This window comes from Dromiciops gliroides, chromosome 5, assembly GCF_019393635.1.
Source record: "Dromiciops gliroides isolate mDroGli1 chromosome 5, mDroGli1.pri, whole genome shotgun sequence".
Classification (NCBI taxonomy): Eukaryota; Metazoa; Chordata; class Mammalia; order Microbiotheria; family Microbiotheriidae; genus Dromiciops; species Dromiciops gliroides.
The window spans coordinates 186,187,157-186,390,420 of NC_057865.1; the positions used below are offsets into that span (position 1 = coordinate 186,187,157).

Sequence of the window (203,264 nt, forward strand, 5' to 3'; positions counted from 1 at the left end):
TGAATGTTGTAGAACTTTGCTATGTGATTGGCTAATAAATATAACTGTTCCATGGAATCAAACAGAACTAAGGTAATTTTTTTGCTGTTGTGGTTTATATTGGACCAGTCTGTGTCATTGAGGGGACAGTCAATATCATCATAACCATATCACTCCTTTTCCTTTCATAGCAAATTCTATAATCAGGGGAGGTAAACAGTGGAAGTTTTGTTGGTGCAATACTAAAACATCTTTCAGTTACTACAATAGGTTGCAAGTTTGAAAAATTTTACTATTTCAATCTGAATTTGTGGTCAGCTCCCTATCCTGAGCAACTAAGTAAATGAGTTCTTGGACCTATCATCCACTCGCTAATAGTTATCTATTGATATATAAAAATAGGTCCTTGAAGTATATCATTCTAATACGAGTATAATTCTTGAAGTATCTTATTCTAATATGGGTATAATATCCTCAAATGGGAGAAATAAGACAAAGATACAAAATTTTTCTAATTAAATGGAGTTGTAAGCTTTAAGAAAGCAATAGGATCTAAGAATTAATACACGCATACTCACATATACATGTATGTATATACATAGTAGTAGTAGGCCACCACCAGTCGCAGATGACCATGGATCAGCACCTTGAAGAGCCACAGACCACAGTGTGGCTGTGCAGTCAGATACAGGAGCCGCAGCTCCTGAGTGACTTATAACTGGTAACTGCCGCATCCTGTGTTGTATCTACCCCATGAGAAGTAGCTAGAGTGTCCTCTCCAGGGTGCTGGCCTGGGCAGATCAATATGGAAAACAAGTTGTTGCCCATTTTGGAAATTTATTTTGATTCAGGGACCCTACCTTTGGGCTGAGATTAGAAAGCCTTAGGCCCTCAGGGTCTCTTCTGTGTGGGAGGTGGTGGTGCCCCTCCCCCTCAGCTTCAGCTGAGCCAAAAATCTCCATGGGCTGTATGAGATGCCAGGTCAGACACCTGGGGGAAAAAGCCCCCAGCTCCCTCCCACCTGAGCAGATCTATCTGAGAGATCCCGGGCTTGTCCAGGCCGGGCTCTGGTGTAGCCTATGCTGAAGCACATGATGCTCGAGCAAACCCCCAACCCCAGCCACAGCCCTGGCTGGCAGATTAGCTTGGTCTGTGGGGGTGCAAAAAGCCCCGAGACTTGAGTGGAGAAAAGGAAAATATATAGAGACCTGGGATTTAGACTCGAGGGGCCAGGGGACAAGATCAAAGGATGCTGACAAGATTAGAGGGGTGGCAAAGGTGGCAGAGGGAAGACTGATGGAGCAGACAGACAGACAGAACAGGAGGCAGCAGAGAGCACAGAAGCAGTCAGCACAGGGTACAGGTTGGAGAAATCGAAGGTTAAGAGAACAGTTAGGAGAGGAAAGTTAGAAGCAGGGGGATAGACAAAGTGAAAGGGGCTCGGAGTTAGAATAAAGGACCTGAGTAATGAAGGTGGAACATACCCTAAGGCAAGAGGTGGCAATGGCCCTTACTGTATTTAAAAAAAAGTTCCAGGAGCAGCAGGTGGGAAAGAGAGGCAGTGGAAAGAGACGTGCTGCAATACAGTCAGGTTGTACATTTTATTTCCCTGTATTCTTATGTTTCAATAGTATCTCATAAATAAACTCTGCTTTGATTATTTAGTTAAGAGCCTTCTTAATCTTTTGCTTATCAATTTTGGGAGTGGAACAGTGAGGTGGAACTTTATAAATGGCCCACATTAAATTAATAGCAGTCAGATAGCCAGTTGGTCAAAAGTTCCCAGATTAGTCTTCCAGTCAGATTAGTCCCCCCAAATTAGGTTAGTCATTTAAAATATGTCTACACCATGCAGCAGGTTTTCCCTCTCTGCGACATTGGTGGATCCAAAGGAAAGGCAGAGCCAATACAGTTTGGCACCCAAAGGGATGTGATATCCAGCATCCAACTGCCTAAGGGACTCCGACTCCTGATTTTTCCTCGGGGTTAACTCCTGAAGCCTTTCCCATATATAGGTATAGCTGCAAGGCAGCAGAGGTTTAAAATCAGGGTTCCTTCCCCTAGGCGGGTTGCCTGCCAAAGCTGAGGAGCCCCACCTGCCCTACCTATGCATATACATAGATAAACATATTTATGTATATACATATACATGATTGGTTTCTAAATGTTTCTAACAGGATATACAGACCTTGAGTATGTTTTAGTAATAATTTCTCAAAATTGTTTTAAATATTTTACATATAAAACTACATTGGTAATTGTAAAGAAAGTGAAATTATTTTTCCTATATTGAAGTTTCTAGCTGATAATTTTAAGAGACAGAAAGGTTTATTTTTTGTCAGATCCTCATGGGTTTTTAAGATTCTTTCTTCATCCTGTTGATGGCAGTGCCCATATCAGGTACAGGGTTTAAGTAAAGATAAAAACAGCAAGTTATATGTAAAAACAAATTTTCTGAAGGTTCAGGTAAATTATGGATTCCTAATTTGATGTTTTCTTTACCTCTGTTGTTAATAGGATTAGAAATATAAAGCTAGAGTGGTCTTTTTTTGTCTGTTCGTTTTGTTTTGTTTTTCTTTTGTTTTTTGCCACATGAACTTGTTATTGGAAAAGCGAATTTGGGAGGTTGTACTAAATTGTATTGAATCCTGTTACTGGAAGATTTTAGCAGAATTGCCTAGGTAATCTCTGCAAATGACTTGTAAACAGAAACAGATCTACTAGGAAGTACTCCCTTCAAGCTGCCCTGAGAATGAGACCTATTCCAGAATGTCCAAGGGAAGATGTTTGCAAGGACCAGACAACTACCTAAGACATCTAGGACTCAAGATGAAATTATTACATAGACACTGGGAGTGGGTTACCAGGTTATAAGGAGATGATATTATTTAATATTGATTATAATTATTGTATTACTTTGACTTTTTGTTTCATGGTATTTATGTTTGTTGAGTTTTCTTGGTTACCTCAGTGACATGTAAATCTTCCTCCTCCCAAATAAGCCCATGGTGAGTCCTCTAAGTAGTTTGATTTTTACCTTGACTTAGTTTACCTATAGAGTCTATTTAACAAGGTTTGTCTTCTTAGGAGACATATGAGATTATGATTCTGCTTATGCTCTTTGTGCCTTTCATCCCAGACTTTTGACACCCTTTAAGGTATAAAATCATTGGATTCAAAAATCCAAAATAGATAAAGCATAAATAAGTAATCATGGGGCTTAAGAACCCCAAAATCAAAGAATAAAATGTTAAATTAAAAATAGCATGAATAACTCCATTTTGCCCTTATCCTCCATTTTGTGAACTTAAGTTTCAATTTCTTAGAAGTCACCTTATTTGGACAAGTCACAAGATTACTCCCCCTCCCCAAAGTCACCCAATTTAAGGAATGTCACAAAACAATCCTTCTCCCTCTAATGTCAGTGTCTCTTTATCCTCTCCACCAATAAGTAGCCATGTATCTCAATCCCTATAATCCTGTTTATCACTCCGTCAAAATGGTATATTAACTATGTAGAAAGCAATGATCAATGTTCTTGGCTACTAAGAACCTTGGACCTGATTAGTTTCTGCAACCACATGTATTGCTAACTAAATTGTTGCCTAGCTACAACTACTCAGTTTCTTTATTCTGCCATAAGTGATAGTAAGAAAGAAACTATGGAAAGGATATTAGGAATAATGTGGTAAAGGGAAAAATGATTTTCTTTTCCTACTTGAAGAATCTAACACATTACTTATGTGAAATATGATTAAAGGATACTGGAGGACAGATTAAACCTTCTGTCATTTTTTTGTTATTCAGTTGTTTCAGTTATGTCCAACTCTTTGTGACTTTATTTGGGGTTTTCTTTGCAAAGATACTGGAGTGGTCATTTCCTTCTCCAACTCATTTTACAAATGAGAAGGATGAGGCAAGTATGGTTAAGTTATTTGCCCAGAGTCACATAGCTAATAAGTTTCTGAGGCCAGATTTGAACTTGGGAAGATGAGTCTCCTTGATTCTAGGCCTTCCACTCTATCCACTGTGCCACCTAGCTGTCATTACATCATCATTTTTTGTCATAACCATTTTGTGACCCTTATATATAAAACTATTGATTTTCATTGTCAGTAACCAGCTAAAAGTCATCATCAAATTTTGTACATGAAATTACAAATAGAATTGTTTCTCAGGGTTATTTGAATTGACTATTTAGATTGGATTAGCCAGTCAATTAAGTCTGGTTGTTTTGGAAATGTGTAAAGAAGGCATATTTTGAACTCATCCAGTTGAAAGAAATCTGGCTATTTTATTTTTAATTTTTTTGTTCTTCTGAACTTGACAAACACCAACAAAGATGAACATTTCCTTAGACAAAGAACAGAAAAAAGCATGCATATCAAATAGATCTCATTATATACAGCTTGTTCTTTTGGGGGGGAAAGTTTATATTCAAATCAGCAGAGTAGTTCCAAAGCCATCTCACTTGTCTTTATTGATTTTTTTAGATTTCCTGTACATTTTCTTTACATGCTTCATTGATAATTTTTCTCTTTTTTTAGAGAGAGAAAGGGACATTAACACTACCATTCCTCCTCCTTCCACTTCTCCCCATCCCAATAAATCTTCTCTTGTAACAAGTTAGCATAGTTAAGGAAAACAGTGCAACTCATTGTCCATGTCCAAAAGTAGATGTCTCATTCTAAATGTTCATTCCCTTTATCGAGTGATGGGAAGCTGGAATCATGTTTCTGGGGTAAATTACATTGATCAAAGTTCTTAATTCTTTTAAAGTTGTATTTCTTTACAATGTTGTAGTGATTACATAAATTGCTCTCCTCGTTCTGCTCATCTCACTGCATCAATTCATAGAAGTTTCTTGTTTGTTTTTTAAAATTCATTCCTTTCATCATTTCTTATGGCACAATTGTATTATGTTACATAATTTTTTCCATCCTTCCCCTGATTGATGGGTATCTCCCTAAATGCCCAGTTTTTGATACAACAAAAAGTGCTACTATGAGTATTTTTGTATATGTGGATCCTTTTCCTTTGCTGCTGACACCTTTGAGGTATATATTTATTGGTGGCATTGCTGAGATAAATAGTATTCATTCACAGTTTAATTACTTTTTAGTTATACTTCCAAATTGCTTTTCTGAATGGATGGACAAATTCATAGCTCTACCAACATTACATTATTGTACCTATCCTCACACATTCCTTTCAACTTCCTTTTGTAACATTTGCAAATATGATGGATGTGAGGTGGAACATCAAAGTGATTTTGCTTTGTGTTTATCTTATTATTAATGTGGAGCATTTTTCACTAGGTAATTTATAGCTTGATTTTCTTTTGAGATCTTCCTTCTCAAGAACTTTGATAACTTATCTATCATAAAATTGTTCTTTCTTATATATTCTTATCTATTTAAATTAGTTTCTTGTCTTAGTTATTAGGGCTTTACCATGGAAGCTTGCTTCAAAGATTTTCCCGGTTAATAATTTTCCTTCTAGTTAATTTTGTATGTGTGTGCAAACACTTTTCAATTTTGATGTAATAAAAATTGTCCTTTTGACCTCCTATGAACTTCTCTATCCCTTGTTTGGTCAAGAATTTTTCAAATCTAGGTGCTTTAAATGGACTTCCCAGTAGAAGAACAGTGACTTTCTTTCCTAGATAATCATTATTCAGAAATTTTCTGTGATGGCCCTGGCATTAACACCATTTTCTATTTTCTATTTCCAGAAACAATTCTTCCCCCTACCACCCAAATGCTATACAGTGCCTATTGTCCTATTTTTTCTATTCTTTTCATCCATATTCTACCTTTGAATCAGAACTATGATTTCAACTGTATAGAAAAATCCTAGGGAGGAAATGCTCTGAACCAATGCCTATTAGCAAGTGCTCTGCAATTCACAATCTTTGCAATTTAAATCCTGCTATTTCTACTCCCTCTATCTACACAGCCACCATCCTAATTTAGACCTTTATTACCTCTCTATTGCAACATCCTCCATCCTTCAAGTTTCTTCCCACTCCAATCCATCCTGAACACAACTGTCAAATTGATTTTGCTAAAGTGCAGATCTGACCAAGTCTCTCTTCTCTTCAAAAAAGTTCAGAGAATCCCTACTGTCTCTAGGAGAAAAAATAAGCCTTCCATCTGACATTTAAAGTCCTTCCCAACCTGGAGCAACCTACCATTCTAAGTCATAATATTTATTTATGTCCCTTCTTACACTCTGCAGGTCATTCAGACCATCCTTCTTTCTGTTACTCAAACACCATCCTCAATTTATAATCTTTGTGCCTTTGTGACAGCTGTCCTAAAAGTCCTGTACATCTTAGGCCTCCTAGTTTCCTTTAAGAGTCATTCCAAGCAGTATCTTCTATTCAAAACCTATCCTCATTCCCCCAATTGCTAGTGAGAGGTGAGGGTCACCTTGTATCTATTTTGTGTATACCTATACGTATATGTGTTTCATTCTATAATGCAATCTCATGGTTCAATTTTGTCTTTGTATTCCGAGTCTAACAAAGTGCCTGACATGTCATTGTTGCTGTTGTTGTTGCTTAATTGTTTTCAGCCATGTTCAACTCTTTATGAGTTCATTTTTGAGTTTTCTTGGCAAAGTTACTGGAATGATTTGTCATTTCCTTCTGCATTTCATTTTACAGATGAGGAAACCGAGGCAAACAGGGTTAAGTGACTTGTCTAGGGTCACACAGCTAGTGTCTGAGGCCAGATTTAAACATAGGTCTTCCTGACTCCAAGCCTGGTACTCTATCCACTCTGCCATCTAGCTGCCCCTATCTGACATAGAGTAGGTGCTTAATAGATGCTTGTTGATTGCTTGCTTGATTGAATAATTATAATTTTTTAAACTAGGCACCAAGAGGTTACGTGACTTATCCAGGGTCACACAGTCTCAGAGTCCAGGCTTGAACCCAGGTCTTCCTGACACTGAGGCCAGCTCTTTAAATACGATGCCATGCTGTCTTTCATTCTACCTTTCTTTAGTTTAAATTTTTGAATTTTGCTTTAACATTGTAGATTGACTTTCTGAGTTATCCCACAAAGGGAAAAGAACACCTGCTCTCTTTTCTCTTGCCAGGTCTGCCTTTTTTGCCCCCTGTGAAGGCATATAGACTTATCATTCACTTTATACTGCCTTCGCAAAGACAGAAAAGTTCCCCTTCCTTTCAGTGCTTTACCCTCTGTACTGTCACTTTAGATTCACAGTTGCTAAGTTTCCAGGAGCTCACCAGAGGGACTCTCTCATGGTGTGATTTGCAAACTTTGAAATAACACCCACCAGCAGAAGCACCATATGCTACAGAGTTATTCAGTAAACTGACAGGAGCACTTCATTTGTCATTTGAAATTCCAAAAATGTCATCAATTTTCATACCAACAAATGCCCAGATGCCTCTCCAGTTAACGAGAAGTAACAAATGGACATTAAATGGTGAAATTTTACATTGTGATTACGGAGTAATTATAATGACGAAATTGGTATTTAAGACCAAGTCTATTCCCTGATGATATTCCAAAAGCCATATCTCTATTCACTTTTACCATGTACACATATATACCTGGGCCTCTGGACCAGTGACCTATGTACAAAGCCTATTCAATTGAAGCTCTTCACATTCTGTAACATGAATGATTCAAATATACTCTTTTGATGGTAAAACATAGTGCTGACGAATATTTTTAATCAATCAGAGACAAATTTAACAGAAAACACAAGCTGTTGCCTTTGTGATTCATTTTCATCCAGCTGCACTTAAGTACAATAGAACTAACAGTAAAACTACTTGGCAACTCTTTCTAATTAAGTGATGTTAATTAGTGCTAAATACTATACAATTTCTATGTTATAAGGGTTCATTTAAATCAATGTTATTACAGTACTAAAGGAATTAATAATCATTTCATACTTAGTGTTGCCAAATTACCCATTAGTTGAGAGTCTAAAATGACTTTACAATGAAATCTCTAAAGCTGTATTATATCAAGCCCTAGAAGGTACATAGCCAATCTTACTTGGTACCATCTTCTATGTATTAATAACACTGCTTGATGGTATCTCTTTTTTATGCTAAAATTTTAATAAGGAGATACTCATCAGTAGCGGAAAATGCAAGAAAAATGAAAATGACCAATGAGTTCTTATTCTCTTTTTATTTAGTCTGGGGCAGAGAGGATCAGAGCCGGTTTTCAATTATATGTGTTACTGAGATCACAAATGAAATAACAATAGTAACAGCTGACATTTATATAGTTCTTTAAGGTACATAAAGTACTTTACATATGTTATCTCATTTGATCCTCAAAACAACCTCGTTAAATAGATGCTGAAATGGATTACATGACTTATCCAAGGTCACACAGCTAATAAGTTTCTGAGGTAGGATTTGAACTCTGGTCTTCCTGATTCTATATCAAATATTCTGTCCACCATAACACCTAGCTTTCTAAAATTCCCAAACTTAATTTTAGTCATTTGTTTTAATCACCTAACCTTCTGATTTCTTCTCCTAATAGTCTATTTAAGTGTAAACATTACTTCTTTATATTTTACCACCTCTTTTTTCTCCTAGCAATAAATAGCTATTAGCACAACATAGTTAAAACACCTCAGAACTGGAACGCAGGGAGGAGTGTGGTAAATCTTTAGCAACTAGCTTTCCCAAAAGGTATGACATTTAATTTCAACCTATATTATTAACATTTTCTACATCACTTAAGTTTATAAAACAAACAAACAAATAAACAATAAACCCAGCCCTGATTTATAGCATTTACAGACTGCAAAGTGTAAGTACTCACCTTGAAAACTGAACAATCTGTGGAAGAGTGTATGAGTTGCTTCTAGAACACCTCTGGGCAATTGAGTTCTAGCTCTGTTTCTGTCACTACCTAGAATTCAATCTCAATAAGCCTTACAAGTAAGAAAATATGCCTTGTCTAAAGAGGTTGTATGATAAAAGAGGCTAGGGAAGGAAGGATTTTGGATCCAATCTTTTACTTCTGAATTCCAGATTGAGAATGACTTGTGTCTATTGCATCATTTTTGTTAGGTTTTCCCTATTGGAGATATCCTGAGGCAGGATGAATAAAGGCTGAAAGTCTGCAAAACTATATAAGAAAATGTTTTTTTTTTCTTCTTCATTCTGCCAATAACTAACTGTATAGAATTAGAAAAATCACATAAGTTCTGTGAGATTTCAGTTTCCCATATTTTTAAAAAAGGGAATTTGATTAAACCAATGGTCAGAAATTCAAATTGTATGTCTGGCTCAATCTGACAACTCATATACCTGTATTTGTAAAAAAAAAAAAAAAAGGAGTTGAATATAAGGAACATCATAATGTATGTCATGAAAGAGCTGTATGGCAGGGGCAGGAATGGGACAAGGAGGGGGTTGTTCATTCACACAACGTGAATGAGGGGTAACCAGCGTGATCCAACAACACCATGACATTTCATACATTATAGAAGGCCCTCAGTTCAATAAGTAAGTATTCAGTGATCATTGTATGGGAGGACCTGCACAGGAATTCTACAGGAGAAGTAAACATGGATGGGTTGTTTATCATTGGAAGGGAGTAATCATATTGGGACACTGTGTCATTTGAAAATTTATGGGGTGCCTATCTATGTCCCAAGTTTTAGGGAACTTAGCTAGGGTTTCTAATTTATTGCTACTTATAAATTAGAGGCTATAGCACCAGTTTGGGGCATTAAGCATTTATTAAAGCATATTAAATATTAGCAAAGAGAGAACGCGTGGCTCTGAAAGTTCAGAAACCCTAGGATAGAAGAGCGAGCACAAGGTCCAGCCACATCCTCTGAGTCTCAGGCCAAGAGAGCGTGTGTGTGTGTGTGTGTGTGTGTGTGTGTGTGTGTGTGTGTGTGTGTGTGCACGCACATGTGCATGAGTGGAAGCTTCCTGCAGGTGTGTGTGTTGGGGGAGGCGGCCCTTCCACACTGCTCAAAGCTAATTGGCTAGCATCATTTAAATGTATTAGTTTACTGCACTTGAGGGTGGTCCATGAGCAGTATGTGCTGAGGTCAGACCTTCTGAGGGGCAAGGCTTTTGGGAAGGTGTGGTTTTAACCTCTATTGTCTGTGTTCACAGTCCAAGGTCCAATTTGACTAACTCTAGGCCTGTCTTAAAAGTTCAAGGAAGGCCCTCAAGTTGGGGGAGGCGGGGCTCTGCTTCCCCCAGAACCCCTTTATTTTCTTACAGAGACCAGAGCTCTATCATGAAATACTATTTTTATCTTCATTTTCTTCAAAAAGGTTTGTTAATCTGATTATATAGTATTCATACATGTAAAGACAACTCTCGTGTAGATTTTATAGAGATGAGCAAATACAATAATATGTAGATTTGCAGTATTTGATTATTTGGGGAGGGATAATAAAACCATCTATAATTTGGGTCCCCCTACCATTTGATATCTTTTCTTTGACTCATTTGCCTTCATTTCTTTTTTATTCCTTTTCCTTTCTTCCTTTTAAATTTTCTTTCTTTTTACTTTCTCCTTTTTTCTTCTTTCTCTTTTCTTTCTTCTTTCCCCCTTCCTTCCTTTCTTGGCTTTCTATTTCTTTCATCTTTTCTTTCTTTTTTCTTCCTTCATTCTCCCTTTCTTTCTTATTTCCTTTCTCCTCCTCCTCCTCCTCCTCCTCCTGCTCCTCCTCCTCCTCCTGCTCCTCCTCCTCCTTCTCCTTCTCCTTCTCCTTCTCCTTCTCCTTCTCCTTCTCCTTCTCCTTCTCCTTCTCCTTCTCCTTCTTCTCCTTCTCCTTCTCCTTCTCCTTCTCCTTCTTCTCTGTCTCTCTCTGTATGTCTCTTTCTGTTGCAACCCTGTCTGTATGTGTGTGTCACATTTCCCAATTCATCCCTCCCTAGGGAACTTGGCAACCAAATGCTCCCAGGGCCTTACCATATTGATACCAAATTTAGAACAGACACCTAATAAACTTAGCCCTTTGTAATTCAGTGCTCCCAAACTCAACACCCTTTCCAGTAGTAGGAAGTAGAAGTATATGCAAATTCCCAGATTATCATAACTTTCAAAACTATGTCACTCCCAGAACAGATTCCTTCTGTGTGTCTTGCACTGATCCAGGTTTTCTTTCTGACTTTATCTTTTTTAATTCAATTTCCTGTGAGTAATTCTTCCCCCTTTCTTCAAATCTGTTATCATTGTTGCAAGGAACTGTGGGTGAGGAAGCCCCTTCAACCAATGCAAACCGGAATCTCTGCAATTTATAGCCTTAGAGTTACCTGGAGAATGGCCAGTATGTCAGAGGCAGATCTTGCACCTAGGTCTTCCTGGCTCTGAAACCAGCTCTCTCTATCCACTATACCATATTACCTCTTAGGAAACTTAATATAAACATAAACATTAATATTTATATTATATTTGTATCAAGATCAATATAAATTCAAATATTGTTTTAAACATCTCCATGTGTAGATAAGTAGAAGTGCTCCAATGGACATCTATGTTCTTCCAAGAATTTGCCTCAGTTTGAGGCTACTCAGTCCATTTTCCTTATTATTAAGTTATTGTGTAAAAATTGTTGGAGACTATAAATATAAGTGCCAGTAAATGAGTTTGATAAATAAGCAACTTTAATCAAATGTCACCTGTTAAAGATTCACTTTTAAAAGCTATTTAAGTTGGAGTATTAGACTTAAAATATCAGTTTGTGTATCCTGGAGCACCATTATTTTTGAAAAGTGAAAGTGTTTTTATGTCAGCATCCACACATAATTCTCTCAACAAAAAAGTCACACAAGAATCTCTTATCAGCATAAATTGTTCTTAATGTGCACCTACACATTCACACTTTCATGTTTTAGTGTTGTCAAGTATGACACAAATTCAGAGAAAGGCTAGAAAATACTATAAACCAAAGGACTGGAAAGAGGTGATATCCTAGAGTAATACAAAGAATTCCAAGGGTCTGTGCAGCCTTAAATCTTTCCCTGACTTTTAAAATACACATTTGTTCTAGAATTGTTATAGTGCATCTTTTACAGACCAAACTTTCTATCCTCCCTATTACATGAAGCATATATGTACAACCAGGCAAAATGGAAAAATTCTCTGGAACACAAGGTTTTCCTTGCCAACCAAATGACCATACCACACAGATTTCTCTTCCACAGCAAGAAAGCATTGATATGTAGCTGCTAGAAACAACATTCACTGTAGCTAAAATTCTGAGATTTGTTCCAGACACCAACTTCTTATTTGGTCACCTTGGACATCACTCTATATTTTTATGATAGCTTCCATTTGGGAACATATGCTTGGAAAAATACTAAATTTTCTTACACATGGCTCTAATCACTGGAGATTTTTTAAAATTTGGGATTTTTTTTTGTGTTCAGACTCAAGTGATTTTGTTGTGGAAATAATGGTATTAGTAATAACAACAACTGACATCTATTCTTTATATACTGTATCTTATTTGAGTTAAGTGATTATTCACACAAACAGAAACATCAGGCTATATTTAGATATAAAGAAATACATATACATAGATACATAAATATGTATGTATGTGTGTGTACACAAACACACATAAGCTATCTACTGCAAGAAGTCATTTACTTACATACACTTAATTTATGTGCATACCTTACACCTAAGTAGTCATTCTAGAATAGGTGGTCAAATCAAGTCATTATGCATTTATTAAGCCCTTGCTAAGGTAGCTAAGTGGAGCAGTGGATGGAGTACTGAGCTTAGAGTCAGAAAAACTCATCTTCCTGAGTTCAAATCTGGTCTCAGACATTTACTAGCTCTGTGAACCTGAGCAAGTCACTTAACTCTGTTTGCCTCAGTTTCTTCATCTATAAAATGAGTGGGAAAAGGAAATGGCAAACTATTCTTGTGTCTTTGCCAAGAAAAGCCCAAATGGGATCATGAAGAGTCAGACGTGACTTGAACAACAAAAATATGGTAGACCCTACCTTAAATAATTGGGATACAAAGAAGGTATCAGGAACTTCTCTTCTTTCCCTGCTACCACCCTTTGTAATTCCAAACCTACCAGTAGCCCTCTTTGTTGTTGTTGTTGTTGTTGTTTTTTAACCTTGAAATCAATTCAGGCCAGGGTTTGTGCCTGGCAAGGGCTAGGTAAAAGCAAGGGAAAGAGAAGGCTCTGTCCTTAAGGATGTTCCTCAGTCCTATACACTATTGCCTCTACTGATGATCCTACACACACACACACACACACACACACACACACACCACCACCACCACCACCACCAAGATCAATATTGTTCTTATCAATATTCACTGCCTAGCTGGAAGATGGGGTTTTTCCCCCAGGGACTAGAGGCTGTGAGCACTCAAGGAAAATAACCTTCTTGTGGAGAGAGTTCATGACCAAGTAAAACCAAAGTTCCCAATTTAATCACATTCAAGGGGCTGAGGCGGAGGTGAGAAAAAGGAAATTGTAGCACTGGACAAAAGCTGTAGACCTAGCAAAGTGTAAGGGGTAATATACTATCATAGCAACTAGGAACTCTGCCTTTTGCAAATAAGGTCTCCAGAAAAACTGACCCAAGTTTAAACTATTCAATGGATTAATATAATCTCAAAACCATACCCCACAAACCCCCTAACATACTAAGATATTTACTTTAATTAGCCACAGAATATAATGAGTTCAAGGCAAAAGCATTTAATGAAATGGCATAATAAGAAAACTAGCAGTGGAACATTCTCCTCTCCCCCAAAAAATGTAGGGCATAATCTCCCCTAGATACACATGTAGTACATCAGAAAGAACACTGGATCTGGAGTCAGAGGATCTGGGTTCAAATCCTGACTCTAATACTTCCTACCTTTTACATTCTTGGGCAAACCATTATGAAATGAGGTGGTTGCACTAGATTGCTTCTAAACTCCCTCCCAACTATAATAGGATTCCATGCTATCAATGAGAAGAGTGGGCAAACACAATAGGGAACAATGTGAGCAGGGCACATATATGAAGGCATAACTCATACATCAGATTGGTAATCAATGTCATCAGTCTACAATCTGTAATTTCTCCCCAAGATTTCTGCCTGTCTTGTACCCGAGATTCATGTCTCTTTCAATTCCAATAAAGCTGGTCTCAAGTCTGAGACCCAAAGACCCTAAGCAGAGTCAGGAGATGGTATTTATACTCAATCAAGTCTTAAAGGTATTTATACAATACAATTTATAGACAAACTCCTCCCACAATGGAATACATCCCAAGTGGTACATGTACATAAATTTACCATCAGAACTTGCTAACCACTTGGATTTCCCCTTTTCCACTTAAATAAATTCCTCCTTAGTTGCTAAAATTGGCCAAGATGGGATGCTGGACACGTAGTTGCAGACCACTGAGGTGGAAGCAGATGATTGCTAGAGGAATAGATGAATATCAGTTAGATGATTTCTAGACTTGATAGTCATATGGCATTGGAATTTGCTCTACGAGTTGCCTGTCTTACTCCATTATCATTTGATTATGCTACCAAAGAATACCTTAATATATGAAATCAGAATCCTTTAGTCTATATACTGACTATTACTATAGTTAAATCTCTTATATTTAAGGAGTAGGGAAAATCTCACACACACTCATTGAGAAGACAAACAATTGGATACAGGTTATACATGTGCAATCAAGCAACAATATGTTTCCATATTAATCATGTTGTGTAAAAAACCCACCACCAAGAAAAACCCAAGAAAAATAAAGTTTGTTTTTTTTAATATGCTTCAATCTGCATTGACTCCATCAGCTCTTTCTCTTTTCTTAATCATAAAAGTATTTTATTATTTTCTAGTTACATGTAGAGATAGTTTTCAACATTTGTTATTGTAAGATTTCTAATTTCAATTTTTCTCCCTCACTCCTCTCCCTTGCCCCTCCCCAAGACAGCAAGTAATCTGATATAGGTTATATATGTACAATCACATTAAACACATTTCTGTATTAGTCAGGCTGTGAAAATAGAAGCACAGCAAAAGGGAAAAACCTCAGAAAAAGTAAAATTATTATGGTTCAATCTGCATCTAGATTGGATAGTTCTTTTTTTTTTTCTGGATTTGGAAAGCATTTTCCATAATGAGTCCTTTAGAACTATCTTGGACCGGGGTGGCTAGGTGGTGCAGTGGATAAAGCACCAGCCCTGGATTCAGGAGGACCCAAGTTCAAATCCACCCTCAGACACTTGACACTTCCTAGCTGTGTGACCCTGGGCAAGTCACTTAACCCCCATTGTCCAGCAAAAAAAAAAAAAAGAAAAAAAAAAGAACTATCTTGGACCATTGTATTGCTGATAAGAGTCAAGTCTATCACAGTTGATCAACACACAATGTTGTTGATGCTGTGTACAATGTTCTCCTGGTTCTGCTCATCTCACTCAGTATTAGTTCATGTAAGTCCTTCCAGGTTTCTCTGAAATCTGCCAGCTCATCATTTCTTACACCAAAATAGTATTCCATTACATTCATATACCACAACTTGTTCAACCATTCCCCAATTGATGGGTATCCACTCAGTTTCCAATTCCTTGCCACCACAAAAAGATCAGCTATATATGTTTTTGTACATGTGGGTCCTTTCCACTTTTTTATGATCACTTTTGGGAAAAAGACCTAATAGTGGTATTGCTGGGTAAAAGTGTATGCACAGCTTTATAACCCTTTGGGAATAGTTCCAAATTGCTCTCCAGAATGGTTGGTTCACTTCACAGCTCCACCAACAATTCATTAGTGTTCCAATTTTTCCACAGCTTCTCCAACACTTATTATTTTCCTTTTTTGTCATATTAGCCAATCTGATAGGTGTCAGGTGGTACCTCAGAGTTTGTTTAATTTGCATTTCTCTAATCAATAGTGATTTAGAGCATTTTTTCATATGGCAATAGATAGCTTTGATTTCTTCTTCTGAAAACTGCCTGTTCATATCCTTTCATCATTTCTCAATTTGGGAATGACTTGGATTACTATGAATTTGATTTAGTTCCCAATATATTTTAGAAATGAGGCCTTTGTCGGAATAGCTGTAAAAATTGTTTCCCAGCTTTCTGCCTCCCTTCTAATTTTGGATGCATTGCTTCTGTTTGTACAAAACCTTTTTAATTTAATGTTATCAAAATCATCCATTTTGCATTTCATAATATTCTCTATCTCTTATTTGGTCATAAACTGTTCTCCTTTCCATAAATCTGAGAGGTAAACTGTTCCTTTTTCTCCTAATTTACCTATAGTATCACCTTTTATGTCTATATTATGTACCCATTTTGACCTTATATTTGTATAAGGTGTAATATGTTGGTCTGTGCCTAGTTTCTGCCATACTATCTTCCAGTTTTCCCAGCAGTTTTTGTCAAATACTGAGTTCCTATCCCAGAAGCTGGAGTCTTTGCATTTATCAAACAGGACATTACTAAAGTCATTTACTACTGTGTCTCCTGTGCACAACCTATTCCATTGATCCACCAGTCTATTTCTTAGCCAGTACCAAATAATTTTGATGACTGCCACTTTATAGTAGAGCTCCAAGTTTGGTACAGCTAGGCCACCTTCCTGTGCATTTTATTTTTCATTAGTTACCTTGATATTCTTGACCATTTGTTCTTCCAAATGAACTTTGTTATTATTTTTTCTAGCTCTATAAAATAATTTTTAGGTAGTCTGATTGGTATGGCACTGAATATGTAAATTAATTTAGGTAGAATTGTCATTTTTATTATATTAGCTCAGCCTATCCATGAGCAATTGATATTTTTCCAGTTACATAGATTTGTGTGAAAAGTCATAATTGTGTTCATATCCTGGGTTTGTCTCCAAGTATTTTATATTTTCTACTATTACTTTAAATGGAATTTCTCTTTCTATCTCTTGCTACTGGACTTTGTTGGTCATCTATAGAAATGCTGATGATTTATGTGGATTTATTTTATATCCTGCTACTTTGCTAAAGTTGTTAATTCTTTCAAGTAATTTTTTAGTTGATTCTCTTGGATTCTCTAAGTATACCATCATATCATCTGCAAAGAGTGTTAGTTTTATTTCCTCCTTTCCTATTCTAATTCCTTTAATTCCTTTTTCTTCTCTGATTGCTAAAGCTAACATTTCTAGGACAATATTAAATAATAGAGGTGACAAAGGACATCTCTGTTTCACCCCTGATCTTACTGGGAAGGTCTCTAACTTATCTCCATTACATATAATTCTTGCTGATGGCTTTAGGTAGATACTGCTTATTATTTCAAGGAAAGCTCTACCTATTCCCAAGCTCTCTAATGTTTTTATTAGGAATGGGTGCTGTATTTTGTCAAAAAGCTTCCTCTGCATCTATTGAGATAATCATATGATTTTGGTCAGTTTTCTTATTGATGTGGTTGATTATGTTAATAGTTTTCCTAATGTTGAACCAGCCCTGCATTCCTGGTATAAATCCCACCTGGTCATAGTGTATTATCCTGGTGATCACTTGCTGTAATCTCCTTGTTAATATCTTATTTAAGATTTTTGCATCAATATTCATTAGGGAAATTGGTCTATAATTTTCTTTCTCTGTTTTTGCTTTGCCTGGTTTTGGTGTCACCACCATATTTGTGTCATAAAAGGAATTTGGTAGAACTCCTTCTTCACCTACTTTTCCAAATAATTTGTATAATAATGGAATTAATTGTTCTTTAAATGTTTGGTAAAATTCACCCGGAAACCATCTGGTCCTGGGGATTTTTTCTTAGGGAGTTCATTAATGGCTTGTTCAATTTTTTTTCTAATATGGGTTTATTTAAGGATTTTATTTTCTCTTCAGTTAACCTGGGCAGTTTGCATTTTTGTAAATATTCATCCATTTCATTTAGATTGTCAAATTTATTGGCATACAGTTGGGCAAAATAGTTCCTAATTATTGCTTTAATTTCCATTTCAGTGGTGGTAAAATCACCCCTTTCATTTTTGATACTGGTAATTTGTTTTTCTTCTTTCTTTTTTTAAATCAAATTAACCAATGGTTTATCTATTTTATTGGGTTTTTTTTTCATAAAACTAGCTCTTAGTTTTATTGATTAATTCCATAGTATTCTTGATTTCAATTTTTTAAATTTCTCCTTTAATTTTCAGGATTTCTTTTTTTTTCTTTTTTTTTTTTTTTAGTGAGGCAATTGGGGTTAAGTGACTTGCCCAGGGTCACACAGCTAGTTTGTGTTAAGTGTCTGAGGCCGGATTTGAACTCAGGTACTCCTGACTCCAGGGCCGGTGCTTTATCCACTGCGCCACCTAGCTGCCCCAATTTTCAGGATTTCTAATTTAGTATTTAATTGGGGATTTTTAATTTGTTCTTTTCTAGCTTTTTAAATTGCATACCCAATTCCTTGATCTCCTCTTTCTCTTTTTAAAGATGTAAGCAGTTAGAGATGTAAGATTTCCCCTAAGCACTGCTTTGGCTGCATCCCATAGATTTGGGGATGTTGTCTCATTATTGTCATTCTCTTGGATGAAGTTGTTGATTGTTTCTATGATTTGTTGTTTGATTCACTGATTCTTTAGGATGAAATTATTTAGTTTCCAATTAAATTTCAGTCTACCTTTCCATGGCTCTTTATTACATGTCATTGCTATTGCATCGATCTAAGAAGGATGCATTTACTATTTCTGCCTTTCTACATTTGACTATGAGGTTTTTGTGTCCTAATATATGGTCAATTTTTGAATATGTGCTATATGCCACTGAGAAAGAGGTATATTCCTTTCTATCCCCATTCAGTTTTCTCCAGACATCTATCATATCTAACTTTTCTAATATTCTATTCACCTCTTTAACTTCTTTCTCATTTATTTTATGGCCAGACTTATCTAATTCTGAGAGGGGAAGATTCAGATTCCCTACTAGTATAATTTTGCTGTCTATTTCCTCTTGTAACTCATTTAACTTCTCTAAGAATTTGGATGCTATACCACTTGGCACATACATGTTTAGTATTGATATTACTTCATTATCTATAATACCTTTTAGCAAAATGTAGTTTCCTTTCTTATCTCTTTTAATTAGATCTAATTTTACCTTTGCTTTGTCTGAGATAAGGATTGGTATCCCTGCTTTTTTGACTTCAGCTGAAGTTTAATATATTCTGCTCCAACCTTTTACCTTTACTCTGTGTGTATCTCTCTGCTTCAAATGTGTTTCTTTTAAAAAGCATATTGTAGGATTCTGATTTTTAATCCACTCTGCTATTCACTTCCATTTTACGGCAGAGTTCATCCCATTCCCATTCACAGTTGTTATTACTATTTCCCTCCATTCTATTTACCCCCTTTGTACTCCCCCACTTTTTTCACCCTATTCCTCCTCAACATTTTGCTTCTTACCCCTACCTCCCCCAATCTGCCCTCCCTTTTTGCAGCCCCCTCCCTTTTCTTTACTATTTTCTCCCCCACTTCTGCCCTCCCTTCTATCAATGCCCCTCCTTTTCCCTTTACCTTTTTACTTCCCTAAAGAATAAACCAAATTTCTTTATCCAAATGAGTGTATATGTTATTTCCTCTTTGAACCAAATCTGACGAGAGTAAGGTTGAAACCATGTTCACCACTCCCTTCTTTCCCTCTATTTTAATAGGTTTTTTATGCCTCTTCATATGATGTAATTAACCCAATTCCACCTCCCCTTTCCTCTTCTCCCCATATACTCCTTTTTTTTACCCCTTAACTTTCTTTATATCATCACATCAAAGACAATTTATATTTATGCCCTCTATGTACACTCCTTCTTTCTGCCCAAAGAGAGATACAGTTCTCAAGAGCTACAAGTATTATCTTTCTGTGTAGGGATGTAAACAGCTGAACCTTATGGAATAACTTTTTTCCCTTGTTTACCTTTTTAAACTTCTCTTGAGTTTTATATGTTAAGATCAAATTTTCTATTCAGTTCTAGTCTTTTCACCAGGAAACCTTGAAAGTCCACTATTTCATTGAATGTCCATCATTTTCCTTGAAAGAGAATGATCAGTTTTGTTGGGTACTTGATTCTTGGTTGCAGTCCAAGCTCCTTTGCCTTCTAGAATATCATATTCCAAGCCTTGTGATCCTTTAATGTTGAAGCTGCCAGGTCATGTGCAATCCTGACTGTGGCTCCATGATATTTAATTTTTTTTTCTTTCTGGATGCTCAGAGTATTTTCTCCTTCACCTGATAATTATTGAGTTTGGCTACAATATTCTTGAAGTTTTCCTTTTGGTGTCTCTTTCAGGAGGTGATTGATGGATTCTTTCAATGATGATTTTATCCTCTGATTCTACAATATCAGGGTAGTTCTTGATAATTTCCTGGAATATGGTGTCTAGACTCTTTTTCTGATCATGGCTTTCAGGTAGTCCAATAAATCTCAAATTTTCTCTCCTGGGTGTATTTTCCAGGTCAGTTGTCTTTCCTATGAGGTATTTCACATTTTCTTCTATTTTTTTATTCTTTTGATTCTGCTTGCCTGATTCCTGGTGTCTCAATGAGTCATTATCTTCCAACTGTCCAATTCAAATTTTTAAGACATTGTTTTCTTCAGTAATCTTTTGCACCTCCTTTTCCATTTGGCCAAATGAATTTTTTAAGGAATTACTTTCTTTAGTCAATCTTTTTGCTTCCTTTTCCAAGTTGTTGATTATTTTTTCATAATTTTCTTCTGTAGTTTTCATTCCTCTCCAAATTTTTTCTTCCACGTCTCTCAATTGATTTTTTTCCTTTTTTTTTTTTTGTGGGGCTATGGGGTTTAAGTGACTTGCCCAAGGTCACACAGCTATTAAGTGTCAAGTGTCTGAAGCAGGATTTGAACTCAGGTACTCCTGAATCCAGGGCTGGTGCTTTATCCACAGTGCCACCTCGTTGCCCCCTCAATTGATTTTTTAAATCCTTTTTGAGCTCTTCCAAGAAGGTTTTTTGGTCTTGAGGCTTCACATGTAAGCAATTTGAGAGTATTGTCCTCATCTGAGTTTGGTTTTTGCTCTTCCTTGTCCACACAGAAGTTCTCAATGTTAAGACCTCTTTTCTGTTTCTTACTCATATTGTACCTCATTTTTTTTAAAGTTGAGGTCTGCTCCTGAGGCACAAGGGTTTCAAGCTTCTTGTGTTGGGGGATAGGGACTGTGTCACTGGCTTTCTACTCTGAGGCCTCTGTGACTTGTGCATTCCTTACCACCCTGTGTTTGCTCTGTGTGCTTGCTCCAGGTGCTGGGATGGCCCAGCACAGTCACGCCAGTCCCATGGGTGGCCCACCAGCTGGAAGCCTGCCCTCTTAACTGGTGCTCACAGATCTCACAAATGCCCCGCTGAATCACCAATTTGCTAAGCCAGGATCATAGGGCCTCAGTTACTCTGCTGTGGCCAAGAGCTTCCTGCTGCTTTGCCCAGACCCCCTCCATGCTGCACTGTACTGTGCTGAGCTGTGCTGTGCTCCCCTTTTGTCCAAGTAAGACTGACATTTCCTGAAGTCTTCTAAATTATCTCAAGTTGGAAGATTGTGTCTCTCTGTCTGTAGTTTCAGAATCCATTTAGAGGCTTGATTTAATGTTCTTTTTGAGGGAACCACAGGAGAGCTCAGGCAACTTGCTGGTTTCTCTCTGCCATCTTAGCTCCCCATCAGTTCTTTCTTTACATGTGGATAGCATTTTCCACTATATGTCCTTCAGGATTGTGTTGGATCAATATATTTCTGAGAATAACTAAGTCATTCACAGTTGATCATTGTACAGTATTATTATGAATACTGTTGTGGTTCTGCTCACTTCAATTTGCATCAGTTTATGTAAGTCTTTTAAGATTTTTTTCTAGTCATCTTGCTCATCATTTCTTACAGCACAATAGTAGTCTATCAAAATCATATACCACAACTTGTTCAACCATTCCCAATTGATAGGCATCCATCCCCTCAATTGCTAATTTTTTGCCATAACAAAAAGAATTACTATAAATATTTGTGTGCCTGTAGGTGCATTTCTGTTTAAAATTTTTATCTCTTTATAGGTATAGACTTATCAGTAGTATTGCTGGATCAAAGGGTATACCAAGTTTTATTGCCCTTTGGGAACAATTCCAAATTGCTCTTCAGAATGTTGGATCAGTACATTAGTGTCCCAATTTTCTCATATCCCCTCCAACATTTGCCATTTTCCTTTTCTGTCATGTTACCCAATTTGATAGATATGGGCTGATAACTCAGAGTTGTTTTAATTTGTATTTCTGTAATCAACAGTGACTTAGAGCACTTTCTCATATGACCATAGATATATTTGATTTCTTTCTCTAAAAACTACCTTTTCACATCATTTGACCATTTATCAACTAGGGAATAAATTATTCTTATAAATCTGACTCAATTTACCATATATTTGAGAAATGAGGCCTTTATCAGTGAAACTTGATGTAAAATGTTTTCACAATTATGATTACTAACTGTATATCTCTTTATCCTATCCTTATTTATTCTCTCTCCTTTCACCCTGTCCCTCCTCAAAAGTGTTTTGCCTCTGACCACTATCTCCCTCCATCCACCATCCCTTATATAAGCTCCCCCTTACCTCCTTCTTCTTCTTTTTCCCTGTAAAGTATAGATTTTATACACAAATGAGTTTATATTTTACTCCCTCTTTAAACCAACTCCAATAAGTAAGGTTCACTCGCTTCCCTACCACCACCACTGTAAAAACTATTTTATCCCTCTTTTATATGAGATAATTTACCCCCATTCTACCTCTCCCTTTTCCCTTCTCCCAGTGCATCCATCTTTCTCACCTTTAATTTTATTTTTTTTAGATATCATCCCATCATAGTCAATTCACACGCATGCCTTATTTGTATATTCCTTCTAACTGCTCTAATAATGGGAAAGTTCTTAGGAGTTACAAGTATCATTTTCCCATATAGGCATATAAAATGTTTAACCTTGTTGAATTGCTTATGCTTTACCTTTCCCGTTTATCTTTTTATGCTTTGCTTGGGCCTTGTATTTGAAAGTGAAAGTTTCTATTGAACTCTGGTCTTTTCATAAGGAATGCTTTAAAGTCCTCTGTTTCATTAAATATCCATTTTCCCCCTGAAGGATTATATTCAGTTTTGCATCATAGGTGATTCTTGGTTGTAATCCTAGCTCTTTTCCCCTCCAGAATATCATATTCCAAGCCCTTTGATCTTTTAATGTAGAGACTGCTAAATCTTGTATTATCCTGACTGTGACTCCAGATTTGAATTGTTTGTGGCTGCTTGCTTATCTCCTTGACCTCAGAGCTCTGGAATGTGGCAATAATATTCCTAGGAATTTTCATTTGGGGATATTAGAAGGTGATCAGTGGATTCTTTTGATTTCTATTTTATCCTCTTGTTCTGGGATATCAGGGCAGTTTTCCTTGATACTTCCTTGAAATATGATGTCTAGGTTCTTTTTTTGATCCTGGACTTAAGATAGGTCAATAATTCTTAAATTATTTCTCCTGGATCTATTTTCCATGTCAGTTATATTACCAGTTAGATAGTTCAAATATTCTTTTTTTCATTCTTTTGATTTTATGGTTTCTTTGTGTCTTATGGAAAAAGTAGCTTCCACTTGTTCAATTATGATTTTTTAAAGGAATTATTTTCTTCAATGAACTTTTGTATCTCCTTATTTATTCTGTCATTTCTAATTTTTGAGTTCTTCTCTTCAGTAAATTTTTGTACCTCTTTTTCCATTTTGACAATTCTGCTTTTTAAGAAGTTCTTCTATTCCGTGAATTTTTATGCTTCTTTTATCGGTTGGCTTATTTTGTTTTTTTAAAGTGTTATTTTATTCAGGTTTTTTTTCTGAGCCTCCTTCATTAATCTGTTCATTCTTTTTCCATGATTTTCTTGCATCATTGTCATTTCTTTCCCCAATTTTTCCTCTACCTCTCTTATTTTATTTTTTAAAATCCTTTTAAAGCTCGCCTAGCAATTCCATTTAGTAATGAGACTTATTTACATTTTTTCATTGAGGCTTTGGATACAGCAGTTTTTACTTTGTTGTCTTCTAAATTTATGTTTTGATCTTCCTTGTCACAAGAGTAACTTTCTATAGTCAGGTTCTTTTTGTTGTTGTTTGCTAATTTTTCTAGTCTATTACTTGGATTTGAAACCTTATGTTAAAGTTGGACTCTCCTCCCAGGGTGGAGGAGACACTGTCCCAAGCTCCAGGATTTTTAATGCTGCTATTTTAAGAGCTAATTCTGAGGGTTTATAAGTTTTCAGTTCTTCCAAGGAGAACTGTGTACACTGCTTTCTTTTCCTCTACATGACCACCAACACTCATTTCTACCCTGAACTGTGAGCAAGGTCCCTGCTCCTTTCTGTCCTCAGAGTCTAGGGTTCTAGTGTTCCTCAATGCCCTGGGACTGCAATCCAGAAAGCCACTGTTGCCTATTCAGTCACCCCCAAACTGCTGCTGGCTTACAGGGACTAGCATATGCTGGACTGTACTCCACTCTCAGGCCAGTGAGACAGACATTTCCTGTCAACCTTCTAAGTTGTCTTAGATTGGAAAATTTTTTCACCCCATTCTTTTGTTGGTTCTGCTACTCCAGAATTCATTTTAAGATATTATTTTTAAAGTTGTTTAGTGGAGACTTTGAGAGAGCTCATGTGAGTCCCTGACTTTATTACATAATCTTGTCACCTCTCTCTCTCTCTCTCTCTCTCTCTCTCTCTCACACACACACACACACACACACACACACACACACACACATACACACACACACCTTTCAGCTTTTCTTTTTGTTTGTTGTTTCTTCATTTTAGGCTTCATTTCTTCAAGGTATCTACCAATCATCTCAACTTTAGTCTTCTAGATTATGGCAATTTGAAAGCCTCTTCTTGGATCATTACATTGCTGAGAGTAGTTAAGTCATGCATAATTGCTCATTGAAGAATACTGCTGTCACTATGCACAATGTCCTCCCAGCTCTGCTCACTTCACTATATATCAGTTCATGAGTCTTTCCAGGTTTTTCTGGGATCATCCTGTTTGTCATTTCCTATAGCACAATACCATTCCACCACAATCATATACCACAGCTTCTTCAGTCATTCCTCAATTGATGGACATTCCCTTGATTCTCAATTCTTAGCCACCACAAAGAGTTGCTATAAATATTTTTTGTACAATTTTCCTTCCTTTCTCTTTTTCATGATTACTATTGGTATTTTTTATTAATTTTTTTGGGGGGGGGGCGGTGAGGCAATTGGGGTTAAGCGACTTGCCCAGGGTCACACAGCTAGTAAGTGTTGAGTGTCTGAGGCCAGATTTGAACTCAGGTACTCCTGACTCCAGGGCCAGTGCTCTATCCACTGCACCACCTAGCTGCCCCATGATTACTATTGTTAACTGTTTCTCTCCATCCTATTCCCTTCCCCATGATATATATTCTATTATCCATCTTCTTTCATCTTATCACTCTTCTAAAGGGATTTGCTTCTGTCTGTCCCCTCCCCCAATCTGCCCTCCCTTCCTTTGCCCTCTCTCTTTATCCCCTTCCCCTCTCCTGAAGGGTTAGAGAGATTACTCCACCCAATTGAGTATGCATGCTATTTGTCCCTTGAGCCAATTCTGATGAGTTTGAGGTCTTTGAGCCAATTCTGATGAGTTTTAGGCTCCTTTACTGCCCAGATTAAATAGATTACTCCACCCAATTGGGTGTGTGTGTTAGTCCCTCCTTGAGGCAACTCTGATGAGTTTTAGGACTTTGATCCTTTTCTGATGAGTGTAAAATTCATTTACTGCCCTGTTCCTCTCCCATCTCTTCCCCCACTCCATAAATCTTTTCCTGTTTTTTCATGTAGGATTTCACCTCTGCCCTTCCTCCTCTCCCAGTGCATTCCCCTCACCCCTCAATTTAACCCTAAAGATGTCATCATGGGGCATCTAGGTGACACAGTGGACAAAACATCCACCCTAGACCCAGGTGGATCCCAGCCCAAACCCAGCCTCAGACACAAGACATTCACCCACTGCATGACCCCAGGTATGTCTCCCAACTCCAATTTTTGTATGGTTCTCTAGGGTCTTGTATTTGACAGTCAAAGTTGCCATTCAGTTCAGGTCTTTTCATCACGAACACCTGAAATTCCTCTTTTTCATTAAAGTCCCATTTTTTACTCTGAAAGATTATGGTCAATCCCAATTCCTTTGCCCTCTGGAATATCATATTCCAAGCCCTCCAGTCCTTTAATGTAGAAGCTGCTAGATCTTGTGCTATCCTGGCTGGGGCTCCACAGTACTTGAATTCTTTCTTTTTAGCAGTTTGCAATATTTTCTACTTGACCTGAGAGCTCTGGAATTTGGCTATAATATTCCTAGGAGTTTTCCTTTTGGGATCTCTTTCAGGAGGTGATTGGTGGATTCTTTCAATTTCTATTTTACCTTCTGCTTCTCAAATATCAGGGCAATTTTCCCTGAGAATATCTTGGAACATGATGTCTAAGCTCTTTCCTTGATCATGGTTTTCAGGTAGACCAATAATTTTCAAATTATCTCTCCTGGACCTATTTCCCAGGTCAGCAGTTTTTCCCAGAAGATATTTCACATTGCCCTCTATTTTTTTATTCATTTGGATTTACTTTATGGTGTCTTGGTTTTTTATAAAGTAATTAGCTTCCATTTGTTCAATCCTAATTCTTAAGTAATTATCAGTCATTATACTGATCAGAGTTCCTGAGTTTTTCAAAGTTGTCTTCATAATATTTTTATTGTGTAATTTGTTCTACTGATTTTGCTCACTACATTATACACATAAGTTCATATAAGTTTTCCAAGGTTTTTCTGAAACAGCCTCTTCATCCTTTCTTATAAAAATATTCCATAACATTCATATACCACAATTTGTTCAGTCATTCCTCAATTGATGGGAATCTCACCACTTTCTAATTCTTTTCCACAACCAAAAAAAAAGCTGCCATAAATGTGTTTGTACATATGAATCTTTTTCCTCTTTCTTTGATCTTTATGGGGTTTATAACTAGTAGTGGTACCATGGGGTAGGCACAATTTATAATTTTGGGTGCAAAAAATTACATCACTTTCAAGAATGACTAGACCAATTCAAAACTACATCAATAGTGCATTAACGTACCTGTTTTAGCATAGCCCATCTAGTATTGTTCATTTTCCTGTTTTCTCGATTTTTTCAACCAAATGAAAACAGGATTGACCCTTAAAGTCACTTTAAATTGAATTCCTCTAATTCTTAATAATATAAAGTCTAGTTTTCAAACTAGAAATCCTCAGTTGGGCCCATACTTGATTAAAATGTAATTGGGAAATATTTAATAAAATAAAGATACAATACAGCATAATAATATTCATCTTAGTTTTTTAAGTCAATATTGCTGCTGGAAAGGATCCCTTTTTATTTGAGTTTGACACTATTGGTTCAGAGCAACATTCCTTAAATAAAGAAGATGCAAAGGAAACAAATGAGAAATAAAAAATCCTAACTGATCTACCAAAGCATAGTGTTATAGAATTAAAAATATTAAAATTCTCTGTGTCAAATAGCCATCTTTCAGTGAGTTTTTTAAAAATAAAATACCAAATGAAAAACTTCTCAGTTGAATAAAAGTGTTGAGAAGATCTATTTTGCCTAATAAAAAAGATTGGACCTCAAAATTTTTTACAATTTTTTTAACATAACTGTATTACTTGAAAACAGACCTTTTTTCAAAAACAGTCATGACCAGAAGAATTCAACAAAAATACAAATTGAATAGACATCAAGCAAATTAAAATATACTACAACAATCTTCCTATTAATTTTAGTTGGTAATTAAAATATGGATATATAAAAACAACACAAACTCTATTCTAACTGTAAAAGAAATTATTAAATTAGAATTTGGGGCAAAAATATGTTCTACAAAAATTATTAGAAAAGAATAAAGAACACTAAAAACATTCTCATCTAATATTGAAGAAAAGCAATAACCATGACCAGAAAAAAGAATGGGAAGAAAGTAAAGTAGCTAACAATCCCAAACAAAGGCAAAGATTGCCTATCTTAATTAAGAAGAGGTTAAACCTCAGGGAAGTCTAAGAATTAACAAGTTTTTAAATAAAAATACAACCTGCTTTATTTACTTTTTTTTAGTTTTGAAATAGTTATATGTAATTAAGACAGAATTCTTGTCCTCCAGAAATCATCAAGAATAAAAAACAAAACTCATAGGAAATAATGTAATTTATTTCTTATTAAAAGAAATGTGAATATTATGAATTGTCTCATTTGAAGAAAATAAGTTACAGAATGGATCCTAAAATAACCAGTCAATATATTGCTTATATTAAATATTGGTTTCTGATCTGTAGGAGAGCTTTCCAAGCTTTATGTGATCAGACACAGTTGGACCCTGACATAGTGTTTTCATTTTGGTCCTCTTTGAGTATGAAGAACAGCAACCAACTATTGGAAAAAAAAAAAAAGATACATGTAGATTTAAATTAAGAGTTTGGTATAAGACAGGTCTTCTTAATTTTTTTCTACTGGTGACCCCTTTTGACCCAAGAAATTTTTATAAGACTATAGGTATATAAAATAACTTTACATAATCTTGCCAAATTTTTCATGACCCGAACATTCAGTTATGCAACCCTATATGTGATTGCAACATACAGTTTAAGAAGCTAGGGTTTAAGATATACTGTGCAGGGGCAACTAGGTGGCGCAGTGGATAGAGCACTGGCCCTGGATTCAGGAGTACCTGAGTTCAAATCCGGCCTCAGACACTTAACACTTACTAGCTGTGTGACCCTGGGCAAGTCACTTAACCCCAATTGCCTCACTAAAAAAAAAAAAAAAAAAAAAAAAAAAAAGATATACTGTGCAGCTGCAAGTTCCAAAAAAGCACTAGCAGCAATAATGTTATCTGGTAAAGTGTAAAGAAAAGACAATGAAAATACCACCACATATGAAATATATGGGATACAGAGCTATTAGAGGCACCTGAAGGGGGTGTGGAAGAAAGGAGCAGGCAGGGATCAAACCTGTGATAGGAACTTTCTCTATAAATGAGAACCTGGTACCCTCTCTTCACTTTATAATCTTAGAGCATTTCCTAGGAGTAGTGAGTGGCTATGTCATGCCCATATCATGGCTAATATGTGTCAGAAACAGGACTTAAACCCATGTCTTACTGACTTCCAAGTCAACTCTGTATCCAGGATACCATTAGAGCAGGGGGGAAAAAGTGAACAGAAAGTGAATAAACCATTTAAATTGATAAATAAAATCAAGATTTTACTTTTAGGGAAAAATCAAGAAAAATGGTTTATTTTGCCTTTAACCTTTTTAATTTAAATAGATTAGGAATGCAAATAGCAAAATTACAAATAAAAAAGATAAAATTACAGATAACTGATATTTATATAGTACTTTAGAGTTTATAAAGTGTTTTACATAATTAACCCATATGGGCCTTACAACAGATCTATGGGCATGGTTATTAGAGGTTTTATTATCCTTTTTAATCATTTCAGTTATATACAACTATTAATGGGTTGTTGCTTATTGTTTTGTTGTTTTTTTGTCAAAGATACTAGAGTGCTTTGCCATTTCCTTCACTAGCTCATTTTACGGCTAAGGAAACTGAGACAAACAAGATTAAATAACTTGCCAAGGGACACAAAACTAGTAAGTGTCTGAGGCCAGATTTTAACTCAGGAAGATGAGTCTACAGCATTCTATCCCATGTGTCACCTAGCTGCCTCTATTCTCTTTTTAAAACAGGAAAACGAGTCTCAGAAAAGCTAAGCGTTTTGGCTATGGTTAAACAGTATCATATGTGGGATTCAAACTCAGATCTTCCTGACTTCAGGGTCATCACTATATGTTATGCTTCCTCTCTGAAACAATAACAAACAGAAAAGGAATTTAAAATATTAGTTGTATTCTAACAAATTAGATCATTTAAAGGAAATAATTATCTACAAAAATAAGATTTACTAAATTCACATTTTTCTAGTGCTACCATTCATGAGCTTCCATCTATTGTGTGCCCTATTGATTACCAATTAGACAGGCATACTTAATTAGCTTTCTTGAAAAGGGATATTTACCAAACAGATATAGCAAGGATAGTAGTTAAAGAAAATTCTCCCAAATTAAAGGCATATTCTTTTCCTGCATATACAAAGTCTCTGGAGAGCTCATGTGGAAAAAAAGATAAACCAATGCTGATGGGAATTGCAAATCTTTCAACCTTTCAGAAGTTCATAAGATCATCTTCTGTTAAAGGGACCGAGGAGGTTATTGATCTCGACCATCACTAACCTAGCTTGTTAATGGAATGCTTCTTCTGGAATCTTTATTCCAAACTGCCTGTAATAGACATGGTCCCAGAAGTGTGTTTCATTTTTGGAGTTAATTTCTTTTTTTTTTCCTTCACTCTAAACTTTATTATTTTCCTCAGTAAATACTCCTTCATTTACAGTTTTGAGTTGCAAATTTCATCCCTCCTCTTTCTACCTTCCCACCCTCCCCTCGCCCCCAGGAAATAAGCAATCAGATATAGATTATACATGTGCAATTATGTAAAACACTGTCATATTAGTCATTTTGTACAAGAAAACTTAGATAAAAGAATAAATGAAAGAAAGTGCAAAATAGCACGCTTCAATTGGTGTTCAATCAATATCAGTTCTTTCTTTGGAGGTAGATAGTATGTTTCATCATTAGTCCTTTGGGATTGTCTTGGATCATTGTATTGCTGAGAATAGTTGTCATTCACACTTCTTCATCAACCAATATTGTTGTCACTGTGTACAACATTCTCTTGGTTCTGCCCACTTCACTGTACATCAGTTCATATAAGTCTTTCCAGGCCTTTCTGAAATTATCCTGCTTATTATTTCTCATAGAACAATAATATCCCATCACCATCATATACCACAGCTTGTTTAGCCATTCCCCAATTGATGGGCATTCCTTTGATTTTCAATTCTTAGCCACTACAAAAAGAGCTGCTATAAATATGTTTGTAAAAATAAGTCTTTTATTCTTTTTTTGGGATATCTTTGAGATATAAACCTAGCAATGGTATTGCTGAATCAAAGGGTATTTACAGTTCTATAGTCCTTTGGGTATAGTTCCAAATTGCTCTCCAGAATGGTTGGATCTTTTCACAACTCTACCAACAGTGGATTAGCACTCCAGCTTTCCTACATCTCCTCCAACATCCTATATTTTCCTTTTTAATTATATTTGCCATTCTTATAGGTATGAGGTGATACCTCAAGAGTTGTTTTAATTTGCATTTCTTTGATCAATAGTGATCTAGAGCATTTTTTCATATATGCATATTCATAGATAGTTTTGATTTCTTTGAAAACTGCCTGTTCAGATCCTTTGACCATTTATCAATTGGGGAATGACTTGTATTTTTATAAATTTGACTCAGTTCTTTATATATTTGAGAAATGGGGCCTTTATCAGAGAGACTTGTTTCCAAAATTCTGTCTCAGTTTTCTGCTTCCCTTATAATCTTGGTTACATTGAGTTTTTTTTGTACAAAAACTTTTTAATTATATATTGGCTAAGAAATAGAGAGGTGGGGGCAGCTAGGTGGCGCAGTGGATAAAGTACCAGCCCTGGATTCAGGAGTACCTGAGTTCAAATCCGGCCTCAGACACTTGACATTTACTAGCTGTGTGACCCTCGGCAAGTCACTTAACCCCAATTGCCTCACTAAAAAAAAAAAAAAAAGAAAGAAATAGAGAGGTGGATCATTGGAATAGAATAGGTACAAATTGCACTATAGTCAATGACTATAGTAATCTAGTATATGATAAACCCAAACATCTAAGCTTTTGGAACAAAAACTCATTTGACAAAAACTCCTAGGAAAACTGGAAAACCATGGTAGAAACTAAGTATAGACCAACATCTCACACTGTATACTAAAATAAGGTCAAAATGGATACGTGATTTATACCATAAGCAAATTAGGAAAACATGGAATAGTTTATCTGTCAGATTTATGGAAAGAGGAAGCATTTAGAACTAAAGAAGAGTCAGAGTAAGAGTCCCAAAGTAGCAAAGTGCCAAAGTAGAGTAAGATCTTATTTACAACTCATTTGTAGTTTTAGTTGATTTATTCAAAGGAAAAATCTGCACCTTCTGTGTTTAATTGGGGTGGGATGGACCTCTTGCTCATACATAAGGATGGATGGAAGGATTGGTCTTATTCCTATACAGATGGTCAAGCCAATTGTTTTTAGTAACTAAAGGCCTCTTCCAGGAGGTTCTGCACTGTTTTAAGGTTTGTTGCCATCTGCAAACAAAAGCATCTGGATTGCCTCACTATTCATAGGGACTCCCTGTTCAACTTGGACTCTGTATTGAAACTCCTCCATCACAGTGGTGAAAACCTTTGGTGAGTGTACATCTACTTGTTTTATATCTCACCTAAATTTCATGATTGGAGGGTCATGTAGCAGGGTGATTTCAGTTTTGTCTTTCCAATAATCTTTAATGATTTGATATATGTATAGTAAACACCATGTTGTAAAAAAGCCTGTTAGGTGGCATTTTATTATACCTTACCAAATGTTATTACTTTGTTTTTCATAATCAAAAGTCATAAGCACAATTCAGTTCTTATATTTTCTCTAAGTTTCATTATAAAGAAGAACATGAGTAAGTTTGGACTACAGGTGATACATTTAACAGCTCCATAACTGTGTTTATCCTGGAAACAATGGGTAAGAAGTGAATAACTTCAGGTGGGCTAATTCTTTCACCTATCTTTGGATGCTCTACCTAATCATTTGGGCCAGATGAGAATACTCATTTTAGAAAAGACTTTTAAGAAAACAATACAAATACCTTTCTTAGTACTTTATTCTATCATTTAACAGCCTTTGTTGTTTTTTCCACTTATTTAGAATTTTATTTTCCCCCAATTATATGCAAAAAAACAATTTTCACATCCATTTTTTAAACTTTGTATTCTAAATTATTTTCCTTTCTCCCTTCCCCCTGTAACAATTGGAATGATGCCACCTGCTGGAGACTTAGTGTAGAAAAGCTCCACTATGAGGAGAAGGCGTCTGAGGGCAAGCCATGTGACTTTTCTTTGGCATCAGGAAGTGACATTTGTTGGTGGGAGGAAGAGGGGGCGAGGCTGGCTCTCTCGATTTCTTTCATGATGACTCTGGTAGAGAGTGGAGCTAAAAATGTGCTCTCCCTTGGATAGATAGATGAATCTAGGCCTTTCTCTCTCTCTTCACCAAATTCTTATTCTCCTTAATAAATTCTTAAAAGTCTAAACTCTTGTTAAAGCTTATAATTTATTGGTGACCACTCATTAGATATTTTAGACAGACTAGCTAGAATTTTAGCCCCTTATAGATGACAACCACGAAGGGAAAGATGAATCTCGATCTTCTGATCTTCCAGTTTGGTAAGAATTTTTTTCCCTATTTCCACATGTGCCTGTCTCTTTAAATTGGGTTTCTCTTAACAGCTAAGCACCTAGGTTAAGGACCTCATTTAACTCTTAAGTACTCTTAGCCTCCTATTTTCAAGGCTTGCTCCCTTTTACAAAATGGACTGGGTCTGTGGGACTGAAAAGGCCTTATAAATTTTACCCTTCTAAGCCTCTTCTCCTGGCTTTTCAACCAGGTCAAGATTGGCCTCATGTTCAATTTCGGTTCTTATAGGTTTGAATGCTCTATTCCTATTTTAATTTTTATTCTTACTTTTATTTGTGTTATAATGAGGGAATTTTTAAATTACAGAAAGGGGACTGATGATACTATAGAAATTAAGAACACTAAGAAATTTGTGAATTACAGAAAGGGGGTGGAAGATAGCATATTTTATGTCATTCAGGACTCCCCTCTTGAGAAAATAATTGCAGCATGGGGCACTTAGAAACTACCAATTCAGCCAGGCATGACAAAAGCAAGGTTTATCAAACTATGTTTTATGTGGCATAAAAAATATTCTAGCTCACTGGAAAACAAACGGTTAGAGGATGGATCTTTTCACTACTTAAAACTGAAAAATTTACAAATAATCCTGCACTTTGAGTCCCCCAAAGATTTAATTTATTAGGACCTGTGGAATAAAGCCAGCAAGTTTATACAGGAATTTACACAGGAGAAGGCAGCTTTTTCAAATTCTAATGCTAAGAGTTTCTCTTATTTTGCATGCCTGGAGGCAATGCCCCAACCCCATCTAGAAGAAGTGGGGGGAGGGGAAACCAGGCCTGAGTTTGAAACCAAGCCTGATTCAAATTACCCTAGTCCCTCCCCTCCTCTTGGGACCCCACCTCCTACCCCTCCTCTGGTGCCACCTCCTACTCCTCCCATGGCCATGACCCTTGATCCTCCCACCAGGGAAGTCAAGAGATCTTTCTCAGGTCCTGATCTTGTGCAAGCACACCCTTCTCTACCTGCATTTCTAGCAAATAGCCTGCCAAAGCTAAGCTGTGATTCTGACTTGACCTGCTGTGGTTCTCCCAAACCAACCTTAGAAAACCCTTTAAATTCCAGATATGCTCATTTTGTTCATAATTTTGTTAATCTGCTTTTGTCTTTAATTAGTAATCTTATAAAGCATTTATATTATGAAAGGACCAATAGAGAAAATAGAGGGGTTAAAGAAGACAAACTTAAGCTGAATAAAAATGACAATCATCATCATATTTCAAGAAGACATATTTTGTAGAAATATATAAGTAAACAGCAAGGTATTGATATGAGTATTGGGGATTTTAGATATCAGAATCAAAAGTGTTCTAAATTCACTCAGAAATAATGTCAGTTCAGAGGTTACATAAAGATTTCTATGCTATTACATCTACATTTTGAAATTAGTGGTATGGGTTTATTTTCACAGAGATTTTCATGCTTTTAAGATTGTGTTTTATACTTAGTAAAAAAAAAAGAATATTTGCAGAAGCTTTTTATAGTCATGTGATCAAGATTATATTTTGTAATACTCTTATTAATATTAAGTTCATATTCATTTAGATTTCCCTAATTTGAATTTCATTGTCTTTCACTCTTCCATGTGTATTTTGTTGTATTCATTTATCTCTATTTTAAAACAATGCAAGATGGTTTTGATTTCATAATACAATGTTAATTCTGGGAGTATTGTGCTCCCATATTCTGAGTTGTTTGTTTTTGTTATTTTTTTTCTCTCAACTGATTATTTGATCAAACTCTAAAAAGCATTTCCCTGGCAAATTGGTTGCCATAGCAAGTGTAAATTGATTCTAGAAGTATTATTTTTGATAAGCATATTTTTTAAAAAGAGGGGAACATTTGTAAAAGTTTTCTTTTTTCAAAAAAATAGTTTTCTTTAAGATTGTGTTGTGTTTTAACTTGTATTTAAATATGTTCTGATTTTTCACAAAAGTAACTGTATACTTAGTAAAAAAAAGTATTATTTGAAATTATTGCATAATTGTATATTATATTCTGAGTCAAGGTACATTCACATTTTTTGAGATCATTATTATTCTCAATTTTTAAATCCATATGAGACTTGGATTATGGGAACTTATCATTTAAGACATTAATTGCCTTCATTCTGAGTTATCAGAAGCCATTTGGCCAGGATGCCATCTGATCACAAGAATACATGCAAGAGCAGACATTGTCACATGAGGGGAGATATGCATGAAGTCAAGGTATGGCCGATGGAACGGCTTTTGACAAACATTGAGATTGGTTTCTATTGGTTTAATTTTTTCCCACAATATTGTACAGATGGCTAGAAGTTTTCATCCTACCCATCTCATTCTACACCTTGTTTCTATGCCCCCTCCTATATGCCTGATGCCATGGACATCTCAATCCCATGCATCTGATTAAGTCTGACTCAGTTTCCTCCAATATGTTAGTATATCCCAGCCACCTATTTTAAGCCTGGCATACTGCATGGGCAGTATATATTACTCAAGTGTGGGAATGTTCATATCCCATCATTTCACTGTTCTTTTATGGTAACTCCCCATAATTATCTCAGGTGTCATGATAAATACAGTGTTGAATTTGGCCTTGACATCTGTTACCAATTGTATTACATTTTTTAATTTCTCATAATGGCATGAGGATAATTAGGCAGATGGTGCAAAAAGTGATGAAACAAAGATAAAATTTATTTTTTAAAATTAATATCACAGCAATTGTCTTCTCAATTTACCCTCCACAAGGGGGAGACTATAGTAATATTAAGTTTTAGAGAATGTTTCAATTTTTGTTTTTATTATATGTTTCATGTACAACAACTAAGATTCTGAATTCCCTTAGTCATGTTTTTAAGAACTCTCATTGTTTGATTTGATTATTGACAAAGGTATTTTAAAGTTGTGTTAAGCTCAATTTTGTAGGAAATTTTCCTGGATTATTACCAGCATCCACACATCAATCCCTGAAAAGACTTCCATTCCATGACTACACCCAAAGGACATTCCAAGAATCATCTGAGAAAAGACTTTCAAAGACATTAAATGAACAGTTTTGTTTTGTTGATTTTTATTCCCTTCTGTTGTTATGTACACCATTTGTAACATGTATCCTCTGCAGAGGCCCTCCCTCTGCAGGCAGTGTCAAAGTGCTGGTTCATGACCCCTCTGGACAAAATTTCCCCTTTATTCCTTTTCTATATTGTTATTAACATATTGTTTGTTAGCATAGGATATGATATTCTGGTTTTTATTGTTTCATCAAGGAAACACCCCATGTTTCTTGAAGAAACAAAGAGGGGACTGTAATGATTGGAATGACACCACGTGCTGGAGACTTATTGTAGGAAATTTCCGCCATGAGAAGGCATCTGAGGGCAAGCCATGCAACTTTTCTTTGGCATCAGGAAGTGAATTTTGTTGGTGGGAGCAAGAGGGGGTGAGGCTGGCTCTCTCGGTCTCTTTTGTGATGACTCTGGTGGAGAGTGGAGCTAAAAATGTGCTTTCCTTTGGATAGATAGATGAATCCAGGCCTTTCTCTTTCTCTCTTCACCAAATTCTTATTCTCTTTAATAAATGCTTAAAAGTCTAAACTCTTGTTAAAGCTTATAATTTATTGGTGACCACTCATTAGATATTATAGACAGACTAGCTAGAATTTTAGCCCCTTACACACCCCTTTAAGAATGCAAGCAATTCAATATAAGTTATACAAATGTAGTCACATGCAAAACATTTCCACATTAGTCAGGTTGTAAAAGAAAACAGACAAAAAAAACTTAAGAAAAAGAAACTTTGAAAAATGCTTCAATCTGTATTCAGATACCATATCCATTCTTTTTTTTTTCTGGGCAATGGGGGTTAAGTGACTTGCCCAGGGTCACACAGCTAGTAAGTGTCGAGTGTCTGAAGCTGGATTTGAACTCAGGTTCTCCTGAATCCAGGGCCAGTGCTTTATCCACTGCACCACTTAGCTGCCCTACCATCAGTTCTTTCTCTAGAAAAGGATCACATTTTTTATAAGTCCTTCAGAATTATCTTGGATCATTGAATAGCCAAGTCATTCATAGCTGATCATCTTATAATATTGCTGTTACTTTGCATACAGTACATATCACTTTGCATCAGCTCCTGTAAGTCTTTTCAGGTTTTTCTGAGAGCATCCTGCTCATCATTTCACAGTTACTATTGGTAACTGAATTTCCCTCCATCCTACTCCTTCCCCATGTCATTTATTCTATTCTCTATTTACCCCCCCCCTTTTTTTTTTTGCTGGGCAATGAGGGTTAAGTGACTTGCCCACAGTCCCACAGCTAGTAAGTGTCAAATGTCTGAATCCGAATTTGAACTCAGGTCCTCCTGAATCCAGGGCCAGTGCTTTATCCACTGTGCCACCTAGCTGCCCCCCCAATATTCTCTATTTCCTTTCACCCTTTCCCTCCTCAAAGGTGTTTTGCTTCTGACTGCCCCCTCCCCCAATCTGCTCTCCCTTCTATCACCACCCTCTTATCCCTTTCCCCTCCTACTTTCCTGAAGCCTTCATTGTTTTTAAAGAAATCTTCCTAATAGTGAAAATGATGACAACTGGAATTTATATAGTGTTTTAAGTTTTGCAAAGCACTTTACGGACTTTATCTTGATTTCATGTGCAGTTTTAAGTCTTGTACTGTTTTCAGTGGAAATAACTCCAGGTGCCATAATTTATAATAAAGAAATAACTTTTTTTAAAAATTTTTTTCTAATTTATTACATATCCCCTCAGTCTTCTCTTTAGGAGAAATAATTCTAGTTCTTTTTGCCTTTCCTTATAAGTTCAATTTTCTAAACCTTTATTAATCTTTATAGCTCTTTAGAAGTTTACCTGGGCTCTTTGCCTAGGGATAGCTAGGTAGTAAAGTAGATACAGCTCTAGGTCTGGAGTCAGAAAGACCTGTATTTAGCCCCAGACACTTCCTAGCTATGCAGCCCTTGGGCAGCCTTGGACACTTAACTCCTGCCTGACTCAGTTTCCACAACTGTAAAATAAAGGTATTAATAGCACCTATCAGACAGACTTGTTAAGATTGAGCTAAATATTTGTAAAGTGCCTACTATATGCCAGGCATTGTGCTTTTGATAAATTCATCTTTCTTTCCTTATTTATCTTCAATATTCAAGTGAAATTCACTACATTTTTTCCCATTAAGCCACATTAGCTCTAATACAGCATTCACTTGTTTTTTCAACACTCTGCTACATTTTAGACTTTTATAATATACTCTGATACTTCAAGAGTCTACCAACTCTAAAACCTATAGGTTTTAAAACTGTATTTTAGGTTTGTCCTTTTTCTGTGTTCCTCCTTCCCACTTTCCTAAATTTAGTCTCCCTCTAATCTTTTTTTTCCTCAACCTTAATGTAAGGTCAGTAGTTAGTTAACATATATGGCCTTAAACATTCTGATTCTCATTTGCTTTATTAAATAATAATTGACTGAATGGATATGCTTCCAATCCTCTTGTGAGCAGGCTTTAGATAATTAAAAGTGATTGTTTTTACTACATATTTTATGTATCATCCAGATGTTACCTGTGGTCTTTTCTGGAAAAGATCATTTTGTGGTGGATATAAAATACTCATTTTCATACAGGGGGAAAGAAATCTGAGGCAAAAAGAATGCAGAAATGTAGACAGCTTTATTTCATAATCTTTTCCTTCCTAACTATAAAAACTGATATAATATTTCTTATATTCTCATTATTAAACTTTTTGAAATTTAGCTCCATTTCATATTCTAATACTCTGGCCCAGTTTTTAAAATAATTTTATAAGATTCGCAGGAAACAAAAGAATTCAATGTGCATTTTAGTACTGGTAATAAAACTAGATTTGTTCATTATTTTTGTTTTACTATGACATATGATGCCATTTGGTTGTGAACTATGGAACAATATCATCCCAGAAGAGTCAGAATTGCAGGTAATTTACAGGTATTAGAAAGACCCATGGTGGATATAAATAGTTTGTAGCATATTATTTGATCTGAAGAAGTGATGTAAAAGACATGCTAAGGAACATGGAAGATTAGAGAAGGAGGTGAGCCAATCATTGTACTAAGCATGAGAGATAACAAATGGATAGCCTCAGTGATGCATTGGGTACTTTGATATCCATGATCTCATCAGTGGGGTTAATTCAATTCACCAGTGCAGATCACAACCCATTCATGCCTTCACATGCTGCTAAATTATTGTCATGCCCTTCCATAAATTCTATATGGATGATCTATCCCTTAACCTAGAGGCCTTTCTTTGCTTCTTTTAATATTTTGTGACTACAAATAGGATACCCATCCTCACTTTTTATTACATTTAAATTAGAATAAATTCAGCCAACATTTATTAAGTGCCTATATGTGCCAGACACTATGCTAGGTATTAGAAAGGTGAAGACAGAATCAAAGAAGTTTTTACCCTTAATTTTAAAAAATTCTACCAGGAGCAAACATCACAAAGGTGAATATAACACCTTCTTACTCTAGTAGTTGTTATGCCACTGGGGTGGATACTCAAAGAATGAAAACAGAAATCCTCAGTATGTGTTGATCCAAGTACTGGGTGCTGAAATTTTCCAAGACATGAGAAGTGTTGGATCAGAGCAAACTAAGAATTTCTGTCCCAGCCCGCAGGCATCCACCCCAATTGCACTGAAATTCTTTGTGTAAGAGGGATCTATAAATGAATACAAAATAGATACACTCTCTAGTAGAAAGAACACTAACAATTGGAAAAATTAAGGAAGGCTTCATATAAGAGGTGGCATTGAACTAAGCTTTGCAGGGAGCTTGGGATTCCACAAAGTGGAGGTGAAGAGAGAAAACATCCTGGGCATAGTAGGCAGCAGAAACAGGAAATGGAATGTCATGGAGGGGGGACACTAAGAAGCCAGTTTGGCTGAAATGTCAAATATGTTAGGTGGTTCTGTGAAAAGTCTAGAGAGCTAGAATAAGGCCAGATTGGGAAGGACTTTAATACCAACAAAGGAGTTTTTATTTTGTTCTCCAGGAACTGGGGAGCCACTGAAGCTACTGGAAGAGAGGAATGATATGGTCAGTGCTCTGGGAATATCATTTTAAAAGTTGTGTGGCAAATGGATTTGAGATAGAAGAGGATGGACGCATGGTGACCAATTAAGAGGTTATTACAATGGTCTAGGAGAGAAGTGAAGAAAACCTGAACTAGGGTGGTAATCACAGAGAGAAAGCCATAACTACAAGAACTGTGCTAGATTTAGCTAGGCTTGACAACTGATTTGATATGGGAGGGAGGAAGGAAGGAAAATTGAAAAGATATGGCTGACTCTGAGGTTATAAACCTGAGTGATAGAAGAATGGTAAGATGATCTGCTGTGAATGACCTGGTTATTTTCAGTGATGCAATGATCCAAGACAACTCTGAAGGTCTTATAAAAAATGCAATCCATCTACAGAGAGAGAACTGATGGTATTTGAATATAAATTGAAGCATAATTTTTTTTTAGTTCCTTTATCTGAAGTTTTGTTTTTGTCTGTTTTCTTTCACAACCTGGCTAATGTGGAAATGTTTTGCATGACTGTTCATGTTTAGCTTATATTGAATTTCTTGAGTTCTTGGGGGTGGGGAGGGAGGAAGAGTATTTGGAACACAAAGTTTAAAAAAATGTCGATGTCAAAATTTGTAATTTGGGATATTTACATGTAATTTGGGAAAATAAAATTCTAAATATATATACATACACACATATATATGTGTGTATATATGTACATATGTATATATGTGTGTGTGTGTGTGTGTGTGTGTGTGTGTGTGAGTGTGTGTATAAAGAAAATAAAGGACAAACAACAACCAAAAAAAAAAAAAGAATGGTAAAAACTGTGAAAGAAATTGACGAGTGAGGAAGGTAGGTTTAGGGCTCAGGGGAAGATAATAAGTCACATTTTGGACATATTGAACTTGAAACGCCTATGGGATATTCAATTGAAGCTGTTCAGAAAGCTGGTGATGCAGGACCAGAGCTCAGGAGAAAGATGAGGGCTCGATGTGGTGATTTGGAATTCATTTACACAGAGATGATTATCAACCCCAAGGGAAGTGACAAAATGACCAGGATATACAGGATGCTAGGACACAGCTGTCTTGTCCACTCACCTCATTTTGCAGATGAGGAAACTGAAGTTCATAAGGGTTAAGTGACTTGACCAAGGTAATTCAGCCACACCTCTTGGAGGCAATAGGTATAAATGGCTTCTCCTTGGACATATTTTAGGAAGCAGAGAAGGAGCCAATAGATGGGAAGACATGTAGATTTAATCCTAAATAAGTATTGCTCTTTGCTCTTATATCTCTCTACTTGGAAAGACAATCGAGTGCTTGGTTATTGAGCTTGCAATTAATTTGCATTAACTGATAACTACTACTTCTTAGAGATATTTAGACTCAATATCTTTATTTTTTGTCCATTTTCCATTTTTTGCAGACTCAATTTCTTGTTTAAATAGTTCATGTTGGAGATTTGTGCAGTTTCTTCTCATCTTTACCTGTTCTTTTAAAATTATAATGATTTGGGGGCAGCTAGGTGGTGCAGGGGATAAAGCACCCGCCCTGGATTCAGGAGTATCTGAGTTCAAATCCAGCCTCAGACACTTGACACTTACTAGCTGTGTGACCCTGGGCAAGTCACTTAACCCCCATTGCCCCACAAAAAACAAAAACAAAAACAAAATTATAATGATTTTATGGTGTGTGTTTTTCTAAGTAGCTGATGATCCATTCTACAACTTCTATATCTGCACCCATGAAAGATATTTCCTTTCTGTCAAGATATAAACAATTTCATTTTTTGTCACGTTGTTTGGTGCTTGCTATGTCCAGTGCCTTTGAACTGTCTTCTTTTAAGGGAGGAGAAGGGATTTTGTATAAATTTTAATAAGATTATTTCCATAACTGATTTTAATTAAATTTTTATGAAAATATAAATTCTATCAGTTGAATAAAGAGGGAAATAAGGTGCTATAAGTCTGAATAAAATTATCTCATGCATTTGTGTGCAAAATAAATTACTCAGTGTCCTCTTTAAAACACATATACTCAACAATCAAAAAATTAATCATGGACATCATTAACTATTTGTTCAAGGAGTAGTGTTTGTTCCAACACTTTAGGGCCTGCAGAATCTCCAAGTTTATTCTATTCTCATCTCTCTCATTTCATATAATTGGTACCTTCCATAGGTCCTTGGAAACAAGTGAAAACCATCAAAGTCAAATGAGTTGGGATCTATTCCCCTTATCTGTGCTTACTTTTCAGGGTACTTGAGCAATACTTAACAGCAGTAACTTATGTGAAAAGATCATTGAGGCAACTGAAGTAAAAAAAAAAAACAAACAAGTTATGACATCAGATCACTTGCACAGAACTCTAGGAAGCATAGGGAAACATTTGTTACCCTTTTAATTTTCCTAAGTTTAGCAGGAAATTGTCAGAAATTTTTAGAATGTGAAATTTAACTGAAGGCTGAGGATCTTTATATTTAGTTCTCTGGAAGCATAAAAGATATGGATGTTCATATCCTCCAAAGTATTAATAAAGACAGAATTACCAAAAAGAAATTTTTAAAAGGTAGAAATGCATCAGGCTGATGGTAGATTGTTTTTACCCATGTAAATTTTAATCAATAAACAAAGTTTTCAACAATGTATTCATTTTTTTTATGTAAACCAGAGACCATGCCTAACCACTGGTTACCTAAGATATGTAGGAAAAGATCCTTCATAAAAACTCAAAATAAACAGCTATCATGGCAGCTGGACAAGACTAAAGGAGAGTGCCACAGGGGGCAAAAATCCTATCAACCAATATTCATAGTTATGATATTGGTTTATCCACATTTCTAAAACAACACACAATTTGTTTTCACAGTTATTTTATCTTTTTCCTATCCAAGGATAGAATAGAATTTGGAGGTAGAAAGACCTTTGGTGTACATTCAGGCAAATCCATACCCAAAGAGGAATCTCCACTATAATTTAAGTGACAAAGGTTTATCTAGACCCTACTTAAAGACTTCCAATGAAGGAGAACCCAATATGTCCTTGGGCAGTCCATTCCACTTTTGACTAGCTCTAATTATTAGGAATATTTCCCTGACTTCAACACTAAATTTGCCACTTTTCAACTTTCAAACATTGGCCCTGGTTCTCTGTTCTGGGCCCAAAGAAGTCTTATATTTTTAAACAAGTATAATCCCTTTACCATAAAGCAACTCTTCAAATACTTAAAGATAATATCTAACACCTAATGTTCTTTTTCCTGCTGCTCAGGCTTCAGAAGAGGCTTGCCTCTAGTGTCCTTCCATGTGGAAAAAAGAAGGTATGGCTTGACCCCAATGAGACCAATGAAATTGCCAATGTCATTTCCCATCAGCAGATCTGGAAGCTGCTTAAAGATGGACTGATCATTTGGAAGCCTGTTACTGTGCACTCTTGTGCCAGATGCTGAAAAAAATACTCTGGCTCAATGCAAGGGCAGGCACATGTGCATTGGTAAGAGAAAAGGTACTGCCAATGCTCGTGTGCCTGAGAAGGTGACCTGGATGAGGCAAATGAGGATTCCAAGGTGTCTACTCTGAAGATATCATGAATCCAATAAGATTGACCACCATATGTACCACAGCCTATACTTGAAGATGAAGGGCAATGTGTTCAAGGATAAGTGGATCCATGGTGGGTAGCTAGGTGGCACAACAGATAGAGCACCGGCCCCGGATTCAGGAGGACCTGAGTTCAAATCCAGCCTCAGACACTTACTAGCTGTGTGACCCTAGGCAAGTCACTTAACCCTCATTGCCCCACCAAAAAAAAAAAAAAAAAAAGAATAATCAGATCCTTATGGAACACATTCATAAACTGAAGGTAGACAAGGCCCAGAAGAAGCTCCTGGCTGACCAGGCTGAAGCTCACCCGTCCAAGACTAAGGAAGCACAAAAGCATCGAGAAGAGTGTCTACAGGCTAGAAAAGAGGAGGTCTTCAAGACTGTCTAAGGAGAAGGAGACCAAGAAGTGATTCTCCCCTATCTCCTTTGTACATAGTACCCTTCTATTTGGCTCATACAATAAAACTTGACAGACTGTCAAAAAAAAAAAAAAAGACAACACCTAGGCTTTAAAGATAACACCTAGACTTTAAAGATAACACCTTATCCTCCCCACTGCACCCCCTCCCCAAAAAAAGCTTCTCTTCTCCAAGCTAAACATTAAAAATTATTTTAATGAGTCTTGAGATGACACAAATCTTCCCACCATCCTGGAATGAAGAAGGGATACATTCCAGGCATAGAGAACAGTTTGAACAAAGACATAAAGACTGAAAATTGAATGACAAGTTATTTCAGCTGGTAGGCCAGTTTGACTACAATGTTAATAGACTGAAAGGGAGTAATAAAAAATAAGTCTAAGAAGGTAATCTGGAACTAGACTGTGAAGGGAGTTTAAGTGTCTAACTAAGGATAATCGATAAAAGAGACAATAAAGGATTTGGGAGCAAGGGAGTGACATGTTGACCCACATGTGGAAGATGGATTGGAGAAAGAGTAGAAGTAGAGACTAATTAGAAGGTCATAACAATAATTCTGGTAAGAGATGATGAGTATGAACTAAATTAATTGCATTGGTAGTGGAGAGAAAGAGATTTATTTGAAAGATGTAGAGATCAAACCAACAGGATCTGACAACTGATTGGAGAAGGAGGTCACTGGGTAAGGGAAATAGAAATGATTAAGCAAGATTCTGGATTTGAGAGCCTAAGTGACTGATTTAATGATAGTGGCCTCAATAAAGTTTAGAGAAAGAGTGGTTTTAATGGCAAAGATAATGAATTCTATTTTGGATATGTTGAGTTTCAGATGTCCATTAGTGGGATCACTAAGTTAAAAAGTATGGACAGTTTTGTCAGTTTTCTTGTGAAAGTCCAAATGGGTATCCAGAAGTTTTGAACCACTTTGTACCACAGCTTTACCAACAAACAGTACATTAAAAAAAACAGATCTTAAAGTAAAGAGATATAAACAGAGAGACCCTTTGGGTCTGACAAGTTTAAACATGTCTTTAAGCACACCTGCAGAAAGACCGAATGTTTCCTTATGATGTTTAAACCCCACAAAACACACCCCTAGTGAGAAAGGTACCCATCTAGGGGGTTGTCTTAGGACCCCAAGAATTCCAAAATAGGATATGAACTTCCCACAAGGAGAAGATTAAGATAATGAGGAGATAACCTACTTTTCTCACTATAAATATAACCATTTTTCCTCTCCCTATTTGAGACACCTATCATCTTTAGGTTTTTATCTCTGTGACCACCAGTCTTCTAATAAAATTTGGGAAACTGAGTCACTGAGCCTTGTAATTCTTCGTGATGCCTCATAATCAATTTGATCAATTAAATCCATCCCCTTCCACATCACAAGGGAATTTCTGAATCACATGTCAGAAGGTAATGGTAGAAGAGTTAGAACCAAGATGACAGACTAGCAGGAAGAAGTAATGCAAATTCTACCTTACTCTAAATAGTTCTAGAAAATGCACCAAATTGAATCCCAATAAAGGAGTCCAAGGAGGGAAAAAATCAGTTGAGTCATTTTTTTCCAACCCAGGTTGACATAGGGAAACAGAAAGAGAAGTTCACAGAGTCCACTGGCTTTGGCCAATAGCACACCATGGGGAGCATTCTAGGAATGGGAAAGACCTTGCACCTGGGCATGAACTAAATTTGTATAGGGAGCAGAAATAGGTGCCAACTGGCAGCTTACACTACCTAGTTCTGGGTAATAGACCAGGGTGGACTGAGAAGGGGACTTGGGCTCAGGGATGGCATTCTAGGGTGAGGAGAAGTCCTCGGCCCTAAGCTGTGTATTAAATGAGAAGCAAGTTCGAAAGCAAACAGCCTCTGTGTGGCTAAGACCCTAGGAACAAAATAGGGTCTCATTTGCAATTTTCAGCCCAACCTGAAGCCACCTGAGTTTCTAGCCAAGGCAGCAGCAGTACAGGAACCCAATTATTTTATGGAGCTTCAATAGTCTCAAATCAATGGCAATAATTTCTTGCTTCCAAATCTCAAGGGCAATGGAAGGAAGAAAAGGCAGTCAATCCTGGATTTTAGCATTTAACTCTCACCTCCTCTATCCTAATGCGAGGTTTCCTGCCCATCATACATTTTTTTAAGACTCACAGACAAGGTAGAGGCAAAAAGCAATCGTGAGGACTACTCTGCCAGTTTCTCTTCTTTATCATCTCACACCCTGGGAAAACAGTAATTCAAATAGAGAAAAAGACAATAGGCACATATTTGGTTAAGAATTGTACATCTATGGGGCAGCTAGGTGGCGCAGTGGATAGAGCACCGGCCCTGGAGTCAGGAGTACCTGAGTTCAAATCTGGCCTCAGACACTTAACACTTACTAGCTGTGTGACCTTGGGCAAGTCACTTAATCCCAACTGCCTCACTTTGAAAAAAAAAAAAGAATTGTACATCTAGCCATAGTTTGAAGGGTAAGCCTACCCCACATCCTGTTCTCTTCTAATTATTTTACAATACAATCTTTTATATTCAGATTGAATATTCATTTTAAACCTATTGTGTTATCTGGTAAAAGGCATTGGTCTAAAACTAATTCCCACCAAATTGCTTTCCAGTTTTCATAGGACTGGCTATTCTCCCCTCCCCTCCCTCCAATAATGTTACTGGGTTTGTCAAAAACTAAGTTACTGTTTTTTAATTGCTTCTGTTTTTTACTTATCCAGTCATTCCACTGTTCTACTTTTCTGTCTTTTAATCAGGACCATAGTCTTGATGACTCTTGCTATATAATGCAGTCTGGGGTTGGATAGCGCAATGCTGCAATTCACTTGTACTGTACTCTTAATATATCCCTTGAGACTCTTATAAATTTTGTTCTTCCAAATACATTTTGTTATTGTCTTGTCTACTTCTGTAAGATATTTCTGTGGCAATTATATTAGTATATCATGAAATCTATAAATTAATTTAGGTAATTCCATAATTTTTATTATGTTGGCATGGCCCAATCCTGAGTATTGAATTACTCTCTAATTTTTTGTCATCTTTTTTTCTCTTTAAATAGTATTCTGTAGCAGTCTTTATGTTTTTTCTCTTGTCCTAATAGATTAACCCATAAATATTTTATGTACTTTGTAGTTATTTTTAAAGTAATTTCTCTTCTCATAATTATTTTCTGGTTTTTGTTGGTACTGTATAGAAATGAACATATTTTTGTAGATTTACTCAGTCTCCTACTGTGAATCACACAATCAATTTTTTTCTCTGATTCTCTCAGATTTTCTAAATACACCAGTATATCATCTGAAAAGGGGATGATTTCATCTCCTGTTTCCCAGTTTATACCTCAAGTCTACTCTCTTGGTATTGTGGAGGAAATAGAGAGCTTGGCCTTAAGGTCACAATGATCTGGGCACAGGTTTGTGACTCAAGGCAAGTCACAATTTCTCAGTGCTCTAGACAATTCTCTAAGACTAAATTCCAGAGGAGGTGCTGACTTCTAATAAGAGAGTTTCCTTATCTAAGAATTCTACATTCTAATGATATTATAGATAGAGTATTTGTCCCTTTCTCTTGTCATTGCTTTAGCTAGCAGTTCTAGAACTGTCAAAAATAATCATGCCAACTGGATCAAAACTCTTGGCCTGTGGAGGCTGGAGTAGAACAGACAGAGCAAGTAAGAACAAGTATGCAGAGACTAAGAGAGAAGCTTATTTTCTATGGTGAGGGAAATGGCTTGCAAGCAAGGAGGGAAAATAGACACATGTGCCATGAGCCCCAAACCCCCAGTGGGCGAAGCTGCTTTAGTATAGGCAGATCTTAATACTTATACTAATGCTTACACAGTGATCTGTAGCCCTGACAATGAGGATAAAAGTAATAATAAGACATGTTTGAGTCATAGCAGAGTTTCATGACCAGAACATGGATACAGCAGGTACTTGTCTGAGCTCAGAGAACACCAGGAACTGGTCAAAGAAATACAATAATTATATGAAACAATTCTGGGATTTTGCTGTGGATGATACCATCCAGAGGGTGAATGCAAAGGATTGTTGTTATGTGAAGCTCAGGGCACAGTTTGCTTACTGGGCCTTAGCTCTGGAAAACAGGGTTTCTGCTAATAGTATCCTGACAATAGTGAAGAGAGAAAACATTCATGCTTTACCCATTTTTGCACTGGAATAACTTAACTTCTAATGTGACTGTACTACAAATAGAGTTGGCTTTTATCATTAGAAAGAAGGGTTCAAATCCTGCCTCAGACACTTGACACTTACAAGCTGTGTGACCCTGGGCAAGTCACTTACTCCCAATTGCCTCACCCCGCCCCCCCCCCAAAAAAAAAGTAAGAAAGGAAAAAAGGGCAATTCCAAGCTTGCTCCTTTTAGACGTTTTTTTTTTTTTTTAGTGAGGCAATTGGGGTTAAGTGACTTGTCCAGGGTCACACAGCTAGTAAGTGTTAAGTGTCTGAGGCCGGATTTAAACTCAGGTACTCCTGACTCCAGGGCCGGTGCTCTATCTACTGTGCCACCTAGCTGCTTCCCTTTTAGACTTTTTAATGCTATATTTTGTAAAAAGCTTTTTCTTCATATAGAAACATAATCATGTGATTTGGGAGCTTATAGGTTTTTTAATGTGGAACTATTCTTATATCTCTGGTATGAATAAACTACATTATTGTGAAATTGTATTATATATCTATTGTAATAATCTTTTCCTCTTTTGCTCCATAGATGTTTTCCATTGATGCTCTCTTACCTTTCACAATGTTCTTCAGAAAATATGCAAGGGCTTTTTAAAAGAAAATTTAAATGTTCTTGTCCATCATGTCATATGAAAACACATATTTAATATCTCAGTCTTTCACTTTTTTAACCTTCTTCTCTCATCTATTTGATATGCTAGTATATTGAATATCTTACCTTGGTTCTTTTGAAGGACAAAGGTTTTTTGTTTTTTTTCTGCAAAATCTAATTATTTTTATTGATAATTATGTTCAGAACTACAGGATGTTATTTTTGGGAGATAGCCAATATTTACTTTTCAGAACACTGATTCCAGTTTTTCCTTCCATTTATTAAAAATAAGGAGTAGCCCTGTGCTATTCTGATTTTCCTTTGAAAATGAAAACTTTTTTTTTTCTTGTCTGCAAAATTTGTTATTTGCTCTTGTAATTCTGAAATATTATTACAATGTTTGTTGGTGAGTTAACCTTGGTTTTTCCTTTCCTCAGTACCATAAGCTTCCAATATTTCTGAGCAATTTTCATATATGGTTGTCATAAGTACTTTGTTTTGTTTTGTTTTTTGTTTTGTTTTGTTTCAGTTTGTTTTCTGGAAGACTTTCCTTCTTTTCCTGTTTTTTTCTTTTCCCCCCATATTAGTCATGTTGTGAAAGAAAACAGACAAAAAACCTCCAGAAAAAAAAAAGTTGAAAAATATGCCTCAATCTGTATCCAGACACCATCAGTTCTTTCTCTGAGGATGGATAGCATTCTTCATCTTAAGTCCTTCAGAGTTGTCTTGGATCATTGTACTGCTGAGAATAGCTAAATCATTCACAGCTGATCATCCCACAACATTGCTGTTACTTTGTACACAGTACATTTCACTTTGCATCAGCTCATGTATTCCCAGTTTTTTCTGAGAGCATCCTGCTCATCATTTCTTATGGCACAATAGTCTTCCATCATAATCACATACAACAATTTGTTCAGCTATTCCCTAGTTGATGGGCATCCCCTCAATTTCTAATTCTTTGCCACAAGAAAGGAGCTGCTATAAATATTTTTGTACCTACAGGTCCTTTTCCTTTTTGTTTTTCATCTCTTTTTGGATATAGAATTAGTAGTGGTATTGCTAGGTCAAAGAGTATGCATGGTTTTGTAGTGCTTTGGGCATAGTTCCAAATTGCTCTACAGAATGGTTGAATCAGTTCTGGTTTTTTCCCTAGGTATGTTTTGTTTTCTCTTTTTTTTCCTGGAAGACTTACAAATCGTTAGATTATCTCATCATATTTTATCTTAAAATTCAGCATTTTTGTATTATAGAGCTCATATGTTCTTCTGATCATTTTTCTTTAGATTTGGCTCAGTTAATTTTCCTTCTGCTTCTGCATTTTTCATTCTAATTTGGTTTTTCTCTCTGTCTTTGTCTCTCTGTCTCACTCTGTCTATGTCTCTCTCTTTCCCCCTTTTTTTCTCTGCTTCTCCCTCTCTCTCTGAGAACCTCTTATTTTGGAAAATGTGTGTTTTGTTCTAGTGTCATGATACTTTTGTGAATATTCACTGTGACTACCCTATTATTTGAGAGTTTGTGCTTGATGAAAGGGTTTGACCCTAACAGAGAACTGTATCAGGGAGCCCTCTTGAGAATAATAATGATTTTTGAAGGGATTTTGCTCAATGCTGTTGATTCTTTTGGGGGAAGAGATGAAAAATAATGGGTATGGAAAACAGAAAAGAGACAGTATAGCCACTACACTTTGTGAGGTACAAGAACTTCAAAGGCAATCAGCAAACTATTTGGACAAGTAGTTACTAAACCTATCACTATTAAACTATTCACTATTAATTGGTGAATGAGCAAAATGCTCTCATGTAAAAATCGAGATGGGGGCGGGGGCAGCTAGGTAGTGCAGTGGATAGAGCACCGGCCCTAGATTCAAGAAGACCTGAGTTCAAATCTGGCCTCAGACACTTAGCAATTTACTAGCTGTGTGACCCTGGGCAAGTCACTTAACTCCAATTGCCTCACCACCACCCCCCCGCCCCCCGCAAAAAAAATCAAGATGGACTGGGGCTTGCTGAGGGAAATAACACCCTCCTCTATATCCAGTGTCCAGTATCAGCTCCTTCAGTATCCAGTGTTACAGAATCAATAATACCTTCACAAGCAAACAGTGTCCCAATAGCAACCCAAGCAGGGATTAATCCTATAGTACAGGTTAGGTAGTTAGTTAACCTGTAAAAGTAACAGGTTCCTCAATATGTTAAATTGTAATCATTTCAAGTACTGTATAGAGATTTGTTTGTTTGTTTAGGTTCAGACCTCTGATTTCATCAATGTGGAGAATTCCTGATATGGAAATTTCTCTATCAGTGTAGATCAGCAAATCTTTTGTAACTACCCTCCTGCCCCCATCCCCAGCCCAGCTTTCCCTATCTAAATCCTAGCTACCCCTAAGGACCAACTCAAATGTCATGTCCTTTATGAAGACCTTCCCTGATTTCCCCAACCAGACATTTTCTTTCTCTGATCTCCATAAACCATTGAATCTTTTGGTCACATTTTCATATTATTCCTTGTATCACAGTGATTTATATTCATTTATCTGATGTCTCTCACTACAAGTTTTAGGAGGTTGAGAATGGAATTTTATTCTTTATGATCCTAAGGCCAACTCTCTATGCATTCTGTCACATTGCCTAGGATATGATACTGAAGTAATGGAGCAGTAAGGAACTAAAACAAAGACTAGGGGAATTTGATTTTGATATATTTCTAGAAAAGGCATCATTCTGAGCTCCTAGTACTCTAGTACTTATTGATTTCAGTGGTGCTGAGAGCACCTATTATGGCTATGTTGCCAATAGGAGGAAGCTTCATCCAACTTTGTGTTATGATTGAAAAGGTTGTTTGAAAGGGGAGTAATCAAAGCAACAGAAGAACAAGAGTAGACTAATTCATATGATTAGGAGTAGTGTAAAACACAACCCTATGATCATACCTATCTATGAGTGAGAGACCAATGAACTTCAGATATTACCAAAGAAGTTTGAGCTAAATCTACTGGAAAGAAATAAGCAAATAGATTCACCCTTACTGATTTGGCAAAGAAACCTTGGACCAGAAACTGAGCACAAATAAACCAAATTATCTCTTCTTACTACCATGGGTAAAATGCAGCTACACATTAGATACGCTAAGGAAAAATCCATTATTAGTTTGCCCAATGCTGAAGCCCAATGGACTAATATTAAAAATGGAGATGTGGGTGGAGGCCACTCTGTCACAAGAATTGTAATCACTGACTCATGAGTCTTTCTTGGGTCCTTCCCACATGGAACCATAGAATGTCCTGTAGTCATGACCATAGGGATTGTAGCTGTGATATATCCTCCTTTGTTGAACAGTGGAAGCCATGTAAGTGTATGTCACTTTTCCCAAAAGGACAAAGAAGTTTAGGACTGGAAGTAGAATCCAGCCACTTCTGTAATAGCACTGAAAAGGCCAAGTATCCTTTGCTACCACTGTGGATAAGATGAACACATGCAGGATGGGTGCCTTTATGTGGGGGAATTCTTCGTTGGTTTGTCAAAAGGGGAAGTCCACTAGACTTATGTCTCATGGGAAACCCTGTGACACTGGCAAAAAAAAAAAGCATCTATAATAACTGCTTCTAACTGCTTATGATCCTTAAGAAGTAATACTGGCAACAAGAAGGAGGGTAGTAAGATTTGTTATTATTCAGTTGTTTCAGTTGTGTCCAACTCTTCATGACCCCATGAGCCTCTGTCTGTAGAGTTTTCTTGGCAAAGATACTCAAGTAGTTTACCATTTCTTTCTCTGGCGGCAAACAGGGGTTAAGGTACTTACCCAAGGTCACACAGCTAGCAAGTGTCTGAAGGTATATTTGAACTCAAGTCTTCCTGGCTCTAAAATCAGCTCTCTATCCAGTGTACCACCTAGCTACCTAGGAAGATTTAGGAATATATAAAATGGATTATCATCCTCTAATAACTGGTAATTGGCTATGTACTGTTTTCTTCAGTCTATTAGAACATGATAGCCTTATTTGTTTGTTTGTTTCAATCGTTTTTCAGTCATGTCTGACTTTTTGCAATTCCATTTGGGGTTTTCATGGCAAAGATACAGAAGGGGTTTGCCATTTCCTTCTCCAGCTCATTTTATAGATGAGGGAACTAAGGCAAAAAGGGTTAAGTAGCTTGCCCAGGGTCACACAACTAGTAAGTGTCTGAGGCCAGATTTGAACCCAGGAAGATGAGTCTTCCTGACTCTAAGTCCAGGACTCTATCCACTGCACCACCTACTGCCCAATTCTTCAATGTTAACCACTTTAATTCAATAATGTTCTAAGGGACTTTCTCTTAGAAATGCACCCAAGGAATCTAATGATTCCAAAAATTATACTGTAAACATCTCTACGCAACTAATTAACTAATGTTCTAAGATGAATGTATTATAATGCAGAAAAAAGCTATAATCACTTTTAAAAGCAAGAACTTTTTTATTTAAAAATCAGTAACTCCAATTTTCAAATAACAGTGCTTGAAAAGTCATTAGTACAATTAATAAAAAAAAAACTGCAAAAGTTGAAGACATTTTCATAGGGCAAACATTAGTGCCAAATCAGTAACTCTTCAAAGTCACTTTGCTGCTGTTACATCTTGTGGATGTACATTAATCTCCTGTTACAAAGTGTTACTGGGGTAGCTCAACATTTCTTTTTTCACATTTTTTCACAGAATTTGCATGTTGTCATAGTTATCATAAAAATTACTTAGAGTAGTCTGAGAAAGCTTACATCAAGATTAACACTGTAGATTTTACAACCATTATGAATATCAGAAATGTGCCTTTTGGGCTTCAAAAAAGAGCCCCTGGCAGATAACATTTTGTCCTTCATTGTTGGATTTAATTACAAAGACAACCCCAAAGAAAGAAGTGGCCATTGACCTATTTCCCAAGTTCTTGTTAATGAGACTATTTCAGCGATTAATTTGAATTCACTTGTTCATATATATGTATGTTTATATATTTCTACACATGCACAACATACATTAAGATGTTCTTGCATAAAGTCCTTCTGATATTGGTCACTTAATTAAGCCATTGGCAGATCATGATAAGCTGCATATCTTCCAGTTACATGATGGTAGATCTAGAAGGAAATGTTTAAATTTTGATTTTAATTCAAAATATAAACAATAAAACTCTTATACTCCATGGTCCCCAACCCATCTCTTAACAGATTTCAGGTAAAAGATCACAGCATTTAGAACAGGAATGGTTAGAAATTACCCAGTCCAATTCCTTCACTTTACAAATGAGGAAACTGAGGCCCAGAGAGGTTAAATGGTTTAATGGCATTTACAGATCAGAGCAAGGATTGGAAGAGAGGCCCTTTGTCCTCAAAGCCAGTGCTCTTTCCACCACACTACGCTGACTCATCAGGGATAGATGAGGAAAGGCACAAAAGGGATTTGACAATAAAATGAAACAGATGGATTTTCATTTCCAGTTTTGGACTTTTAAATCCTCTCTGGAGAAAACTATAATTTGCAAGTATTACACAGAGAGATATGCAACTTTTAATTTGTTTCTCAAAAACCCATGCAGACTTAATTGAAGAGGGGCTGGGGGGAGCTATACCCTGACATGAAGGTCTTCCTGCAACTCACCTGTCTCTCAATGTCAGAAAGCAAAGTGCTGGCTCCTATACGAAAGAGTTTTGGTGTCAGCCATTCATCCCCAAGCTCCTCTTTAATAAGTGAGAGCCAAGTAATAGAATCCTTTGCAGTCCGGATCCCTCCTGCTGGCTTAAAGCCTATCTGAAAAAGGAGAGGAAAAGGGCCATTTGTTTTGTTTGAATGGCTTAAAATCAGCTGAGGACTGGTTCTCAGTCATCTTTGGTCTATGGATCCCCGGAAATCTAGTGACTGACTCCCTAGCATCAATTTGGTTATAGCCCACCAACACTTACTAAGCAGCTTTTCTTCATGGAGTCTTCTAAAGGCTAAAATACAAACATACAAAACTATAATGCACAAGACAGGCATTGGAGAAGTATAAAGCAAAGTGTAGTCTGAAGAGGGAGGCAATTTTCTTTTTCTTTTGGTGGGGCAATGAAGGTTAAGTGACTTGCCCAAGGTCACACAGCTAGTAAGTGTCAAGTGTCTGAGGCGGGATTTGAACTCAGGTCCTCCTGAATTCAGGGCCTGTGCTTTATCCACTGAGTCACCTAGCTGCCCCCAGGAGGCAATTTTCAAACAGAGGAAATTTCATGGAGGAGGTGGTATTTGCGCTAGGTTAGAGACAATGAGTAGAAATTCAACAAAGAAGGAGAAGGAAGAATATTACCCATGCTATTCCCTACACTTGCAAAGATGGGGAAAAAAAGGAGATGAAAGAATAGGAAACAGACATCAAGAATAACCCACATTTTGTAGTGCTTTAAATTTGGAAAGCACCTTTATTATAACCTTATCCCCATTCTAGACAACTTGCACTGAAATTCATGCAATTATGATCAGAACTGGACCTTGAAACCAGGCCTTCTGATTCCAAAATCTTTCCATGATATCATGTTGTCTCTCTAAAGAGAAACAGTGAAAAAAACTAAGAGCTGAACAATAGCCTACCAGTGACAACATAGATAGAAAAATTATGAAGAGCAGGCACAAGATCTTTAAAAGGTATTATACACAAAACACACACACACACACACACAAATTCAATCAAGTTCAATATGGGTCAGTAAGCCTTTAGGGCAGTGCATCTAAAGAGAGCTTCCATTTTTTAAAAAAGAAAGACTATGGAAAGCATAAACCTGAAATGAAGTCAGTTATGAAATATTAAATCTTTACTTTTCATAAGAGTCACTCAGCATTGGCTGTGAGGCAGGCAGCATGATATGGCACTTAACCTCAGTAACATACAGCTTTATAGGCTAGGATGCTGGAGCCAAAAAGGACAGTTGAGGTCATCTAGTTCAACTCAGAGTTGGGACTAGAATATTCACTTTCTAGACCAATGGTTGTTGAAATGGTTTTTCTCCCCATTAGGTCACAGTATCTAGTCACTAACTTATTGTCAATACATGGAGTTTTACCTGACTTGCAGACACATACTCAGTTGCTTATTTTAGAAACATAAATGTAATTTGGCTTGCATGTCTATCTTTCTAAGTGAAAGACAACTGCCCGAAGAAAGAAATCATCCATAGTCACAAGAGACAGAATTGGACCCTTAATAGTGAAAGATATTAGTTTCTAAGAACAACTATTCAGTTTTCATAAGGTCTAATAAATACACTAGTGGAATAATCTTGCTCCAAGATATCTTAGTTTAAAGAGGCAAAGGTCAGATCTATATTTGTGTCATGGCTATTTTGCCCCAAAGTCTAGCACACTCCTACTTAACTAAAGTATCATTGTCAAGCAATATGGCTGTGTGTGTGTATGTGTGTGTGTGTGTGTGTGTGTATGTCTCTGTGTGTGCATGTGTGTGTGCATGCATGTGCAGGGCCCTGAGGCTGGGAAGAATTAATCTCTTATAGATATATTTACTTTGTCTATGTTTGTCGCAATATGACAGGATATGGAGTTATTCATCAGGAAAAAATTCTGGAAGGACTAGGCCCATCCAAACCAAAAAAAAGGACCCTCTCAACAAATGAACTTGAATTGTAGCTACATATAAAGTTGTCACATCCAATTGGCAAAGGATTAACAGATTTTTTAGAGTTCCCTTTCTGCAAGAGTGTAAAGAATGGTTTTAAAGAGCTTCCCAGGAAGGGGAAGTAAAAATATTTTTAAGGCATGCTGTATTTGCCCCACTTGTGTTAAAAAAAAAAAATCCCCTAAGATAATTTGCAGCTAACAAGCAACTTGATACAAAAAGGAAAATCTAAGCACATTTAAAAAATACCTCATATACTTTTTTCCCTTTTAACTTCATATATTTTCCCCAAAAATTATTATTTTTCAAAAGTTGACAAAGGCCAGCATATACCCTCCTCAGCTTAACAGTCTTCCAGAGAGCACATCCAACTGCCATAAAACGCAAAAATGGATATTTAATTCAAGAGCTATATAACGCCTAGCTACCTTTTCCCTGCTGTTTCACAGTATTTCATTATTTTGTTTAATAAGTTCATCTCCTCAAGAATTTTCTCTTCACCTCATATTATTAAAAGTAATAAGTTTTTCTGGACCAGGGGTTTCCCAACAGAAAAACCAATTTATGTGTGTCCTTCAATAATGACAGGAAAAGATTATTTCCCATTATATTGCATACTTTTCATATCACCACCACAGCTTATCATTCAATAAATGTTAGTCTGCAATTTTTTCCGTTCCTCAAGGAAGTTTAATTTCTGCATTAACCTGTTTTCACTAGCCAATGCCTTGCCAGAAAGCCTCTGTGTAGCAGCAAAATTAGTTCGTTAAAGAACCCATTTAGGAATCTCTTGTCAGTGATAAAATTGTCTTCAGTTAATAAAAGGAGAGAAAGTCAGTTTACATCTCGGTCACACACACTTACACCTCCACTCACACTCACTTTCTGTTAATAGAACGTTTTTCACCATAAATTTATTCTTTTGTAATGAAAGGTAAATTAAACATTTATCTTAATAAAGGTAAGTCATTCATGCCTTCAGTATAAAAAAAAATCGGTTATCATGGCTGTAACTGGTATCATAAGCAACATTATTTTTATTTAGAAGAAAGATCAGCTTGCAATAAAGATACCTTGTTTCCAGTTTTCCAAAAGAAGTCTCTAATGGCCCGAACCATCACTATAGCTACAGGAAAGGTAGCATTTACTGTTTCTTTTCCCGTAGAGGTCTTAATGAAATCAGAACCTAAAACAAAAGAAAGAAAATTTTCATGCTAATTGGAAACTCTTTATAGCTTTAAATCAGATGAAAACTGAGCTGTCTAATGTTTGTTTAGAGAGAGAAAAAATTTACTTTAAATTCAATGAAGAAATAAAATTATCCAAAAAAAGAAAATTATATTTTCCCTTTTAAAAATTCTACACTAGATTTGAGTACTGATTACACATGTGTATATACATACATATGTATGTATATATATATATAAAAATAAAATTTAAGCTTCCCTTTATAAAATTCTATCCCAGACTTAACTAGATTAGGTATACTTAAGTCTGGGGTAGAATTTGTTATTGTTTTTAAGTAATGAATTTAATAGTAAGTTAAATTAGCCCAACCAATGGATCATAGAATCACAGAATTGGAGGGCAGTTGGAAATTTGAAAGGGACCTCAGAAGCCATCTAGTTCAACTTATACACAAAAGGATTCCCATTACAACATATCCGACAAGTTGTCATCTAGCCTTACTTGAAGAACTCCAAGCAGGAAAACCCCACCACCTCTTTAGCCAGCCCATTCCATTTTTTGGACAGCTCTAAATGTTAGGTGGTTTTTCCTATCATCCAGCTTAAATCTGCAACTTGCAGTGATTGCTTTTGGTTCTGCCTTCTGAGGGCAAACTGAAGTTTGGGTCCTTCTCATATATACCCTGTGTCTTCAGTTCTTCAATCAATCCTCATATCACATGGTCTCAAAGCCCTTCACCATACTCCTCTGGGCACTCTCCAATTTATTAATGTCATTCTTAAACTGGGGTATCCAGAATGGAACACAATTAGGTAATGTCTGTCTACTGAGAGCAGAGTATTAGTAGGACTATCACCTCTATTTCTGGAAGCCACCCTTCAATGTAGCCTGAGACTGCATTAGCTTTTGGGGCTACCATGTCATACTGCTGACTCATAATGAATTCACAGTCCACTAAAACTACTAGATATCTTTCATCATAACTGTTTTTTAACCATTTCTTTCCCATCGTATACTCAGGAAGTTGGGAGGTTTTGTTTACCTGAGCTGTTAACTTTACCTTTATTGTTATTAAATTTCATCTTATTAGATTAAGCTCAATGTCCTGGCCTGACAAGGACATTCTGAATCCTGATTCTCTGTTTTAGATATCCCTTCCCATATTTATGTCATCAGCAAATTTGAGGAGCATGCCATTTATGCTCTTATTCAAGTGCAGAATAAAAAGATTAAATAGCACAGAGCCCAACCCAGATCCCTGGGTACTCCACTAGAGACCTCTTGCTTCATTAACACTGAACCATTGGGGGCAGCTAGGTGGCGCAGTGGATAAAGCACTGGCCTTGGATTCAGGAGGACCTGAGTTCAAATCCAGCCTCAGACACTTGACACTTACTAGCTGTGTGACCTTGGGCAAGTCACTTAACCCTCATTGCCCTACAAAACAAAACAAAACAAAACAAACAAACAAACAAACCAAAAAAAAAAAAAACACTGAACCATTAACAAGGACTCTTAGTTCAGTCATCCAATCACCTCTCAACCCATCTGATTGCATCAATATCAAATCATATCCTCCCATTTTATCCACAACAATGAGAGATTTCATTGAAAGTTTGGGGCAGCTAGGTGGCACAGTGGATAGAGCACCAGCCCTGGAGTCAGGAGAACCTGAGTTCAAATCCAGCCTCAGACACTTGACACTTACTAGCTGTGTGACTCTAGGCAAGTCACTTAACCCCAATTACCTCACCAAAAAAAAAAAAAAAGTTTGACTAAGATCTAGGTAAATTATGTCCAAAACATTTTCCACATCTATTAGTTTATTAATCCTGTTGATAAAAATAAAAAGATATTCCACAATCTCACAGCTGTTTCTGTAATGATATGCCACTAATTAAAATAAAATCAGATCATTTTATGCAATAACTGAATATTGAAGAATTAAAGAAAAATTTTATCTTTTGCAAGATGTGGGACAGCATAGTAGATAGTGTATTGGCCTTGGAGTCAAGAAGAATTGGGTTTAAGCCCCTCTGTCCCAGGCAACTCTAAACGAAAAAATGACTTGCTGATTTGCATTCAAAAAGTCAGTTTCCAATATTGGGCATTTGACACACTGATAAAACACAGGTTCTGACCAAAACAAACAAACAAAAAAAGTCAGGTATGTGTATATGAAGGTATAGATGGATAGATAGATAGATGATAGATTGAGCAATAGATAAATAGATAAATTCATTTAACAATCATTTATTTTCAGGTCTCCCTTTTCCTAAAAACCAAACAATTCTCATTTGTCATCTTTCCTTTTTCCTGCTAACCTTCCAGGGGGAAAAAATTACCTATACTCATTGTTTCGTCTTCTTAATCACTAGCTGACTTCTCAACAAATTAGATTGTGAGTTCTTTGAGAACAAGGTTTGTCTTTTGCCTCTTTTTGTATCCCCAGCTCTTAGCAGAGTGCCTAGCCCATGACTGACTAACGTAACAATATGACTTCTGTTCCCAGAAGTTGTGGAAACAGAATATAGTTCTACTGAAACTACATTCTTAGGGTCATCAATGATCATTTAATTGTCAAATCCCAAAAAAAACTGCTGGAAAAACTGGACAATAGTATGCCAGAAACTAGGCATATACACCATATAAAAAATAAGGTCAAAATGGGTACATGATTTAGCCATAAAAGGCGATACCATAGGTAAATTAGGAGAAGCAGGAGTAATTTACCCCTAAGATCTATGGAGAGGAAAACAATTTTTGTCTAAACAAGAAATAGAGAATATTATGAAATGCAAAATGGGTGATTTTCATTACATTAAATTAAAAAGGTTTTGTACAAACAGAAGCAATGCAGCCAAAATTAGAAGGGAGGCAGAAAGCTGGGAAACAATTTTTACAACCAGTATTTCTGATAATGCCCTCATTTCTAAAATATATAGGGAACTAAATCAAATTTATAAGAATGCAAGTCATTCCCCAATTAAGAAATGGTCAAAACAGGAAGTTTTCAGATGAAGAAATCAAAGCTATCTATTGCCATATAAAAAAATGCTCTAAATCACTATTGATCAGAGAAATGCAAATTAAAACAACTGTGGGGCAGCTAGGTGGCACAGTGGATAAAGCACTGGCCCTGGATTCAGGAGGACCTGACCTGAGTTCAAATCTGACCTCAGAAACTTGACACTTGCTAGCTGTGTGACCCTGGACAAGTAACTTAACCCTCATTGCCCAACCAAAAGAAAAAATAAAACAAAACAAAACAAAAAAACAACTCTGAGGTACCACCTAACACCTATTGTGATAAAATATTGGGACTTGGTAGATGCCTAGGGGTCCCACCTGATTGATTTAGCATTGTTTCAATTGGGTGAGAATGAGAAACTAAGTACCTACTTAGTGATGATTGGATGAGGACCACACCTGGCTAACCCTGAGTGATGTGTTGGTGTGCTACTGATGTCAGCAAGAGACCATTCTCAACCAATCAGCTTGAAGGACCTCCCCTTTGAGGGAGGGGGAGAGGAACAAGGAAGTGAATGCTTGCTCAGTGAAGAACTCTCTTTTTGGGGAGGAAGAGGGGTGGCAATAGAGGGAGAACAGGAGTCTCCCTTGTCATTCAGGACATTGATTTGGTGGCAGAATTTCACATGGGCTGCTGGGAAAAGAAAGGTTTCTGTCTCTCTGGCTATAACAAATAGATCCAAGCTTTAATAAATCTTTAAAAGCCTAAACTCTTGCTGAATTTATCAGTGATTTTAGCCAGCTTCCCCCCCAAGACTAGGGGGAGGGGCAGATTAGGACCCACATTTATATTTTAAACATCACACTATCAGATTAGATAATATGACAGAAAAAGAAAATAATAAATGTTGGAGAAGCTGTGGAAAAATTTGAACACTAATGCATTGTTGGTGGAGCTGTGAACTGATCCAAACATTCTGGAGAGCAATTTGGAACTATTCCCTAAGCACTATGGGACTGTACATACCATTTGATCAAGTAATACCACTAGTAGGACTGTATCCCAAAGAGATCATAGAAGAGGGAAAAGGACCCACATGTACAAAAATATCTATAGCAGCTCTCTTTGTGGTGGCAAAGAATTGGAAATTGAGGGAATGCCCTTCAATTGGGGAATGGCTAAACAAGTTGTGATATATGAATGTAATAGAATATTATTGTGCTGTAAGAAAGGATGAGTAGAAGATTTTCAGAGAAACCTGCAAGGACTTACATGAACTGATGCTGAGTGAGATGAGCAGAACCTGGAGAACATTGTACACAGTAACAGCAACATTTTAAGATGATCAACTGTGATAGACTTGGCTCTTCTCAGCAGTGCAATGATCCAAAACAATTTCAAAGAACTCATGATAGAAAATGTTCCCCCATCTAGAAAAAAGAACTGTGGATTCTGTATGCAGATTGAACCATACTGTTTCTACTTATGGGCTGATTTTTTTTCTTTTTTGAGGTTTTTCCCTTGTGTTCTTATGTGTGTGTGTGTGTGTGTGGTAATTGGGGTTAAGTGACTTGCCTAGGGTCACACAGCTAGTAAGTGTAAAGTGTCTGAGGCCAGATTCAAACTCAGGTCCTCCTGAATCCAGGGCCAGTGGTCTATCCACTGAGTCACCTAGCTGCCTGCCCTTGTGTTCTGATTCTTCTTTAACAATATGACTAAAGCAGAAATATGTTTAATGTGATTGTACATATATAACCTATATCAGATTGCTTTCTGTTTTTGGGGAATGGGGAAGGAAGAGAGGATGGGAGAAAAATTTGGAACTAAATCCTATTAAAATAAATGTTGAAAACTATTTTTCCATGAAACTGGAAAATAATAAAATACTTTTATGACAAAAATAAAACAGCTGTCAAATCCAAAAGCCTTTTCTTAGTCTTCATCTCCACTCCCAAATTTATTCATCCAACAAGCATTTATTAACTGCTAACCATATGCCAGGAACCAGGGATACACAGAAAAATGTGAAATAGTTCTTGCCCTCAAGGAGCCTGAATTTTCCCATAGCATTTGACTCTGCTAACAGTCCTCTCCTCTTCTTGATTCTCTCATCTTCTGTAGCATCCGTAACAGTTTTCTCTCCTGGTTCATCTCTTACTCACTCTTCCATATCTGCTTCTTAGTCTTTATGCACACATTTGTACCTTTTTTGTATAAATAACTCTTCCATTATTGGCTTATATGCTATTAGCCAATAAACATCATAGCCAGGTTAAAATTTATGTGGCAGCATCTCTGTTCCTTAAATTTTCTCTTCCTGCACTGCCGTCCCCATCTGAGTACTACAATAATCTTGATAGTCGACATACATACCTGTTTTCAAAGAGTCCACATTCTAACTGGGGAAGAGAACAAATAAAGGAGGATTCAGATCCAGGAAAGATAAAAAGAAAGTATGGAGAGCACGGTAGCAGGGTAAATGGGAATGCCTAAAAGTCTAGAGGACATAATGTCAGGGCAGATAAGGTCAATGGTCTTTAGAGCCCAGGAGCAGGGTGGTTGGAAAAGCCCCATAGTCCTCCATTGCCTTCTGAGTCACCCAAAACCTGGATTCTGTGATTCATAGTCATAGAGTATCACCAAGATAATAAGGTTGTTAGGATTCAATGAAATTATATTTGTAAAGTGCTTAGCATAGGGCCTGACACATAGCCACTGCTGCATAATGGCTAACTGTTGTTGTTGTTGTTGTTGTTATGTTTAATAGTCATTTGTATTTTTGCAGTAAACAAGGAATCATATTGTCCTAACACATACATGAGAGATGTCTTTTGGGGAGAACTCTCAAGTCTAGGTTTTGCTCCACTGAGTTTCTATTTCTTCTTCCAAAATAAAAAAGAATAGGATAGGCAGAATAGGATCCCAAACAAAATAAAGAGGAAATCATGGAGATGATTTCCAGGGCTTTATCTTTTGAATAAGGCCAAAGATTAATCTGAGGAGGAAAAAGAAAAGGGAAAACTTGAGTAAAAGCTGAGAGTAACTCAAGCTGAAGGAGAAGGGCTCAATAGGAGGAAGAACAAAGAACTCAATGTAAAGAAAAAAAAATTGAGAAAAGGGTAGACCCAAGAAGAAGAAGGTAAGAAAAAGTTAGGAGAGGTAAGATGTTAATGAGAAAAGATCAAAGAAATTGGGTGTGGCTTTTAACTAGTTAAGAGATGATAAAAGAGTGTGTCAAGATAAAGGAATGTGGTAGATGAGGGGATTTAGCAGATACTCAGGGGCCCACCTGGAGACTGATCTAAACTGAGTAAATTGGGTGAGAGCGACTGACTGCTGACTGTCTTACTGCCAGTTAACTAGATTGTAAGCACATCTGGCTGGTACTTAAGAGGGTATTGTTCTCAGAAGCTAAAAACTTTGAACTTTACATCAAGACCACCTTCAGGTCCAGTGAACCAATGAATTTGAATGATGCTAGCCAATCAGCTTGAAGAACCTCCCATTTCACGAAGGAGGAAGTGAACACAGGCGGGAACTGCTTCCTATTTGTCTGGAGAGATTGGTGTGGTGGCAGGACTTCACAGGGGACTTTAGGAAGACTAGGATTTACATGCTATAAGAAATCTGTTCTCAATCTTTCTCTCTTTACTATCTTATATCTTTTAATAAACCCTTAAAAGCCTAAACTCTTGGTGAATTTATCAGTGATTTTAGCCAGTTTCCTCCCAAAACTGGGCGGGGGGGGGGGGGGACAGATTAGAACCCACATTTAGAATTTGAAACAACACAAGAATAAGGAAAGATGTTAACAGCTTACTGAAGGAGGTAGGTTATAATCATCCATACACCCCTAGCAATTTAAATTAAGAGAAATGGGCCTCTCATTTAACAGCAAGAACAGAAAATAGGGAGAATTTGGAGTGGCTTGCATTAAATCTGCCAAGGCCAAGTGACTACTCTCTATATTCAAAGTGCATAGGGGGCAGTGAGGTGGCGCAGTAGATAGAGCACCGGCCCTGGAATCAGGAGTACCTGAGTTCAAATCCTGCCTCAGACACTTAACACTTACTAGCTGTGTGACCCTGGGCAAGTCACTTAACGCCAATTGCCTCACTAAAAAATAAACAAATAAATAAAATTTTAAAAATTAAAAAAAACAAAGTGCATGAAATTTGTAAATATGTATTTCAAAGTTTCCCTCCAAATGAGGTGAAAGGGCTATAGAAATGTCTTTCTACATTCCAGAACATCAGGGAAATGAAGTATTCCCAAAACAAACAAGAAAACAGAAGCTGGGCTTCAACTGGGGGGTGTAAGGGTTGAGGAGGGAGAAAGTAGGGGAAAAAAAAGATCTGAAGAGGCAGAAAGGGCACCTGACCTCTGTCAAGCATTTAAAGAGTGGAGAAAGAAAATAAGAAGCACTAAAGTACACTCAGAGTTTGTTTTGGGTTTTGTTTTTTTTTTTTAAGTACTTGAAATTCTTTCTGAAGTGGAACAAACCAGGTACTCTAAGGAGAAAACAGTTACTTGTCCTGGAAGAAAAGATGTTGCAAAACCACAGACACTGTCAGTTAGAGGTCATTCAATAAGCCAGAGAAATAACAGAATACTGATAATTGGTGACTTCCTATTCAGAAGTACTATCTAAAACATGAGAGAACTTCCCAATATCTGTCAAAATCACATCTAGTGATTTGTGTCAGCACAAATGATACCTCCAGAAGGGTCCTAGAAAGCAATGCCAAAGATTCCAAAGAATTCTGAATGACTCCTTTAAAATATAAGAATGACAGTGACTTGAACAGGAATTGAGTGTGCCTAACAAAGGCAGGTAAAAATGTCTTATGTCTAATGTCTTACAAATATAATCAAAAGAGCTATAAACTTAAAAGGAAACAGGAAGAAGAAAAATAGATAAAATGTAGGAAGAAGAATAGCAATTGAGATACCCATAAGGCACGAGAAACAAAATATAACCATGAGCCCAGAGGTGAAACCAAAGGCCTCAAACATCTATCCACAAAAGCACAAAATACAGGTGTGGAAATTTATTTTGATTTGGGGACCCTACCTTTGGGCTGAGATTAAAAAAACTTTAGGCCCTCAGGGTTTTTTCTGTAGGAGAAGCTGGTGCCCCTCCCCCTCTGCTTCAGTTTAGCCAAAAGGCCTCGTGAGCTATGTGAGATGTCAGGTCAGACAGCTGGGGGGGAAAAGCCCCCAGCTCCCTCCTACCTGAACAGATCTATCCCAGAGATCCCGGGCTTGTCCAGGCTGGGCTTTGGTGTAGCCTGTGCTGAGGCATGTGATGCTCAAGTGTACCCCCAGCCCCAGTCGCAGCCCTGGCTGGTAGATTAGCTTGGTCTGTGGAGGCACAAAAAACCCCGAGATTTGAGTGGAAAAAAGGAAAATATATATAGACCTGGGAGTTAGAAGAAAGGGAGGCGGAAAGATTAGGAGAATTAGGGGGAGCCGGTGGAGAAGATTAAAGGAGGTTGACAAGATAGAAGAACGGAGGAAAGGGGCGGCAAAGGCGGCAGAGGGCAGACTGACCGAGCAGACAGACAGAACAGGAGGCAGCGGAGAACACAGAAGCGGTCAGCACAGGGCACAGGTTGGAGAAAGCGAAGATTAAGAGAACAGAAGGACACTGGAGCACTAGGAGAACGGAAGGAGAGGTCGGTGGGAGAGAAACACAGGGGTTCAGCGGTGGCAGTAAGGAGAGGAAAGTTAGACACAGGGGCATTTACAAAGTGAAAGGGGCACGGAGTTTGAAAGTCACTGAGCAGGGAAAGTGGAACATACCCTAAGGCAAGAGGCGGCAATGGCCCTTATTGTATTAAAAAAGTTTCAGGCCAGCTGGTGAAAAGAGACGGTGCTGGAAAGCCCTCGGGTTGTACATTTTATTTCCCTGTATTTTTATGTTTAAATGGTATCTCATAAATAAACTCTGCTGGGGCAGCTAGGTGGCGCAGTGGATAGAGCACCGGCCCTGGAGTCAGGAGTACCTGAGTTCAAATCCGGCCTCAGACACTTAACACACACTTACTAGCTGTGTGACCCTGGGCAAGTCACTTAACCCCAATTGCCTCACTAAAAAAAATAATAAATTAAAAAAAATAATAATAAAATAAATAAACTCTGCTTTGATTATTTAGTTAAGAGGCTTCTTAATCTTTTGCTTATCAATTTTGGGAGTGGAGCAGTGTGGTGGAACTTTATAAATGGCCCATGCTAAGTTAATAGCAGTCAGATAGCCAGTTAGTCAAAAGTCTCAGATTAAGTACCCCAGTCAAATTAGGCCCCCAAATTAGGCCCAAATAGTCAAAATATTTTTACACAGGCAACAAGGAAGATTACCTAGAAGTACCAATGCAAGGAGGCAAATATGACCTCGTGAATTTTATAGTCATAGGGAGATGATAATGGTGACATTAATATAGTTTATAGAGTATTATACAGGGGGAGGCTAGGTGGCACAGTGGATTAAGTACCGGCCCTGGATTCAGGAGGACCTGAGTTCAAATTTGGCCTCAGACACTTGACACTTACTAGCTGTGTGACCCGGGGCAAGTCACTTAACCCCCATTGCCCCGCAAAAAAACCCATAAAAATAAATAAATAAAGTATTCTACATATATTACCTCATTCAGTCAGTCCCAGGAAATGTCTCTAGATCAGTGTATTATTAAAGGGAAACAGCAGAGGTAAAAACATGAGTGAAGAGGGCACTGTGTTAAGAAAGTATGCAAGATAATCATGCAAGACGATCCAGAAACCATACTGGAAAGCTTAGAGGAAAGCATTTAGATAAAGATCAATGGAGGAAGAAATGGAAATTATTTTCAGAGCATACCACACATCATCTCAATAGAAATGTATTCAGGAAACACTTTTAGACACTTTTATTAAGAGAGGTACAGTCTCCAGAAATAAGAAGGATTGTATTCTACACTAGTTGTATTCTATATTGGTTGGAATATATCTGGATGTTGTGTTTAATGTTGTTGCAGTGGTGGTCGTATCATTCTCAGTTGTGTCTGACTCTTCATGACCCCTTTTCTTGGCAAAGATACTGGAGTGGTTTGCCATTTCCTCCTCTAGTTCATTTTACAGATGAAAAAACTGAGGCAAACAAGGTTAAGTGACTTGTATAGGGACACAACTAGTAGTGTTGAGTTCTGGCTACCATACATTAGGAAGGAAACTTAACAACCTAGAGAATGCCTAGAGGATCACATCGATACTGATACCAAGCCTTAAGTTCATGACACATGGGGATTAGTTGAAGAAACTGGGACTACTTATCATGGAGGTACAATAGGATAGCTGCCTTTAAGTACTGAAAAAGTTGTCATGTGCAATAGGCATTAGAGTTGTCCATATGCCTGAGGACAGAATTAAGAACAGAGGTAAATTCAGAAAGGTAAATCAGGCTGGATATAAGGGGAAAAGTTTAGGAAAATGGAGTTATGTATAAATAGGATGGTACCCTCTCTTTGGAGGTATGGGGCTTCTTTTGGGGGTTGGGTTGGACAAACACATGGCCACTTCCAATTCTGAAATTCTATGGTTTTGCTGAGGTAGGAAAAAAAGAAAAAAAGTAAAAGCTGAAAGAGAGTAACAAGCTGAAGGAGGATTAAATATGAGAAAGGCCTCAGTGTAAAGAAGAAGAGGATTGGGGCAGCTAGGTGGCACAGTGGATAGAGCACCGGTCCTGGAGTCAGGAGTACCAGAGTTCAAATCTGGCCTCAGACACTTAACACTTACTAGCTGTGTGACCCCGAGCAAGTCACTTAACCCCAACTGCCTCACTAAAAAAAAAAAGGAGAGGATTAAGAAAAATATGGACTCAAGAAGGTAAGTGGTAAGGCAAAGTAAGAAAGAAAGGATAAAAACGGTAAGGAAGACAAGATGTATTATAATTAATAAACAATACACTTAGTGAAATCTTGTATTTGACCCTTTCAATCAACTGTGTGACTATGAAGATGAGGTCTGAATATCAAAATTCAATTGTAAAAGAGGTACTGTTTCTTCGGATATATAAATCCATGATGCCTGGATCCATATAGATCATTCTCTTAAATATTTTATACATCAAGATTTGTGATTTCAACAACAGAATACTAACACAAATGACAAAACATCTATAACTTAGTAGATAAGTCCTGGAGAGCTGCTTAGAAAAGGCATATTCTTGCCTATGGTATCACAGGTACTAAGAGATATAGGCAAGATTGGAACCCATGCTTTCCTCACTCCAAGTCTATAACTCTGTCTTCTACAGCACAGTGCCTCTCAAAGATTTTAAAGAGATGAGAAAATAAGCATATGGTTCAGTAGTTTTTGATATCTTTCTGATTACCTTGTTATTGTTGTTGCCAATATCATCTGAAATTTTTCCTAATTATTCTTTTTCCCAGAAATGTGGAAAATTATAACTCTCAGTAATTTTAAAACCATGTCGTCTCCAGCACAGACTTCATCAATGTGCTCTGACTACTTTTCACATTCATCTTTTGTAATGCTTCCTACATTTATATTCATTGTATACTTCTTTCATTTAACATTGAAAAAGTGTTATTCAACACTAAAATGTTGAAAGTGTGGTGATTCTTCTGTTATGGATGATGAAACTAGATTGGTTCTATTTTTCATCTGTTATCATCATTCCAGTTCATATTTAAAGGTTCTTGGGATGAACTGACATAACTGAGCATCACGTTAAGCTCTTTTCAAACTCATTTCCTACTCTTTTCTGAGACCCCAAACTATTAATCTTTCATCATGTTCCTCCATAATATTCTGCAAATGAATTTAAGATTAAACTCATGTTGCCTTTTCTTTCTGTCTTACAGAAGGTAAAAAGAGATCAAATGTTTCAGGAAAACCTGGAAAACATGAACTGATGCTGAGTGAAGTGAGCAGAACCAGAAAAACATTATGCACAATAACAGAAACATTGTGCGATGATCAACTATTGACTTAGCTCTTCTCAGCAATACAATGATCCAAAAGAATTCCAAAAGACTCATGATGGAAAATACCATCCACATGCAGAGAAAGAACCATGGAGTCAGAATGCAGTTGAAAGCATATAATTTTCACTTTTTTTTTTTGTTTTGGGGAGTGTTCTTGTCATTTTCCCCTTTTGTTCTGTTTCTTCATTTACAACATGACTAATGTGGAAATATGTTTAAATATGTTTAACATTATTACACATGTATAACCTATATCAGATTGCTTGCATTTTGGGGAGGGGGAAAAGGAGGAAGTCAGGGAGAAAAATTCGAAACTCAAAGTCTTATAAAAAATGCATGTTGAAAACTATCTTTACATGTAATTGGAAAAAATAAAATACTATTTATAAGAGAGAGAGAGAGAGATCAAATGTTTACCAACAGTTGGTTTAAGGGTTCTTTTGACCTTTTTGTCATGGAAATTAAAGCTATAACCAGGAATTATTTTGCCTGGTTTTGGAAGGTGAGGATGAGGATGAACCAATATTGGCTCAGAGAACAGCTGAGGCCAGACTGGTGGCAACAATGGCACAGACAATAGTTGTAGGGAGGGCAGGGAGAGCCAGCAGTCTAGTGGATAGTTCCATGAGGGGAAGGGAACCGATAGTTATTATAGAGCTACAAGTGCAATTACATTAAAAGAGGGGAAAGGTGGCAGCCTATCCCTTAGAGCAGGGGCTTTCAATATTTTTTTGAATCATGGATTCCTCAGTCTGGTAAAGCCTATGGAATTTTTCACAATAATGTTTTTAAATGCAAAGATAAAATAATAAGAAATAAGGAAAGCAATTATCAAAATGCAGTTAGCAGAATATTTTTTAAATAAGTTCATGCACTCCAAGTTAAGAACTTCTGATTTAGACAAACCTGCCCATACCCTTTTGGACCTGAAGGAAAGTTGGTTCCCAGAAGTGGAGCACTGTGGTAAAAGGAACCTAGGGAAGATACTGAGTAAGAAGACATGGTTATATTGTCCAAGCAGCATTTGTCAGCTATGGACCACATGTTGTATAGGAAGACAGTCTCTGAAATATGAGAATAGTGAACTGTAGAAAACTATAACGCAATACTATATTACTCAAAGATGTCTGTGGACTGGGAAAAGTTTTTGCACCTACAGTTGCTTTTTATTAGTTAAACTTCTTCAGGAAATAGTGATAATCAATGTCAATGTCTTTTCCTTTATCCATTTCTCAATTTTATTTGATAATTTTAATATGTTGGATTTGAATTGATAATTATATATAGTATCTTTTGACTATTATTTCTTCTAATTTGGTTGTGATTTTGATCTTTGTTCTAACTAGTTGATGGTTGACTGCACAAAACAATTGGTTTGAAAATGATCCATATTAGTAAACATTTCTTTCCTTTAGTAGAGAATCTCATGTATGTTGTTATATGCTCACTATACCTAATACCTTTGAACTTTCTTTTTAAAGCTTTCCTGGCATGTGGGCATGAAACTCTTCTATAATCCACAAATTTCCATCCACTTTCATTTCTTAACACTAAACAGCACTTTATAAAATATGTTTTGCTGTATTTTCCCACGTCCACATCTTCCCCAAAGTTATCATTTACTAAGATATTAAGTTCATTGATTTGCCCAAGGTGATACAAGCAGAAAGAAGCAGAATCCATATTCAAACTGGGTCCAAGTCAAATATCCTTTCCCCTACACTAGTCACAGTGCTTATTATTTAGACATCACAAACACAAAATGGCCAAATGCCACCATGGTGATGGTTCTTATTGCCTTTAGATATATAATTCAATTCAATAAACATTTATTTAGTGCCTACTCTATACTAGGTACCAGGGATAATTTTTAAAATTGAAATAGATATGACCTTGAGGTGTTAATGGGAGGATAAAACATGTACACAGAAATAAATAAAAAGTATTTATAAAAGTAATTTCAAAAAGAAAAGTAATAATAATAATAATAATAATAGCATTTATATAGAGCTTTTAGGTGTACCAAATGCTTTACAAAAATGATATCATTAAATCTTCTTTTTTACACATGAGGAAACCAAGGCAGACAATGATTAACTGACTTACCCAGGGAGTGCCTGAGGCTGAATTTGAATTCAGGTCTTCCTTCTTGACTTTAGGTCCAGTGCTCAAGCCATTAAGTCACCTAGCTATCTCCTAAAGTCTACACTTGTAGTATATATAATTGTACTCAATCAAAAAGCATTTATTAAGTGCCTAATTGGAGTCAGGCAATACCTTTGGCACTGTAGGGGTACAAAATTTAAAATGAAACAGTCCCATTAATCCTTTCCCTCATATTCTACTGGGAGAAAAAATATCTACTTATTTAAGCATACAAAATATGTACTTTTATGGTATGTACATGAGACGTATTACTTTATACAAAGAAATGCAAGGTAATTTTTTTTAGTAGAAGCAACACTAGCAACTACAGGGATAAGAAAAAGGCCTATGGAAGGAAGGTGGTGCTTCAACTGAAGTTTGAAGGAAACAATGAATCCTAAGAGTTGAGCAAGAAGTGAATTCCAAGCATAGGAAACCTATACAAGAGTACAAAAGGAGACATGAAATGTCAACTATGAGAAATACCAAGAAGGTCAATGTAGCTTGACCATAAAGTATATAAAGTAGGGTCATGTTAGAATAAAGTGAAAAGGTAGGTTGGAGCCAGGTCGTGAAGACCTTTAAATGTGTGTGTGTGTGTGTGTGTGTGTGTGTGTGTGTGTGTGTGTGTTTAAAGATTTGTATCTGACTAATAGAAATAGGAAACAACTGAAGTTTACCGAGTGGAAGATGGGCACATGTAAGAACTATGCTTTGAAAAAATCACTTTGCCAGTTGTGTGATAGATTAGAGTAGAGAGAGATGTCAGGAAGGGAGACCAATTAGAAAGCTATAGCAATAGCGCAATGGAGAGATGATAAGGGCATGAACTAAAGTGGTTATTATTTGAGTAATGGGAAGGGGTCAGATATAAGGGAAACTGTGGAGGAATAATTAAAAAGACCTGGCAACTGATTGGATATGTGAGGTAAGAGAGTGAAAGAGTCAAGGAGACTCCAACGTCGAGAATCTAGATGACTAGAAGGATGATGAGATGCTTAATAGATCTAAGGAAATTTGAAAGAAGGATGAGATTTGGGGGAGACACAGCTCTGTTTTAGATATGCTTATTTGGAGAAGCCTAGGGGACATCCAGTCTGAAATGTCTAATAGGCAATTTGTGATACTGGATTGGAATTCAGAAGAGAGATTTTGACTGGCTACAGGTCCACCACATACACAGGCAAGTTGTAGTTTAGGAACATTGATCCTCCAGAGATGTCAATCTTTATCCACATATATAAATGGAACCTATTGCTGAGCACACCAGGCTCTGGGCTTATGTGGACCAGATTTAGTTCTGGGGAGCAACTTCACCAAATATTATTTCTGCGGTTTATTTGGCCCCTAAAAAAAGTTTAGTCTGACAAATTTCAAAATATGGCTTATGTTTAGGTCTCCACAAATATGTGTAAAAAGGTCCCCATATCCTATATGACCACAGTGAACTGTGTTCCAACTCTTGTGTTTGCTTCTCCAAGGAGAATGTGTCAACCATTCATTCATTTAGCATCACATCCTAGTTTCTTCCAGTTTTATTTATAGTGAGAATATAAAAAAATATGAGGATTCAGTTCCTCTTAACTGTTAATATAGTTAATTTATAAATATTTCTGATTGTAAGTTTTAGCATTCAATGCCCACTTGTCCACCACTCTGCCACTATCATTATAGCAACAAAAGGGAATCTCTCATTTTGTAATTTTGTTTGCTTTATGGATGTCTATGGCCAAAGAATTAAGCATCAGTTGGCCAGACTACTAGTAACAAAGCTCTCCTTGACTGGGGAGGCTGCTCTTCAGACAGCAAAGCAGTAGCTCAAAAGAAATGTGAGATGAGAAAATTTAGCAACATCTCCACTCCAAATGTTCATATAGACTATTTGTGCCCAGCCTATGGCAGAGCCTCCCAACCTCACAGTGGTCTGATTAGCCACATTTGGAAACATTATACCTTGACCTCAACATATTGATGTCATTTTGGTGCTCTTCAAGGACCAACAACTTCAAAGGACAACAAGCACCACCACTCTTCAGACACCAGACAGTCTGTCACCACAACCTTACTTTTGAACTTTGTAAGGCTTACCAGAACTTATATCTTAATGCCCTAGCCTTCAAGAACACAGTGTTACCTGCATGCCACAATAAGACATCAGAGAAGGACTTCAGTGAAGGAAACTATACACTGTACAGTACATAGCAGTCAATGATGGGTGTCAAATTACTGTTATAGAAGAGATAAATTATTTCCAACTAGGGTAATCAAGGAAAAGTAAGAGTAGACAGGATTTGGTATGGATATGCAGAGAGGAATAGAATTGAGTACTCAAAGACCAAAGGAACAACATGGCTTTGGTGGAAAATCACAAGGCATATTTTGAGGAGGGAGAAGAGCAAAAGAAAGTGAGGCAATGAATAGACTAATTTAATTAGAGCAGAGAGTTTGTAAAAGGCAGTAATAGAAGATAATCTGAAAAAAGTAGGTTAAGGAAAAGCCTTGAATGCCAAACTAAAAAATTTGGACTGTATCTTATATAACATGGGAAAGTCTTGCAGGGTTCTGAGTAGGAAAATGGAATAATGAAAACTGCTTTAGGAAGGACAATTTGGTGGTGTTGTGAAGGAAAGTTTGAAGAAAGAAGAGGGGAAGCAGGAAAATTAACTGTGAGGCTACTCCATTAGAATAAGAACTGAAGTATTGGAAATTCTTTTTATCAAATGATCTAATCTATCTTTACACCCAAAAGTTACTTCAAAAAAACACACTAATATTCTAACTACTGTTAAAAGGACAACATAATTAATAATTATATTAAGCTTTGGTTTTCCCTCTAACACTGCCATTACAAACACTCTGGCATGTGAATACACTCTGGCATGTGAATTTAAATATCACCTCAAAGAAATGCCTTCTATTTTTTTTTTTCCGAGTAGACAGCATCACAAGCAGCCACAGGTTTTCCTAAAAAGTCTTCTAAGAATAGTACTAACCTCACTTTCCCCTACTCAGCCTATGGAAGCCAACCCTGTGAAAATATGCCTTGAGATAAAATAAAAGCTACCAGAAAAAGGTCCTCTCATCAATGGCCTACAATTTTTCAAGCATAGACTTTTTGACCTGGTAGTAACCAAGTCCAACCCTCTCTTCTTATAGATGAGGCCTAAAAAAGTCAAGCAACCTACCTAAGGTCACACAGTGATTCAGCAACAGAGCAAGGACTAAATTCCATGACAACAGGTCTTTTCACTATATCATGCTTTTTCTTAGCATTTACATTAGTTTCACTAAACTAAAATTTAAAAGATTGGAAAAAGTCAAGACTGCAAAGTAAATACACTGGTAATCACTGATTGACTGAAAGTAAATTTGGTTAATTTATATCATAATATCAAATTGTATTTTTTTTATTTTTCCAATTTAAACCCTTCAGTACAATATCGTTTTTTGTAGTCTAAAGCAAGTAAAAGCTTTTATAAGTCCCATAATTACAAGTCTCCATGGTACAGTTTCATTAAAAACTTTCATTAAGCAACAGCTGCCCTTGTATATGGTCGTCTAATCAATTTGGTCAAACAGAATGACTTCTAATCAGCTGTTGATAAAAATAGAAGATGAAATTTTAATTCTAATAGATTAACCACAAACTCAAGACAGTCTTCAAAATCCATCTAGCTCTATTCTCCAGTGGATTTAATGACTATTCAGCAACTCATTACTAAATAGAACAAGATGAACATTTTCCAGTTCATTAAAGAAATGTACTATGTATTTTTGCATTGTCCTCATGATTCGTTACAGGGAGTCTTAATTACAAGATAATGGATAATGGTTATTAAATGCAGACTGCAGTAATGAAGCTCTATTCATTTGCGAACCTCAGAGACTGCAAAGAGGGGAAAATAAAATTACTAGCTTCAAAAGATTAACGGATCAAATTATTATTCAATTTTGAAAATCTCATTCAGACTTCATAGAAACAAGGAGAGATTAAAAAGTAGTATTAGGACCAAAGTAGTGCTTTTAAAAATAATAATATTTTAAAGCTATTACTAGCATAATCAGCTTCAGATGTGATAATTAGAAAAACATATAGCTAGTTTAACAGCATCTCCTAACAATGGGAAAACTGTACATTTTAATTTCATGAACAATTCCTATTTATGATATAAGAAGTTACTACCAAGAACCTGAAAAGTCTTGGGGAACATGGAAGATATATGATGCCACTAAAGAGCAATATAATGAAAGGTATTATTAACATTTTATATTTCACTAATGAAAAATGGGAATTAAAATCAAGTGCTGGTTGAGAAACCTTGTAATTAAGTGGAATGCATGCCAACCCTATAATAAGGGCTTCTGGACACATTATTCACTGGCCCCATATATTCTTCCCTTCTAAAACAAATTATAAATTAAAGTTTGCAAGTGAGTTTTGCATGGTGATTCTGACAATAGTTCACACATATAATCAGCAGGCAAATAGTTTTTATCTGTAATAGATAAGCAGAAATGGATTTCTGGCACAGTGGTAAAATGAGCATAGAAGAACAGCATTTCCCTGACCAGTTCAAAATACCAAAAATGCACCAGATGAGTAATTAAAAACAAGAACAAGATAAGGAAGAAGCAAACAACTCCACACAAGCCAGTTTCTGTAGGAAAACAAAAGATAAAAGGAAAGTCCCCACTTTACTATTACTACTCATCACTCATAGTTGTTCCCACTGCCCAGTGCCCAAACCCAGTGTCACCACCTTCATCATCCTGCTGCACTAGGCCTTATACTTCAAGTTTCACTTGACAATGATGAAATGTCATGTCCTTTCAGTTGTTTTTTTTTTTTTGTACTGATCCAGATACACTGAACTGCCCTCTCCCTGCCTCCCATAACCTGGTAGGTGAAAATTCTGGAAGAGAGCAGAAACTGAATAGAGATGGAACCAACAGCACTGAATATCCTTTGGTGCTATCTGGAACACATAGGAAGGACTTATAAACTAAAGGAAGAGAAACAATGACAACCACTCAAAGAATGGAAATCAAGAGGTCTTCTAGCAAGATAGCTGAGAGGTTGTATATGTGCACAGCTCCCCTCTATGATCTCAAACTCATTGTAAACATGCTAGCTAAAGTAAAGGAATAATAGTTTGGGGTTCCAATTTTTATCCCTCCTTCCATCCCTCTCCTCCCCCCTCCGTGAAAGCAGCAAACAATCAGATATGGGTTATACATGTATGATTACATAAAACATTACCATATTTGCCATTTTGTACAAGAAAACTTGATTTAAAAAAATGAAAGAAAGTGAAGAATAGCATGCTTCAGTCTGTTCCATCAATATCAGTTCTTTCTTTGGAGGTGGATAGTATGTTTCATCAATAGTCCTTTGGGATTTTAAGTAAAGGAAATAACAAACAGAAAACATGGGCTAGGAAAGAAATCAAAGCAGACAATTCTGATTTGTGGGGAAAAGAAAAAAGAATTAGCAAAAGAAGAGAATTGAATACAATAAATATATACTATGCACTGAAAGAAACTAACTAGCAAAACCTGAATGAAAGGAAAAATACTACAATAAACTCAATCAGAAATTGTAGCTGTTACATGACCCCCCAGAATGCTTCAAAATGACAAAATTAATTTTTAAAACCTCTCAAATATTCAAATAGATCTGAGCTCTCATTGATGCCTGTGTTCCCTCCAAACATAATGGGATTGAATGGCCATTAGGAGACCACTGAAGTATTCAAGCACAGAGAGTCTTTGCCTAATTTCAGTATTTAAAACAGGCACAATTACTCTCCGACTGCTTCCAATCCAACTCTGCAGAAACTTTGAGGAGCTGGGTTTCAGTCATAAGTGATTCAGAAACTGGTCCTATATAATGACTTTTCTAATTGAGTACAGAGGTATAAGCACTGAATTGTTGAGTGTGCATACAAAAGGTATAAGCAATCTATCTTAGTACCTTTCGTTGGTAGCTGTCAGATGGCAACACCATTCTGAACTGCCAGATACCTCCCTACACCAGCTGCTATGTGTCCATAAACTCATGGTCCCTCTGCAGTAAGCTCAGGAATTCAGAGGTGAATGAGCAGCAACCTGGGGATGGACATACTCAGGGACATGTCCAATACTTTCAACCTTTAAAAGGTTATGAGAGATTGAAGGATGGCACCTTTGTGGTGGAATCTAGCAGTGGCTAATCAACCTGCTTGACCTAGACCAGCAGCAGACTGACCTGATCATAGCAAGGAACAAGTCCAATTGAACCACCTTTCTAATAAAGACAATATACTCTGCAAGAAGCCAACCCAACTGAGTAGTAAAAAAAATTCATCTATCACCCAAGGCAAACTTCATAAAGACTACATGAAGAAAGAGGAGGGAGCAGCTAGGTGGTGCAGTGGATAAAGCACTGGCCCTAGATTCAGGAGGACTTGAGTTCAAATCCAGCTTCAGACACTTAATACTTACTAGCTATGTGACCCTAGGTAAGTCACTTAACTCTAGTTGCCCCACAAAGAGAGAGAGAGAGAGAGAGAGAGAGAGAGAGAGAGAGAGAGAGAGAGAAGAGAAGAGAAGAGAAGAGAAGAGAAGAGAAGAGAAGAGAAGAGAAGAGAAGAGAAGAGAAGAGAAGAGAAGAGAAGAGAAGAGAAGAAATTCTAGTGTCAGCTGTCTTGCTACCATTTTACTTTAAGTTTGAGCCCATGGTCTCTAGGGACCTTTGTGTATAAAAGGGGAGAATATTCCCCTGGTTTGGGGGTGGGGTATGGGGAGGAATGTATTGTACAAACTATTCTTATACATTTTCAATAAGTCCCTTTTGTAAAAGCTAACATAGTCAGTCAGCTCGTTGATTGTTAATGAATAGCACACCAATGAGGGCTTGTGAGTACAAGTAGGAGAAACCCCTTAGCTCTTCAGGGTTATTCTTAAAGCCCAGAGGGAGAGCAGCAATTGCCCATCTAGGGACTCAACCTACCAATATGAATGCTAGTTGGAGTAAGCCCAGGTAGAATGCTGCACAGTCATACAAATGACAACCATAGTTGCCTGTACAATTCTTGTCTGTGTTCCTATAAGTTCACCACTAGGGAGAAATCCAATATGCTGGGAGGTTCTTCACTTTCCCTGTGTGGCAGCCTGCTCATGCCTACCATGAATTCTCCTGCCATCCTATTCAACCTGTCAAATCAATCAAATGTTTCTTAAGATGATCTGTAAATTCTTTTGGTCTCCATTTAGTTACAATTGGTTTATACCAGTTAAACCCCCATTTAAATTATTGTAATTGATATTGATGTCCTTTTGTCTATTCACATCCATTTTTTGGCATCAATAACAAGTTTTAATAAATTAGCCTGGAGGGCTTTTTTGCATACCACATCCTTTAAAAAAAAAAACTTTCTTCTAGCTTTGTACTGATTTTGATTAGTCAGAGGTCTGACTATACACAAATATCTGATTCAGTAATGACTCCCACATTTGTAACATAATTTCCCATTTGCTAAAATAATTAATTTTTTTCTTATGATATTTGGTGTACACCATGTAGAGGAGTAAAGACCTTGCAGAAGCTATAAGTTTTGGGGGTCTCTCATTTCTTGTTTCTGATCCAGCATCATTTCATATCGCAAAGTTCATGAATAATTGTGGTTTATGCACTAATATTTGATGGAGAAGATGAAGAATTAGAGAAACTATGTGGAGAAGTCTATAAGACCTTAAAAATTAGAGTAACATATACTTTGACAGTGATCTCATTCCAAAGGTGGGAATAGTAAAGATGACAAAAAATGTATGGAAAATATGTAAGCATGATAAAAAAATCTACTAACTTGTACTTATCTATCTAAGGAGAACCATTGTATCCTCCCTTTATTAGTGAATAATTAGGGGTAGAGAAAGATGGGAAAGCACAAAGAAAGGTCTTTCATTCAGGGATAAGGAAAGAGAAATAAGAGGGATTTGAGGACAACTGTCTAGTCTCGGTGCAAGAAGATGACATGACATTTTTTTCCCTGGGGGGCATTTATAACCCTATTTAGAAGACTTTAAGACAGATAGAAAAACAGCACAGTGGGTATAGGACCTTGAGCAAGAATAGAATTAAGACCCTATTGAATCCTATTGGTACAAAAGGAAGATTCCAGAAGTAGGCATTGTGGTGCCTTATGCCAGAAGTGGATTCTCTTTATAAGAATGCCCATTACCCAAGACTTTAGGGTATAAGTCGTGCTTCATAAGACCACCTAGGAAAGTCTGAGGTGCTTAGGGAATTGTCTGGTGCAGAAAATGTGTTGACATGGGAAACAGATTCAAAGAGATGGTGTAATGGCTTTAGGATGGCCAAGAAATCACGGAAAGGGTTTCAGATCTGGAGTTGAATAGAGCCCTTTGACTCTGGACACAGAGTTTCCATTATCATGCCTTACTGCCTTCCCATCATTAATAAATATTCTGGGAATGAGGTTCCCCTTTTAAAAAAGAGATGGAAAAAAAGAAATTATTTGGGAAATTCATATTCACACTAGTAATTTGGCTTAATAAAGGAAAGAGGTAAGGCTTTGTAATCTTCCAAAGGCCCCACCTGGTTGATTATCACAGAATAAAGAATGAGTTAGAACAAAATCCATGAATAGGCAATGAGGATTCTAAAGTATTCTAGAAGAGGGAAAATTAATATGAAAGAGAATAAATTAAATTAATATTCTCAGAATAGAGTACTATAATGTCAAAGAGAGAGAAGAAAACCAGAGAGAGAGAAAAAAAGGAAGAATAATGATAAAAATAAACAAGGAATTTGGGCTGGGGCAGAATAACAAGGAAGGTGGTTAGAGTCTGGGAGGAGAGAGGAATCAGATTAATGTAAACTAACCCACAAGGATTCAGCATTGACTTTTAAAAATGGCTAAAAATAAAATTAATAAGATATATTTAACAGGAAAAAATAATTATAATAATAAAGATAAATGGATTAAACTTTCCAATAAAATGAAGAGAATGAAAGAATGGATAAAAAACAAAACTGAAAAATTTCCTACATGTTAAGAAATACTTTCATGACATAAAGACATGTCTGAAGTGAAAATGGCTTAAAACCTAATTTATTATATTTCTTGTGATTTTCTCCAAAACAGAAATTCCAATCATGATTTCAAATAAAACTACAAACATAGATGTCAAGAAAAACAGAAAATCTATGCTTAAAGCCCATGCTTAAAGTATAAATAATGAAACAATGTTACTCTAAAATATGTATATAGCAAATGGGATAGTACCAAATTAGTGAAATGAAAAACTAAATAAGTTGCAAAAAATGATTTTGATAGTAATGCAACTATCACATATTTTAATATTCTCTTACAGAGCTGAATAAATCTAGTAGAAAGTTAAATAAGAAATATATGAAGCTCTACAGGTTATTAGAAAAAGATATTTGAAAGACCTATGGTAGTTTTTGAATGAGAATATTTAAGGATATACATACTTATGGGCATTGCATTTTTATGTTCCCGGGGATAAAGATATAATAAATGAATATAAAAAGTAGAAATATTAAGCATATCCATTATATACAATACTCCAAAGAATCTTTGATCTCATAGATGGGGGTATATTTTCCAATGATACAAACTATGTCCCTTCTATTCTTGTCTATCCTGTACAACTCTCGACCATTACCTCCCATAAGTTTGATTCTGTATTGCACCCAACATTCTAGAGGCCTTCCTTATGTTCTCTTTTTTAAAATTTTATTTATTTATTTTTGGTGAGGCAACTGGGGTTAAGTGACTTACTTAGGGTCACACAGCTAGTTAAGTGTCTGAGGCCGGATTTGAACTCAGGTCCTCCTGACTCCAGGACCAGTGCTCTATCCACTGCACCTCATGTTCTCCTAATATCACAAAGCTATCAGTGAAACATTTAATTTATTTTTATTTCTTACTCTTACAACATTCCCTCTCTATTTTTTAATCATACACTTCTGTTATAATATTCTTTATACACTTCTGCTTATTTCTTTTTTTATGTGTTGAAGCCTGCTTGTACAAACGCTATATAATTTTCTATTGCTCTTTATACTTCAAATTTTTGGAGATGGTAATGCTCTGCAAATTGTAGCCATAAAACATTCCCAGAAGGATGTCCAATTGATTCTGTACAGTCATTCTGCAGATTGTCAACCATTTTATACCTTAGTTTGAGGGTTTCCTGAGGTCACTGAAAGGTTAAATGATTCACTGATGATCAATACAGTAAGGGACTAATCCTAGACCAGGTACAAAGTCCCTTTTCAGTAACTTTCAAAGATAGAGATGTGAATAAAAACAAAGAAAGCACTGATCAATATAAAAATTGTCAAAATTTGGTTGTTGTCCTTCATTCTTAAAGAAGACCAAAATGATATCACTATGTTAGAGTCAAGTTACAGTGTGTTCAACTCTAGTGAATCAGACCAATAAGAGCTCAGAATGCTTTACCACAGGTTGGCCATTAAATAGTCCATGTGAATATCTGGAGTGGGGATGGTTCTAAATTTGCACATGTGGGATTTCTTTTGAGCTATTTCAAGGGAATAGTGCCTTCTTTAATGCAGGCCACACTGGGTAGTCCCATGCCTCCCATGTCTCCAATGTACCAAAGTTTTTCAGAGAGACCTTGAGGGTGTGCTTGTATTGTTTCTTCTGACCAACATGTGAACCCTTGCCCTGTGTAAGTTCTCCATAAAATAGTCTTTTAGGAAAGCGTAGGTATGGCATTCTAACAATGTAGCCAGCCCACTGAAGTTGCCCTCTCTGCAATATAGTTTGAATGATTGACAGTTTAATTCAAGAAAAGACCTCAGTATCTGGCACCTTATTGCCAGGGGATCTTGAGAATCTTCCTAAAACAATTCAAATAGAAGCAATTCAGTTTCCTGGAATAGTGTTTGGTATATTGTCTAGGTTTCATGGGCATACAACAATGAAGTCAGCAAAATGGCTCTGTAGACTTTTAGGCAGTGTAATACTTCTTTTCTCCCAAACTTTCCTTCTGAGACTCTCAAACACTGAGCTAGCTCTGGTAATGTGTACATCCCTGGAAAGCACACTGTCAAGGTAAGTGAACTTATCCACAGTATTCAAAAACTTCTCCATTTGCTGTAACCAATGGTCCCATGCATGGATGGTGTGGTGCTGGCTGGTGGAGTGCCTGTGTTTTCTAGGTGTTGATTATTAGGCCAAATTAGCACAAGCAGCAGAGCACTGATATATACTTTATTGGATCTCAGCCTCAGAGACCTCGATGAGTGCATAATCATCTGCGACCAAAAAAATCATGCACCAACTCTCCCTCCACTTTAATCTTGGCATTATAAATCTAGAGATTCCCACCCAAAGAAGAAGCAAACAATTTCTTATCAACAGCAATCAAAAAAATCAAAGGAAAATAAATTGATTTCTCACAAGGACAAAATGAATTCCCAGAAGAAATGAAGCAAGAGATTTATTTTTTAAGTAAAGAACTAGAAGAATAAATGTCTTAGAAGAAACATAGTAAACCTTACCCAAGTAACAGACTACCTAAAACTAGAATAGACAAAAGAAAAGTCAATAATTCTATAAGGCAGTAATAAATATTAGAACAGCAGCAGCATGCACAAGCATTTCTTATATGACAGTCACTGTGCTAAGTGCTGGAAATATGAGTACAAGCAGAGAAAAAGATGATTGCTGCTCTCAAGAAACTTACATTTTAATGGAGGAAGATAACTATGAAAGGAAGAGGGGAAAGGAACCACTCAATCAGAGGACAGGGCTACAAGGGTAGAGTATAGTTGCAGTATGAGAAGTCCAGGGGTGGGGTTAACTTCCAGGGTGAGGGGACTTCTGTGGCATGGTAGAGAATGTTCAGAAAAATCATAAGTTTGGAAAAGTAGAAAAAATATAGCATATCTATTGCCAAAGACAACTAATCTGGAAAACAAGCCAAAGAAATATGACAAGAATCACTGGACTCCCTGAATTCCGTGATTTAAAAAAAAGTCTAGAAACTATATTTCAAGAAATCATAACTGAAAAATGCCTACATTCATTAAAATCAGAGGGTAAAATATAAGTAGAATGAGTACAACAACCATCTCATGAACAGAACCCCAAAAGGAAAGGTTTCAGAGACAAAATCCAGAGCTTTTATGTCAAATAAAAAATGCTAAAGCAGCTAAAAAGAAACAGTTCAAGTACCAAAGAACCACAGTAAGGATCACGCAATATCTGACAGCTTCTACTATAAACTAGATGAAATCTTGGAATACAGTATCACAAAGGATAAGAACTTACAGACAAGAATGTTACTTGCAAAGTTGAGTATAATTCTATAAGGGGAAAAATAGATTTTTGATGCAATAGAGATCAGCTTCTTAAACTGTGGGTCACAACCTTATGCAGTTGTGTAACTGAATGTGGGGGTAGTGAAAAATTTGGCAACAGTAAAAGTTAATGTATTTATATACCTATATATTCAGCATTGCATAAAAATTTCTCAGGCAAATAGGGATCACAAGTGGAAAAAGTTTAAGAAGCCCTGCAATTGAGGACTTTCAATTATTTCTGGTGAAAAAGTCAGAGCTTAGTAGGAAGTTTAAAATACCAACACAAGAGTCCAGAGAAACCTAGAAAGTTAAATTTATTTCAATAATTATAAGAAGCTGTATGATGATGTAGTGCTAACATTCTAAAAAGGGAGAAGAAATGTGTCCTTTAAAAACCTCAATGGCTTCAAATAGTATCGAGGGAGTTAAATAAGAAAAAAACAAGGTCTTTGGGGGTGGATTGGTTTTATTCTAAGGGTATGAGTAGGAGAAAGAGAAGAGCAAGTAAAAGAGAGAGTAAAAGAAGAATGAAGGAATGAATTTGCTGTTTTTATTAATTAGGGTGTATAAGAAAGTTATACAAACATGGAGGAAGGGGTGCAGTGGGAATCAGATGAACATCACTTATCTGAAACAAAGTAGAAGTGAAGAGAGGGAATAGAGCACCGGCCCTGGAGTCAGGAGTACCTGAGTTCAAATCTGGCCTCAGACACTTAACACTTATTAGCTGTGTGACCCTGGGCAAGTCACTTAACCCCAGTTGACTCACTAAAAAAAAACAAACAAACAAAAAAAGTGAAGAGAGCGGGAAGGGAAGAGAGAGAGAAAGAAGGGAGAGGGATAGGGAGAGTTTAGACAGAAATATATCAAACTGAACAGGGAATCATTATAGCAGATGGAGGGGTAAGTCTGGAGGAAAGAAAATATTAGGGAGTAAAACATAATAAGCAAAATAAACTTTCTTATCCTAAAGTGAGATTTTATGGGAAGGGGGAGAAAAAAACCTCAAATTTAAGGTAAAGAGGGTTCTTCAGATTTCCTCTTATATAACTAGGAAATGGCTAAATAAATTGTAGTAAATGAATGTGATCTAATATTATGGGGCTGTAAGAAGTAATAAAAGAGACAATGTCAGAGAATCCTGGGTAATATGACCTAATGCAGGGTGAAGTGGGAAGAATCAGGAAAACAACTTCTATAAGAACAGCAATGCTGTAGAATAAAAAGAACTTTTAACGAATTAAGAGCTTTGATCACTGAAATGACCAAGCACATCTCCAGAAGACAGGATGAATCATGGTATTTCCTGATAGAAAGGTAATGGACACAAGGTTCTGTGATATAAATTTCAAGACATGGATACTATGTGGATATGTCTTACTTGACTATGCTTATTTATTACAAGGTTATTAAATAATTGTAATGTTTCCTCTTGTTTTTTAATGTGGGGGAGAAGAAGGTGGGCAGGGATAAGAGAGGAATAACATGACAAAAAAAGAAACTTTTTTAATGCACAGAAGAGAATAGTAGGAAGATCAGAAAGTAACAGGAAAGGATAGGTTTGAAAGTTATATGTAGGATTTCTTATATAAAATGGAGATCTATAGTTTCATACATAATCCTCTCTTTTTAAATTCAGTTTTGTGTGTGTACATGTGTGTGCATATATGTGTGTATAAATGCACTTTTTAGTAGTGTTTCAATTTAGAAGGTGTTTTTTTTTTTAATGTTTATCAATGAAGAAAAAACAATCCCAGTTAATCAACAAGTAGCTATTAAGCACTTACTATGTGTTAGGCACTATGCTAAGCACTGAGGATACAGTGAAAAGGAGAAATAGTTTCTGTTTACAAGAAGCTTACATCTTAATAAGGGAGGTAAACATGAATATGACTAGATATATACAAAATAGATAGGGAGCTAGATGGTGCAGTGGATAGAGTGTTGAGCCTGGAGTCAAGAAAACTCACTTTCCTGAATTCAAATCTGGCCTTGAACCCTAGCTGTGTGACCCTGGGCAAGTCACTTTACCCTATTTGCCTCAGTTTCCTCATCTGTAAAATGAACTGGAAAAGGAAATAGCAAACCACTCCAGGATCTTTGCCAAGAAAACAACAAATGGGGTCACAAAGGGTCAGACATGACCAAAAGTGACTGAATAACAACAAATACAAAATATATACATGGTAGATAGAACATAATCTTGGAAGAGAAGGCACTAGCAGAGAAGTTCTTAAACTGAGGTCTGTAAACTTTGAAAAATATATATTTAGATAACTGCTGCAATAAGCTTTAATAGCTTAAAACTATACCAACACTTTTGGACAACTTGTATAACTGGCTTCCTTTGGAATACTATATATTTTATGCATTTAAAAACATTATTCTGAGAAGGGAGTCAGAGGATTTACCAGAATGCCAAAGGGATCCCCAAAAAGAAAGGTTAAGGGGCAGGTAGGTGGTGCAGTGGATAGAGCACCGGCCCAGGAGTCAGAAGAACCTGAGTTCAAATCCGGCATCAGACACTTGACATTTACTAGCTGTGTGACCCTGGGCAAGTCACTTAACCGAAGAAGAAGAAGAAGAAGAAGAAGAAGAAGAAGAAGAAGAAGAAGAAGAAGAAGAAGAAGAAGAAGAAGAAGAAGAAGAAGAAGAAGAAGAAGAAGAAGAAGAAGAAGAAGAAGAAGAAGAAGAAGAAGAAAAAGGAAGAGGGGGAGGACGAGACAAGGAGGAGGACGAGGACGAGGACAGGTTAAGAACCCTGGAAGTAGCAACTAGAAGAGCCTTGAAAGGCTTCCAGTAGGAGGTGGTATTTGAACTGAGTGTTGAAGGAATCCAGAAGACACTAAGGGGCAGAGATGAGGCAGGAGAACATGGAGGGCAGTCAGTGGAAAGGTATGGAGATGGAAGATGTAGAATTGTGTGATGACAGTGTGGCTGGATTTTAGAGTGCAGCTAGGGGACTAAAGTATAGAAATTCTAATCCTGAATATAACAGGGAGCCATTGCAGTTCTCTCAGTTTTCTGAGTAAGGAGGGGACATGGTCAGACCTACACTTTAGGAAATATCTCTTTGGCAGATGAGTGAGGATGCATTATAGTGGGAATAGACATGAGTCAAGGATATAATTTGAAGACTAATTTAAAGTTCCAGATGAGAAGTGATGAAAGGTCTGTAATAAGATGGTAGATGAAGGATTAGAGAGAAGTGAATGTATAAAAGAAATGTTGAGAAGGTAAATGTGTGAAGGGAATGAAAATTAAAAGTCAAGGACAACAGTAAGGTTGCAAGCCCAAATGACTGGAAGTATGATGGTACCCTTGCCAGCAATAACAAACTGCTGCTGTCCTCTCAGGAGAGGGGAGAATTTGTGAGAGAAAATAATGAGTTCTGCTTTTGACATGTTGAGTTTAAGATCTCTAGGAAATCCAGTTCAAGATGTCCTAATGACAGTTTATGAGGTGGGACCAGAGCTCAGGAGAGACTACAACTGGAGATTTTATATATATATATATCTGGGAATCTGCATAGAGATGATAATTCAACCCAAGAGAGGTGATGAAATAATCAAGTGAGATAGTATAGAGGGAAAAGAAAAGAAGGCCCAGAACAAAGCCTAGAAATTTCCCCAAGACAATCCTGCCCACTCTCTTCCTCCAAATCAATTTAAGGTCCAGTTAACTGTCCATTGGCAGTGTCTGTCCAAAATATAACAATAATAATTTCACATTGATATGAGATTTATGGTGTGAAAGCACTTTGTATGCAAATACATTTTGATGGATGAGCTCTAAATGTTGTCCATTCAACTCCAAGGCCCATTTAGCTGAAATTTAGAGTATACTAAAGGGAGTAATATATAATGAAGTCAGAAAGACAGGTTAGGGCCAAGATATAAAGGGATTTAGGAGCCAAAATTTATATTTGAACCTATAGACAATAAGGAGCTACTAGAGTTTATTAAGTGGAAGAATGATATGGTTTACAGTTTGGTAGTTGTGCAAAATGTATACTGGAGTGGGGAGACTTGTTATAGGAAAACCAATTAGAAGGTCAGGGCAATGGTCTAGAAGAGAGTTGATGAGCACCCACACTAGGTTGGTGGCTGCATGAATAAAGAAAAGGGGTTGGATGTAAGGGATTTTGTGGAGGTAGAAATAGTAGGATTTGGCAATGTACTGGATATGCACTGTGAGGAAAAGTCAGGAGTTGAAGATAATGCCAAGGTTATAAACTTGGGAAACTAGAAGAATAATGGTGTCGTCAATGTAAATCAGGAAGTTTAGCACTTTGAGTGCTAAAGTTTGAGAAATATATTAAGACCCAATGTTGGGGCATCTAGGTGGCGCAGTGGATAAAGCACCAGCCCTGGATTTAGAAGCATCTGAGTTCAAATCAGGTCTCAGACACTTGACAATTACTAGCTGTGTGACCCTGGGCATGTCACTTAACCCTCATTGCCCCGCCCCCCAAAAAAATCATAACTGAAAAACTGGCCAATCAAAAGGCAGAGAATTAAAGTACTTACTGAAGGATCCCCTATGATTTGCAGTTGGAAAAGAAGACAAAGAATTCCCTTCCCTGGAAATTATACTGATAAAAAGAACTATGGGGGTCATTATACCACAAAGATATTATTTGTATGATCTAAGGATAAGAGCTATCTTGTAAGGAGAATATAAACATCTTGCAGAGAAAGTATGATAACATATAAGCAGCAAGAAAAAAATAAAAATACCTACTCAAGCAGTTTCTCTCTTCAATCTAAATTCTGAGAATCGGATATACTTCTCAAGTCGGTAAACCTAATTCATCACACACAAAGCAGTATAGCACCATAATTAAGCAATATGGCATGATAAAGCAGTATGGCAATCAGAAAATAATCACAATCTTGGGGTTAGAAATCATTTCAAATACCTCAAGGGTAGGATTATGTCATGATAACCACATTCCTTGCAGTTACCTTACCCTCAATTTAAAAAAAAAAAGTAACCATTTAGAATAATGCAAGGCAGTATAGTTCACATGGAATACAAGTTGGGGAATTTAACACATAATCCATGGTAATTGACAGTAACATGCTCTGGAGAGGATTCCACAATAATTAGACTAACCACACAAGGCAGGATTACTTAACTCCTTCCTACAATAAAACTACCATTTATATAGTGCTTGAACATTTGCAAAGTGCCTTATACCATTATCTCATTGGAGCCTCATAACCATCCTACAAGGAAGGTACTGCAGCTATTATAATCCTCACTTCATGGAAGAAGAAACTGAGGTTTAAAGTGGTTAAGGAACTTGTTGGACCAGAACCTAAGTTTCAATGACTCTCTACTCTATCCATCAGGCCACAATGACTCATATGTGTAATTCAAAACATGCCCTGGTTTATTCAAGAAACTGGAATTACTTTAACTGAACTGAAGAATGACCTTAATTTTCATGGTGACAGTAAGATACAAGTGTTCTCCATATAATTTGGCAATGGGATCAACTTGTATATGCCTTCAAACATTTTTTCAATAGACGTGGAGAGAAACGGGGAATTTTAAAATCTGCTTTGATGGCATCTCATTGTCACATGATCAGCATCTTTAAACAGGCTTTAAAGAGAAACAAAAGAACAGTTGTTATGGAGGCCTACATCAATGTACATCTTAAGTCCATAAAGCACTGGCATTCTCAAAGGAGGTTTGCCATATACCCTCACATTAATAATAAACTAGTAGCATAAAACCAAAATGTCCCCCTCAGCCCAAGAAAATTTTTGTATCCCCTGATTCCCAAACAAGAGATTAGTGTTAGAGCCTACTTTCTTTTTTTTTCTCTTTTTGGCAGGGCAATGAGGGTTAAGTAACTTGCCCAGTGTCACACAGCTAGTAAGTGTCAAGTGTATGAGGCCAGATTTGAACTCAGGTCTTCCTGAATCCAGGGCCAGTGCTTTATTCACTGGGCCACCTGGCTGCCCCCTAGAGCCTACTGTCTAAAACCATTATCTAAAGCTTTAGATACAATTTAAAAAGTCATTTTATTTTAACAATTTGGGAACTCATATGTTTATTTTTAGAACAATCCTTCTCATGATATAGGAAGTTACTAACACAGTTCTCTACTATCAGGTAGTTCCCTAGAACCTCTCCCAAACCTGAACCTGACTTAGGTTGATAGGAAGAGGATATATGAGGAGAAATACTAAATAGAAAAATGAGGGAAAGATGCACACAGAGTGAGGAATGATGAATCCATCCATCAATGTTAAAGGCTAGTAATACCAAGGATGAACTCTGGAACGGGGGAAGTGTCCTCTCCAAGGAGGCAAAACTGAACTTGGTCATCAATGCCTTTTTTCACATTCCTTTTGCTTTTCAGCTACCTTTCTGGATTCCTAAAGATCCTTAATCTGGCACCATATCAGTCCTGCACACTGTCTGATGGTCTTTATCACTTCCACATCTATCAAAACATTATCCTTTGGCTTCATTTACTCAAAAACTCTTGGTTACCTTCTGAGGCAACAACATTACTCATAGGAACTAGCCCTTTTAATGCATTAAGATCTAACCTTTCCTAAATAATACACTACTCCAAACCTGTTGGTGAATTAAAAGGATATGTACCCCAAGCACGTGAAGATTTTCCATGGCAGAATGGGCATGAAGGCAACTGAAGCTGATGCTTAGAGCTTAGGTAGACATCAAAGATGCCAAGGTCATCTGCTGTACCCTAGATCATCATTTTGACTTTTATCCTGCCACTGGACTTTGATGACTGAGGAAGAGAAAGGGATACTGACAAGTTTGCATAAATCTGACTCACTTAAACCCAATTCACGTGAAAGTCAACATATTAGTCATGTGTCATTTGTCCTTTTCAAAAAGGGACAAATAACTCTAAATATTCAAAAATTGAATACAATACTTTAAGGATCATGATCTCATGGCACAGGTATTTGCTCTATAAACCTTGATGTAGAAGAGTTATTGTGACTGAAGAAAAACGTTCAGGACCCTGTAGCGAACTATAATGATCCTTTCCAACCTTAACTAGGTTGGCCATTATACATTGTACTCATAGTCCATTTTGGAGTCTCTAAAACATGCAATTTCAGGGTGGTAATACCTACCGGAACTAATGCTAATTGGAATAAACTTTAGAGAATCCAAGATCACCTCATATCACATAAAACACTGGAAGAGGGCTGTACTGGAGGGTGTGTGTGTGTGTGTGTGTGTGTGTGTGTGTGTGTGTGTGTGTGTGTGTGTGTGTGTGTCTATGTTTATGTCTACATCTACCTCCATGTCTATCGGGGTAGCAAGGTGGAACAGTGGATAAATCCACTGAGCTTGGAGTCAAGAAGATCTGGGTTCAAATCTGACCTCAGATATTCACTAGCTATGTGACTCTGGGAAAGTTGCCGCCCCTCTGCTTCAACTTCTTTCCTGTAAAATAGGGATACCAGCATCTACCTTGTCAGGTTGTCAAGAGGATCAAATGGGATACTTGTAAAGCACTTAGCACAGTGCCTGGCCATAGTAGGTGCTTCATAAATGCTAGCTGTTATAATAATGGTTAATATTTATATATTATTATTACTATTATTTTTACATTTTAACCTATTCAAAGTACATGAAAGGAATGTCAATATTTGGGAACTTAAAGATAGGCTGTTGTTGGACAAGCTTGGTCAGAAGTCTTTTTTGCACCACTAAATAGCATCATTGTTGTTTGTCCTTCATTCTAGAAGAGGACCATAACAGATGTCATGACTTGCAATGAATTGAATTTAAGTGAGGAAGGGCTGTGCAAAGTCACCAGCCTCACTCTCTCCTCTGGAGCCATCTGAGTCTAGTGGCAAGATATATTATCAGGATGACTGGAGATGGTCCCAGATGTTTAATGCAAACAGGGTAAAGTGACTTGTCCAGGGTCACACAACTAGTAAGTGTCTGAGGTCAGATTTGAACTGAGGTCCTCCCAACTTTAGGGCCAATTCTCTATTTACTGCATCACCTAACTGCTCTAAATACCATCATAGCCACTAATGAAAAGAAATTCATCAAAATTTGAACTTCTGGGGCAGCTAGGTGGCTCAGTAAATAAAGCACAGGCCCTGGATGCAGGAGGACCTGAGTTCAAATCCGGCATCAGACACTTGACACTTACTAGCTGTGTGACCCTGGGCAAGTCACTTAACCCTCATTGCCCCACCAAAAAACCCAAAAACAAACAAACAAACAAAATATTTGAACTTCTTTCCTAACAGCCAGACATTGTTAGTGGAACTTACTAAAAAATGAATTTCCAGGGCAGCTAGGTGGCACAGTGGATAGAGCACTGGCCATGGATTCAGGAGGACCTGAGTTCAAATGTGGCCTCAGACCCTTGACACTTATTAGCTGTGTGACCCTGGGCAAGTCACTTAACCCCAATTGCCTAACCCCCCCCCCCAAAAAAAAAGAATTTCTACGTTAAGCAAATGCCCTGTATTGATATATGATGATTTAAAAATTAATTTATCTTGAAATTATTCAAATATATCTCACATATACAAGTGCTAAGAGTACAACTAGTAAGAAGGGGCTGAATAAGGTTATATAATTTTAAGATAAATTGATTTCTAAACTACCATATCTAAAGTAGACATTTGGCTTGTCTAGGTACTCATGTTCTACCAAGTTTGTGTTCTAAAGCAGTACCATAATTGTATTTACAAAATATTAAAAGACCCAGGAAAAGGTCTTTAGCATGTAGGGCAGGTCCTCTAAGGCGGAGAGATGGGAAGAAATGTGCAAGAATTTCAAAGAATAAGAAGGCACATATGACTTTTGATATGCACTGGTGAAGGGAATGCCCATATCAATATCATTGATCCCAACTATCCCAACCCATTGTTTTTCCTTTTCTTTTTGGCAGGGTAGAAGGAGAAGGAGGACCCCAAACTTTTCAATACAAGGCAAAATACTATTTGGTATTTGGTGTTATATTTTAGCAAAAGGAAGAAAATGAAAAAAAAATGTTTTAACACAATAACACGCTAGATATGCTTTAAACAAGTAGATTTAATTTTGATTGTGCTTTCTATTATTATAGCGAGTTTGGAATATAGAGTATGTATTAACATTAAAAGTCAGATATTCTTGTATGGAATCTATTAACTGGAGAGAAAATTGCTCAAATTGAAGAAATAGCTGCTTAAAATGGATTTAGAAATACATTTTACTGAACAAAGGCAAGCTAGAAAATTAGGCTACTTTATCAGGATTAGAAAGTACTATGAATTTTATACACAAAGCTTTTAAAAACAATGCAGAACACATTTGAGATTACCATACTTCAATGTCATCACAAATCTTTTTTTTTTTGTACCTTTTATGATAAGTATACCAAGATACTTTTTCCAGTGGCCTAACATAAAGCAAGTTGAGTTTCTTTCTCTTTTGGATGTGAGGGGTATCTTCAAGTAATGTTTACAATGGATCTAGAAATTTCTGGTTTTTTCTATTAGTAAAGGAGAGATGGGTAAATCTTGTAAGGGGCGGGGGGGGGGGGTCTACTGAATTAATCAATCAATCATTCCACCTCATTTAGCTTGGATGCATTTATAGGGTGAGAAGACAATGACATTGAGTCAATCAACCATGGGCATGAACCAGATGTGAACAAGTCTTATAAACCTCTGTTGACTTAATCAATCAATTAAAGATATTTCAACCAGGGGCAAAAGAAGTCTTGGCTGAAGGGCTTGCTCATGTCTTGTAGAGCTTTTCTAAAATCAGCAAGGTACTTTGGAATCAAGAATTTGGAGTGTCTGCAATCTTAGCAATGGAATCTGCCAGCCGGTCCCTGAGAAGGAAAGCTTGTTGACAAAGAACCCTAGCTTTGATAGCAGTCTCCTTATCCTGACCCCCAAGCACGGGCTCCCTTGTGAGCTTCAGACAATTAAAGGACTTGGTACTTCTCATTAGCATCCTAGTCCTGGAAGTATCAGAACAGCTGATACAATGCCTGTACCAAGAAGCAAGCCTGAAGAAAGGTAGGTTCAAGAATCCACAAGGACCCAAGCAGAGGAGCTATACCATGCCTAAGGGGAAAATTCACAAGTACTCCATAAAAGGTGGAAAAGGATTTCTGGCTCCAGGTTGCCAGAGTTGATCTAAACCTGAGCCCACTTTCCTGGGCTCTAGATACACTGGTCGCAGTGTGTGTATGAGACTTTGGGGGAGGATGTTTTATACCAACTGTTATTATACCAGTTCAGAAAGCACTTTTTTTTTTAAGTCAATGGTCTGGCTGACTGTTATCAATTCATCATCAACAGGGGAAGCACAATGGTAGGGGATCTTGAACATTGAGCAAGAAGCTCACCACCCCTACCCAGTCCTGCTGAGTTACCCTTAGAACTGAGTGGGAAAAAGTAGCCAATCAAGCTCTGGGGACCCAACCTACCAATAAAAGTGGAGATTAGAAGACCAGCTCTGGAGTATGGACTATACTTAAAAAGAATTTGACCAAATTTCTATTTACATGAAAAAATTATTACAGTGTAAGGACAACAATGTCTCTGCCATAAGAGGCTTTTGCCTCTAGTAGTTCTAAGTGCCTTCTTGAAGCTTATTATCAAAGCTTCAAAACAATGTGAATGACCTTTCAGATGAGAAATTATCCAGTAAGAATCAGAAGAAGAGGAGGAGAGTAGAACAGTTAGAGTACCCCTTGCTCAGGGGTACTGAAGCAACTTTCCATCAATCAGGACATATATCCAAAACATAACAGAGAATCTCCCAAGGCTTGTCAAAATGGACACTTTCTGGTAATTCATATGAGCACAAATTATATTAACAGAAGAAACCTCAAAAATATTTTAATGAACTCTTGGACAATGAACAGGAATTAACTGCTGTTCATTTGAAGCAACATGTAAAGAAGAGAAAAGCAGATTTGCAAGGTAAAAAGATGAAAAGATAGTATCTGTGCATTAGATTTGGATTTCTGGGCCACGGCTTAAAACACAGGAATTGTAGGCTACTAACAAAGGCTTCATTTGCCTGGTGTCTTGCAAATCAGATAAAAATGGATTTAAACTAAAAAGAATAGAAGGACAAAACAGCTGATGTATATTCACCAAATTAGATACAATAGAGAGTAGTTTCAACAAAGGAAAGAATAGCCGTTAATGTACCTAGAAATTTACAATAGACAAATCTAAGAAAGGAGTAGATAGTAAATTAACACATGGTCTCAGATACAAATATCTTTATACAATTACATAAAGTTTAGGTCACAAACAAGATGGACAAGAGATACTAATGCAGACAGTTTTACCTCACTGAGATTTGAAGGGATGAAATTTATGACTAGAATTTGGTTCTGGGTATATGTACTACATCCAAAATTAACAAATAAGTAAAAAAGAAAAGGGGATAGCAGTAGATATTAAGAAAATATCATGTGAGGGAATCTAGGAACCAGAGTGGAGAAGCAGTAGAAAGCTTTTGGGTGAAAATTAATAGAGAAAGCTAATAGGAGCAATTTTGTCACTGGAACACACTATAGACCATCTGAACTGAAAAAAAGGGAAAAGGTTAATTTAGGCATCAGATCATAAGTCTTGCACAGAGACATAATATAGTAATGCCAGTGGACTTCAATTAACCAGAAAAATGGATAATCCACTGGATCTGTCTCTTTACCAAAAGCAGTATAATAACTATGTCTCAATTTGCCTGAATGATAATTTAATCCTTCAAAAAGTGGAAGAACCAACAAAAGCGAATTCTGGTTTGTATCGGATTTACAAACAGATATTGATTGCTAGGGTGGAAATTATAGGAACCTTGGGGGAAATCACTATATCTCACAGAGTTTGTGATAGAGGAGTGAAAAGCTTGAATGTTAAATCCAGAAAGGGGGGAAGAGAGGGAAGGAATTTATCTTTCAAATATTCAAGACCTGATCATTCTTTTCTGCCCTTCACCCACCATTTAGTAGCAAGTGCTTTCCAAATGGATATTATGTGGTAAGTATGCCAGCATAATAGAGAAAGGAAAGTCAACACTCACAGCAAACTTATGGATCTGAGAGAGATTTACTGAAAGCTATCTTTACAGATAGTTAAGGCCCTAAGGCTAAAAACACAGACATTACAATTCTTCCAAGAGCTTCTAGGGAAAATGTGTCTAGAATGAGTTTCATGCCAACCATCTGTACCATATAGCACCAGAGTTCCCAGATCAGTTTAAGAAATATAGCAACACAAAAATGGCTTCCCAGCTTTCCCCATATTACACACACACACACACACACACACACACACACACACACACACACACACACACACACACACTGATATCTGATACATGATAGTAATGCTTCACCAGTTCTCCTCACTTTCCAGGAATTCTGAGGTAATGATTAATGAGAAGACAAGGTATTATCACTTGCCTCCACTCCCAAATCTTTGCTTTAGTATCTGAGCTATATAATTGGCCATCTGAGAGCAAAGGAAAAAAAAGTAAAGGGTTAGGGGGAGGGATTGGTTCACCCCATAGCTAACCTTGCAAACTTATTGTTTAAAGCACAGAGATTGGGGATTGCTTTTATGGTGTTGGCTGGGATCTGTGAAACTTTCTTATCTGTATTCACAGAGCTGACATTAGCAAACAGCAACAAAGAAAAGAATAAGGATGCTATTAAGTTTGTTCATGGCTTGAGTTTCTGACTTAACTCTTAACTCTCCTGAGCCATTCTCTAAATTTTATCATATGCTTTCTATATACAGGTGCAAGAAAAAGGTTAATATTCATTTAAGGATTTTGTTCAGGATGTTTTATGCCCACCCCCCATAGCCATCATATTGAGAAGCAACTCCCATGAAGATACAGCCATGGAACTGCTCCTGTAAGTACTATATATAGCCATATATTTTGAAAACCCCAAGAAGAAAAGTCTTTTCACCAAAGTCTTTGACATTGTTAAATAATTCAATATAAGAAACTGATATGATTGTATCAGTGGAAATAACATTAAAGAAGATGCATTATCACCTGCTTTAACATGGCACTCTAAGGTCCATAGGACCTTTCTATCTGACTTACAGCTCCCTGTAAGTTTGCATTGTTTCCGTTAGAATGTGAGTGCCTTGAAAGCAGGGACACTCATTTCTTTTTGTATCCCCAATGCTTTACATATAAAAAGTGCTTAATAAATGCTATATTTATTCATTCATAAGGAGCATAAATACAAATATATACAAAATAGTCAAGTAAAGGTAATTTAAGTGGATAAAAAAATACCGCATATAGAAAGTGGTGTTTGAGCTACATCTTAAAGGAAGAGAGGGATTTGATGAAGTAGGAGTGAGAAGAGGATACATTCTAGGCATAGGGAACAGGGGGAACATGAGGGAACAGTGACTAAATGAGATAAGTGAAGTGCTTTCCAAACTTTAATGTGTTATATGAATGCAAATAAAGATGACAGTGGTGATGCTGATGAAGATGACAACAAAGTAAGACAAGTTGGTAACACAGACTAAAAGCCAATGTGAGAAGAGGAAAAGATTAGGTGTGGTAAGGTGAGACAGTAAGTGACAGTTTTGAATTTGAAGAAACCCATGAGCATTTTTGTACAAAAGTTTTCCAGGGGAACTACCAGCAAATGGGCTTGTTTCCAACAAAGATAGAGAATATAGGGAATTTTGCAATGTGATATTTTATATCTCTACTGTGGCCAAATGACTGCTATCTGAAGTCAAAGTTCAAGCTGGTCTTTTTTCTAGAACTAAAGAAACAAAAGGAATGAACCTCCACTTTTGCACGCTACCAAGGAAAAAGAAAAGAGAAGAAAAAGAAGGAAGGAAGGAAGGAAGGAAGGAAGGAAGGAAGGAAGGAAGGAAGGAAGGAAGGAAGGAAGGAAGGAAGGAAGGAAGGAAGGAAGGAAGGAAGGAGTAAATAAATAAGATGGGTTTTGATGTGAAAATAAAGAAGATAAAAAGATCTGAAGAAGAGGGAATCCTGACCTAAACAATGAGGATGGAAAACGGAAGACTCTCACACAGAAGAGAGAGGGACTAGTGAATAGCTAGGGCTAAGAAAACAATAAGAGCCTCTTCTAGAAGACGAAGAAATTGGCCCTTGTGAAGAGGAAGCATCCATTTCCTGCTACTTATCTGTCATAAGTGATGTATCCCCTAAGGATCAGAGGAAGAACAGACAAGGACAGGTGGGTTGTTCCACGTCTACTGGGTACTAAGGCAGCTATTTGCTGTCTTCAAAACAACAATAGAGAGGTCTGCTGTCTTTTCAGAGCACATAGCCAAGACATGGCAAAGAACCACCCAAAACTAAAAGTAAGGATGAGTGACTACTAACCACTTTTGGTAATTCATGTGGGTATAACATCATGCTAGTAGGAATATGGAAAGCATTGTTAAAGATTTTAAACCTATGGGCAAGAAACTGATTGAGAGGGACATAGGTGGTATTTTTTTTTCATCACTTCTGCTCATTGAGGGCAAGGGCTTCATAAGAGAAATATCTAGGAAGTAAATAGCTTAAGAAGATAATGTCTAGAAATGAAATCTGGATTTCTGGACCAGAAATCCAATTTTTCAAAACTGACATTTTTATATTCCAAAATGTAAAAATGTCAAGCTCTTCGGTAAGAGCTATTAAGAATTTTTTTGCCTGGAGGTTTACAAATATAAAAAAAAATCCAATCATGGTATTCATTAAAGTATCTTCTATTTGAAATTTGCTGTGATAAATTGTATCCTTTTGATACAAAGAAAAAAAAGTCCTTGCCTCAAAAGAGGACATTCTTCATGGGAGATACAACATGCCATTTGCTATATATAATCATGATTATTTGAAGAGGGAGAGAGTTTCTCATAGACAATCATATATGAGTTGATCTCAAAAGAAAGGCAGGGCACTAAAAAAACAAAACAAAACAAAAAAACAAAAACAAGGGGCAGCTAGATGGCGCAGTGGATAGAGCACTGGCCCTAGAGTCAGGAGTACCTGAGTTCAAATCCGGCCTCAGACACTTAATACTAGCTGTGTGACCCTGGGCAAGTCACTTAACCCCAATTGCCTCACTAAAAAAAACAAAAACAAAAACAAAAACAAAAACAAAAACAAAAGAAAGGCAGGGGTCACATATTCCAAATATGGGGAGTAGCCTGTGCAAAGGCAAAGAGGTACAGGAAAGATGATCTGGTTTGGGGATTAGAGAGTAGAGACCAGGTGGCCAAAACAGTTTTTGCAGGAGAATGTGAAATAAATCTGGAAAAGGAAGCTGAAGAGAGATTATAAAGGTCAAATAATTTAGTGATTCTGGGCTTCAGTTTCCCTGTTTCTAAACCTCACTTTACAAATCACTTGAAGGAAGTGGGGATATTTTAGTCTGGAGAATATAGCTGCCTTCAAGTATCTGAAGGGTTGACACATGTGGAAAATTGGACCTGTTCTTCTTGGACACCTAGGTCAGAATCAAAAGCAATTGGTGGACGTTGTAGAGTCCAATTGAGGCTTCAAGTTGAGAATGACTTCCTGTCATTTGAAGTGTCCAAAAGTGAAATGGGCTACCTAAAAAAGTAGGGACTCCCACATCCTTGGAGATCTTCAACCAGAGGCAGTATTACCACTTGGGTAGGAACATAAAAGGGATTCTTTAGGGGATGAATGTGGAGAAAATAACACAATTGTTCTGAATGGCTTCACTACAAATTTATGTTATCCATCTTCAAACGGAGCCTGACTGCTGCTAGGCAATCCTTCTATGCCTTACTTATTAACTCACTATTCCACTCTCTACAGTGATGCCATCCCTCCTCAAACTTCCCATGATCTCTCCTCCCCCCCTCCCCCAGCCTCTCAATTGAGAACATTATCTCATTTTTTTACAGGGAAAAAATGAGGCCATTCATTGTGAACTCCCTCTTCTCCCCTCTTCCTCATCTCCTGTCACTTACATGCCTTCTAGAAAAATAAGCTGAATCTAGTAAAATGAAATTTAATAAGAATAAACATAAAGTTCTATAGTTGGTCTTTTTTGGTTCTCTTCATACCAGTTTGATCACTCCTTGGTCATTTTCTCATTCATCTTCTATATATTATACAGACTATTTCTGGGTTAACCGCAAGGTGCTGTCCTGAATTCTCCTTAATTTACCCTCTCCATGCTCTCTCATTTGGTGATCTAATCTGTTCCCATGCATTTCAACCAATAATTATTTTGGGGGCAGCTAGGTGGTGCAGTGGATTGAGCACCAGCCCTGGAGTCAGGAGGACCTGAGTTCAAATGCGGCCTCAGACACTTAACACTTACTAGCTGTGTGACCCTGGGCAGGTGACTTAACCCCGATAATTTGGGATGAGAGACACTACTAGCAGTTGAGGGATTGAGGAAAGACTTCATAAAGAAGATGGTGTCAAATATGAATCTCAAAGGAAAAAGGACACTATAAGGCAGAGATAATGAAGGCATGCATTCTAGGCATGTGAAGCAGCTATCTACAAAGCTGGGAGATGAAGTGTTGTTAGAGGGAAACATTGAAAGAAGGAAAGTAATATCCAATAAGGTGATAAAGGTAGGCTGGGGTCAGGTTAATATTTTAAACCAGAGACAATGTTGTTGTTTGTCTTTCATTTTCAGAGGACCGATCACATCATAGGTCATATCTTGACTTGCACTTGAACTAGATTTCTTTTGTTTTTTCTCTTTTATTTATTTATTTATTCATTCCTTTATTTATTTATTTGTTCATTTATTTATTTGATTATTTGTTTATTTTTATGAAAGTATTTTATTATTTCCCAGTTACATGTAAGGATAGTTTTCATTATTTGTTTTCATAGGATTTTTAGTTCCAAATTTTTCTCCCACCCTCCCTTCCCTTTCCCCTCCCCAAAATGGAAAGCAATCTTATTTGGTTAGACATGTACAATCACATTAAACATATTTCTGAATTAGTCATATCATGAAAGAAGAAGTTGTTTAGCCATTCCCCAATTGATGGGTATTCTCTCAATTTCCAATTTTTTGCCACCACAAAGAGAGCTGCTATAAATATTTTTGTACATGTGAGTCCTTTTCCTTCTTCTATGATCTCTTTAGGATACAGACCTAGTAGTGGTATCACTGGGTCAAAGGGTATGAACAGTCCCATAGCCCTTTGGGCATAGTTCCAAATTGCTCTCCAAAATGGTAGATCAGTTCACAGTTCCACCAACAGTGTATTAGTGTTCCAATTTTTCCACAGCTTCTCCAAGATTTATTATTTTCCTTTTTTTGTCATATTAGCCAATCTGATAGGTGAGGTGGTAACTCAGAGTTCTTTTAATTTGCATTTCTCTAATCAATACTGATTTAGAGCATTTTTTCATATGGCGATCAATAGCTTTGATTCCTTCAACTGAAAACTGCCTGTTCATATCCTTTGACTATTTCTCAATTGGGGAATTAACTTAGATTTAAGTGAGGTAGAGTTGCACAAAATTATAGCCTTGGTCTCTCATCAAAGTCCAGTAGCAGGACAAAAGTTGAGATGACTGGCAATGGCCCAGGATGCAATGAATGGTCTTGACATTTTCTATGCCTGACCAATCTCTAAGCCCTCCACAATGCCTGTTTCAACTGCCTTTGTGACCATTGGAACAAATTGTTTTCATCCACCCAATTCCACTTGCGAAAGTCTTCACATGCTTGAGGTAGACATCCCCCTAACTCACCAACAGGTTTGAGACCTATTGGTTACCCTCAACCTATTTTAGCCCATCTTCTGAGACATTTTACCAGGGTGAAGCAGCTACACGTGCTACGGCTTCTTGGAGTAACAAGTGAAAATTGGATAAATCAGATGAACGCTAAAGGTGGATGAGCAGCCCTAAGAAGGGCTTGACAAGCTCTCACACTAGAGGTGCTAGTTCTCTTAAACATCCCATACACTCCACTAGAGACAAGAAGACGACAATGGAGTTAATTAAATAGGGAAGTCACATGGTCAAATGTTGGCAGCAGTATGTAGAATGGAATAAACTGTTGAGAGACTTTTTGAGATAGGAAAACCAGTAAGGAGACTTGCAAAAATCTAGGCAAGACCACTATAAAGGAGTGGAGAATTTGGAATATGATGTTCTAGAAGGCAAAGAATCTAGGCTTACAACCAAGAATAACCTACCCAGCAAAATTGAGTATAATCCTATGGGGTAGAGGAAAGGGGGATGGGGTATGGACCTTTGATGAAATAGAGGACTACCAACAGTTCCCGATCAAAAGAGCAGAGCAGAGTAGAAAATTTGACACACAAACACAAGAACTATAAACACAAGAAATATAAAGAAGTATAAATATGTGTGAGCAACCAAAAAGGAACTTTACAACTGTCTTCATACTTATATGAGGAGATAATAGATATAGACCCCCAGAATTTTATCATCATCAGGAGTCATATGGGGGAGTCCAATTAAACAGATATAGATATATGTATATGTGTGTATGTATATGTATATATATATATATATTTGTAATATGGAGGTTTTTTCATTGCTCTCTAATTGAGTGGGTAAAGAGGGAGAAAATTTGGAACAGAAATTCTTTTTTTTTAAAAATCTAGGAGAAAAAAAATCTAGGCAAGAGGGAGGGAGGGTTGGAAACAAGTGGTAGCTGTGTGTGTGAAGAGAAAACATATAAAAGTTGTCATAAAGGTAAAAACAGCAGGATTTGGCAAATGATTGTGTATGTGAGGTGAGGGATAACAAAGAAGCCAAAGTCAGAAGAGACCTGACTGTACCTGGGTGGGAGTTTTTTTGCCTTTGGGTAACCAGGGAAACAGAGGCCAATCAGGTCCCACAACCACTTTGACTCCTCTTAAGGATAACTGATCCCTGTCACAGGAAGAGAGAAGAAGAGATGGGTCTAACCCAAGTTGCAGTGAAACACTGGTAGATATTAGTCCTAGCACAACCAGTTCCAGCAAAAGCCTAATTGGTCTCCCTGCCTCAAGTTTCTCCCTTCCTTCAATCCATCTTCCAACTCAAATTGTGTACATTTACCTTGTAAACAGAACATGCTCTTCAGGTTCTTATGTTGACAAAGCTGAGGCTTGACCCAACTTCCTTTGAAACCCATACTTGAAATTTTTATGCATATTTGATGTTTTTTAACACTACACGTATAATTACTTTAAATTTGGCATTTAATTCCTCCCACTAAAATACATGATAGGAATTAAATGTTAGAGCCCTTTAGAATGAGAATTAGATGTATAATTCCTCCCAGGTATTTCAGGGGGAGTTATTAAATGTCAAAATCCAAAGTGATTACATGGGTAAGTTTAAAATATAAAACCCTAATGTATAAAAGAAAAAATCCCATTGCAAGGCTTATTACCAAAAATGGGAGATGGGTTTCACAATGACAACTTATAAAATACAAAGGCAGTTAGAAAACTAGGTTAGGAATGGTTTACGGTGTCACTTTTTGCCAAAAAGCCCATTGTACTTTTAATACAGATAACACAGATTTTTCTGAGTTGGCTAGGTTCAATTCTACACATTTATCCCATGGAAAACAAATGAAAAATGAATGGAATTCTAAATGCGAGTGGCTAAGAGGTACCTTGTTAACATAGAATAGAAAGACATGACTTCTGGCAAACAAACATGAATAAAAATAAGAAGCAAATTTATAACACACAAGTATTTTGCTTCCAGGATACCCCTGCTCTCAATATGTAATATTTTTCCCTTTCCAATTATAAAAGGAACATAGGGAACTTGATCAAGTCATCACCTCATACATGAGTGTGGGTGACAAGTGGTGTTATAATGAGGTGAGAAAAAGTCCTTTCCTTAGTGTACACATATTGTTGAATATACATTTTTTCCTGGAGCTAGCATATTAGCTTCTCCATATTTTCTGTAAATTCCTATGTCTGTATATGTTAAGAGATTCCCTTTCATCTGCCCTGCAGCTGAACCCTCCCATATGTGCTATCTCCCCCAGTCAGAATGTGAGCTCTCTAAGAGCTGAGACTATCTCAATTTTCTATTCATACCCTCAGCACTTAGCACAGGGCTTGGCACATAGGTCAGCCTTAATAAATGTTTTCCCATTTATTCATGAATTCATTTAGACTGCAATTTGATAATAAGAAATAGACTGATAAGTACCAAGGCCCATCCAAAGAAACAAAAGAAGACAAGGTAGCACCCAAGGTAGTATAAGGGGGAAAAGTGAAAGGACATAAATTAAGAGTTAGTAGGGGCAGCTAGGAGGTGCAGTGGATAGAGCACCAGCCCTGGAGTCAGGAGTACCTGAGTTCAAATCTGGCCTCAGCCACAACACAACACCTACTAGCTGTGTGACCCTGGGCAAGTCACTTAACCCCAATTGCCTCACTAAAAAAAAAAAAAAAAAAAAAAAAAAAAGAATTAGTAGAAGCCAGAAATAGGAAGTTACCAAGTGGAAGAGACATCTAGGAGTAGGGACCAGTTAGACACTTATCCAAGTAATACACTGGAGAACCAAACAGGAATGATCTGCTCCTTCAATAACTGAAAGAAAGAATTCTAATTAGAACTCTCACTAAAAATAGTAAATTTAGATCAAAAGACATAATTCTCAGATAGCTAGGTGGAGAAGTATTTAAATCTAGAACAAGTTGGAATTAGGTCACTATTCAGAGAAAATTGGAACTTGAAGATTTAATGATCAAGCTAAACACAGCTTAATTCTGTAATTAACTGCCAGTATAATTAGCTATCTGCAATACAATTCCTACTGTGCTAAATCCTCACATTTTCCTCTCTCTCAATACAACTCAATGGTAAACCACTGTGATGATGGTCAAGTAGTTTTGATACATTCAGTAATTTTGTTGATATTTTAATGGCAAATAGACTTTATTCAATTAAATACAAGAATAAGAAAGTGCTGACATAAGAAAGATAGATGGATATGATATAGGTCCTGTCCTCGTGAAGCTTATAATTTAAGGGGGGTAGAATAGTGAAAGGGGAATTACACAAATAACTACTGTAAAGGGGAGAATGAGATAAGGGGAAAGGAAAGGTTTAGGCAAAGTGCTAAAAGAAATTTGAGGAAGGAGAGTTGACTTTTATCTGAGAAAGGATTTAGTGGATGTGGGATCATGGAAAGATGAGTTCAGGAAAAGATTCATAGAAGAGGTAGAATCTGAATTAGAGAAGAGGAAGGAAGAGGAAGGAGGAGGAGGAAGGAGGAGGAGGAAGGAGGAGGAGGAAGAGGAGGAGGAGGAGGAAGAGGAGAAAGAGAAGGAGGAGGAGAAGGAGGAGAAGGAGGAGGAGGAGGAGGAAAAAGAGGAGGAAGAGGAGGAAGAAGAGGAGGAAGAGGAGGAAGAAGAGGAGGAAGAGGAGAAAGAGGAGAAGGACGAGAAGGAGGAGAAGGAGGAGAAGGAGGAGGAGAAGGAGGAGGACGAGGACGAGGAGGAAGAGGAGAAGGAAGAGGAGGACAACAAGAAGCCATAAGTGAAAGTTTAAGCAAAGACTTCCAGAGAAGAGCAGAGGATAGAATAGAAAGGATAGGAAACTTTTGGGGAAATGACCATTAAAACTTGATGATACAGGATCATAGATTTTGAGCTGGAATGGAGCCAAGAAGCCATCTAGTCCAACTCCTTCATTTCACAGATAAGGAAAGTGAAATCTGGAGAAGTGCGATGGCTTATAGTCACATAGGTAATTGATGAAAAAGGCAAGATTTAAACCCAGGTACTCTGACTGAAAATCCGGGATCTTGAATTAATTCCATTGAGATATTTATGCTTGTGTGTAGCTCTTTTTCTATTTCCTAGTGCAGATGTTGACTTAGTAATAATAAAAATAAGTTAACATTTATATAGCACTTTAAGGTTGCCAAATATCATCTCATTTGATCCTCACAACAACCCAAGGAGATGGATGTTATTATTATGCCCATTTTACATATGAGAAAATAGGCAAATAGAAGTTAGGTGAAATTCTGAAGACACAAAGAAAAACAATTTTGATGCAGAAGAAAAAAGAATTGTCTGCAGACACCAATGTAGACACACAAAGAAATTACCAATGAATTTAAGTTAAAAGCACACACACATCTCTCACACACACACTCACACAAATACATATATATGTATATATAAACATATAGGAGCTTTTGGGGGGAGACTATTATTAGGGGAAATAAAAGAATCAAACTTGCTGCACTAAAGTCTCTGTGAGGATGTGAGTGTATGTGTCTATCTGTGTGTTTTTCTCTCTGAAGATATCTATCTTTTTGTCTCTTTTCTGTGGGTCAATGGTATTGGACAAAAAAAAAAAAATGTTTTCCCTTACAGCAACCATCATGATCCAAAGGCCCCACTACTAAAGTAAAAAAAAAAAAAGAGTTAGTAAAAGAATCAATCAATAACCATTTATTAAGTCCCTACTGTGTGTCAGATACTGTGCTGGTAACTGGGAATACAAATAGAAAAAAAAAACTGTACTGTTAAGAAGAAAATACTATTCAATTAAAGTAAAGCTCCACTCATGGGAGACTGATTTAAAAAGTGAATGATGAAAAGAACTCTCTACTCTCCCCAAATGTGTGCTTATAGTCAGAAATATTAACACATTTGAGAAATTTGCTTTAAAGAATTTCTTCAGCAATTTAAAAAAAATCACTAATTACTCCTCAATATATCCTCCCTTCATTAAAAGAATGTCTGGAAAAAATGACATCAAAAGTTTTAACAGCTTTAATTTATTTTCTAAAAATTATAATTTTTAATATTGAAAGATAAGAATAAAGTACAAGTCAGAGGAAATTTGCTTTTTAATTATACATATAACTTATTCTTGCTTAAAATCATAGTTAGATGCCCCACCTATCTGCTTGGTAGCAATGGTAAGTAACATTACAAACCCAGAGACAATTTATATATTTTTTCTTTTTATTAAAAAATAAACAGGAATGTTTTAATTATTCACTAGAATATTAACATAAAATCAGTATGGTAGCTGCTAGCATTCTATTAAAAAGGCTTATGTGACATAGATGATATAAGCCCTTCCAAATTTCATTGACTATTCAGTGTCTCCTCTGTTTTCCCTGCCCAATTTAGCAGCATTCTAGCTTAGGAAACTTATACTCAATGTCCCAGTTAGTGGTAATTTTTTAGTATAGACTACAACAGTTAAGCAAAGCAAATTGGGATATCACCTATATAATGCAGACAAAGTGAAAACTTTTTCTAACTCCACCCTCCTTAATTACCCCCCCAAAAAAAGTTTTAATTCTAAAATTTCTTTTCTAAACTGAAAAAAAAAATCAGCTCAGTTTCTTCTCAAAATTATCTATTTAATTAACTAAAAATGTATCATGGTAACTCTTAATGGAACATCCCTAGGCTCCATATAAGGGAGAAGTGGTTGCTGGGGGGGGGGGGGGAATGATGGAAACCTTGGGGAAAAGTGACAACCTCATCTTTGAAGTGATAATACTGTGGGGGAGCAATGCTTGGAATGGTATAACATTTCCCCTTGGGAGAAAGTAGATTTCAAAAAGGATAGCTAGGACAAAGCTCAGAAAAAGTCTTCAAGAATAAATTCTGGAGATATTTCTTAGAGCCAATTCTGATGGGGGGGAAATATTAGTTTTCTAGTGGGACTGATATGACAACTCAACAACTGAAAGGTTGTTGTTAATTCACAGAACATGGAAGCAAGGGCAATTTAGAGGATAAATACAATAGTGTGGCATGTTTCTATGAGAATAATTTTAGGAGTACCAAACCTTCAAAATGAAACTGCTAAAGAAAGCTAAGAACAATAACAAATATGGTTTTTGTGTTGAATTTCTGTTGAATTGTTGTTTTTGCTTTACTAGGGAAAGGAAGGGATAGCACTAGAACTTAGGGTGGATAAGAGTGAAGGTTTTTGATAGAAAGAAAATCAAACTACTCAACTCCTATTTTACTTGTATTTTCTGCCAAGGAGAATCTGCCTGCTAAGGGCAAAAGAAAAATAGCTTATAACTAAAATAAGATGATAGTTAAGTGAGTCCATAAGCTAATCTCAGTGAGTTTAAGCCACCTAGACTTGTAGCTCCCTCTCTTTGCTTGTGAAACCAGATCACAGATTCAGCCCTCAGAAGAGATGAGGGATGAGCCTACAACTCTGTCATTCTGACACTCAAGCAGGACAGTGCATTCAGTCCACTGGTGAGTGACCAGGGTGAGATTTTCTCCCTGGGAGTTGGGAACTGGACTTAGAAACCTGTCATTAAACCTTTAAAGCCTTCCAGGTAGCTAATAAAGGCTTGGCCAAATAACTTTCTAGTGGAGCTCCACCTAGGGACAAACCTGCAATTGTGTTGCCTAGACTCAAATCAGATGCCAGAGACTGCAAAGTTCAGACCAAGAGAGCAGAGATCAGACCATTACCTAGATCAGACTACTTAGGGTCTGGTAAAAATTGCAAGCTTGCCACCCTGAGCCACCCATGCTTAAAGAAAACAGCATTCAAAATTTGGAAAATATAACAGTAGGACCACAAGTAATAGAGATCAGGAACATACCAGGCCTAAACACTCTTTCCAGAAGTGTGCAGAACCTAGCCCTAACACAAAATCACAATTCATGAATTAAAACTGGAAGAACAAGTAAACAAACAAACAACAAAAAAAAGGATTCCTAAGAAAAAGAGCTATTATGGAGACAGAAATCCCAAGATATAAACCCATAAGAAAAGAGTAACTAAAAAAAAAAAGAGTAACTACAAATCATTTACAAGAAAAGTATCAAAGAAAAGCATAGTAGGGTCATAGGATCAACCTGAACTCATAGAAGAAATGAAGATTTTTTTAAAGAAGTTAAAGGGATCTTATAAATGAAATAAGAGTTCTGGCAAAAAGCCTTAGGAAGTGAATTTTTACAAGAGGTACAAAACTTTATAGAAATATAGATTCCATGAAAATTAGAATGGACCAAAAAGAATTTAATGACTCCATGAGACAGAAAATATTAAAACAAAGTCAGGACTGAAAAAAAAAAAGAAAAAGAAAAAAATGGAACATATCTCATTTCAAAAATAACTGACCTAATCAAAAAGAAATAATTTAAGAATCACTAGACTACATAAAACTATGACTAAAAAAAAAAGACCGCTGATTTCTTTTTAAGAAATCATCAGAAAAAGTCTTCAAGACTTCAAGTCATCCACTGTCCAGATCTATTAGAACCAGATAATGACAAAATAAAACATAATCTGCCCATCATATCCTGAAAGAAACTATAAATTGAAAACTCCCAGGAATGTTATAGTCAAAATCTAGACCTTGTAGGCCAAAGAAAACAAACTGTAAACAGCAAGAAAACTACCTGGTTCAAATGAGCTATGTATATCCTAAGTCATTATCAATGATGTTTGAAAGATCACGAAGATTAGAAGAGGTAAGGCATGACTGAAAAACAAATTCCTATTTTTTTTTAAAGAAGGGCAATAAAGTTTGTAAAATAGAGGCTGGTAGGTTTGACTCCTAACAAAAAATTTAGAACATTTTTAAAGTTATGTTTAGTGGACAGCAAGAAAAGGAAGCAGTGATCATTTCCACATGGCCTTAGCTATTTGGTATCTATTGCCTCCCTCCTTGCTTGCTTGCCTGCTCGCTCACTCATTTCCTTCCTTCCTTCCTTCCTTCCTTCCTTCCTTCCTTCCTTCCTTCCTTCCTTCCTTCCTTCCTTCCTTCCTTCCTTCCTTCCTTCTTTCCTCTCTCTCTCAGAGGATTACTATATTGTAGATCAATTTAATCAATTCCATTCAATTCTTCCTTTTAGAATCACAAGCTGTTTTCAAGGTTCAGAGCAAGTGCTACCTCTTACATGAAAACCTTTCCTGATTCTTCCCAGCACTGTGTATTTCTTTTGTATATATCCACTATGGCAACTAAGACTATAAGTTGTGAAAGTACTTTTTAAAAATTTAATTATGCCTTTTGTTTTTACATTACATTTATTTCTGGATATATATGTGTATGTGTGTGTATAAATACACCAAGGAGATGGGTGTATGGCAGCAGAGGAGCAAGAGATATTCTTAACGGTAATGTGCAGCTGGGGGGAGAATAAGAGTTTGTATAGTCTTAAGAATCCAGGAAGAGGTGGGGAAATGGGAAACTACTGGCCTTTAATAGGTGAAGAAGGTGATATCATTGTATTGGAGACAAGGATGTTTGGGCTCTGATCCATTTGATTGGCTGATCATGGACCCTATGAGATTATGACACAGCTTTCTGGGGATAGCAGGGCCACCACTTTGGAAAACGCAATTCTAAAAGAATGATAATTAGAGGAACTATGTCTGGATAAGATGTACAAAAATTTACAAAAGCAGTGACCCTTAGGGTACAATAGCAAGGTAGATGGTGTTCAAACTTTAGCGTCATTTTCATTAATAAAATAACTATTTCTCACATTAAATCATTTGACCTTGTGAAGGACTTTTATTTCTGAGTCTTTAGTAGATGTGGACATGAAAAACAAAGGGAGCTGCACCACCTGCAGAGATACTTGCCAGGTTTTATCTTCACAAGTGTTACTTTCCTGAATGATGACTGCAGAGATGGACTGCAATCAGGTACACTGTTCTGGGTGGGCTACTTCCATTCCTGGGCCTCTTAGGTTTACTTGTCCATCTGAAGTTGTCCGCATTGGGTGTTAGTAGTGACAGGAATGGTGAGTACATTTTCTTTTTTTCCATTTTTTAAAAAATTTTAATATTTTTTTAATTTATGGAATAAAACAAGCATTATCATAACTACAATAAAAAGATGATTGTACATTAAAGTACAAATCTACTATGTACAACTTGCTATTCCTTTCAAATATACAACAAAATTATCATGTAAATTTCTTTTCTTTCCTCCCCCACCCCACCCTAGAGATGACTACCATTAGACACAAAAAGGTATATATATGTAAAATTATTCTATACATACTTCTATTTATCACTTCTTTCTCTGGATGCAAATAGTGTCTTTCTTTATATCTTTTTTAGTTAATTTGGGTACAGGGGTTTCTCTCCTGGATGATGAATATAGTGACTAGTAGACAACAGAGAGATCATATTCCTAGGGCTCAAGGAAGCACAAGGTCCTGGGAAGTTTCCAAAGTCTAAGGAAAGATGGTAGTCAAGGTATTGGCCATGGTTTAATCTTCCTAGCATATGCAATTTCCTTTCTCTCTCTCTCTGGGTGTCATATAGCTTCCGGAAGGAAATTGGAACAAATTTGCTAGGCAATAGATGGCACAATGGGATGAGCCACTCCTCCTGAACAAAGGACTGTGAGATCAGTGAAGACACTCTGCTTTAAGAAAAGCATCAGCAGAAAATGGTTGACAAGTGGTAGTCTCATATAACTGTGACCATTATGGGCAAATGCATGCTGGTTACATTTAAGAGAAATGTATCAAATTAGTTTACAAAAAGATGGCATCCACAAGACAAGAAATGGAAAACAGAGCTTGTGTCTTGTGTCTAGCAATAAGCATTTATTAAGTGCCTACTATGTTCTGGGCACCTTGCTAAGCACTGGGTTGTTAATAGGTTAAGGAGTCACTTCAGACACTGCAAAACCAAATCCATACTCATTGTACACTTTTTTCCACTTAGATTCACAGTAATAGTAAGGACTGAAAATGTGAAGTCTACTGTCCTAGACAGGTAATTTTAAGTGACAATTGTAAACCAGTCATTTTATCAAAGATACTTGGACCACACACCTCTATAGCCTCTGCAACAACTGTGATCTGAATGAAAAGAACAATCTTTATTTGGGTTAGAGCTGTATGAACTAGTGTTGGGTGGTAGCTAGATGATGGATCCCATATGTCGAAATGTCTAAATCCAGCAAACTTCACTAGAGCAATGGTTTTTAAACTTTTCCATCTCAGGACCCCTTTAAATTCTATATCTATATATCTATATCTATCTCTATATGTAATCTATTTATATTTATATAGAGATATATTATAGATATATTTATAGAGAGAAATATATAAAATTCTATATATTTTCTAAATTATATATATATATATATATATATATATAGAGAGAGAGAGAGAGAGAGAGAGAGAGAGAGAGAGAGAGAGGATGTCTCCCATTGAGCTTTCATTTACTTGGGTTATATTAAATTTTCTATATCAGAAATTAAAGCCTCTTAATGTTAGTAGGAAAATAGTTTTGACTTCACAGACTCCCTTAAAGGATCTCAGGGACCCCCAAGGGTTCCTGGACCATAATTTGAGAACCACTGTCCTAGAGTATCAGCACTGATTGGCACTAACTTCTATCTATTCAGAGTGCTAGCAGATTAGTGCTAGCAGCAATCTAGAATTCATTACTTAGACAGCCTGACTAACCATGATTTATGTGTGGAAACTTATAAGTAGAGGTCAATGGTGGCAGAAAGATTCAAATAAACACTAAACCCTTCACCTTTAGAGTGGATACAGAGAAGTTTGGCTTTTGTGGCAAGTTTGGTTTTTCTTATTGCCTAAGGAATAGAAAGATCTTCTGAAGAGGAACCTTAGCAAGAGGCAACATGGTATAGTGGATAGGGCAAATTGACTTAGATTCAAGGGAACCTGAGTTGAAATCCCACATCAAACACTAGCTGTGTGACCTTGGAGAGGTCACTTAATCTTTGTGGGCTTCAGTTTCCTCATCTATAAAATGAGGTTAGACTCTATAGTTTCTAAGGTTCCTTCCAATCTAAATCAACGAATCTAGGATCATGTGATGATATGTTCTCACTGTATGGGGGCACAGGGAGGAGGGGGGAGGATATAGGGTGTGCCTGCAAAATCATAAACAAAACACTTCAATGATTGCTGACTTTTTGTGACTTAACTTGGTTATTCTGAATCAGAGTTCCTTGATCATTATTCTTGAATATTTTTAATATGGGATATCTGGGCCACTTCAGAGAGAGATACCATTCCACAATTTTTTCAAAGCCCCTCACCCATTTCTGGCTGCTATTCAAATTGGCTTAAAGTTAATCTACAAAGCAAAAAGCCTTATATTCTTTTCAAGGCACAACATATGTCTATGTTTCAGTCCCACTTCCACCTTCCCCCCCAGCCCATGTCTTTTTATATTTCTCACTTGCTCTAAATCCAGCTCTGTTCTTCACACATGGGTGGCCTTACAAATTCCCCAGTTCTGGGATTTTTCCTGTTTCAGAACCAAGTGGGCAACAAAGAGCCATATTCCCTGACACTGTTCTCAACACCATGAAAAAAAAAATGTTTTTTGTTTTTTTTTTAAAGACAAGAATAGGGAACTCAGGTCATGTTTATAGTGGCTGTAGTGAGACTGGGTTAAACTCACCTGTCCCTTAACACAAATGTGCCAACACTGGACCTTATAGTAAACGTTGGGAAGAGTATTAGGAATAGGAGGGTATTCTAATATTCTGTAACTCTCATAATAATCTTTTCCTCTTCACCTTCACATATACAGCTTTGTTATGTCTCCCCACTAGAATGTGAGCCTCTTGGAAGTCGGGCTTGTTTTATTTATCATGTTTATGTCCACAGCACCTAGAACTGGGCCTACACATAGGAGCTTAATCAATGTTTGTTGATTGATATACAGCTCTCCTAATCTAGCTTGCTCATAGGTACCTTCTACATTGATTCCCCCTTCTCCATATCCTTACTCCCTACTCTAAACATACTCCCCTCACTTTTTTTTTCTAGGATAATAGGATTTAAGGCTAGAAGGTATTCAATCCAACTCCCTCACTTGTAAGTAAGTAAACTAAGACCCAGAAAAATGAATTAACTTGTTACCAAAGGCCACACCATCATAATACAACAGAGTACTAGCCCACAAAAGAAAATCATCTGCCACCATATCAATCCCAGTAAAGGGCTCCAGAAATGTGTCCCAGATGTTTAACAAACCTGATATATAAAATCTGAGCTTAAGGAAGAAGTAAATTGGGGAGTGATTATCTCCCTTATAAGAAGATTTCTTTTACAAAGTCAACTTCTTAGCATTTAGACTTGTGTTTCTGGGTGACTGGTTATAGAGAGAATGAATTATAAAATCAGCAGTTCTCAAACTTTTATACTCTTGAAAATTGAGAAGTCCAAATATCTTTCTTCATGTGTATAATATCTTCCAATATATATTAGGTTATAAATTAAAACTGATAAATTTTTTAAAATACTTCAAAGTAGAGCACAATTTTAGAACTGCTACATTAAACTGAAGTTTAAGTTTTAGGAACCAACTAACTAAAGAGCAGTCAGAAAAGATCATGCATTAAGGGGAATATGTCAATGGGAAAACATGATTTGATTTAGAAATATTTTTAAAACAATATTCAAAAGCACGCCTACTGCAATGGTAGACACTGTTTTCCCTACCACCATTTCAACCTCTTATTCCTTCCCACCTTATATAAGCTTATAACAGTGGCTTTTGGAAAGGATTTGCTGCAACAGCTCCGAAGTTGAGTTATAGGCAGTGCTAATAAGCTCCATACCATAATAATTAAAATACATAGGACTTCATATAAGTAAAATGTATATGCCCAAATACTCCATCAGCAATTCTTGTGCTGGACAGATCTTAAAGGTAAACAGACAACAAAGAGTAAGAATTGAGGGATGAAGAAAGAGAAGGAATTGCTTGCTTGGAGACACAGAATTTAAATTTAGTAGATGAGATGTCAAGATTATTAACTCTGCCTATAATTTGCTTAACTTCACATTGCCACTTTTAACGCCCTAAAAACAAATTTTCTATTTAAAATCCTTTAAATCTTAATTCAAAATATTCCTATATTCCTGTGCTTGCCCCAGTGACGATTTTTCAACTATAGCATACCTTTTCATCAATTAAAAGCTGTTCCTTATGAAAGGCAGAACCTTCTTGAGGAGAGGGTGGTGGGAACAGCCTAGTAAATTACAGGGGTCTGGATGTGCCATATGGATTAATATTCCCAGAGTATTTGGCGCTCTGAAGCCTAACACCTATAGCTAGTTTAGTGCTGATTTGTGGCAATCTTTTTAATGTAGAACCACAGTCATTTACTCTTTCTATCAGGTTGGTATTGAAGGAAGAATTAAATATTTTTATTCTATTCAGATTATTGTCCCTAATTTGCTAAAACACAATAAATTTCCATTTTTAAAGAAATCCCAGGAAATGATGCACTCATTTAATTTTTCCCATCATTTTGTTTTAAATGGCTTCCCTTATATTCTCTCTTATTTCTTTATTTCTCCTCAGCAGTTCTTGTCGGGGTTTTAAAATTTTTATTGTGATAAATTTTGACTATATTCTCCTCTAGTTCTTTTTTTTTTTTTTACACTTTTGATTTCCTGCACATTACTGAATTCTAGCCATGTTTTCAACTCATTTTGCATTCCAAGGACTGTTCATCTCAAGTCCAATATTTTCATATTAGTATCTTTTCCACAGACCTGATGGTAGGATGACTAGATTTTTATATAGTACTTTTCTACTTCCATCTTATTTATCACACCTTCTTTATTTCCAATGATAAGCTATGGATAGGGAGAAAGACAGAATATGTGATTTCATTCCTCACTAGGGCCTTCTCCAATGAATAAACTGCCTCTACCAATATAGGTTCGCTCCTTCCCTGCAACTTATAGTCTTAAAGTCACCTAGAGAATTGGTTCTCAAAGTATGAAATGGAGACCCATGGTGATCCCTGAGATTCATTCAGGGGGTCCTCAAGGTCAAAGCTATTTTCATAATAACGCTGATGTTTTAATTCCTATTATAGTAAATATTCTAATATTCTAATGCAGTAAATATTCCAATATAATACATATTATAGATATAACCCACATAAATAAAAGATTTTTGAAAGGTCCTCAATAATTTTTAAGAGTGTACCAAAAAGTTTGAGAACTGCTGGCCCAGGATCATAGTCAGGATGTATCTGAGGGGGAACTGCAACTGAGGTCCTGCCTTTTTTTTGTTGTTGTTGTTCTTTAACCATTATGACACATTGTCTATAGTCCAATACTATAATCTAGAAGAGTGGTGTCAAATTCAAATAGAAATGAATCCTTGAAGCTACATCTTGACTTAGAAAACCATAAATTAACATTAACTATGTTGCATTGCATTTTTATTTATTTTGGTTAAAATTTCTCAATTAGATTTCAATCTGATTCTGGCTCACTTGCTTGATACTTCTTGTCTAAAATAACTTCTGACATCCCCCAAAAAAGAGTAAAAGACCTATTTGTACAAAAATATTTATAGCAGCTCTTTTTGTAGTGGGTAAGAATTGGAAATCAAAGGAATGCCCATCAATTGGGGAATGGCTAAACAAGCTGTGGTATATTATGGTGATGGAATATTATTGTGCTATGAGAAATGACATGCAGGATGATTTCAGAAAGGCCTGGAAAGACTCGTATGAACTGATATATAGTGAAGTGAGTAGAACCAAGGGAACATTGTACACATCAGCAATATTATTTGATGAAGAATTGTGAATGACTTAACTATTCTCAGCAATAGAATGATCCAAATAACTAATGATGAAACATACTATCCAGCTCCAAAGAACTGATATTGATTGAACACAGACTGAAGCATGCTATTTTTCATTTTCTTTCATTTTTTATTCAAGTTTTCTTGTACAAAATGACTAATATGGCAATGTTTTACATAATTATGCATGTATAACCTCTATCTGGTTGCTTACCACCTCAAGGAGCAGGGAGGGGGGAAGGAAGGAGAGATAAAATTTGGAACTCAAAACTTTAAATAAAGGAGTATTTGCTGAGAAAAAAATAAAATAAAGTAACTTCTGAGCTTGTCGCCTGTCATCAATGTAAATAACTGACTAGCCAATTGGTATCTTAATGTATAGAAAATGTTGTCATTATCATCATTCTTACATTGTTTAAAAGCTGAAGTGAAATTCTCTAGCACTGCATTGGCTTCTGTTAGATCTCCCTTCCCTACACACACATTATCCTTTTTTTCTATCTTGCTTCCTGGGTGAGAGATGAGAAGGGAGAGGGCAAGTTTAGACCTGGGCTTTCATTAGGGTAGGAAGCACCAAGTGAGGAACTCCCTCCCCTCTCCAATGTACAGGGACACATGTTCTACAATGTGTCATCTAAGAGACTGGCCAGGGGGCACTGAGATGTTAGGGTCAAAGCTAGTATGCTCCTGAGGTTACTTGAACACAAAGCTTGCCTTTTCCAAGTCCACTTCTCTATCCATGATACCCCAATGCCTCCTACCTTGCTTCCTATCACCTTTTATTTCTATCTCTGACTTTGAAAAAATATCTCTTTTTTTTTCCTGATTACGCTTTCTTCACACTGTTGATGTCTGCTCCTTATTCCCCTATTTGCCAAATTAATATTTGTGTCATCAAGAGGACCCATGCCATTACAGACAACTTTCCATGGTGGAAATCTGGCCCTTTCCCAACAGATAAGTCATCTCAGTTCTGTCTTCCTGTTTCTCCAATGTCTTCAGCCAACCCAGCATCTTCTTAGATTCTTAGTATCATACTACTTCCTGATTCATCTTCTGTCAGCTCTACCTTTGAAATCTAAACTCTCTGAAACAGTCAAACTTAGTTCTCATTTCTAGTGTTTTTGCCTCTCGGACTGATGAAACATACAGAAAAGCAAATGAAAAAGAAGCAGTGAACTTTTCAAATTTCATCATTTCAACTTGCCCACATTTGCTTTCCCCATCTCATTTTCCTAGCTTGGTTTCTACAGCACAGTGCACACCATACAGCATCAGGAAACCTCTTACTAGCTGTGTAAGACTAAGCCCGTCACTTCACCTCTCTGTTACAATTTTTTCATCTGTATGATGAGAATAATAGTCCTTGTATGCCCAAGGTTATTGTTAAAGAGAATGTTTGGTAAACATTAAAGCATCATAAGATAGTTCTAAGGTTTGCAAAGGACTTGACACATATGATGTCATTTTATACTCACAAGAACCCTGAGAGGTAAATGCTATTATTATCCCATTTTACAAGAGAGGAAACTGGACAAGACAGAGGTTAAGTGACTTGCCAGGATCACACAGATGGTAAGCATCTAAAGCTGCATTTGAACTCAGGTCTTCCTGGCTTCAAGTCCAATGATCCATCCGCTAGGCCACCTAGCTCTCTGGCTTAACTCATATTCATCTTGTGGAAAGTTCATAAAGGAATATCTCATTTAACTGTCACAACAAGTTAGTTCCATAAGTGACTTTCCCAAATGACATTAGTTTATGCATTTAGGTGCAATAACTTTTTTCAAGTTTCTGTAATGTCTGACTACTAATGACCCCATTTGAGGTTTTTTGGCAAAAATACTGGAATGCTTTGTAATTTCCTTCTCCAGCACATTTTACAGATGAGGAAATTGAGGTAAACAGGGTTAAATGATTTGCCCAGGGTCACACAGCTAGTAAGTGTCTGAGGCTGGATTTGAACTCAGATCTTCCTGACTCCAGACCTGACATTCTAGCCACTGTACCACCTAGCTGCTATATCAATTAGTTTACTAGATTGTAATACAGTGATACCTTCAGATATCACTGAGATGTGTGTGACTGTTTTTTGTTTATTAATGTGACTGATTTTTATAGGTTTTTCTATGTCATCTTTCACTGTGCAACTATCAGATATCACTTCTTATTTCTATTAAAAATCTACTTACTCCCTGCCTTGGATATGTTGCTTCTACTATGCTGTGAAGCAGGAATCCATATAACTGAATTTGCTAAAATTATGCATAAAATAAGAGTAAATAGTATCAGAAGGATTCTTCTCGATGAATAAAAACATAAGTTTAATTGTACTGACTTTGTGATATCTGGTTCATCTTCCCAGATGCCAGCTTAGCTTATTTCTTGGTTCTCAACTATGTCATTGATTACATGAATGTGGATCTGTACTGATAAAGCTTCCTTCTGTAAAGAAGTAGGAGGAATGATGACTGTGAGCTATAAAGAAAGAATCTGAGAAAGTCCCCTAGGCCTTAATGAATCATAGCTTTTAATGAGCTAGGCTTTTCTCCTTTGTTCAACTTTTAGGAAAAAAGCAAGAGAAGAAAAAACAAGTTCGGAGATTTTTAAAAATAGGTTTCAGACTATATTTTCGGTGTGGTATGGATTCATTTCAATATCCTACAATTTCCACAGTATTAGGTAATAATGTTCAAAATTACCTACTCTAAGATCATCAATCATTAGAGGGAGTGTGAGGGTGGTGGGGAGCAGGGTTTCATTGGTATAGAACCCTTCCAAGTGAGGAAATTCCCTATACCACTGCAGGTCAACACCATTTCTACAACTTATATTTTTCAGAGAGCTGCCCCAAAATACTGAGAGGTTAAGTAACTTGCCCAGGATCACACAGCCCTTTTGCATCAATTAACATGCAACATTAAGCACTTGCTCTATTCCAGGCATTTTGTTAATTATACAAAGTATACGCAAAGACAGACCTCAAGAAGTCCACATTCTAATGTAGGAGGAAGGGACAGACAGCATGCAAATGACCAGACATGTATAAGATATATACAGAATAGATGAAAGTTAATACAAGAGGAGAAGTTACTAAGAGCTGGACAGACTAAGGAAGGGCTTGCTGCACAAGGTAAGATTTGAGCTGAGTCTTGAAGAAGGCTAGGGAAAGTGGCAGAAGTGCATTCCAGGTACAAAGGCCAGCCAATATAAAGATATGGAGATGGCAATGGAAATATTGTATTGGAGGAACTGCAAATAAGACAGTGAAGCTAAATCATAGAGAACATGGAAGGGAGCTTAATGGAGACCAGGGGCCAGGTTACAAAAATCTTTAAATGCCAAACGGAGGAATATTAGAGGCTACTTGAGCCTATGTCTTCCTAGCTTCGAGGCCAACTCTATCGACTACACTATGCTACCTCAATATCTTGCTATTGATGTTTGTCCTTCGTTTTTGAAGCGGACCATGACATTGGGGTGATGTCATCACTTGCAGGGAGATGGATTTAAGTGAGGAAGGGCTGTGCAAAGTCACCAACCTCACTCTCTCCTCTAGAGCCATCTGGGTCCAATGGGAATATATATATATATATATATATATATATATATATATATATATATATATATATATATATATATATATATATTCTCATTCTCTCTCTCTCTCTCTCTCTCTCTCTCTCTCTCTCTCTCTCTCTCTCTGACAACTGGAGATGACCCTTGATGTTTTAAAGCAATTGGGGTTGTGACTTGCCCAGAGTCACACAGCTAGCGTGACTTGTCTGAGGTGAGATTTTAATTCAGGTCCTTCAGGGCCAGTGCTCTATCCACTGAGCTACCTAGCTGCCCCTCTCAATATCTTAATCAATTAACCATTCAACAAGCATTTTATTAAGCACATACTAGGTGCCTTTACAATATCTGGTTTCATATGTATTACATTATTTGGTCCTCACAAGAACAACCTTAAGAGGAAGGCAGGGTAGGAGTTCTAAGACCCATTCCCCAACTTTTCTATAGAATTTCCTTTGAAGATTTTCAGTTTCTGCTCTGAACGGGATAGCCAAAATGGTCCTGCATACTAATTTCCACATCTTCAACCACAAAAAAGTTATTCCCTAGACAGTAGAATATGGACTAGATGATTTTACCCTGAAGGCCAGATGAAACTGAACTAAGGGTCAAATTTAGTCCTTTTACCAGAGGATTATACACTCCTGCTTTGGAAAGGAAAGTGCTATTGTCAACACTACCAGGCCCACATTTGAATAGGTAAATAAGAAAGATATTTTCATGAACGTTTTTAAGATCACTTAAAACAAAAAGCATAAACCATCTCAAAGAGTGCAAATTTTTTTTGGTAGTACCAAAAGTGCAAAATTTGAAAAAAAAAATTAAAATTAAAAGTTTTTTTAAAAGAAGAAATAAAGTTCCTGCTTAAGTTGATGAAAAGCAAAATCAATGAATAGCATGCAATACAATTCATGAACAAGAGCGCCATCTACTGTAAATGAATAACGCAGCAATCGTAACTCCACAGTCAAGCAGGTTAGTAAATGTAAAGTCAATTTTTGACCGTTGTCCATTTCTACAAAAGTAGAAAACAAAATCCATGTCAAATAATTAGCACCATCAGAAGATCTGATAGGATATCATGAATAATATCACTGATTCTCTGATTGCTTTGATAACCAAAAACAGTGAAGAATAATTGCTTACCTGCCATCATAGCTATCATACTAGCTTTGTAGACATTGGTAAGGTTACCAAGTTCTCCCGTTGCCAGAATGGTTTTGAGGTGTGCATCTCCACAGGCCTTTCGAAACTGACGGATCTCATCGTACAGAGCTGTTGGGGGGGGGAGGGGGAAGAATTATGGCAGTGAAAACTCAGGCAATTAACAATATGGTTTTCATTAGTTTAGAGAGTGTAGAGCTTATTTAAAATTTAAATAAAACTTATTTATCATTTTTAATTATCCAAAATTAATAATACCTGTGGCATGCAAAAAAAATATGCTTTGGGACCCAAAATATAGGAGTCTTTTTTTTCATCTTTCAAAAAGAAAAAGTTACATGACATAAAATGTTGGTTTGAATCTATAAAACATTCTTCTTTTTTTAATCTATAAAACATTCTTGAAAAATCCTCTGGAAAGGCTTAAAGAGCTCAGTTGGCCAGGGTACTTCATAAGCAGGCAAAAACCCTGATGGCCAATGACCAATCTGCTTCTAGATTGGTGATAGTTGTGGCCAAATAGTCTTCTGGTGAGCCCCACCACTACCTGTACTGAGCAGCACTGTCTCATGCTATAGGTTTTTGTTTTTGTTAAAGTTACCAAGATAGTCAAACACAATAGTACACAACTATGAAAGTATTTCATGCCTCAATTAAAAGCTCTCTGGAACTTAGGCTTTTTAATCACAATCCAAAAAAACAAATCAAAACAAAAAACCACCACCACCCTGTGTTCAAATGGGCACACAGCACTTTACTAAACTAAATAATTAAACAATCAGTAACTTCTCATTTGGGCAATACTCACTCATTCCTTGTATCTTTTGGAAAGGCTAACATTTTAGTTCTGAATTCTATAAATGATTTTCAGGTTTTTTTTTCTTTTCAGTAGACTTTTTTTCTTTAAGTTGTCAAGTAGAACTGTAGGTTCATTATTTAAAAAGATATAATTTCTTCCTTTAACTACATAGCTCAGATTAACTCAGATGCTAAATCAGTAAGTCAACAATCATTTATCAGGTTCCAACTATGCTCAGCACTGTATTAGGCACTGTGATAAATAGTGATGAAGTAAGAGACAAAATGGCCCTTGACTTCAAGGAATTTGAAACAAAGCCCTTTATGAAACCACAAGGACAATATCCACAGCAAAGGGTTACTATATTTCCAGATATTGCTTCTCACAAGTTTAAAAATGTCTGACCTGAGACTCCTCTTATTAAATGTCATTAACATAAAACACTAAAAAAATTTGTTTGATTCTTAAGAATAGTCATTTCCCAAAGTTAAATTAAATTTTAAAAATACATACAGTATATTTCCAATATACCCCCACAGAAATTCAGTAAGTGCTTATTGACTAACAGTTGACTACAGAAGCATTATCAGTCACCAAGTGTTTCAGCACGCTGCCTAGACATTATAATGATGGGTATCTTGGCAACTAGATGGATAATATATCCCAATCAGAGAGATTAGATGGATGAAATGTAACCTAGTCAATCTCAAATCATAATATCCATTAACATTTTCAACTGTAACTTTCCTTCCAATATAAATGAGCAAAATGATGGAAAAACTAATGGCCTATTTTCTTCTACATTAGTGAGAAAGGAGAGAAGCAGGATGTAGATTTATTATAATTGCTACTGAACTGTATATATAGAGGAAATTACAAATGAAGTAATAAGTTCAAGAGATTCCCATTCCTAAAAATTCTTCATAAGAAGTAATTGCTCAACAGAATGAGTAATCTCTTGAAATTTCAAAGCATCATTCTTCAAAAGCTCCATGTGCCTTATGTACACTATTTCAACATCATAATAAGCTATCATTTCTTTTTTAAAGATGAGACAAATGAAACACAGAAAGGTGAGGGACTTTGTCAAGGTCTCATCACTGGCTAGTATTAGAATAGAAATCAGAACTCATATTTCCTAGATACTGAGTAAACCTTATTGCTAAACTAGGTTGCCGCTATCCCAAAAATGTACATATGTGGGAACATAACTCTCACAAAATAATATCTCTCTCTAAAATCACGTGCTGTTGTTTTTTAAAGTAGCATCCCGCAATAGGAAGAGAATTAGGTTTCTTCTGTAGATTTTTTTTTAAATAGGGTAAAACCAAAAAGTATTTGGGTTTTTATAGAGACCATAAAAACCATTATTTGGGCAAACTTAAATATATAAAAAGTTTTGTGATATTTATCTATCTTCCAGGTGAGAACAGAATAGGAAAAACATACTAAAAGGAAAAAGACTACAACAGGAGTGAGGAGACCTAAGGCCTAGTTCCAGACCTGTCACTAATAAATCTGTATGACCTTTAAAAAAAAAGTCACAATCTCTCTATTCCTTAGTTTCTTCATCTGTAAAATGAAGGGCCTTGGGCAGGAGGCAGGGAGGGGGATAACTGATAAGGTTCTTTTACTTAGTAAAAAGAATATGATTTTAGAAATTAATTCAGAGGTGATTTTTCATGATTGAAAAATCCTTCATCGTTTATTCACTAGGATCCACTGTGATATACACAGTAGAGATGATAAAACTTCAATGAATGCAAGATGTTTAAATTTACTATGGAAAATGCTCACAAGCACCTCTTGTTGCCAACCTGAAAAGAAAATCTTGCCAGTAACAAGATAAATTAGAAGGCTACTGACGATGACTGACAAATGAAAATGAAATTCTAACACAAGGGTTATAAATAATTTAGGATATGTACCTAATGTAAAATTAAGCAAGAGTGATGTTCAAAAAAAAGCTGAGAAATGTCTGGGATATAGATGATGCTTAGAAATAAAATCTTGCAATAGATGTGTATATGCATACATATATATCAATCATATATATATATATATCATATGCACAAATATATATTTACATTTATCTATTTATTTGTTTAAGTATTTATTTATTTATATCCTTTTTCAGTCCCTATAATATAGTGGAAAGAATGAGATTTGGAATCAGATCCTAGCTCTGACAATTACTACTTGTTTGACCATGGGAAGGTCACTGAATGTAGTAAATTTACAGCAGTGACCTCTTGCCATAAGACTTTTAGAATTAAACAGTTTCTTGAAAAGAAGTAGAAGCGAAAAAAAAATCATCCCATTTCTCAGTGAACTCAAATGAAAACTGGCAAAAAAAAATCAGTAGAAAAGACACTGGAAAAAGACAAGGTGGGCTTGTAAAGAACTAACAACATGCTGGATGATATCCATATTTCTTCTGTATCAATTGCAAATCCCTCACTATGCCATCACCCCTGATAAGAAATGTCAATACCCTCCCAGGTTTGGGAGTTGTCTATACAGGTGTAGACACAAAGAAACTTTTTTTTTTAATTTAATTTTTTTTTACTGAGGCTATTGGGGTTAAGTGACTTGCCCAGGGTCACACAGCTAGTAAGTGTTAAGTGTCTGAGGCTGGATTTGAACTCAGGTACTCCTGAATCCAGGGCAGGTGCTCTATCCACTGCACCACCTAGCTGCCTCACAAAGAAACTTATTGTTGAAGAGACTGCTCCCATCCTTTTGTTTTCATGCACTGCTTTTGTTGGTTGGCCCAATAATAAATGATATTGGAGACTCCTGTCCCCTGCACCCCTGTTTGCATTCTACTTTTATAATAGAGACGTGGCACCATGAGAGGGAATGTCCATAATGAAAAGGTGTACTAGTCTTGGTAAAAATCCTGCTTCAAACACTTGATGTTTGATCACGAGCAGTCTCTTGATTTGTCTGAATCCGTTTCCTCGTGCACCTGCCTCCAAGGGTTGCTGTGGGGATCAAGTGATATGCTGCCTATGATTTGCAGGCCTTAAAGTGCTACATAAACATGAGCTAGCTCAGTCATGGGATGTATGGTTGGTTCTGCGCTAATTAAAGACACAGGAGAGTTTCCTGTGACTTATTTTACTGATGACATAGGTTGTTTGTACCCTTTTATGGCTGGTTTGTGATTCTTGATGTGGAAAATTTCATGAATAGTATATGCTTGTTCGAAAAGCCTAGCCACCATAGGGACTAGATTTGGTGCAGGAGAGGTGGCACAGAGGATCAGGAAGACTTGAGTTCAAATCAAGATTCAGAAACTAATTAGCTATGTGACCCTGAATAGGTCACTTAAGCACTAGCTGCCTCAGTTTCCTCAATTGTAAAATTGAGATAACTGTACGTATCCCATAAGGTTGTTGTGAGAAGCAAATAAGTTATTTATAACTTGGAAATTGTTCAGTAAAGTGGCTGGCGCAGTTTTTGTTGTTCAGTCATGTCCAACACTTTGTGACCCATTTGGGATTTTCTTGGCAAAGATGCCAGAGTAATTTGTCATTTCCTTCTCCAGCTTATTTACAGATGAGGAAACTGAGGCAAGCAGGGTTAGATGTTTTGCTGAGGGTCACACAGCTAGTAAGTACCTGGGTCAGATTTGAACTCAGTAAGATGAGTCTTCCTGACTCCAGGCCTAGCACTCTATCCACTGTGCCACCTAGCTGCCCCTGCCTGGCACATAGTAAGTGTTTAATAAATGTCTATTACCTCCCCCTCCCATTTGCTGAAGACTCAGTTTTGCTAACAAAAGGCTTAGGAAAGGAGGGAGGAAAAGAAGGGAGAAGGGGGGAAGAAGGGCAGGTGGGCAATAGGAAAGGAGGGAGGGAAGGAAGGAGGAAAAGAAACAAAGGAGAGAGGGAAGAATGGGAGGGAGAGAAAGAAGGACAGAAGGGAGAAAGATGAAGAAAGGGAGGAATGAAAGAAGGGAGGGAGGGAGGAGAGAAAGAAGAAAAGAAGGTCATCCAAACTTTATTTTTCAGTAAGCTCTAAATCTATGATCCTAGAAAAAGGGTTGTGCTGGCAGTCTAAGGTACATTTTATTATTGGTCCTTAAATATTCTAACAATGAAAATGATCAAATAGGTATCTCTTGCCTGCTCCATCCCACCCCACCCTGGACAGCTCAGTTAGCATAACCCTAAACTTTTACCCACTGACCCTGGGTTCCTAGGCAAGGAAGAATCAATGTCACTAAGCACCTTTGATATTTTGTTGTTTTAACACAAGATATCAGATCAGTGTTCACTAACAGATGGCAAAGAAGTTGGCCATCTTCAGAATGGTCTGATGAGGGAGCATATAACAGGGCACAAGGTAGGAGTGAATACTGTGCATTAGAATTAAGCACCACCCATGTGGATTTGAAAGAGACTTATTATATCTTTTATAGCATTAGCTCCCTGAGCTAGGAGTAAAAGAAAGTCAAGGGCTGTTTCTCTGTTGCTTTTTCTTCTCTGCCATTTAAAATAGCCTTGTCTTTTCCTCCAGCTCCCTCCTGAAAAAAAAGGAAAGTTTCATTTGAAATACGTTCACCTTCTAACCTTCGAGTTTCTTCAAAATTGTTTAAATATGTAAACAAAGAACAATGCTGCTGATAGTCCTAGAAAACTATATCAGAAAAAACTTCAATGAGGGTTAGGGGGTGGGAACTGGCAGAGAAGGAGAAATGATTAATTTAAGTAAGATCCTAAGAGTTAAAGACTAGGTTTCAGATATAAAATCACGCAATGAATTTACTTCTTTATTTTATACTATTCAAAAGAACTTCAGAAATAATTGTTTAAGAATAGGTTTAAGCAATTACTTTTTGAGTACCAGAAGATGTTCAACAGTGTGCAACAGTGGCCTGAAAATAACACTTAAGATAATTGTATGTATGGTAAAACACAATATAAAAGTATATAGCGGCCATTTATACTTGAAAAGGGAAATAAAGCTGTACACCCCCCCCCCCAAAGAGAGTTATCATCCATCAAGTCAACTAACAATGCTATAATTAATAATATAGGACTAAAAACTAAGAGAACTGAAACACCAGGGAACTTTGGGAGGGACAACCAACATTGGAAGGCTCAAAAAAGTCTTGATAGGCTAGAATATTGGTTTAATTTATTATTATGATTTTGTGTATGTGGTTCATGACTTGTGATTTCATTGTTGTGGGGGATTTTCAGGTTAAGAACCCCCTTTACCCAAGCATATTGGAAATCAGTAAGTTAAGTCTTTAAGAGAGTTGTTTGAGGCATCAAGTAGTTAAATGAGCTCTAGTTCATTGTCATGGAGCTTTTATGCATCAGAGGTAGGATGTGAATTCAGATATTTCTGAACCAAGACCAACCCTCTATCCACAAAATCATGCTGCCTCTCAAACTAAAATATATTAGTGATCAATATAAAGTCTTACACATGGGTTCAAAAAAATCAGCTTTCTGGGTACAAATGGGGAAACATAGCAAGATGACTTTTTGTTTAGAAGGCAATAGGGAGTTTTAGGTAATTGCAAGCCCATGTGAGGTTTTAAATTGGATATATGAGCATTAAACTCCCCCTTTTAACTTTTCCCTTATATATCTCCCAGACCACTAAGAAAAGGAAGCCTCTGAGCTTTAATCAGTGAGGGATTAGTTTTTATTGCTTGGGAATTAATTAGACAACAAAAGGTGATACCAATTAGGGAAATAGGAAAGTAGAAATACAAATGAATAATCTTAGATCTAAGCTTAGTCTATATTCCTTTATAAAACTCACCAAATCCCAAACTGCCTGCCAGGCCGAGAACCAGCACACCCAAAAGCCAAACACAAAACATGTGCGCCGTCAGGGCTAAGTTGAAAAGCCAGAGAACACGAACTTACGTTCCTCCCTCAGTTTTAAGCTGGTGTGCTGGAAGTTCATCGCCAAAAGGGAGGTCCTTCAAAAGCTGCTTTAAATGATTCAGCTAAAACTTCCCTTTTTTACCACATTCCCCCGTTTGTTTCATTTGAAAAATGAATGGGTTTGCTCAATGAAACAGCCAAAAATAATATCCTATGCTAACTAATAATATGTTAATATCAATATAGAAAAAGGGAGAGAGAAAAGGTTTGTCCAGAGGGGCAGTCCCTCATGAATGGGACGCTTTGACATTGGTCTTGCAGAGGGAGGGCCTCTGCAGAGAATACATGCTACAGATGGTATATAATAACAGAAGGAGATAACAAAAACCAACAAAACAAAACTGTTCACATAAAGTCTCTGAGTTCTCTTGTCTTCTTGAAGTGGTAAGATGTCATCAGGAGGAAGCTGGATTCTGGTCTAGAAAACTGGGCTCTGGACTCTGGACTCTGATCTGGAAAACTAGATTCTGGACTCTGGTCTGGAAAGCTGGATTCTCTTCTTTAACTGTTTGAATTGCTGGATTTTTACTAAACCTTAGCATAGCATTGTCAATGATCAAATTAATAAATTTCATTATACCCAATATTATCAACAATGTGGTAAGATTAATAAAAAAGATGAGGACCTTACTAAAGGCAGGGACTATCTTTTTCTTTTTTCTTTACATCCCCAGCTCTTAGCACAGAGCCTGGTACATAATGCATATTGAGTGACTGATTGATTCCTCTGACTTCCATTTGGAAGCAGCACAGTGTCCAAAATCAGAAGAAAACTACTTCTCTAATCTTATGATCAGACTATAAGAATATCATATTCAGTGGATAGAGCACTGGCCCTGAAGACAGGACGACCTTATAATTTTATGTGTTAGTTCCTCTTGCTAAAGTTATTCTATTTTCTTTCACAACTTGAGTAATGTGAAGATGCTTGGCATAATTGCACATGTATGACTTATATTGAATTTCTTGATTCCATAGGGAGAGTTGAGGAGGGAGGGAGGAAGAAAATTTAGAACACAAAGTTTTTTAAAAAATCAACCTGAAGAAAGGATGAGCAGGTGGATTTCAGAGAAACCTGGAAGGACTTACACGGATTGATGCTGAGTGAGATGAGCAGAACCAGGAGAATATTGTACACAGTATCAACAACATTGTGTGTTGGTCAATTGTGATAGACTTGACTCTTCTCAGCAACACAATGGTCCAAGATAGTTTCAAAGGACTCATGATGGAAAATAATCTCCAAATCCAGAAAAAAAGAACTGTGGAATCTAGGTGAAGATTGCACCATACTATTTCTACTTTTTTTTGTTTCCCTTTTGCTCTGATTCTTCTTTCACAGCATGACTAATGCAGAAATATGTTTAATGTTATTGTACACATATAACCTATATCAGTTTGCTTGCTGTCATGGTGAGGGGGGAGGGAGAGGAGGGAGGGAGAAAAATTTGAAACTAGAAATCTTATAGAAACAAATGTTGAAAACTATCTCTACATGTACTAGAAAACAATAAAATATTATATTAAGGGGAAAAAAAAGACAGGAGGACCTAAGTTCAAATCCAACCTCAGACACTTGACACTTACTAGCTGTGTGACCCTGGACAAGTCACTTAACCCTCATTGCCCAACCCCCCCCCCCAAAAAAAAAAGAAAAGAAAGAAAAGAAAAGAAAAGAAAAGAGAGAGGGAAGAAACAAACATTTATTAGGCACTTAACAGGTGCCAGGCACTGTGCTTAGCACATTACAAATATTAGCTCATTTGATCTCATTTGAAAAAACATAGAGGAGACATAATGGCGGTATTCAAGTAACTGGCACAGTAAATACAGAGCTGACCTCAGATACTTTAGCTTACATCATGCCACTAATACAGTCCTGGCTGTGTGACCCTGGACAAGTCACTTAATCCCTAGATGCTTCTCTAGATAATTTACTAAGAATATAAATTTCAGAGAAGATAGAGGGAATGAAATAACCGGTCCAGTCCCTGTCACCATTGGACAAATTAGACAAAATAATCAATAAAACAATTTATTAGGAACAATAGAATCTCAAGGTAAACAGCAAGAGTGGGGGCAGAATAGAAACAAAAGGAACCTAGGTCTTGAACCATATTATGAAGCAGAATAAACATTGTTGTTTTTTTTTAACATCTAGAGAAAGTTTAAAAAAAAACAGAAAGAAGTAGATATGTTACAAATGACATAAGAAATATTTAGACAAAATCAAACTGGGAAGTCTAAATGCAAGAACACAAGTTACTGTAGGAAAGACTCCTTATTCAATAATAATTAGTGAGAAAATTTGGCAGAAAGTAGGTTTTGATCAGCATCTTATATTAAACATCACAATAATCACCAAATGGATTTGAAACCTCAATATAAAAGGTCAGTCACATCATTAAAAGAAAAATATAATGAGGAAAATGGAAGATATCTTTCACAAGTAGGACTACATGGAAAGTTCTTACCCAGAAGAGGATAGAGGTAATTATAAAAGATAAAAAAATCTGATTGTCTGCAAAAAATATTTCTGATAAAAATTTTCCCATCCAAGATAGAGAACTGACACAAATAAATACAATCTTCAACTTTCACAGAGGTAACATTTCTAGAAAATAAATGATACAAAAGTCAAAAACATGAATATCGATACATTAACCCTATGGGAAGTTGGGGGTTAGGTTCCCATGATGACCAAAAACTACAATCTTTCACTAGAGATTGCTGAAAATAGATTTTTCTGTATGCAATTATTTATAATAATACATTAATTCTGTTTATATGCACTTTTCACAACACAGTATTACTATGAAATAGCCCATAAAATGCAGTACACAAAATAAAACTGATAACATGTGAAACATTTTTCTCACTAGTTACTCCCCAGAATTCTGTGACTTTTTGTGCTAACATCTCAATTTTTAAAAACAAATATTTCAGACAAAACTACACTACCATAAAACTCTCTATCTTTGCTGCCCCCTGAAAACCAAGGGAGAGGTTACAGGAACTTAAGTTGCTGCTGTCAGAAGTACCTAAGATTGGCAAGGTCTCAACATCACCTCTGACACTCTGAATGAAGAGAGTTCTTTACAACAGTATGGTGACTGGGGCAGCTAGGTGGCACAGTGGATAGAGCACCAACCCTGGATTCAGAAGGATGTGAGTTCAAATCCGGCCTCAGACATTTGAAACTTACTAGCTGTGTGACCCTGGGCAAGTCGCTTAACCCCAATTGCCTCATCAAAACAAAACAAAACAAAACAAACAAACAAAAAAAAAACAAAACAGTATGGTGACTAAGACCAGTGAACCACACAATAGGATTCCAGCCACTCCACAAACTTGCATATATCGCACCTCATATTTTTTTCTCTACTAAACAGAGCTATAAATATGAGTAGTTGCCAATGTGAAAGTGAAAATGAGGTAACTAATAAAATCACATGAATGTGTAAGATCACATAGTCAAATAACATTTACAGTTTTCAAAATAAGTTTGATTGATATTTTTGTATTGGATTGGATTAGATTTCTGGATTGCCTCACTGCCCCCATTAAGCTCTCCCATGGGAAAAAAGAAAAAAAAAAACATATCAACCTCATCTTCTATATCTGTAGTCCTTTACCACTCCTTTCTACCAAAAGGAAAGAGATATTTCATCAACTCTTCTCCAGAACTAAGACTGGTCATCATAATTACTTAGAATTTGTATCCCTTTTAGTTTTCTTTCCATTCACACTACTCATTTATAATATGCAGATTGTGTATATTATGCTCCTGGTTCTGCTTATTTCACTTTGTAAAACTTCATACAAGTCTTCCCTGATCCTCTCTAAATTCCTCATACTTAGCATTTCTTATAGCACAATAATATTTCATTATATTGTGTTTAGGAATGAATTTTAAAACATTTATTAATCATTTAATCTATGCAAAGTACAGGGTAAGCACTGAGATACAAGCAGAAAAGTGAAAAGGTCTCTACCCATAAGAAACTTACAATAGGGAGAGAGAACAAGCATAGGAAAGTGGTGTCAGGGAGAGGTCTTTTGGTTTAGAAAATCATAGGGATTGTGAATGGAGCCAAAGAGGAGTAAATTTACATACCCTTATAGCAGTATTGATAACATTGATTTGATTGTAATTCCAGAGTTGGAAATTGGAGAGGAAGAGAAGTGTACCTGCATAATAGATGTCAAGAAGATGGCTGGAGTATAGAGTCTGAAACATGGCTAAAGCTGGCCTAGAAGAATGAGGCAGTCAAGGCAGTTTAAGCCACAGAATTAGTGTTCTGGAGCTAAAAGGGTTAAATCACCTAAGGCCTAGCTTCTTAAACTGTGGGTCAAGACCCCATATGGGGTTTCATAAATGAATGGGGGATCGAGAAAAATTTAGCAACAGTAAAAGGTTATATATACCTAATTTATATACCTATATACCTGGTATCACATAAAAATTTCTTGGGCAAAAAGAATTCACAAGTGGAAAAAGTTTAAGAAACCCTGATCTTGATCTTTGCTCCAAAGAGTATAGTATAAGGACCGATTATGAGAAGACAATCAGTATATATAATTGTGGTTATATACCAAAATTTATGCAGTTATTCCTCAATCACTAGACATATACATTGCTAACAGGTTGGCTTACTACCATGAAAAGGGCTACTATGAGTATTTTTCTATATGTGGACCTGTCTTTGACCCCCTAGAAGTATGTGACCACTTATGGGATCACTAGAATAAAGGTTATGAATAGTTTATCAATTTTTCCTCACATAATTCCAAATTATTTTCTAGAATGGTTAAACCAATTCACAGCTCCACAAGCACTGTGTCTCTCCACAGCTCCTCCAACACTACTTTATTTCTCTTTTTAATTACCTTTGATAATTTAATGGATATAAGATAAATCCTCAGAATTGCTTTAATTTGCATTTCTAATTCATGGTTATTTGCGATTTGGAATATTCTTTCATCATCATCATCATCATCAATCAATGCACATTTAAGTGCCAGGCACCATGCTAGTTATTGAGTATACAAAAAACAAAAAACAAAAATCTCTTTAGGTTCTTATATTCTACTGGGGTGGGGAGTGAAGGGAACAAAAGTAAATATAGAATATACAAGGTAATTTTGTCAGGGGAAGAGAGGGGAGTGCTGGGGGGATCAGGATAAGATACATGTATAGCTGAGTTTTGAAGGAAGTTAGAAATTTTAAGAGGCAGAGGTGAGGAAGGTTCATTATAAAGGCTATCCCAACCTGTACAAATCACAGAAAGAGAACGTAGAATGGTGTCTCTAGAACTGAAAGTATACCCGCAAGGAAAAAGCAAGTAGGCCAGTTTGCCAGGAACATAAAGTGTGAGAAGGAAAATGACAAGCTTGGTAAAGTAAGTTCATTGTTGATAGTTTGCAACTCTTCTTTTGAAAATGATATGTTCATATCATTGTCATTGACTTATTGACTAGATTATTGACTAGGCTGATCAATTATTATACTCATTGAAAATAAGTTATATGATACTCTACCCAGATACTCAACTAGATGAGAACACATCTCAATCAAAGACTTTAGACTATATTCGAAAAGTCCTTGGAAAATTATTGTATACACTTTAGTGCCACTGCATAGGAAGCATATTTACAATGGCTGAGTCATGCCCTATGGATCAGCTAGAAAATAGAGTTGATTTCTGAACTGAGAAATTTGATAGTGAGTGGTGAGGCAGAAGAAGCATTCACACCAAAGCCCTGAGAAGGACCTACTTGATGGAAGTGGGAGGAGTGAGAACTTCAGTCTTGGCCTTGGCCTTCTCTCTGTGCTTTGGTCAGAGGAGGACCTTGTGAGCTTCAAAGGGTCTGAAGGATTTCAGACTTCCTATGTTCCCATCAGCACTCTAACAGTGTGCTCAGGACAGCTAACAGAAGTGACCACCTTGAGAGCTAAGGGCAGGGTAGACAAGATGAAGAAAGCAGATTCCAAGGCTCTGCAAAGAGCCCAGATACATCTTGAGATCTCCAGCATAAGGACTTCCAAAGGCTATGAGTTACCACTGCCACCTGTGCCCTCCGATCTTGAACCTACTGTTCCCTGAACTTTATATGTACTTGGGGGATATGTCACAGGCTTGTGCCCACTTTAATTACCTTTAGTAATTACTATTACTATTTCTGAAAATTAGTAAATAACTATCTCTGAAAATTAAGTCTGGCTGACTAGTTGATACCAACTCAATGACAGAGAAAAATTTTAATGTTGTCAGGACTCAAAATTTTTCTCAGTAATTAAAAGAGAGCATTCAAGCAATATCCACCTCTACTATTACACAGGTATACTTGCAACTCTAAAGTCAAGAATGTCAAGAATAGCATCAATGATAAACCAACATTTCATAAAGCACTTAACGTGCTAGAGGCTTTTCATCTAATGATTAGGATAATTATATCTTCAAAGTAAATTTAGACTAACTCTTCCACTAACAAGCTATGACTTTGGGCAAGTCATTTAATTGCTCTTGACCTCAGTTTCTCTATCTGTAAAGTAAGATAATGATCTCAGGTGCTTTTGAATTCTAAATTGTCATGCTATGCATTAATGAGTTAATGATTGGGTTTTCAACTTTCTAGCATTTATTTCTAACTTATATGTACTCTATCTTTTCACCTTTTTTTTTTATTCTGGCCTTTATAATCTTTTGACTCAAGTTCCTATATAATAATCAACCAGCAGAATTTATTAGATAGAGACATGAAATGTCCACCTAAAATATCCCTTTGGTTTACAGTGTGCTCTGTGGATTTATCTATTCTATGATTTCATGAAAGACTTGGACTCAGGGGCAGCTAGGTAGTGCAGTGGATAAAGCATGGGCCCTGGATTCAGGAGGACCTGAGTTCAAATCCAGCCTCAGACACTTGACACATTACTAGCTGTGTGACCTTGGGCAAGTCATTTAACCCTCATTGCCTCAAAAAAACAAACAACCACACACACACACACACACAAAAAGAAAGACTTGGACTCAAGCCCTGACTTGGACACCTATTGACCACTGGGACCCAGGCAAGATATTTAACATCTCAGTGTCCCCAGGCAATTTTCCAAAACTCCAAGCTTCTGATCAGTTGCTGATCTTATTATTAAGGAGTCTAGTCACTGGAATTTCCCTACCCCTATGAAATCCCAGGTCAGATTCCCTTTAAAAACTGATTTTACTAAGACATTTTGACTAGATCCAAACAATGTATAGAGATGATTCTTTCAAGTTAAGTGGTTAAGCAGGCAGAGAATTTGTATTTGTTTCCTATCTGTCAACACCTTCTCATTTAGTTGGCATAATAAACTCAGGGCAAAGGTGAAACCTTTGTAATCCCTTTAAAATTGAGTTGTAACAACTATAGCACATTACCAAAATGACAGGCTACTTTAGCGCCAATTCCACAATGACCTATTATAATCTGTTGTAGCAGCAAACAAATCTCAAGGGTGGATAAAACGTATGTATGTATATTTTAATAGTCAAATTCAAACTATATCTTTTAGGAGTACCCAAAAAAAAGGGAAATGCATTTACTCAAATGTATGTATGATATTAATAAGTCCATGTCCTTAAAAATCTAGACAAATTAATAAGAATGAAACAAAGAATTTCTCTCTTAATTATAGTGAAAGAAACAGCCGGACAAATAGTACTTTCCTAGAATGAATAATGTTTTATGCTAAGAAGTAGTAAAAGACTGCTGGGGAAAACTGTGAATTCACACATGCAAAATACCACTTCACCTAGAATGCATGAAAATTTCATAAAAATAGGCAACTTGATAGGTTTGTGAGTGGTTTCAAGAGGAAAAAATAATACTGTACTGGCTATCTTATACCTTTTAATTCCAACACCTTCTCTTTCCCCCTCTTAACATCTCCTGCTGGTCTCATTTTCAATGATAATAAATTCATGAAAAGTCTTTTATATTTCAAAATTATTACTCCATAGCACAAACTCAAAACAGCATATACACTCCCATTTGAAGTGATGGTGGCAATGATAGTAATTATTGCTGTCTTTTCTTGACCAAGGAGAAAAATATTAGGATCAATGGGTGCAAGTTACAGGAAGGCAGATTTTTCCTTGGCATAAGGAATTAATTATCCAAAAGATGAATACAATGTTTTGGTAGATAGTAAGTTTTCCATCGCTAGAGAAAGAGTTCTTCAATCAAAGAACTATGTGCTACAGGTAGGCTTTGGACTAAATAATCTTAACCTCTTTCAAGACTAAGGCTCTAAACTTGCCTAAGATTCTATGAGTCCCATCGTACCCATACAAACAGTTCCCAACTTTTTCTACCTACAATTCTGACAAGCTGCTCAATCACCAGCACCACAAAAGCATCTGTTTTCATGTTTTGCTGACTTTCCATTTGTTGATTTCAGTTTCTTTTTCTGTTATTCTCAGCACCTGTCTGATTCATGATTTTCCACCCTTCCCCCTGTAAACATCAGCAGCAGCATTTTACAGAATTCTGACAACTGCTTAAAGAAAAAAAAAAAAGGTAAAGGTTAGACAGTGTCTACAATGAGGCCAAAAAATCAGGTTTTGATGTTCCAAAGCTGTTTCCAAGAATGCAAATTAGGACTCTCTTCAACAGGAAGCAATATGGTGTGGCCAGAGGGTCATATATTAAACACCAAGAGACATGGATTCTACTCCTACTTTTAGTGCTATGTAGCTCTATAGAGCAAGCAATTTAATCTCTCTGGATCTCAAGTTTCTTTAACTATCAAATGAGATAGCTAGAAGGATTCAAGCTAGGTGTTCAGTTTTGGAGACAGGACAACCTGAGTTCAAATCCAATTTCAGACATTTCCTGTGTGACCTGCAAGTCACTTAATCTCTGTCTGCTAGATTCCTCACCTATAAAATGGGAAGAAGAATAATAGCACTTATCTCACTGAGTTGTTGTGAGGATTAAAGGAGATATGTGTAAAGCATAGTATGGTGTCTGGCACATAGTAGGCATCTTCCTCTTTTTCTCTTCCTTTAATATTCCCCAAAATTTTGTTAAGAATCCATACAGCAGGAGCAGCTAGGTGACACAGTGGATAAAGTACTGGCCCTGGATTCAGGAGGACCTGAGTTCAAATACGGCCTCAGACACTTGACACTTACTAGCTGTGTGACCCAGGGCAAGTCACTTAACCCCAGTTGCCTCACAAAAAAAAAAAAAAAAAAAGAATCCATACAGCTTAAGGGAGAGAAGACTGTTCACAAACTTGTACCTTGCAATCCTGGGGAAAATGCCAAATGACACTTCCTAAGGCATAGGAATGCTGATAAAAACACAGATAACATGGGCGCGGTACCTACCTCTTTCTCAACCCTCTAAATTGACTCAGATAGCCCAACCTGCATTTGAATTTTAGCAGGTTGGTTGACATAGCATCCTAGAGAGAGTATCCATAACTATAACTTGGTTCCTTAAAGTGATGGGAATAAACTAGGGAGGGGAATTTCACTCTACCATTAAGCGTACACTATAGCTCCTAACCCCATACTATGTACCTCCCACTTGAGAAGTCAATGAAACTGCTTCTTCCACATTTTCCAAAGATCTCTTAATTGCCCAATCTAATACCTTCAGTTCTTATCCTTCTTGATCTCTCTGTAGCCTTTGACACTGTTGCTCACCATCTTTTTCTCCTTGTGATGTTCTCTCCTCTCTAGGTTTCCCTAACTGTTCCTTTCTGGTTCTCCCCAACTGTTCTTTCTCAGTCTCCTTTGCTAGTTCATCATCCAGGTCACAACTTCTAACTATGGATGTCCCCCAAGGATCTGTCCTAGACCTTTTTCTCTTCTTCCTTTTATACTATTTCACTTGGTGATCTCCCAGATTCCATGGATTCAATTATCAACTCTATTCAGATAGTTCTCACATCTATTTGTCCAGACTTATGTTCTCTGCTGACCTCCATCTTTAGCTTCATGTCTAGTGTGGGGACCAATTTTTAATTGAGGAGAGCTAAGCAGCTCGCTGCAATATTGGGGCAAGGAAAGAGACCGGCAGCCTCCCTCAAAACAGAACAAGATCTATTTTAACAAGAACAAACTTAAAAAAAAACAAAAACAACCACAAACAGGATCAGTAGGATCAAGGGAAAGGAAATAAAATGGGAAAAGGGAAATTATAATACCTGAAAAAATACCACTGCCTGGGAATCAGCTGAAAATACGCAGCAGAATGCCTGTCGCTTTCCAGCTTCCACCTAGAATGCCCAATTCTCCTCCCCCCAAACCTAGAAACTCCCCACACAGCCCCAGCCAATGGGATGGCTGCTCTGACAGTCACATGACTGCCCTCACTAGGCTTCCAATCATTATAATTTTGCCAGGCCCATGTAGGTGTCCACAAATGGTGATGGTGTGAGGTGCCAGAGCCCTGGCAACGGCTCCAGGCCAGTGCACACTGAGGCATAAAAACCTCAAATAACAATTATTTACACTACAGACATCTGAAATTCAACATGTTCAAAACTTTATTTATTATCTTTCTCCCTAAAACCTCCTCTCTTTCTAACTTTCCTAACTTTATAGTTGGTGGTACCACTGGCTACCCAGTGAATCAGGCTCAAGACCTAGGTATCATCCTCAACTCCTCACTCTATTTCAACCCCCCGCCCCCATATCCAATATGTTGCCAAGATTTATTAATTTTGAGCACCTAGGTGGAGCAGTGGGTAGAATGTTGAGCCTGGAATCAGGAACTTATCTTCCTGAGTTCAAACCTAGCCTCATGCACTTATTAACTGTCTGACCCTAGGCAAGTCTCAGTTTCCTAATCTGTAAAATGAGCTTGAGAAGGAAATGGAAAATCATTCTAGTAGTTTTGCCAACAAAACCCCAAATGGGGTCAAAAAGAGTTGAACACAACTGAAAAATCACTGAATAACAATTGATTCTGCCTTACTTAAATACAATTCACATGAAAGTAAAGACATCACCCCATGATGTCAATAGTTGTCTTCATAAAGGAAGAACAAACAACAACTCTCCCACCAATGTTTTTCTTGGCAAAGATACCAAAGAGGTTTGTCATTTCCTTCACCAGCTCACTTTCATAATTTGTTTGGAATGGAATTCAATGTACAAATTAATTTTGCTAAGCTGGTCATTCTCCTTATTTTGGCATGGCCAAACTATTGGCAATAACTAAACTATCCCACTATTAGTTTTTCTTCACTTATTTTTAGAACATTTTATCATTGTAATTTTTTAAGTCTACAGTATCTTTGGTAAGTTAAATTCCATATATTTTGTACATTTTGTACTTATTTGAAATGGAATTTCATTTTTTATCTTTCCCCTTGGTCTTTATTATTACCATACATAGAAATGTTGACACTGGATTTAATTTTTGTCCTTCTACATTTACCAAAGCAATTAATCACTACAAATTTGCTGCCTCTCTGAAGGTTTCTAAGTTAACCATTACATGATGTTCATTTAAGTAACATTTTATTTCCTCTTTGCCAAATTTTAAGTCTTTAAAATTCTTTCTCTTTTTATATTGATAAAACTAGCAGTCCTAGAAATGTATCAAATAATGATGGGGAAACGAGGTATCCTTGCACTTGGGAAAGTTTTTAGTATTTCTTCTTATCCAATAATGTTACCTTTGATTTTCAAGATAGAGCACCGGCCCTGGATTCAGGAGTACCCAACTTCAAATCCAGCTTCAGACACTGGATACTTACTAGCTGTGTGACCCTGAGCAAGTCACTTAACCACGATTGCCTCACCAAAAATAAAAAATAAAAGGGTATTTCCATTCCTGTGTTTTTCAGAATACATAAGTGCTGTTTTGACAATATTTGTATCTATTCATATGTTTTTACTATGATTAATTATACCGTTTTTCTAACATTGAACTACTTGCATTACTGGTATAAATCCAACTCAATTATAATGAATAATTATATTGATACCTACCTACAGTCTTTTAACTAGGTTTTTGTAAAATTCTTACACCATTTTAATATTACATAAATTCATCTAAAGTTCTCATTTTCTCCTTTATTCTCCCCTGGTTTAAGTATTAAGACTATATCTGTCTCATTAAAAGAGTTGAGGATAGTGATTTATTTACTAATTATTCAAAATATTATAGTTATTCATTAATTTTAAACATTTTATAGAATTCATTTGAAAATCTGTCTAGACCAGGAATCCCCCTCCCCACTTCTGATTCCTTACCTTGGTAACTTATTTATGATTTGTTCAATTTCATTTTCTGAGATGGAATTGTTTAAGACTACTGTTTCTTGTTTTGTTTAGGTATTTTATACCTCTCTATATATTATCATCCATTTCTTTTATGCCAGCTTTGCTTGTCAAATAACTATAGCAGTTTATGGAAATTGTTTCTACTTCCTTTTTGTTCACTGTGAATATAATGTTGTTGTTGTTTTTTTTAATTCAGCAATTTGCTTTTCTACTTAAAAAATCAGGTTTTAGCTAAAGGCTTATGCATTGTTTTAGTCCTTTTTATAAAACAGCTTTTAGTTTTATCATTTCTGTAGCTTTTTTCTTCACTTCATCTTTTTCTCCCCTGGTTTGAAAACTTTACTCTTTTGTGATAATTTTGTGCTTAACATTGTCCTAAATGTAAGATCAGTTCTTTAATCAACTTTTAAAAACCACTTTGTGCAATATGTTTTTAGAGGGAATTTATCTCCTGAGGACTGCTTTAGTTTTATCACAAAAATTTTTGTACATTACCTCATTGTGACTGCTTTCTTTTATATAGTTATTGTTTCTATGATTTGTTGTTTGATTCACTCATTATTTGCTACTTAGTCTCTATTTTAGGTATGACTCTTATTTGGTTTTGTTCCCTGTATTAATTATGTTTAATTATATTATGGTCTATGAAGATTATATTCAATATTTCCACCTTTTATACTTCTAGATATTTTCTCTGTTCCATTTTTACAATAGTATCATGGGGTACTGAGAAATATGTATTTCTTTTAGTGCTTTCATTAAGAAGACATCATAATTCTTTCAAATCTAACTGTTTAGTTTGTTCCATTACGTATTTCCTTTTTTTGTTTATCTTTCAGATAGGTTTATCCAGCTTTGAAACAACATTAAAGTCTCCTATAATAATCAAATCATGCTTTATTTTAGAATCCAGTTAGCTTTTCCCTTATGAATGTAAATGTTGTATCATTTGGTACACACATTTAATAAATAATACTGCTTCATTTTCCCTTGTTTTTAAGCATAATATAGCTTCTCTATCTTTTCTGACAATACACATTTTATTTTTTGCCTTGATTAATAGTATGATCACAAATCCTGCTTTTTTAGAATGCCAAGGGCATACTAAATTTTGTTAAAATTCCTCAATGTCTGGTTTTTTTTTTAAATTCTAACATATAAGCAAATTGTTGGATTTCGTTTCTGATCCATTCAGACATTATCTGTCTATTAAGGGATTTAATGCATTCACATTTAAGGACAATAACTGTCAGATTTGCATTTTTTATTGATTCATTTTTCCTCTTAGCCTGTGATTAGTTTTGTTTACACTAATTTAACCTGAGTTGCTTCCTTCTTTTCTACCTTCCTTCAACCCAAACCCCACCCCCCATTCAACTATCCTTAGCACAAATTTCTTGAGTTTATTAAATTGATAGTGCCTTTATTTCCTCCTCACCTATGACCTCTGGCTGCCTGGAGAAGTGTATCGTTCCAAAGTCCTTCCCACACTCCCAGTTCCATCTCCATGCAATCTTTTACCTTGAATAACATTTTTTATTATGCTCTTTTCTAGAGTCCATTTACTTTGTCCTCAATTTGATGCCTAAGTTATTCTTACTGATATTCTCTATTAAAAAACCATACATGGAGCAACTAGGTGGCACAATGGATAGAGCACTGGCCCTGGAGTCAGGAGGACCTGAGTTCAAATATGGCCTCAGACACTTGACACTTACTAGTTGTGTGACCTTGGGCAAGTCACTTAACCCCAACTGCCTCTCACACACACAAAAAGCCATACATTTAACCATTCTTTCCTTCTTCTCTAATACTCTTTTGGCTATCATGCAATAGTCCTCAGATAATTTAAAGTCTCCAGTGTTTTTCCTACTATACCATGATGCCTCCAATATTTCAGGGAAATATAGCATGGACATATTTTTTTTTTTAACTTTAGACTGCTTTTGCCTAGAGATAAAAAATACCTGATGTCAGGGTAGCCTTCATCTTATAACAGCATGGCTGACCAGATTTCTTTGTTTTATTTGCGTATGAGTTGACTGATACTGTTAGGATATCTAAAAGTTATTTAGAAATGGTGAAAGTATCTGGATTTCCTTGGGTCTCAAATCATCATGGAGGTTTATGGGTAATAAGTGATGCTCTTTCTTAAACAAACAAGGGATGAAGGTGATCACAAAAGATGAAAAAAGATCATTTATATTATAGAAAATCATAAAACTTGCATGAGCAAAAACTATGTGGCTAGGACAAGAAAAGACTTGACAATGGAGAGGGGGAATTTTGTATCAAACATATTGGATCGCTATCCAAGGATATCAACTATTTGTTCTCAAAAGAACTACAAACCTAACTATATGAAAAAATGCTTCAAATTACTATTAATGAAAGAAATGCAAATCAAATAACTAAATGGTTTCATCTCACACCCAGAAGATTGACAAATGTGACAAAAGGTGGAATAATCAACATTGCTGGAGAAAGACAAGATCACTAATATACCGTTGTGGACCTGTGCATAGGTGCAACTAATTACAAAGTGATTTGGAAAGGAAAAACAAAAATGCCTAAAACATTCATATCCTTTGACTTATAGATCCCACTCTTAGGCATTGATCATAAGGAGGCCAAAGACAGAGAGAAAGGTCCTATGTACAACAAAGTATTTTTTAGATAGTAGTTTTTGTATTTTAGCAAAGGATGCCAAACAAAATAGATTTATACTAACTGAGGAAATGGCTAAGAAATATTGTAAATTAACATTGGGTGGGGGTTTTTGTTGTTGGTTTTGCCATAAGAAACAATGAACATTGATGGAGCTGTGAACTTATCCAGCCATTCTGGAGAGCAATTTGGAGCTATGCCCATAGAGCTACCAAACTTTGATCCAGCAATACTACTAATAGGTCTATATCACAAAGAGATCATAAAAAAGGGGAAATTTTTGTAGCAACCCTTTTTTGTGGTGGCAATATATTAGAAACTGAAAGGAGTTCCATCAATTGGAGAATGGCCAAACAAGCTATGGCATATGAATGTAATGGAATACTGTTATGCAATAAGAAATGATGAGCAGGCAGATTTTAGAAAACCCTGGAAAGAGTTGTACAAAACAATATAAAGTGAAATGAGCAGAACCAGGAAAACATTGTACACACTCTCAGAAACATTATGTGATGATCAACTATGAATGACTCAGTTCTTCTCAGCATCACAATGATCCAAGAAAAATACAAAGGATTAACAAAGGAAAATGCTATCCACATCCAGATAAAGAGCCTGAATGCAGATCAAAACATATTCTTCTTTGTGTTTTTTTCTCTTGATCTGTTTCTTCTCTCACAACTATAATTAAAATAGAAATATATTTTACATGATAACACATGCATAAACAATATGAAATTGCCTACTACTTTTGGAAGGAGGAAAAGTAGGGAAGGAGAAAAATTTGGAACTCAAAATCTTGTAAAATAAATGCTAAAAATTGCCTTGACATGTAATTGGGAAAAATACTATTATAAAAAAAAGAAACATGAAGAATTCAGAGAAACATGGGAATAGCTCTATTGATGCAGAGTAAAATAAGCAGAACTGTGTAATTATAACAACCAAGAAGGTTTACTGTGGAAAAGTTGTAAAAAGGCACCTCTTTCCCTTCTTTGTATAGATGAGGGACTACAGGTATGAAACATTGCATAGTCATCAAGCAATTATTCAGACTCACTTGACATACTGGTTGATTTTGTTCACTTAATTTTTCCTTTTTTGTATTCTTTATTACGAATCATAGTCCTCTGGGCAGGGGAGGGGAAGGGATTTTTACAAGATATGCCAAAAGTTGTAGTGCAATTTTAAGCTTTGTTATTAAAGCTCAAAACTACACAAAAACTTTTGGGGTATGTGGCTTTAGAAATTATTGTCCTGTAAAATGTATCAATTTTTAAAAAATGCTACACTGTAAAGTAATATTTGGGAGATAGGTTCTCTCTCTAAGAAAAAGATAGTGGTGATCATTTAAAACAGCGATATATTATTAAATACAATTTTTTAGAATATATTCACATACTTGACAACATTTAATCTTTACAACTCTATGAGGTAGGCAAGGATTATTATCCCCACTTTAATGATGAGGAAACTGACAGAGAAGAGTCCACTGATTTGCACTAAGTGGCAGAAACGAAGATAAAACCTAGAAATTCTCATTATTAGTCCTGTCTCTTTCCATGACACCATATTGCCTTTCACCAGAAACCTCACCTAAGTCAAGGAGGCAAATTTGTGACTCTCAACTTAGGTGAGCATGTACACTTACCTTCCCATTGACCTGTGAGCACCAGAGATCTATTAATTACCACATCAATTTCTTTAGCACCATCTTCAACAGCCAATCTGATCTCTTCCAATCGAGTTTTCAAATGAGTCTGCCCAGCTGGAAAACCAGTGGCCACTATTAAAGGGGGGGAAAAAAACAAACAAAAAAGTTAACATATCTATCTCTTCGCAAAGAAATTTTACAACTATATTTAGCAGAGAAAGATTAATATGTTGCTACAAAAAAAATATTTTGCTACAACATGGTTAAACCATCATTCAAGATACATATATACACACACACATATACACATATATGTACATATATACATATGTGATTTTTCAATTTTTCATATACATGTAGTCCTTGAGGTAAATGTGAAAGAAAAAAAAATCTTCATTTGATATTTTATTGATTCTAAATATCTATTGAAAAGTCTTAAATTTTTCTACAATGCATAGAAATGTTCTAACCAAATAGTAGTAGAGAAAACATTTCCATAGCAAAAAAATGTGTTCCTTGTCCTCTTTTCGGAGTAATTATCTAAATCCATGGTTAATAACTCATTTGGGCTCTTATCCTGAGTAAAGTTGACCAGCCTCATATGACTATATTTCCTGCCTCACACCTCTTCAACTTGGCCTTATGAAACAAAGAAATGCTATTGCCATTGCAGCCGCTAATAATCACAGCAGCCTGCCAAGCAGATACAAGATGCAGAAGAAAAAGAAATTATGCGGGAGAAAAAAATGAATCACATATTGACTCAAAATTGTGGAAGGAGTAGGAAATAAAAAAGGGGAATATGTGAATAAATGCAGCTATGTGGGAAGATACAAAGTACTTCTAATGTATACATCAAAAAAGTGTGTTGCAAAAGTGCAGAGAACATGTAAAATTCAAATCAGTCTGGGCAGGGGGCGGAGGGAACCTAGGGTCTTCTGTGCATTTTTAGTTCTCCTGTTATTTCCACTACTTTCAAAGGTAATTCATGGTGTTTACTTCAAAGCACTAAATAACTTTGGCTTGCTACCTTAGAGCAAAGTGTGCTTTTTCCATGAAGAAAGGAAAGAATTCCTCAATAGGTAGCTTATTTCTCACCTTGCACCAGATTCTAAGGAAGCTGGGCTGAATGAAGAGCTCTGAGTCAGGTTTCCAAGAAATTCAGTTTCACAAGGGTATATAACAAAAAGAGAAATGGGCCCTTAGTTGCAGGGTGCCTTGGGAACCCTCATAGGAAAAGCAGTACTATATAAACACTGTTAATTACTCATGTTGTGATAACTCTTCATAGAATAACCAGATGCCTGGCTCATCTCACACAATGTAGAAGTATAGGCTCAACCAGAGCCTAGCATCATACAGAATTCAAACTTGACAACAATTTGGACTGACCTTTCAATTACACATTAAACGGATACATATAAGTCTTTAAAACTTTTTCAATTTTGTATGAAACAATGCCATCTAAGAAACACAGCCCAAATAACAAATACTATGTCACACTGTATCAAGACATCCTTGAACATATCAGGCAAATAACAGTTTCTATAGTTTGATTTGTGGGGAAGGGGAAGGATTGTGATTCCATCAGTGTAAGGAACTCAAACCATGGAACCTACTTCTATTGATGTGGATTATTTTCAGGACAGCCTTCTAACCATTATTTTATGCTGCCTTCCACCATAGTTATATAGATGCATCTAAGTTTTGTGTGTCAGAGTACCTACAGACATAAATACATAGATATACACGTGTGTGTGTGTGTGTGTGTGTGTGTGTGTGTGTGTGTGTATAAAATCATACCTGAAGCCACTGGAATGTCACAGCCTGCATCTTTCAATGCCTTTACAGCATCACACACACGAGCAGGATAAACACAAACGGCTGCTGTGGTGATGCCTAAAAAGGAAAAAGTCAAGATTTGTAAATTTAATGAACATATTCTACAAATTTAGGACCTCTCCTTCCAAAATTTCCTCAAGGACAAATGTGATGTCAGAATATACAGTCATGTGAGCAAAGCAAATCATGTGAGGAGCAAAAGGAGAAAAACTTAGTGGAAAACATTTGAGTGAGGATGTAGATGGGTAAAATTGGGAGCAATATTATTACAAGGAATTACATGGGGGGAAAAAAAGAGAAAATATATGAGGAATTTGAGAAAACAATTTCCAAGCTGGAAGGGAAGTATGATACTGTAATGACAGAGACACCTCCATTGACATGTTTTCTCTGGCAAAATCAGAGCAGCTGATAAATCTGTGACCTGCCTGAATGAGTTTCATCCTTCAAAAAGCAGAAGTGACAAAACTGTTATTCTGGACTTGAATCTGACTAAGTATTACCAGTTGCTAAAATAGATGTGAAAAAAACCTTGGGAGCAAGTGATTATTTCATCTTAGCTTTCATAAGGAAAATAGGTCCAAGAGAGATAGAAAATTCTCAAGAATGAAATTATGAGGGGGCAGCTAGGTGGTGAAGTGGATAAAGTGCCAGCCCTGGATTCAGGAGGACCTGATTTCAAATCCGGCCTCAGATACTTGACAATGACTAGCTGTGTTACTTTGGACAAGTCACTTAACCCTCATTGCCCCACACCAAAAAAAAAAAAAAAAAAGAATGAAAATATGAAAAGACAAGCAAAAATGATACTGATGAGGAGAAACTGTAGCCGCCTCAAGATCAATGTGGATGCATGGGGAATTCATCGACAAACATAGATTTGAAAAGGATATGGATTGAGAGAAGATGTAAACAAAACAGATGTACCGGGGCAGATGGTAAGACCTAAAGGAAAGCTTCTTAAGCTGTGGGTCACATAACTGAATGTGGTGGTCGCAAAAAATTTGGAACCAGTTATGTATGCCTATTTTATATACCTATATAACTAGAGTCACATAAAAATTTCTTGGGCAAAAAGGGATCATGAGAGGAAAAATTTTAAGAAGCCCTGCCCCAGAGGACCTTCTGATGCAGCAGTGGAGAAGATGGTATGGGCTATTAGTGCTCCATTTGACCATAAATGTAGCATTTGATGACTTAATTATCCAACTGGTCTGCACAACTATGTAATTCTTCCCACCCAGCTCCCATGGCTGAAGTCTCTGTGGCTCAGGAGCTCACAGGAGGAAGAAAGGGAAGGAGTTAGAGAATCCAGTCCACTGCTGACTTCTTCTGCCTGACCACCCCATGGGGTCTAGGTGGCCCAGGAATTCTAGAGAGTGAAGGGGATAACCTGGTCCAGTAGTAGCTCTCCCTGACCAGCCACTTCAGTGGGGTCTAGGTATCCTACCTTCTCTCAGTTACATTTTAAAATAGTCCTTCAATACCCTCAAAATTGTCATTCCATGTGCAAAGACTCTATATTGTGTCTACTCTAACTTCCATCTTTGATTTTTAAAGAAAAAAAATGTCCTTATCTACTTTTATTTCCTCATACAAGTCTATGATGTTAGAGTATTAATAAGTTACCTTCACTGTCGGTGATAACAAAAAGAAAAAACTGTTATAAAAATCTGTAAGGAACTTTTTTTTGTATAGTATCCCTTTTCTAGTTTTGTCCTTACACACCTTCAAGATTTTACTTAGATGAGTGTCTCAACAAGCTTTCTATAAATTTTTCTTTCTTTCATGGATTCCATTCTATCTTTTGAAGCTACTCTACTCATATTTTTCTACTACTTTACTCCACAAGATCTTAAAAATGAATTTATAGTCTAAACCAGTGTCACCCTTGGCTTTCATATATCTGCTCAATGAGGACATCAAGTATTGGCTTAATGAGGTAGTTTTTAGTCTCATTTGTTCTCTTTATTGTAATAATTGATAAACCCCGGTTAAGCTTCCTCAGTAAATGGTTATAGTCTGTGTCCAAGTCTGTCTTAATATATGTTGTCTTTTTTTCAGCATCATGAACTTGTCTAAATAGGTCTGGATGGAGTTGCCTCAACTATATACTCTATCTTCTCATATTAATTATTTCTTCTAAATTGATAATGATTTTTTATCTGGTCTGACTGCACACCAAAAATGTATTTGGAAATGATTTCCATACTTACAACCACTTTTTTTTTCCTTACTGGGGTTTGCTTGTTTATTTGTTTGCTTTTGCCTTTCTTTGGATCCTCTGTGCTTAGCATAATGCACACAACAGGCCCTTATTAAATGCTTGCTGACTGACCAAAAAAAAAATTCATTTTTAATGATGCTATTTAATTTTTTTCATATTGAGTCTCCTAACCTACTTCTCAAGGAAAGTGTTCATGACATATAGATTTTTCACTATCCTCCTTTATATCCACCTGTGCACTGAAGTCACCAAGTATTTGATGGAAAGGCTTTTATCAAGTTCCTTGCAGAAAATATCTCCCTGTTCTCTACAACAGATGCTGGCACACAAATCAATTATTTCCCTGGTGACCTTCTTGCAAACAGGAAGGCTTTTACAAACAATATTCTATAGATTATGTTTCCACAATCATACAGATGATTGGAAGGATAGGATGAATGAAAATAAGCATTTATTAAATGCCTACTATAGATCAGGCATTGTGCTAAGCACTTTACAAATATTATCTCATTTGATCCTCACAATATTCCTGGGAAGTAGAAGTGAGAAAACTGAGACAGAGGTTAAGTGAGTTGTCAAGGGTGGCATAGCCAGGCTGAATTTGAATTCAGGTCTTCCTGACTCCTAATCCCAATACTCTATTCAAGTGCTAAAGAAGCATTTTATTAGTTAAAACAAAATTCTACTTTAGAAGTTCTCTTCCAATCCATTTTCCCACATACATATTGAAAACAAAATCATACAAGTACCCCTTAAATATGTAATACAGACAACTTTGCATGATAACCTATTGATGCTTACTATCCAAAGATGTAAAAATCAGAAAGATGTATGCTTGCCAAACTATTTGCCACCATTACAGAGGATGCCATAGAAAGGCCAAATGTAAGAGGAATTTCCCATAGAACAAGGGTTCTTAACCTAGACCCCTTGCATCCATGAAATTTGATGGGGGAAAAATTATATCTTCATTTCAATATATAATTGGTTTCTTTTCTAGGAAAGATGGAAGGAAAGAAGTATTTATTAAGCATCTAATATGTGCCAGGAACTTTACAAAAACCCCATATCCTCACCCCTAGCAAATAGGTGCTATTATTACCTCCTTTTTACAGTTGAGGAAACTGAAGTAAACAGAGGTTAAGTGATTCACCCAGTGTGACATAGCTGGTAAGTGTCTGAGGCTGGATTTGAATTCAAGTCCTCCTTTACTCCAGGTCCAGCACTCTATCCATTCTGTTACCTAACTCTCTTTGTAATTTCATATATTTTATCTTATATATTTAACAACATATACTGAGGAATCCATAGGTTTCACCAGACTTCCAAAGGGGTCCATGATACAGAAAAGGATGAGACTCCCTGCTATAAATGGTAAAGTCCTCCAGATGTAATCAGTATAACATTAACTGCAAACAGGAGTGTAAAGCCCTCTAAGACTGAAGAGTGTCCTAATGAGACTCTCACTCATGAGAGTTCAGTCTACCCCTCCACACTAAAAAAGTTAAATGAATAAAAAATTTCCCGTGTGCAGATGTCCATCAGTATATCACTAGTGGAAAATGAACTAAGCCCAGAATTGAACAGAAGGGAATGAGCAAGCTGGTTTGCCTTTGGAAAATTGAGAAATACTTTTAATGATGCAAAGGTTGTCCTTGAAAAATTTTCAGCAATATGACTAATGCTTTAAGTAGAAAATCATAAATTATAAGTCTTTGAAGAATTCAAGTTGTTGTTGTTGTTCAATCTTTTTAGTCATGTCTGACTCTTCATGACCCCTTTTGGGGTTTTCTTGGCAAAGATACTGGAGTGTTTTAACATTTCCTTCTTCAGCTAATTTGACAGATGAGGAAACTGAGGCAAACACAGTTAAATGAGTTGCCCTTGGTTACACAGCTATTAAGTGTCTGAGGTCAGATTGGAACTCAGGTCTTCCTGACTCCAATTAGCTGCATTGATAAGTTAAAGTTGCCAGGATTAAGTTAATTATTTCCCAGGATATTGAAAGATATGCACTGGCAGATGTGATTGCTGAGCCACTCTCATAGATTTCTGAAAGATCATGGAGAATGAGAGGTACCACAGGATTGGGAAAAGGCAAATGTCCTGATTTTTTCTAAGAGTGGAGGCTAAAAACTATAGTGCAATAAGCTTCCATTCAATTCCTGGCAATATTCTGGGACAATAAACATATAAGAAAAAGAAACAGGGATGGCAAGAAGTCAATGACATCATCCAGAATAATAGGTCTAAACCAGACTAAGCTTATTTCTTTTCATGAAGTGACTAATAAAACAGGAGAATGATGTAGATAGAACTTACATAGATTTTAGCAAAGCATTTTTAAAAATCCTATATGCCATTCTTAAAGACACTATGGAGAAATGCAGGCTGCAGGGTTATACAATTAGATTGATTTGGAATTCACTAAATGACCAGCCCCTAAAAGTAGAAATTAATGGTTTGATGTCAATTATGAAAGATGCCTCCAGTAGAGTACCTCTCCTGCAAACCCCAGGGTTCTGTGCTTGGCCTTTTTCCAGTTAACATTTTTATCAATCACTGTGATAAAGTCATAGATGGCATGCTTATCAAATTTGCAAATGACAGAAAGCTGGCAGACATAGTGAGCAGGCTGAATGACAGTCAGCATCCAAAAACATTTTGACAGGCTATAATGTTGAGCCAAATCTAATAAATTGAAATGTAAGTGGAATAAATGTAAAATAATCTCTTTGAAGTTTGAACATCAGAATGGCACTTTGTTGATTCCCAACTGAAGCTTGGAAGGAATTTGGAACTGGAAACAAGTTTGTGTTATGATGGAAATCATAACAATAATTCATCATGATGATGAATACCCCCTGGAAAATCTAAAGCAATGGACCCTGGTCTTAATTAAATAATAAAAAAATATGGGGGCAGCTAAGTGGTGCAGTGGATAGAGCACGGCCCTGGATTCAGGAGGACTTGAGTTCAAATCCAGCTTCAGACACTTGACACTTACTGGCTGTGTGACCCTGGGCAAGTCACTTAACCCTCATTGTCCCACCAAAAAACATTTTTAAATTATTTATAGCCTTATATGTAGCTAATTTATTCCATTCTATCCTCAGACTTTACACTTATAAGGTGATGATATTGTCATAAAAGCACTATGACAATCAAGTTTTCAAAAGTCCTAGGTCTCCATAAATTACAGCTGGCTCATAATAGTTCAAAATTTCCCATGCTACCCATTATGATAAGGCTTTATGAAGTCAAGAAACATTTCTACTATTGGAATGAAAATCTACATCAATTTTATTCTAGCTACCTGTGAAACCTTGGGTAAGGAACTTCCCTCCGAAACCCCTTCAAGCTCTCATTCTCTGAATTTGTGACCTTACTGTTGTCAACATCACGTGAAATGGTTAAGTAAATGCTAGGGTCTCTTAGAATAGGGTTTTTGACTTGGGGGTCTATGAACTTGTTATTTAATATTTTGTTAACTATTAATTTAATTGGCTTCCTTTTTAATCCCATGTGTTTTATGTTGTACATTCAAAAACATTATTCTGAGAAGTCCCTTAGTTTCACTCCTCAATGGATCTGTGACACCAATACAAAAAAGTATAAGAGTCCCTGGCTTAAAGGGATTCTCTGACTTTATGGACCCTTTAAAAGTCCTTCATATAACCCATGGGAAAAATATAGCTCAATATCATTTAAAGAGCTGGCATATAAAATGACCAAATATTTCCCATTGGTATTTTACCCTTAAAAGTTTATTGTGAACTCGGTCTTTGGAAAAAATACTTTATATATGGCTTATTATTTCATTTTCTAGCCATTTCCAAACCATGAGTCTACATCTCTCCCCCCTCTCCCCACTCATTTTTGGGTTATCTTTTATCTATTCTTTTCCCCATTAGAATATAAGCTCCCTGAGGGTAAGAACCAGCTTGCTTGGATTTCTATTTCCAGTGCTTAGCATATTAACTGGCACATAGAATTTAATAAATGCCTTATTCTTCCTTCATAAAATAATAAAACAGATTCTCATGTGGCTACAGAATCAGCCTCATTAATTTAGAGTCACATAATGCCTTAATTTGTATGGAAATAGGAAATAGAGACATCCAGGAATTGGAGAGCATATAAATTTCCCCAGTGACCTCAAACCTCTTTGGAAGAGATTGTCCCTAAAATCAAAAGGCAGTATGGCAAAGAGCAGCAGACCACGAATAAGACTGAGATCTCTAGTCCTGACTCTGCCACAACTAGTTTTAAATCTGTGAGCAAGTCATTTGTCCTCTATGGACAGGTGTGTTCTCATCTATAAAATAGGTAAATGACTTTTAAAGTATCAGACATAGCTAGGTAGCAAAGGAGAAAGGGTACTACTCCTAGAGTCAGGAACATCTGAATTCTTGCATGTCACTTAACCTGTCTGCCTCCATTTTTCCAACTGTAAAATGGGTCCTTCCGTCTTTCCTTTCTGCCCACTTCTGAGTTTTATGGCTCTATGATTCCAATGTAACTCCTCACGTTCCCTCTGGGTGACTCTGGACTCTCACTAATGGGTTGGCAGGTTGGGTCCCCAGGGAAGAGCAAATAACTCAAGCTCTAGGATTAACTCTGTGAGTGGCTATTCCTACTTACAAAAGAATCAGCCAGTAGATAAGATTAGCTCTTAGCAAAAGCATTTACTAAGATGGCATAGTAAAAACAGCTACTAAGACATTCCTACACAAATCTATGATGAACTCTCCCACAAATACACACAATGTCCATAGAAAGAGTGGGTTTGTAGTGAGACACAGATATAGGACACACATGAGTAAAGGCAATTGTTAGCTCCTGGTACTGCAGAGCCCAATAGTCCTTTCTCCATAGAATCATCATGCAGCTGTCCTTGTATGCAGCATCTCTGGATGTGTTGCTCAGCTAACTTCCCAGCTCCTCTCATAGCTGACTATCTCCTCTACAGCCAGGGGTCTCATTCTTCAAAACCACTAACTACCTCAAGTGACTCCCTCTCTGTATATATTCCTGTCCATGTATTCATCTCAGCTCCCTACAGGATAGACTATATCTTATCATACAAATGACTCTGCCTAAAAGCAGTATGACCAATCAGGGATATAGAGAAAAGAAAGAGAGAGAAATCCTCTCCTTCCACAAGAGCAATTCCTTCTCAAGGGCACTGTTCTTCCACTTCTGACTCCCAGCTTGGCACTGCCCAATGAGCTAGAAATGCAGCCTTTTAATGGCCTTCAGAGTCATGGCTGCTTTGAGTTTCAGCCAATTACAGTGTATCACTTCTGATAAACTTAGGAGACTAATTTTCACATCACAGGATCATAGCCCTATATCTGGAAGGGACCTTAGAGGCCATTGAGCCATAAAAGGACCACCTGGTATGGCTATATTTTTGTAGGTATGCTGTTATCACATTAAAATGTCATCATCTATGACTAAACCCTATGATTACATCAACTGAGTTGGAGTTTCGGGGAGAATTACACTGCCCCTATCCATTACACTAGAAATCCTCTTGTGATTTTGAGAGTTGGGCTCTATAGCTATGATTTCTAAGTAACACCCAGTGAGGAAACACCTCCTACCGATGTGGATCAGCAACTATTCATCGGCTCACAAAGGGATCATCTAGTCCAGTTCCCCCATTTTTCAGAGGAGGTAACTGAGGCCCAATGAGATTAAATTACTTTCTCAAAGTCACACAGATAATAAGGTTTCAGATAGAATTCAAGCTCTTGATGCCAATTCCAATGCTCAAACTACTACAATAATCTGAAAAAGGGTTACCTGGGATACGAAGAAGTTACCCATATAGCCAGTGTATGTGAAAGGAAGAACTTGAACCCAGGTCTTCCCAACTCTTAGGGTAGTTTTCCTATCCACCAAATCAAACTTCCTCTGTTATTGTACTTTACTAGAAACAAGAGGCTGTGGCAAGAAGAACTATGGCTCCATTCTCTATATGAGTACTATTTGCTCAAGAAATAGAATAGTGAAACTCAGCCAGGCATTGTGTTTAGATGTATGTGTTGGAAATTTTTCCCACAGTGGTTTGGGAATGAATATTAAAATAGGCAAATAACATGGGCACAGACATTTCTGGCCTCGGGGTAGATGAACATAACATTGGTCTAGAACTAGATAGAAGGGACTTGGGAGGCCATCTCATCCAATCTCCTTCTTTTACAAAGGAAGAGACTGGGGCTGAGAGTAAGCAACTTTCCCGAGGTCATAGAGGTTTTAAGTGTCAGATGTGGGATTTGAATCTAAAGCATCTGATTCCAGAACCAATGATCTTTCATTGCATCACGCTGGGTACTGAAAAGGGATTTATCATTATTCTAATTTTATTTTATAAAACTCAGTTGAACTTCATGTTTACTCATTATAAACTACATACTTTTAAGGGCATTACCTTTATCTTGCATATTCAAAGCTTTCAAAAGATCTTCCCGGATTGGATACTTGGCTTTGTAACAAAGCCTCTGAACATTTGATGAAGTGTCATCACCTGAAAGGGTAGTGAGATCAATAAAAGTAACAGCTTTCAGGAGCCAAGCAGCCTGTTATAAGGAAAAAGAGGAAAAAATCATGTAAAAAAAAGAGAAGCACTTTCAGTCAAATTTTTAATAATTTGTAATAATGATTTTGTAATGAATCATATAAGCCAATATAAATGCTGAAATTCAAAGTCTTCACTTCAAAAGAACATTCAGATGTATTATACAGTGTTCAACTCCAAGTTAAACTTTAAAACATTGAAAGTTAAAAGCCAAGGGAAACAAACATATAAAATGAAAGTACACTAAGATAAAAGCAAAGGGTTATAGGATCATGGATTTAGAGTTGTAGGGACCTTAGAGGATCATTTAGTCTAACCCTCTCATTTGGTTAATTGGTTTGACTGAGGAGTTTCAGAGTCAGGATTCAAACCCATGTACCCCAGATTCCAAATCTAGCCATCTCTCTAGACGTAAGTCCTAGGCCTCAATATTTGGACTATATAGTTCATCCTGGAACCTCTTCTAGATAGTCTCCTGTGTCCTATCTCCTCCCCATCCCCACTGAATCAATCATCAATCCTTTATTAAGCAAATACTATGTGCCAGGCACTATGTCTATATGATTCCTATTTGGCTTCTCCATCCCCATCACCACAGTAAAATATGAGATTACAGTGAATATAAAAGTTTCTTCAATCTTATTTTAATGCTATGCTTTGCTTCCAGGTCTGCGGGGTATAACAGGGGTGGAGGGGAAAGCGATGGATTTGGAGTCAGTACCTAGTTTCAAAACCCACCAGTCATTACTACCACCATGGTTTGAGGCATGTCTTTTAACCGCTCTGAGTCTCATTTCCTCATCCATAAAATGAGGAGGTTGTGCTGGATGATCTCTAAGGTCCCTTTCAGATATAAAATTCTATGACCCCTAAAATGACAAGTGCTAATAAAAATGGGTGAACACAGATGTTTCATGGGTTTTCCATTTGATTCTATCTTGACTTTTAAAAATAATACTCATATTTTATGGCTAATTCCTGGGGAATAATTTCACTTCAAGAAGTTTAAACGGAACATTATTCAGTTGAAGTATGAAATGGTACCCCATAAGACTCAATCACAAACTTCCTAAGGGCCAAATATTGTGGACACCTCATGAAATTAAGTCTACATTCTCTAGGCCTAACACCCAATAGGAGTGGTTAACCAATGCACTATTTATTCATTATTCTATCAAACTGAGCTCTCTGAATTAAAATAATTATTTGGGGGGGGGGCAGCTAGGTGGCACAGTGGATAGAGCACTGGCCCTGGAGTCAGGAGTACCTGAGTTCAAATCTGGCCTCAGACACTTAACACTTACTAGCTGTGTGACCCTGGGCAAGTCACTTAACCCCAATTGCCTCACCCCAAAAAATTAAATAAATAAATAAAAATAATTATTTGTGGAAAAGAGCAGGTAAAACAAGCACATGTGCTTAAGATGCTTAAGATGAAATGAAGATGGTTAAAGGAAGTCTATTCTTATACCTTAGAGCCACAACAGTAACCAGACCAGATTCAGAATTTGTTGCTATATGATCAAAATATAAAACAGCTAACAGGCATATATTGGGAAAATAGACTATAATATAGATGGTTCAAAACCATTTGCAGCTTTGCCACTCAAGAGTAATAATACATTTACTTTGTAAAAATATACTACCTTTCTCTAATTCAATCATATTTTCTCTGAACCAAACATCATAGACCAAAGATCTCAAGGGTACAAGAAAGAAGACTGGTTCATGTTCTTCTGAAGTCTCCAGGACACTCCTCTTAGCTTCTTAGCTAATGAGTCATGGACAACTCTGTGTGTGTGTGTGTGTGTGTGTGTGTGTGTGTGTGTGTGTGTGTGTATACACAAATATATATTTAGCTTCAGAAAAAAAATATCAAGTAAAATTCAATATTATAGCCTTAAAGGGAGAGTCTAAGATTTTTAGGACAAAAAAAGGGAGAATGTTTAACAACACTTACTTGCCAATTCTTTTTCACAGTTCTTCGAGTTTGGATTTGTTCTGCACGCCTTAAAACAGCTGGCTGGTTGACTTGTACTTTAGAAATCCAGCTAAGGTCTAAAAGGGGGGAAAATATACATATATGTGTGTGTGCATATATACATATGTATAGACAATACAAATATATATATAACTCCTTAAAAACCCAAAGTTTTTAAATATATCCACTCTTCCACTTCAAGAATAGACTAAAACTAGACAACAACCTGAAATGATTTATTCATTGTTCAAAGGATACTACCACAAAAATCCTCCAGATTTGCATTGCTTTTTGGTAGGTCAGACTGCCTCCACAAAACCATCCAGGCAAATCCTATGATTTGTAGCCAAAAGGCAGTTCCCAGACTTTTCAAAATATTATAAACAATACCTTGAGGGTATAAGAAAATATCTGTTCTATGGTGGATGGTGTGCCATCTCAACCAATAAAATACAAATGTTTCTAAATCAGCCACAAAGAAAATCAATTTTTATTAAAGTAGTTTCAGTTGATTTCTATTGTCTTTTAAAATACCAATGATAGAGAAATCTCAAGGTTAATCTAAGGGTTTAAATGCTTGTAAAAAAAATTCTTATTTATATACCTGCCTTTAACTAAACCCTGCAATGGCAGCTTATAGAGATTTTTCACTGATTAAATGATTTGAGATTTTAAGATCACCTATCAAGGAAGCTAAGAGACATTTTTAACATCAGTTCTTTAGGGAAGTCATCTTGCTTATTCTGTAAGTCAGCATTAGAGAGAAGGAAGGCAAAAGTCAGGCAATGATAACAATCCTCTCCTCCCCAAAACTGGTCATCCTCCCTACTACAAGAGAAAACAGTGGTTAAAGTTCCTCTAAAGACTCCAAGACCCTCCTTTATACAAGAGGAACCAAGTTGCCATTCTAGGCCTAATTATATTGACTCTAGAAAAGGCCCAAGAACCTAGAATACATCTTTTTTGGGGGGTGGGGCAATGAGGGTTAAGTGACTTGCCCAGGGTCACACAGCTAGTGTCAAGTGTCTGAGGCCAGATTTGAACTCAGGTCTTCCTGAATCCAGGGCCAGTTTTTTATCCATTGTGCCACCTAGCTGCCCCCTAGAATACATCTTAAGGCACTCTGTACCCAACTCTCAACTCCCTGCTCTGAAGTTGCACTATACATAATCAGGTTAATTCTAGATGATCGTGGAATCAGAATTGATCTCCCAGTGTTTCTCTAGACCAGTGATGAACAAAGCCTGAGTCAGAACTTCCTCAAAACTATTCCTGATTAGAGATCTATTGGTCCCATGCAGCAGCAGCTGAATGCTGAAATACATTGCTTCTCATGAGTAGCATTCACCTGGGGATCATTTTGGGGTATCACACTCACTGCAGTTTTGCAACCCAAAATGTTGCTCTCACAGCCAAGCACACAAAACACCTTCCCTGAAGTCTGTGTAGAAAAATCAACCAAAGAATGAAACAATATGACTTGTATGGTGAGTATTGGTCACGTAGTATATACTTTATGGGGATTTCAGAGCTATACCCATCCACATCTGACTCATTCCTGGACTTTCTACAATCTATAGAGGAAAAGGCTATCAATTAGTTAACCAGCTAAAGAGTATAGTGTGTGTGTTTGACCACCAGAGGGTGAAACAACTACACTACAAAGGTACCAGCTCTCTAGAGCTGAGTCAGTGGAACTGATGGCCCCAAGTAGACCACAGGGGTTCTTAAGCTAAGGCCCACAGACCCCTTATGGGAATAGTTTTCAAGAGGTCTGTGAACTGTAATGGAAAAACATCTTTATCATTAGCACAATATAATTGGCATCTCTTGTAATCTTACATATTTTATTCTATGCTTTTAAAAGCATTGCTCTGAGGGGAAGCTAGGTGGTGCAGTGGATAGAGCACCAGCCCTGGAGTCAGGAGGACCTGAATTCAAATGCGGCTTCAGACACTTGACAACTTACTAGCTGTGTGACCCTGGGTAAGTTACTTAACCCCAATGGCCTCACCAAAAAAAAAAAAAAAAAAAGCATTGCTCTGAGAAGAAGCTTCAACAAACTGCCAAAGGGATCCCATTCTCTCTCTCTCTCTCTCTCTCTCTCTCTCTCTCTCTCTCTCTCTCTCTCTCTCTCTCACACACACACACACACACACACACACACACACAAAGTTAAGAAGCCATGATCTAGTTACACAAAATGGAACATGCTCCACAATTGGATTTCTGGCCAAGCAGATCAATTCCACCACACCTCCTTCAGAAAAAAAAAATGCAGAAGGCTAACTAACAATCAAGATAAATGAGAAACTAAACAGCTTTCTTCTACACCAAATATATAAGTCAGTCAGGAGCCCAAGGGCAATAGGAAAGGGAGCCACCAGGAAAGCGAGCCTCAGGCCATAGCCTCCCAAATGACTGGACTAGAGACATATGTAACCTATGAGATTCTGTATCCTATAGCAGCAATAAAGGAAAGGCTCAGGAGAGCACTAGGGAGATCAGGCATAAATAGGAAGTTCTTTGAAAGTAACCAAGAACTGCTTCAGTGACCACTGAGGGACAAGCAGCACTCAGACAGGGACACTCCAAGGCTCCATGGTTCTTAACACTCTCTTCTTTGACATCATAGAGGGCACTGAAGATCCAATGCTCTGGACATCAAAAATACATGAAAAGTGAAGGTGGAAGTTAGCACAGAAAGCAAAGTGACTTGAGTCTAAATCAACACCACCAACTAGCCCCATTCTCCACCCCGCCCCAAAAAAAAGTATAGGAGGAAGAGGGTGAAAGTGTGGAAGGCCCAATTCATAAAATAAGACTGGAGAGATGAACAAGCTAAAATTATAGAGTGCATGAAAAATTATAATAGATCTGAAAAAGTTTTCTCTCCCCCCTAAAAAAAACCCATAACAACAAAGGAAAAAGTGGACTTTCCAAAAGGACTATATGATTATCTAGAATAAATGAAGCAAGAGATAAAGAATAAAATCTCTGGAGGAAAGAATTGGAAGTAAAATCAATAGCTTAGAAGAGAAGTATTATGCCTTGCACAAATAATGGACTCCTTAAGAACTAGAAAGGACTAAACACAAATGAATAACTCTATGAGACACCAAAAGTATTAAAACAAAAATCAAAACACTGAAAAAAATCTGTCATCTGATATCAAATGCAACTGACCTGAAAGAGATGAAGAAAAGATAATTTAAGAATCATTGAATGACATTTTACCTAAACTCTATTCAATGCAATCCAAATTGTTATCAAAAATTATTTTACTAAATTAGAAAAAATAATAACAAAATACATTCAGAAGAACAAAAAGTCAAGAATACAAAGGAAATGATGAAAAATGTAAAGGAAGGAGGCTTAACAGTACCAGATCATAAAGCAGTATGGCAGTCTTCATGACCCCATTCGGGGCTTTCTTGGCAGATGCTGGAGTGGTTTGCCATTTCCTTCTCCAGATTATTTTATAGATGAGGAAATGGAAGCAAACAGGGTTAAATGACTTGTCCAGGGTCACTCAGCTAGCATGTGAGGCCAGATCTGAATTCAGGGAGAGGAGTCATCTTGACACTGCACCACCTCACTGCCCAAAAGAATGATGCCCTCCTAAAAAGAATGCCACTGAAATGTATTTTAAAATGCATAGAACAGAAGGAAGTTCAGAAAGAAGCACAGACAAGCAGGACAGTCTTGAAAGTAATGTATGGTGGAGTTTATTATATACTTTTTGAAAAAGCAAATGGCATAAACTAAAGATTTATAGTTCTACATACAGTTCTCTATTCTTCTATGTATGTGGAAATGCTCATGGGTGGGGCTGGGGTGGGGTATATTCATAATAAAGTAATGCAACTGAAATGGGGGAAATAATGTACTCCAGAATTTCTAAAAATAGATAAATCCTTTATCTCTGTGTCTAGTCCCTATCCTTGTTTTGAAGATCTAACCTTATTCATGACAAACTTGACCTAATTCACAGGACTTGGATAATTTACTTTTTAATTGACCATGTGATATTTTGAAATACCATAAGGTAATTATAAAGCCGTAGCAAGAAAGTCCACAGGAGTGTGACCAATGGGCTGGAAAATGTGAATCTACTAATAAAAGTTAAAGGAGTTGGAATTTTACAGCAAATAGAAAAGATAATTTACTTCTTGTTGTTAAATCAACTTTTGTCTACCTAACCCTCTTCCATCCTGTATTTATGAAATTGAAAGTGAAGAATTTTACATTTAACCCTCAAAATTTTCACTGAATTTCTATATGGCCAATTGTTCCAGTCCATACAAATGGATCCTGACTTTCTCATTTGACCCATTAGCTATTTGTCTCAGCTATGGGTCATCAGCAAAGTTGGAGGAAAAAAAATACTTTCTATGTCAATTCAAATTGATAATAAAAATACTGAATAGCATAAGGTCAAGGAGAAATCCCTGGAGTAGTCCACCAGAGACTGCTCTCTAAGATGACATTCACCCATTTAAAAACTCCTTGTGTCCAATCAACCAGTTATGAACCTAGTTAACTGTACAATTAAGTGACAATCAACTAGCATTTATTAAGTGCCTCCTCTATTCTAGGCGCCTTGCACTGGGGATACAAAGGCAGTAGTGAATTAGTCCTTGTCTTCAAGGAGTTTACATTCTAATGGGGGACACAACGTGTGTATATTTTAGTAAATACGTGTAATGAAATTTTCTAAAATTAGAACAAGTGTTGGGGTGGAGAGTGATATGATGAGCAAGGTATTAAACTCAGTGAGAAAAGAAATATGAAAAGCTTATATATTAGACTCAGGATCAACATGTAAACAGATAAACATATACATGATTACTTTAAGAGGGAAAGAATAATAACAAATAATAGGATCAGAAGAGGCTTTCCCATAGGAGGTAGCACTATGAACTGAGCTTTGAATGAATGAAAAAGCATTCAATTAAGTGCTTACTATTTGCCAACTACTAATTGTAGGATATATAAACTGATAAGTGACATAGTCCTTGCTCTCAAGAATTCTAATTCTAATTAGGAGAGAAAATAGAATAAGCTATAGGGTAAAGGAAAAAAAAAACCCTCTGGTAATATCCATTAGGCAGGATGATCCAGTGGCAAAGAAAATACTATGGCCCAGAGGTCATTAGGACACAGTGGAAGGGAAGATAGAAAGGCCTGGAAGAGGGGCAGCTAGGTGGCGCAGTGGATAAAGCACCAGCTTTGGATTCAGGAGTACCTGAGTTCTAATTCAGCCTCAGACACTTGACACTTACTACCTGTGTAACCCTGGGCAAGTCACTTAACCCCCATTGCCCTGGAAAAAAAAAAAAGGCCTGGAAGTCCTTCGGGCATTGGGGAGGTGGGGTGTCAGATGGTAATACCCAATGGTCCTCCATCTTGTTAGATGGACTATAGTAACTTTCTGCTCAAAGTATTATGAGTAGCCACATCTGTTTCACAGTCAGGGCAGGTGAAGAAGCCAAATTGCTAACTAGTAAGAAGGAGGGAGTAGACCCAAAGGTCAGAGTAAAGTGAGCTGTCTCCCACTAGAGGTGGGGATAGAGGGAGTGCTGACAAGACATTTAGAGGTGTAGAGGAAAGATCCCAATGGGTTCTGGGCAAGTGCTAGGGTGGGGTGGGAGTAAAGGATGATGTCAGCAGTACCTACGTCATAGGATTGTTGGGAGGCTCAAATGAGAGCATATGTGTCATTTTATTATTTAAACCAAATATATGTTACTATCCTTAATCATTTTGAACAAATTCTTTAGTTCTATCATCTCATCTTTTTCAACATGGCATATAGTAGAAAGAATTCTGTATTTGGAATCAAAAAACCTGGATTTAAATTCTGGCTCTGCTGATTCCTACCTACATCACAATAGGCAAGTTGTTTTGGGCCTCAGTTTCCTCAGCTTTAAAATGAGATGACCTTTAAGGTCCCTTCCGGCTCTAAATCTATGATCCTGCAATCCTTTTTATAAGAATTGACTTGGAAAATATGTTGGGGGAAAAAAAAATATATATATATTTTGGGGGGTTTCTCTTGAGAAATTTAGGCCACTTCTTTCTTAAAGATTACCAAGGCTCACACTAAAACAGAAAATCACACTGTATCTCAAGGGCATTATATTTTTGATGCGTATAGAGAGGAAAGTATATAAAAAAAAAAGTCTGCAGGGAATTCAGGAAGGGACATCCAATGTAATTGACTTTTGTATTTTAATACTTAGAGCCAGTAAATCATAGTTTTAGAACTAGAAGAGACATTAAAAAATCATCTAGTCTAACCTTCTCAATTGATGAGGAAACTGAGGCCCAGAGAAGTTAGCTTATTTGTCCAAGGCCACCTAGATGATAAGTGGTATAACCAAGACACAAACTTGGGTCCTCTCATTTGCAATCCAAAATCTTTTCACTATGTTACCAGTCCCATAATGAGATGAAAAATGTAACAGGCTGCATGCTTGAAATGGCTACTCTCTTGAACATCCATCATTTAAAAATTTTCTGTTTCAAAATTTGCAGTAAAATCAATATCTTTAAGCACACTTTTAAAAGGAAGAAATTTCCTAGACTACAAGAACTTCATTACCAAGATGCCAATGTTACTGACAGACTTTCATGAGGAGATACCCCAAAAGAATCCCTGAACGACATCTTGATTTCCCAAACTATTACACAGTCTTTCAACAAGATGTACAGGGAGAAAACTATCTGATAAAAGTGTTTCTCTAAGCCTCCATATGTGCCAAGTGTTCAGGAAGACTCATTATACCTGAGTGAAATTCATTAAGAAGCCAGATAACTTTAGCCCCCTGTTGGGTACAGGTCCAACCTTTCAGTCCCTTTGGAAGATTTGATCAATTATTCCAGGAGCCAAGTGCCTCAGGGAAAACCCATTTAACTCTTCTTGATAAGACATCATAAAACTGAAGGACTAGCCTAAATCCAGATTGTCTTCTTGCTTTTCTTACTCACGTGCCAAATGCTAGCTAATATTATAGAACTAAATTAGTTACTCTCTCCACAGGTACTCATATGCCAGGGTAGTCATCAATGCAGACCTACATGTAATGAATCTGAAACAACTAATATAGGCAAAATAGTGTGATATAAAACAAAACTGAAATAAGACCAAAACACTGGCTGTAAATGCCCGAAATTGACAAAAAGAGAAAATGAATAATATCAAAATGTTTAAATAAAGGCAACAAAATAAGACAAGGGAAAGCAAATTCAATTTAATTCAAATAAAGGGGTAAAATATCAGACTTTTTTGATATGTTGTTAGTTTTCTTATATTGCTTTTTCTTCTTCTCATGTTTATTCTTTGTTGTATGGGATAGATCTCTGGGTAGAGAGGGAAAGGAATATAGAGCTGCTAGGTCCTAATTAGAGGAAATAATGAATTCCAAATAGTGACATTATTTGAATTAAGACTGAAAATTTCCATTGGGCTAAAACCAAATTACAAATTTTTAATAATTATAACTTCAAATAGTGAGCATATGAATATATGTGACCATTTCACAGTATTTACAGTCCTCACTGAGCAGGACCTAGCTGCATTAGAAAATGATAGTGATGGAAAAAACAAAAAGTAACAATAAAAAAACTTTTTAAAAATCCACTGCTACACTCTCAGAGTAATTTCAGCCATGCACCTGATAACAAGACAACCACTGAAAATCTGGTAAGTTCTACTTGTGTATCTTTATTACTTCCGTCATTTTTTGATTCTCCATGAGACAGCAGTATTTCATGCACGATTCCATTGAATTATCAGTTAGCTTGGCAATGTACCTAGGATGTTTCTGGCAGTTCCAGCCTTACTATAACTTGTAACTGGTTCCCTGATGGTAGGTATCATCCCTGAAATTTTAGCATTAGAGATTCTGTCATTTGGCTTAAGGTATACACAATGATATTAATCAGCTCTTTTTTCCTTAAGCTGAGTTTTGCAAAGGGTGTAGGAGAAAGACAGTTAGCATGAGAGCACAAGGCTTGGTTCTTTAAAAAAAGAAGGAAAAAAAGCTTTACCTGCTTCCTAATTTGGCAGATTTGCCTTTCTTCCCAAGGGGCAGCTGTGATTGAGAGGAAACGGCTCTGGATCTATAATCAAAAGCAATGGGCTTGAATCTGAGCTCTGACATTTACTTTCTGGTTGAGTGATCATAACAAGTCACTTCGACTACTCTGAGATTCAATAACATTTGATGATTGGTTGGAGGATCTGGAAGGATGAGAATGTTGAGGTTAAAGAGAAGGCCTAGGGAGGGAGGGGGTAGAGCAAGTGCTTGGGATGGGATAGCAGTCTTTAGTATTGGCCTATGAAAGAAGGGTTTGGGTTGATCCCAGAGAGAACTAGAAACTCTGAGATTCTGTGGACAATTTCACCAGAGAAAGACAAATGTTGCGTTAGGAATTTGGCTCTTACAATAATTAACAAATTCAGTCCAAATTTTCAAAAGGAATTAAGAGGCTAGGGTCAAAAAAAAACCCTAAGGGCCAGCTAGGTGGCACAGTGGATAGAGCACCGGCCCTGGATTCAGGAGGACCTGAGTTCAAATCCAGCCTCAGACACTTAACACTTACTAGCTGTGTGACCCTGGGCAAGTCACTTAATCCCAATTGCCTCACCAAAAAAAAAAAAAAAGGCTAGGGTCAGCACCCTTTCCTTACACTAAATTTAGCCCCTTAGTGACTTCTGTCTGGTCTCTCATCTTTCCAACCAACCCAAATCTATTCTCAGGAGGCAGTTAATGTCCCCTGCAGGTATTCAGACCAAACTTGAAGTATTATGTTTCATTCTGTGTCCAACACTTTTAAGAGGAACATTTTATCAGTCACCTACCAGGATACTGAAGTAGTCTAGAAGTTAAATTAGGTGAGGAGTGATTTAAAGAACTGGGATTACAAGGGCTTTCAAGTGGAAAGTGACTAATTCAGAATGGCTATAGAAAAAACTAGGATCACCTACACCAAAAATAAATAATAAAATGGCCTTGGGATTTTAATGTAAGGGGATAAATTTGACCTAATAAGATGTGACTCATTTCTTTTAGAATACAACAATGAAAATTATTGGTTTATTCAAAGGAATAGGTTGGAAGAGAGGAAGAGTAGTATTGAATATTTAGAAGATATTTTTCAACCAAGAAACAGAGAAATTTAAAAACCTAATCTCAAAAAATGAACAAACTATAAACAAAGTCCCAAAATAGAGGGGAAAAAAAAACTTAAGTCCAAACTGATTTACAAGTGATAATCAAACAAACAACAAATAACTCAAATATTATACACATTGTTTCAAAAAAAGTAAATAGAAAAAAAAACTGATAATTTATTATATATCCTGTTCATCTTGGTCCTTAGTACCCTATCCCTAGAAAATTATTTTTTATGTATTTTGCATTTTATTTTATATAATACATACTCAGCAACAGAATCTCAGTTCTTTGTTTTTGTATCTCCAGCACGTAATTCCCTAGTGCCTAATGTAGCACAGTGTCTTGTAGACAATTAATATAGGCTTATTGAATGAAGAAGGAAGGAAAGAACTAATATTACCAAATTCCTTCTGTAAAACAAAAATGGTCAAACCAAGGAGAGATAAAACAGAGAAAGAAACTTATAGACTTCTATCTCTAACGAAAATTAATGGAAAAATTTTTACTAAAACAGTAATGAAGATGTTACAGCAACATGTTAAAAAGTCCAAGTGGGATTTATACCACAAATGCAGGTTCAATGCAACATTAGGAAAACTATAAACATAATATAATATATTAATAACAAAATGGTAAAAAAAAATGGCTAAAACAATACATACAGAAAAGGCTTTTGGCAAAATACAACACTTATTTATGGACCCTTTCAATAATGTGGCAAGTAGGATATATACAAAACCAAGAGTTAACATTTTATCAGTCAATCAGTAATCATGTATTAAGCCTTCTATATTTGCCAGGCAGGGTGCTAAGTACTTTACAAATATTATTTCATTTGATTTGAAACATAAATTTTCAGATGTAGTCAATGATTTCAATCAATCAGCCAACAAGTTTTTGGTTTTTGGGGTTTTTTTGTGGGGCACTGAGGGTTAAGTGACTTGGTCAGGGTCACACAGCTAATAAGTGTCATGTCTTAGGCCAGATTTGAACTCAGGTCCTCCTGAATCCAGGGCCAGTGTTTTATCTACTATGCCCCCTAGCTTCCCCCAACCAACAAGGTTTTAGTATGTGCCTAGCACTATGCTGGTTCTGGGGGCTAGAGGGGGAAAAAAAATGAAAGTTTCTTGTCCTCCAGTCATTTACAATTTAATGAGAAAAACAACGTGCTCATAGGAAAGAATACACACACACACACACACACACACACACACACACACACACACAAACAAATACAATGCAGAAAAGCCATGCAGAAGAAGGAGCTTGGTCCTGAAGGAAAACAAGAGGTAAAAGTGGAAAACAAAAGAGCATTTTAGGAACAGATTTTTTTCATGTTTTGTTTTATTTTGTTTTGGTTTGGTTTGGTTTTAGTGAGGCAATTGGGGTTAAGTGACCTGCCCAAGGTCACACAACTAGTAAGGGTCAAGTGTCTGAGGCTGGATTTGAACTCAGGTCCTCCTGAATCCAGGACTGGTGCTCTATCCCCTGTGCCACCTAGTAGCTGCCCCCCATATATTTTTTTTTTTGCTTATTGGAATATAACTATTTGTTATGAGGTAGAGGAGGCGAAAGCAGTTAGTGGATTGTGACAGAAAAGAAAGAACAGACTATCAATAAAGTGAGGTAGGTGCTATTATTACACTTACTTTATAGTTAAGGAAACCGAGGCAAACAGAAGTTGTGATTTGTTCAAGGTCACACAACTAGTAAGTGTCTGGAGTCACATTTTAATTCAGTGCTTCCTGACTCCAGAACTAGCACTGTATATAAAAAGAAAAACTGGAAAGCTAGAATTGGTTCTGCTACCCTATGCAACCCTACCATGAGCTGATATTTCTTCAGTCATCCACCTAGACAGCTAATGGAGACCCATTGTGAGAAACAGACCCCTCCCAAAAAAACTATTAGCACCCCCAAAACATCTCCAACTCTCCTGAGGCCTCATTTGGCTATAAAGGTTTTATTCTTAAATAAATCAATTTAGACATGTATTAACATGGGTTTTCTTCCTTCCTTGTATAAATGCTGACTTAACAAAAAATATTTTTTTAAAAAAATCACTCATTTAGAAAAGCATTTGCTACTAAACAGAGGAAATAATCTATATAGAAAAGATTAATCACCTTCATATTTCTAATTATCTTCTTTGAAATTAAAAAGAAAAAAAAAGGGAACACTAAGTCAAAGATCAGGCACAACAGAATAGAATGCAGGACCTCAAGATGGGAAGATTCATCTTTGTGAGTTGAAATCCAGCCTGAAACTTACTAGCTTTGTGACCCTGGACAGGTAATTTAGCCCTGTTTGCCTCAGTTCTTCATCTGTAAAATGAGATGGAGAATGAAATGGCAAACCATTCCAGTATCTTTCGCAAGAGAACCCCAAATAGGATCACAAAGAGTTGGATACATGACTGAAACAACTGAACAATACAACAAAAATCAATGATAATACACTTGCCCCTCCTTTCAGTAGAACTATGAGGGACTCTTGGTTGTTCCCACAAATTCCTATGCCCTAAAAGATGTTGTCCAGCTTTTAAAACCAGCCTAATCAAAATAACCCTTAGGTAACTTTTAATTTTATGTCTTTCCTCAGTCTCTATTTTATGGCAGGATATTTAAATGTAGACATGGGGGGGAGGGGGAAGCGGGAATCTTCATCTAACAGATATCTTAAAGTCTCCCAGATATAAAGATGTTTGGTTTGGTTTCTTCCCCCTGTCTGTTAATCTATATAGGGCACTGTGACCTATTATAAGCCAAGAGTTACTTGCTAAAAAATGGTATCTCCCAGCTTGGTAAACTTTTTAATAAATACTTTGAGCAAATTTTGCCTAAATAAAAGTGGTTTTGTTCCACAACCTACCTGTATTACCTTTTCGCTTCATCCTAAGGACCACTGGGTCTTCCTATCTGCCCTGAAGCTGAAACCACCTATATATGTTGCCTTCACCTAAAATAATATAAGCTCTTTAAGAGCAAAGACCTGGGGCTGCTAGGTGGCACAGTGGATAGAGCACTGGCCGTGGATTCAGGAGTACCTGAGTTCAAATCCAGCTTCAGACACTTGACACTTACTAGCTGTGTGACCTTGGGCAAGTCACTTAACCCTCATTGCCCAACCAAAAAAACAAACAAACAAGAGCAAAGACCTTCTTGGTTTGCAATTTGTATTTCCAATACGTTGTAAACTGTATGTGCTTTGTATATAGTAGGCGCTTAATGCTTTTTCATTGAGTCATTCCCCTGGGCTTACAACAACAAAAAATAAATCCCTCCTTGGGCCTTCTAACTCGTTAAGTCATTGTTCTAGTTCTTTCTACTTACTTGCCAAATTCCTAGAAAGAGTAGTCTAAACTCATAGACTCCACTTCTTCACCACCTATTTACCCCCTGCAATCTAGCTTCTATCCTTACTTATGAGTTTAATACAGAGTCTAGCATATAGTAGGCTTAATAAATTTTGATTGATTGATTGAAATGACTCTCTCCAAGGTCACTAAGGCCCAAATCCAATGGCCTTTTTTATATTCTAATCTCCCTTATCTCTCAGTAGCCTTTGATATGGTAACAGGGCAGATCCTGCACTTCAGTAATTGTGCCATTTCTAAATTAGCCCCTTCCCTACCCTCAAGCTACAGGGCTGTAGTCTTAGCAGATCTGATGTGACCCTCGGAAAAGCCACAGCCAAGCTGTTATCTGCCACCCTCCTGGAATGCTCTCCTAAGGCCTGTCAAGGTCCCAAACTGAAGCAATGCCTCTCATGTTCAAATAAGTAGTCTGATGGCAGCTAGGTGGCACAGTGCATAGAGCACCAGGGCTGCAGTCAGGAAGACCTGAATTCAAATCTAGCCCTCAGATACTTAACAGCTGTGTGACCCTGGACAAGTCACTTAACCTTGTTTGCCTCAGTTTCTTCATCTGTAAAATGCACTGGAGAAGAAAAATGGTAAACCACTTCATGATATTTGCCAAGAAAACCCCAAATGGGGTCACAAAGAGTTGAACACAACTTCAAAAGACTGCTAACTACAGATAAAGTTGTTGTTTTTTGAATTCTAGTTATCAACTCAGCCTAATTTAGGCCTATGCCATGCTGATATGAATTGCTATATAATTATAAGCTCCAGAGCACCCTTCCTTTGCAGTCCTCTTTATTCCAGACCAAATCTTTTTTCTAGTTACAAAGCTCATACCCCACTTTTGCACCTCCCAACCAAATACCGAGGATGTTTTGGAGGCATATTAACTCTAAATTTACATACAGGTTTGAATGTACAACATTTCTTTGGTCCAATAGTGACCGTACTTTCATTAATAGTCAACATATTTCACATTTCATCTATATCCCCCTTTAGCCTCATGCTGCCTTGGGATTTCTAATTGGGAACCCCACCAAGCTCCTCCCTCAGTTAGTATCTGAGAGAAATGATTCTTTCTCTCTTGTATTTAATAACTATTGAATCAGAACAAGGTCTGCTCTACTTCCTCATCCAGAAATCAAGCAGTGTAGGAAATCTCAGGCAAAGAAATATCCAGGCCAAGATCTAATCAGATGGTAAAAGAAATTCTAAGTTTGGGCTAAGGGGAGGATTTCTGCTCACTGTGTTTACTCAGACAGGTCTGGAAAAGTGTTGATTCTCCCAAAATTGATAAGTCTCTTTGACCAAGACTTGGGTGAGCCAAGTCATATAGCCCCAAACCTTCACTGTAATATAGCCCAGCCTCTCACTATAATATTCATTTTCTCATTGTTATCCAATCAAAGTTGATTGTCACCCTCAGGAGCAACTATTCTTCCAAGAGCATATAAACTGTGAGCCCACCACTATGAGGAATCGTTGGTGTAAGAGAGATGGTCAAATGACTATCCTTTTATTCATAAACATATTGGCATTATTAATACAATGATAAGATTATCCAGAAACTATGTCTCTCAAACTTTTTAAAATGTCACAGTGTCCTAAGCTCTCTCTAGATAGGTGTGCATCCCAAATGGCAATGAAACCAAGAATTTCTGTTAAAATCTGTTAAAAGCTAGATTAACATTAGACTTCATCAAGCAAATCACCTGGTTGCAATTACCTATTCTTTGTATCATTTTTGTGCACACAATCCCCCCCAAAGAGCTAGAAAAGACATTATATATCTGTTGGTTCAACCCTCTCATTTGCAGCTAAATAAACAGAGAATGAAGTTAAATGATTTGCCCAGAGTCACAGCTACTTAGTGGCAGAGCCAGAACTAGTACCCAGTTATCCAGGCTTTTAATCCAATGATCATTCCACCGCAAATAAACTAACTTTTCATTTTTAATGGCCACCTTCCCATATCATGTTAGAGGTACCAGGAAATGAAACTAAAGAAGAAAGACCCCACCAGCATCTTGCTGATACCCTTGAGCCATAGCCAATCCTATGCACTGGGGAGCCTTCTGTTTGGGAGCTGTTTGGGATGGACCCACGTTGTCTCACACACCTGTTTCCATATTTTCTACTATTGTTCCCTGATTGCTACAATCTCTGGCTCGCTGGTAATTTATTTTTTGAGAGAAGTGTCTGAGAAAACGTGTGTACTCCATAAGCAGCAGGCATCTAATATGCTAAAATATCTCTAACTATAGGCAGTTAGGACTTCAGGTTATATGTCCTCCCAAAACAAACAAACACACCAAAACCCCTATGCCACATTATGAAGCACAGTGATTGCCAGACAATCTTGGAGTATCTGTCAAACACTGAATTAGAGTGAAAATTACCACCTGCTGAGTGCAGATTCAAAACATAGCTTCCAACACCTGTTTCTCTTGTGCAGTTGCTCCTTAGGGAAGGTTTCAGAATAGAGAATTTAGAGGTTAGTTTTTTAAAGTGTCTGTGTGGGGGGTGCCTTTTAAATGATTTTTAGTGGCAGATTTTATGACAACTGGGAAGCACTCTTTTTTTTAATCCTTTACTTTTAGATGATTTGTGACAAGTCATCAAAAACTTATCTGTGTTTTAATAAGATCATGACGTGCCAACTCAGAAGGTAGTCTAAGTTATCTCAACAATTATTGCTCAATGGGTATGATTTTTTTTTAGAGAGAAACATCTCCATCTATGGTATACTATGTGAAAAGAAACTTCTTGCCAGGCAATTTCACTAACCCAGTATTAACTTTCTGGAAATCATAATCCTATGATAGCTTTCTGAAGTATGTATCTGAGCCTCATCCTCAGCCTATTTATGTCTTCAGGGGACTAATGAAGAAGGTATGGGAATAAAGAATTAAGAATGCTTCTCTGATTCCTGATCCCTGATCCTAGTTACTAGTGAGTGTTCCTTCATTTGATCTCATAGCATTTTATAGTTGTAGCACCCCCTCTGGGATATTCCCCCAACTTGTCTCCATAGGCAGCTGCTACTGCAAGGTTCTAGGGCACCCTGGGAGTCTATCTGCACTCTGAATAATAGTTTATCCTTTCCCTGTGAGCTTCCTCATAACAATCAACCAGTAGACAAAATTAACTCAAAGCAAAGGAATTTACTAAGATGGCAGAGTGAGAACAATAGCTACAAAACATTTTCCCCCTCAACAAATATGAGGTGCACTCTCCGGCAGTGTTCATGAGAAAAGTGAACACAATGATAGTGAAGCTCACATGTAAGAAACATACATGGCCAAAGTATATTATGCCTCCAGTATCTCAGGGCCACAAAGTTCTTTTTGGTCTCATGTAATTATCATGTTATTCCCCCATCCCTGATCTCCTAGTATCTTTGTGTCCCTGATGAGTGAGTCAATTGGCTGGGCTCCCCCAGGGCAGCTCCCATCTCTAAGGCCTAAATCTCCTTTGAATCCACCATTGACTCTCTATTCTTCAGCCAGAGGTCCCACTCCTTAAAGATACTTCAAATCTCAAGTGTTTGCATTTCAACGTCTATTTCTGTCTCTGGGGTAGACATCTATGGTTCTTGATGGATATGATCTTAAAGCAGTCAAGGAAAAAATAATTTCCCTCCCCTCCTCCAGAGGCATAGGAGTCACAATACACAAAGCTGCTCCCCACTGGATGACCTCAGGGCTAGTGAGCTCAGAGACACCAGCTATCACTAACCTTCATCCAGCCAATGGATTACCTTTTAAATTCAATAAAAGAAAACTTCACATTTCATCAAACAATGATAGGGCTAGGCATATCAGTGGCCCCTCTAATTCCATTAAAGAGAAATTTTCTCATACTTCATAAAGAAATATCAGCATTTCAAAAATCTTTGCTCTTCATTAAATATCAAAAGGCTGTCCTCAGTCCCTTGCTTTCAGTGATTAAATAGGAGAGGAGGGGGAAGGCCCAGGAAGAAGGGGTACTACTTCCACTGATACAGATTGTAAAACCTGTACTGTATTAATAAAAATGTGTATATTATAATGAATAATAGCTAGCATTTACATGACACTTTAAGGTTTACAAAGCACCTTACAAATATCTTTATTTATGAGACATTACTTTTATTATCTCAACTTATCATCTGATTGCCAACCTTCTGAAAAAGAAATCTCTCAATGCTTTTGCCCAGGTAGTCTTCAGATGACCTATGTTTTATATATATATATACACAAATACAAATATACACATGCATATATATATATATATATATATGCATGTGTATATTTGTATTTGTATATATATATGCATGTGTATATTTGTATTTGTATATATATATGCGTATGTATATTTGTATTTGTATATATATATATATATATATATACACACATACACACACACACATATATATACACATACATACACACCTAAATATAGAGATAGACACAGAGAATTATATAGACCTTAGCTTCTTAAACTGTGGGTCATGACTCCATATGGGGTTGTATAACTGAATGTAGGGGTTACAAAAAATTGGGCAACAGTAAAATATTATATATCTATATACCCAGGGTCATGCAAAAATTTTTCCAGCAAAAAGGAGTCACAAGTGGAAAAAGTTTAAGTCCTAAAGTCCTGATATAGGCTATATAACTATGTGCTCTATATAACTATATATATATAACTATATATAACTATATATATCTTTAAAATCCATAGATAGGGGAAGCTAGGTGGCACAGTGGATAGAGCACCAGCCCTGGAGTCAGGAGGACTTGAGTTCAAATCCAGCCTCAGACACTTAACACTTACTAGCTGTGTGACCCTGGTCAAGGCACTTAACTCCAATTGCCTCACCCTCCAAAAAACATCCATAGATAGATGATAGATAGATAGATAGATAGATAGATAGATAGATAGATAGATAGATAGATAGATAGATAGATAGATATGCAAATGTGTGTCTATTTTTAAGTTAAGACTAGTATGTCAGGAATTGACATAACTCTATTTTGTTCTGTAGTCACCATTTTTGCTGTGTATTGTCTCAGCCTATACCACCAGATCAGTTTGATTTCTACAAAAGGTTTTTATTGGTGATATAAGGTTCCCTTTGATCTAATGGAAATGGCTAAGCTAAGCAGAACACATTCATTCCTTAGTTTGTAACTAATGATAAGTAACCTCTCTTGTTGTACCTCTGCCACCATCTCCTCTGCCTCACTAAGCCTAACATACTATGAAAAGTAGAATTGTATAAATGTCACCAATTGAATTATGACAGACAGATGCCCATCATTTACTGTTAGAATACATTTCATTCTGAGTGAATAAACTGCAGTTTTTACTGTGTCTGTCTCTTGTGCCACCTTATTATCAGTGGCTAATCAAGACCCAAAGAGAATTCATGTAAAAACATACACACATATACATACATTGCACATACACATGTGTATACAGTGTATATTTGTATATACATAGCTGCACTGTGTGTGCACATTAAAATATTTACATATGCATACATTGTATACATACACACATACCTACATAGGTGTCCATATATACATGGATACATTGCGGGCGTGTATGCATGCAAACATTTACATGCACATACATATGTATTATAGCTTCCTCTAGATCCTCTTCGATTTATCAAAATCCAACTAAAATTGTGGCATCCTGAAGTAAACATAATATTCCTGATATAGTCTGACATGGGCAGAGCACAAAAAGAAAATAGCTTCCCTGGTCAAGGGCATAGGGGCACAATGGCACTTAAGGCAATCTAAGAACACATTGACTGTTTTGACTACTGTAATCAAACTTGTTGTTCAGTCATTTCAGTTGTATTCGACTCTTTATGACCCCATTTGGAATTTTCTTGGCAGAGATACTGAAGGGGCTTGCCATTTCTTTCTCCAGCTCATTTTACAGATGAGGAAACTGAGTTAAACAGGGTTAAGTGGGTTGCCCAGGGTCACACAACTAGTGTCTGTGGCCAGATTTGAATTCAGGTCATCCTGACTCTAGGGCTGACTCTCTATCCACTTCAACACCTAGCTTCCATAATAATCACACTAGTGTATCACATTGAATTTGAAGTCCACTAAAACACAGGAAAACAACTACTTAGCCACATCTGCCTTACCTTGGACTTGAAATTTATTGTTTTTACCCCAAGTAAAAGACTTTACATTCATCTTTTAAATTACATCCTGAGAGGCACCATAGCATAAATAGATCAAAGAAAACCATGGTTCAAACCTCATCTCTGACACATACTGAGTGTTTGACTCTAGACAAGTCACCTAATGTTTTAGTATTCTAGGCACTTCTATAAGACTATTGGTTGAAGAAAAGGTGAAGACTTTCATTAATAGAGGGAATTTCCTTATCTGGGAGTATGCTACATCAGTGAAATCATAGGTCCAGTACTTATTCCTAAATTTCATCTTGTTAAATTTAGCCCAGCATCCTAGCCCATAAAGAACTGGTTTAGCAGAGTCAAGATGGCGGAGAGGAATCAGCAAGCTGCCTGAGCAGCTTCTTTTCCCTCAAAAAGAACATTAAATCAAGCCTCTGGACAGATTCTGAAACTACAGAACCTGCAAAGAGACAGAGAGACACAGTCTTCCAAACAGAGATAATTTAGAAGACTTCAAGAAAAGGTCAGTCTGACTCAGGCAAAAGGGAGGCAAAAGGGAGGTGCAGTGCAGAGCAGCAGCCCAGCGCTGAGGGGGTTGGGGCAAGTCAGCAGGAAGCTGCGGGCCACAGCCAAACAACTGAGGCCCCTGGAACCTGGCTCAAAAATCTGATGGCCAAGAAGGACAGTGGAAAAACGTACCTACACCAGCCAAGAGGGTAAGTTGCCAGCTGTAGGCCACGAACAGGACAGGCGCAACTAAGACAACTGACCTAGCGCACTCAGACAGGAAGTGCAGGGGGGCAAACTGCACACACTATAAAGGCCTCAGAGTAAAAAGCTGGTCACACAGCACCTATATCCCTGCACAAGAAGCCCAAAACAGGGACCCTGGTGCCCCCAGAGCAGACCTCAACTTTAAAAATAAATAAATAAGCTGCAATAATGAATAAGAAGCAAAAAGGAGCCCTCTCCATTGAGAGCTTCTGTATCAATAGGGAAGAAGGAAACACAAACTCAGATGAGGACAATACCCTCAAATTGCCTACATATGAAGCCTCATGAGGGAAGGTGAATTCGTCTCAAGAACAAAAAGCCTTCCTGGAAGAGATTAAAAAGGACTTTAAAAATTGATTGAGAGAGGTAGAAGAAAAAATGGGGAGAGAAATGAAAGCAAAACAAGAAAATTATGAAAAAAGAATCAGCAGTTTGGAAAAGGAAGTACAAAGATTGACTGCAGAAAACAATTCCTTAAAAAATTCATTTGGCCAAATGGAAAAAATGGTGCATAATCTCATTGAAGAAAACAATGCCTTAAAAATTAAAATTGGACAATTGGAAGATAAGGAATCCATGAGACACCAGGAATCAGTCAAGCAGAATCAAAAGAATGAAAAAAATAGAAGAAAATGTGAAATACCTCATTGGAAAGACAACTGATCTGGAAAACAGATCCAGAAGAGACAATTGGGGAATCATTAGACTGCCTGAAAGCCATGACCAGAAAAAGAATCTAGGCACCATATTCCAAGAAATTATTAAGGAGAACTGCCCTGATATCATAGAATCAGAAGATAAAATCATCATTGAAAGAATCCACCGATCACCTCCTGAAAGAGATCCCAAAAGGAAAACTCCAAGAAATATTATAGCCAAATTACAGCATTATCAGGTGAAGGAGAAAATACTCCAAGGAGCCAGAAAGAAGCAATTTAAATATCATGGAGCCACAGTCACGATAGCTCAGGACCTGGCAGCTTCAACATTAAAGGACCGCAAGGCTTGGAATATGATATTCTGGAAAGCAAAGGAGCTTGGATTGCAGCCAAGAATCTATTACTCAGCAAAAATGTGCATTCTCTTTCAGGGCAAAAGATGGACATTCAATGGCATTGGGGACTTTCAATGTTTCCTGAGGAAAAGACCAGAACTGAATAGAAAATTTGATCTTAACATACAAGACTCAAGAGAAGTTTAAAAAGGTAAACAGAGGGGAAAAAAAGTTATATAATTAGGTTAAACTGTTTACATCCCTACATGGGAAGATAATACTCATAACTCTTAAGAACTATAAATGTATTTGGGCAGAGGAAAGGACTTTTACACAGAGGGTATAAATATAGATTGTCTTTGATGTAATGATACAAAGAAAATTAAGGGGTTACAAAGGGAATCTATGGGGATGAGAGGAAAGGGGAGGTGGAATGGGGTGAATTGTATCATATGAAGAGGTAAAAAAAAAAACAAAACCTATTACAACAGAGGGAAAGAAAGGAGGGGTGAACATTTTTTCAACCCTACTCTCATTAGATTTGATTCAAAGAGGGAATAACATATACGTTCATTGGAATAAAGTAACTTAGCTCATTCTTTAGGGAAGCAAAAGGGGAAGGGAAAGGGGGAACTGATAGAAGGGAGGACAAAAGCAAGGGAGAAAAGGGTAAAGAAAAGAGAGGGGGGTGATAAAAAGGGAGGGCAGATTGGGGAAGGCAGGGGTAAGAAGTAAAACATCAGTGAGGAGGAATAGGGTGAAAGAAGGGGGAAAAGTACAAAGGGGGTAAATATAATGGAGGGGAATAGATAGTCAGTAATAATAACGGTTAATGTGAATGCGATGAACTCTGCTATAAAACGGAAGCAAATTGCAGAGTGCATTAAAAACCAGAATCCTACAATATGCTGTTTGCAAGAAACACATTTGAAGCAGAGAGATAAACACAGAGTAAAGGTAAAAGGCTGGAGTAGAATATATTATGCTTCAGCTAAAGTAAAAAAAGCAGGGGTAGCAATCCTTTTCTCAGACAAAGCACAGGCAAAAATAGATCTCATTAAAAGAGATAAGGAAGGAAACTACATCTTGCTAAAAGGTACTATAGATAATGAAATAATATCAATATTAAATATATATGTGCCAAGTAGTCTAGCATCCAAATTCACAGAGGAAAAGTTAAATGAGTTACAAGAGGAATTAGACAGTAATACTATACTAGTGGGGGATCTGAATCTCCCCCTCTCAGAATTAGATAAATCTAGCCAAAAAATAAATAAGAAAGAAGTGAAAGAGGTGAATAGATTACTAGAAAATTAGACAATGTAGATGTCTGGAGAAAACTGAATGGGGATAGAAAGGAATATGCCTTTTTCTCAGCAGTACATGGCACATTTTCAAAAATTGACCATGTATTAGGGTACAAAAACATCATCATCAAATGTAGAAAGGCAGAAATAGTAAATGCATCCTTCTCAGATCATGATGCAATAAAAATTACATGTAAGAAAGAACCAGGGAAAAGTAGAATGAAAATCAATTGGAAACTAAATAATTTCATTCTAAAGAATGAATGGGCCTTGGGGCAGCTAGGTGGCGCAGTGGATAGAGCACCGGCCCTAGATTCAGGAGGACCTGAGTTCAAATCCAGCCTCAGACACTTATCCCTTACTAGCTGTGTGACCCTGGGTCACTTAACCACAACTGCCCTGCAAAAAAAAAAAAGAATGAATGGGCCAAACAAAAAATCATAGAAACAATCAATAACTATATCCAAGATAATGACAATAATGAGACAACATACCAAAATTTATGGGATGCAGCCAAAGCAGTGCTTAGGGGAAAATTTATAGCTCTAAATGCTTACATGAATAAAAAAGAGAAAAAGGAGATTAATGAATTGGGCATGCAACTTAAAAAGCTAGAAAAAGAACAAATTCGAAATCCCCAATTAGATACTAAACTAGAAATCCTGAAAATTAAAGGAGAAATTAATAAGATTGAAATAAAAAAAACTATAGAATTAATCAATAAAACTAAGAGCTGGTTTTATGAAAAAAACAATAAAGTAGATAAAATATTGGTTAATTTGATTAAAAAATGAAAGAAGAAAACCAAATTACCAGTATCAAAAATGAAAAGGGTGATATTACCACCAGTGAAGTGGAAATTAAATCAATAATTAGGAATTATTTTGCCCAACTGTATGCCAATAAATTTGACAATCTAAATGAAATGGATGAATATTTACAAAAATGCAAACTGCCCAGGTTAACTGAAGAGAAAATAAAATCCTTAAATAAACCCATATTAGAAAAAAAAAATTGAACAAGCCATTAATGAACTCACTAAGAAAAAATCCCCAGGACCAGATGTGTTTCCGGGTGAATTTTACCAAACATTTAAAGAACAATTAATTCCAATATTATACAAATTATTTGGAAAAGTAGGTGAAGAAGGAGTTCTATCAAATTCGTTTTATGACATAGATATGGTGGTGATACCAAAACCAGGCGAAGCAAAAACAGAGAAAGAAAATTATAGACCCATTTCCCTAATGAATATTGATGCTTAAATCTTAAATAAAATATTAGCAAGGAGATTACAGCAAGTGATCACCAGGATAATACAATATGACCAGGTGGGATTTATACCAGGAATGCAGGGCTGGTTCAACATTAGGAAAACTATTAACATAATCAACCACATCAATAAGAAAACTAACCAAAATCATATGATTATCTCAATAGATGCAGAGAAAGCTTTTGACAAAATACAGCACCCATTCCTAATAAAAACACTAGAGAATTTAGGAATAGGTGGAGCTTTCATTAAAATAATAAACAGTATCTACCTAAAACCATCAGCAAGCATTATATGCAATGGAGATAAATTAGAGGCCTTCCCAATAAGATCAGGGGTGAAACAGGGATGTCCATTATCACCCCTATTATTTAATACTGTCCTAGAAATGTTAGCTTTAGCAATCAGAGAAGAGAAAGGAATTAAAGGAATTAGAATAGGCAAGGAGGAAACAAAACTATCACTCTTTGCAGATGATATGATGTTATACTTAAGGAATCCTCGAGAATCAACTCAAAAATTACTTGAAATGGGGCAGCTAGATGGTGCAGTAGATAGAGCACCAGCCCTGGAGTCAGGAGTACCTGAGTTCAAATCTGGCCTCAGACACTTAACACTTACTAGCTGTGTGACCCTGGGCAAGTCACTTAACCCCAATTGCCTCACCAAAAAAAAAAAAAAATTACTTGAAATAATTAACAACTTTAGCAAAGTAGCAGGATATAAAATAAATCCACATAAATCATTAGCGTTTCTATACATGACCAACAAAGTCCAGCAGCAAGAGATAGAAAGAGAAATTCCATTTAAAGTAACAGTAGATAATATAAAATACTTGGGAGTCTACTTGCCAAGACAAACCCAGGAACTCTATGAACACAACTACCAAACACTCTTCACACAAATCAAATCAGATCTAAATAATTGGAAAGATATCAATTGCTCATGGATAGGCAGAGCTAATGTAGTAAAAATGACAATACTACCTAAATTAATTTACTTATTCAGTGCCATACCAATCAGACTACCTAAAAATTATTTTATAGAGCTAGAAAAAATAATAACAAAATTCATCTGGAAAAACAAAAAATCAAGAATATCCAGGGAAATAATGAAAAAAAATGCACAGGAAGGTGGGTTAGTGGTACCAAACCTGGAGCTTTACTATAAAGTGGCAGTCATCAAAACTATTTGGTACTGGCTAAGAAATAGAGTGGAGGATCAATGGAATAGGCTAGGCACAGGAAACACAGTAGTAGTAAATGACACTAGTAATGTAGTGTTTGATAAACCCAAAAACTCCAGCTTCTGGGATAGGAACTCAGTATTTGACAAAAACTGCTGGGAAAACTGGAAGATAGTATGGCAGAAATTAGGCATAGACCAACATCTGACACCTTATACTAAAATAAGATCAAAATGGATACATGATTTAGAAATAAGAGGTGATACCATAGGTAAATTAGGAGAGAAAGTAATAGTCTACCTTTCAGATCTTTGGAAAGGAAAACAGTTTATGACCAAACAAGAGATAGAGAATATTATAAAATGCAAAATGGATGATTTTGATTGCATTAAATTAAAAAATTTTTGTACAAACAGAAGCAATGTATCCAAAATTAGAAGGGAGACAGAAAGCTGGGAAACAATTTTTGTGGCCGGTACTTCTGATAAAGGCCTCATTTCTAAAATATATAGGGAACTAAATCAAATTTATAAGAATCCAAGTCATTCCTCAATTGAGAAATGGTCAAAGGATATGAACAGGCAGTTTTCTGATGAAGAAACCAAAGCTATCTATTCCCATATGAAAAAATGCTCTGTCTCTAATGATTAGAGAGATGCAAATTAAAACAACTCTGAGGTACCACCTGACACCTATCACAGTGGCTAAAATGACAAAAAAGAAAAATAATAAATGTTGGAGAAAATGTGGAAAAATTGGAACACTAATGCATTGTTGGTGGAGCGGTGAACTGATCCAAACATTCTGGAGAGCAATTTGGAATTATGCCCAAAGGGCATAGCTGTGCATACCCTTTGACCTAGCAATACCACTTTTGGGTCTTTTTCCCAAAGAGATCATGTGGGAAAAGGACCCACATGTACAAAAATATTTATAGCTGCTCTTTTTGTGGTGGCAAGGAATTGGAAATTGAGGGGCTGCCCATCAGTTGGGGAATGGCTGAACAAGTTGTGGTATGTGAATGTAATGGAATACTATTGTGCTGTAAGAAATGATGAGCAAGCAGATTTCAGAGAAACCCGGAAGGACTTACATGAACTAATGCTGAGTGAGATGAGCAGAACCAGGAGAACATTGTACACAGTATCATCAACATTATGTGTTGATCAACTGTGATAGACTTGATTCTTCTCAGCAATACAATGGTCCAAAATAGTTCCAAAGGACTCATGATGGAAAATGCTCTCCAAATCCAGAAAAAAAAAAAAAAACTATGGAATATGGATGCAGATTGAACCATACTATTTCTTTTGTTTTGGGTGCTATTGTTTTTCTTTTTTGAGGTTTTTCCTTTTTGCTCTGATTCTTCTCTTATAACATGACTAATGCAGAAATATGTTTAATGTTATTGTACATATATAACCTATATCAGATTACTTGCTGTCTTGGGGAAGGGGGGGAGGGAGGGGAGGAAGGGAGAAAAATTTGAAACTAGAAATCTTATAAAAACAAATGTTGAAAATTATCTCTACATGGAACTGGAAAATAATAAAATAATTTTATAATTAAAAAAAATAAGCTAAGGTGAGGGGCAGCTAGGTGGCTCAGTGGTTAAAGAACCAGCCCTGGATTCAGGAATGCCTGAGTTCAAATCCAGCCTCAGACACTTGACACTTACTAGCTGTGTGACCCTAGGCACCTGGGCAAGTCACTTAACCCTCATTGCCCCCAAAAACAAAAAAAACAAAAACTAAAGTGGTGGATGAGTTCTCTATGCAACATGCCTGATTCTGTAGATAACTCCCCCTTTTCCCCATCAGAAATTTTTTTTTGTCTTAAGTATTTCATTCTTGAAACTTTCCCATGATTACAATCAAAAATAACCTACCCAGCAAAACTAAGTATAATCCTTCAGGGTAAAAATATGGATATTTAATGAAATAGAAAACTTTCAAAGATCCCTGATGAAAAGACCAGAGCTGAATAGAAAATCTGACATTTAAACACAAGACTCAAAAGAAGCATAGAAAGGTAAATAGGAAAAAGAAATTATAGGGGAAAATCAATGAAGTTAAACTATTTACATCCCTATATGGGAAGTTGATAAATGTAATACCTAAAAATTTTATCATTATTAGGGCAGTTAGAATTAATCTATATAGACATAGGGCACTAGTAGGATGACCTCAAAAAAAAAAATGAAGGGGTGAGAAAGATGCACTGGGGAAAGGGGGAAGGGAGAAGAATGAGGAAAATTATCTTACATGAAAGAGGCACATAAGGAAGAGGTTTTACAGTTGAGGGGAAAAGGGAGGGGTGAGGCACTGTGGCAAACAATGCTTCACTCTTGCTGGAATTGGTTCAAAGAGGGAAGACTATATATACATATTCAGTTGAATAAAGAAATGTACCTTACCCAACAAGGAAGTAGGAGGGGAAGTAAATAAGAGAAAGGGATAAGTGATAAAAAGGACAGCAGAGGGACAGCTAGGTGGCACAGTGGATAGAGCACCGGCCCTGGAGTCAGGAGTACCTGAGTTCAAATCCGGCCTCAGACACATAACACTTACTAACTGTGTGACCCTGGGCAAGTCACTTAACCCTAATTGCCTCACTAAAAAAAAAAAAAAAAAAAGGACAGGACAGCAGATTCAGGGAGGCAATGGTAGGATAAAAGATAATTTAGAAGAGGAACAGGGTAAAAGGAAAGAAAAGGATGAACAGAAGAAAAGAGAAAGAAAAGAGAAGACAGGGAAATATACAGTAAATCTAACTGTGAATGTGAATGAGATAAATTCACCCATGAAACAGAAGTGGATAGCAGAATGGATTAAAAAATAGAATCCAACAATATGTTATTTATAAGAAACACACTTGAAACAGAAAGACACACACACACTGAGTTAAAATGAGGGGCTAAAGCAGAATCTATTATGCTTCAGCTAAAGTAAAAACATGACAGGGGTAGCAAGCATGGTCTCTCTCAGGCAAAGTAAAAGCAAAAACAGACCTAATTAAAAGAAATGATATACAAAACTGTATTTTGATAAAGGGTACTATAAACAAAGTAAAATAAAAAACATCACAGGAAGTTTCATTGATAAAGGCCTCATTTCTCAAATATGTAAAGAACTGAGTCAAATTTATAAAAATATGAGCCATTCTCCAACTAATATATGGTCAAGGGATATGAGCCAGCAGTTTTCAAAAGAAAAAATCAAAGCTATTTATAAACAGAAATGCTTTAAATCAGAGTGCTTCTTAAAACTTTCTCCACTTGTGAGCCCTTTTTGCCTGAGAAATTTTTACATGACCCCGTACATATAGGTATATAAAATAAGTATACATAACCTTTTACTGTTGCCAAATTTGGGGGGACCACCACATTCAATTATGTGACCCCATATGGGGTCATGACCCCAGTTTAAGAACTTAGGTTCTAAATCACTACTGATTAGAGGAAGGTAAATTAAAACAGTTCTGAGGTATCACCTCACGCCTATCAGATTGGTTAACATGACAATAAAGGAAAACAATAAATGCTGGAAGTGATGTGGGAAAATAGGGACATTAATGCACTACCCTGGAATTGTAAACATGTCTATTATAGAGAACATTTGGAGCCATGCCCAACGAACTATAAAATTGTGCATACCCTTTTCCATCAATACCACTACTAGATCTATATCCCAAAGAGATCAAAGAAAAAAAAGGAAAAGGACCTACTTTTACAAAAACACTTATAGCAACTTTTTTTGTGGTGACAAAGTACAAGAAATCGAAGGGATGCCCATTAATTGGAGAGTGGCTCAACAAGTTGTGATATATAATTGTGGTGGAAAACTATTGTGCTATAAGAAGAGACAAGCAGGATGGTTTCAGAAAAACCTGGAAAGACCTATATGAACAGATGCCAAGTATAGCATGAAGAATCAGGAAATCATTGTATACAATAACAGGAATATTATGATGACCAATTTTGAAAGACTTAGCTACACTTGAGCAATACAATGATCCAAGACAATTCCAAAGGACCCATGATGAAAAATGTTATCTAACTCCAGAGAGAGAACTGATAGGTTCTAAGTATAAATTGAAGTTTAATTATTTTTCAATTTCTAAATAAGTGAATAGATATGTACACAGAAAAAAAAAAGTTTCCTATATCTACCTCTGTTCAAATGGAGGCAAAACTAAAAGATTTTCCTTTCTTTCCTTCTCTGTACTGAAAATTATACCAAATATTAAAGGAATTTACTTTGCTCCAACAAACAGAAAAATATATAAAGAATGTACTTTTAATTATTCTCAAAATAAATGGAGGATAGAGACTAGACTTGTTTTTTCATTGGTTTGAATGCCCTGTATAGGGAATACCCTGATGAAAACATCCTCTCTACCATTATGAGTTAGCCTTTTTTCTGCAGTCTGAAAAGACTTTGCAGCATTTAGAACACCATCAAGCTAAATGACTTGGCCAGTCACATAAATACAGCCAGGATGTGTCAGAGGAGAAACTTGAACAAAGATCTTCCTAGCTGTACAACAAATTCTCTATCCACTACACTACACTGCTTCTCTAAAATACAAAAATCAAAAATAAGCTATATTCCTTCCCTTTTTCCACCCCTAAAACTTAATTTACAAAATCCAAAAAGTATAAGTTTCCATCTCATTGAAAAAGGAACCAAATTTCTCTCTCTGACTCTGCTATGTAACACCTTTCAGAAGAAGACCTTATCATCTTTCCTCTGTCTTCATATCCTTTCTGCATTCTGAGAACAAGGAGTATAAACCTTAATATTGCTTCCTCCCCAACTCATGCTGTCAAAGAGCACAGTTCTAAGTCTTAACAAAATATTTGATGACATATGCCCAGAAGGCAGTGGTACATCTGTCATAAAATAGCATCCCTTTCAAATTCATTTCTGGATTTTGTAAATTCAGGTTGAGAAGTACCTAATCCTATTGAATTTTTAGAAATCTGTACTGAGAAAAATATACATAGTTACCAGAAGATTTATTTTTAACATTCCTTCATGCCCTTATATTAAAAAAATGAAAATCTTTCCTTTACAGAAAGCCTATTAAATGTAAATATGTAGTTTGTGATAACACTATTACCTTAAAAATAGAACAAGAACACTGGCCTTTCTAAATCACGAATCAATATTCAAATTTTCATTGTATAGCACAACATTACTAGCAGTAGTAGTAGTAATAGTAGTTGGTATATATTCATACTTTTTTTAAAGTCTGTAATAATAATAGCTATAATTTACGTAGTGCTTTAGGGTTTGCAAAATGCTTTACAAATATTGTCTCATTTGAAGTTTGTAAGGAACTTTACCCTTACTCAATAATTTAACATATTTTGACAAATGTAATTAATATGATTCCTCTTCCCCTCACTCTTCCCCCCCCCCAAAAAAAAAAAAGATGGGAAAAGCAATCCTTTATTCCATTCTCAAATACAATGGTCTCAAAAGCTTAGGAAAAAATTTGTCCACTAGGTGTCTCTATTGAAAAACTTATTTGAATCTTGAATGAAAAAAGATCTGCTATTTATTTCTATTACTTTTCTATACTTTCAAAAGCACAAATGACTGAAGAATCACATAAATGGAACCTTTTAGGGAATAAATAGCCTTTGGCTCCTGCAGCAACAGAAGCAAAGTTATTTCCTAGGTTTTTCAAGATTTCAAAAAATCTCTACTATATCCTAATGCTAAAATTAAATATTGATCCTAGTTTTGCATCCACATAATTTTCTATGAAACAGGATATTACTACAAATGTAAGGTTCATATTGTGGGGTTAACTGAAAATTTTCAAAGTCCCCTTTCATCCTTTTAACTCAAAGAGGATATATTTCAGTGCACCAATTCCCCAGTGACTGTTTTTAAAGAGACAGTGCTTTCCACTTAAATAATAAAGTCACATTCTCAAGGGACTTTCCAGCTGTCACTTTTATTCACCTTTTCTTTCTGTCAAAAGATTATATTTTAAGTGGAAAAGCCACTTTAAATTGTTTGGAAAAATCTAAACATTTAAAATCTACATGGTTCAGAGGCTAAAAGAAAAGATTTTAAAAGTTTTTTGTTTCTTTGTCTGTTGGTTCCATTAACAATGAATGTTCCTTAGAAAAAAGAAGAGGCAATCACAAAGAGTCAGCATGGCTTCATCCATAACAGATCATTTCAGACTAAACTGACAGATTAGAGGAATGCTATAGACTCAGTTTATCTAGATTTGGGAAAAACATTTAATAAACTGTCATGCAATTCTTGTGGAAAAGACAGAGACAGGTGGAGTAAATGATACAACAATCCAACATATTAGTAACTGGTTGAATTCTGGAATCTGAAGTAGTCATTATTTCAAGTTTCTCTGATACTACCTTGAAAGAAGGTCTCTAGGGCAATAGAACATGGGTGCATGCTTGGACCTATGTGGTTAACATTTTTATCAAGGTCTTAAAGAAAAGTATAAGACAGCATCTTTATCAAATTTGTAGACAACACAACACTGAAAGGAAGAAAAAACATGCTGAATGACAGAGTCAGAATCCAAAACTATATTCACAAGATCGTACATTGGGACAAAGTGAAACTTCTTATTTTTAATTCATTCTCTCCTATGTTTCTCCTATGTTTCTCTTGCATGATTTATTTTTTGGTGATGTGTTACAGGTTGCTCACATCCACCACACACCTCTCTACTGCCCTTTGGATAAGCCTCAATTTCAATACTTAGAGGACAGTAGTATCCTATGATTTGTAGCCATACAATGTCAATGGAAAAAATTATTGATTTTTTTTAAAAGAAAATAAAAAAGGGACAGTAAACAAGCATTTATTAAACACCTACTATGTGCCAGGAAACATTCTATGCACATATAAATATTATCTCATATGATCCTTGTAACAACCCTATCAGGTAGATGCTATTATTATCACCTCCATTTTATACCTGAGGAAACTAAGGCATCCAGAAGTTAAGTGACTTCCCAGACTCATATAGCTAGTGTTTGAGGTTGGATTTGAACTTGGGTCTTCCCGACTTCAGGCCCAGCATTCTATCCATTGTGCCAGCTAAGGAAAAACACGGTCCTTTATTTCCGGGAGAACCCTGAGATCAGGGAAAGATCTGTTCAGTTTACCAAAGAAAATCCAGCCTCCTCCCACCACAGTTCTGGGACCAGTTCATTATTCATTTCAAGTGTCTATGGGTTTTCAATTTAACAGCACATTAAAAGGCACTTGGTTTTTCAAAACCCAGTTGGTTTGTCTTGTGTAAATACAGTTAGGATGGTCTCTTTTTATTTTGGAGTTCATCTAAGAGACTTGTTGCAATCAGCACAATGTCATCCACAAAGAGGAGATACTTGTTTTCAAAGTGAACCAGGAAGTGAAATCCATTTCACAAACAACATAGCATCTTTTGCTCATATATCTCTGTGATGACATCTTTTACTCTACTTCACTTATACAGTTCTTGATTGGTAGTGAGCTACAGCCTATTCACCCCCAACTATGCACTTCTTTGGGGGAACTATAATTCCTTAGTGTGTGTGGTATTCCACGAAGAGCTACCACATGGTGCTGCCAAAAGAACACCATTGTTCAAAAGATGGGTCTAAGTTTTGGGGCTGACTCTAAAAGCAAATCCCCAAAGGTACACATCCCCAAAGGTGAGCTTTTTATTTTATTTTACTTTTGTTAATTCTGAGCCCAGCTTACTGTCCATAACCAGTCACTATCTGATATAAATAATGATGGCCTTCTCTAGGGGTTGCCTGTCAAAGTCTGGACGATAAACATTTTTCATCCCCTTGGTTTTTTTGTTTTTTCTATTATATACAATTAGACCTAACTCTTGTGAGTGACTAGAGATCTCACTTAGAAGACTCTGCATTGTCATCACAGAGATGTATGGCCAAAAAAGAAGGTAGGCTGGTCATATGGCAAGATGGACAGCCCTCTTGTTCCACTAATAACCACATGTCGTCAAAAGAACTGCAAGGCTTCTAGAATGTTGGGTGGGGCCCTTTGTGGAGTATTTAACAGGATGACTTGAACAATAATCATACAGGATGAAAGGACATGGATGGGTGACAATTAGCATCATTACACGGAATACACATGTTGATGAGCTCGAAGGACCACTAAAGCATGGTGACATTTTGGAGTTAAATGAGACCTCAACAATCATCTTGTCCAACCCTCTCATTTTACAGATAAGGAAATTGAGGCCTGAAAAGGTTAATTGATAGGTAGTTGGTGACAGAGCCAACACCAGCATTTTATGGAGCTTTTTAACACTAAAAAGTACAACAGACACTTATTAAATGTCTACTATAATATTTCAGAACATTGTACTCAGAACTGGGAAGACATAAAATGTAAGAATGACACAAGTCCCTGCCCTACAGGAACTTATGATCTAATCAGGTAAAAAAGACACAAACAAATACTCATAATACACAATATCACATGATAAGGGTATTAGAAAGTTACAAAGCAAAGCCCTAAAAGTTTTGAGAAAGAAGATCATTCCCAGTGTGGTATACTTTCTGGAGAAAACAAATTTACAGTTGTACTTTGAAGGGATAGTGAAAGTTTAACGTCAAAAAGGGGTAGAGAAGATATTCTGGGAAATGGAGGAGTGAGAGTACATTTCATGTCCACATCACAGAGCGCTGTCTAATTTAATAGAAACTTAAGTCCACAGAGGACCATAATATGAGATCCCTTCATTCATAAGAGGATTCTAAAAGACAGAGATAAAGCAGTGTGAAAGGAGAGCATTCCAGACATGGGTGACAGTCAGTTCAAAGGCAAGGAGACAGGAAATGGAGGATCACTTGTGAGATACAACAAAAAAATGCCAGTTAGGCTAAACCATAGAGTGTGAGAAAGGGAGTACTATGTAATAAGAATGGAAAAGTAGCTTGGGACCAGGTTTAAAGGGTTCCAAAAGCCAAAGAGAGTTTATATTTTATATTACAGACAATACAGAAGCAGTTGAGTTTACAGAAAAAGGGAGCAACCTAGTCAGACCTGAACTTTAGAAAAATCTGTGATTGATTAGAGTAGGGAGAGTCTTAAGGCAGGAAGACCATTTAAAAGGCTATAGCAGGGGCAACTAGGTGGCAAAGTGGATAAAGTATTGGCCCTGGATTCAGGAGGACCTGAGTTTAAATTCGGCCTCAGACACTTGACACTTACTAGCTGTGTGACCCTGGGCAAGTCACTTAGCCCTCATTGCCCCAACCAAAAAAAAAAAAAAAAAAAGCTATAGCAAAGCTTCTTAAACTGTAGACAATAATAGTAACTGAATGTGGGGGGGGGTCACAAAAAATTTGACAGTAAATGTTTGATTTGTATACCTATTTTATATACCTATATACCCGGGGTCACATAAAAATTTCTCCAGTGAAAAGGGGTCACAAGCAGAAAAAGTCTAAGAAGCTCTGGGCTACAGGATAATAAGGAACTGGATCAGGGGGATTGGTGACCACATGAATAAATTAAAAAAAAAAAAAAGGAGGGGTTGAATGTGAGAGATGAACTGGAAGTACAAAGATAGGATTTGGATATGATTACGTATGTGGGGTGAAAGAGTGAAGAGGTAAGGATAACACCACAGTTGTGAATCTTGGTTACTGGAAGGACAGTAGTGCCACTGACAGAGAGAAAAAAGTTCAATAGAACTTTTTGAAAAAATACATTTGGGGGAGAAAGTTAAGAATTCTGTTCTGGACATATTGACTTGAGATACTTATCAAATATATAGTTTGATAACATCCATTAGGTAGCTGAGAATATGTGAGTATAGGTCATAGGAGAGAGTTGGGCTGGACATATAGATTTGGAAATCATCTGCAAAAAGATAATTAAACCCATGGGATATGATGAGATGAACTAATAGGAGAACATAGAGAGGAAAATAGTTGGGAAGACTGAAAAAGATTGAATAGACGGACAGAAGGAAAATTGAGAAACCACTGTGTGTATACAAAACCAGAGAGAAGAAAGTATACAAGAAAGGGAGGCTGAGCATCAGATGCTACAGATCAGTAGAGGAGACACGGGGATTGAGAAAAAGCAATGAGATTAAACCATTAAAAGATCATTGGCTGGGGGCAGCTAGATGGTGCAGTGGATAGAGCACCGACCCTGGATTCAGGAGTACCTGGGTTCAAATCCGGCCTCAGACACTTAACACTTACTAGCTGTGTGACCTTGGGCAAGTCACTTAACCCCAATTGCCTCAAAAAAAAAAAAGATCATTGGTTGCAGCAGCTAGGTGGCACAGTGGATAGAGCACCTGCCCCGGAGTCAGGAGTACCTGAGTTCAAATCCGGCCTCAGACACATAACACTTACTAGCTGTATGACCCTGGGCAAGTCACTTAACCCCAATTGCCTCACTAAAAAAAAAAAAAAAAAAAGATCATTGGTCAACTTAAAAATCTGAAAGAATATTAAATGTTTATAGACAGGCTGTGTCAATATAATAAAAATAACAATACTACCAAAGTTAGGCTTTTACTACTACATAACAATAAAATTATCAAAGGGGATACTTTGTAGAACTTGGTAAAATAACAACAACAAAATTCATTTGAAAAACCAAAAGACCTAGAATATTCAAAGGAGATCATGAAAAGATAGAGGATTGAATGTAGAATGGCACTAAAGCAGTAGTCATCAAAACCATCTGGTATCAGTTTTTAAAAATAGAGTGATAGGTTAATAGAACTAACTGGATGAGGGAAAATTATCAATGGAACTCACATAATGTTTGATTAAGTGGAAAATGTAAATTGCCTAGGAAAAAACTCCTTATTTGATAAAAACTACTAGGAAAACTGTCAAGTAGTCTGGAGAAATTAGGCTGAGACCAACACCTTACACCATATTCTATAATACATTCTAACTGCATATGCAACTATATGTTGTTGTTCGGTCATTCCATGACATGTCTGACTCTTTGTGACTCCATTTGGGCAAAGATAGTGAAGTGGTTTGCCATTTCCTGCTCCAGGTCATTTTGCAGATGAGGGAACTGAGGCAAACAAGGTTAAGTGACTTGGACAGGGTGACATGGGTAGTGTCTGAGGCCAGATGTGAACTCAGGAGCTTTTTTTGACTCCAGGTCCAGCACTGTGTCTATCATGCCTTCATACTATTAAAAAAAAAATTAGAAGAGAAGATCATATATCTCTGGCACCTATGGGTAGGAGATACATTCTTAACTAAACATGAAATAGAGGCAATTATAAAAGATATAATATAGTAACTTTGATTACATGAAATTAAAAAGTTTCTATACAAAGTAATGTAACTAATATAAAATAGAGGGTGGTCAAATGGGGATGAAATCTTTGTATCAAATTTCTGATAAGAGTTTGTTATTTATATATATGTATGTATATGTGTAGACACATGTTTATGTAAAAAAAAGCTATTTCCCAACTGATACCTGGTCAAAGGATATGAACAAACAGTTCTCAAAAGAAGTATTATACAGTACTCAAACCACATGAACAACTGCTCCAAATCACTAATAATAAGTAAATCAAAACCCTAAAAATTGCAAAGATGACGAAAAATGACAATAGCCAATTTTGGAGGGGTTGTAGGATGATAAACACACTAATACACTATTGGTGGAGTTGTGAAATTATGTGATCATTTTGGAAAGCAATTTGGAATCATGCTAACATGTCCATACCTTTTGACCAGAGACTACAGCACTGGGCTTATGGCTCAAGGAAACCATCAATAAGAACAAAGAGTCCAAACAGCTGCACTTTTTATAACAGGAGAGAATTAGAAACAAAGAGGATATCCATCAATTTGGGGAATTGCTAAACAGAAATGTAATGGAATATCACCATGTTGTTAAAATTATGTATGCAGGGGGCAGCTAGATGGCACAGTGGAGAAAGCATGGGCCCTAGATTCAGGAGCACCTGAGTTCAAATCCGGCCTCAGACTTACTAGCTGTGTGAGCTTGGGCAAGTCACTTAACCCTCATTGCCCCGCAAAAAAAAAAAAAAGGAAAAAAAAAGAAAAGAAAAAGAAATTATATGTGTAATGAATACAGAGAAACATAGAAAAACTACATGAATTAATGCAGAGGAAAGTAAACAGTTTCAAGTAAGCGATATATACAATACCTATAAAAATGTAAATGGAAACAATGACCACACACCAAAAAACTCAAAAGTAAATGCAACAAAATTATAAAACTAAAGTGTATCTTGAATGAAGAGATATGAGAGGACACCCCCAGCCCACCCCTTTGGAGGTGCATAAGTATTGGCACATGACACAAGCTTTATGACTTTGCCAATGTAGTGATGCAGTTGTGTTGACTTTTTTTCCCTCTGTAAAAAAATACCATGTGTTATATGGGATGCCTTTCTGGGAAGGAGAGGGAGAGGGATACTGAGAATAACTATGATGATGTGAAAAACAGGATATCAATAAAAACTTTTTTTAAAAAAACAAGATCATTAGTAACTTTAGAGAAGGCAATTTAAGTTAAGCGATATAATTGGAAGTCAAAATGCAAAGAGAATTGAGAAGCAAATAATAGACAGGAAACATAGATGATTTTTTTTCTAGGAGTTTGGTCATGAAAGGGAAGAGATTTAAAGGATGATAGCTTTAAAGAATGGTAGGATCCAGTAAGAGTATTTTAAGGCTATAAGCAGATATATGCCCAAATGGAAAAAAATAAACACAGATTAGGAGGGAAAGAAGATGTGGTGATAGAAAGACCTAGAAAGTTGTAATAGTCTAAGCCAAATGGTCATATTAGTCTGCATCACTGGTGGGGAAAGACAAGAGAACAGAGACAGAAATGGATCTGAGAAATGTTAGGTAGAAAAAATCAACAGGGCCTGATAAAGGATGAGACACAAGAGGCAATGGAGAGCAAAGTGTCAAACACAACACCAAAGCTAATAAAATAGATTAAAGCTGCTGATTCTGCAGTAAATTGGCTACATTCTCTTTCTTGTTCAATAAACCTAGAAGAAAGAGAAGTGGAGTTTAAGTTTATAGTAAGTCTGATGAAGGCTAGAGGTTAACATTTTAAATAATATGAAATTAACAGAAGCAATATTAATAACCAAACATTGATACAAATAATCCAATAGTAAGAGGGGATTATATAAAGCCACTTTTGTTCCACCAGGGATAAATACCTAAAAATATAAAATAGCTAATATAAAACAGAAAAATTTCCTCCAAAGGTCTTTGAAATTGACAGATGGTAGGTGTCAAAATATGAAGAACAGAGTGGATAGAGAGAAATGGGATAGAGCACCGGCCCTGGATTCAGGAGAACTTGAGTTCAAATCCAGCCTCAGACACTTAACACTTACTAGCTGTGTGACTCTGGGCAAGTCACTTAACCCTCATTGCCCTGCCATAAAAGAGAGAGAGAGAGAGAGAGAGAGAGAGAGAGAGAGAGAGAGAGAGAGAGAGAGAGAGAAATGAAACTTTTCCAACTACCCATTGTCTACCCCAACTCTATCCTTCACAGTAAGATTTCTCTTTTAAAAACTATTTAAATTGTCTGCTATAGCCCAATATTCAGAAATAAGACTGATGTTTTTTTAAAAAATACAATGTGCTTGAGGCAGCTAGGTGGCACCTTGGATAAAGCACCAGCCCTGGATTCAGGAGGACCTGAGTTCAAATCTATCCTCAGACACTTGACACTTACTAGCTGTGTGACCCTGGGCAAATCACATAACCCTCATTACCCCACCAAAAAAAAAAATAGAAAAACAATAAACTTAAGGAATTAAATTTAAATAAATAAAAAAATACAATGTGCTAAGAAGCAATAATTAAAAGAATGACTACTCAGTGTGTAAACCAACTAGAATTACAAAGTAAATAGACTACAACTGCTCTAAATGCTTAAGCATTTAAAAGACTAAACTTTTCTGTTGAAACAAATATATATATATATCCATCCCCCAAAAGAGAAAAAGACCTATTTGTACAAAAAAATATTTATAGCAGCTCTTTTTGTGATGGCTAAGAAATGGAGATGAAGGAAACAGCCATCATTTGGGGAATGGCTAAATAAGCTGTGGTGTATGATTGTTATGGAATATTATTGTGCCATAAGAAATTATAAGCAAGATGATTTTAGAAAGGCCTGGAAAGATTTGTATGAACTAATTTAATTTATAGTGAAGTGAGCAGAACCAGGAGAATATTATACACAGTGACAACAATACTGGTCAATGAAGAACCATGAATTACTTAACTATTCTCAGAAATACAATGATCCAAGACAATCACAAAGGACTAATGATGAAGCATACTATCCACCTCCAAAGAAAGAACTGATACTGATTGAACACAGACTGAAGCAAACTACTTTTCACTTTCATTTTTTTTATTCAAGTTTTCTTATACAAAATAATTACTATGTAATGTTTTACATAATTGCACATGTATAACCTATATCTGGGTTGCTTACTGCCTCAGGGAGAGGAGAGGGAGGAAAGGAGGGGTAATATTTGGAACTCAAAACTTTAAATAAAAATGTTTCTAATTTAAAAAAAAGAAACTATCATGTAACCAATTCGAAAAATGAGCCTGCTACAATATAACACCATTGCATATAAAGATATTCAAGCTAGAGCTCAAGCAATGTTGCTGAATTTTAGTTTCAAAATTCTTAGGAAATCTGAACTTAAATTATGTCATCCAGATTTTCCACACTGAACTAAAACAAATTATATTTTAGAAAAAATTACTAGAGATGTAGCTCATTTTTTTTACATTTAGTTATACACAGCTATGTTAAATTTCAAAGTCCAAGAAACCGTCTGCCTTTCCACTAACGTGTTAGCTTTGAAATTCAAGAGCAGCCCAAAGAAGACTAAGATTTTTTCCATGTTGTTTCGTTTGTTTGTTTTACCACAACGAAACTTAAAGAGAGGAAGGAAAAGTGGAATGGAATGTACATTGAACTTGGAGGCAAAAGATTGGGCTCAAGGTGCAGCTATCACTTACAAAGCTATGTGCTCTTGAGAAGTCACTAGATCTCATTGAGCCTCAATTTCCTTCTTGTAAAATGCCCTGCCTCCCACGGTATTGAAAGGGTAAAATGAGATCATTGGGACACATCCTTTCTCAGTTACCACTATTCTCCACCATTGAGACTTATCGAACTGATTGAACACCATGAATTAAGCCTTCGCGGAGAAAATAGATTTTGCCGAAGTGAAAAGGGTAAAAGTGCTCGGTACACATACACCCCCAAAGAGAAGCCATACCCCCTAGGGCTCCAGCATCCTGAAGGATGTTGTTGTCCTACCAGTATTCTGAGGGACTCTGACAGAGGTGAGAGATATCAGACTTAAGAACTCCCAAATAAAACCACCCTGATGTCACAACTAACCATTTGCTGACTTGATTTAAGACACAGGCAGAAATTGGAGCCCGGGAATGGGGGTTGGGGGGACGACAGACCTGAATGCAGGGACTTTAAGGGGCTCCCCATTTTCCCTACGCTGGCTAGTCTCACTCATTTCCAAAGGCAAGGAGCCCATGGAAAGAGATGGAGGTGAGAACGTACAAGTAATCGCTGTAAATAAAGGCAGACCTCGGGTCCCTTACCAAATTCTGTGCCTTGATTGTTGGCAGACATAATCAAACAGCAGCAACAGTGTAAGCCACAGCAACAAGAAGAGCAGCAGGTTAAACTAATTCCCGGCTTTCAGGTCCTGTACTTACTTCCTTCTTCCTCTCCTCTCCTACGTGTCATCAAACTACGCCCCCATTTGCACATTACACTTTCCTCCCACCCACATTGGAGGCGGAGCATGGCAGCTGTCTTCAGTCTTCTTTTAAGAGGAAAACTTTAAAAACAAATAAACAAAAAAACCCCTAGTCATCTTTTTATCTTTTTCGGTCACATCTTTTCTCCTCTCAATTTCTTTGCTACCGTATCTTTTTGGCTGTGCATGTTCAATTCACCAAGAATTGCTCCTGATTTGAACGGCACTGATAACCTATTTCTTAGATTTTTCCACCTCCCTTCATCAGGGTACACTAGCATTTGCTTTTAAAATTCTGCTCAAGGCGAAAAATGAAAACTGCTGGAAACAAGTTTAAGTAGATGAGATGAGGGAGTGAATGAGATCATTATGGAAAATTGTAAAGAGACAAGAGGGCTGACCACACCACCTTGGGGATTGTCTTCTTTCAAGGGATAAAAAAAGGAAGAGGATACTGGAGGTAGGGTGGAAGAAGCAGTTAGAGATGTAAGGGTGGGGGGCAGATAGGTGGCACAGTGAATAAAGCACCGGCCCTAGATTCAGGAAGTCCTGAGTTCAAATCCAGCCTCAGACACTTGAAACACTAGAAGTGTGACCCTGGGCAAGCCACTTAACCCTCATTGGAGAGAGGGAGGGAGAGAGAGAGAGAGAGAGAGAGAGAGAGAGAGAGAGAGAGAGAGAGAGAGAGAGAGAGAGAGATGGATGGCTGGCTGTAAGGGAACCGGAAGAGAGAAGAGTGTTTTGTTAAAAAGGTATGGGTGGGAGGGAGGAAGGAAGGAAGGAAGGAAGGAAGGAAGGAAGGAAGGAAGGAAGGAAGGAAGGAAGGAAGGAAGGAAGGAAGGAAGGAAGGAAGGAAGGAAGGAAGGAAGGAAGGAAGGAAGGAAGGAAGGAAGGAAGGAAGGAAGGAAGGAAGGAAGGAAGGAAGGAAGGAAGGAAGGAAGGTCCAGTACTACTGAGAAAATAATTGGGGAGCAAAAGTAACCTTCAAGACTGGATTTTGTGGGAAGTAAAAGAGTAATAAGGCAATGGAGTATTTGGGTGAAAGGGAAAGGAAAAATGCAACAGTAGCTCAAGGAAGTAGAATATTCATTCAACAGTAGGCTTTTGTAGGGATGAATGTGTTTCATCAAATTTCAATACCAATACAACATACAATATGCCAAGCATGGTTCTAAGTGCTAAGGATACAAAGACAAGAAATAAAACAATTCCTGCCCTCAAGAAGTTTGTCTTCTATTGGAGATAACACATACGCATATAAGTTTATATACATATATACATGTAAATGAAGAAAGAGAAGAAAACTGCATATGTGAAATATGTTAAAACTATTATTTTTCTTCCTGTTGATTGTTACCCTTTGGTAATGTGCATATATGTTAAAGTTTAAGTTCAGAAAAATATTTAACCATCTAATTAAAATAGAAGCTCCTATGCATGTCCATTAGTTTTCTTACTATGCATTTATTTCATGGAATGCCATATTTATTTCAAAGCTGAATCCCTGTCTCATGCATGCATGTGTGCATGTATGTGTGTATATGTGTATTATGTATGTATGTATGTATATACCTTCCCTACTCCCATTAAGCACTCAAAATTTGCTAATGCCCAGTGGAGAAAGTTGTGCAACTATGTTGACTAGATCTACTACAAGTTTATGTTGTCTGATGGCAGCTGGATCCTCTTTCCTGCACATTAATCCTTCCATTCTTCCCTGCACACTAATCCTTCCATTTTTCCTGATTGACCTGCTATATCACACTCACATCTGTTCCAAATCTACTCTTCTGACTTCAAGTCATCAATATGAAGCTCCTTCAGTCACCCTCCTCACCAGTTTTCAATTTTATTATTCCCTGGCTTTTCGACTACTCACAACAAACAGATAGATCTCCCCCATTCTTAAATAACCTTTATTAGAAGATATAGGTAAAGTCTCCCCCTTTTTTCTATGTAATTTTCTACAAAATATTCTATATACATAGAGCATTATATATGTATGAGAGAGGGAGGGAGGAAAGAACGGAGACAGTGAGACAGACACAGAGACACAACATATACATTATGTAACGATGGTGACTGTATAAGTTCCAGCCAAGAGTTGGAGGGAATAAGTTTTATTAAAATTGTATCTTATTTTGGTCCTTCTGACATCCCGTTCCCTTCTAAGTCAGTATAGTAAGTTAGTTTAAAAGTAGCCAGTATAAAGCAACAAAATCAGGAAGATTGTAAAGAGGAACCTAGAAATCACTATATATAGACTTTCCCAAAGGTCAAAGGAGCACAATTTGCAAACTTCATCATATAGTGACCAAAAATCACATCCTGAGAACATGTGCTAAATCAGGAGAAGCCATCTAGGTCTTGCTGTAATGTAAGGGACTTTGGGTTCCATGATATATAACCTTAGATAAGCTCCAGAATCCACATTAAAACCAGCAGAATCCTAAATGTTGCTGATAACTTTGATGTGATGTAGACATGTTAACTTTAAAGCCTTATTGACAACTTTGAGATGTAGATGTGTTAATGAACTAACCTCGAGGTGGCATGGATAAGAGTAAGTCTGCTCCCCGCCCACCATAACCCTATAAAAATAAGATCCCAAACTCCTGTCCCCTTACCCCACAGCTGAGAACTCTTCCATTTTCATCTGGGTCTATGCTGTCAAGTGCTCCCAATTCTAATCCATGATTACATGAGTTACTCCCTGTGACTTCTCCCCTCCCCATTTTCTTCCCCATGCTGCCTTACTCCATCCTCTCATCCCTCTGTACCCCGCCCCACCCCTTTTGCCACTTATCTGTGTATTTTCTGTGGCATTCACCCCTGCACCCTCTGTGCCTCTATAAAGTGAAATTGTAGCCTTACTTCCCACTGCCATTGTGGTATTTTCTGGCAAGTGCCCAAAGAACCAGGCATACCTGCCCCATTTCACAATTCCACAAATTAAGCAGCAATTCAGAAGTGCATTCAGTACTGGGAAGTCTGACTAGGGATAAAGTTTCTCCTTGAGGAAGCCAGGTCCCCATGAGTGGATATTTGTAGATAGCATGCAAGGTAAGGCAATAAACACAAGCAGAAGCACTCACCCTTGTATCAGGTAGCACTGGGCATACAAACACAAGCAAAAAACAGTCCCTTCCCTCAAGGAGGTTAAATTCTAATGGGAGAAAACAAATGAAAAGGGAAATGGCAGGCAATAACTACCAGAAACTAATTGAAACAGTAGCTTCAACAATATTAACTGGAAATAAAATCAACTGAAAAAAAATTTAAAAACCAACAATAATAAAAGGACCAGGTTATGAAGGGCTTTAAAAGCCAAAGAGTGGATTTTAAATGTGATCCAGGAAATAACAGGAAGCCATTGTAGTCTGATCAGACCAAAATGAAAAAGGGAAAAGTGGCAACAGAGAATGTCTGTACCTAGTTTATTGTTTTCTCCAACTTTTTTTTTAGTGAGACAATTGGGGTTAAGTGACTTGCCCAGGGTCACACAGCTAGTAAGTGTTAAGTGTCTGAGGCCGAATTTGAACTCAGGTACTCCTGACTCCAGGGCCAGCGCTCTATCCACTGCGCCACCTAGCTGCCCCTCCAACTTTTTTTCATATTCCACTCAAAGCAAATGCACAAAGAAAAAAAAAAAAAGGTGAAGTAGATAATTACATCATGAATCCAGATATTGCATAATGATCTCTAGTTAAAGGTCAACTACTTCCTGATCCAGTCAAATCCACGTTTGGACAGCTCTAAATGTTGGTCTATTTTTCCTCACAGAAAACGAAAATGCCTTTGTACAATTTCTACTCATTACTTTTCTTCTGCAAGACAAGACATCTTCCACACAACAGGCCTTCTGATGTTTGAATATACATGTCCCGAAGACTTCTGTTCACCAGGCAGTCCATCCATAATTCCTACAGTTTATCTTTATGTGGTTAATTGATTCAATCAACTTGAAATTCTCTTGTAAAACACTTCACAAATATGTGCTTTCTATCAATACCATTGCACACATCAAAGCTAGGAAGGAAAGCTAACATTAGGTTCAGGATACAGTAAGATCTCAGAAGGGAAGGTAATTTTAGACCAAATCAATTGAGATTTAATAGTAATATGACTTGGTTCCAAGACAGGAGTTTGTCTCACCTCACTGACTCGATTGTTTGATTTCCCACCTCCACCACTAATATTTCATTGTGGGGCTGGGAGTGATTGAGAGGACTCCTCATGTAGAAACTATCGAAACTATCACCCAGGGATAGGTTGTCAACTTACATGTTACTCAGTCTAAGAAAATTACAGTGCACTCAAAGGTTAAATTAGAGTATTCAGTCACATAAGCTATATCCAGAAGCAAGGTTTTACTGAATCTGAGGCTAGCCTTTTACTGCTTTTGTGTGACTGTGGGAAAGAAAAACATTGAAAAGCTGGAGACCATCCAAACCTGTGTGATAAGAATGTCAAAGTCTCAAGATAATACCATACAAGGTGGGGCAGCTAGGTGGCATGGTAGATAAAGCACCAGCCCTGGATTCAGGAGGACCTGGGTTCAAATGCAGCCTCAGACACTTGACACTTAATAGCTGTGTGACCCTGGTCAAGTCACTTATCCCACATTGCCCAGCAAAAATAAAACAAAAAAAGAACACACAAAAAAAGATCCAAGATTCTTTTGAAGGAACTAGTAGTTTCTCCTAGAGAAAACCTGCAAATTCTTAGATGAGGCTTGACTTTGTCCCAGAAAACAGAACCAAAAGTAATAGATGAAAATGGAAAGAGGCAAACAAGTGCACTACTTATGTGATCATAAACTTAGATTTGGGTGGGTTGGACATTTACCCTATTCACTTTGTTTCATAATCTCTTAAAGCTCATTTCCAAGTTAACTTGAAAAGGTCACAAAGGAAATGTAAAAGATTTGAACCCAGGTCTCCTGACTAAATCCAGTTTTTTCCACAACTATTAAAACCTTCCAATAACTAGAACAAATGAAAAATGCAGTAACATACCTCACCCTGTTTGAAAACCTCTCATGAGGGAGGCTTCTAACAAAATTTGGATATCCACTCAGAGAGGAAGTTCAAAGATTTTCATTAAGGTATGGGTCAAGCCATGTCTCACCTGAGATTCTGTTAATTCAATAGCCAGTAGCCATCTTGCCTCCATTTAACATTTCATCTACTTAATGAACTTGGCACAAAAGCTTCCAAGAAAAATATGTTGGAAAATCAACATCTAGGGCTCCTTCCATTTAGACCCTATGTGGAGCATTCTCCATGAAAAACATCTGTGGCA

The 203,264-nt window shown here is 36.7% G+C and overlaps 1 protein-coding gene and 1 pseudogene across 1 annotated transcript; one reads left to right on the plus strand and one right to left on the minus strand.

Annotated features, from left to right (window-relative positions):
• The first annotated feature begins 43,784 nt into the window (after positions 1 to 43,784).
• LOC122728890 lies at positions 43,785 to 44,549 on the plus strand (annotated as a pseudogene).
• A 9,265-nt stretch (positions 44,550 to 53,814) lies between these two features.
• On the minus strand, positions 53,815 to 197,946 carry DERA (deoxyribose-phosphate aldolase). Its single transcript, XM_043967058.1, has 9 exons — positions 197,800 to 197,946; positions 157,881 to 157,978; positions 155,774 to 155,921; positions 147,069 to 147,164; positions 145,263 to 145,397; positions 121,923 to 122,051; positions 58,060 to 58,172; positions 54,988 to 55,137; positions 53,815 to 54,467 (listed from the first exon to the last, which is right to left on the minus strand). The coding sequence occupies exons 1-9, from the start codon at positions 197,828 to 197,830 to the stop codon at positions 54,411 to 54,413; spliced, it is 957 nt and encodes a 318-aa protein (XP_043822993.1). The 5' UTR covers positions 197,831 to 197,946; the 3' UTR covers positions 53,815 to 54,410.
• Between the last annotated feature and the right edge of the window lie 5,318 nt (positions 197,947 to 203,264).

Coding starts and splice junctions, on each gene's coding strand:
- DERA (XM_043967058.1), bottom strand. CDS start 197,830: ATGTCTGCCAACAATCAAGGCACAGAATTTG. Junction 157,979..197,799: donor CAATCAAGGCACAGAATTTG/GTAAGGGACCCG, acceptor CCCCCCTTTTAG/ACCTTAGCTGGATTTCTAAA. Junction 147,165..155,773: donor TTTGAATATGCAAGATAAAG/GTAATGCCCTTA, acceptor TTTCCTTTTTAG/GCATCACCACAGCAGCCGTT.